This window comes from Plecotus auritus (genome assembly GCF_963455305.1).
Source record: "Plecotus auritus genome assembly, chromosome: 9".
NCBI lineage: Eukaryota > Metazoa > Chordata > Mammalia > Chiroptera > Vespertilionidae > Plecotus > Plecotus auritus.
The window spans coordinates 81,542,040-81,790,331 of record NC_137783.1 but is presented as its reverse complement, the minus strand read 5'-3'; the positions used below and the strand labels follow the sequence as shown (position 1 = coordinate 81,790,331).

The following is a 248,292-nucleotide window of genomic DNA, read 5'->3' as shown; positions in this document are numbered from 1 at the left end:
GTGCTCATTAGTTGGCACAGAGCTATGTTTTCTGGGAGAGCTGAGCACAGAAATTTAGTTAAGCTTTAGTTTGCTGACATGGGGTTTAGCATAAGCAACTCCATCTTGGGCCTAGTCAGGGCACTTTAACACTAGTACATAGAAATATTATTAATATTTTGTATATTGACCTTTATCATATTACCTTGTTAAACTCACTGGTTCTAACTTTTTAATTAAAAATGTGTTTTTTATTGATTTTAGATTTTAGAGAGAGGAAGGGAGAGGGAGAGAGAGAAGCATCAATGTGAGAGAGAAACATCAATACATGCCTCCACTGGGGATTGAACCCGCAATTTTTCAGTGCACAGGACAATGCTCAAAAAACTGAGCCACTCAGGCAGGGCTGCTTCTAGACTTAAAAAAAGTAGATTCTTTAGAATTTTCTACATAGGAGACATCACCTGCAAATGATTATAACTGTATTCCCTTTACAAACTGTCTTTTTTTTTTTCCCTTTACTATTACTATTATCTTTTTTTTTTTTTCTTAGTACAATGTTAAATAGACCTGGTAAGAGTAGCATTCTTGCCTTCAGCTTATTACATCGATTGATTTTCAGATATGAAGCCAATCTGCTATTCCTGGAATGATGCCATTTGGTCTATTTTTTTTTTTTAATCCTCACCCACAGATATGTTTTTTAAAGTGATTTTTTTTTTCCCAGAGAGAATGGAAGGGAGGGATGGAGAGAGAAAGAGAGAGAGAGAGAGAGAGAGAGAGAGAGAGAGAGAGAGAGAGAGAGAGAGAGAGAGAGATAAATGTTGATGTGAGAGAGACACATGGATTGGTTGCCTCCCACATGCACCTGGACAATGGCGAGGGAACAAATCTGTACCCCAGATAGGTGTCCTTGACTGGAATTGAAACCATGACTGTCCCATCCCCAGGCCAACTCTAATCACTGAACCACGCAGGTCAGGAATGCCATTTGGTCTTTATATATTGATGGACTTGATTCACTAATATTTGTAAGAACTTTTGCAATTATGTTCATGAAGGCTACTGGTATTTTGTTTTCTTTTTTGTAATTTTTTATATAAGGATAATCCTGATCTCATAAAATGGGCTCTTCGAATATCAGTATATTTGTGCAACATTGGGATTATATCCTCCTTAGAAATAGAAGCCATTGACACATCAGGATTAAATTTCTTTTTGTCCTTTTCATGCCTTGAGTTTGTTTGAGAGGCTCATAAAATCCACCTGTTCATGGCATTTTACACTGCAGTAAATCTGCAACCAGCTGATTACCCTTTTCTTTCTTAAAATACTTCCAGCTCTAACAATCATGGATATTTTAAAAATATTGTTTAAGAAGAAATATTAAGTCCAATAGTATTAATAAAGAATTTTAATTCTATAGTGAATATTCAAACACCAGGAAACACTAGGGGACATTTTGTGGGTACTCTTCAACCTAATATTAAGATCTACTAGCAGGTTAACAACATTACACAGAATCAGGTTTCAAAAGTGTCAATTGAGGAACAGGTATTGCTCCTAAAACTCATTTCTTGCAATACCTCTGATCAAAGCTAATATAAAGTATACAATCCTTTTGTTTGCAAGAATGACTCACCCACACCCATTAGAAGGACTACTATAGAAACAATAACAGGTATTGGCAAGGGTCTGGAAAAACTGGAGTCCTTGTATGGTGTTAGTAGGAATGTAATATGGTGTAGCTGCAATGGAAAACAGTATGGTAGTCCTCAAAAAAACTTAAAAATAGAACTATCATGTGATCTAGCAATTCCACTCTGCGTATATACCCCAAAGAAGTAAAAGCAAGGTCCTGAAGAGATGTTTGTATACCCAAGTTCACAGCAGCATTATTCAAAAGTCAAAAGGGTACAGCAACTCAAGTGTGCATCAACATATAAATGGATAAACAGAATGTGCTATCTATACATACAAAAGCCCAGCGACCCAACGGTGGAACGACCAGTCGCTATGATGCGCACTGACCACCAAGGGGCAGACGCTCAACGCAGGAGCTGCCCCCTGGTGTTCAGTGTGCTCCCACTGGGATCGCCGCTTGGCTGACCTGCAGTGGGAGCAGCTGCTAATAGGCCCAGGGTGAGGCCGAGTCTCTGCACTTATCAAATACCTGAGACAATCCAGACTCTGGCCTGACCCCACCAGCTGATGCAGGCCCTCTAAGGTGTGTTCTAGAAATAGCACGGGGAGCTGGCATAGGCAGATGGCAAGAGGGAACGTGACTGTGGACCCCCAGGGGAGGCTGTCTTGATTTCTGAGGATCCTGGAGCACGGCTGTCCTGAACATTCCTGATGGTGTGACCGACCTGGCACCACACATCAAGGATATTCACCAAGTGGCTTTGGGGAGCCAAGCTCTCCACCAGGTTCCTCCAGGACACAGAATGTGCCTTTATCCAAAACATTACCCCGAAATATCAGCCCAGGCTAATTTCCTCATTCAGCAGCCACTCAGAGGGCGGGTCCACAGACGTTTGGCTGACTGGGATGAGCTGCACTCCCACAGCAGACCGATCCCCGCAGGCCACGCCCCCACCGGTGCACAAATCCGGGCACTGGGCCTCTAGTATACATATGATGGGATATTATTCAGCCTTAAAAAGAAAGGAAATTCTAACATACAACAACATGGACGAGCCTTCAGGACCTTATGCTAGTTAAATAAGCCAGTCACAAGAAACAAATACTTTATGATTCCACATATAGGAGGTAGCTAGAGTAGTCAAATTCATATACAGAAAATAGAATGGTGGTTGCTAAGGGCTGGGTGGAGGGGAATATGGGAAGTTCTGGAATGGGTTTAGAACTACAGTATTGCAAAGTGAAAAGACTGCTGGAGATTGGTTTTACAAAAGATGAATGTACTTAACACTACTGAACTACATACATAAGAAAATGGTTAAGATGGTGAATTTTATATTATGGGTATTTTACTACAATTATAAAAAATAGTGATTCATGTATTAGTAGCAGACCAGCTATGAAAACACATTCATAGCATAGTAAAATCATGGCCATTCCTCTCCCATATGTTTCTGTCCTGGTTTGGAAATACTGACCTTAACCTTCAACGCTATAAGTCAATGTTTCATGTTCTCACCATGTCAGTGACAACAAAAAATGTCTTCAGACATTGCCAAATGTCCTCTGTGGGGGTGGATTGGGAGTAGGTGGGGGGCAAAACCACTTCCTTAGAATCATATACTGTACATTAATGTAGAAAGTGAACAATTGTACATATTGCTGTACATTTAAAAAATTATGCTTTATAGATAAGGAAGGGATTTTTTTTTAGGGAATTATTTTCATTATGAGATTTACAATTTACTCACCAAATTCTGAATCTAATCTTTGTGAAAACTTTGACTCTACTGAATATATTTATGCAAAATTCATTTTTTCAGAAACTAGACAAAAGAGCCTGAAACTCTGAAGAGTGATTGTTGTTGTTTGTTTTGTTAACCCTCACCCGAGAATATTTTTCCATTGATTTTTAGAGAGAATGGAAGGGAGGGGCAGAGACAGAGAGAGAAACATTGATGTGAGACACATCAATCAACTGGTTGCCTCCCACATGCACCCAGATCAGGGCCAGGGACTAAGCCTGCAACCAAGGTACGTGCCCTTGACCTGAATCGAACCTGAGACCCTTCAATCCATGGGCCAATGCTAACCACTGAGCAAACTGGCTATGCTGTTGTTGTTTTTTTAATTAAAAAAAATAAACATGTCCTTGCCTAGCTGGAGTGGCTCAGTTGGTTGGAGCATCATCCACTGAAAGGTCGATCCTTGGTTGGGGTGCATACAGGAGGCAACCAATTAATGTATCTCTTTCACATGGATGTTTCTCTCTCCCCTCTCCCTTCCTCTTTCTCTAAAAATCAATAAAAATGTATCCTCAAGTGAAGATTTAAAAATATTGAAAATAAATAAAATAAACATGTCCTCAACAAAATATCAGCAAACCGAACCCAGGGCTACATTAAAAAGATCATACACCATGACCAAGTGGGATTTATTATGGGGATGCAAGGTTGGTACAATACTCATAAATCAAATGTGATACACCAAATAAACAAAATGAAGCATAAAAATAATATGATCATATCAATAGATGCGGAAAAATCATCTGAGAAAATCCAGTACCCATTACTGATTAAAAACTCTCAGCAAAATGGGAACAGAAGGAACTTACTTCAATATAATAAAGGCCATGTATGACAAACTCACAGCCAACATCACACTAAGTGGTCAAAAACTGAAAGAGTGAGAATCCAAGATGGCAGCATAGGTAAACACTTAAACTGCTGCCTCGCACAACGATATCAAAACTACAACTAAAAGACAAAATGGACACCATCCAGAACCACAGGAAAGCTGGCTGAGTGGAAATTCTACTAGAAGGAAAGAGGAAAGCACATTGAGACTCAGAGGAGCTGCAAAAGGCTGAGGTATGGAGACGCGTGTGCGCGGAGAGGACGAGTGGCTGAGTGCACAGGCAGCTGAGTGCGTGGCTGGCTTTCCCAAGTGGGAGGGAGACGGAAGCTCCCGACAGCGCTGAACTCCAGTCCTGGGCGACTCTGGGAACCCAGACTCATTCGGGGGGAATCTGGACTGTCAGGAAAAGAGAAAGCACACTGAGACTCAAGGGAGCTGCAGAAGGCAGAGGTCCGGAGGCATGCGCGCACAGAGAGGACTGACTGCTGAGTGCACAGGAGGCTGAGTGCGTGGCTGGCTTTCTAAAGCGGGAGGGAGACAGAAGCTCCCGACTGTGCTGAACTGCAGTTTCGGGCGAGTTTCTGGGAACCCAGACTCATTTGGAGAGAAACTGGACTGTCTGGCAGCAGGGGAAACTCGATGGCGGCTTTCTCTCAGAGGTGCTTGCAGTGATTACTGAGGGACACTGAGACCCAGGGGCCTCATAGGGCAGGGCTGACAGGAAGCCAAGGCTGTCTGCTCCGCCCTGAGACTCCACCCCATCCAAGCTGAGCACAGAGGCTTTTGCAATTTTGCAAGTCTTGTCTCATAAGGGTGTCTCCAGCACAGAAGTTCTCCCAGCATAGACATAGCTGATCATCACAGCCAATTGGCCTGGAGGTCAATTCCTCCCAGTGATACCAACAACAATCAAGAATTAACTACAACAAGGCTGTACACACAGTGCACAAAGGGGTGCACCAAAAGTGTCCACTGTAGGTAACTGGGGGAGGCTGAGCCACTGGGCCCTATAGGACACCTACCACACTAAGCTACTCTACCAACTCAGGGAAGCAGCGAAAATGCGGAGACAAACAGATCACAAATGAAAGAAATGGAGGAAAGCAAATGACTGGATATAGAGTTCAAAACCACGGTTATAAGAATTTATAAGAATTCTTTTTCAAGAATTTCCTAGAAAAGGCCGATAAATTTAGTGAGACCCTCGAGGACATGAAAAAGGACCAACTAGAAATTAAATATACACTGACTGAAATAAAAAATATTATACAGAGATCCAACAGCAGACTAGAGGACCGCAAGAATCAAGTCAAAGATTTGAAATACAAAGAAGCAAAAAACACTCAACCGGAAAAGCAAAAAGAAAAAAGAATCCAAAAACTTGAAGATAGTGTAAGGAGCCTCTGGGACAACCTCAAGCGTACCAACATCCGAATTATGGGGGTGCCAGAAGAAGAGAGAGAGCAACATACTGAAAACCTATTTGAAGAAATAATGACAGAAAACTTTCCCTACCTGGTGAAAGAAATAGACTTACAAGTCCAGGAAGCACACAGAACCCCAAACAAAAGGAACACAAAGAGGACCACACCAAGACACATCATAATTAAAATGCCAAGGGCAAAAGACAAAGAGAGAATATTAAAAGCAGCAAGACAAAACCAGTTAATTACCTACAAGGGAGCACCCATACGACTGTCAGCTGATTTCTCAACACAAACTATGCAGGCCAGAAGGGAGTGGCAAGAAATATTCAAAGTGATGAATAGCAAGAACCTACAACCAAGATATACTCTACCCAGCAAAGCTATCATTCAGAATTGAAGGGCAGATAAAGAGCTTCACAGACAAGAAAAAGCTAAAGGAGTTCATCACCGCCAAACCAGCATTATATGAAATGCTGAAAGGTATTCTTTAAGAAGAGGAAAAAAAGTGAATAAAAAATCTGATGAACAGAATAAACTGTTGAATATAATAGAATCAGGGGCATAGAAAGGGAGTGGACTGACAATTCTCAGGGGGAAAGGGGTGTGGGGGGTGCAGGAAGAGACTGGACAAAAATCGTACACCTATGGATGAGGACAGTGGTGGGGAGGTAAGGGCAGAGGGTGGGGTGGGAACCGGGTGGAGGGGAACTATGGGGGGAAAAAAGAGGAACAATTGTAATAATCTGAACAATAAAGATTTATTAAATTAAAAATAAACAACTGAAAGCATTTTCCTTAGGATCAGGAACAAGTCAGGGATGTCAGCTTTCAACACTCTTATTCAACATAGTACTGGAAGTCCTAGCCACAGTGATTAAATAAGAAGAAAAAACAAAAGGCATCCAAATTGGAGAGGAAGTAAAACTATTATTATTCATAAACTAGAGGCCTGGTGCATGGGTGGGGTCCCTCAGCCTGGCCAGTGATTAAGGCCCATTGGGGCCATCTTGTCTAGTCCCGATCAGGGCCAGCCGGCCGGGGGGCAGGCGGGGCGGCGGGGGGGAGGCGTGGGACCACAGGAGCTTGGCTGTGGGAGCACACTGACCACCAGGGGGCAGTTCCTGCATTGAGCATCTGCCCCCTGGTGGTCTGTGTGCATCATAGTGACTGGTCAACCGGTCATTCGGTCATAATGATTGCTTAGGTTTTTATATATATAGATGACTTAATACTGTACATAGCAAACCCTAAAAATCCCACCCCAAAACCACTAGAACTGATAAATGAATTCAGTAAAGTAGCAGGATACAAAATTAATATTCAGAAATCAGTGGCATTTAATACACCAACAATGAACTCTCAGAACAGGAAACTAAAACAGTCCAATTTACAATTGCATAAAATAATACCTAGGAATAACTTTAACCAAGGATGTAAAAGACCTGTAGTAAAAAAATAAGACATTGAAGAAAGAAATTGAAGGAGATATTAAGTGGAAGCATATGTTGTGTTCATAGATAGGAAGCATTAACATCATTAAAATGTCCATACTACCCAAAGCAATCTATAGATTCAATATTATAGAACTAGAACATTCCAAAAACTTATATGGAACCACCAGAGACCCAAAATAGCCACAGCAAATTGTGAGAAAAAACCAAGCTGGAGGTATTATGCTACCTGATATCAAACCATAAAAAGCCATAGTAATAAAAAAAAACCCCATGATATTGACATAAAAACAGACATATAAATCAATGGAACAGAATAGAGAGCCCAGAAATAACCCCCTGCATGCCTTTATGGCCAATTAATTTTGACAAAGGAGGCAGGAACATACAATGGGGTAAAGACAGTCTATTCAATAAATGGTGTTGGAAAAAGTGGACAGGTACATGCAAAAAATAGAACTAGATCACCTCCTTAAACCATACACAAAAATAAACTCAAAATGGATTGAAGACTTAAATGTACATTACAAAACCATAAAAATCCTAGAAGAAAACAGCAGTAAAATCTCAGATATTTCTCATAGCAGTATTTTTTCTGATATATCTCCTCAAGCAAGGGAAACAAAAGAAAAAAAACACACAAATGAAACTACATCAAACTAAAAAGCTTTTGCACAGCAAGGAAAACCATCACAAAATGAAGACAACACATGGAACAAGAGAACGTATTTTCCACTTCTCTAAAGAGGACATACAGATGGCCAAAAGACATATGAAAAGCTGCTCAACATCACTAATCATCAGAGAAATACAAATTAAAACCACAGTGATATATCACCTCATGCCTGTTAGAATAGACACCATCAATAAATCAACAAACAAGTGCTGGCGAGGATGCGGAGAAAAGGAGACCCTTGTGTACTGTTGGTGGGAATGCAGAGTGGGGCAGCTACTGTGGAAAACAGTATGGAGTTTCCTCAAAAGCTAAAAATGGAACTGCCTTATTACCCAACAATTCCACTCTGGAAATATGTTCAAAGAAACCTAAACACTACTTTGAAGAACATATACACCCCTATGTTCATTGCAGCATTATTTACAATAGCCAAGATTTGGAAGCAGCCCTAGTGTCCACCGGTAGATTAGTGGATTAAAAAAAAAACCTGGGGTACATTTACACAATGGAATACTACTCAGCCATACTAAAGAGTCCCCTTTTTTTTTAAAAAAAAGAAGGGACTCTGGCTCAGCTGGTGTGGCTCCGTGGTTGAGCATCAACCTATGAACCAGGAGGTCATGGTTTGATTCCTGGTCAGAGCACATGCCTGGTTGTAGGCTTGATCCCCAGTGCGGGGCCTGCAGGAGGCAGCTGATCAATGATTCTCTCTCATCATTGATGTTTCTCTTTCCCTTCCTCTCTGAAATCAATAAAAATATATATATATGTGTGTGTGTGTGTGTGTGTGTGTGTGTGTGTGTGTGTGTGTATATATATATATATATATATATACTTTTTTTTTTTTAAAAAGGGGACTCTTACCTTTTGTGACAGCATGGATGGATCTAAAGGGTATTATGCTAAGTGAAATAAGCCAGTTAGAGGAAGACAGTACCATATGATTTCACTTTTATGTGGAATCTGATGAACAAAATTAACAAAATAGAAACAGACTCAGACACAGAGAACACTGACAGCTGTCAGAGGGAAGAAGGGTTGGGAGTCTGCGTGAAAAATGTGACAGGATTAAGAAAAAAAGTAGACACAGACAACAATGTGGTGATTGCCAGAGGGAAAGAGGGGTAGGGAAAGGTGGGGGAGTGGAGAGGGGAGGTAAAGGGTGGCAGAGAGAGTCTTGACTTTGGGTGGTGAGGGCCCAATGCACTATGCAGATTATGTGTTAACAGAGCTGTACACCTGGTTTTATTAATCAGTGTCACCCCAATAAATTCAATTTTTTAAAAAAGGAAATAAACATGTGGTATACAAACTTCACATTTAAGATACTAGGATCTTTATATTTTTCATATTCTAGTACCCATCTTTTAGACTTTAGAAGTGTCAGTTTGATCATTCTCTAGGCCCAAAGAACATTCACTTGCCTTTCGTCATGGGGTAATTAAGAAGTTCTCCCAGACTGTTTAGACTGAGATGTGCCTACCTGGCTGGTTCTATGCAGCAGGCTCCCCAGTTCACACCCCTCTGTTGCCTGCTTGGCCCACACTGAGCTCTGTGAGGGTGGCCTGTGCCTGCCTTGCTCACTGCTGCTTCCCTAGGATCCAGCACCAGGCCTGGCACACGGAACACTCAAAGATGTGAATAAGCCAAAACCGGTTTGGCTCAGTGGATAGAGCATCGGCCTGTGGACTGAAAGGCCCCAGGTTCGATTCCGGTCAAGGGCACGTAACTTGGTTGCGGGCACATCCCAAGTAGGGGTGTGCAAGAGGCAGCTGATCGATGTTTCTCTCTCATCGATGTTTCTAACTCTCTATCCCTCTTCCTTCCTCTCTGTAAAAAATCAATAAAATATATTAAAAAAAAAAGATGTGAATAACATGAATGAGTCTTAGCACACATTTTTTTGTTTTATAATTATTTATTCAAAAACAGGTAACAGTAAAGAAATACATTCAATAGTCCTAAAATAAATCTATGTAAAATATATAATTTCATTAAGGTGCAATTAAAATGTGAAATGGCATTATATCTCTATATTTCAAGCCAGTACACTAACATTCTATATTTTTAAAGACCAGCTTACTTAAATCTTTAGTAAGTTCAAAGTTTTTCTTTTTGTATTTATTTGCTTTAGACCATTTCAAATTTTTAGCATTTCTAAGTGTACATATTTTAAGTGTATACTATAATAACCATGGATTTATGTACCCACTGGTTAGGGAGATACTTTGGGGTGGTATGACTAGCACAAAGAATGGTGGGGTGGCCTATGATCTCCTTGATCTGGACAAACTGTTTAGTCTATAATTTATTAGCTTTTCTAGTAGCTTCTCTATGTGGTTTCCACTGCCAACCCCACTAACCTATGGGTTCTGCTTTAACATCTGTGTAGAAGGGAAATGATGAAACCTTGGACTTGCAAAAGGCAGCGGGTAGGAGAAAAACACATCTCCCCTGCAGCCCACCATAAAGGAGGGACACGTGAGGACGGCAGCCTCGGGGGAAGGGGAGCCAGGAAACATTCTGCCCACCAGCACAGGAGGACACTGAGGAGGGGTCCGTCTTGGCCTGGGAGTCTCCTCAGTATTTACACTCTGAGGTCTGGAAGCTCCGAAGCCAAGAAATGAACATACAGTGGTTCTTTGTCAGTAACAGTCCTGGGACTAAGACATAAGACACAAAATTTATCTCGAAGGAATTATTCTTAACGCAGGTCACTCAAGATCCCCACCGAGAAAGCCTTGCTGAAAATAAGCTCACTTTTCAAACTTACAAAATACATGAGTAAACAGTCTACAAATATAAGGATCAACACACACAAACAACAGGAACTTGATTTAACAGAGCTATTAGCCTATAAAATAGGGATGTGTAATTAAAGTGATTAGTGACATAAAAGGAACTAAAAAAATTTTTAAAATGGACATCATGAAACAACAGGCAGATCTGAAGAATGATACACAGCTAGAAATTAAAAGCAAGTTTTGAAAGAAGAAACCCAATGAATAGTTTTAAAAGGAGATTATACAGATAGCTGACAAGCTAATTCATGAACTAGAAGACAGATATGAAGGCATCACAGAAAGATAAAGTAATGGAAAACACAGATGGGCTTAAAAGGTAAAGAGAACAGAATGAGTAGGTTCAATACACATTTTTTAATAATAGTAATCATACTAGATGTGTCCTTGAAATTTTTTCTCCATACAACTTTTTTTATTCAGTAACACTGGGTAATCTTGCTACTAAAAACCCAAACCTATTAAATGCTACTGTTGCCAACATTGTTTCTTATTTTAAGGTTGTTTTCACCCTGATATATAGATAGTTACAATTTTGACTTTTTTTCTTCCTTTCATATATTAATATCAAATAATTTTCATTCCTATGTAATATCTGGGAAACAAATGTTAATTAAAACCAGTGGTTCTAATTTATACGGCAGGAGAACCTGTCAATGATACTCTGGCATTCCTCTGCTTCCATTTTCTGCTAAAGTATAAATAAGTCAGTGACTCTACCGAAAATGATACAAGGATGTACTTGAGGAGAAAAAAATAAATATTTAGCCTAGAAGCAGAGCATGAATGATAATTATTTCTAACGTGTGCAAGTAGAGATGTTCCTTGAGACCATCAAAGCATCTTTAGGTTATTGAAGCGAGTATGAAACACTTTTTAAAAAACACAGTAAGTAGTTTGCTTAGCTAATATTAATACCGTATATTCAAAGTATGTAGGTGGGTCAAAAATAAAGGCCAACATATAATCTCTGAAGGTTGAATTCAAGGGTATTTCATATGCCAAATATCACACCCAAGCTTTCCATCCTGGGAAAAGTCGGCTGAGGTTTTTGGGGTCCATGGCCTGTTGTATGAGCAAATTCACTTGTCCACCCACACTGAACACAGTTCCTTCCTCCACTCCTTTTAGTTTCTCTTGTAGTCTCATCAAGACGCGCTCAGCTACTTTGTTGAAACTCTGGTCAATTTCACTAAGGACAAAAACACAAAGGTGTTAATGAGGTGGAACAGTTCAAAGGGCCTTGGGAATAGGAAGATCTGAACAACTAACTATAGCTCCTTCCTAAAATAGCTCACCTGAGGTTTCGTTTGCATTCTCGGTTATCTGCATTGGGCGTGGGGTGCAGCTCAGATTCATCTTCCAGCCTCTGCTGTAAATACAAGGCTTTCAGAGGATTCATGGTCCAGTCAAAGAGAGGATCATACAGGAGGACCTAGACAGAGAGAACAGACGTATCAGAAGAACATCGTGCATTTTGATGGTGTAGTTAGAAACAGCATACCCAGTATTATAAACATAACAGAGGCCAGTCCTACGGTAGTCAACTGCAGGAGGGACAAACTTATTGCACAGGCTTCTTGTTTCCTTATGGAGGAAACTACATGAGCATAATGCTCTGGGCTTCTTATCCCTTTCTGGAGTCACTCTTCCTCCCTGGTGGGGGTATACCTTGACCCACGTTTCCTTACTGGGTGAAACTAATCTATTAAGAGGGATAAGCATCAGTCACTTCCTTTCCTTCTCTCCCCTGTCCTGGTTAAGGGCATGTACTCTGGTTAAGGGCATGTTCTCCCTCAGGTGGGACAGGTTAGGTCATGGGAGGTGGACGGCACTAACAAGCCTATTTGAATCTCACTCGTAGGCCATGTTCTCCAACAGTTTTTTTCAGTAATAACCTGACATTTTGAACTCTATCGTACTCTAAGGCTTTTTCTCTCAGTTCCAACTTTGAGGGGAGAAAAAAGGTATACTTTATTGAAAGCTCCTTAATATCCAAGGTCTAGTGTTGTGGTTGACATCTTAAGATATACATGGAGCCCGGCTGGTGTGGCTCAGTGGTTGAGCATCAACCTAGGAACCAGAAGGTCCCAGTTCGATTCCTGGTCAGGGCACATGCCCGGGTTGTGGGCTCAGTCCCCAGTAGAGGGTGTGCAGGAGGCAGCCGATCCATGATTCTCTCTCATCATTGATGTTTCTATCTCTTTCTCCCTCTCCCTTCCTCTCTGAAATCAATAAAAACATATTAAAAGAAAGAAAGAAAAGGGAATGCATCTGCATTCAGCCTTGGGTACAGCCTTTTATTCAAATTATCAACATACTACTGGGATCCCCTTTGTAGCAAAAATCCGTATTGCCACCAGTATTCCAAAGATCAATAAAGAGACCCGTGGTTCATAAAGGTGGACACAGGACCACCCTAACGGACTGTTAATTTCACTCTACACAGGACACACCCACCCTTGTTGATGACAGGCTCAAAGGTTAATGCCAGTGAATTGGACTAATTGTCAACCCTGGCTGCACAGCAGAGTTTTTAAAAAATACAAATGTTCCTGCTCCAAGCCTAGAAGTTTGGTTTGAATTTGGTCAGCATCAATATTCTGTAAAAGTAGTACAGGGGATGCTAAAGTCCAGCCAGGCCCAGCACCACCAGGTTAACGGAACAAAAAGCTAAAGGATGCGAGGGAGGCATGCCCAAGCTCCACGTCCCATGCTTCCCTGAGGAGGAAAGACTTGTCTCTGCTGCAGATACTCTACCAGGGTGGTGAATGCCTGCCTTAGGTGCACAGCTCGCGCCGGGAAAAGCTAAGGTCATGAGCACTGGAAATGTGCTCGTCTTCCTCCCCTTTCTGCCCTGTTTAGCATGAGGCAGCGAGCCTGGTGAGGCTGCATGCTCTGCAGGCCAAGCCCCTCCCACTCAGTGGCTGCCCCAAGGTTAGACAGCAGAGAGGCCTGCAGCAAGCCAGTCTGCACTTGCAGCCATGCCCCTCCACTAACAATGTTGAGTCTGATCTCCATCTGCCAGATTAAATGGTTCTGAACCTGGGGGTGGGAGATAACTTAATGATTTCTCTTAATCCTGCAATGGAATCCATTCTGAAAACAATACAAAACGAGAAGTCTAAGATACAAAAGTGCTGATTTATGTAATAAAGACTAGAGATGACTATTAGGCTGTAACACGGTAAGAAACCGGAGGGAACTGGAGCCATTCTAAACCACTATTCACCCATGTGTGCAAGCCCCGCCCCTCCTGCAGCCCGCATCACTCCACCATGTGCACATGAGGCATTGATCCTCAAATCAGTGACTTGCTAACAGCCTGTCAGGTAAAGAAATAAAGACTTCCTATACTTTACCTCTACAATGGTTAACAGTGTTTCCTTGGAGTTTCTCATCACCTCCATGGTTTTCTCACAGCATCTATAGGCACATTGTAAATATGGGTTTTGTTATACACCAATGTTTTCAAATCCATCCATCTATCTATCTTCATGTGTAGTATACTGAGATTATTCTTATTAATAATTTCCAAATTAATATCTCAAAGAACATAGAACTTGGCAGAGTGGGCTTTCAGTAGATATTTCTAAAATTAATACAAATATATCTAAATGGAACAGAACAGAGAACCCAGAACGAAACCCACACTTATATGGTCATTTAATCCACGGCAAAGGAGGCAAGAATACACAGAGGGGAAAAGACAACCTCTTCAATAAATGGTGTTGGGAAAATGAAACAGATAAATGCAAAAATATGAAACTGGACAACTTTCTTATACCATATACAAAAATAAACTCAAAATGGATTAAAGACTTAATTATAAGACTTAAAAGCCATAAAACTCCTAGAATAAAACATAGGCAGTAAACCCTTTGATATGAATCTTAGCAATATTTTTTTGGAGATGTCTCTCCAGGCAGCAGCAACAAAAGCATTATCGAACTAAAAAGCTTTTGCACAGCAAAGAAAACAATCAACAAAATGAAAAGACAACCTAATGATATACCAGAGAAGAGGTTAATATCCAAAATATATGAAGAAATCAAACAACTCAACATCAGAAAACAAACAATCCAATTAAAAAATGGGCAGAGTACCTGAGCAGACTTTTCTCCAAAGAAGGCATACACAACAGCACAAAAGTAGGTTTACAATTGTTTGTATGGAAAATAATACAATAGTTAATAAGTAATACAGATATAAACTGTTTTTCGTGTATTTACAATTGTAAATCTATCTTCATCCCACTGGAAAATAATATAATAATTAATATATGATAACACAAAAATTAAATCTGTGTTTTGCATACTCACAATTCTAAACCTACTTTAGCCCTACCCTGTTCAGAGGGCCAACAAACATATGAAAAGATGCTCAACATCATTAACCATCAGGGAAATGCAAGTCAAAACCACAATGAGATATCACCTCACACCTGTCAGAATGGCTATTATCAAATGTCAACAAACAAGTGTTGACAAGGATGTTGAAAAAAGGCAACACTTGTGCACTGTTGGTGGGATTGTAAATTGGTGCAGCCACTGTGGAAAACAGTATGGAGGTGCCTAAAAAAATTAAAAATAGAACTATTATAAAACTCAGCTATTCCACTTCTGAGTACTTATTGAAATAAAAAGAAAACATTAATTTGAAAAGATACATGCACCCCTATGTTCACTGAAGCATTTACAATAGCCAAGCTATTGGAAGCAACTAGGTGTCCATCAATAGATGAATGGATAAAGAGGATGTTATATATACACACAATGGAATATTACTCAGCAATAAAAAAGAATGAAATCTTACCATTTGAAACAATGCCAAAAAAAAATACAACTGGATCACTCTTTTATATCATACATAAAAATAAACTCAAAATGGATTTTAAAAACTTAAATATAAGACCTAAAACCACAAATCTCCTAGAAGAAAACATAGGCAGTAAACTCTTTGACATCAACCCCAGTAATATTTTTTTAGATGTGTCTCCAGAAGCAACAGCAACAAAAGCTGTTATGTAGATCTAGCGGGTATTATACTAGTGAAATAAGTCAGACAAAGAAAGACAAATATCCTATGATTTCACTTATATGTGGAATCTAAAAAAACAAAATCAACAAAACAAATCAGAGACAGACTCATAGAAACAGAGAACAGAGACTGATGGCTGTCAGAGGGGAGGAGGTGGGGGGAATGGATGAAAAAAGGGATTGAGAGGTACAAATTTCCAGTTATAAAATAATCAAGTAAAAAAAATAAGTAAAATAAAATAAACAAGTCATAGAGATGTAATATACAGCACAGGGAATAGTCAATATCATAATAATTTTATATGGTGATAAATCTTCGATTTATCTTGGTGATCACATAGTAAGGTATATGTGCATCGAACTCTTACATTGTACACCTGAAACTAATAAAATATTGTATTTCAATTATACTTTAATAAAAAATATATATGTGTGAATGTAAGAATAATAAATACTATGAAATATTTCTTTCAGTCATTAAGTACTGTGGTAATTACTGGAATCTGCCCCATTAAAAACTGAGTACATAGATGTATGATGAAAATATAGGGAACTGCACATTTCTTTTAGCAGGCACTAGAACTGGCTCATAAGCTTCTTTGGGACCGATTATATGCCCACCGATGAGCACCCGAGAGGAGTTCTGAAAATTAACATGAGAGTTAGCTAGACAGAGGCATTGAAGATAAAGGTGGGCTGCTTCCAGAAGTTAGGAAGGACAGTACGACTGATATATTGAGTGAGGTCCCAGGTGACCTGAAAGAAGGGGAAACAATTGCTATTTTCACCCAGGGTCTCTTCCTTAGTGCTGGCAAAGCACTGGCATGTAATTCTAGCAATGAAATCTATAATCTATAGAAATCAATAACCCACATAACTTTGACACCAAAAATCATCTGCCCTATTGTACAGCATTTACCTTCTGAAGACACCTTCAACACCAGTAATGCCCATCCCATCCACAATATCTCTGGTGAGTCTAAAAGGCACTGTTTCAGGAGTAGGAAGGATTTTACCCTGTTCAAAAGCAACCCCTAGGAGAAAAACACAGTGAGGTTAGGAGGTTCCATAGCTAATTGACTTTCCTCCCAACTGGCACGTGAACTTCATAGAGGCACCAAATAATCTCTCACCTATATCCTCTCAGTACTACAACACACAGTAGTTCACTCTATTTCTGCTCAGCCTGGCTTCCTCATCTCTACCACTGTTAAAAAGACATTTACTACTTCTTGACATAATTAGAGAAATATAGATTCAAGGATGGTTTTAAAAATGAAGTAGTTACAGGTAGAATTTAAAATGCAGAGGATATATATATATCAATTTATATTTATCATATTTTTTCTCTCTTTCTAATGGAATTAAATTTTATTCTCTCTTAGAAAACCATCTATATGGATTACATTGTAGAATTTCTAATTTCTTAAAACTGAACCTTCTTAGAATTTTTAAATTCTACATTCTAATTAAGACCTCTTCTTCTGTACACTTATTTTATTTAATAGTCTTCAAACTCATTGAGATTTCTAGTCTATTAGCCTCTCTTCCTTCCCTACTCAGCCCAGAGTATAGACTACAAGGTTGATGACTCTCACCAGTACCTCTAATCTCCTTGCCCCACCACACCTACCATTTCAAACTAAAACTTCAACTCCAGGGATGTTCAGGATTGGTGGAAGAAATCATATGGAGACACCACTGGCTCCACTACAAATTTAGGATTATCACCTTAGGAAAGTGACCTTTAAACTGCTTTGCATGTCTTCTTACTTCTCCCTTTCTATATCTCTTGGTCTCATTTTCTTGGTACCTGTGTTAGAATTTTATTGTTCTCTTAAGGTTGATTACCATCCCTCCAATTCTTAGCAAGTAAACATGCTTTATATTTCTCAGAAACAAAAGAAGAGCAAATGTAATTTTCCTAAAATTCTTCCTTTCCCGTTGGCTTCCGACTTTCCTATTAGCACACATCCTTTCCTCCTCTTAGCAGAAAAGTTCACATGCCTCCAATGTAAAGCCAAATCTACCGCTCATGTGCTTTATAATTTCCCTTGCTGTTTTAATTGTCTCTTTCTTGTATTTTATAAACATCTAACATGTTCATGCATCTCTCATATTAAAAAAAGCAAACAAAAAACAATCAAAACAAACCAAAAAAGGGAGCGAATGTGTGTCTCTCATCTCTGTGGCAAATTTCCCTCACCCTCCCCTCCCCTTCTAAACTCCTTATGGGACAATTCCACATTCTTAGTCTATACATCTTTAACTCTCATTCGATCCTTACCTTTTTATAGTCTCACTTGAACCATTCTATCCAAAGGTTACTTCCTAGGCCTCTAAGACGGTTAAATACAAAGGCCTTTTTTCCTGCATTTATCTTATTTGACCTTTCTGTATCGGCTACTACTGAGCACTTCTTCCTCCATAAAAATGTTTCCTCCAGATATGCCCCCCTCCTAGTTTCCATGACTTATTAGTTATTCCTGTTTTTCTTCTGATTCAGCCTTTTCAACACCAGCATTCCTCATGACCCCATCCTTGGTCTTCTTTATCACGGCTGATGATGAGTTCAAAACCTCTTCCAGTCCACTGGCTTCACCTGGAATCAGTTTGCTGAAAGTTCTACGTCATTATGCTCAACTTCTTTGTTCTCCTATATATTTAACTGCCTACTCCATCTGGAAATTGCAAAACTAAACTTACTGCTTCCTTATTCTTTACAAAACCTGCTCTGCTCCTTACTAGAAACTTCAGTTCCCCTGGAGCCCCCTCTCCCACTGTTCCCACATCTATTATCACTGGTGCAGGTTACTGCAAAAACGTCCCCCAAATCCAATACTCTGGTGTTCACAAATGTAGTCCAAATCTTCAACCTCTCTTGTCTACACTACTATAATACCAACTAACCTGTCTTCCCGCAGCCAATAAATACTGCTCCCAAATTACCTTTCCAATAATCAAATGTAATCACGTCTTGCTTAAATATATCTTCATTTACTTCCCATTATTTAATGGATTAAAGTTAAAACTTCTTGGCTTGGCTTTTTACAGCCTTGCAGCAATCTATCTCTCAAGCTACTTGATTACATGCAGGCTCTACTGTGACACACTGACTGTCTCCCCATTCCTATAACATGTACATCTTCTTGGAAGGAAAACAACATTTCTTGATGACTAAATAGTTATTAAACAAAATAAAAATATATATCTTTTATGACTTACCTAAATCTATATGTACAAGTTCTGCTGATTGCTCATTTATCAAGATATTCTGCACATGTCTATCACCAAGTCCAAGAATGTAACCAACTGGGGGGAAAAAAACAAACCTGAAATCACTGTTATTATCTATTTCTAATAACATATTTAGTCATAATTTCAACTATTATCTCTGACTACATAATTTTAAGTAGGTTGGGCTTTTTAGCCTACTTAAAGAAAATCATGTTCATAGCTGGCCATTTTGAATTGAAGTCAAATCTCACCAGCTATTTTCGTTTATACTGAATTTTATAAACCCTAGATAACTTGCTAAAAAGTTTCCCCTTTACTAATACAGCACACATTTTAAAATATTAGTACTTTGATACTGGTGTGGTTAAAGTTGAGACCATTATTTACCAGGGCCAAGTGCATATGCATTCAAATATTTATTGAGTAATTTATGAGTAAATTCTTCATTCTTCAGTGAAACTTTCTTCGGCTTCGTTATATTAAACACAAGTTAATCATTAATTCATTTCATCAGGTATATACAAAAAAACAAACAAACATGATTCCTATTTTTAAGACAGATTATGACATGCCTTAAAATGCCTTTTAACCTACAGAAAGATACTAGGTTGTTACAGAAAAGACACCACATTGGCAGTTAGGATGGCTCGCTCTGTCATTAACAGGGCCTACTTCCTTGTTTATAACCTAAATTAGTTGAATCAGATGAATGATTCTCAATGTAGAAGAGAATTTCATAATTACCTACAATTTTTAAAAAACATATATGCCCTGACTTCTTGGGAAATGGTCCCTAAGTGATGGAGGAAGTGGTCTTCAGTTAAAAACCAGTGGATTAAAAAAGTAAAAGATCTTGCCAAAACCGGTTTGGCTCAGTGGATAGAGCGTCAGCCTGCGGACTGAAAGGTCCCGGGTTCGATTCCGGTCAAGGGCATGTAACTTGGTTGCGGGCACATCCCTAATAGGAGGTGTGCAAGAGGCAGCTGATGGATGTTTCTGACTATCTATCACTCTTCCTTCCTCTCTGTAAAAAATCAATAAAATATATTAAAAGAAAAAAAAAAGTAAAAGATCTCTGATGTTCCTGTTAGCCCGCATACTCTATGATTTTGTTAATTTCCCTATCTAGCTTTTCCAATCTCTTACAAATGGAAAAAGCAAAACAAAGTCAAAGTACACACTGGACACTGAATATTTAAATATATATCATTATTTCTATTCTAAAAACAAAATCTTATTAAGTAGAATCAACCATTGGGTGATAATATTATGGTATTATAGAGGTTCTGCACAAAGAACACTAATAATTAAAGGGAATAACTTACATGCAGTTATCATGCATTTTATTATTTTCCAAAGAAAATAACAGTGAATTCAGGAAGAGAAAATAAACCATATTCACTATTAAACAAAAAAGAATAACCAGTCTTGTTTCCCTACCTGGGAGCAGGAGAATTCTCTCCTGCAAAAGCTAAGAAGAGCTAGAGCTTGATCCCCAGTCGGGGGGGTATGCAGACAATCAATGAGTCTCTCTCATCACTGATGTTTTTATCTCTCTCTCTCCCTCTCCCTTCCTCTCTGAAATCAATAAGAAAAATTTAATTAAAAATATCAGGATGAGTCCTGGCTGGCACGGCTCAGTGGTTAGAGTGTCGCTCATGCATTGAAGGGTCGCAGGTTCGATTCCTGGTCAAGGGAGCATACCTGGGTTGCGGGTTTGATCCCACATACTGGAGGCAACTGATCAGTGTGTGTGTGTGTGTGTGTGTGTGTGTGTGTGTGTGTGTGTGTGTGTGTCTCCTTCTCCCCCTCCCACTCTCTGTAAAAAAAAAAATCAGGATGAACAAAAAAACTCAATGATCTAAAGATGAAGACAATTTGGTTGACAACCACTATCAATAACATCATCCCCTGAAATTAAGAATGTGGGAAGTGTGAACTGACTAAAATGTGTAAGATTACCAATAGAAGAAGTAGCCACACTGCGAGTATAGGCCAATCGTTTCTCAAACCAAACAGCTGGGTCCAAGAATTTTTCCATGCAGAAATAACGGAACACTGGTTGAAAATTCTGACAAATATCCATGAATGTTTCATATTTCTCTTCATAAGACTTCTTTTGCACATCCTTTAAATAGATCAAATATAAAATTATTTTCTCAATATTGTGTTCAAGTAATTTAAGCCCACTAAGAGTGTCTATATGGAAAACAGTATGATAGACATAGAGGCAATAAAAAGATAAGGTATTTCTACTCACAAGAAGCTAGCACACTGGTCAGAGAAGCAATTAATAATAAGTTCTAATACCTTTAAGGTTTTCACGTAATATTAGTGGAAGGAGGCACACCAACAGTAACTGTCTTTGTTTTAAGTAAATTCTAACTTGCATGATCCTGTAATCTATGTGAAAGTAAGCAAAAATGACAAAGGTAGTTCCAGACAATCTTAAGTGGTGTCATGGCACTAGGTACTAGGAGTGGGATAGGAAACAAAAAGGAGGAAGAATGGATCACTGATAGATGGCAAAGCAGCTGACAAGTCTCAGACCTGGCTTCTAACATACCTTCCTGAAGCATGGCTTGTCTACTTCCCTGGGCCTAACTCTCACCTATGTGCTGATGACTTCCAAATCTCCACCTTCGGCAGGGACAACTTCATTAAGCTCCAGCATGATGTGCTTCTCCAACTGCCCACTCAACATCTTCACTGGGATCACTTCCAAATCCAAACTAAGCTACCTTCTCAAGTGTGGCAAAGCTCAGCCACTTCCTCTATTTTTTACACAGTAGATGGCCTCTCCGTTCACACCAACCCCCGAACCAGAAAACTGGGTGCCACTGATTACTTTTTCACCAATCCCACTTCTAATCAGCAACCAAATCCTACCTGTTCTGCCTACTTAATATTTCTCATATGTACCCCCTATTCTCCATTCCTACTGTTTATGAATCTTAGTTTAGGTCCCCTGCCTCATGCCTTTAGTCGGAATTTTTGAAAATATAACCCACAGTGCTGTCAGAGTTATCTTTCTTTTTTTTAATGTTTTTATTGATTTTTAGAGAGGAAGGGAGATGGATAGAAACATTGATGAGAGAAAGAAACATCAATGGCTGCCCCCCCCTACCCCCCACTGGCGATCAAGCCCGCAACCCAGACATATGCCCTGACTAGGAACTGAACTAAAGACCTCTTGGTTCTTGGGTCCATGCTCAACCATTGAGCCACGCAGGCTGGGCCAGAGTTATCTTTCTAAAATGCAAATTTGATATTAACATTCTTCTCAAGGGTTCTCTATTGCCTACAGGACAAAGTGCACATTTCTTAGCATATAATGCAACCCTCTATTTTTTGACTAATGATTACTGATTCAATATCCTATCTGCTCCTCCTCAAAGACCAAGGCTGTGCTGTCTTTAACTGCATGTTCACGCTTCCTTCTCTTTGCTTGTATCTCCTTCTGCTTGAAGACAAATTCCTTTACAAAACGTGTCTCAAACACCATCTCCTCTATGAAGCCTTTCTTGAATCGAATTCTCTCCATCCCCCACCCCAGGGAGAACTAACCACTTCCTCCTTGTCCTGCTCTATACCCTTTGTACCCTGAACCATGAAAGGAGAAGTGGATTTTAGAGTTGTAGAGACAAGGTTCAAATCCTTGCTCCACCATTTATTAGCTTATTGACCTTGGGCAAGTGAAATACTTTGCATTCCTTCTCATCTTTCAATGGGATGAGTACAATGATGATTAGTCATAACATCTGTGACATTTCAGATTTGTGAAAGCTCACCTGGTACAGAGGTGGCATTTCATAAATACTGCTGAGATCGAATGCCAAATGACCAGTGTAATGTAGCAAATGTCTTAGAAGCTCTCTATATTAGTTTCAGATAAAAATTATTTCATAATGCTTTGTTTTGCTTTAGTGTTTTTTGTTAAGAATTAGCATACATTGAAAAATATTAAATTTCTCATCAGACAAGGGTTGACATTACAGTTTAAAAACCTTTCTTCCACTCATACAACCTTTTGTTCTGGTGAGCTTACTTTCTTTTACTTATTATCATTACCTGCTGAAATTAAAAAATTTTATATTCTACTAGAGGCCCGGTGCATGAAAATTCATACACTGGACGGGGGGGTGGTCCCTCAGCCCAGCCTGCCCCCTCTCACAGTCCGGGAGCCCTCAGGGGCGGGAGGTGACCCGGTGATCAGGGGAAGGCGATGCCCCATCACACCTCTGCTGCTGGCACTGCCGGAAGCGCAAGCCTCGGCCAGCCCTGGTTACCTGAGCCTCGGGTGGCCCTGGGCTGGGCAGCCGCCATCCGAGGCTTGCCTGAGCCTCGGGCTGGCCCTGGGCAGCTGGGGGGCTGAAGGGACTGGGGGACTCCGGAGGCAGGCGTGCAGAGCGGACTGGGCTGTGGGCGCCACCATCTTTGAGGGTGTGACAGTCAATTAGCATATTCCCTCCTTATTTGCTGTGGGTGCTGCCATTTTGTGAGAGTGTGATGGTCAATTAGCATATTCCCTCTTTATTAGATAGGCTATTTGATAACCATGAGCTTTAATAAACTATTAAGCAATCCTGCAATAACTCATACTTTTGGGTGTCACTTACCATCATTTTCTTCTGGCAATGATAGGCACTGATATCATTTGGCCTGTATCTTTTATGAGCACCATTCTCATTGTTAACAAGAAATTCACCAATAGGGACAGTTCCTGTGCACCATTCAAGAACACCACTTCGCTGAGAAAGGGGAACCACCTAAAGTTATAGATTAAATACCTTTTAATTATGGAAGAGCATTAAATAGCATATGACAATCATTAAACTATCAGAGTCAGGGTGAAGCATTTTCCCAAGTTGTATTACTATTTCTCTGTCCACAGGAGACAAAGTTCTTTGGAGGAAAGCAACCAGAAATATGCTTAAGCTCAAAGAACAAGATTTTCTAGCCTGCTGCTTAGACTTGAGAACCTGCTCATCTCTTAGTCTCCATGATTCCCTTGAGAAATCAATCCTGTTTACGATCCCCTTCATCACCTGTACTGAGCCACACTTAGTTGGTGCCATTTGGAAGAGAAATTAACCCTGTTTTCCTTATATGTACTTAAAAAATGTTTTTATTGATTTGAGAGAGAGGGAGGGGAAGGGTTAAAGAGAAACATCAATGAGAGAGAGAAACATTGAGTAGTTGCCTTCCATAGAGGCCCAACTGGGGATTGAACCCACAACCTTCTTGGCATACGGGACTATGTTTTAAACACCTGAGCTACCCAGCCAGCGCAGTATTTCCTTTTTAATAGCACTTTTCTTCTTTTTTTTTTTATTCATTTCTTTATTTATTAAAGTATCACATATTAGTCCTCATCCCCCCATTCCCATCCCAAACCCCTCCCCACGGCACTTTTCTTCTTAAGAGTACTTTTATACCAGAAATAAGCCAACTGGTTGAAGATAAGGAAAAAATACTTTAGTTGATTATAAGAAACACCTCACTGCAGTTAACATTAATGAGTTCTTTTAAAAAGAGAAAAACAAACAAACAAAAAAACAATGTGGGTAAATTAGAGATTGGCAATCTATGGCCTTTGGACAAATCCCAGCCGCAGACTGCTTTGAATAGCCTGTGAGCTAAGAATGGGGTTTCATGTTAAAAGGGTTGTAAAGAAAATATAAAGGATAAATGACAGAGACCTTTTGTGGCCCATAACATCTCAAATGTGTACTATCTGGTCCTTCAGAGAAAACATTTGCTGACCCCTGGTCAGAATATGACTCTTGGTGAAGCAGTAGAAGTATAAACGAGATACCTTGTATGTGCAGATAGTCAATTTCCTCTTCCTGGTCTCAGTGTTTCTCTGCAACAATGTATTACACATCTGGAAAACCTGCTGCATGACAGCATCTTGTCTCAGGTCATCACGGCCCTTCAGAATATTCAAAAAAATGAATAACTAAGAACAGTTCATTTTCTTTACAATAAAGTCATACCAAGAGACATCTGAGGACAGCGGAAGGATACTCAGAAATCTGAGCATCAGTGCTCCTCTTAATGGTCTCTTAAATAATTAAGACCTAGGCTATTCTTTCGTTTAGAAGAAGCTATAACACTGAGTAGGCAGAGCAATTTAGAAAAAAAAAGACCCCACCCAGCTGAAATTTCTCCACCTGAGGGCAAGCTGCAAAAGAGCTGGGTGGAGCAACTATTCTCTCTCTGTCACTCCTCAGCGAGGCCCAAAGAGCTTTTGAGCAGATAAAGGGAGAATTGCCATCCTTTCTGGTACATTTGCTAGCACTTGAGCATAGTGCCAGACTCAGGATACTGAAGCAAGGACCTTAAATTCGAACTAATCAAGAATATAAATAACAAATACCAACGACATATTTCACAGACCTAGAACAAACTCTCCACAAATACATATGGAATAAAAAAAGACCCCAAATAGCCACAGCAATCCTGAGAAAGAAGAACAAAGTTGGAGGGATCACAATACCAGATATCAAGCTATATCACAAAGCCACTGTTCTCAAAACTGCCTTGCCTGGTAATGGCACAAGAACAGACACATAGACCAATTGAACCGAACAGAGAACCCAGAAATCGACCCAAGCCATTATGCTCAATTAATATTTGACAAAGGAGGCAAGAGCATACAATGGAATCAAGACAGTTTCTTCAATAAATGGTGTTGGGAAAATTGGACAGATACAAGCAAAAAATGAAACTAGATCACCAACTTACACCATACACAAAAATAAACTCAAAATAGATAAAGGACTTAAATGTAAAACGGGAAACCACAAAAATCTTAGAAGGATCCACAGGCAGCAAAATATCAGACATTTGTTGTAGCAGTATCTTTACTGATACAGCTCCTAGGACAATGGAAACTAAGGAGAAAATAAACAAATGGGATTACATAAAAAAAAAAAAGCTTCTGCACGGCAAAAGAAACCATCAACAAAACAACAAGAAAGCCCACTGCATGGGAGAAGATATTTGCCAATGTTATATCCGACAAGGGTTTAATCTCCAAAATTTACAGGGAACTCATACAACTTAAAAAGGAAGATAAACAATCCAATCAAAATATGGGCAAAGGACCTAAATAGACACTTTTTTAAAGAGGACACACAGAAGGCCACGAGACATCTGAAAACATGCTCAAAGCCACTACTCATCAGACAGATGCAAATCAAAATGACAATGAGGTACCATCTCACACCTGTCAGAATGGCAATCATTAACAAATCAACAAATGACAAGTGCTGGTGAGGATGCGGAGAAAAAGGAACCCTCATGCACTGCTGGTGGGAATGCAGACTGGTGCAGCCACTGTGGAGAATAGTATGGAGTTTCCTCAAAAAACTAAAAATGGAACTCCCATTTGACCCAGTGATCCCACTTCTAGGAATATATCCCAAGAAATCAGAAAGCATACATGCACCCCTATATTCATAGCAGCACAATTTACAATAGTTAAGATTTAGAAACAGCCTAAGTGCCTATCAGCAGATGAGTGGATTAAAAAACAATGGTACATCTACACAATGTATGCTGCTATAAAAGAAAAGGGAACTCTTATCATTTGGAACAGCATGGATGGACCTGGAAAGCATTATGCTAAGTGAAATAAGCCACTCGGAGAAAGATATCACATGATCTCATTTGTGGAATATAATGAACAACATAAACTGATGAACAAAAATAGATCAGAGAGATAGAAGCATCGAACAGACTGTTGGGAAGGCAGAGGAAAGGCAGGGGAGAGGGACGGTAAGAGATCAACCAAAGGACTTGTATGCATGCATATGAGCATATCCCATGGACACAAACAGTAGGGGGATGAGGGCATGTGCTTGGGGGTGAGAATGGCCGAGAAGAGGTCAATGGGGAAAAAAGAAGATATATGTAATACTTTAGACAATAAAGAATTTAAATTAAAAAGAAAAGAATATAAATAACAATCCCAAAAATATCTTTCCTATGACAAGCAAGCTGATTGTTAACCTCATCCTGTCTGTACATGTACAATCGTTATAATATTGATGATCTTTCAGAGACACATAAAAAGATGGAGAAAAGCACTGTGTTTCTAGAAAATAATGTATTCCTGTTCTATACTAGTAAGTTTCCCTTACTTGTAATTATTCAGAATAAAGACGTAAGTAAAGCAGGAAGAACATATCAACTCTCTAAGAACCACACAACAGAAGGGGAGCCTCACCTTGACAAGCTGTCTTCTTTCCTTGCCATCAGAGCCAACACAATCTATTATTTTTGGTAAATTTACACCTCCTGCTAAACGAAATTCTCCTTTGAATGACTGTATAGTCACCAGATTTCTATATTCTCCTGTGGGGTCCACCTAATAAAAAATATAAAAATGATAATAGGTCAGATACACTATTTGAAAATGAATTATTATCAATAATTTTAATACTAAAAAGAGGAACGAATGACGATATGCTGTTGGTTAAGAACTGGAGCTATAACTTCAACTTACTGTTAAATGAAAGAGAATATTTGACATTGACAATGCTTTAAAAAGTGACATAGTTAACACTACCTCTCTAAATATATCTTAATAAAAGTAGGGTATACAAAATTGGAATAGTGTCACTCCAACACACAAGATGGCCGCCCCCATGTGGTCAAAGATGGCTGCCCCCAGGTGGACACAAGATGGCCTGCAGGGGAGGGCAGTTGTGGGAGATCAGGCCTGCAGGGAAGGGCAGTTTGGGGCAAACAGGCTGGCAGGGGAGCAGTTAGGCATCAATCAGGCTGGCAGGGGAATGGTTAGGGGGTGATCAGGCTGGCAGGCAGAAGCGGTTAGGGGCAATCAGGAGGGCAGGCAGGCGAGCAGTTGGGAGCCAGCAGTTCTGGATTGTGAGAGGGATGTCCGACTGCCCATTTAGGCCTATCCTACCAGGATCGGGCCTAAACAGGCAGTTGGACATTCCTCAAGGGGCCACAGATTGGAGAGGGTGCAGGCTGGGCTGAGGGACACACCAACGCCCCCACCCCCCGTGCACGAATTTTGTGCACTGGGCCTCTAGTAAAATCATAATAAGCTAAATTTTTAAAAAGTGTGGAGAGGAGTTCTCTAGGTTGTAACTAGAAAGTATGGCATTTTCAGGAATTATTCAGCTAAATAATATTGATGGAATAGTTGGGAAGATATTAGTTAATCCACATAAACAGCTACACTTCAAATCAAATAACTATAGGTACTAACCACTGAATTGCAAACTCAAAGGAGAGATTTACAATGTAGCTAAAATGATCATTTTCTAAACTATAACCTTTATTATTACATACTAGAGGTCCGGTGCACAAAATTCGTGCATGGGGGGGTGTCCCTCAGCCCAGCCTGCACCCTCTCCAATCTGGGACCCCTCGAGGGATGTCCGACTGCCCGTTTAGGCCCAATCCTACAGGCAGTCGGACATCCCTCTCACAATCCAGGACTGCTGGCTCACAAATGCTTGCCTGCCTGCCTGCCTGATTGCCCCTAACCGCTTCTGCCTGCCAGCCTGATCAACGCCTAACTGCTCCCCTGCCGGCCCGATTACCCCTAACTGCCCTCCCCCGCTGCCAGCCTGGTGACCCATAACTGCCCTCCCCTGCTGGCCTGGTCACCCCCAACTGCCCTCCTCTGCCGGCCCAGTCACCCCTAACTGCCCTCCCTTGCAGGCCTAATCACCCACAACTGCCCTCCCCTGCAGGCCATCTTGTGGTGGCCATCTTGTGTCCACATGGGGGCAGCCATCTTTGACCACATGGGGGCGGCCATCTTGTGTGTTGGAGTGATGGCCAATCTGCATATTACTCTTTTATTAGCTAGGATGAGTACTATTTCTCAGATGACTTAACATGTACAATCAGTGTTGAGACATGTTTTCAATAATTGTTCAATGACACTATTCCAATTTTGTATACCCTACTTTTATTAAGATATATTTAGAGAGGTAGTGTTAACTATGTCACTTTTTAAAGCATTGTCAATGTCAAATATTCTCTTTCATTTAACAGGAAGTTGAAGTAGATAGGATAGGATATCCCTGACCAAAGTGTACTTATAGCAATAAAAGATCATTATGATATAGCTAAAAGTATCATCTACATTATAATCAATTTTATATTGCAACACATACTGCATTGCTTAAAACTGTAATACATCACAGTCAATATATTCTAATGCATATAGAACTTTTAAAACCAGTAACACAATTAGGAACTTTCTTGCCAAGTTAAAAACTAATCTTGGCATAAGCACATGGAATCTTTCCTTCTTCTGGCCAATGAAGATAACAGACTATAGACATTCTTCATAAGAAAGATGCGGGCTATGGAACTGAAAGCAAAGGAAAAGAAAGCAGGAGAGGCCTTTATGCATTTTAAGGCTTGAGCACAGGGAATCTAATAAAGAAAAAAACTGTAGGTTGAAACAAATGAAACTGCTAGTATTTAACCAATTTTGATTTATAAAAAAGACAATTTCTAATGATTTAACCTAACACAGAGGAATGTAGTTTAATAAAGTAAAAGAGTTGATGGTTAATTACCTTAATTTCCATAGTAGGAACAACAACATCTTCTAAGTCCTTAAGTTTAGTAATTGGCTGGTCTGCTGGAATTTTTATGCCTTCTGTATTTAAAATAAAGAGGTTTTAGTGGCAACTGAAAATTGAGGAACGGTACTGACAGTAAAGCACAATTCAGCAAATGCCACAGACCCCGACTTCTGGCTGATCCGTGGTTTAGTCCCTGGTTTAGAAATGAAGTCCCAAGGACTTGGGATACAATGTAGCTCAGGGTCAGAGCATAGCGATGGTTAATTTAATATGGCTTACAAATGCATTTGCTGGTTACCTGGCCCTGGTAATCAGATCAAGGGGGCCAGGTTGAGCACCCTGAGATAATGACATATTTTTTAAGTCATTACATAAGATAATTACATAATGTATTCCTGCCATACTATTAAAAGTGACTAAAGGGCCCTAGCTGGTTTGGCTCAGTGGCTAGAGAGCATCGGCCTGTGGACTGAAGTGTCCTGGGTTTGATTCCAGTCAAGGGCACATGCCTGGGTTGCAGTCTCGATCCCCAGTAGGGGGTGTGCTGGAGGCAGCTAATCAATGATTCTCTCTCATCATTGATGTTTCTATCTCTCCCTCTCCCTTCCTCTCTGAAATCAATAAAAATACATTTAAAAAAAAAAAGGAAAAGAGAGTGACTAAATGACATGACAGTATTTTTTGTTTGCTTAGAGGAACATAATGAGAAGTCTCATTCTTATTTTAAAGTAGTAAGAATTTAAATGTGAAGATATGATTCTAAACAGAAAATGGACTATCATTATTATAAAGTATGGGGAGAGAGATATTTATAAGTGAACTAGAGGCCCGGTGCATGAAATTAGTGCACAGTGGGGGGGGGGTGTCCCTCAGCCCAGCCTGCACCCTCTCCAATCTGGGACGCCTCGAGGGATGTCCGACTGCCCATTTAGGCCCAATCCTACAGGCAGTCGGACATCCCTCTCACAATCCAGGACTGCTGGCTCCCAACTGCTCGCCTGCCTGCCTTCCTGATTGCCCCTAACCACTTCTGCCTGCCAGCCTGATCACCCCCTAACCACTCCCCTGCCAGCCTGATTGATGCCTAACTGCTCCCCTGCCAGCCTGTTTGCCCCTAACTTCCCTCCCCTGCAGGCCTGGGTCCCCCCCAAGTGCCCTCCCCTGCAGGCTTGATCGCCCCCAACTGCCCTCCCTTGCAGGCCTGGTCCCTCCCAACTGCCCTCCCCTGCTGGCCTGATTGCCCAAAACTGCCCTCCCTTGCAGGCCTGGTCCCTCCCAACTGCCCTCCCCTGCTGGCCATCCTGTGGTGGCCATCTTGTGTCCACATGGGAGCAGCCATCTTTGACCACATGGGGGCAGCCATCTTGTGTGTTGGAGTGATGGTCAATTTGCATATTACTCTTTCATTAGATAGAATGCATATAATCAAATATTACAACATCTTATAATTATTTGAACATATGGATGGATTACATGCAAGGCACTCTGGAAGAAATGGAGGCTTTTTCATTTTTAAAGCCTAGGGCACAGTAAGTATCTAACAATTTTAAAAACCTTTGACCCTAAAAAATCTTAGTTATCAGTTATTTTAAAGGATGTGCTTCTATACAATTCTCTGCAACAGAAGATTACCCAGAGAAATCAAATAATTCAGTGCGACCATCTATTATCAGTTCCATCAAAAGATATTAAGTGCAAAAGTGAAGGGTATTGAAGCTATTAGATGAAAATTAAGTTTTGGATTATGTGTGAATTGCAATCAACAGGACCTTCGTATCTGTAATTACAGTATTGTTTGTGATTTAAAGAGATTTACACATTAGGCTCTATAATTAACATATCTCTACAGAGAATAACATAGCATGTAAGCAACACTCATTCTTTTAAACACATACTTCTCTGAGTCTTCCACTGAGTGGCATCGAAGTTTGCTAATATAATATAAGCATCACAAAGTGTCTCGACACTCCTGACCATCTGGGGTCTCCTGCTTCTGATAGTACGTATAATTTTGGTTGCAGCCTCAATTCGATCCTATTCATAAAAAAACAAATAACAGTGCATAAGAAAATACATGACATTTTAACTTTTCAAATATAATAACAAAAGAAAAAAAAGAATGTATGCACACATGTAGGCAATGAAAGGACTATAATCCCTCAGATTTTTTTTTAAATATATTTTATTGATATTTTACAGAGAGGAAGGGAGAGGGATAGAGAGCTAGAAATATCGATGAGAGAGAAACATCGATCAGCTGCCTCCTGCACACCTCCCACTGGGGATGTGCCCGCAACCAAGGTACATGCCCTTGACCGGAATCGAACCCAGGACCCTTCAGTCCGCAGGCCGACGCTCTATCCACTGAGCCAAACCGGTTTCGGCATCCCTCAGATTTAAACAAAACAGTTCCCTTATGAATGAAATACATAAAAGATATAATAATCTCAAGAGTAAGTGGTGTGGGTGCCTTTCAAAATCTAGTTTTTATTTGCTCATTGCTGTGAGGAAAAAATGTAAAATATTACTGGTATCTCCTATGCTTTGAGAAATATTCAGAAATTTTGAACCAATTTTAAGTGGCATCATAATAACAAAGGATTTACAAATTGAATCTAGTCACAACACACATTCTTAGAATTCCTGGGATTTAAGAAAAGAATATTCTGGGAAAATACGAATATCACAATTCAAAAAGTTATATATGTTTAATCCAAATACCTCATCAAGCTGAGAGCTCTGTTTAGGTGCATTTTTAGTTATTCTACTCCTTCTTGCTGCCTCTGATTTTGTCAAAGATTCATCTTTGTTCGCATTTGCTAAGGCCAATATAATAAACAAAGTATGATGGGGGTGATCCATTGAAATTCTAGAGATGAGCTGTCACAAATGAAGAACTATTAGTTTTATGCAAACAAACAAAAAAGTAGAAAATCCACAATGCTTTTCATTTTGCTTAACACTGAGATATGTGTTACTGTACTAGATACCGCAGTGGGTGAAGTGTGTGTGAGAGACAGAGGTACATGAGGATAAGAGAGAGAAACTGAGTAATGTATGTGCAGTGAGAGGAGACAAAAGGAAATCTTTGTTCTTGCCCTTAGCACAATAAATAGAGGACTAAAATTTTTTGTGTTTCCATTTCTTAGAATGGAACAGCAATACATACTTGATATAGTATATGATAATATAAAAGCAATTGTTTTGATTTTCAGGTTTACTTACATTATTGAGGACTTCATGAAATCCTAGGCCTCCCATCATCTTGGTCCCCATTCTAGCAGCCAGTTGGTACATAAGAGGCAAAAACTTATATGATGGAATCTTCATTCCATCTCTCTATGATTAAAAAAAATACAAAATTAAGAAACAATGCATTTCAAATAGTCTCACATCTAAGTAAATAAATTATTTTAAGGTAATGCTCTTCAACTAGCACAACCTAGTGGTTGTTAATAAAACTTCACTACAGTTTTTCCTTATCATTTATCTTATCTGACAGTCTTTCTGATTGGCATTCTAGATTGATCCATCGTATTTGATCCTAAATTAAATTGTATTGAGAATTGAAATATTTGGCACTGCTTATATTCCAGTGAACCCAAGGAGGACGACTGTGGATCTGAGGACCATGGCGATCTGGACTCCTGAGCAGTCAGAGTATAATAAAATGGGATATTATTATCCCCTAGATGCTAAAAGTAACAGGTTTGTGCACTAATAACTGAGATTGGTTGTGTCCATTATGAGTATTACCATTCTTTTCATCCAGCAGAATCATTTTACTTTTAAGCTTCAAATTAACTGTTCCCCCCCCCCACCCAAAATGTATATACACTTTAACAGCCAAGAGCTCAATTTTGAAAATGAAATTTATTTTAACTTTTGGGGTGTCCCCTGAAAATGTATATACACTTTAACAGCTGAGAGCACAATTCTGAAAATGAAATTTATTTTAATAAACACTGCCTGTATAATTATTCAAAGTGTGTGTACATATTTTTTGGGACACCCTATATATAATTAACATAACTTTAATGTTAGGTGTCATCAATAAAATCTAAGATTTTTAAATAAAAACTTATGAAATACTGCTGCCTTGATGCTTTATTAAAAATTGTTTTCTATTTACAAAAGAATTCTAGAAAAGCATAAAGTAGGCAAAGAAATCTACCTGTGGCCTCATCATTTTTAATTGCTTTCCAAATCCCCCAACCTAGTATTCTGGGTACATTCCTGTGGTTATTGCAAAGAAATAGAAAAATACTGACCTAAATTCTCTCATCTCCATACAAAATTGCATCATTAGAGCTAATTAAGTACACCTGTGCATACTTGAACCTATGTGTACTATGAGCACAGAGCCACGTGCTAGGGATACAAAGTATACATAATCCCTGATGCTAAGCTTTTCAAGCACATGGTAGAATATCAGGTTGAAAAGACAACTTGCCTTCATCATACCATTGACTTCAGAAACTCCAGAATTTTCAAGCCAGAGGGAACAAAGACGAAATATCCACATATCATGCCCTTCTCCACTTAATAGGCAACTGATGTAATTTTCAACAGCTTTACATAAGAAACGTTTCCGATCCTCTTTCAGTGCACGGAGTGCACATTCATCCAGCTCCAGCTCTCGCTGAACCTTTACTGTGTATCTTGCATTGAATAATTAAAGTAAAACACAAAAGCCATCAAATGTACAGAACTGCAAAATCATACATGATATACAACATAAATGAAAAATCAGAAAAGGCAAAATTCTAAGGGTTATAAAGGAAACAAACTTACTTTTTGTCTTAAAGTTTGTGCAATTCAAAAGCTATCATAGCTAACCAAAAACAGAGTGGACTCTACCTAAGGTATTTAGTTTACTTTACTCTCTACTTACATTAAAATATACAGACCAAAGGCAAGTTGGAATAAAAGATTTAATTACATCAAAATAGGTAATCTTTTGTATTTAATTTCAACACCTCTCTCTTTTTATTTATAACTAGAGGCCCGGTGCATGAAAATCGTGCATGGGTAGGGTCCCTAGGCCTGGCTGGCGATCAGGGCTGATCTGCGGGGTGACCAGCGGAGAGATCAGGGGCCCCCGCTGGCATCCACCTTGGCTGGCCTGGCGCTGCCAGCAGGGGCCCCTTGATTGCCCCGGTGGTCGCCCCGCAGAGGGAGGTGACCAGCGGGGTGACCAGGGAGCCCCTGCTGGCACCTGCCTTGGCTGGCCTAGCGCTGCCTGCTCGCTGGCCCTGCCCCCCACCTCCACCACTGATCAGGGCCTGTGGGCTGGGGGCAGCTCCTGTGTTGAGCGTCTGCCCCCTGGTGGTCAGTGTGTGTCACAGCAACCGGTCGTTCTGCCAGTTGTTCTGCCGTTTGGTCGATTTGCATATTAGGGTTTTATTATATAGGACTAGAGGCCTGGTGCATGAAGTTTGTGCATGGAGGATGCCTATGTCCCTCAGCCCAGCCTGCACCCTCTCCAATCTGGGACCCCTCGAGGGATGTTGGACATCCCTCTCACAATCCAGGACTGCTGGCTCCCAGCCGCTCACCTGCCTGCCTGCCTGACTGCCCCTAACCGCTTCTGCCTGCCAGACTGATCACCCCCTAACCACTCTCCTGCCAGCCTGATCAACGCCTAACTGCTCCCCTGCCAACCTGTTTTCCCCTAACTGCCCTCCCCTGCCGGCCTGGTCACCCCTACCTGCCCTCCCCTGCCAGCCTGGTCACCACTAAATGTCCTCCCCTGCAGGCCTGGTCCCCCCCAACTGCCCTCCCCTGCAAGCCTGGTCACCCCCAACTGCCCTCCCCTGAAGGCCTGGTTGCCCCCAACTGCCCTCCCTGCAGGCCTGATAGCCCCCAACTTCCCTCTTTTGCCAGCCTGGTCACCCCTAATGGCACTCCCCTGCAGGCCTGATCGCCCCCAACTGCCCTCCCTTGCAGGCCTGGTCCCTCCCAACTGCCCTCCCCTGCAGGCCTGATCACCCACAATTGCCCTCCCCTGCAGGCTATCTTGTGTCCACATGGGGGCGGCCATCTTGTGTGTTGGAGTGATGGTCAATTTGCATATTACTCTTTTATTTGATAGGATACCAACAAACCAAAACAGCAAAACAAAAAGCTAACACCCATATACTCTATCATGAGCTTAGAACCAGAAGATGAATTCTGTGTATCTGTATACCTATAGTCACTATATACCCGTTTATCTTGTCACTTGTAGACACCTCGTTAGTTACCTGTCATTTGTCTGAATATTATGTTCCCTAAGAAGGCCCACTTCCTCTTTGGCCCTTTTCAGGAGAGCTTGTTTGTTTTCAAATTCTGATGATTTCATGTAGTTTTCAATCCTCTGGTACTGAGTATCTGAGAACCGTGCTAATGAGAGAAATGCCTTCATTTGTCCATTTCTGAGCTCATCACTGCTTTCTCCTTCATAATTTCCAGCAACTTCCACTGCCTTCAAGAAAACACAATCCATTTATATTACATTTACAGGTACTAAAGGCATCTCGAGAATCACACAGGTCAAAGAAATACCTACGCTAAAGTTTAACTTGTTTATGTACCAGCTAAATCGTAAGAACTACACTACTTTCTTGACTTTTCAAAACAACTCTGATAGTTATAATTAAACTAAAGCAGTAAGAGGGAGAAACAGGAAGGTTGAAAGGGGCTGGAGTACAGAAGTACAGTACTAGTTGCTGGGTGGTTGGACTACTAGTGCAAATGAATAGCACAGGCTGACTTGCATATTCCTTAATCAGCTAGTTTTGTACATAAATAAATGGAGAAATTATCAGAAACAACTTGTTGAAAGAGTGGGTGCTGGTGGGAGGAAAAGGAAGACATATTTGAGCTTACTTTAAAAATATGTTCCATCTTGGGAGAAAAAGGAGACATATAATACTTTCAACAATAAAGAATTTAAATTTTTTTTATTGATTTCAGAGAGGAAGGGAGAGGGATAGAGAGATAGAAACATCAATGATGAGAGAGAATCATTGATTGGCTGCCTCCTGCACACCCCCCTACTGGGGATCGAGCCCGCAGCCCAGGCATGTGCCCTTGGCTGGAATCGAACCTGGGAACCATCAGTCCACAGGATGACGCTCTATCCACTGAGCCAAACGAGCTAGGGCAAGAATTTAAATTTTTTTAAAAACGCTCCTTCTTTTGCAATATTCTATTCCATTCTGCCCTACAGTTACATAGAGCTACAGAAGTAATAATAATATATAATACATAGAAATCATACTTTATTTGCTTTTGAAATAAATTTGGCCTTGACGAAAAGATCAAGTTTTATTCATGCTAAACAACTGTCTTAATGGTTGTAAGAAAACCTTACCTTTTCTAGATAGGTCTGCATGATGACTGCAGGATTTTCTAAGCAAGTTTCTGCTAACCAGTTGCCACAAACCCTCAGACATTCTGTGTATATAAGTTTTAGGTTGGGATCATCCTGCATATAAAAAGCAAAATCTTAAAATCTTAAAAGTATTATCAGAACTATACAAAAATATCTTCCACTTAGGGAAAAAAAGCAGGTTAACAATGTTTCTCTTTATCTGCTTTCACCACACAACTATTTTAATAATCCAAGTATGTAAGTTTATGAAATATTCACCCTCTACTTTTTATTATTACTATTATTGGACTAACTTACAATTATTGAGTACTTGTATATGCCAGGAACTTTCTAAGGCCTTTATGTATATTTACTCATTTAATCCTATGAAATGAGTATTATTATCCTTAATTTGCAGAGTAGAAACTAAAATTGAGGCACAAAGAAGGTAGGTAACTCCAGGCAGCCTTACTCCAGGGCCCATATTATTAAACAAAGTTTAAACATCATATCATATTGGCTCCCAGTACTCTGGCATAATAATGAATCTTCTAATACTGGAAGATGCCGTACAAATGCTCAATACCAGAAGTGCAGTAAGTTGATATTCACTAATCAGATGCATGTCAGAAGGACATTATTGTGACCACACCCTTTAACACGTCATGATTCCTACAAATGCCTCTACTTTTGTCCATTGTGTGCTGGAAATAAAGCTTTAGAGCAGCCAAATCTTCATAACTAATAGGAAATGGTAGATAAAACATTAACATTATATTTTCAAAGTATGTGGATTGACAACCTAATTATTCCAACTTGCTTATTTTAAAACTTTTGTTCTCTCAAGCATTTTTCTCTTAGTTATTTGTTATTTCAAATATATAGTAACTTCATGTTTGTTTCCCACATGCCATTCCTAAATCTTATAGGAAAAGGCATTGCAATAAATCAAATAAATCTATAAGATAGACTGATACAATTACTTCAAGTAGGAAAAATACTTTTTCAACCCTTTTACAAATATTAATTTTTCAGACTTCTTTTTACAATTTCTTACTCATAGCAGTAATTTCAAGGTTTTAAAAACTGTGAATTTATTAGTAATATTTAAAGCACAGTAATTTTTTTAATAACAGTAAAATATTAATTCAGCCAATAAAAAAGGAGTGAACCTCTGAACAACTGGCATCCAACTTCTTGATCATTTGCTTGAGAATACTCAGGGCAAGGCTCTGCTCCTGCTTTGCCCAGAATACTTGCGCTTCCTCCAGCTGCCATGCAGAAACTCCACAACTAGTTGAATTATATTGTTTAATTTGGAATATTGCCCTTTCAGGGAGCTGAAATGAAAAGAACATATGGAAGTAAATACTTTCACTATTATTCCTACTAGGATTCATTGAGTTCTTGACTATTTGTCAGAACTGTCCTAGGTACATCTCCACCTGCCTTTCCCAGCCCTCACATCTGCCTGTTTTTCTCACATACATGTATGTGTGGCTATACACAGTACATAAAATCATTAAATTGGTAGGTACCTTCTCATTTTATAAATAGGAAATTGAGGCTTAGAGAAGGTGAGTACCTTGATCAAGGCTTGAAATCAGGTCTAATTCCAAAATGGAAACTTTAGCTTAAACAATTATGCTATACTATATATATATATATATATATATTTTTTTTTTTTAAATATATTTCTATTGATTTCAGAGAGAAAGGGAGTGGGAGAGTGAGCTAGAAATATCAATGATGAGAGAGAATCACTGATTGGCTGCCTCTTGCATGCCCACAACTGGGGATCCAGCCCACAACCCGGGAATGTGCCCTAACCAGGAATCGAACTGTGACCTCCTGGTTCATAGGTCAATGCTCAAGCACTGAGCCACGCCAGCCGGGTGCGATACACTAAAGTGATTTCTGCCTCTCAATGACATTGCTTTCTATTTTCTTTCTTTTTTTAAATATATTTTATTGATTTTTTAGAGAGAGGAAGGGAGCGTTAGAAACATCGATGAGAGAGAAACATCAATCAGCTGCCTTCTGCACACCTCCTACTGGGGATGTGCCCGCAACCAAGGTACATGCCCTTGACCGGAATCGAACCTGGGACCCTTGAGTCCGCAGGCCAACGCTCTATCCACTGAGCCAAACTGGTCAGGGCACTTTCTATTTTCTAGGTAATAAAAAACCAGTCAAGAGGTGAGATGACATAGTTTTAAATTCAATTACCTGGGTGTTCTTGAAAGTTCGGGCTAGTACGGAGAGTTCCACAAGGTGCTTGGTGAGAATGTCCTTAAAACATTCCCTTTGGGAGTTCTCCATTTCCTTTTCCATCAAGAGCTCCAGGATGACTGTGCGCAGAGCCATGACAGGCTCCTGAAAACTAAAATCACTGTCTTTGAGAAGCTGGGAGTGCTTCCGCCACTTAATGTATACTTCAGAGGGTTGCTTTTCCGTGACTGACCTGAAAGCAAAATCAGAGAATGTAAGCAAGAGAAATGGGAAAAATGTGCTATAATGCAAGGTCTAAATTTAAGATATAATACAAAGGAGTTTATTACAGTAACAGGAATGGAACTTCTAAATAATCCAAAATAAGGATCTAAGTTTAGAAAACTACAAAATGGTCCAGCAAACAAGAGAATGGGCCCCATTTTTAGGAGCTTTTGTATATACTCTGCTTTGCTATGAAGCATAGCAGAGTATATACAAAATGATACCAATGTCAATACAGTGCTACACAGAATGGAGAATAATATGCTATAGCAAAAAACATGAGGAAACACTTCTACCTTGGGTAGAAAAGAGAAAACTCTGTAAAGAGGAAAGCATATAATACTAAATTTTAAAAACTTGAATTTTTACATTTAATATTTTTGAAATATTTATCTTAATAAGAGTACAGTTCACTGACTAGACTAATCAATTTACAACTTGATGAAAGGAAAGAAATAAACCTACTGCTGGTCTCTATTTTTTAAAGTCACAGATGGAAAAAAAAAAAGCCACTGTTGAGGCATAGAGTCATACGAGTCACATACCTTGAGAAAAGCTCCCCAATGCTTTCAAGCTCTCCAATGGCCTGTAATCTGCTAAGTGTGGGGTAGAGTGAATATACAGACTCCAGGCTGCCCCTACACAACTCTTCTACTTCTTTTACTCTAGTGGCAGAACAGACAAGACAATTACAAAACTAGGAAGATGTTTTCAGGAAGATAAAAGTTCTCATCCTAGGCTTCAATTTTTATCTAATAACTACAGACCTGGTGCACGAAATTCGTGCATGGGGTGGAGGGGTGTCCCTCAGCCCTGCCTGCACCCTCTCCAATCTGAGACATCCCTCTCACAATCCAGGACTGCTGGCTCCCAACTGCTCGCCTGCCTGCCTGCTTGATTGCCCCTAACTGCCTGCTTCTGCCTGCCAGCCTGATCATCCCCTAACCACTCCCCTGCCAGCCTGATCAATGCCTAACTGATCCCCTGCCGACCCGATTGCCCCTAACTGCCCTCCCCTGCTGGCCTGTTAACCCCTAACTGCTCTCCCCTGCCAGCCTGATCAGCCCTAACCATCCTCCTTTGCAGGTTTGGTCTCCCCCAACTGCTTTCCCCTGGTGGCCTGGTCCCCCTGAACTGCCCTCCCCTGCAGGCCTGGTCCCCCCCAACTGCCCTCCCCTGCAGGCCTGGGTCCCCCCCTCCAACTGCCCTCCCCTGCAGGCCTGGTCCCCCCCAACTGTCCTACCCTACAGGCCTGGACCCCCCAACTGCCCTCCCCTGCAGGCCTGGTCACCCCCAACAGCCCTCCCCTGCAGGCCTGGTTGCCTCTAACTGCCCTCCCCTGCAGGCCTGGTTGCCTCTAACTGCCCTCCCCTGCAGGCCTGGGTCCCCCACCCAACTGCTCTACCCTGCAAGCCTGGGTCCTCCCCAACTGTCCTACCCTGCAGGCCTGGTCGCCCCCAACTGCCCTCCCCTGCAGGCCTGGTTGCCTCTAACTGCCTTCCCCTGCAGGCCTGGTCCCTCCCAACTGCCGTCCCCTGCAGGCCTGGTCACCCTCAACTGCCCTCCCCTGCAGGCCTGGTTGCCTCTAACTGCCTTCCCCATGCAGGCCTGGTTCCCCCCAACTGCCCATCCCTGCAGGCCTGGGTTCCTCCCAACTGTCCTACCCTGCAGGCCTGGTCGCCCCCAACTACCCTCCCTTGCAGGCCTGGTCTCCCCCAACTTCCCTCCCCTGCTGGCCTGATTGCTCACAACTGCCCTCCCCTGCTGGCCACCTTGTGGCGGTCATCTTGTTTCCACATGGGGGCAGCCATCGTCGACCACATGAGGGCAGCCATCTTGTGTGTTGGAGTGACGGTCAATTTGCATATTACTCTTTTATTAGATAGGATAATAATATTTACTAGCATTGGCCCAATGCAGTGAAAACAAAGTAAGTTTGTTTGAATCGTACAGACCTAGATCCAAATCTCAGTGCTTCCACATATGGCTAGAAAACTGGGCATTTACTAGTTTCCTCTGAATCTAAGCTTTTCTCCTCCAGAATTATTTTGAACATTAGACAATATATATTAAAAAAAGACCAAGTGTCTAGAACATAATAAGCACCTAAACTGTAACAATATTATTTCTGTAACAAAATACAGGATTTAATAGGTAACTAGCTATTGTTAAACAAAAAACAATGTTACACTTGTTTAGTCTGTAATAGTAAATACTTTAAGGTGCAAGGTCTCATTTGTGCCCCATAACAAGACTGAAGTATTGACTTTATTTTACAAACACTAAGACAGGTATATTCCATACAACTACTAAAGGAGATAAGATTAAAACTCCCAGTGAACTGGTCCAGAAAGAAAACAAGAGATGTGGCAATCAACAAATCTTTGAGAGTTCAGCATAAAAAAATTTGCCTTGGGGTCGCAAAGGGAATTTTTTCAAAGGAAAGGACATATTTGAACTACATAAACAAAGAAAAATGTATTACATAAGAAAAATAATGTAACAATTTATGTAAGCACCTAGCATCTGAGCATGCTTCTACATTTAAAACAAAAATAAGAGCACTGTAATATATATTTGACAAATGAGCATTAAAAGAATTCTCTAACATATAACATTGAAAAAACAAAGAATACTTTTTCAAGATACAGAAAATAATTAAGATAGGCCCACCCAAAATTCACATAACAACTTGCTTGCAGAAGATAAAACTCATCTGAGCACTCATTTTTCAGATGTGCAAAAGGTAGGAAACAGCTAAACCCTGGATGCTGTCCCCATCCCCCATCTGCATTGTTTGAGTTTCAACACTAATCCACATGAGTTTTTATTACACAGGGAACTTTTTTTGAGAGGAGGGCAGAAATGACAAAGAAACAACTTGACTATAGCTACCAAGCTCTTATCCCTTCACCAGTTCAAATCCTTACATTGAAATCATTTGTCAAGTTTTCAGAAAAGAAGCCATGACATTAAATGTTAAAATATAATAACTTTCTTTTTGTAATACCTGGCATATTTGAGACTTTCATAAAATGTGGAGAATTCTCTATCTCTCAGAGACTGCAAAGCATTGTACAATGATTCGTGGTAACTCGTTCCTTCTATTCCTTTGCTGTGAGATAATTTTAAAAATAAAAGAAAAAATACATTTAAAAACAGAATCTTAAGATATGCATGTATAAATAATTTCATCAAAAGACACAATTTTAAAACTAAAATTGAGATTTCTCCATTTAAAAAAGCATTTCTAGAAATTTCGGTTAAGAAATACAAAAAAATTGGTCATTTAAATTCTTTAAGCAGAAAAAATGTTTCTCATATACTGTGTGGGATTCTAAATATGCTATATTTTCACTCTTTTATTCATTAAACACCAACTATGTGCCAGGCACTAGGTACCAGGTTTAGATGCAAAGTCAGATCAGATTCATTTTCATGGAGTTTATGTTCCAGTTTGGAGAAGATGGACAATAAGTAAGAAAAATATCAGGTAGTGACAAGGGAGATGCAGAGAATTAAAAAAGAGTAACAAAACTGAATAACTGTTTTAGAATGGGTAGTCAAGAAAGGTGTCTCTGAGATGTGACATTATTAAACTAAAATCTGAATGACAAGAAGCCACACACATGGTAATGGGGAAAAGAAGATACATGTAAGGCCTTTAGGTAGAAACAGCTTGGCCTAATGAAAAAATAGAAAAGACCTTTGTGGCTGAAATAGAGCAGGCAAAAAAAGCACAGTATATGGTGCTTTTATAGAAGTAGGTAGGAACAAGCTTACAGACTATAATGTTTTAAAAATAATGAAAGTATATCTCTAATTTTATAGTAATGTAATAGTTTCAAATTGGAAAGAAATGCCCATTAGTAAAAAAAAAATTTTCTATGAAGTCATTTAAACATACAGTTAATATGATTTAATTTTTTGTTGTTTTACCTCATCAAGAGACTTTTTAACATAGATACAAAATCGCTTATTAATTAGATATTTGGCTTTTCATTCAGAAAATGAGGTGATCCTACAGATATCGTCCTGTGTTAGTAATTTAGCAGTGTTTTTTTTAAAAAAGTATTTCATAAATAAAGGTAAACAGTCTTTTTGTGACAGCACCTCCAGTCAATAAAAGTGCTATCTGATTAACTAAAATGTTTGCTGCAGGGAGTGGGGAGGGAAATAGATATAATTTTCTTTGGATTTATAAATATAAGTGAGAAGATTCTCATGAGAAAATACTTTTTATATTTCTATTTTCAAATATACTTGGAGGTGGGGGTAGAGTTACCCTAATGGAAAAGAGTGAAATTCAAGTCTAGGTACATCAACTGCTTATTGCTATCTTATTTAAGCATGTAGGCATATCTTCAGCTTGCAAGATCTCAAAAACATAAAAACAGAAATCCTGTTATATCCATAGAGCAATATTTTAAAAGTGTATTGTTTATAAACAGAGAAATGATGATTTAAAATGTCGGAGTTCTTCTTACTTAACAGAAATGCAGCGGTCCCACTGCATATTCCTCCATGCTGCTTGGTAATGAAGTTCCTGTAGTTCAGCACACCACTCTTTATTTTCATCATCTAATCCTTTTAAGTAGACAGAAAGAATATGACAAAGTCCCAAATTCTGCAAGGCCTGAGCAAGAGTTAAAAAAAAAAAGTAAGTAATCAAAGATAACAGAAAACTAGAGAAATAAACTATAACAATCAAACATGCAAAATAACTTTAAAAAAAGTTTAGTAGTGCACAATATTTCATTTAAAATTCCGAAGTAACAAAGTAAATGTTCCCCTCAAAACACAAAGAAAGAGCTCAAAGGACTCTAATATTTGATGGAAAATGGTTAAGGAATAGTAACCAGTAACAGAAATGATATCTTCTGGAACCAGCTCCAATGCAAACTATTAGAAATAGTTCACATGAGATTATCCAAGTGGACTTAATTCACTACCTAGCACATTGTACACCAAGCACGTCAAACTTGCACCCCACGGGCCGATGCAGCCCACAACAAGTATTTCTGCGGCCCAGCCAATATAACGGTATGCAAGAAACGTTTTAATAAAAATTTTGTAACAATTTTTATAATATCCTGTTATGCATAATTATTAATAACGAACTACAATGTTGGCTAGTGACTGATTACTATAATCGTGTTGCATTAGTTTCCCTTTCATGCCTTATGCACAAGTGCACCATTTCTCTCCACTAATACTAGCAGTGAATATTTTAGTAGCCAATTGCCACGTCATTAGTCTTGTACTGACTTGTTTGGTGTGCGCAACAGGAAATATTTCAATTTTGGAGAATAAGAAAAATAGGTTTATTTGCATTACGCTTATTAATTTGTGCAGTTATTCAGTGTCTGGTAAGTTAATGTTCAAGAAAAAATATTAATTTTTATTAAAATGTTCTATTATTTTATGTTAATGATTATTCATTTATTTCAGTTCTTTGTATTCAGCATGCCTTTATCAAAATAAACCTATGTTTCTATGAAAATTGAAGGTTTTGTTTTTTTGTGGCCCACATAAACTTAAACCTTGTTTATTTGGCCCATGTTAGCCTTTGAGTTTAACATGTTTGCTGTACACAGTCAAATATCTTCTACTATTAGCTAACAAGATTATCATCAACACTATCTTTTAGGTCAGTGACCTGTCTTATTTACCTGTGCATCCCTCTGATTTTTTAGCCCAATGCCTGAAAAAACACATAATTTTCAGTCTTATACCTAGAATTTATCAGGCTACATAAATATTCCACTGACACACTGAAATCATCTCAGCACTACACTTTTAGCGCTTTACTAAAGCAGGGAAAAAAAAAAAATACCTGAATGATTCCCGCCTGGCGGGTTGGCGAAGTGATTGCTGTCTCAAGGTCATATGTTACTAGGGCTTTCTCCCACATTGCTTCATGCTCATATGTTCGTAGTCTATAAAGATTTAAAAATACCTTTGAGTTCTACATATATGTAACTCCTTTACGAACAGAATTACAATACCATTATCTAGATAAATGCAATATACCTAGTAAGGGGTTGTAGCATTTTCCCTCCGCCACAGCCATACAGACTGTCTGGCTCCCCTATACTTCTGTAGATTTCTAAGAGCAGATCCTAAAAACATGGAAACAACAAAAAATGAAGAGGAAAACTATCACTTTATGAATTTAGCAAATTGGAAATTTACCAACATGTAAATCTCAATATAAATGTTATGTTATAAAGTAAAATATATTAAAATATATACTAAAGATTTAGATTAGGAACACAAAAAGATCCCAGATAACCAAATGACAATGTAATTAATACCTGAGAAGAGTTGCTCATAATTTAATGAATTAGGTAAGAAATTAATCCCAACTGACTAGGCTTTTAATACATGCAAAAATAATCATTAAAAACACACACCAAATAATCCTGTCGATAGCTAAAACTGTAGATGGGGAAATTATGTTCTGAAGCAAAGTCTGATTCTTAAAAATGTAATTTAGTAAAAAACACACAAATTCAAATTTGCATTGTTATAATTGGTAAAATATGATATGGATAAAGAAATGGTTTGATGACTCAAATCTTTGCTGTAATATTTACACAGGAAAAAGATAATTCTTTTAAAATCATCTCAATAAAATAAAAATAAGAATTGAAAAAGAAGAAACTGTATTGCATAGAAAATCAATAAAGCAATTAAACTGCCTAAAAGGTGTTTGCTTTGAAGGATATTTCTTAAATAAAAATTCATTGATATTGGCATCATTGTGTAATTATAATTAAACTGTTTCTATTCATAAACATGAAATCAAGTCTCAGGGTTAAAACATTTAGTATTTAAGCCTAGCACAGTGCCTGGTTCACAAATAATATTCCAAAAACTAAGTAAAAGAGAATAGGAGTATAAAGAAGCAAATAGGCAAGGAGAATGGAATTTTAAAAAGGTAGATAGAACATATGTCAAGCAAGGCATGGTTATGGTGCCAAGTGTTAATGAAATGTTAAGAAACATGTTGAATGAAAGGTGACCACCAGACTTAGTAACATGAAGTTTACAGGTGCCATTAGAAGTGCTATTCAGTGGAGAGAGTGGAAGGAGAGGAAATGGAGACACCAACTATAGAGAACTTTTTCACAAAGGTTTGCTGTGAAGGGATGGGAGAAAAAAAGGGACACACACACACACACACACACACACACACACACACACGGACTAGGAAAATGATTTTGTATTAGTTTGCAGGAAAATGATTTTAATAAGAAAGGTTTGATATGTTGAGAGAGGGCACAGGACAATAAAAATTATTTTTCTGAAAAAAGAGTTGTTGAAAAACAAAGCACAGGAAGAAGGATTAGTCTGCAGACAGGAGGAGGAGAAACCATTTCTCTATGATGGCAGCATATGCAGGGAGATTTCTATGATAATAGGTTGTGGTGGGGTTTCCTGTCTATGTCACCCGTTTTCTCCAGAAGTAGGAGGCAAGGTAAAGCCAAAACAAAAGCAAAGCAGAAAAGATCAGAGAAATTTAAATTGTCATTTTAGAGGAACAAGTTGACCTCAGAAATTCAGTAAGATTAGGCCAATTTAAGAGTAGGTATTAAGAAATGTATTGAAGGCCTGAGATGTAACATACAATAAATAGGTAAAGCAATAAATATGTAATTGTAAATGTTAAGTACTATAAGGAAAATGAAAAATACATGGTATCACTCTATGATATAGGTGGTTTTACATCCATCTTTCCACTAAAGGAACTCAAGGTTGGAAGGTTAAGTAATAGGTGCAAGATTATACAATTTAGTGGTAGAGTCAGGATTAGAACTCAAATTTTCTACTCCAAGCTTCAAACCATGAATTTATGTACATGACAGTCCAAACTTCAGTTTGAAAATCAAATTATATCTATACAGTCTCTATAACAACAATATGAAGTATAAAATAAATATTATCACAAATAGTAGGCCTATAATATTTACCTGTAAACTTATACCAGTTTCTTCTTTACTTTTTTCACTCAAGCTAGAAATGGTTGTGCTTTGGCTTCCCTCTTCAAATCCAAGATTTCTGTTTGTCACAGAACACTTATTTTAATGAGATGCTTGTGAATGCACAGACTATAGACTTTGATGGAAAAACTAATAATGGTCACAAATAAAACATAGTAAACCATTTATATTTTAAAACATAATACCACTTAGGCCTAGAATACAAAACAAATTTGTGAATATTAATTTTTCAATGAGAATTACATTTTAATGACAATGTTATGTATGGGAAGGCTACATGCCAAAAATGCTTATTTATATAAACAGGCCTGTTTAAAAATAGAGTAGCTGCCACCCAATTCAGTTCCCAACTGTTCTGCCAGTAGTTTTACCTAAAATTGAACCTCATTAATAATCACAGGCACACAAATTAAGATCACACTAAAACAACACTTAAACCTGACAAATGGGCAAAAATTAAGACATCTGATAATATTGTATTGAGAAACCTACATCCAAGATTATAAACCTAACAAGTAGTAATAAGGATTAGAACTCAGATTTGTCTGCTCTAAGGCCTTAGCTTTAAATCATGCATTTATATATGATATTCAGTCTTATAAGTAATTTCAATTCTAAAATCATGCTACCTACACAGTGCCCATAAAATGCTATCATATGTGACAGCACCTCTATAATTTACCTATAAACTTATTCCAGTTTCTTCTTTATTTTTTCCACCCAAACTAGAAACAGTTGTATAAAGCTCAAAAATAAGGAAAACTGCAATATATTTATGAGCTCATACTCACATAACAATATCATCTAAGCGAATGATAAACACAAGACAGAAGATAACATTTGTATCTTGGAGGAAGCACAGAGGGATGGGGCAGAGACCACTGATTAATAAAATGGGGCTGACAACATTCTATTTTGCTTTATAACCCTTATACATAGATACTGCATATATTTCCTTATTGGCAGTAATACAGGAAAAAGTCAGTTTTTAGAGAAGAAATCTGGAAAGTAGGAAAGACATTAAAGAGTATGACTCTAGTCTGCGGCTGTCATTCATCCAGGCACACGGAGTTGCCAGGACTTCTGTCAGGAACATTAAAATGACTGAGGATGTGAACTAATAATACCTATTGTCTAAATCCTGTTTGAAAACGTCTTGACTTCTAAAAAAAAATATGGACACTAAACATTGAAATCTTATATTTTCTCAGGAGTAAGTTACAACTAAGTAAAACTTTATATGTATTTTTGGAATAGCTAGTATGGAGGTATTTTGATATTAAATAACAAATAGAAAATTTAAGAGAACAATTCACTTTTTGGACCTGACAGTGTCTGTAAACTGTTGATTTGTTTTTTGCTCACAGTTATGCTTTCCCTGATCACTTTAAATTTACAAAGTCTCAGTTCACCTGAGCTACTGAACGAAACTGGAAATCCCTAGATTTTACACACCTCATTCATATCTCTGTTTGCCCTCCCCTTCCCATCAGGCATCAGGAAAAAAAAAAATCAAAACCAGACTGTGAAAGCACACAGCAAGCACTATTTATCTGTCAAGCACATTTTCCTAAAGTTAACCAAAATAAAATCGAGGCACTCCTGCTTGACAATTAATTTTTCAAAAAGTTGCCACATTCTATATAATCAGCCACTCTAAATTAAAGATGCTTTTATTTATACTCAGAGAAGAGCTCAGTTATACACTCCAGATTAGTAAGAAATACCATTCATTCTATGGAACCAAACTACTGAAGCACATTTGGATAATTACTGCTACCAAGTACGCAGGCCCTAACTCAAAATTTTAAGATTTTAAGAATAGGCAGTAATTTCTTACTCAATACATACTTAAAGGACAACATGCTTGTTTTCAATAGGAAGTCTACAGTGACTGTGAACATATCAATTACATATTACTAATATACACATAATCTACATATTGTAGATTTTTTTCTAGTTTTCAACTTGAAAGTAGAAATTACTAGTAAATACCAAACCAGGGAGTTAAAAAAAAATCAGTTCACGTCTATTAAATTAATTATGTTTGGACTAGGATCTGAATTTTGGTTGCTGATTTTTTCACAGTCTAAAAACCATGCTTCTTCTAGCTTAATGGCAACCCAAAGTGGAAATTAATGAATTAAAAAGCTGTGGTACAGCCCTAACCAGTTTGGCTCAGTGGATAGAGCGTTCACCTGCGGACTAAAGGGTCCCAGGTTTGATTCTGGTCAAGGGCATGTACCTTAGTTGCAGGCACATCCACAGTAGGGGGTGTGCAGGGGCAGCTGATTGATATTTCTAACTCTCTATCCCTCTCCCTTCCTCTCTGTAAAAATCAATAAAATATATATTTTTAAAAAGCTGTGGAAAATCTATATAATGGAATACTACACAGCTATAAAAAAAGAAAGAACTCTTACCATTTGGAACAACATGGATGGAACTAGAGAGCATTATGCTAAGTGAAGTAAGCCAGTCAGAGAAAGATTGCACTCAGAGAAAGATTGCAATCTAATGAACAACATAAACTAATGAACAAAAATAGACCCAGAGACGTAGAGACATGATCAGACTGTCAAACCTCAGAAGGTATGCAGGGGAGGGCAGAGAGGGGGGCGAGAGATCAACCAATGAACCCATGTGCATATGTGCATAACCCATGGACACAGATAGTAGGATAGTGAGGGCTTGGAGTGGGGGCAAAAGGGGTTAGAGAGGGTAAAGGGGGTAAAAGGGACATATGTAATACTTTCAACAATAAAGATTTATTTTTAAACAGTAGAAATTATAAGTAGCAAGCATGAGAAATGTATCAACATTATACATATTTGCTATTTTAATTTTTTTAAAATTTATCTTTATTATTGAAAGTACTACAGATGTCCCCTTTTTTTCCTCATTGACCCCTTCTAGTCAATTTTTTAATATAAGTGATTTTTGTGGTGGAAAAGTGAAGCTAACTACAAAAATAAACACTAGGCTATTTTAAGTGAATAAAATTTGAGGACAAGTGGGATTATAAACTACATTTTTCACTCTTGAACTTTTTTAAAAAATATATATTGATTTTTTACAGAGAGGAAGGGAGAGGGAGAGAGAGTTAGAAACATCGATGAGAGAGAAACATCAATCAGCTGCTTCCTGCACACCCCCCACTGGGGATGTGCCCGCAACCAAGGTACATGCCCTTGACCAGAATCGAACCTGAGACACTTGAGTCCGCAGGCCAATGCTCTATCCACTAAACCAAACCGGCACTCTTGAACTTTCTTGGCTGTTTTGTTTCTCACTATTATCTAGGACTACACTTATTAAATTCTTATGAGAGTTCTAACTTAGAGGAAAAGCAAATTAAAGTGTTAGAAATTCAGGTAGGTAACAAACACAGCAATGAAAGTGATGTAGTCACAGAAAGAAATCAGTTACATTACTTCACAGTCAACACATAAAATAGATCTTGACTAAGCTGAGGGAATAGTGGTAAACTTAATTTAACTGAAATCAGGGAATCATTCAACCATTTGAAAAATATTTATTGTTCACTTATATTAAGTTGCTAATGCCAGTTGCTATGGGAATACAGGGCAAAAGTGTGATCTCTGTCTCCCAGTCGCTCTTTGTATAATTTTTTACAATTCTTTTTTTTTTTTTTAATATATTTTATTGATATTTTACAGAGAGGAAAGGAGAGGGATAGAGAGCTAGAAACATCGATGAGAGAGAAACATCGATCAGCTGCCTCCTGCACACCTCCCACTGGGGATGTGCCCGCAACCAAGGTACATGCCCTCGACCGGAATCGAACCCGGGACCCTTCAGTCCGCAGGCCGACGCTCTATCCACTGAGCCAAACCGGTTTCAGCAATTTTTTACAATTCTTAAATAATAAACATCTCTATTGATTCCAGAACAGAATTCCTGATTTCTTTTTTAAAATATTATTATTTCTCTTTTAAAGATAGAAAACTTCTACATAAAATATCTTTTAAATGTGGAAGTGAGAACAAAATAAATCTTTAATATAAAGCTTTATTGAAACAAAGTCAACACTAATTTTGAAAGACAAAACTTGCAAATTCCGTTACCTTTTCTCTTGATCCTCTATGTTTTTCTTATCTGCGTAGATTTCTGCATAGAGTAATGCTGTAAAGTGAGCCGCACAAGACTGAGCTACCTTGGCAACCTCTAGATAATTGAACTCCAGCCAGAAAGCATCATCAAACACTGTTCCTGAGGAAGATCTAAAGAAAAATTCTAAATGAAGTCATGTCCATTTCTTACCTTCAATATTAAAAGAAAAGTATACTGATAGAAAATACAATGGAAGCAAGTACTAGTTTAACCAAGAACCACATTTTCCCAATATGTAGTTGTCCCTTGGTATTTGTGGGGGCTGGTTCCAGGACCCCAGGCAGATACCAAAATTCACAGATGCTCATGTACCTAATATAACATGGCACAGTATTTGCATTCCTGTATACTTTAAATCATGTCTAGATTACTAAAATATCTAACACAATGCAAATGCTATATGAATCATTGTTATACAATATTGTTTATGGAATAATGACAAAGAAAAAAAGTCTGCACATGTTCAGTACAGACGCAGCCATCATGGCCTAACTACATATGACATGTCAGCAACAAGGTAAAATTTATTTTTTCGAGTATTTTTGATCTGCAGTTGGTTGAATATGTGGATGTGGAACTTGCAGATGTGAACCCATGGGTATGAAGGGCTGACTGTATCTATAAGCAACTAAGATAACCTGGCTGAAGAGCCCTATGTGTCCATCTTTTTGGATCAGACACCCTTAGAAAATCTGATGAAAGCTATGGTCTATCATCCTATATAAACTTGGGGTTCATACTTCCTCTCCACCAAGGGCTATTTGGCCCATAAGCTAAGAATAGGCTACACAGAATAATAACACATACATAAATCTTTTAAATGGCCAATTTAATAAAATATTTATTTCTTCTAAGACACAGGTACATGTCCTTCCTGTTTGTAGTTCATTTTCTCCTTAGTTTTTTTGTCTGAGTTATTTAATAAAAACCTTCCATTGTGGTAACAGTGGGCCAGAACTGGACAGGATCATAGATATTACTTTTTTCTAAACTAACATTATAGAGATGTGACAAGATTAAGAACTCTGGTTTTAGAGTAGGATACAGCTAGGTTCCAATCCAGCTGGACTGCCTACTCCAAACTTTCATCTCCAGCAACTTAACTGCTTAAGCCTGTTTCCTCATTTGTAAAACCTGGGAACAATATATATCTCCAAGAATAGTTGCAATGAGTAAATAATGCTTATAAGGCTAATAATAAAGTGCCTATTATACAGTCAACATTTAAGGATAGCTATTCTGAGGAACTTGAAGTTCAGAGATCACAAAGCTTCAAAGTAACAGACTTGGACTTGAACTCAGATCCATTACCTTTTATTCTGTCTCATTCATAATCTCTCAAGGAATCTTCTTTAGTCTTATTCATTAAAACTGAATATCAAGAATGTTTACCTTCTCCCAAGGCCTACTACTGTAAACACCATTCTACTTCAATGATAAACCTGGAATTAATGAATCGAAGGTGAAACTGCCTCCCACTACCAAGAAAAGAGATGCTTCTGGCAATAGTTAAAGCTTCTTAAGGGTTTTCTCAGAATAGAATCTGTTACAAAGCAGTCAGGTGAATCAGTAACTTTCTCACTAGAAACGAAGACACTGAAAGGCCTATCACAACACTTCTTTTTCTAAAAAGGGAGTAAAATGGTATAAGGAGGATACAGAGGAATTTATTTTATTTTATTTTTTGTTAATATTTTCTCCATTGATCTTTAAAGAAAGTGGAAAAGAGGTGGGGGAGTGGGAGAGGAAGAAGAAAAAAAACAAAATGTGCGTGCGTGTGTGTGTGGGGCGTGTGTGTGGGGTGTGTGTGTGTGTGTGTATGTGTGTGTGCATGTGTGTGTGTGTGTGTGTGTGTGTGTGTGTGTGAGTGGTGTGTCTGTGTGGGGGGGGCAGGGATCAAGCCTGCACCCTGACCAGGAATCAGGAATCAAACCAGAGACCCTTTGGTGCACGTGCTGCCATTCCAACCACTGAACTATACCAGCTAGGGCCAGAGGAATTAATTTTTAACATATAAATGCATTAGGTTAAACATAACTTTTCACTTTTCTCCCACATCTTCCTCCCATTCTTAATCAGCTACTGCCATAACCACATGAGACATCAATTCCTACCTACTTAAGTTATAGGCCTACTACATTATTTCTTCAAAGTTCAGGTTAACTCTGGAGCAGCACAGATCAATCAGATGACTGAATCACTCCAGCAATCCCTGTATTCACTGTTCAAAATCTCATGAGAAATAATAGGGAGAAAGATATGGTACTGAAGCCCTGGCCGGTTAGCTCAGTTGGTTAGACTGTGGTCCTAATGCGCCAAGGTTGCGGGTTCAATCCCTGGTCAGGGCACACACAGGAGGCAACCAATGAATAAACGGGTGGAACAACAAATCAATGTTTCTCTCTCTTTCTCCCTTTCTCTGTCTCTCTGAAGTAAAAAAAAAAAAATTAAAAACAAAGATACTATATTGTAAAACAATTTATCAGAATCAAGAAAATAAACACTGCCATTGCAGAATATTACTGTATAGAACCACTGATTTTGAGGACCATGATACACAGTAAAGTGATAAAGATTATGGCTGGGAGGTCTTTGGGAGGAGCTAAAGCTTATGAGAGGAGTTCTTGCACTCTGCCATAGCAGGAACCCTACAGGAAGAACTTTATGCTTACAATAAAGCTCGATGGTGGTAACCACCCCTCCCTTAACTTCTTTTTCCCTTCTATAAATATCTCTCTATCTTACACCTGTGCAGGGTGTACAAGTGGTTTGCCATGTCTGCATGCAACCCTTCAACCCTACATTTTTACAAAATAAATCCTTTTTTTGTGACTAAACACCTAGTAGATACTGTTTTTCCATGGACAAAAGAAACATATCTTACAATAAAAGAACATAAAGGAGACTTTTACATAGCTGTAGTTACTTTTATGAGTTATAAAAAAGAAAAGTAAAAAGTTAAAAGTAATGCAACTAAAAGTAACCTGGAAAATAACTTACTCCTTCCCCATCACTTTGTAGATGAAATAAACTGAAGCCTCAAAAGGATACATGATTTAGCAAAGATAACACTGTTATGACAGTTAGGACTAGAATTCAGAGTTCCTGACACTGATTTAACCAAAGTACTACCCTAAACATGAATTATTACAACAGATACAAGCATAACACAAATTAAACACAGCACCTTGCAGCCACATCACTTCAAATAATCATGTTAAAATGCAGCCAATAGTAACAAGTTACACTTCCAAATCCCCAAACTCAAGGAGCAATATTCATTACTTACCTCTTTTGTCTCCTCAGGTAGTCCACAACAGCAAGCATTGTTCTTTGTGATCTTTTATCCAAGCAACATCGGGAAAAGTGCTCTGGCTCTGGCAAACAAACAAAAATATCTTCTCTCAGTCCCAGGCGGACTGCTTAAGCACATTCTTGTTTTGGTTGGTGTATCTGTCTCCCTCAACACTAGTCATTCCCACCCTTTTTATGGCCATACCCTCCCCGCCACACCCTGCACCTAAGCATCTCTAAAATCCTGACGCCCCCCACCTCCTGTGACATATGATTCTTATTATTCAAAAAGTGAACTCCTATTCATGTGGAGGAAGCCTAAAAGGCCATTAACTTGGTCTAAACAAGCTTCCAAAGAACATGGCATCCATGAAAGAGAAAAATAAAAGAACGAAAGGACAGTTGAAGTACTGAGGAAGAAATAACTAAAAAATGGTTTAAAAAAAAAAAGAAGTGATATGAAAAAATAGCAAGTTTCAAAACATATAATAGAGAACTGAAGTGCATAAATATGTCACATTATATACTGTATATGAAGCCCCTAGAATCATAAGAAATGCAAAATATACACTGTTAATAACTCATTCTCGAATTGCCCCCCTTAAAAACCAAACTGCCCCCCTCTGAGGCATGTACCTTATGTTGGGAACCACTGCTCTACACTATTAAAGGTTCTGTGGGCAGAACCTAGCACAAAATTGTTTAATAAATACGAATTAATAAATGGAATTTAATGGCATTCTTTTTTCTTTTAAAAGAAACTATTGTGCTTAATATAACTGAGAAATTAATTGTAATTTATATTTTATTTCTTAAGGGGATTAATTCAACAAATATTTATCTAGTATCTTTTATGTACTAGGTACAGCATATTAACTATGAATAAGACAGACTAAGTCTGACCACCTAGAACCCACTAATTAGCCTGAGAGATTCTTTTTGCTGTCATCAATCCTCACCTGAGGATATTTTTCTTTTCTTAAAAAAAATATATATATGTGTATACACACACACACATATTATTTCAGAGAGGAAGGGAGAGGGAGAGAGACAGAAAATCAATGATGAGAATCATCAATTGGCTGCCTCCTGCACGCCCCCTACTAGGGATTGAGCCTACAACCTGGGCTTGTGCCCTCATCAGGAATCAAACCATGAGCTCTTGGTTCATAGGTCGATACTCAATCACTGAGCCACACTAGCAGGGCTAAGAATATTTTTTCCATAGCCTTTCAGAGAGTGGAAGGGAAAGAGTCAGGAGAAGAGAGAGGGAGAAGGGGGGAGAGAGAGAGAGAGAGAGAGAGAGAGAGAGAGAGAGAGAGAGAGAGAGAGAGAGAGAGAGAGAGAGAAACATTGATGTGAGAGACATCTATTGGCTGCCTCCTACACGTGCCCAGACCGGGCCGGGATTAAATCTGCAACTGAGGTTATGTGCCCTTGACTGAGAATCGAATTGGAGACCCTCTGGTGCACAGGCTGATGCTCTGAGAAACACTGGCCAGGACAGAGATTCTTAATACAATAAAAACTACATATGATAGGAAAAGTTTAGAATACTGTAGAGGAGTAGAGAAAGGAAGGCAATCTCAATGAGAAAAGTTTCACAGCAAAAATGAGATCTGGGCCCTAGCCGGTTTGACTCAGGGGATAGAGCATCGGCCTGGGGACTGAAGGGTCCGGGGTTCGATTCCGGTCAAGGGCACATGCCCAGGTTGTGGGCTTGATCCCCAGTTGGGGGTGTGTGTGCCAGAGGCAGCCAATCAATGATTCTCTCTCATCATTGATGTTTCTCTCTCTCTCCCCCTTCCTCTCTGAAATCAATAAAAATATATATGTTTTTAAAAGTGAGATCTGAAAGAAGAGTAAAGGTCCAGCAGAAGAGGAAAGGGATAGTGTTCCAGGCAGTAGTCATACTACCTGAGATGGCTGGAACAAGAAAGAACTTAGAGAATTTAGGAAAAGATTTTCAATATGGCTGAACCACAGAGATGTAAAGCAGTAAGGACACTGGGACAGAGAAATAGATGGACTACAGTTATTTATAACAGAACTGGCAGGATTTCGTAGTCAGATGAGACATGTGAGAAAGATTTCTGGCTTGGGCAAGTGCATGCCTGCCATCACTGAAGAGAAGTAGGCTGGGAAGAGAATGAAGAAAAGTTTATCTTACATATGAGATGCACATGGGACATTCAAGTGAAGGCAGTGGTATCAGAAAAGATAAACCGTTTAATTGGATAGAAATCCATATTTCCTTTTCAGTAACAGAATTTTATGTGTCAAGTTTAAATGTTCAGTTAAGGCAATGAAAATATTGGCACTCTACAAAGACATCAAATAAAACTGGCTGATTATGCCTTTGAATGCTTGCAGCATAAATATGTATGCACAAATGATAAACATGAAAAAAAAAGGCTTGGCCATGTTCATGATAATAAATGGTCAGGTTATCAAAGGCAGTGGTTATATTAAACTTGGTAGAAAATAAAATTGTTTTTAATACTGCTTTAAACTACATAATATTTAAAGTTTAAATGCTTAATGGTAACTGTGAGTTACTTATACCTGTATTTCCCAAATTAAGAAAAGGAGACATAGTTTAAACAGTTTGTGAAATGCCCATGAGAATTTTAAGACTTTCATTACAATGGCCTAAAAAATATATAAGCATATTCTGGATCATTTACATGACCAACTTATAATCCAGTAGGACCACAGAATGGGCATCCATACTTATGTTTATAATTATATTGTTTCAAATAGATATGTAATTGCTGTTAGCCAAAAGAAAAGCATACACATAAAACATAAGCAGAGCAAAGTGAAGTCTAAATGCCATCATGGTCATGTCAAATTAAAGTTTGGTAGTAAAAATAAAAGAAACAACTGGGAGAACTGAGTAATCAAGACTATGAAGAGCAATTCAGTTTTAGCAAATATCACATTATATTAATACTTTTCTTATAATTGTATTGGTCTTAAAGTACAATAAATGACTTTGTACCTAGCTTAATGTTGCCATACATTAATACAATATATTAAAGATAATAAGTTAACATTATAGATCTATGCAATTCTTTTTCTTTTTTTGAAATTTAAGTTTGAAAAACTGATCCATAATGAGCCCCGAACTTGCATGCATCTCTCTCTCTAGATATATATACACACACACTAGAGTCCTGGTGGACGAAATTCATGCACGGGGGTGTGTGTCTGTCAGCCCAGCCTGCATCCTCTCCAATCTGGGACCCCTCAAGAGATGTCCGACTGCCCTCTCACAATCCAGAACTGCTGGCTCCCAACTGCTTGCCTGCCTGCCTTCCTGATTGCCCCTAACTGCTTCTGCCGGCCAGCCTGATCACCCCCTAACCACTCCCCTGCCAGCCTGATTGCCCCTAACTGCCCTCCCCTGCAGGCCTGATCCCTCCCAACTGCCCTCCCCTGCTGGCCTGATCACCCACAACTGCCCTCCCCTGCAGGCCTGATCCCTCCCAACTGCCCTCCCCTGCTGGCCATCTTGTGGTGGCCATCTTGTGTCCACATGGGGGCAGCCATCTTTGACCACATGGGGGCAGCCATCTTGTGTGGAGTGATGGTCACTTTGCATATTACTCTTTTATTAGACAGGATAGAGGCCTGGTGCACGGGTGGGAGCCAGCTGGTTTGCCCTGAAGGGTGTCCCAGATCAGGGTGGGGGTTCCCTTGGCGCATGGAGCAGCCTGGGCGAGGGGCCTGTGGTGGTTTGCAGGCCGGCCACGCCCCCCGGCGACCCAAGCAGAGGCCCTGGGATCTGGGATTTATTTATCTCCTATAATTGAAACTTTGTAGCCTTGAGCGGAGGCCAGGGCCGGCCAGGAAGTTTGGCTTCCTCCATCACCGGGAAACCCAAGCCTCCTGCTCGCTCCATGGCCGCAGCCATTTTTGTTGGGATTTATTTATCTTCTATAGTTGAAACTTTGTAGCCTTGAGCAGAGGCCTGGGCCGGCCAGGGTGTGCAGGAAGCTTGGCTTCCTCCATTGCCTGGGAAACCCAAGCCTCCTGCTTGCTCCGTGGCCGCAGCCATCTTGGTTGGGTTAATTTGCATACTCACTCCTGATTGGCTGGTGGGCGTGGCTTGAGGGTGAAGTGGAGGTACGGCCAATTTGCATATTACTCTTTTATTAGATAGGAGATATATATATATATTAGTGCACCCAATTCCTGAAGGAATTTCTCCTGCTATGAGCTCTTAGCATGAGAAGCACTTACACAGCATGGAGGTTGTAGGTTATAAGAGTAAATCAAATAAAATCCAACTTTTGTTTTAAAAAGCTGGAAGGATACATAGCAAATGTTAACTGTTATTATCCTAGATTATAGCATTATGGGTAATTTTTTAAACTTATGTTCATTTTTCTATACTTTCCACCATAAAGATAATTTTGTAATAAAAAAGGCTGCTTTTAAAAAATGGTTCAATTAGAGCTTTAAAATGAAAATTCCATCACACGTCCAACACAGTCCCTATAATATCTGGCTGTATAATATTTGTCTGCTTTATCCAATGCTGGAATATAGGGTGTGTCTTGTTCACATCTATACTCCCAGTGCCAAGCACAGTGCTTGACATATACTGAATATGTCAATTACTGAGGGAATACTATCCATCAAGTGTTATCATAGGTACTTTACATACATTATCTCACTGAAAACTTGTTACAATTGTTACCTCTATTCTATAGATGAAGAAATAGATGTTTAGAGGTGATGGAATTACACCTACAAAGCCACTTGATGAGATTCAAACCAATCTATCTTTCTCTAGAACCGAGACCTTAACAATGTAAATTGGGAGTTTTAACAGAATACCTGAATCCAAACTTGCAGGGGTCATGGATCTGTTCGTTTGTGAGGAGTGTCTGGAACAGTTAGTAAAAAATCCTTGAATGTGCATAGAAAGCAGATTTCTCCATGATTCATTTGCATCTTGAAGTAAAACATCATGAATCAAGTATGGAAGCATGGTCTGACAAAAGTCAGCTTTCACCTAGAATACCCAAACACATCCATTTAATAGGTTAAGTAAAAATAATATATTACAATTTCTTTCCATGTTACTGGAATGTAAGCTTTAAATAAAATGATAGATGAATATGCCATAACCTCAATGTACTGCTAGAAAACATGTGTACCAGATAGTGTTTTTTAAGAAAAAAATTCCAACTAACCTAGAATATCTATATAAAACATATATGGTTAGTTACAATATTAATTATTCATTTCCAGCCTAGACCATGTGCATATAATGAAACAGACTATTGCTTACAAATGAAATTATGTCACTACTGTAAGTAAAATTTCATAGTTGAAAAGTGTTACTAATAACAGCAAGTTCTCTAATTTGATGTAAGAAAAAATGGAGATCAATGTTAGTTGAAAATCTGATTTTTGCACATTTCCAAAATTCAGTGAAGAGCTACAACAGTGATGTTAAAATCTTTATTTTTTTAATAAACCCCAATTTCTGGGTATAAAATTTGGATACTTATTTTTGGTATACTCCAGAGTGTAGAAAAGTGCTTTAATATGTCTGGTATATTAAAACAGTACTCAAACTCATTTTTGCAAAGATACCATCTTCTTATATTCATCACATGCCACACACATAAGACACATTGCAGATGAACAATTTCCTTGTTAAACTAAAGTCAAAATGCCAGTTTTGGAAACAGAGAATTTAAGGAACCAGAATTGAAGTATACATAAATGTGTACTTGGAGCATTTTATCTTCTGGCCAAAGTTAGAATTTTATAAAAATCTTAGGTTCACTGATGAGAAGTGAGCTGTGTGTGTGCACAGGAACTCAATCTGCTGACCTGGTACGAGTGCAGTGCAGTACTGCAGACGGTGTGATGATTTATTAACTGTAAGAAACAAGGACTGCTTTTTAAACTGCTTTCACCAAAATATTCTCTTCTCTACCATTTATTTGTGATTGGTGGATGTTTGATCTAGTCAGAGTTTATTTCCACATTTCTGTTGCATCATGGTTGGCAGAACTATAAACTAGATAGCTGTTAAAAGTCCTAGAGCACCATCATAGTGCTGTTTTGATAAAAGCATATAACAAACTTGTGTTTGATTTGGTTCGTACCTGTACTCTCTATTGAAATAAATTGTAGAGTACCTTCAAAAATAAAAATTCAGTGCTAACTGCTACCCGCTCCCTTTTTCTCATTCGAGAAAGCACCTCAGAGAAAAGTAAATGACAATGACCTTATTAGGAGTAAACAAACAAAAAAAGCAGACTTTTGGTTAATATAAATATTTACAGTCATCAGGATTTTAACTATCATTAGTAACAAAGAACTTGAGGCACCCCTTAGAACTCATCCAGAACGTATACCTCACGGCTGAAACCTACTGCATGAAGTTGTGGCTAAATAAAAACAATCTTGTTTGATGGGCTCGCAACAGCCGAGTGTGGGTGATGATGCCTGAGGAGGATGTGCTGTTCCATAGCCCTCTTTTTAGAGATATTTATTATGGGCCACAAACATGTACACACAAGCCAAGTGGAATGAGACAAGCCAAGAAAGCTATTAAGAGAAAAAGGCAAATGAAACAAAGCAAAGTTAGAAAGGAATGAAGTCAGGCCAAGTAATCTTTTTACCTCACACAGTGGCTTTAGTAACTGAAGAATTTCACTTTTTATGCTTCCACTATTCAAAAACGCACAAGTCAGTGTCTTTATCCAAACATCATGATTTTCATTTTGAGGAATCCACAGGCTTGTATCATCCAAACCCTCTAAAGGGCTTTCTTTGTCAAGTCTGGGTACTTCTAAAAACTAGAAAGAAAATAATCAGAAATATAAGTAAGGTAATTAGAAATACATTGGAAAACAAATATCTAAATATAAACAAACCTGTTTCCAAGTAAAACTAAATATAGTTAAAACTAAATCTGGAGGCCAGGGTTATGTTTTAAATTTAAAATACATTTATGTTTATATGAGAGTCAGACTGGTATGGTAAAGAATTACTGGTCTAGCCCTAGCTGGGTTGGCCCAGTGGATAAGAGTGACGCCCTGCGGACTGAAGGGTCCCGGGTTCAATTCCAGTCAAGGGCATATTCCTGGGCTTCAGGGTTGATCCCCAGCAGGGGATGTGCAGGAGGCAGACAATCAATGATTACCTCTTTTCATTGATGTTTCAATCTCTCTCTCCCTCTCTCTTCTCTGAAATCAACACAAATATATATATATATATATTTAAAGAATTACTGGTCTAGACAGTAGTAAGTTCACAGTAGCATCTTATAGGAATCACAAACTCTCGCCTCATCTGTCTTACATACGAAACCAGTCCAAATCTACCACACAGAATTGATTTCAAAATGAAATAAGATCATAAAATGTTCTAACTATAGTGTTTTACAGGTTACGTTGCTAGTTTTATTAATAGTTTATATTACTGTTAATTTCACTAATACTGAAATTATACTTATGATACATTTAAAAGCAGTATTTCAGCCCTAGCTGGGTGGCTCAGTTGATTGGAGCATCATCCCACACACCAAAAGGTTGTAGGTTCGATTCCAGGTCAGGGCACATACTTAGGTCTGGGTGCATACAGGAGGCAACTGATCGATGTTTCTCTCACATCAATGTTTCTCTCTAAAAATCAGTAAAAACATATCCTCATGTGAGGATTAAAAAACAAAACAATAACAACAACAACAACAAAAAGGCACTACTTCAAGTATTAAACGGGAATGTTCAAACTAAAGGAGAAGTAAGAGTTTTTAAATATCCTTCGCAGAGTACTTTTGGTGGAATCTTATATCAACATGGAAAAAGGGAGACATTTATAGGTCATCTTATATTTCATTAGAGAACTGTATTACTTAAAACTTGCTATAGAAATAAATAAATACTTGGTTGTTGATTTCAACACCTAATAACCACACAACCAGGATCAATGGCTTTTAAGAAATCAAAGTTAGGGTTTTTTACGCCTAAGAAAAAAGGTCACTAAGAACTCCTCCTAATCCCCCCAAATCAATCATCACCTTTCCAGCCCATCTATAGCTCAGCTTTTCCACATAATTGAAAATATAAATCCCTTGGATTTGGGAAGTTCAGTTGGAATTATTTCTAAAAGAGGTTAAATGTTAGTATAATACCATTTAAGCAATTTGATATTCCTATCCATAGCAAAAAAAACCTATTCTAGAATAGTGGGTACTCAGTAAACATTTATTATTTGAAAGACCTTTTTCCTCGATGTTCTAAAAGGGTGTAGATAGATCAGCATGGGATCAGTGGTCGTCTTGTAAATCTCCCAAAAACTATGGCCAGTCTTTGTGGCTAAAATATTTTTCAAACAGGTAACAGTAGCTGATCGTACCTTGACACTGAAAAACAGATATAATTCAAAAGACTAAAACATATATCAACTATTAAGCTTGATAAATGTTGAACAACCTCCAATGAAAAAACTGAAATCTAAAATTTATATCATTAGGATAATTCTACATTTATTGGTAAATTTTACATCTATAAAATTATATTACATCACAGCCAAAATTACCAAAGGATTTTTAATATTATTTCAGTAAACTTGCAGTAGCATTCTCTTCATTCAATACAGTTTGTAATATACTACTAAATATAAAAGGACTCATAAAAATAAATAAAATAATACCAACTAATAAAAATTAGCAATAAGAATGACAATAATAATTCACCTGAGAAGACAATATTTTGATAATATTTTCTCTAAGAAATACAAATAATTTGGGATAAGGCAGAATGCTATTTCCCTCCAAATGATAAAATTGTCTAGAACAATTTTAAACAAACGGTAAATACACACTTATTCTGACCAGAAGCTAGCTGAGAATCATTAGGTAACGCATCTAAAACCTCTAGTAAAAGAGTGAAGGACCTCTTTGGCAAAAAAACAAAGGAAAAGGAGGGCTGCAATACAAGAGCACTGAAAATATAACAGCTGACAAAAAAATGTCATAAAGCCCAATACTGTAAAGGCCTAATTCCTTTTAGGTTTCTCAATTTAAGACATAAAAGCATAAATGATAAACTTGAATTTCACTACTCTCTGTTTCCCTACATCTCCATAGCTAATTAAACAGCGAGTCCTGCTGGCTCTTGTTAAAAACATACCCAGGCTCCATCCATTTCCCATTTCATCTCCATTACTGCCAACCTAATCCAAGTCACCATCCTTTGCCCTCTGGACTACTAAAAGTTTCAAAATAGGGCTTCCTGTTTCCACTTTTGCCCTATCACAATCCATTTGCCATATAAAAGTCAGAGTAAAAATGTAAGCAGCATCATGACAGTACTTTGCTTATATATAACTCCGTGGCTTTACATATTTCAAATAAAAGCTAAATTTCTTATCAAAATTAGTTCTACCTTTCTAATTTCATTACATGCCACCTTCTTCCACACCAGGTTTCTTTCTGTTTCTCAAACACACCAAGCTTATTCCCCTCTAGGTATTCCCCATCTGAAATGTTTTATCCCTAATCATTTTACAGTTGATTCCTGATCATTCAAATCAGCAAATGACATTTCCTCAGCAAAGCCTTCCATGACCTGCTATTCTGGGAATTCCTTGGTCAACATCCCCTCTTTAGAACTGAGGGTCCACAAATATGTAATGATATTCCCCTATTACAAAAAGATAAGGCCCTGGCCGGTGTGGCTCAGTTGGTTGAATGTCATCCCATGCACTTTTTCGATTCCCAGTCAGGGCACATACCCAGTTTCAGGTTTAATCCCTGGTGGGGTTGCATATGGGAGGCAACCGACTGATGTTTCTCTCTCTCTCTCTCTCTCTCTCTGCTTCTCATTCTGTCTCTGATGTTTCTCTCTCTCTCTCTCCCCCTCTCTCCTTCCCTCTCTCTCTAAAAATAAAAACATATTTTAAAAAAGATAGTAACAACAAATTATACCTCTTCCCTAGATCTCTCAAGTTTAAGTCAAACAAATATCTGTGTACACCTTTTCTAAAAACAAAAACAAAACAATTGCAAATTACTGTAATAAATGGAACACTTAATGCCTGCAACTTTTCTGTGGAAAACCTGTGCCAGATGTAATCTGAAATATGTTTGTACAATGATATTAATAAATGGATAGGAGGATGGCTAGATGTGACAAAGCAAGTATAGTAGTAAAAAAGTTATGACAGAACCTAAGAGAATCTAAGTGGTAAGTATATGGGTGTTACTGCAAAATTCTTTCAACTTTGCTGTATGTTTGAAAATTAGTATAATAAAATGTTTTGGGGAAAAGCACATCAGCCTTTTTATTGCAAAAATAACAATAAGAGAGAAAAATACATGTCCATTAAATCAATAATGAAAACATGGCAGGTGGAAATTACTGTCAATTATTTATTCCCCAAGAAAAGGAGGGGGCGGGTTTGGAAGGAAACAGATGCAAAATACCTATTGACCTTAGATAGATGCCCCACTTGTGGCCTAAAATCCTTTGAATCCACACCCAAAAAATTGTGATGAGGTGCTCAAATATACCAAAAATAAACAAATAGATAAATGGGAAGGGAGGCAAAGAAAGCAAGCAAAAGTAATCTCATAACCTGCAAGCCAGAAAATCTGTTGCAATTTTGTTTTGCAGAGAATAAATGGGTAAAAACCCTGTTTGATTAGCTTAATAATTTTTGAGTTATGAAATTTTTGCTCTACAACTTATTATTTTTGTTGTTGTTTGTTAATCCTCACTGGAGGATATTTTTTCCATTGATTTTTATAGAGAGTTGAAGGGATGAGGAAGGAAGAGAGGGAGAGAGAAGAGAAAAACATCAAGGTGAGAGAGTTAACCAGGATGGGGAAGCTGCAACCCAGGTACATGCCCTTGACAGGGAATCAAACCCGAGACCCTTCAGTGCTCGGGTTGACACTCCAACCATTAAGCCATGCTGGCCCGGCTCTACAACTTATTTTAAAAGGACCTAAATAGTCTAGCTGAGAAGAGTGGCACCTTTGATTTTGACAAATATCCCAATATCCCACTTTGCATTCCCCTATCTTAATGTTCTCTGTAGAACCACCTGGCAATTTTCTTATTATCTACTAGAGGCCTGGTGCACAGGATTCGTGCACTGGTGGGGGGTGTGGCCTGCGGGGATCAGCCCACTCTGGGAGCGCACTGACCACCAGGGGGCAGCTCCTGCATTGAGTGTCTGCCCCCTGGTGGTCAGTGTGCATCATAGTGACTGGTCAACTGGTCATTCTGGTAGTTCCGCCTTTTGGTCGCTGGGCTTTTATTATATAGGATTTGTCTAGTCTACTCTCACCAGAATTTCACATGGACCTTGTCTAGTTCACCATATCAAATGCTCAGTACATAAAAGAGCTTCAGTAATTTCATGCATTAATAAAAATCCAATAATTTCATTAAAATACTTGAGATTGAAAGAAAAGTATGGCAACTTAAAAGAGAAAGCTTTAAAGTTATTGGAACTGTTAATTTATGTGAAGATAGTATCATTCTCCTAGAATGTCAGATTAAGTAAATACTATCAGAAATAAAGTATCATTAAGTACTCACCAATCTTCTACCAGTGTGTTATTCAGGTAGGTCAGCATTACGAGGGTCCACTGAAGTTCTTTATCTTCAAATAACTCAAGGGCCTTAGTATAAGATGTATCTTTACTAAGGTGTATAGCTATCGTAGAAAAATTTACAGGACCCACTTCTCCCAAGCAGCTCCCAACAGCCTCTACATACAGAAATTACATTTCAGTAGAGTTATAGTTAAGAGATCATACATATAACAAAAATTTCTTGAGTTCCAAAATGTAATGCTATTCTGTCGTCCTCCAAGAGTTCAGTGTTTCTCAAAGATTTGGAATAAATTAAAGAAGTAACAAAATATTATATAACTTCCTTTGCATATCATCCATGTGGGCAATAATTTCTCCTATAGAATCATATCCAAGAAATAGACTAGTAAAATAATATAAATATCAAGGATGAAAGTTTAAACATAGCTACTGCATTAGAGTATCAGCAGACTTTAAAACTTAAAAAATTTTTGATATTAAGTACATAAAGTTCACTAACCTTAAACACTCAGTTCAGTAAAAACACACATACACAAATGCGTGCATGCACACACATAGTTCATTTTTCTCATCTGTATTATCACTACCCAGATAAGGATAGAACGTTTTCAACATGCCAGAGGACTCCCTCATGCTCCTTGCTAGTCATGGTGGAATTTATTAAAATATGTTCACAAATTCTCTGAAAGTCCTCCTTTCAAAAGGCAAAGCCTAATTTGAATATTGGGCTGTGCTTAGTGACTGACTTCTAACAAAGAGAATGTGTACAAGTCTTCCACCTCCTTGAATAAGTTTATCTGCACGTATTTAATTCTTAGACACTATTACAAATGAAATTATAAATGAAATAGAATTTCCTTTTTAGATTGTTCACTGCTGGTGTACATAAACACTACTAAATTTTGTGTGTTGCCCTTGTATCCTAGAACTTTGCTAAATTCATTTATCAGCTCTATTACAGTAGCTTTCTTATAGATTCTCTGGGATCATATGCAGATATGATTATGTCACCTGTGAATAGACATCATTTTACTTCTTCCTTTCCAATTTGAATAATTTTTATCTCTTTTTCTTGTCCAATTGCTCTGGTTATAGCAGTGGTAAAAGTGGGCAAACTATCAATTTGAGGGAGAAAACTATCAATCTCTTACATTAAGTCTGATGTTAGTCATGGGTACAAAGATTTTATGCTACACAGGAAAGCCACTTATGGTTCTTGCAGTAAATGAGATTTATCCCCAGAGCCAGTACTACTATGGACAAAGCGGTAAATTCCTTGGTTAAAGAAAACTTCTAGGATGCTGATAGGTTCTGTTTCTCAGTCTGGGTGCTAGATGCACAGGTGTGTGTTCTGCTTGTAAAAATTCTTCAAGTTATATGCTTATGATCTGTACAATTTACTGATGCAAGATATATTTCAATTAAACATTTATCAAAAAATGTTAAGTACCCTAGATATTAGACTCCCAATGAGAAGTTAAAAAAGACTCCATTGAAAGATAGTAAGATGTTTGAAACAGCTATTATTCCTCCCACTTTTCTTATTGGAAGCAATGCCGTCAAGAGAACTTCAAGCTGGTTTTAATGTGACTTTTCCCGCCTGTGAGCACCAAGCCTAAACAGCTGCAACTCTAGGCATGATATTGGCTAGATATCTTACATCAGGTTTCCTCCAAATGGTTTTAATATTTGACTTTAATCCAGCACTCTAAATCCTCATTCTTATTTCAGTTATATAAAAAAGATATTAAGTACCAGTCATTTATAATATACATCAATTTATCTTCAACTTCACTACAAATAGGTATATCTGACTTTCCTAAATATTTACACAGTTATAAATGTGTAAATAACTACCTTTTACTTTATGCATAAAGTAAAAAGTAAATGAATGTCTAAGGAAGAAAATATGAAAGGAGGGCAGCTTAGGGACACTTGAGCTGAATAGAAATATTACTTAGCTAGCATCTTACTTTTCCCCAATACCCAAAGTGATAAACTATTACTGATTTTGAAAATTATAAAGATGACCACTCAAAAAACAAAAAACTCAGTCATTCAGCCAAATAGTTTACCTAAAACTTCTCTTTCACCAGTGTGATTTAACGCCATCTTAGATAACTGTAACAAGCTGACAACCAGTTTCACCATTATGCCATCTTGTGGGTTACCTAGAAGCAGTTTTGAAAAAAAATTAAACTATAATGGAAACAACACTTTTCTTTATGATATTAAATTTTATATATTTAAATTATCTGACTAGAAAACTTTTACAAAGTTTTTTTTTTTAAATATATATATATATATATATTTTTTATTGATTTTCTACAGAGAGGAAGGGAGAGGGATAGAAAGTTAGAAACATCGATGAGAGAGAAACATCGATCAGCTGCCTCCTGCACACCTCCCACTGGAGATGTGCCCGCAACCAAGGTACATGCCCTTGACCGGAATCGAACCCGGGACCCTTCAGTCCGCAGGCCGACGCTCTATCCGCTGAGCCAAACCGGTTTCGGCAACTTTTACAAAGTTTTTTGAAAAGGTTTTAAATCATGAGCACTTCAAAAAATATTCAGTGATAACCAAACTATTCTCTGACCACAATGCTTTGAAATTAGAAATCAACTGCAAAAAAAAAAGTGGAAAAAAATACAAATCTGTGGAGGTTAAAAAAGATGCTACTGAAAAACCGACTGGGTCAAAGAAGAAATAAAATGAGAGATCAAAAGATATAGAAAGACAAATGAGAATGACAATATGACATATCAAATTTTGAGATACTGCAACTGTGGTAATAAGAAGGAAGTTTATATCATTACAGGCCAATATAAAGAAACAAGAAAAATCCCAAGTAAACAATCTAACAGTGCATATTAAAGAACTAGAAGGAGAAGAAAAGCAGCCCAAAGTAAGTAGAATAAAAAAAATAATGAAAATTAGAGCAGAATTAAATAAAATAGAGAGCTAAAGGACTATACAAAAAATTAAGGCAAAGGGCTGGTTCTTTGAAAGGTTAATAAAATTGACAAACATCTGGCTATACTCAGTAGAGAAAAGATAAGTAAATAAAATTAGAAAAGAAAGAGAAGTTACTACAGATATCACAGATATACAAAGGATCATTCAAGAACATTATGAAAGAACTAGAGGCCTGGTGCACAAAATTTGTGCACCGAGGGGGGGTTTTCCCTCAGCCCAGCCTGCACCCTCTCCAATTTGGGACCCCTCGGGGGATGTCCAACTGCTGGTTTAAACTGGCAGTCAGACATCCCTCTCACAATCCGGGACTGCTGGCTCCTAACTATTCGCCTGCCTGCCTACCTGTTCGCCCACTAACTGCTTCCCTGCCAGCTTGATTGACCCCTAACTGCCCCCCCCCTGCAGTCCTGGTCACCCCCAACTGCCCTCCCCTGCTGGCCTGATCACCCACAACTGCCCTCCCCTGCCAGCCATCTTGTGACGACATGGGGTGGCCATCTTGTGACGACGTGGGGGCAGCCATCTTGTGGCAGCCATCTTGTGTCGACATGGGGGTGGCCATATTGTGATGATGTGAGGGCACGAGGGCCACCTAGGCTTTTATTAGTATAGATATGACACTTAATTCAATAACCTAGAAGAAATGTATAGATTCCAACCTTCCTAGACTGAATAAATAAATAACCTTCCTAGACTAAATCATGAAGAACTGGAAAATCTAAACAGACCAATCAACAATAAGGAAATTGAAACGACCATCAAAAACCTCCCAAAAAGCATGGTCTAGATTTGACCTAAGAACCAGGTGGTCAAGGTTCAATTCCTGATCAGGGCATATGCCGGGCTGTGGGCTCAATTCCCAATAGGGGGTGTGCAGGAGGCAGCCGATCAATGACTCTCCCTCATCATTGAGGTTCCTATCTCTCTCGCTTCCTCTCTCTGAAATCAACGAAAAAAACATATTTAAAAAAAACAACTCCCAAAACGTTAAAAGTCCAAGACCAGATGGCTTCACTAGTGAATTCTACAATATATCCAAAGAAGACTGGATCTCTATCCTTCTCAAACTCTTCCAAAAATTTGAAGAAGAAGCTTCCTAACTCATTTTATGAGGTCAACATAACCATACTACCAAAACCTTGCAAGGATAACCTACGCAAAAAAGAGAAATACAGACCAATATCTCTGAAGAATACAGATGCAAAAATGCTAAACAAAACCCTAGCAAATCAAATACAATGATACATTAAAAACATAATACATCACGATGAAGTGGGGTTCATTTCAGAGGCACAAGGATGGTTCAACATATGCAAATAAATCAATGTGATATACCAAATTAACAAAATAAAAGGTAAAGATAATATGATCATATCAACAGATGCAGAAAAAGCACCTGACATGACACAACACCCATTTACAATTAAAACAATAAAATGGGTATAGAGAGAAAGTACCTCAATATAGTAAAGACCTTATATGATAAAACCTTAGTTAATATCATACTCAATGGTGAAAAACTGAAAGCTTTTCCTCTAAGATCAGGAACAATATAAGGATGTCCACTCTCATTACTCATATTCAACACAGTACTGGAAGTCATAGCCAGAGAAATCAGGTAAAAGAAAGAAATAAAAAGCATCCAAATTGGGAATGTAGAAGTAAACTTGTCACTTTTTACAGATGACATGATTCTTTATATGGAAAACCCTAACGATTCCACCAAAAAAGCTATTAGAAATAATAAACCAATACAGTAAGTTGCAAGATACAAAATAAATGTACAAAAATCCATTGCATTCTTACATGCTAATAATTACATTTCAGAAAAAGAAAGGAAAAAGATTTCTTTTGCAATTGCAAAATAATAAAATGCCTAGGGATAAACTTGAAGGGTGTGAAGGACCCATATACTAAAAATTACAAAGCTATTATTAAAAGAGATTGAAAAAGCTACAATAATATAGAAAGATATTCCATGTTCATGGACTGAATTAATCAACATAGTTAAAACGGCCATATTTCTCAAAGCAATATATAGATTTAATGCAATTCCCATAAAAATCCCAATGTCTTTTTTTCTAAAGAAATAGAACAGAAAATCATCAAATCTGTATGAACCCACAAAATACCCTGAATAGCCAACACAATCCTGAGAAAAAAGAACAAAGCTGGAATATCACATTCCCTGACTGCCAATTACTGTATACTACAAAGCAACAATATTCAAAACTGCATGTTATTGGCAGAAAAACGGACACACAGACCAATACCAAGAGAATTTGAGAGCCCAAAAATAAACCCACATGTATATGGTCAAATAATTTTCTTCTTTTTTAAAAAAATATATTTTATTGATTTTTTTTACAGAGAGGAAGGGGGAGGGATAGAGAATTAGAAACATCGATGAGAGAGAAACATCGATCAGCTGCCTCCTGCACACCCCCTACTGGGGATGTGCCCACAACCAAGGTACATGCCCTTGACTGGAATTGACCTGGGACCCTTCAGTCCCCAGGCCGACGCTCTATCCACTGAGCCAAACCAGTCAGGGCTGGTCAAATAATTTTTGACAAAAAAGCCAAAAACATACAATGGAGAAAAGAACGACTCTTCAATAAATGGTGCTAGGAAAATTGGAAAGCCACATGCAAAAGAATGAAACTAAACTGTTTCTCCCCATATACTAAAGTTATGGACCTTGGTCTTAGAGAGGATTTTGAGAATTTGACCCAAAAGGCAAAGGAAGTAAAAGCAACAGTAAAAGGGATATCAAACTAAAAAGACTCTGTACAGCAAAAGAAACCATCAATAAGACAAAAAGGCAACCAACAGAATGGGAGAAGATATTTGAAAACAACTCTGACAAGGGGTTAATATGCAAAATACATAGAGAACTCATACCACTCAACAACAAAAAACAAACATATAATTAAAAATGGGCAGAGCACCTGAACAGGCACTTCTTTCAAGAAAACATACCATGGACAATAGATATATGAAAAGGTACTCAACTTCTACAATGAAATACCACCTCACACCTGTTAGAGTGGCCATTATCAACAAGACAAGTAATAACAAGTGCTGGAGAGGCTGTGGAGAAAAAGGAACCATCACTTACTACTGGTAGGAATGTAAACTGGTATAGGCACTCTGGAAAACAGTTATATAGAGGTTCCTCAAAATATTAAGAATAGAGTTACTGAAAACAGTTATATAGAGGTTCTGCAAAATATTAAGAATAGAGTTACCACATGACCCTGCAACCCTCTTTTGGATATCTACCTGAAAAATTTGAAAACATTTATTCGCAAAGATATATGCACCCCTATGTTCAGTACGTTCACAGTGATCAAGACATGGAAACAACCAAAGTGTCCCTTGATAGATGATTAGATAAAGATGATGTGGTGCATATATACAACTAGAGGCCCGGTGCATGAAATTCATGCACTGGGGGTGGGGCCGTCCCTCAGCCCAGCCTGCTACCTCTCACAGACTGGGAGCCCTCAGGGGATGTCCTACTGATGGCTTAGGCCCGCTCTCCATGCAATGTGACCTCCCTCTGCGGGAGTTGACCGGGCTGATCAGGGGAAGGCTCCAGGCCCATCACCCCACTGCTGCTGCCACTGCCGTCCACTGCAGCCTCCAAGGTGTTTTCATCAACATGGACTCCAGTCCCTTCACCACAAAAAAATGACAACTTTCTTTAGGCATTTTCAAGACTTGTCTTTCATAGGATATGACATTTCTTTCTTTCTTTTTTTATCCTCACCTGAGGATATGTTTCCATTGAATTTTAGAGAGAGGGAGAGACAGAGAGAAACATCAGTGTGAGATGGAAACTTCGATTGGTTGCCTCTTGCATGAGCCCTGACCTGGGCCCCGGCCAGGGAGAGGCCTGCAACCTAGGTACATGCCCTTGATCAGAATCGAATCGGACCCTGCGGTCGGCAGGCCAAGGCTCTATCCACTGGCTAGGGCAGGATATGACATTTTTTTTAAACATATTTTATTGATTTTCCACAGAGGGGAAGGGAGAGGGATAGTTAAAAACATCGATGAGAGAGAACATCGATCAGCTGCCTCCTCTCCTGCACACCCCCCACTGGGGATGTGCCTGCAACCAAGGTACATGTCCTTGACCAGAATCGAACCTGGGACCCTTCAGTCCGCAGGCCGATGCTCTATCCACTGAGCCAAACCAGTTAGGGCGGGATATGACATTTCTTAGTCCCTCCAGCAGTGGACCTTAGTTTTTTCCTCCAGGAGTGTGGTGGGAAAACCCTAGATCAGTGGTCGGAAAAATGCAGCTCGCGAGCCACATGCGGCTCTTTGGCCCCTTGAGTGTGGCTCTTCCACAAAATACCACATGCAGATGCGCACGTACAGTACGATTGAAACTTTGTGGCCCATGCGCAGAAGTTGGTTTTCGGCTCTCAAAAGAAATTTCAATCATTGTACTGTTGATATTTGTCTCTGTTGACTAATGAGTTTGCCGACCACTGCCCTATATCACCTTCTTTGATTCTTATTACCCAAGTTACCAAGAACACTGCGAGTGGTGGCGAACAGGGAGCTTAGCCAATAAGTGGTCAAAAAAAGTGTTTCCTCTGCAGCTCACGCACAGAGGCCCCCCTGCATTGTGTCCGCTGGGGTGGGGGCATGCTCCGAGCCCTGCAGTGACCACCGGGAGTTCGCCCCCAGCCCTGCGTTGTGTCTGCTGGGCTGGGGGCGTGCTGCCTGCCCAGACGCCCTCCCTCCCTCCGAGGCCGGGGCATGAGACACTGGCCTCATCGCCAGGGCGACAACGCCAGCGTCCTGCCCCAGCCGCTATGGGCTCCGCCATCTTTGGGACGGAGTGACAGTTTATTTGCATATTGCTCTTTTATTAGATTAGATGGGTTACTACTCAGCCATAAGAAAACATGAAATACTGCCATGAACGGATCTTGAGAATATCATGCTAAGTGAAATAAGTTAGAAAAAAGTTAAGAATCATATGATTTCACTCATATGTGAGATATAAAACTGAAAGCAACAAATGAACCAATAAAAACTCATAGATACAGACAATAGCATGGTAGTTACCAGAGGGAAAGAGGGTAGGGGTGGAGATTAGTGAAGGTAGAGGGGTCAAATATATGGTGAAACAAGATTTGACTTTGAGTGATGGGCACACAATGCAGTATACACATAATGTATCATAGAATTATACATTTGAAACATATATAACTTTATTCACCAATGTCACACCAATAAATTTAATATAACAATAAAAAATAAAATGAAGTAAATGTATTTGAATTTCCCTATGAAATAAAACTATGTAAAAGTGATCAACATTTGGCAGAAAGAAAAATTTCTTAAGTTGTACAGAAAAATTAATACCTTAGCAAAATCACAAACACAAAAATCATTCAACATGATTAGGAGCTAGAAGAAACCCTGGGAGATATGCTTGGGTTTTAACTTCTAGCATTCGGTCTATACCAGAACTATCAAAGAGAACTTTGGACAATGAGGGAAATATTCTATAATCTGCACTGTCCAATGATAGCCACTTAGCTACATGTTACTACTGAAAACTTGACATGTGCTAGTATGATGAAAAAACTGAATTTTAAATTTTTTTGTTTTAATTCATTCCAATTTAAGTCGCTACAAAGAGCTAGTGGCTGTATTGGACAAGATATGTTAGACCAGTAGTTGGCAAACTGTGGCTCGCGAGCCACATGCGGCTCTTTGGCCCCTTGAGTGTGGCTCTTCCACAAAATACCACGTGCGGGCACGCACGTACAGTGTGATTGAAACTTCGTGGCCCATGTGCAGAAGTCAGTTTTCGGCTCTCAAAAGAAATTTCAATCATTGTACTGTTGATATTTGTCTCTGTTAACTAATGAGTTTGCCAACCACTGTGTTAGACCAATAAAATACCCAAATAAATGATAATAAGAGATACAGGCGTTCATATCTTATATATATTTAGACATAAAAATGAATACACTAGAATCTCAGAATTCAGGTGGCTATCAAAATTAGTTTTAAAAAGTACTTAGGATAAAAAGAATGCAATAGAAATACAAAATTAATGAGCACAGAAAGATGAAAATCAAATAAGTAGATTTTGAATTCTTTACCTGACTTCTCCAAAGAGGGGATACAAATGGCCAAGAGATATATGAAAAAATGCTCAGTCACTAATCATCAGGGAGATGCAAATTAAAATGACAGTGACATACCACTTCACACCGGTCAGAATGGCTACCATCAACAAATCATCAAATGCCCTTGACCAGAATCGAACCTGGGACCCTTCATGCTGGCTAAGATGTAGAGAAAAGAGAACCCTAGTAGACTGAATGTAGGAATGCAGACGGTATAGCCACTATGGAAAACAGTGTGGAGTTTCCTCAAAAGATTAAAATATGGAACTGCCCATTTCTAGGAATATATCCTAAAAAGCCTGAAACACCAATCAGAAAGAATATATGCACCCCTATGTTCACAGAAGTGTTATTTACAATAAGATCTGGAAACACCCAAGTGCCCATCCATAGTTGAGTGGATAAAAAAGGTATGGTGCATTCACACATGGAATACTATGCAACTATAAAAAAGAACCTTTCACCCTGCGAAACAACATGGAGGGACCTGGAGAGTGTTATGCTAAGCGAAATAAGCCAGTCAGAGAAAGACAAATACCACAAGATCTCATTTATATATGGAAGCTAATGAACAAAATAAACTGACAAACAAAATACAAATAGAGACATGGAAGCATGCAAAAGATTAAGGATTCTCAGAGGGAAGGGAGTGGGGGGCGGGAAAAGATTAACCAAAGAGAATATATACCTGTATGCATAACCCATGGACAAAGACAATAGTGGGGCAGGGGACAGGAGTGGGGAGGAAGGGATCAATGAGAGGGAAAAAAAGGGGGACATCTGTAATACTTTCAACAATAAAGATAAACTAAAAAAAAACATAAGTAGAAAAAGATTCCCCCGCCGAAACCGGTTTGGCTCAGTGGATAGAGCGTCGGCCTGCGGACTGAAGGGTCCCGGGTTCGATTCCGGTCAAGGGCATGTACCTTGGTTGCGGGCACATCCCCAGTGGGAGGTGTGCAGGAGGCAGCTGATCGATGTTTCTCTCTCATCGATGTTTCTAGCTCTCTATCCCTCTCCCTTCCTCTCTGTAAAATATCAATAAAATATATTTAAAAAAAAAAAAAAAAAAGATTCCCCCAAGTGCAATAGTATAATAACTCAAACTCAAATTAAATTAATGTAAAAATGTTTCTTAAGGAAAACAAAGCTAGAAACATATATATATATATATATATATATATATATATATATATGTGTGTGTGTGTGTGTGTGTGTATGCAAACATACATATATGTACATATATGTACATATATAAACATAAAACACACATACTTAAATGATGTTTAAAATAAGACAAATTTCTTTTATTTAAATAAGTTTTAGCCCTGATTGGTTTGGCTCAGTGGCTAGAGCATCAGCCTGCGGACTGAAGGGTCCCAGGTTCGATTCTGGTCAAGGGCATGTACCTTGGTTGCGGGCACATCCCCAGTAGGGACGTGCAGGAGGCAGCTGGTCGATGTTTCCAACTCTCTATCCCTCTCCCTTCTTCTCTGTAAAAAAATCAATAAAATATATTTAAAAAAAAAAAGTTTTAGACAAAAAAAAAAGGAAAGAAGTTGGAGTAGTAGGCAGACATACCTTGTATGCCTGGCTCTAAAAAATTCATGTCTCTTTTAGGCAGCAGAAAGTTAACCTTTTTTAAAAAATGTATATATATATTTTTTAAATTGATTTCAGAGAGGAATGGAGAGGGAGAGAAAGATGGAAACATCAATGATGAGAGAATCATTGATCGGCTGCCTCCTGCACACCCCCCAATGGGGATCGAGCCCGCAACCCGGGCATGTGCCCTTGAATGGAATTGAACCCAGGACCATTCAGTCCACAGGCCCGACACTCTATCCACTGAGCCAAACCAGCTAGGGCAGCCGTGGGCAAACTACGGCCCACGGGCCGGATTCGGCCCGTTCGGCTGTTCTATCCGGCCCGCGGAGCCGAAAGAGCGGAGGGTTCTCTTGCTCTCCCCTCCACTCCTTTACTTTGAATTTATATTAGTTCACACAAACACTCCATCCATGCTTTTGTTCCGGCCCTCCAGTCCAGTTTAAGAACCAATGTGGCCCTCAAGTCAAAAAGTTTGCCCACCCCTGAGCTAGGGCAAGTTAACCTTTTTTTTTTTTAATATATTTTATTGATTTTTTACAGAGAGGAAGGGAGAGGGATAGAGAGTTAGAAACATCGATGAGAGAGAGACATCGATCAGCTGCCTCCTGCACACCCCCCACTGGGGATGTGCCCGCAACCAAGGTACATGCCCCTGACCGGAATCGAACCCGGGACCCTTCAGTCTGCAGGCCGACGCTCTATCCACTGAGCCAAACCGGCTTCGGCGGCAAGTTAACCTTTTTTAAGCAATGAAATAACATAATCATGTTTGGGTTTGGAGAAATCATTCTGGCAGTGGTATAGAGGATGGATAAAGTGGGAGTAGTTCAAGGTGAGAAGACCATTAGGAAGTCTTTTATAGTTAGAGGCCCAGTGCATGAAATTCGTGCACGGGGAGGTGTCCCTCAGCCCAACCTGCACCCTCTCCAATCTGGGACCCCTTGAGGAATGTCTGACTGCCCGTTTAGGCCCGATCCTACCGGGATTGGGCCTAAACGGGCAGTCAGACATCCCTCTCACAATCCAGGAATGCTGGCTCCCAACTGCTCGCCTGCCTGCCTTCCTGATTGCCCCTAAATACTTCTGCCTGCCAGCCTGATCACCCCCTAACTGCCCTCCCCTGCAGGCCTGGTCACCCCTAACTGCCCTCCCCTGCAGGCCTGGTCACCCCTAACTGCCCTCCCCTGCAGGCCTGATCCCCTCCAACTGCTCTCCCCTGCAGGCCTGATCCCCTCCAACTGCTCTCCCCTGCAGGCCAGGGTCCCCCCCAACTGCCCTTCCCTGCAGGCCCAGTTGCCCCCAACTTCCCTTCTCTGCTGGCCTAGTCACCCCTAAATGCCCTCCCCTGCAGGCTTGATCACCCCCAACTGCCCTCCCTTGCAGGCCTGGTCCCTCCCAACTGCCCTCCTCTGCTGGTCATCTTGTGGTGGCCATCTTGTGTCCACATGGGGCAGCCATCTTTGACCACATGGGGACAGCCATCTTGTGTGTTGGAGTGATGGTCAATTTGCATATTACTCTTTTATTAGATAGGACTAGTGACCCAGTGTTGGAAATCGCATGAGACCCAGACCCGTGGGAAATCACGTAAGACCCGGGACCCCAGACCCCACCACACCACGGGATTTCCCCAAGTCCCACCGGTGCCCCAAGACTCAGAGTCAAGTCCCTGCCACCCGTGTGCGCCTCGCCGAGCACACAGCCCCACCCACCTCGTCGTGCATGCAGCCTCCTGGTGACCGGTCTTTGGTTGTTATGGCGTTAGGGACACTGGGTTTTTATAATATAGATGAGAAATGGTGAAAGTCTGAACTAAATGATGAGAATCTAAGTCCATGGCAATTAAACCAACAGTAAGAATTTATAAAAGATTCTTTAAAAGGAATAGGTACAAAAAACCCACGTCATTAAAATTAGTACCTTGAGAGGCTCTCATGAGCTCCATCATCTGATCTTTATGTTGTTCTAGCTGTCTTCGAAGATCCTTCAATCCTTCAAGCCTTGTCAATGGAAGTGCATCATAAACACTTACTGAGAGAAAATGGTTAATTTCCTAAAAGAGAAAATTCGTTAAAAATGGAATTACTTTTGACATGTATTGGTTAAGTCTGTGAAATAAAACTTGAAAAAAAATTAGTAAGTGCCTTTTATAGATACATCTCACTATTACTACCAAACAAGTTAGAAGTAAATTATTTCCTCTATTTCAAACCCTACAATGTTTTAATTTAAATTCTAATAGATTCCCTCAAGATATAATAGATTGCAAGATTATAGCAATAATTTTACTCAATTGGAAAAGAAAGCTTAAATTTCTATTCACTTAGTACTGTAACTAGTTTTAGATCTTAATATATTTACCTATATTTTCATATTGATATATAGCAAAATACAGAGCATCATTTTTAAATTATAATAAGATTTATAAGGAAAAATGTATCTGGACATACTTTTGAAGTTTATAAAGATTAAGACAGAACTAAAATTTGAAAAACTCTTTAAAAAGTTAATATCTCGAATTCAAATATTAAATTGTCCCTCAAAGAATCAGGTAGTAATTTTGAGATATGAATGGAGCTTATGCATATGAAAATCAAGCATATGTTATATCATATCTCTTCAATATTTAAATTATGTTTACAAAAAAACTTTGATATTTATATTTTCATTGCAACACAAGAGGATATATTAAGATTCAGTTTTTTATTTTATAGGTTTGTTCTCATGCTATATTTATCATAATTTTTAAAAACATTCAGTTTTTCACATTTAAAGCATCGTAGGTTTTCAAAAGGTACTACTGTCTATCCTTTCTAATATAAAATAGTAAGATGGTGGAATAATTATTACCTCCAAGAGTGAAAAGGGTCCTCTACTGTATTTGATTTTCTGTTGAGTAATACGCAAATCCTTAAAGACAACATGGTCGGGAAAAGGATCTAAAAGTTTAATCGTCATATAGAGGTTTTCATTGTCCTTGTTATCTATCACTAAGTATTTCAACAAGTCCAATACCTAAATATAATTTAAAAAGAAAAAATGAAAGGGGACAAATGACTTAATTATATTTTAAAGTAAAATAACCAAACCCGTTGTAATAAATAACAACTTTGCTAACCTAATTCAGATAAAATATTCTAATTACTTCTAAGGAACCCAGCTATTTCCATGTTTTCAAATGATTCAACAAACCGTTAAAGTGCTTTCAAATAATTCAACAAACCATTAAAGTATTTCTACAGGCTGGGCCCTGAGGTATAAAAATGCCAATATTACAGAAACATTTTATATAAGTAACTAGAGGCCCAGTGCATGAAACTCATGCACTTGAGGGGTGGTCCCTCTGCCCGGCCTGCACTCTCTCACAGTCTGGGAGCCCTCAGGGGATGTCCAACTGCCATGAGCCTGGCTTCTGGCAAAGCAGCGCTGACCTGTGGGAGCAGTGACCACCAGGGGGCAGCTCCTGCGATGAGCATCTGCCTCCCGGTGGTCAGTGCGCATCATAGTGACTGGCCATTCCCCCATTCGGTCGATTTACGTATTAGCCTTTTATTATATAGGATACCTTACACACCATCATAGTGGTGCAAACTGCTGTCCTTAGTTTCACTTCAGCATAAGAGACAGGAACTATTTATTAAATAAAAATTACAAGGTGTTCGGTAATTAAATGGTTATAAAAATAAATTCATTGAGAATGTTTTTCCAACCATTTTTTTAAAAAAGTTTCACTAAAATTACGAATTAGTAAACACAAAACATTCAGCTTCATTCAAGAATAATTTATACGTGTAATTCAAGTATCATTTTATTTTATTTTTTTTCCAGATTCCAAAATTGTTTTATTTTTTTTATTTTTATTTTTTTTCTTTTATATATATTTTTATTAAGGTATTATATGTGTACATATCTTACCATTGCCCCCCCACCCATCAAGTATTATTTTAAAAATGGTTTATGAAATTACCTGCTCCTGAATTTCCATCTGACTATCCACAAGGGGTATCAGTGTACCAACAATAACATGAAGATGATTTTCTAAAGCATCCTTACAGCAAGTCACTGCGGTGCGGCAAACATGGCTTAACAGGTCACAACAAAGGGAGAAGCTACGCAATGACACGTCCATAAAACGAGAAGGCCTATTATGGGGGGGGGGGGGGAACAATTAAGTTATAGACAACTACTTTGATATAAACTCATTCTATTGTCATTTTTATTCAGCAGCTCAAATTATGATATGGCTTGACATAAAAGTCACTTTCATATCCAAAAAGTGGCACCAGCAAAATGGTGGAGTAGGCAGCTCCAATCTCTCCCGAGACACTGAAAAACAAGAACTATGAGTTTGTTTCTGTATTGTTTGTTCATTTATTTTGTTAGATTTCACATATAAGTGAAATCATATATTTGTCTTCTCTTGTCTGACTTATTTCACTTAGCATAATACCCTCTAGGTTCATCTATGTTGTCACAAATAGCAAGATTTCATTCTTTTTTACAGCTGAGTAAGGTTCCAGTGTGTGTGTGTGTGTGTGTGTGTGTGTGTACCACACTGTCTTTGTCTAGTCACCTATTGATGGGCATTTTGGTTGCTTCTATATCTTGGATATTGGAAATAATGCTGTAATGAATATAGGGATGGATATATCTTTTCGAATTACTGTTTTGGATTTTTTTCAGATATTCAGAAGTGGAACTGCTGGGTCATAAGGTATTTCTATTTTGAATTTTTTGAGGAACCTCCACAATGTTCTCCATTGTAGCTGCACCAATTTACAATCCCACCAACAGAAACAAACTCATAGATACAGAGAACAAATTGATGGTGGTCAGATGGAATGAGTAATAGAGGATTGGGTGAAAAAGGTGAAAGAAATTAGGAAATACAGGTTTCCAGTTATAAAAATAGTCATGATGATGTAAGGTACAGCATAGGAAATACAGTCAATAATACTGCATTACCTTTATATGGTGTCAGATAGGTACCAGATTTATCAGGATGATCACATCATAAGATATATAAATGTCTAATCACTACGTTGTACTATGTGAAACTAATGTAATATTGCCTAAAAACTATAATTTAAAAATAAATTTTAAAAAAAGTTTAATAAGGAATGCAGCAGTGCCCTAGCCCAGTGGTCGGCAAACTTATTAGTCAACAGAGACAAATATCAACAGTATGATTGAAATTTCTTTTGAGAGCCAAAAACCGACTTCTGCACATGGGCCATCGCACTGTACGTGCACCCCCGCACGTGGTATTTTGTGGAAGAGCCACACTCAAGGGGCCAAAGAGCCGTATGTGGCTCGCGAGCCGCAGTTTGCCGACCACTGCCCTAGCCGGTTTGACTCAGCAGATAGAGCATCAGACTGAGGACTGAAGGGTCCCGGTTTAGATTCTGGTCAAGGGCACATGTCCGGGTTGTGGGCTCAATCCCCAGTAGGAGGCATTCAGGAGGCAGCCCATCAATTACTCTCTCCCATCATTGATGTTTCTCTCTCCCGTCCTCTCTAAAATCAATAAAATATGTTTTAAAAAAAAATACAGCAGCTCTACAGCTTGTCATGAAAAGATCTCCAAGAATCTTACCTAATAATTGACCATACCTCCACTACGCCACCAGCCAATCAGGAGTGATAAGGAAATTAAACCAACAAAGATGGCAGTTAATTTGCATACACAGGTGCAGAGTGACGGGGGCGGGACGCTTGAGAGGAGGCAGGTGTTCTGCCCCACCCCCGGTCTCTCAGGGCCTCCGGGCAGCGTGGGAAGGCAGGGCCAGAGCAGAAAGAGGCGGCTCCAGGGCCTGAGCGGAAAGGGGCTGGGCCGGAGTGGAAAGGTGGTGCTGGCAGCCAGGGAAAGGAAAGCCCATTCTAGCACGAATCTTCATGCATCGGGCTTCTAGTAGTATAAAATAAAAGCCATTTGTATCAAATAGCAAATTTTAAAAAAAAGAATTATCAGTACTTTATTAGAACTCTTGTAAATAGTCAAAGGTTTATAGCAATCAAGCAAACTCTTAACCAAGAAAAAGGCAACCTTAGAACTGCAGCAAAGCTCTGTGGTGATTTTAGTTGCCCTGTCCCACCCCCGCCCCAGGTTGGCCACAGTCTTAAAAACTGCATTCCCAAGGAGAATAATGGCGGCGGAATAGACAGACGTGTTCCGAGCCTTGTCCCGGAGCAGAAAGAAAGAACAGCTGAGGGTCGCGCAAGGAGTGTTTGTTGGCTGGTTGGGAGACAGCTGAATTCCAGAAGGAGGTGGGGGACTGCTGAACGGGGTTCCCCTGACCTGGCAGCAAGAACTGCGGCTGGGTCCCCTCCCGGAGCTGCGGGCTTGGACGCGGAGTCTGCGCCATCTTGATCCGGAAAGTGGAGCTTATCTGAAGCCTGAGAATCCACAACTGCGGCACCCCAGGAACAGCTGCGAGCCCCAGAACAACGCTCCCCAACTGGCGCAACCACACGGGTTCAGAGAAGCTCTACACTCCACCACGGAAAGGTCAGATTTCGCCTGGGATAAGGTGAGGTCTCTGGTCCCGGCGGGAGAGAGGAACGCGCGTTTTGCGGGAGCTGGAGGACCAGGGAAGTCTGTGCCTAGAAAAATCCGTGGCTGTAGGGGCTGGCGTGATCTGTGACTGTGGAAAGGGGTCCTCAGAGCTGCTAAGAGAAGGGCACTCTAAAAAGCAACCCATTTTGATCTGAAGTGCAGGGACACCCTAAGAATTTCAGGCAGTCCAGACTTACGCGCAGCCCGTGCGCTCCCTGGGTGCCTGGGCTTACTCGCAGTCCCGGAGTTCGCACACTTAGGCTTTTTCCTCTTCAAATCCCTGCTTCTGATTACTAAGCCCAATACATAGGATCACCCAGTTGGGGACACCCTGGGAGACTGCAGGGGAAGGTTGTTTTTCTGGAACCTGGGGATCAGAGCGGGGAGTGACCATCAGAGAGTCAGCTCTGAGGCAGACCACTCCCACAGGCCCCAGTGCCACAGGGAAAGAAGGCTCTAACACTGCCTAGAGAGGCCATAGATAGACCCGGAAGTCAATCCAGAAACACTGCCACCCAGGGGCTGAATCACAAATTAACTCTTGTGTACTCAAAAATAAAGGAATACGAGAAATTAAGACACACCGCCTGCTTAAAATCAGGACTGGCTTACAACACCGAAGAGCAGTGGATCGCAGGGAACTGCAATACTGTCTGGACTGAGAAACAGGTGTGCCAAACAGAAAAACAGAGGAAGTGAATGACCTTCACTACTCCACATTTTATTTTTACCTTTTATTTTTTTTATTTTTTTATTTTTTTTTAATTTTCATTTTTTGCATCTTTTAATCAAGAAACTTTTTTTTCTTTTTTCATCACTTGATTTTGCCTTTTTAATGATTACATTTTTATTTTCAATCCGTATTATTACTACTGCTATTTTATCTTTTTTTTTTATTTTTTTAAAGTGTCATTTTATTTTCTCTTCATTTTATTTTGGGATTAGGGTTCTACATTCTATTTTTTATCTTTCCTTTAGCATCGTTTTACTCTATCTCAACTCTACCTTTAGGCCATCACTCTCTTCCTAACCTCCCCCTTTTCAGTGTCCTGTTTGTCTTACCCTTTTACTGCTTTAGATTTTCCCTATTCTTTCTGTTTACCCCTTGTTAAAATTTCACCCTACTTACATATCTAATCCCCAATCCCCTGCTCCAAGTCCACATACACCTCTCCCTTCGCTGTCTGAGTTATCCATAAACTTGTCCTTATCTCTGTCCTTTTGTTGTTGTTTGCTTGAATGTAGATTATATCCAATTTTTATGCTTTTTTTGTGAGATTGTTTTGCTTATTCTTCTTTTGTTTATTCTTTTGTTTGTTTTGTGCTTCAGCTTAACCTTGCCTCACTCCATATTAGTTGGTGTTGTAGTTTGTACTAATCCCCAGGCACTTGTTGCTGGCATTTGCTGGGATTAGTGATTGTTCTATTGGAGTTTTATCCCCAATATATATAGTCTGTTCCCCTTTCTCTCTTAGTCAATTTCTTGTCTCTTACTTTTTTTTTTTTCTCTTTACTTTCCCTTTTCCCAATTTCATTTTCACACTCCTTTTTTCTTTCTTTCTTTCTTTCTTTCTTTTTTCCTCTTCTTCTTTCTCTCCTATCACCTAATTTGCCTTTCTCTGGTGGTCACCTTTATTGGAGGTTATTAATATCGTGAATACATTCCTGTTCAGTGCCTTGTGAGTTGTACCTGGTAGTGCTGTATTTTGTGCCTTTAAATCAACCCAGGAGAGAGAGAACTACATAACCAGACACCCAGAGAAGAGAGACCATGGGGAGACAAAGAAGCAGCCCGCATATGAAAGAAAAGCAGGCATCACCAGAAAAGGAAGTAAACGAAATGGAGGCAAGCAACCTTCCAGAAAAAGAATTCAGAGAAATGGTCATAAGGTGGCTGAAAAGAATGGAAGACAAATTCGACAATATGAGCAAGAACCAAGAGGAAATGAAGAAGAACCAAGAAGAAATGAAAAATGACATCGCTGCCGTAAAGAACTCAATAGAAAGCATCAAGAGTAGACTAGAAGAAGCAGAGGACCGCATCAGTGAGCTAGAAGACAAGATGGAAAAAAATACCCAAGAAAAGCAACTTCTAGAAAAAAAAATTAAAAGGCAGGAGGAGAGTCTAAGGGAACTTTGGGACAACACGAAACAAAACAACATCCGCATAATAGGGGTTCCAGAAGGAAAGGAAGCTGAGCAAGGAATAGAAAACCTCTTTGAAGAAATAATGACAGAAAATTTCCCAGATATAGGGAAGAAAAAACCCACACAAATCCAAGAAGCTCACAGAGTCCCAAGCAAAATGAACCCCAAAAGACCGACGCCAAGGCACATTATAATTGAATTGGCAAACACCAACGACAAAGTAAGAATCTTAAAAGCAGCAAGAGAGAGACAGAAAGTTACATACAAAGGAACCCCCATCAGACTAGCAACTGATTTCTCAACAGAAACTCATCAGGCCAGAAGGGAATGGAATGAAATATACAAAGTCATGCAAAGGAAGGGGCTGAATCCAAGAATACTGTACCCAGCAAGGCTGTCAATCAAAATTGAAGGTGAAATCAGGAGCTTCACAGACAAAAAAGGACTAAGGGAATTTATTACCACCAAACCAGCAATGCAAGAAATGCTAAAGGGTCTACTGTAAAAAAAAAAAAAAAAAAAAAAAAAAAAAGAAAGAAAGAAAGAAAGAAAGAAACAGGAAGCGAAGAAGTAACACAGGGGTAAAGAATAGGAATGGCGACAAATAAGTACCTATCAATAATAACTTTAAATGTAAATGGATTAAATGCCCCAATCAAAAGACATAGGGTAACAGATTGGATAAGAAAACACGACCCATATATCTGCTGTCTACAAGAAACCCACCTCAGAAAAAAAGACGCACACAGACTGAGGGTGAAGGGATGGAAAAAGGTTTTCCAGGCAAATGGAACTGAAAAAAAAGCTGGGGTAGCAATACTTATTTCTGACAAATTAGATCTCAAACTGAAGGACATAACAAGAGATAAGGAAGGCCATTTCATAATACTAAAGGGAGCAATCCAACAAGAAGAAATAACTCTGGTAAACATATATGCACCCAATACAGGAGCACCCAAATACATAAAAAAACTCCTGGAGGATATCAAGGGAGACATTGACAGCAATACAATCATAGTAGGAGACTTTAATACCCCACTATCACCATTGGACAAATCCTCTAAACAAAACATCAGCAAAGAAACATCAATCCTAAATGACTCACTAGACCAGATGGAATTAATTGACATCTTCAGAACATTTCACCCCAAAGCCACAGAATATACATTCTTCTCAAGCGCACATGGGTCATTTTCAAAGATAGACCATATGTTGGGACATAGGCAAAGTCTCTTCAAATTCAAGAAGATAGAAATCATATCAAGCATCTTCTCAGACCACAGTGGCATAAAACTGGAAATCAACTACAATAAAAACAACCCAAAGAAATCAAACACATGGAGACTAAACAGCATGCTATTAAACCATGACTGGGTTACCAGAGAGATCAAAGAAGAAATAAAATACATCATGACAACAAATGACAATGAAAACACTACAATCCAAAATCTATGGGACACAGCGAAAGCAGTCTTGAGAGGGAAGTTCATAGCTCTACAAGCCTACTGCAAAAAACAAGAAACAGGGGTAATAAATTACCTAACCCAACAACTCAAAGAGTTAGAAAAAGAGCAACAAGAAAAGCCCAGTGTAAGCAGAAGGAAGGAAATAATAAAGATCAGAGCACAGATAAACGACATAGAGACCAAAGAAACAATACAAAAGATCAACAAAACCAAGAGCTGGTTCTTTGAAAGGATAAACAAGATTGATGAACCTCTAGCCAGGCTCACCAAGAAGCAAAGGGAGAGGACCCAAATAAACAAGATCAGAAATGAAAGAGGTGAAATAACAACAGATCCCGCCGAAATACAAAGGATTGTTAAAAAATACTACGAACAACTCTATTCCAACAAACTGGACAACCTGGAGGAAATGGACATATTCCTAGAAAAATATAACCTTCCAAAACTCAATCAGGAAGAATCTAAACAGCTCAACATGCCAGTAACTATGGAAGAAATTGAAGCAGTCATCAAAGAGCTTCCGGCAAACAAAAGCCCGGGGCCAGATGGCTTCACAGGAGAGTTCTACCAAACATTCAAGGAAGAACTAAAACCTATCCTCCTCAGACTATTCCAAAAAATTCAAGAGGAAGGAACACTTCCAAGCTCCTTCTATGAAGCCAGCATCACCCTAATACCAAAACCAGATAAAGACAACACAATGAAAGAGAATTACAGGCCAATATCCCTCATGAATGTAGATGCCAAAATCCTCAACAAAATTCTAGCAAATAGGATCCAGCAGTACATCAGAAAGATCATACACCATGACCAAGTAGGGTTTATCCCAGGAATGCAAGGATGGTTCAATATCCGCAAATCAATAAATGTGATACATCACATAAACAAATTGAGAGATAAAAATCACATAGTCATATCAATTGATGCAGAAAAAGCATTTGACAAAATCCAACACCCTTTCTTGATAAAAACTCTCAACAAGGTGGGAATAGAAGGATCATACCTCAACATCATAAAAGCTATATATGATAAACCCACAGCTAACATCATACTCAATGGGCAAAAACTAAAAGCATTTCCCCTAAGAACAGGAACAAGACAGGGATGCCCACTCTCACCACTCCTGTTTGACATAGTACTGGAAGTATTAGCCACTGCAATTAGACAAGAAGAAGAAATAAAAGGCATCCAAATTGGAAAAGAAGAAGTAAAGCTGTCCTTATTTGCAGATGACATGATATTGTACATAAAAAACCCGAAAGACTCCATCAAAAAACTAACAGACTTAATAAATGAATTCGGCAATGTAGCAGGATACAAAATTAACACCAAGAAATCTATGGCATTTCTATACACCAACAATGAACTTACAGAAAGAGAGACTAAAAAAGCAATCCCATTTTCCATCGCACCAAAAAAATTAAGATACTTAGGAATAAACCTAACCAAGGAGGTAAAAGACCTATATGCGGAAAACTACAGGACACTGAAAAAAGAGATAGAGGAAGATGTAAACAGATGGAAGAACATACCATGTTCATGGATTGGTAGAATCAACATCATTAAAATGTCCATACTACCCAAAGCAATCTATAGATTCAATGCACTCCCCATTAAAATACCAACGGCGTATTTCACAGACCTAGAAAGAACTCTCCAAAAATTCATCTGGAATAAAAAAAGACCCCGAATAGCCACAGCAATCCTGAGAAAGAAGAATAAAGTAGGAGGGATCTCAATACCAGATTTCAAGCTGTATTACAAAGCCACTGTCATCAAAACAGCCTGGTACTGGCACAAGAACAGACATATAGATCAATGGAACAGAATAGAGAATCCAGATATCGACCCAAACCAATATGCGCACTTAATATTTGACAAAGGAGGCATGAGCATACAATGGAGTCAAGACAGTCTCTTTAATAAATGGTGTTGGGAAAATTGGACAGATACATGCAAAAAAATGAAACTAGATCACCAACTTACACCATACACAAAAATAAACTCAAAATGGGTACAGGACTTAAATATAAGACGGGAAACCATAAAAATACTAGAGGAATCCACAGGCAGCAAAATCTCAGACATTTGCCAAAAGAACTTTTTCAGTGATACTGCCCCTAGGGCAATGGAAGCCAAACAGAAAATAAACAAATGGGACTACATCAAAATAAAAAGCTTTTGCACAGCAAAAGAAACCATCAACAAAACAACTAGAAACCCCACTGTATGGGAGAACATATTTGCAAATGGTATCACTGATAAAGGTTTAATTTCCAACATCTACAGGCAGCTTATACAACTTAATAAAAGGAAGATAAATGATCCAATAAAAAAATGGGCAACGGACCTAAATAGAAGCTTTTCGAAAGAAGACAGAAGGAAGGCCAAGAGACACATGAAAACATGCTCAAAGTCACTAATTATCCGAGAGATGCAAATCAAAACAACAATGCGATACCATCTCACACCTGTCAGAATGGCTATCATCAACAAATCAACAAACGACAAGTGTTGGCGAGGATGCGGAGAAAAAGGAACCCTCGTGCACTGCTGGTGGGAATGCAGACTGGTGCAGCCACTGTGGAGAACAGTATGGAGTTTCCTCAAAAAACTGAAAATGGAACTCCCATTTGACCCAGTAATCCCACTCCTAGGAATATATCCTAAGAAACCAGAAACACCAATCAGAAAGGATATATGCACCCCTATGTTCATAGCAGCACAATTTACAATAGCTAAGATTTGGAAACAGCCTAGGTGCCCATCAGCAGATGACTGGATCAGAAAACTATGGTACATCTACACAATGGAATACTACGCTGCCGTAAAAAAGAAGGAATTACTACCATTTGTAGGCACTTGGATGGAATTAGAGAACATTATGCTAAGTGAAATAAGCCAGTCAATGAAAGAAAAATACCACATGATCCCACTCATTTGGGGATAATGAAAAACATTATAAACTGATGAACAAAAAGATAGTTACAGAGGCAGTAAAGCATCAAACAGACTGTCAAATTACAGTGGTAAGGTTAGGGAGAGGTGGGGGAAATAAGAGATCAACTGAAGGACTTATATGCATGTATATAAGAGTAACCAACGGATGCAAAACATTGGGGGGTGAGGGCATGTATGGGAGTGGGGTGGGGGTGGGGGGCAATGGTAAGATATGTACACATATAATACCTTAATAAAAATTTGAAAAAAACAAAAAAAAACAAAACTGCATTCCCCACTGGTCCTTAGTTCTCGAGAAAGCAGAGCAGACTTCACTCACATATTACTGTGTATGTCTGTTCTAAACCTGTCTGAGAGATATCTGAAGGCTGGAAAGGCTGTGGGCGTTGCTTGAAAACATTAAGCTAGCCAACAAACCCATAGCTGCCTGGGACCAAAAATTATTGTTGACACATACAACTGAATGCCTGATTACCTAGGAGGGAGAATTGGGAAGAGCTTCCTTGGGAAATTAGAGCACTAAGATTCACCCACATATTTGGGGAATTTAGGAAGCCACACACATGCCCAAAGTAAGATGCTTGCTCAGAAACTACCTTTGAAGACCACAAGCTTACACTTTGGGCTGATCCCTAGGCGCAGTGCAAACCTGGCTAAGGGCTAAGGGAGAGTCCTATCTGCCAATCTACAGAGGACAAAAGGTTTCTCTCTCTCTTTTTCTGGTTCCGGGTATTCTAGGAAATATCCATCAAAACACTACCTGAACACAAGTTAAGAACAGTCTTCAATGACCACACATAGCAAGGAATACATTCCCTGTAAAAATAGTTGAATAAACTCAGGAAGGAAATGGACTACTATAGCCTTCAACAATAACAAAAAAAAGTCAAACCCAGGACAAGGGGAAATCTGGTTTCCACAGTTACATTATAACAGTAAAAACGTCCCATTTTCAAGAAGAAAATCACAAGGAAATTATTAAGGAAATTAGATAAGTATGGCCCATTCATAGGAATATACAGTATATAGTGACTGAAACAGTTCCTGAGGAAATTGAGATAATAGAATAGTCAATGGTCCTAAATATGCTGAAAGGGATTAGAGACCAAGGAAAATGAAGAGACAGCATACCAACATTTGTGGAATGCAAAAAAAAAAAAAAAAAAAACACCACACAAGTGCTGAGAAAAAATATTTACCAGTAAACAGATTAAAAAAAAAAAAAAAAAGACTTGAGGAACACTATCAAACATTTAAGAAGAGTTAACTCCAATATTTCCCAACTCTTCCAAAACAGAATAGAATTCTTCCCAATTCATTTGATGAGACCAGCATTTCTCTGATACCAAGCCAGATAAAGACACCACAGGAAAATTAAAATATCCAATACCTATATTTATCCAATATCTATATTTATGAATATAGTTGTAAAACTTCTCAATAAAATACTAGAAAATTAAATCTGAAGCATATAAAAAGGATTATATAAGATGAGCAAGTAGGATTTATTCCAGGAATGCAAGAGCAGGTGAATATGAGAAAAGCAATCCATGTAATATACATTAATGAAATTAATTATTGATCACCTCAATAAACACAGAAAAAGCATTTAACAAAAATCTAACACCCTTTTATGATAAAAACACCGAGAAAAACATAAATAGGTAAGAACTTCCTCAGCATAATGAGAGCAACCTATGAAAACATGGATAATAACATAATCAATGTTGAAAGACTGAAAGCTTTCCCACTAAGATCAGGAACAAAACAAGGATGCCAATTTTCACCAATGCTATTCAATATACACTAAACTCCTAGTCAGAGCAATTAGACAAGAAGAGGAAATACTAGTAAAAGGCATCAAAATCTGAAAGAAGTAAAACCATATCACAGATGGCATGATTACACACACACACACACACACACACACACACACATACAATTCCACAAGAAATCTACTAGTGGTAACAAACAAACTGAGCAAAGTTGCAGGTCATAAGATCAACATACAAAACTCAGCTGTGTTTCTATACACCAGCAACAACAATCCATAAAGGAAATTAAAAGGCAGTTCGATTTACAATAGCATCTAAAAGAACTAAATAACTGGAAATAAATTACCAAGGATATGAAAGACTTGTACACTAAAAACTAAAGAATGGATGAAAGAAATTTAAAATGTCCACAAATAAATGGAATGACTTTCTGTGTTCATGAATTGGAAGACAAACTATTAAGATATTAATACTATCTAAATAAGCACAAATTCAATGTGATCTCAATCAACATTTTATCACCCTTTTTTACACAAATGAAAAAGCTGACCATCAAATTCACATGGAATTAAAAGGAGCCTCAAGTAGCCAAAACAATATTGAAAAAGAATAAATTGGAGAACTCACTTCCTGATTTCAAAAATTACTATAAAGCTACAGTAATCAACACATCATGATATTGGCAAAAGGACAGACCAATGAAATAGAACTGAGAAGCCAGAAATAAGCCCATACACATCAATGGCCAACTGATTTTTGACAAAGTGCCAATTCCATTCAATGATGAAAGAATAGTCTCTTGCCCGGCCAGTGTGGCTCAGTGGTTGAGCATTGACCCATGAACTAGGAGGTCATGGTTCTATTCCTGGTCAGGACACATGCCCGGGTTTCGGGCTTGATCCCCAGTAGGAGACATGCAAGAGGCAATCAATCAATGATTCTCTCTCATAACTGATGTTTCTCTCTCTCTCTTCCTTGCTCTGAAATCAATAAAAACATTTTTAAAAAAAGAATATTGTCTTCAACAAAGAGTGCTGAAACAACTAGATTTCTACATGGAAAGAATGAAGTTGAACCCCCTAGCTCATACCATATATAAAAATTAAAATGCACTAAATATAAGAGTTCAAACAATAAAATCCTTAGAATACAGAGGAGAAAGTCTTCATGACCTTGGATTTGGCAATGGATTCTTATATATAATACCAAAAGCACATGGAACAAAGTAAAAAATTGGTAAACTTCATCAAAATTAAGAACATTTGTAATATCAAAACAATTTATAGAGGATGGAAGCAAAAAAACCTACTTGCAAATCACATAAGATTGCATACCTAGAATATATTTGCAAAGCACATATTAAGAGTTCAATATACTGACTATATAAAGACCTGCTACAGCTCAATGACAAAAAGATAACACAATTTAAAAATGGGGTCAAGATGACAGCATACAAAAAAGTGATACTGGCATCCTCCCACAGCCACATCAAAATTAAAACTAAACTGGAGAAACCAAGATGGCGGCATAGGTAAGCACCTAAACTGCTGCCTCGCACAACAATTTCAAAACTACAACTAAAAGACAGAACGGACACCATCCAGAACCACAGGAAAGCTGGCTGAGTGAAAATTCTACAACTAGAAGGAAAGAGAAAAGCTCACAGAGAATTGGAGGTACGGCAAAGGGTCTTTGTGCACGCAGAGAGGAAGGGTGGCTGAGAGCCTGGCTGACTTTCTCTGGCGGAAGGGGGAAGGAAGCCCCCGACTGCACTGAACCCCAGTTCTGACTGCACTGAACCCTAGTCCCGGGCGAAACCCCGTGGACCCAGGCTCATACAAGGGGAGTCTGGACTGTCAGGTAGAAAGAAAGGCACCCAGAGACTCGCAGACCCGGGGGAGACCCGGGGGAGCCCCGGCAGGCAGGGTTCTGGAGGCGCGCGCACCAGTGTGCACAAAGGCTGCGGAGGTTGCCACAGGCTTTCCCTAGCAGAAGGGAGTCGAAGCTCCTGACTGCACTGAACCCCAATTCTGATTGCACTGAACCCCAGTTCCAGGCGAGCCCCTGGGGACCCGCGCTCTTACGGGGAGGAATCTGGACTCTCGGGCAGAGACTCGGGAGCCAGGGAAGGCAGAGGTCTGCAGGTGCGCACAAAGGCTGCGGAGGTTGCCACAGGCTTTCCCTAGTGGAAGGGAGTCAGAAGCTCCTGACTGCACTGAGCCCCAGTTCTGACTGCACTGAACCCCAGTTCCAGGCGAGCCCCTGGGGACCCACGCTCTTGTGGGGGGAATCTGGACTCTCGGGCGGAGACTCGGGAGCCAGGGAAGGCAAAGGTCTGCAGGCACGCACGCGCGCAAGGGCAAGGCTGACTGGAAGCCAAGACTGTCTGCTCCGCCCTGAGACTCCACCCCATACAAGCTGAGCACAGAGGCTATTGCAATTTGGCAAGTCTAATCCTATAAGGCTGTCTCCAGCACCGAACTTCTCCCAGCGCAGACACAGCTGATCCTTACAGCCAACTGGCCTGGAGGTCAATTCCTCCCAGTGATACCAACAACAATCAAGACTTAACTACAACAAGGCTGTACACACAGTCCACAAAGGGGTGCACCAAGAGTGTCCACCTCAGGTGAACTGGGGAGGCCGACCCACTGGGCCATATAGGAAACCTAGCACACAAATCTACCCTACCAACTCAGGGAAACAGTGAAAATGCGTCAAAGAATCAGATCACAAACGAAAGAAATGGAGGAAAACAAACGACTGGATATAGAATTCAAAACCACGGTTATAAGGCTTTTTAAGAATATCCTAGAAAAGGCCGATAAATATAATGAGACCCTCAAAGATATGAAAAAGGACCAACTAGAAATTAAACATACACTGACTGAAATAAAAAATATTATACAGAGACCCAACAACAGACTAGAGGAACACAAGAATCAAGTCAAAGAATTGAAATACAAAGAAGCAAAAAACACTCAACCAAAAAAGCAAAAAGAAAAAAAAATCCAAAAAGTTGAAGATAGTGTAAGAAGACTCTGGGACAACTTCAGGCGTACCAACATCAGAATTATGGGGGTGCCAGAAGAAGAGAGAGAGCAAGATACTGAAAACCTATTTGAAGAAATAATGACCGAAAACTTCCCCCACCTGGTGAAAGAAATAGACTTACAAGTCCAGGAAGCCCACAGAACCCCAAACAAAAGGAATCCAAAGAGGACCACACCAAGACACATCATAATTAAAATGCCAAGAGCAAAAGACAAAGAGAGAATATTAAAAGCAGCAAGAGAAAAACAGTTAATTACCTACAAGGGAGTACCCATACGACGGTCAGCTGATTTCTCAACAGAAACTATGCAGGCCAGATGGGAGTGGCAAGAAATATTCAAAGTGATGAACAATAAGAACCTACAACCAAGATTACTCTACCCAGCAAAGCTATCATTCAGAATTGAAGGTCAGATAAAGAGCTTCACAGATAAGAAAAAGCTAAAGGAGTTCATCACCACCAAACCAGTATTATATGAAATGCTGAAAGGTATTCTTAAAGAGGAAGAAGAAAAAAGTAAAGATAAAAATTATGAACACAAATACATATCTATCAACAAGTCAACCTAAAAATCAAGTGAATTAAAAACCTGAGGAACAGAATAATCTGGTGAATAGAATCAGGGGCATAGAAAGGGAGTGGACTGATAATTCTCAGGGGGAAAAGGGTATGGGGGGGGGGTTCAGGAAGAGACTGGACAAAAATCATACACCCATGGATGAGAATAGTGGGGGGGAGGTAAGGGCAGAAGGTGTGGTGGGAACTGGGTGGCGGGGAGCTACGGGGGGGAAAAAGAGAAACAATTGTAATAATCTGAATAAAGATTTATTTTTTAACAAAAACACCGAAAAAAAGAATTAAAACTAAACTAGCCCTGGCCACTGTGACTCAGTTGGTTGAGCATCATTCCATGCATTGAGAAGTCGATGGTTTGATTCCTGGTTGGGGCACATACCAACGTTACAGGCTTGATCCCCAGTGGGGGACATTCAAAAGGCAGCCAATTGATGTTTCTCTCTCTCTAAAATCAATAAAACCATGTTTTTAAAAAATTAGAACTAAACTATAGAACAACCATTACTCAGAACTGCCTGAACTCTAGCTCAACAGAAGTCCTACAAATAAGGATATAAATGAAACCACATTCAGACAGGTAGGAAGGATGGAAACCGAAACCAGATGGTCCCACACCCATATGTGCGGTTAAAAATCGGGAAGGACATTTCCGCTGCAGAAGAGTGAGGAGTTCCAGACCCACACCAGGTCCCCCAGCCCAAGGTCACAGTGCCAGGAAGAGAAGTCCTTGTAACTGCTGACTGTGAAAACCAGTGGAGACTGTAAGACAAAAGGCTTATGGAATCCCAGGAGTCCCGCTTAAAGGTGCCAGGGACATACTGGGAAGAACTGAATTATCTGGTTTAAGGGATAGGATTGAAGGGGCAGTTTTCTCCCATACAGAAGTGCTGGCAGAGGTCACTGTTCCTTTGCTGAGTCTCCATCAATGTCCTCTCCCCAACCCCCACCCCCGGGGGTCCTAACCCACCCAACTTGCAGCCCACCCAAGCCATTTCCAGTGGCTTTTCAATACAAATGGCCTTTCTTGCATCATGCTGTAGTCTTTCCTAAAATCTCTCAAAGGTTCACAAACCCTAAACAAACACATCTGGCTCAGCATGCTCCATGCCCCTTGCTAATTGGCCCCAGGCCCAGCACTAATGGGAGTGCTATGCATCAAATCTGACTGGCTAATCCTGAGTTATATCTTCTTTCATAAAAAACAGGTAATCTAGTAAGTAAATGGGTTTCTCAAGTTCTATGAGCCAATCGGGCAAACTACTCAGACGCAAGGCAGGTGGGGTCATTAGAACCTATAATCTACAACCAGGTGGTCAGAGGCACAGACGATAACCTGGACTTGCCACTGGCATGTGATTGGGGTGGGGGGTAAGGGGAGGAAATCTTATAGAACTGAGAGCCTTTAACCTCTGGGATCTGACACTGTCTCATCAACATTGAGTTGAATTGTAGGACACCCAGCTGGGTCTGGAGAATTCCTTGGATATGTGTGAAAAACCTCCCCCCACCCTCCCACTCGCCCCTACACACACATTGGAATTGGTGACCAGAACTGCTATGGTAACATATATATTTCAAGCCATCTAAAATTAGAATTTTATTTTAAAAGGTTGAAGACCATTAGTACTTAAGATTTCTAGACTTGGAGAAGTAGTAGTGAAATTTATAAAGAAAACAGATAGATTTAAATTCAGGAAACAATACTCTGGTGTCTACCTCTTACGAGCATATAAATTTTCAATTAAGATAACAGGGTAGAAAAATATTTCAATCTTGGTCTATATATATTATTTACCTTTTGTTGATATAGTGAATCAAAGTATAAATAACATCTCGAAGAACAAAGGCCCAAGCTCCTCCTAAGCCAGTTTTTATATCTTTCAATAATAAACCAACAAACAGGTGATATATTTTAAGAATTCTATGCTTTTTATAAACATTATTTGTCTCTGTGGCTTGTTCACATATGGCTAAAAGAATTTTCTGATAGGAATCCTAGAAAATAAAGATACATTTTAGTAAAAACTTGTCAAATCACATATACTCAGGTATAATAAATACATTTTGTACTCAAAATAAATTACAGAATTTAGTTTTGGGTCTGATATCTAATGAAAAATATTACATTAAGAAAATTACTATCTTAAACATAACAACTTGCGAACCTAAAAATCAAGTGAATTAAAAACCTGAGGAACAGAATAATCTGGTGAATATAATAGAATCAGGGGCATAGAAAGGGAGTGGACTGATAATTCTCAGGGTGAAAGGGGTATGGGGGGTTCATGAAAAGAATGGACAAAAATCATACACCTATGGATGAGGACAGTGGGGGGGAGGTAAGGGCAGAAGGTGGGGTGGGAAATGGGTGGAGGGGAGCTATGGGGGGAAAAAGGAGAAATAATTGTAATAATCTGAATAAAGATTTATTTTTAAAAAAAAACATAACAACTATTGTCAATTTATTTAATTTTCATACACTATAATTAAATAGCATATTTGCCCAGCTGGTGTGGCTCAGTGGTTGAACATCGACCAGAAGGTCACAGTTAGATTCCCAGTCTGGCACATGCCCAGGATGAGGGCTTGATACCCAGTAGGGGGCATGCAGAAGGCAGCTGATCAATTATTCTCATTTTTAATGTTCCTATCCCTTCCTCTCTCTAAAATCCATAAAAGCATTATTTTTAAAAAATTAAAAATTATAGCATATTTTTTTAAAATTCTGAGCCAATATATGACTAAAATGTAACAAAAAAATTCAGCCCTCATATGTGACACATTTCAATTAATACTGACAAGTAAAATATAAAGATATAAACTTGTAAATAAGTGTTTTTCTTCTTAATTTATTCAGTTGAATTTTCCATTTGTTTACTTTTTTTCTCTTTACGATGTACGTATATAGATTTTCTGGCTGAAAAGAAGGAATTCTTGTCTCAGTTATTATACTACTAATGTATACTTACAGGGCTTTTGGAAAGAATTTCTAAAATGCTTTTAAACTTGGTTTTATGGCAACTGCTGATATAGGCAAATGTTGCTTTAATCACATTCGATGGAAAATGAGGTGGATTAGGAGCAGGATCCAAATCCCTAAGAGTTATAGGGAAAAAGTAATCATTTTCAGAACAAAATAATCAAGAAAAAATAGACTTGGTTGACAGACGAGTGTAATTCCAGAATAAAAATTATAATAACCTCAAATTTAAAAATTATTTCTCTACTGAAAAACTACTTTTAATAAAATGACATATCAGTCTATATTCATCAACCAGAGTATCTACATACCTTTACCTTCCAGGATTTAATCAGTTTTTAAATGATTTGCTTAAAAAAATCTTTTATGAAGTTAATGGTGATCCCACAAAGGAGACTTAATGTCACTCATTCTACTTCAGGTCTGAATTAAAGCTCTATGCTAGTACTGTAAACGGAATACTATTTAAGACACAGCAATCAAACACTATGTCACATGAAATTATATGTAAGTACTTTGGTAGGTGGTATTATTATTTCATATGCCTAGCACTATAGGGCATACCAAAAAAATAAAGGACGCTTTCCAGCCATTTACAAAATCAAGCTGGGAAAATAATTAACATTCATGTACAACCAAGTGAGTTTACACATCCAAATTAAATTGTAGCATAGTAATAATCTGATAGCTAATAAGGGTGATAAAGGAAAGGTGATCTAAAAACGCAAGTCATAGATAAGGAGAGGAGAACATAAAATAAAGTGTCATAAGGAAGAAAATTTGAAAAGACAACCAATGGCACAATGCTCAAATACTACAGAAACATTGAAGAAAAAAGCTCATTGAATTTGCGAACAGGTCAATTAGAAAAAAAACAGTTATTGCAGCAAGGCTACAGTAGACGCAGATAGGTTATTACTTCAATTCAAAGGAAGTCATTTTTAAAGAAATAATTTAAAAGCAGAGTATGTGCCTAAAAACTGAAATAGACAATTAAAGGTATCAACCAATACACTTGCCAATAAACTTCTAAAGTTGCAGCTAATTCTCTAAGTCTAAAATACCCATACCCTGATAAATATATAATGGAAAAAATTAAATTAAATCTGAAAATAAATTAAAATAAAATACCCCTACCCTGAAAAGTCACAGAGGTCAGTGCTTTGGTTGGCACCAGCAGTCCCAGGTTCATGTAACGTCATCAGTAACTCTACCACAATCTCTGGTAAATTAGTAACAAATAAATGGTCAATCTGCAAGGACATAAAATTAAATAAGTTTTTATGTTTGTGACCTTTAAGACGGCTCAAGGGGCTCATGTTATTGCCTCATTTCCAATATTATTGAGTGACCATAGAAGAAAATAGATAACCAAAGGTCTATCAGCAAGATCTACACCTAACTCCATTTTTTTCTGCTATGCAGCCAATTTATAAACGGAGAGGAAAATAAAGAAACCACACCAAACAAGACTCCCTTAATATGACCCTTTTATTTTAAAGAATCATTTTAACCCAGCTGGCATGGCTCAGTGGTTGAGCGTTGACCTATGAACCAGGAGGTCACGGTTGGATTCCTGGTCAGGGCATATGCCCAGGTTGCAGGTTCAGTCCTCAGGGTGGGGTGTGCAGGTGGCAGCCAATCAATGATTCTCTCTCATCATTGATGTTTCTATCTCTCTCCCTTTCCCTTTCTCTCTCAAATCAATAAAAAATTATATATTGTAAAAGAACCATTTTAATTGATGAAGGCTTCAGGTCTACATTAAATTGCTCAATCTAATCATTTCCTTGACAACTAAATTCCCCACTAATATATACTGCTCCTCAATCTGCAATTTACTCTTATTTGGGAATGCTATTTTACTTAGAAAACTTTACTAGTAAAAAGTCTCAGTGTCCAGCAATAATCATCTCTTTGTTCCCTGCATGACTTCTCCCTTGGTTGATATCCCAAATTCTAGTTGCTACCTACACTTCATCATCAACAATAGACTAAAACCTAACAGGAGCAAACTCTTTGTCAATCACTTCCTACTATAGGTAGCCTTACAAAGAGCATAAATTCTCTACATATAAAAAATGGGTCTGCTACTTTCCACCTCAACCAAATGTATGAAAACTGTGAAAGTCCTGAAGATGAATTTATTAGCTCTCCAAATAAAAAATAATAGTGCTTTAAACTACAGGGCAAATGGCTGATTTATTTGATACACAGGGAGGTTTGAAAATATTTCCTAATATAACAGAAATATGTTTTAATGTGACAAGAAAACTAATGTAAAAATCCTAGCCTTTCCCTTCGGCTTACATATCCATTGTCCACGTCATCATTTCCAAGGTTTCAGCCCTTGTAAAAAAATACAGCTTCATTTCAAAGTGTATTTATGATAAGTAAGGACAAATTGGTCAATCTAATTAATACCAGATGAAGCCTGGCCAGTGCGATTCAATGGCTGAGCATCAACCCATGAACCAAGAGGTCCCGGTTCAATTCCAGTTAGGGCACATGTAGTTTGGGGGCTCAATCCCAAGTAGGGGGCGTGCAGGAGGCAGCCAAATGATGTTTCTCTCTCATCAATGTTTCTATCTCTCTATCCCTTTCACTTCCTCTCTAAAAATCAATTTTAAAAAATTACAAAAAAATGAAAATTAACGAACATTTCCTTGCACATAAGATCCCAACGAACTTCACTAATTTCACGTGATTCTCTAATAAACCAGATATGTAATCTTAGCTTTAGTATATATAAATTGTTCAAATGTCTAGGTAGAGCTAAACAATCTCATGGTAAAGATTTTAGGCATTCAACAATTAATAGTTTTAAAAGATGCAAAGACTGATAATAGTTGGACCAACACTTACTGACAAAAAAAAAAAGAATCTAGAAGACTGATTCAGATAAAGCAGAAATTAGAGAAACTAAGAAAAATTAACTGATGACATTATGCTAAATTGAAACTAAAAGGAATCTACACAAATACAAGAGAAATATACAAATTGACCATAACTCCACAATGCCCACTAGCCAATCAGGAGCAAGTATGCAAATAAACCCAATAAAGATGGCAGGTTAATTTGCATATGCAGGTGTGGAGTGGATGGGGGGGGGTGGCTACTTGCGTGCGCACCAGCGCCAAGCAGCCTGCATCCCGGGGACAGGCATCCTTGGGACCCCAGGCCACTCTGAGCCTGTAGGCCCGCACGTAGCCCCAGAGCAGCCCGGGTCCAGGAACGACCCCCGGCCACTCTGGGCCTACATGCGCAGGCGCAGAGCAGCCAGGGGCAGGGCGGTCGCTTACACAGGTGCCAGCGCCAAGCAGCCTGCGTTCCAGGGACAGGCGTTCTCGGGAGCCAGGCCGCTCTGAGCCTGTAGGCCTGTGCGTAGGCCCGGTGCAGCTGGGGTCCCAGAACAACCCTCTGGCCACTCCGGGCCTAGGCACGCAGGCACGGAGCAGCTGGGGGCGGGAACATCCCCAGGACCCAGGCACTACAAGCTGGCGCGCACGCAAGCAGCCGCGGGCAGGGTGGGAACGTACCCCGCAGCGAGTGAGCACACAGTAGGGCCCTGCTTGCCCCTGGCTATTGCAGCAAGGGGCAAGCAGTCCCCCGCAGGGCCCCGACAGAGAGCAGACAGCAGAGCCCTGCTTGCCCTGGCCCTGGTGGCTAAGGGCAAGCAGGTTCGCAGAGAGAGCAGAGAACTACGGGGAGTAGGCCTAAGCTGTCAGTAGGACATCCCCTGAGGGCTCCCAGACTGGAGAGGGTGCAGGTCAGGCTGAGGGACCCCCCGTCCGTGCACAAATTTTGTGCACTGGGCCCCTAGTTTAGTATATTTCTTTTACCAAGAAGCTAAGATATCAAGGTTTAATGTAATAAATTTCCCTCCTAGACTAATTCTGATTGAAAATTGCTATCGTTTGGCCTGAATACATAAAAAAGAATAGTAAGATCAGGCCTGCTCAGAAGTCTAAGCTAGGAGATTGGGTGGGAGGTGGGTAGAGACAGAGTGTTTCTCATAAATTCCATTACGTCTGGTGTTCCAACATTCTGCTCCAACTGTCACATTTGTCACCAGACTAGACTTACAACTACCTGACTGCCAATGGTCTACCTAAGTAACTTTGAATCTTGCTGTTCCATTTCTTGGTTCAACATAGATAAATGGGCAACCAAAAAAAGAATCTCTCGAATTTCATTCTTACTAGAGGCCCATTGCACAAAGATTCGTGCAATAGGCCTTCCTTCTCCTGGCTGCCAGGCACCGGTTTTCCTCCAGCACCTGGGACCCAGACCTTCGCTCCTTAAGGCTTGGCTTCTCCACTCCGGCTGCAGTGAGGCTTAGCTTCTCCGCTCCGGCCACAGTGGAGAAGTAAAGCCTCTTGTCTTCAGTTGTCTTCAGTCTTCAGTCTTTGCTTGGGCCGGAGCCTTCAGTCTTCGCTTCGTGCCTGCATATGCAAATTAACCCGCCATCTTTGTTGGGTTAATTTGCATACTCTCTCCTGATTGGCTGGTGGGTGTCACGGAGGTATGGTCAATTGCATATTTCTCTTTTATTAGTGTAGATGTTAACCAAATTTGGTTAGTCACCCTTACTTACACTGAAAAAAAATTTGAACTGACCAATCATCTTTTACCTTAAAAAAAGATTATACAGGGTGGGGCAAAAGTAGGTGTATAGCTATGAGTACATAAAACAGTTTATTCTTGTGTTATTATTTAATTATTGTACTATTTTCCATAAGAACAACTGTAACCCTACTTTTGCCACACCCTGTATGTGTTTTAATATAAGTTGCTTCAAATAATTTTGAATTTATGTAAAATACTGTAAATCAAAAATTGTTAGACCCTTTTTTACTTGAGTCCATCTTTATCAAACAATGTATACTTTATATATATACTAAGTGGTTAGGATGCATCAGCAAGAAAGAAAAAGGAAAATTCTACCTTCATAGTACTTATAGTAGAGATGATTGATAAAAAACAATGATAAAAAACATAATCCTTAAGTCAATGATACCATAATCAGAAGGTAGTTGTGGAAAAAAGAAAGAGCAAGGTATGGAAATTTGGGGTTGTATTTTTCTTTGAAAAGTGAAGGGTTTAATGAGATTAAAGTAGAAATGAGGAAGATTTTCCTATACATTGTTCAGTGCTGGTTGAATTTAACTTGGATTTATTATTACTGCCAATTATAATAAATTTTAAGAAGGAAAAAAAAGAAAATTATTTAAAAGTTATTTTTTAAAATTTCTGATTAAAAACATTTCATTTAAAAGCCGATCAAACCCAGCTGGTGTAGCTCAGTTGTTGAGCGTTGACCATGAACCAAAAGGTCACTGGTTTGATTCCCTGTCAGGGCACATGCCCAGGTTTCGGGTTCAATCCCCAGTAGAGGCATGCAGGAGGCAGCTGATTGATGTTGTTTCTTTAATCGAAGTTTCTATCTTTATATCCCTCTCCCTACCTTTCTCTCTAAAAATATCAATAAAGGCATATTTTTTTAAAGGTCAATCAAAAGGAGAGAACACTACAACAATTCATGGACTGTCTATGCTAGATAGTGATTTCCACATTAAATTTAACTTCATAAAGAACCTTAAAATTTTAAAGTTACATCTCAGATCAATTAGGGGATAAAATGTAAGTAAAAGTTGAAGTCATACCTGTTTTCCTAGTAAGTTTTCATCTTTAAGCATATCATAAACTTTGGTAGCAGTCTCTCTTTGCTGTGCCATCCCACTGTCTCCTATACTCTCATAGGCAAAGTAAGGAAGAATATTGACAAGGATCTTTGGAAAGCAGTCTATTAGAAGACGCTTCCAATCTTCCTGAATGTGATTAGCAATGGATTTCACCTCATCAAAATCACTTCTGATCACCAGGTGAGGAATCAAAACCTTATAACAAGATCTAAAACATAAAAAATTAAAAAATATATATTGTATATAACTTTTCAAAGTAAAGTTTTATTATAGTTCTTAAAATAATAAAATTCTTTAAATAAATATTAGAATATTATTTTATCTAGCTGAAGCATTCTTACTGTAATTTTATAAATGGAAAAATGAAGTTAAGTACATTTTAGTCACATTAAAAAGAATAGAGATCATAGAATATACTACCCTAATTCCATGATCAAAAAAACTAGAATTTATGTTTACTTCTTTTGCATAAGCAATTTATATAAAACTAGAGGCCTGGTGCACAAAATTTGTGCCTGGGTAGGGTCCCTAAGCCTGTTTGGGGATCAGGGCCGATCAGGGCCTTCTGGCTGCCAGCCAGGGCCTCCCTTCTCCTCACTGCATGTTGCTGGCCAGGGCCTTCTTTTGTTCTGCACCGCCCCGTGGTGGTCAGCGCACGTCACAACAAATGATCGAACTTCCGGTTGGTTGAACTCCCAAGGGGACACTTTGCGTATTAGGCTTTTATATATATAGATGATTGTAAAATGAAATGTGAAAGCAATTTATAAATTCAAAGAATAAATGTAAATATTATTGTCAAACTGAATGAATAAGAACCACTAAACAATAATGAACGGCCTTCCCATCATCCTGTGTACACATTACTCTTTAGTTGTTTCAAACCTTTCCATCTTCAAAATTTTCTTCTCTACAGTTAGTTAGCTAAATAAGTACTTTTACATTAAAATAGAAATAATGACTAAATGTCCTACAGTCAAACAACAGAAAACAAAAACAAGGCAGAAATAACCAGTCACTATTGGTTTATCTTTCACTTTTCATAGAAAAGATTACCAAATGTTAAAGCTAAAAGGAACATTAAGATCTCCTTGTGTAAATCTCTTACTTTACAGATTAAAAACCTCAAGTCCCAACAGATGGTTACATGGCTTGTCTAGTCACATAGCTGGTAACTGGCACGGCTAGGACCAGATCCAAAGTCCAGGGATTCCCTTCAATACACTTTCATTAAAATAAGCTGTCCTGCTTCTCATACTATAAACCTCCCAAATCTGTGCATGGGGGGCTAGAGAGTGGCGGGGGGGGCAGAGACTGGGATTGCCAAACATTATCATCTAATTTTAAGTTAAACATAGTTCACATGTAAACCTACCTATAGAAATCCCCAATGTTTGTGTAGTTTAACAAAATGAAAGGAAAAGAAGATAAGCTGTGTTCAGTATCTTGAAGATTTAGCCATTCCAAAACCAGATAATCCAAGTGAGAAGCCATGAAGTCTTCTAAATGTCTATATCCAAAAGTTTCAGAAATTTTTTCTAAAACCTATACAAATAAAAAAGAAGTCAATGCTTTAAGAAAATAGCAAAGCAATATGTTATTTAAATCCTTGTTAATATTTACTAACAGTATAACTTTAAGCATTCATTTAACTTTTCTTTATCTTGATTTATTCATCTATAAGATGGGGATAATAAAAGTATCCACTTCAGCAAGACTAAATAAGAAAAATGTACTTAATATAATTAGCACCATGCCTGGCACATAGCAAATTCTTAAAAAATGTTAATAAAAACAGAAAAAGTTGAAATTTTAAACATTTAATTATATTCCAAAAGAAAGTCTAAAGCAGGAATGGGGAACCTTTTACTGCCAAGGGCCATTTGGATATTTATAACATCATTCACAGTCCATACAAAATTATCAACTTAAAAATTAGCCTGCTATATTTGGTCAAACAATCAATTCACTCACTCCTAATGCCTTGGTAGGGCCAGACCAAATGATTTCATGGGCCTTATATGGCCCATGGGGCAGATGTTCCCCACCCCTGGTCTAAAGTAAAATAATTCTTCTTCTCAGTCCTAAACCCAAATGAGAAAATACTAAACACTATATTCCACTTATAATAATAACTAGATGTTGCAATTGTTTGTTTGTTTGTTTGTTTTTAAAAAAGCAACTATCTTAATCCTGAGAAGTAAAAGGTTAACTTGTCTAAGACTGGATTACCCATGGGTTGGCCTATTGCAAAGCCCCACAGAAACCAGGTTGTCAGCAGGCTACTGAGCTGTCACTGGTTCATCATATAAAAATCTACACTGGAAGGGCTTGGAACTTCCCAAACCATGAATGCTGAGGTAATGGAACAAGCCAGGAATGAACATTCCACAACACTGTGCTGATAAAATTGCAAGGCTAGACCCCGGTCTTCCTTTCCTAATCATGCAACTTAAAAGCTCTAAAATTCCATGCCTGACTCTGCTAGATCCCAATGTCCTGCACCAGAATCAACCAGGCAGAACACTCACTACTGCTGTTTTCTCTGTGTTTCAGTCAATAAATGCTATTCCAGAGGGCCTGGTCTCCATGACAATAGGTCATTCACCCTTGTTAGTTTAATGAATACCTGTGAAATGTTCTTGAACTGAATGCAAGAAATAACACGGTATACAAATAAATACACTATTTTAAAACACATTATTAAAAAATAAAACTGTCTCTAAGTCTTTTGTAAGTGCCATTTTAAAATTCTAGTTTAACTTTTTTAATTGTTTAAAAATTAACCAAGGAAGATTATAATAATAAATATTCATCCACATGTACCTTTTTAATGAGGTGAGGTTCTAATCCATTATCTTTTACAGACTTGCATAGGGCAAACAAAGCCTGCTTTTCACAGACAGGACTACAGTATAAAACCACAGCTATTGTCATCAGTAAAACAGCTTTTCTATTATAAATCTCATCCAAAAGTTCAGGGTTCTCAGCTCTGTGGGACTTTAAAAGAATTTTCAGAACAATAATATAAATATTTAAACATTACAAATAAACCAATGAGGATAAAATCGAAGTACACTATGACAACATTTAAGCAGTCAATGAACAGTTTTAAATCATACAGTGATGAAGCTCAGAGTAGAGATTTTGAGAAAATATCAGAGTTTCTAGAGTGGCACAGACTGCTTTTGATAACATATTATGTAAAGAACTGCTAAACATTTCAGTGATGTATAAAGCACATCAAAGAAAAAAAAGGAATATCAAGTAGGTGAGAGAGATTAAAAGTTCCTCTTCAACTACCAAGTATACTTCATAAGATGTATATCATCATTACAACAATATATACCTCTTTATATTCTTTAAAATATTATCATATTTTTATCAAAAGGAACAATCAAAACATGCAACTAGGTAGGATGACATACGCTTCAATAATTATAATATCCCTACAAATATGTACATTTTTTGATTAGTTATACTTGACAGAAGTTTCTCTTCACATTTAGAAAAAAATTACTCTCTGATGCTAGCTCTGGTTTTTGGTACAAGAAAAAGTAAGGACCTAATTCCTTTACTAAATGGCAATCAACATGCTCAAAAACAGCTCTGAGATCAATGAGTCAACTCCACCTATTCCTTATAAGAAATGGATCTACAAACTCTCTAACATCCTAATTAAAAGTCTACTTTACTTTTACTGAGACCAAACTCAACATGCTAGCTGCCCTCTCAAATGTATAGAAGAGCCCTAGCTGGTTTGGCTCAGTGGATAGAGCACTGGCCTGTGGACTGAAGGGTCCCAGGTTCGATTCCAGTCAAGAGCACATGCTCAGGGTGTGGGCTCAATCCCCAGTAGGTGGCGTGCAGGAAGCAGCCAATCAACGATTATCTCTCATCATTGATGTTTCTATCTCTCTCTCCCTCTCCCTTCCTCTCTGAAATCAATAAAAATATATTTAAAAAATAAAATAAAACGTTCAAATTCTTTCTATCAACCTGTTCATGACAGTATGCGTCTATCAATGATGTCAAAGACAGACTGCTTTTTTGAAAGACTGTTACAATGTTGATTCATAGTATGCTCTCAAATGTAAAACTTCTTAGGTCTTTTTCTAAATGAATTGTTGTCAGGACAATATTTTCCCTTTTTGCACATGACAGGCTAATTTTAAAATGTATGATATACATTATCTCTATTAATTTTATAATATTTACACTCATTTTTCAAATCTATTGAAATCTTTTACTAAATTCACATTCTTTACACAACTGTCCTTTTCAGTCTTGTGCTATCACAGATTAGTCATTTAATTAACTGCCTCATATAGCTTTTATAAACAAAATAAGGCATAAATAAATGAATAAATTCTAAGCCTAGGACAATTTTCATTTTAAGAAAAAAAATCATTATTCTACAGAGAAATATGAAAATCGAGAGGTTCACTAAAGGACACCGTGGTAATTTGATATTCCCTATTAGAACATTTTTCTCAATCGATTTCTTCCCATTGTTACCTATTCTCTGAACTAGATTTTGTCCAGCTCTTATAAAAAAATTCTTTTAATAAAAAAGAAAACCAGCCAAAACCGGTTTGGCTCAGTGGATAGAGCGTCGGCCTGCGGACTCAAGGGTCCCGGGTTCGATTCCGGTCAAGGGCATGTACCTTGGTTGCGGGCACATCCCCAGTGGGAGGTGTGCAGGAGGCAGCTGATCGATGTTTCTCTCTCATCGATGTTTCTAGCTCTCTATCCCTCTCCCTTCCTCTCTGTAAAATATCAATAAAATATATTTAAAAAAAAAAAAAAAAGAAAAAGAAAACCATTTATAATCCTAGAAAATTCAGGAAATTGTTTTCCAACAAAAATGCTACATATAAGTTGAACCAAAGGAAATTGACATTATTCTACTAATTCTGACCAATAAATACAAATATTTCAATTAGTTCACACGGCTGTTTTAGTCTTTTTTTTTTTATTGTTGACATTATAGATGTTTCCCACAACCCCCACTCCTTTCCCACCCTTCCTGTTATAGTCTAACTTTATACTGTAAACTATTAGATAGAAACTGTCTTGGGCCAAAGTTGGTAAAGTAATATATGGTAATATTTATAGAAAGTATACGATAATAGCAAATACACATTACTGAAATTACCACTGCTCTCATTCCTTCCTGAGCTTTCAGGTACGCATTTTCAAAAGCTGTTTGCTGAAGCTTCAAAGGAAGTGCTTTCAATAACGTGGAAGAACCTGCTTGTTTCATATCCTGAAATAACCTTAAAAAAAAGTGAAATAATTTTTTACCTTAAACCATACTTCCCATTACATATTACAGGACAAAAATAAGTCACTCTGTGAGACATACTAATAGGTCTTCTTTCAAAAGACAATAAAATATGAGTGCACTTAAAAGAGGTTAAAATCCATTGCTGAATAATAGTAGAGTCTTTGCCATATTCTTCATTTTCCCCTAAAACCAAAAAGGGTCTCAAAGACCTTTTAGCTTACTGTCCAAACCTGAATTGGCCTGAACTCAAACTACCCAGAAAAGGAAAATTGTCCTCTGGTCTAATGACAATTAGAAGGAGCTACAGACTCTTATTAGTATGTTAACCTGTTCTAATATTCAATCATCCTGAAAGTGAATAGCTTAATGTCTTGATGTTCCACTTAAATATTTTCTTATGTTATGGAAAACAGTTGATCAGTGCCATTTGCAAAAATCCTATCTAATAAAGAGGGAATATGCTAATTGACCATCACTCCGTCACAAAGATAGCTGCACCCACAGCTGAGGCCAAGTTCCCACAAGGAGCCTTAATGAGCAATCATCAGCAGGGACCTGAGGCTACGCCCTCCCCCGCCCCCATGGGGCTTGACAGGGGACCTCAGGCCATGTTCCCCACCCGGCAGGGCTTGACAGGGGACCTCAAGGTGCGCTTCCCATCTGGTTCTGGGCTAGGGGACCTCAGGCTGCTCCCCCCGCCCCAGTGCCAGGCCAGGGGACCTCAGGCCTCGCCTCCCACCAGGTGGGGCTTGACAGGGGACTTCAGGCCACGCCCCCCACCCTGGCACCAGGCTGGGGGACCTCAGGCCACACTCCCCGACCCAGCACCCAGCCAGGGGACCTGAGACTGTTCACCCCTGCCTGGTGGGGTTTGACAGGGTACCTCAGGACATGCTCCCCACTCAGAGGGGCTTGACGGGGGATCTCAAGGTGCACCCCCAGTGCTGGGTCGGGGAAACTCAGGCCACGCTCCCCGCCCAGCGGGGCTTGACAGGGTACCCGAGGCTGCACCCTCCTGCTGGTGGGGCTTGACAGGGGGTCTCAGGCCATGTTCCCCACCTGGCGGGGCTTGACGGGGGACCTCAAGGCACACCCCCAGCCCCGGTCTGGGCTGGGGGACTTCAGGCCACGCCCCCCATCCTGGTGCTGGGACAGGGGACCTGAGGCTATGCCCCCTGCCCAGCAGGGCTTGACAAGGGTGGACTGGCCGGGTCTGGATCTAGCCCAATGGGGGGGCGGACGGCTGGGTCTGGGTCTCATGCGATTTTGAGGCGCATGTGGGTGGGCAGGGACTTGACTCTGGGTCCCATGGTGCGCCCCAGACTCTGACAGGAGGAAGGTTTTCATATACATTTTACTAATTTTCTTTCATCTCTGACACTTCTATTATAGAGAAAGGGCAAATAGGAATATTAAATTATTTCCTCTAATTATTTTTTTTTTTTTTTTTATCTTTATTCAGATTATTACAATTATTTCTCCTTTTTCCCCCCATAGCTCCCCTCCACCCCTTTCCCACCCCACCTTCTGCCCTTACCTCCCCCCCACTGTCCTCATCCATAGGTGTATGATTTTTGTCCATTCTCTTCATGAACCCCCCCATACCCCTTTCCCCCTGAGAATTATCAGCCCACTCCCTTTCTATGCCCCTGATTCTATTATATTCACCAGATTATTCTGCTCCTCAGGTTTTTAATTCACTTGATTTTTAGGTTGGCTTGTTGATAGATATGTATTTGTTGTTCATAATTTTTTCTCTTTACTTTTTTCTTCTTCCTCTTCTTTAAGAATACCTTTCAGCATTTCATATAGTACTGGTTTGGTGGTGATGAACTCCTTCAGCTTTTTCTTATCTGTGAAGCTCTTTATCTGCCCTTCAATTCTGAATGATAGCTTTGCTGGGTAGAGTAATCTTGGTTGTAGGTTCTTGCTATTCATCACATTGAAAATTTCTTGCCACTCCCGTCTGGCCTGCATAGTTTCTGTTGAGAAGTCAGCTGACAGTCGTATGGGTGCTCCCTTGTAGGTAATTAACTGTTTTTCTCTTGCTGCTTTTAATATTCTCTCTTTGTCTTTTGCTCTTGGCATTTTAATTATGATGTGTCTTGGTGTGGTCCTCTTTGGATTCCTTTTGTTTGGGGTTCTGTGGGCTTCCTGGACTTGTAAGTCTATTTCTTTCACCAGGTGGGGGAAGTTTTCGGTCATTATTTCTTCAAATAGGTTTTCAGTATCTTGCTCTCTCTCTTCTTCTGGCACCCCCATAATTCTGATGTTGGTACGCTTGAAGTTGTCCCAGAGTCTTCTTACATTATCTTCAACTTTTTGGATTTTTTTTTTTGCTTTTTGCTTTTTCGGTTGAGTGTTTTTTGCTTCTTTGTATTTCAATTCTTTGACTTGATTCTTGTGTTCCTCTATTCTGTTTCTGGGTCTCTGTATAATATTTTTTATTTCAGTCAGTGTATGTTTAATTTCTAGTTGGTCCTTTTTCATATCTTCGAGGGTCTCGTTATATTTATCGGCCTTTTCTAGGATATTCTTAAAAAGTCTTATAACGGTGGTTTTGAATTCTATATCCAGTCGTTTGTTTTCCTCCATTTCTTTCGTTTGTGATCTGATTCTTTGACCCCGCATTTTCACTGAATCCCTGAGTTGGTAAGGTAGATATTTGTGCTAGGTTTCCAATATGGCCTAGTGGGTCTGCTTCCCCAGTTAACCTGAGGTGGACACTCTTGGTGCACCCCTTTGTGGACTGTGTGTACAGCCTTGTTGTAATTAAGTCTTTATTGTTGTTGGTATCACTGGAAAGAATTGACCTCCGGGCCAGTTGGCTGTAAGGATCAGCTGTGTCTATGCTGGGAGAAGCCCGGTGCTGGAGACAGCCTTATAGGATTAGACTTGCCAAATTGCAATAGCCTCTGTGCTCAGCTTGGATGGGGTGGAGTCTCAGTCTTGGCTTCCTGTCAGCCCCGCCCCTGCGCGCATGTGCGCTTTCAGTCCTCCGCCTTCCCCAGCTCGAGTCTCCGCCTGAGAGTCCAGACTCCCCCCACAAGAGCGTGGGTCCCCAGGGGCTCGCCTGGAACTGGGGTTCACTGCAGTCAGAACTGGGGCTCGGTGCAGTCAGAATCCTCTGACTCCCCTCCACTAGGGAAAGCCTGTGGCAACCCCCGCAGCCTTTGTGCGCACCAGCGCGGCGCGTGTGCGCACTTTCAGTCCTCCGCCTTCCCCGGCTCCTGAGTCTCCGCCCGAGAGTCCAGACTCCCCCTACAAGAGCGTGGGTCCCCAGGGGCTCGCCTGGAACCGGGGTTCACTGCAGTCAGAACTGGGGCTCAGTCAGGATCCTCTGACTCCCTTTCACTAGGGAAAGCCTATGGCTACCTCCGCAGCCTTTGTGCGCACTGGCCCGTGTGCGCCTTCAGACTTCTGCCTTTCCCAGCTCGCGGTCCGAGGCTTCCTTCCCCCTTCCGCCAGAGGAAGTCAGCCAAGCTCTCAGCCGCCCTTCCTCTCTGCGCGCACAAAGCCCCTTTGCCGTACCTCCAATTCTCTGTGAGCTTTTCTCCTTCCTTCTAGTTGTAGAATTTTCACTCAGCCTGCTTTCCTGTGGTTCTGGATGGTGTCCGTTCTGTCTTTTAGTTGTAGTTTTGAAATTGTTGTGCGAGGCAGCAGTTTAGGTGTTTACCTATGCCGCCATCTTGGTTTCTCCTATTTCCTCTAATTAATCCCCTTTTAATGTGCACGAATTTCGTGCACTGGGCCACTAGTCCTAGTATATTTAAGGACAACTCTTCAATCAATTTTGTCCTTTATGCTCTTTTTGTATCAAGACTTTTAAACTTTTTGGTGTTCCTCTGATTCCTCGAATTTCTTTAATTTCTCTTAAAATGTCCAATATTAGATATCTAACAAGTAAACACCTAAAAAAGAAATCAAGTGCTATGTTCATGACATTCTTGAATTTATACATTTTTATTTTTTTTATTTATTTTTTTAAATATATATTTTATTGATTTTTTACAGAGAGGAAGGGAGAGGGATAGAGAGTTAGAAACATCAATGAGAGAAACATTGATCAGCTGCCTCCTGCACACCTCCCACTGGGGATGTGCCCGCAACCAAGGTACATGCCCTTGACCGGAATCGAACCCGGGACCCTTCAGTCCGCAGGCCGACGCTCTCTCCACTGAGCCAAACCCATCAGGGCGAATTTATACATTTTTAAATCTTAAGAGATTATGTGATGCTACTACTACACTGCTTTATTACATTCAACTTATGATCCTCTATAACTTCCTTTTTTTAAGTTCTTTTAAAAAATGCTTTTATTATAGTTTGCATACAATATTACAATAGTTTCATAGTGACTCAACATTTATATACTTTACAATGTGAACATCACACTAACATAACAATCTGTCACCATGCAAAGTTATTACATTATTATTGACTATATTCCCTGAGCTGTATACTATACCTTCGTGGCTTATTTATTTTATAGCTGGAAGATTGTGCCTCTTATTCCCCTTCACCTTTTTCATCCATCCCCACTCCCTTCTGGCAACTATCAGTTTTTTCTTTGTTTCTTTGAGTATAACTTCAGGGCTTTAATTCAGTATATATTTTCTATCTTCTAAGACTTGAAGTAAAGCACACATTCATTAGTAACCCTTACAATGCACTATGGTTTACTGAAGACTCCCAAACCTAAGAAGTTAGACACAATTCTATTTATACAAACATTATTGTCATCATATTCAAACTTTGGACACATTAGGTTATCTAACACATATATTGAGGTGACTGCTGGAGCAATTTCTTTACAGTGATTTTTAATTATTGGTCACTTACATGTGAACAGCAAAGTTACTCAAAATGATTTTCTGCTTTACTGTTTTAAAAGTATAATGTAGGAGGATCCAAGATGGTGGCGAAGGTAAACACCTAAACTGCTGCCTCGCACAACAATTTCAAAACTACAACTAAAAGACAAAATGTCTATCACCCAGAACCACGGGAAAGCTGGCTGAGTGGAAGTTCTACAACTAGAAGGAAAGAGAAAAGAGCAGTGAGACATGCACAAGTGCTGAAAAACTGAGGTACGGAGGCGCGGCGGGCTACTGGGAGCTCTACTTTTTTCAACCCAAAGGGAAATAAGCTCCAATTACTCCCAACTCCAGTTTCTGGGGAGACGCGGGGGACCCAAACTCCTACGGGGAGAAGCTGGACTGTCTGCTATCGGGTTGGAAAGTGAGAGTGGCTTGCTTGCAGGGCTGCATGCAGGAATAATTGTTTACTGCGCTGGGGCGTGGGACGCAGGGGACGCGGTCAGAGACACAGAGCCAGCTAACTGGCAGCAATCGCTGTTTGCCACGCCCTAGCCTAGTGACACCCTGAGATCCCGCCCTGCACAATCTACGAACCCACCCAAGCTCCAAGCGGCGGCTTTAGCATATGAATGGCCTTCCCTATCACAGCTTAACCTAGCAAACTTACAGCCTGGGTCAGACAGCTCCAAAACCTCCAAACCCAAGCAAAAAGGAGAAAACTGTAGTTCTCACTGTAGCTCCTGCTGGGTGGCCTCAGACAGTAGCTGACCTGCACCCCATTGGAGATACAGAAGCCAGTGTACCTAGTGGTCAGTGAGAGACACCAGATTTCAACTCCTCACATTCATAAGTGACACATTCAAGAGGCAGACTCAGTGAGCACCAAAGCCCCACTGAAACAAGTCCTGCACCATAAGCGTGTCTCCAGTGCAGCAGTTCTTCCATTATATACACAGTGGTCGACACAGCGGATCCTCACAGCCAATTGGCCTGGAGGTCAATTCCTCCCAGTGTACCAACAGCAATCAAGGCTTAACTACACCAAGACTTTGCACTCAACCCACAAGGGGGTGTACCAAGAGCGTCCTCCTCAGGTGATTGGGGAGGCTGAGCTACTGGCCCCTATAGGTCACCTACCACACAAAGCCACTCCATCAACACAAGGAAGCAGCAAAATGCAGAGACAAAGAAACATGACACGAATGAAAGAAATGGAGGAAAGCAAACTACCGGATGACATAAAGTTCAGAACCACATTTATAAGGTTATTCAAGAATCTTCTAAAAACCGCTGAGAAACTTAGTGAGACCATTAAGGATCTTAATGAGAATGCCAAAAAAATGGAAAAGGACCAGTCAGAAATTAAGCATACACTGTCTGAAATAAAGAATATACAGAAATTCAACTGTAGATCAAAGGACCCCAAGAATCAAACCAAAGATCTGAAATATGAGGAAACAAAAAACACCCAACCAGAAAAACAAAAAGAAAAAAGAATCCAAAAATATGAAGATAGTGTAAGGAGCCTCTGGGACAACTTTAAGCGTACCAACATCCGAATTTTTGGGGTGCCAGAAGAAGACAGAGAGCAAAATATTGAAAACCTATTAGAAGAAATAATGACAGAAAACTTTCCCTACCTGGTGAAAGAAATAGACTTACAAGTCCAGGAAGCACACAGAACCCCATACAAGAGGAATCTAAAGAGGACCACACCAAGACACATCATAATTAAAATGCCAAGGGCAAAAGACAAAGAGAGAATCTTGAAAGCAGCAAGAGAAAAACGGTTAGTTACCTACAAGGGAGTACCCATACAACTGTCAGCTGATTTCTCGGCAGAAACTATGCAGGCCAGAAGGGAGTGGCAAGAAATATTCAAAGTGATGAACAGCAAGAACCTACAACCAAGATTACTCTACCCAGCAAAGCTATCATTCAGAGTTGAAGGTCAGATAAAGAGCTTCACAGACAAGAAAAAACTAAAGGAGTTCATCACCACCAAACCAGGATTACATGAAATGCTGAACGGTATTCTTTAAGAAGAGGAAGAAGAAGAAAAAGGTAAAGACAAAAATTATAAACAACAAAATGACATCAAATACATACCTACCAACAAGTGAATCTAAAAATCAAGTGAATAAAAAATCTGAAGAACAGAATGGACTGGTGAATATAATAGAATCAAGGACATAGAAAGGGTGTGGACTGACAATTCTCAGGGGGAAAGGGGTGTGAGGGGTGTGGGAATAGATTGGACAAAAATCTTACACCTATGGATGAAGACAGTGGCGGGGCGTAAGGGCATGGGGTGTGGTGTGTGGGGAATCAGGTGGAGGGGAGCTATGGGGGGGAAAAAAAGAGGAACACATGTAATAATCTGGACAATAAAGATTTATTTTAAAAAAATAATTAAAAAAAATAAAAGTGTAATGTAATTTTTTTCAAATATTCATTGATTTTTAGAAATCATTAAACACCTACCACATAGCAAATATTGTTTTAGGTGCTAAATCAACAGACAAAACAATGCCATCCAGTATCTTATATCCTGGGTAGTAGACACACCTCATTCAACTCAACCACTTACTAGCTCTGTCGCACTGATCAAGCTACTTTACTTCTTTAAGCCAGAGAGTTTTCATTTATAAATTGGAGAAAATAATGGTATCTAAGTGATAGAGTTGTTAGAATTAAGAGAAAACATAAAAGTCAGGCCCAGCTGGTGTGGCTCAGTAGTTGAATATCAACCTATGAACCAGGAGATCATGGTTCAATTCCTGGTCAGGGTACATGCCTGGGTTGCGGGCTCCATCCCCAGTGTGGGGTGTGCAGGAGGCAAGCAACAATGATTCTCTCTCATCATTGAGGTTTCTTTCTCTCTCTCTTGCTCTTCCTCTCCCTTCCTCTCTGAAATCAATGAAAATATCCTATATAATAAAAGGCTAATATGCAAATCAACCAAACAGCGGAACAACCAGTCACTATGACGCACACTGACCACCAGGGGGCAGATGCTCAAAGCAGGAGCTGCCCCCTGGTGGTCAGTGCACTCCCACAGGGGGAACGCCGCTCAGCCAGAAGCCGGAATCACAGCTGGCAAGCACAGCGGCAGTGGTGGAAGCCCCTCCTGCCTCCGCTGCAGCGCTAAGGATGGCCAACTGCACCTAAGCCATCAGTCAGAAATCCCCCAAGGGCTCCCAGACTGCAAGAGGGCACAGGCTGGGCTGAAGGACACCCCCTCCCCCCTGAGTGCACGAATTTCATGCACTGGACCTCTAGTGTGTATATGTGTGTGTGTGTGTGTGTGTGTGTGTGTAAAAGCCAGGCATACAGTATATGCTCAATAACTATTAGCTTTTTTTAACAATTATAGTTGACATAAGTGGTTAGCTATTTTAATTATATTTTACTATCGCAACGAGTAACCCATGACTATGCTAGCATTGCGTTGATATCTGCAACATCCTAGACATTTCATAAATATTTGACTCGTTACCTATTGATTGATTCTGCAGCCAACATGCGAACTTGGTGATCATTATCAGCAAGAAATTGTGGAAACGCTTCATTTACAGAAAAACTTTTTCCCATTGAATTAAGAATAGCCCATTCTGAATAAGGATCAGCCTATGGGAAAAGAACAACTTAGGTTAAATATGAAATACTAAGAGAGAAATCACCCATTAACAGAAACAAAGTCTGTTTTTAAATTTTATGGAAAAGTTTCTAACATTTAACGTGGAGTAACTCACCTCAAGCAAAGTTTTCAGGCATTTTACTACTGCCATTCTTACAGAGGATGTGCATTTCCCCTCCTTGATTAACTGCCTGAAATAAAGTGTTTCAATGTCAAATAATTATTTCAATAAAAGCACAGTAAAAAAAAAAATCACTTCCAAAATTTCTTTCCATGCTAATTTTAATCATTATGTGGCCATGCCAATATTCTCATGTTCCAAAAAGAATTCCATATAAAAGAATTCCATATAAAAGAAATGCTTAAATAGTTCATTTTAATGTATATTATTAGACTTGTATGATTATGTCTGATTTGGAGGCTATCTTACTTCAGCTAACCATGTTACAGTAATCTTAATTTAAAGGGAAATATTTTTTTAAAAATATATTTTATTGATTTTTTTACAGAGAGGAAGGGAGAGGGATAGAGAGCTAGAAACACCGATGAGAGAGAAACATCGATCAGCTGCCTCCTGCACACCCCCCACTGGGGATATGCCCGCAACCAAGGTACATGCCCCTGACCAGAATCGAACCTGGGACCCTTCAGTCCGCAGGCCGACGCTCCATCCACTGAGCCAAACCGGTTAGGGCTAAAGGTAAATATTTTTAAGTCTTTGTTATTATATCAAAAATTTAAAAACCATTTCTATATTGATTCAGAAGTCCTTTACAATCAAATGATATGAGAGCTCTAAATTATATATATGTGCTACTCTGTAAGTATCATGGTGTTGTCTCACACTATGATTATATACATGAAATAACCAGATACTGATAAGGCCAATTTGTTCATTTTAGGAACAAAACAATTCAAATTGATTTAGACATGATGTATTCTGCTTTATTCACCATACATGTCAAACTATTAAGTGATTCCAAATTTGCAGGGAAATGCTAAACACACTTTAGAAAGCCTAGCCTTAAGAAAAACACAATGTGGTTCTTCAAGAAATTAAGGGAGAAAAAAACACAAATTACATTTACCATTGTTAAAAGAATATATAATTACAATTAAGGATTAGAAGAAATCACTAATGCAGAAATGTAAAAGTTACATCTGTATCAGAAGAAGCAAAAGATAAATAAGAACTCCACAGAATAATCTGTACCTACCAAAATGCTTCAATAACTGTTAGAAATTGTCCTTGAGCATCCCTTGTGTTCTGAGAATCCATATTGCCTTGACACAGGTTCCCCACTATATAAATGATGTGGTTTAAAATTGTTTTACAAACATCTTGGTCACGGCGATATAAAGAACACAATTTTCTATGGTGGAAAAAGTTTAACTTTATAAGCATAACAGAACACATCAGTTAGTTTATAAATTTTAAGGGAGCATAACATGGTTTTAATTGCTTACGATAGTGGTTTCAGAAGTTCAACAACATCTTCCATTGGCAAAGGATATTCTTCTCCAGGAAGCTCCTTTAAAAGCACTAGATACTAAGATAGTTGGGGGTGGGAGGTTGGGGAGTGAGAAATCATATTGCTTTTAAAAATGTCATTTACTTAAATAAGTATATATTTAACCACAAATTCATATATACATACACACATGCACACACACACAAGACTAGTGAATTTTTTAAAAAGGTAGTATAGTAAAAAAAAAAAGCATTTGAGGTCAAACAGAGCTGGATTCAAATCCCAGCACAACTTATTACTTGTGTGGTTAAAAAGCTTGCAATGTCACCCAGCCAGTGTTGCTCAGTAGTTGAGCATCAACCCAGGAACCAAGAGGTCACTGAATGGATTCCCAGTCAGGGCACATGCCCAGGTGGCATGCTCAATTCCCAGTAGGGGGCTTACAGGAGGCAGCCAATCTATGATTCTCAATGAACGATATTTCTATCTCTATATCCCTCTCCCTTTCTCTCTCTCTAAAAATCAATAAAAACATTAAAAAAAAAACTTGCATTGTCATCTGAGCCTTTGTACTCTCACCTGTAAAATGGGGATATAGCACTTATCTAGCCGGATTACTGTGAGGATTAAATGAAATGAATGTAAAGAACTAACATTTATTGTAGGAATTCAATTAATGATAGTTATTAATTGCTGGGATTAAGTGCCTGAACAAGAATCTAAAACTATATTATGTTTCTACCCTCCCAAAATAATGCTTGGGTATAAGACCTCAATGTTTAGAAACCATTCTATTGCCCTAGCCCAGTGGTCGGCAAACTCATTAGTCAACAGAGCGGCAAACGGCGGCTCGCGAGCCGCATGTGGCTCGCAAGCCGCGGTTTGCCGACCACTGCCCTAGCCAGTTTTGCTCAGTGCATAGAGCATCCTACAGACCAAAGGGTTCCAAGTTAGATTCCAGTCAAGGGAATGTACCTCGGTTGCAGGCTACTTTCTGTCTGGGGCCCTGGTCAGGGACCTGCAGGAGGCAACCAATTGATGTGTTGCTCTCACATCAATATTTCTCTCTCCTTTCCTCTCTCTTCCACTCTCCCTAAAAATCAATGGAAAAATATCCTCGGTGAGGATTAAAAAAAAGAAGAAAGAAAGAAAATAAGATATAAACTATCCTGTTAATAAATTTTGGAAATCAGAGATAATCTTGGGCAGGGAAGAAGTCAAATACTCTGACTTATCTCTCCATAAAGCAACCTGGTAAGGCTCTCTATGGTACTATGACTATTTCTGAGAGCTGCCAAATAATTCTCTGGCTCTTGTAAAAAATCAGAACTTTTTTTCTTATCATCTATATGTAGAAAAATGTTTCTTACTCCTTCTCAGATATTATAAAAGAACATTACATTGGACCATTTTAAATATCTGACATGAAAGTCACGTATGTGATATTACTGTCTTGAAGTGCCTTAAACATCAGAGCCCCAAGAAAAGAACACAGCCCTTCCCCATTGGTCAGGGCTGGAGATTTGACCAGGAATTCTAACAGAGACTCAACCTGCATATTTCCAAAAAGTTCTAATTAGTGGATCATCTAGCATGTTCCCCACAGCTATGACTGGGAAAATCATCTGACATGTCTGCCAATTTGCTGGGCTAGCAACTCTCCCCACATGGACACCAGGCCTAGGGCTAGGGGATAGCCCACATGGTCAGGAGATTGGTTACATGTAAGAATATTGAGTAAAGCCGAAACCGGTTTTGCTCAGTGGATAGAGCGTCGGCCTGCGGACTCAAGGGTCCCAGGTTCGATTCCGGTCAAGGGCATGTACTGTGGTTGCGGGCACATCCCCAGTGGGGGGTGTGCAGGAGGCAGCTGATCGATGTTTCTCTCTCATCGATGTTTCTAGCTCTCTATCCCTCTCCCTTCCTCTCTGTAAAATATCAATAAAATATATTTAAAAAAAAAATTGCAGTAACTTTAAAAAAAAAAAAAAAAAGAATATTGAGTAAACAAGTAAATGTATTGAGGTTAAGTGGGAAGCCGGGTTTCTTACTGTTGGAGGAGGGAGCTACAAATACAAAGGGGAAAAAAAAATCCTATGATGTTGCATTGGAATCGGAGATACTGATCAGTAGATGGATAGATTGATGGGGGTAGAGAAGGAGAGGGATTACTCCTGTAATGTGCTCATTCAAGTCTAAATCTAATCATGAGAAAACATGAGATAAACCCAAAGAGAAAAATTCTATAGAACAAGTGGCTATACTATTAAAAAAACAGGAAGGTCATGAAAGATAAGGAAAGACTAAGGAACTGTTCCAGGTTGAAAGAGACGGAACAGACTTGAATATTAAATGCATTAATACAATGTTATATTCCTGACTAGAGGCCTGGTGCACAAAATTCATGCACAGGGGAGGGGGGTGCGTGTGTGTGTGTCTCTCAGCCCAGCCTGCACCCTCTCCAATCTGGGATCCCTCTCACAATCCAGGACTGCTGGCTCCAAACCTCTCGCCTGCCTACCGCCTGATTGCCCCTAACCACTTCTGCCTGCCAGCCTGATCACCCCTAACCACTCCCCTGCCAGCCTGATTGCCCCCAACTGCCCTCCCCTGCAGGCCTGGTCGCCCCCAAATGCCCTCCCCTGAAGGCCTGGTCACCCCCAACTACCCTCCCCTGCCAGCCTGGTTGCCCCCCAACTGCCCTCCCTTGCAGGCCTGGGTCCACCCCAACTGTCCTCCCCTGAAGGCCTGGTTGCCCCCAATCGCCGTCCTCTGCCGGCCCAGTCATCCCTAACTGCCCTCCCCTGCTGGCCTGATCGCCCACAACTGCCCTCCCCTGCTGGCCATCTTGTGTCCACATGGGGGCGGCCATCTTTGACCACTTGGGGGCATCCATCTTGTGTGTTGGAGTGATGGTCAATTTGCATATTACCTCTTTATTATATAGGATGGCTATACCATGGTTATAGGAGAATCACTGTTTTTAGGATATATGCACTAAAATATAAGTCTCATCACATCTACAACTTAATCTCAAAAGGATACAGAAAAAAAGGTATATGTGAGTAGAGAGAGAATGACAAGGCAAATATTATAAAATGTTGACTGTAGAAGCTTATGAAGGAAATATGAAGTTCTTGTAGATCTGTAACTTTATGGTCACTTTGAAATTAAATAAAAAATTTAAAGCATGTAAACTAAGATCAGACTTCCATTGCAATGTTATGTAAGTACTAGTGGCCCGGTGCACGAATTTGTGCACATTTAAAGGAAATTAATTAGAACTATTTTAATATCGCTATTCACCCTTTCTTTATAATAAAAATGTCAACCAAATTCACGATCGACAATGACAGATCGAAACACACATGTGCGATTGGCACCAAGAGTTTTATATATAGATAAACTTGCTTAATTAGACCTGCTTTCTGATGTAGCTAAACTTTTTCCAGCTCAGTAAAGCACCCCAACTTCTCTTTCAGGTAACTGTCAGCAACACAGCAGTAAATATCAACACGAAGCAGATTATTATTGTAGATCACACAGGGAGAACAAAGGGTAAAATATTTAACTGTAGCACTGTTTGACTATATTCTGTGCAGTGAGAAAACCTGAAGTCATTTTCAAGGTCCATCATTTCTTACTTCTTCTCAGTCAGGTCAAGTTTCTAAGCTTTCTAAATCTCCGTTTTCCAACTAATGAAAAGAAAACAGAATTCCACCGAGTCTCCTATCTACCTATGCCACGACTTCTGTGAGGATCAAATGAGATGAAGCATGGGAAAATGCTTCACAGAATTTGGTTAAAGTGTAAAGTGTTTCCACCTGGCTATAAAGCAAGTCGTGTTCCTGGGCTGAAGAAAATCCAAGGAGGCTAGTTGCTAGGGAGAGGAAGCCAAGTGTTGTTACGTGACGTCATTACCCGGCACTCACAGCCACCATTTCTGGGCTGGGCTGTGGGCCACATTTTGTGCCATGGGGTATTGGCAGCGTCAGCTGCAATTTGGTGGACTGTCGCTCTGGGGTGGTTGTGGGGCCTGTGTCCCACTTCAGGGAAGCCGAGTGTTGCTTTGTCAGCGTCAGGTCTGCATTGCCGTTTCTCTGTAAATGGTCAGTGCGCATCACGGCAGCTCCTGTGTTGAGTATCTGCCCACTGGTGGTCAGTGCACGTCATAATGACCAGTCAGATGGTCAGACACTTAGCATATTAGCCTCTTATATATATACAGATTACTTTTACATTCAGAATCTGTGTTTCCTGGCCTAGTTTAAAATAACTTATAATTAAGTATATCTAAAGATAATAAATCTACCTAAAGTCAATCCAAGTTTTAATGTTTCTGTAACTACGTAAAGGAAAGCATTTTAAAGGAAAAAGTATATTTTATAACTAGTCTCAGATCATTTCTCAAGAAAGCAATTTCAACACTTTAAAGGTACTATGTGATTCTGATGTCAGTCTATTATATTCAGCAGCAATGCCCGACAGAACTGAAAAGAATCTTCATTTTACTTTACTCACCATGTGTAGGTGGAGAGATTTAGTAAGGTCTAGTATACTAGGATCAATTAACATTAACAATTTCCTCCGAATATCAACTGCTCTAAATGACACAGGACTGGTCTGAGCAGTGGTTACGCCTATGCACAAGAACTTAAGCATGTCTAAAAAAAGTAGATCTTGCTTTGACAGATGTTCCTCAGCTAAAGGATTCATGGCACCTAAAAATAAAAAGCACTTATTAAAACTAAGAGCAGGGCACAACAGCCACATACAGAGAACATTATTAGCTCAAATAGCTTCCCTTCTATCAAGAAAAAAAGATAAAAGTATATGATAAACAAAATTATGGTGAGATCAATTAAAAACTAAAAGCTTCAAAATTCTTTATTAAAGGTTACCCAGGATTCTATCATCAAGAAATGATCTATGGAAAAATCTATATGAACAAACATTCAGTGAAGTACTATTAATTATAAGAAAATAGAAAAGAAATCTAAACTTCTAACAGTAAATAATGGTCAAGTAAATTATGGCATATATGTTAATTGGGATACTATTAAGCCATTAAAAAGTATGCTCATCAATTCAAGCAGCTAAATGAAAAATGTTTATAATAAATGTTAAAAAAAAAAACAAGGTGTAAAAAAGACATAAGAATGTCAATTACAATTTTCCAAAGGTCTATACAGAAATAACAAAAAGCTTAAAAGGATAGCATTATGGGTATTTTATCACTCTCCTGCTTTCAATTTTGCAAAAAAAAAATCTATGATATGATTTTCTTTAGTGATTTTTTTTAATTTTCCTTATGAAGAATAGAAAACTAATGAATTCCATTAAAATTGGAGAATCTAAAGGGTACAGAAAATACAATCCTAATAGACTATACCAAAAGGAAATAAAATGAGCATACAATTGGTATCTATGAGGATTTTTGTAATGTCAAACCAATATGAATAAATAAAAGAAATCCCACAAAGTAAGTAAATATTTACCAATAGTGAGCTGGCTCTCTCCAGATTCATTTGCATCACTAACACTACTAGCAGGGTAATCATTAAACAGACTCATGGATGACTGATTCTCCATCTCCTTTACATTTTCATCAGTGTCATCTTCCACCTGTCCATAGTCAAGTGGCTTTTTAATAAAGGAGACCTTCAAAAGAGAAAGAAAGATGTTTTTTAAAGTTCTTTCCGAAGCATGTATTAATTAAATTTCACCTAATCATACGGCTCAAGATTCATGTGCATGAACACTGCAGTATTATTTCTATTAAATGTCCAACAACAGAAAAATGGATATAAATAGTAATGTCTACCTAACAGAATATGCAATCTTTACAAAAAATTTGTTACACTAAGAAATTTTAACACTACCCAAAATTGATAACAGTATGGAAAAAAGTATAAATTGATATGATTATTTTGAGGACAATTATACCCATAAAAAATATATAAAATTCACATTCCTTCTGAACAAGTAATTTCATTTCTAGAATATCTCCTTCATCCTTTATAGGTACATATATAAGTAGACAAAACAACCTGTATCACAGAACTCTTTGTAACAGAAAAAAATAGAAACTACAACCTGACCCACTGGGCTTCCAGTCAAGGCAGAGGTATAGATAAATGCAATGCTCACATCCTCCAAGGAGCACATCAAAATTACAGCTAAACTCCAGAACAACTATCACTCAGAATTGCCTGAAATCTAGCTGAACAAAAGTGTGTATAAAAATATACAGAAACCACATTGAGACTGCTAGAAGAGGTAGAGATACAGAGGGAGCTAGTCTCACACCCATGTTTTAAAAATCAGGAGGATATTTTGGCTATGGAGATCCCCCTGAGGAGTGAGGGTTCCCAGCCCCAAACCAGGCCCCCAAGCCCAGGGTTCCAGTGCCAGAAGAGAAGTCCCCATAATTTCTGGCTGTGAAAACCAGCAGGGATTGTGGTTGAGACAGAGGTCTGCTGGAGTCCCAGGTGTTCCTCTTAAAGGGCCCCACTGCAAAAAGTTACTCAGATTCACTTGCTCTGAGCTCCAGCACTGGGGCAGCAGCTCAAAAGACACCAGGGACAGACAGGGAGGAACTTAACTGTCTGGATATGGGGCAAAGACTGGAAGAGTGGCTTGTATCCAGACAGAAGTGCTGGCAGAAACCATTGTTCCTTTTCTGAGCCCCTTACCCCCACCCCGCCACCGGGAATAAGGCCCATAGGCAAGCACCATATCTGAGTCTGTTTACCCCATCCTGGTGAGTCCCTGAGACAGTGTTCTACCCACCTTGTGGGCCCACCCAAGCAACTTCCAGTAGCTTTCCCATACATGCAGCCTGTCTTGGCTCCTGCTGAGAATTTTCCTAAAATCTCTCAAGAGTTCACAAACCCTACCTGAACAAGCAGGATCTGGCCTCGGCATGCCTCATACCTCCTGCTAATGGACCCAGGCCTGGCAAGAGCAACAGCTGGCCCCTATTCACATCATGGGCTCTCCCCTTCACCTCCAAGCCCACCACAAGTAGCAGTCATCTGCAGATCACTCTGTAGTTCATGCTGGGTGGCCCTGGGCAGGGCATGGGTGGCAGCTGACTTTGGTCTGCACCTCCCAGATGACTCCAGAGCCAGCGCACCAGGTGAACAGTGTCAGACAATGCCAGAACACTACCCAACCACCTCTACCAGTGACACACTCAAGGTGAGAACTCATCGAGCACCAGAGTCCTGCTCCCTGGGGTTGGCCCCTACATACTAGGTGTACTGGTTAATAATGCGGATTTTTTCAATAGATGGAGTTACACATGTTGATATATATGCGATTTAATATGTATGCTATTTTGCTGTATTGACAACAAACTTCAAAACTTCATATGTCAAATTTGCTGAAGGTGTTAACATCATAGATATTTTTACACTTAAAAATGTCGAATTTCGTGCCAAAAAAAGAGCATTTGCGGGAGGTTATAATTCATTATTTTGAAGAAAAGTGCTGCTGAATACTTCGGGAAGCTTATGGTGAACATGCTCCATCTCAAGATACTTGTGAACGCTGGTTTAAATGCTTTAAAAGTGATGATTTTGATGTGAAAGACAAAGAACATCCAGGTCAACCGAAAAAGTTTGAAGACCAACAATTTGTAATTTTGGATGAAGATGCGTGTCAACTCAAAAACAACTTGCAGAATGATAAACGTTGCTCAGCAAACAATTTCCAATTGTTTACAAGCAGTGGGAAAGATTTTAAAGGAAGGAAAATGGGTGCCACATCAACTGAGCGAGAGACAAATGGAAAACCGTAAAGTCATCAGTAAAATGTTGCTTCAATGGCAGGCATGAAAGAAAGTCTTTTTTGCATCGAATTGTGACTGGTGATGAAAAGTGGATTTATTTTGAGAATCCCAAATGCACAAAATCATGGGTTGATCCAGGTCAACCATCAACATCGAAATCGCTTCGGAAAGAAGACAACGCTCTGCTTTTGGTGGGATCAGGAAGGTGTGGTGTATTATGAGCTTCTAAAACCAGGTGAAACTGTTAATACTGATCGCTACTGACAAGAAATAATCAATTTGAACCATGCTTTGATCGTGAAATGACCAGAATGTTCCAGGAGACATGGCAAAGTAATTTTGCTTCATGTTGACACACCATCACACACTTTAAAACCAGTTAAAGACATGTTAAAAGATCTTGCCTGGGAAGTATTAACCCACCTGCTATATTCACCAGACCTTGCTCCTTCAGATTACCACTTGTTCTGATAGATGGCACATAAACTTTCTGAGCAGCACTTCAAAACATACGAAGTGGAAAATTGGGTCTCTGAATGGTTTGCCTCGAAACAAGAAAAGTTCTATTGGGACAGTATCCACAAATCACCTAAAAGATGGGGAAATGTGTAGCTAGTGATGGACATTACTTTGAATAAAGCACTTCTGATGTTTCTCTTGAAATTATTGTGTTTTCTTTGATTACAAAATCCGCATTATTAACCGGTACACCTAGTAACAGCTTTTCCATTATAGTCGTGGCCAATTGCAGCCCATCAGCCTCGGGGTTAATTCCTCCCATTGATGTGCCAACAACAATCAAGGTCCAACTACAACAGGAGGGTGTTTCAACTACAACAGGAGGGTTCACACAGCCAAGACATGGCACACCTGAAGTACCCAGCTAAGATGACCAGGGAAGCTGTGTCACTAGGCCCTACAGGACACCTACTACATTAGACCACTCTACCAAGACTGGGACATGTAGCAGCTCTACCTACTACATAGAAGCCAGCATAGGGAAGCAGCCAAAATGAGAAGATAAACATGTCCTAAATGAAATAGAATAACATTCCAGAAAAAGAACTAAACAAATGGAGACAAGCAATACCAGATGCAGAGTTCAAAACACTGGTTAAAGGATACTCAATGAACTTAGGGGAAGAGCAGATGAATTCAGTGAGAACTTAATAAGGAGAGGAAATATAAAAATGGAAATAGCAAACATAAAGAAGAACCCGATGAAAGATACACAAACTGAAATGAAGTTACTGGGAATCAACAATGGAGTAGATGAAGCAGAGTAGCAAACCAGCAACTGGAAGATAAAGTAGCAAAAAACACCCAATCAAAACAGCAAAAAGAAAAAGAATCCAAAAAATTGTAGACAGTTAAAGGAGCCTCTGGGACAACATCAAGCGTACCAACATTCACATTATGGGGGTGCCTCCCGTAAAAAGAGAGAGAGCAAAGAATTGAAATCCTATTTGAAAAAATAACAACAAAAAACTTTCCTAACCTGGTGAAGAAAATAGGCATACAAGTCCAGGAAATATAGAGCCCCAAACAAGATGAACTCAAAGAGGCCTACACCAAGACACATCATAATTAAAATGCCAAAGGTTAAAGACAGAGAGAATCTTAAAAACAGAAAGAAGAAAGCAATCAGTTAGCTACAAGAGAGCTCCCATAAGACTGTCATCTGATTTCTCAATAGAAACTTTGCAGGCCGAAAGTACTTGCTCAAGATATTCAAAGGGATAAAGCAAAATAACTAAGATTACTGTACCTGGGAAAGCTCTGTCATTTAGAATCGAAGGATAGATAAAGAGATTCCAGGACTAGAAAAAGTTAGTTCATCAACATCAAACCAGAATAAAAAAGAGATAAAAAATATGAATGATAAAGTGGCAATAAATATACTCAAACCTCATTTCTTGAACATCTCCCATCTCAAACAATTCGGTTTTTGACCAAGTTATTCACAGAAAAAATGTCCCGATTGTTAAGTTTCGATTTTCTACCTGACAACCCTTTCATGCTGATACCTCAGCAAGACAAAAGGAATCTTTCAGGCAGCAAGCAAAGAAGAGAATGCTTTTGTTGCTGGAGAAAACAAGGATTAGCACAATTTTAAAACAAAAAGAGGCCATCTAGAGTGCTAATGTTGCTAAGTGTGAAAGAAACAATGATCAGAGACAAAGAGGCAGAAAAACTGTTGTTAATTTGGATAGATGAAAAGCAGTTAGCCCAGTGGTCGGCAAACTGCGGCTCATGAGCCACGGTTTGCCACTCTGTTGACTAATGAGTTTGCCGACCACTGAGTTAGCCAGTGACAGCCATTTCTTGGAGGCAGTAATATACAGACAAGCAAAGATGCTGTATGCAGACCTGAAAGACATCCCTGGACCGAATGCTAAAAGTGATTTGTTTAAGGCTAATAGGGAGTGGTTTGATAAATTTAAGGAAAGAAGTGCTTATTTATAGATTAAACAGTACATTAGACATATATTGTATCTAAGAAACGCTAAAAAAGAGAATCATTTGCGGGGTCTGAAACGGATTAATTCAATTTACATTATTTCTAACTAGAGGCCTGGTGTATGAAATTCATGCACGAGGGGCTGAGGGCGGGTTATACCTCAGCCCGGTCTGCACCCTTTCCAATCCGGGACCCCTCGGGGAATGGCCAACTGCCAGTTTAGGCCCAATCTAAACCGGCAGTCGGACATCCCTCTCACAATCCGGGACTGCTGGCTCCTAACCACTTGCCTGCCTGCCTGCCTGATTGCCCCTAATCACTCCCCTGCCAGCCTGATGGACGCCTAACTGCTCTCCTGTTGGCCCGATTGCCCCCAACTGCCTTCCCTGCAGGCCTGGTCACCCCTAACTGCCATCCCCTGCAGGCCCGGTCACCCCTAACTGCCCTCCCCTGCAGGCCTGGCACCCCCCAACTACTCTCCCCTGCAGGCCTGGGTCCCCCAACTGCCCTTCCCTGCAGACCCAGTCACCCCCAACTTCCCTCCTCTGCTGGCTGGGTCACCCCTAACTGCCCTCCCCAGCAGGCTTGATCGCCCCCAACTGCCCTCCCTTGCAGGCCTGGTCCCTCCCAACTGCTCTCCCAGCTGGCCTGATTGCCCACAACTGCCCTCCCTTGCAGGCCTGGTTCCTCCCAACTACCCTCCCCTGCTGGCCATCTTGTGGTGGCCATCTTGTGTCCACATGGGGGCAGGATCTTTGACCACATGGGGGCAGCAATCTTGTGTGTTGGAGTGATGGTCAATCTGCATATTACTCTTTTATTAGATAGGATAGAGGCCTGGTGCACGGGTGGGGGCCTGCTGGTTTGCCCTGAAGGGTGTCTGGATCAGGGTGGAGGTTCCCTTGGGGTGTGGGGCGGCCTGGGCAAGGGGCCTGTGGTGGTTTGCAGGCTGGCCACGCCCCCTGGCAACCCAAGTGGAGGCCCTGGGATCTGGATTTATTTATCTTCTACAATTGAAACTTTGTAGCCTGGAGTGGAGCCAAGCCTTCTGCTCGCTCTGTGGCAGCAGCCATTTCTGTTGGGATTTATGTATCTTCTATAATTGAAACTTTGTAGCCTTAAGCAGAGGCCTAAGCAGGCCAGGGCTGCAGAAGCTTGGCTTCCTCCATCACCGCGGACAACCCTAGCCTCCTGCTCTCTCCAGCTCCATGGCTGCCGCCATTTCTGTTGGGATTTATTTATCTTCTACAATTGAAACTTTGTAGCATTGAGTGGAGGCCTGGGCCAGCAAGGGCAGGTGGAAAACTTGGCTTCCTCCAATGCCAGGGAAACCCAAGCCTCCCTCCTGCTCTCTGTGGCTACAGCCATCTTGGTTGGGTTTATTTGCATATTCCCTCCTGATTGGGCTGGTGGGTGTGGCTGGTGGGTGTAGCGGAGTGATGGTTAATTTGCATATTACTCTTTTATTAGATAGGATAGAGAACTATTATAATTTTGGTACAGTGTTACACAGAAATAGATATGAGCCTGGATGCTTAGTTCCCAATTGTTCAGTCTATTATAATTTATTGAGAAACTAAAAGCCAAGCACTGTGCTAGGTACTGATATTAAGAAGCAATGAAATATACTCACCCCAAAACAAATAACTTTAATTTCCACATTTAGAAAGCATAAGATGCCATATATTGTGAAATGCATCACTTAAGAGATAATTCAATGAGGGGGAAAGCATCTTAGAATCAATGAAATATGGTAGTAAAACAAGAAGCATACTTACTAAACTTGTACAAATGTCAGCAATATCATTCATTAGTTTTGATGTTAACAATCGTAGGAAAAAGCTAGATGCAATCTTATTTGGACTGTGCTGTAATGAAGTCGAACAAGAAAACCAAGCAAACAAAGAAATAAAAACAATTATTCTTGGCAAATAATATTTTCTCTATCTTGACTAAAATGTAAATTTTCCTTTACACTGAAAATTCTCTAACATAAAAAGCACAGATAAAGTGTTTACTATTGGGAAGAAGTTATAAATTACTCCAAAAAATACTAATCTCTTTTCTTAGACAATAATAACTACATATCTTTCACTGTGCATAAACAACATTAAAGTAAAATACCAGCCAATGACCCTAAACATAAGCAAGCAATAACTGTAGCTTACATTTTATTCTTCCACTTCTCTCCTTCTCCACTTACAGCAAAACATAAAATAGCACATTACAAAACCAAAAATACATGCTGATAATATTGATAAATGGCCATGTACTTAACATCAGCTTTCAAAATGTTTCCAATTATTATCAACAATCTGAACTGGCTCAGCTACCCCTCAGACCTGCTCCAAAACAAAACAAAGACTATACACACTTCCTACCAAACGTTATATAGGACTATATGGGCAAAAAGAGAGTAACGCATGTGCCGGACTTGTTTATCTTTGTGGTGCTCACTATCCCTCGTATAGTAGTATGCACACCACACAGCTAGCAATCAACACATTTTTATTAAATTAAATGAAAATTCATGCACTCGGAGGGGTCCCTCAGCCGGGCCTGAGCCCTCTCACAGTCCAGGACCCCTCGGGGGATGTCCACCTGCCAGCTTAGGCCTGCTCCCCAAGGATCGGGCCTAAGCTGGCAGTCAGACATCCCTCTGGCAGCCTGGGAGCCCTCAGGGGATGTCTGACTGACGGACAGCCTAAGCTGCATTCAGACATCCTTAGTGCTGCTGAGGAGGCAAGAGAGGCTCCCACTACTGCCCCTGTGCTCGCAGCCGTCAGCCTGGCTTGTGGCTGAGTGGAGCTCCCCTGTGGGAGTGCACTGACCACCAGGGGGCAGCTCCTGCGTTGAGCATCTGCCCCCTGGTGGTCAGTGTGCGTCACAGCGACCAGTTGTTCTGCTGTTAGGGTCAATTTACATATTTCCCTTTTACTATATAGGACTAGAGGCCCGGTGCACGAAATTCGTGCACGGGGGGGGGAGGGTGTCCCTCAGCCCAGCCCGCACCTTCTCCAATCTGGGACCCCAGTGGGATCGGGCCTAAACGGGCAGTTGGACATCCCTCTCACAATCCAGGACTGCTGGCTCCCAACCGCTCACCTGCCTTCCTGCCTGCCTGATTGCCCCTAACCACTTCTGCCTGCCAGCCTGATCACCCCCTAACTACTCCCCTGCCAGCCTGATCGACGCCTAACTGCTCTGCTCCCCTGCCAGACCGATTGCCCCTAACTGCCCTCCCTTGCCAGCCTGGTTGCCCCTAACTGCCCTCCCCTGCAGGTCTGGTCCCCCCCAACTGCCCTCCCCTGCAGGCCTGGTCCCCCACAACTGCCCTCCCCTGCAGGCCTGGTTGCCCCCAACTGCCCTCCCCTGCAGGGATGGTCCCCCCCAACTGCCCTCCCCTGCTGGCCTGATCGCCCACCACTGCCCTCCCCTGCTGGCCATCTTGTGGCGGCCATCTTGTGTCCACATGGGGGCTGACACCTTTGACTACATGGGGGCAGCCATCTTGTGTGTTGGAGTGATGGTCAATTTGCATATCACTCTTTTATTAGATAGGATTATATAGGATAAAAATATACTGGCAGCAAGAGTCATGTATGTAGTATATAACAGTGGTAAAATAATCTCTGAAACCTTCCTGAAATGATGTAATTCTGATTATCTGTTGCTTTATTCCTCTGGATACTACCTTTTATTTACCATTCAATTTAATTTTAAGTCAGTGTGTAAACTTACAAATGGACCAAAAAACAAAAAATAATAACAACACCGACCAGTTATTAATCCCCTAGGAAGGCTACCCTGTCAAGCAGGAAGAACATCTTACCTTGTTACAGTTACATAAGCAACTTGTACATAGATGCATCATATTTCTCAATGAAACAATTCTAGATTCCTCATTTGTCTTATTTTTAAACAGAGTAACACTTTCTCCAGCACACTGCATTAGAGACTATTAAAAATAAAAGAAAGAAAAATTCAAATTCCAGTTAAAATTAGAGTTTAGTGACTGCTTTTAAAAGTTTTACTTAAAGGTAAAATTAAGTATTTAAGAAGTTATACTTGATTTATAGCATAATTAAAAATTATTAACCATTTTTTAAAGGATATATTTTATCCCGTTCTTACAAATCACACAGCTGACAGTAGTACCCAGAGATGAAGATAAGTTTCATGCTGAGTGCCTACTTGATTAATACTCTTAGTCAAGGTTCTTTAGAATAACTGATCACAGGAAAAACCTTTTATAGTAAGGTAAAAATAAGAATTTTTGTTAAGATTAAATTTTAATGTAATATTCCAATTAGTGTATTTATTTTTGGCTTAAAATAATTTCACATCTCAAGGAAGGACACATAGTATCATTTCTTCTCAGGCTGTATACAACGGAAATGGTTAACCTACGTAAATATTTGTGTTTTCTAAACATATATACTAATTTTCCCAGGGATATATTTCATTCAATTAATCCAGAACTTTCATAAATTCTCCTACCTTGGCTTTCTGGAATAATTCTGATTTATATGCTTCTTCTTCAGTTATTACACCCATATAACAATAGCAACCAAGAACACCCACCAAAAGACTTGAACACCGGACAAGTGTTTCTGTATTTGAAGTCTTAAAAGTAAAACACAAATAAAAACATACAGTTCATAAGTAATTTGAGTACACTATGATTATCTATATACATAAAAGCCAAGTGACCAGAACAGCGGAACGACGGGAACAACCAGTCGCTATGATGTGCAATGTTGCGGCCAACAGCCCTGATTGGGACCCCGATAGGCTCCCCACAACTGCCGTGGCCCCTCCCCCCACTGGCCCGGCCCCTGATCGCTCCCCCCCCCAGATCATGGGCAGGGCCGCCTGGCCAACCGCCTGTGGCCCCTCCCCCTGGGATGGCCCCACCCATGGCCCCTTCCCCTGGCCGGCCAACCTCCCGAGTCCCCGCCCCCCCGCTGGCCCGGCCCCAATCAGCCCTGTGCACAGATTTTTGCACTCGGCCTCTAGTCTCTTATAAGAACAAATTTATGTACATATTAAGAAATATTAAGTACAGTAAATTGAGTTAATAGTGGTATAATTCTGGTTATCTCTAAAAAACATCTAAGAGATCCCTGCAGAGTTGTGATAACCAGGATTCTCAAGAAAACAGAGGAAGTATGTAATCATGGCCAAGTAAGACATCTCCTCTTAAAGTAGCACAGAGTTCTGCACACAAAGGCCCTTAAGTATTTGAGGGAGGAAGAAAAATAAAACCTGATAGGCAAATAAGTGTCTGTAACTCTTAGAATATACACAGAAATTAGATTCATATAAAGGAATATTAAAATGACCTTGTGAGCTTCTGAAGGACAAGAACCTTGATTTATTCAGCTTTTTAGATTCCATAGATTAACACAAATATTTTTTTCAAGTAGGTACTGTTTAGCCAATTTTATAAAATTATTAATGATTTTGCAAAGTTTACACAGAAAATGTAGGGTTTTTTTGTTGTTGTTGTTCCCATATTGTATGAAATGGCATTTTAGGGGAAAACACAGAACACCATATTACTTTGTAATGAAAGTGGTTACTTACAACTGTGATCCTGAAGAATGTCAGTAACTAAGTTACTTAAGCCAAATGAAACAGGAACAGTGTCCCTTCTCTGGTTCTTTAGCTCACTATTCTTGGCTAATGAATTCACTCCTTTGAGAAGCTTATAGTTTTTATTTTATTCAACAAATACTTTATCATCTACCATGTAACAAGGCTTGTGGCAGGTACAAAAATTAATAAAGAGATATATATGCCCTTTAAGAAACTTACAGCATGGTTTAAGAGGTATTTGTGTATAAAATATATACACAAATTACGGTACAAGGAAGAAGCTAAGTATCCTTTCAAAATAGAAATATTAAGTATTACAAAAATCAAAAGATGAATTATTATGGCTGAGATTACCTAAGAAAGGCTTTAGCAAGGATTGTGACATTCTGTTTCAATTATATACTTTGCTGTTATTATAACACCTCTCTCCACAAAACTGAGTCACTTTTTCATCAAATTGCTCTACTCAAAACCATTGTTATTAACCATAAACCCACTCAAAGAATTCCACTTGTATGGTGTTTACCAGAGTTCTTGGTACAAAGAGTATCAAATTATTATTCTTTGATTTTCCTTTTTTCATGCTGTTTTCACTATTTGCTGACATGTATTGTCACTTTGCTTTTAAAAGGAAGCTCCTCACCATTCTTAGTGCATTTCCTACCTCTTTCTCCTTCCTAAACAGTCTACAAAGTGGAATGAAATATGGGCCTTAGTTATTTTTAAAAATCTCACCTCAGATGAATAGTTATTTAGAAGCTGTTCTGACAATCCCAGAAGATAGCGATCCAGTGATTCCTTGAGATTTGGGTGGACAGAAAAGCCTCTACTAGATGGGTGCTTTTTTATTGCACATTTTTCCACAACATTTAAAAAATCCATCTTGTCAAAAGTTGTCTGAAGAAATAGTTCTTCAACTGCTGAGAATGAAGGCTCTTCTTTCCCTTTTTGGTGCTGTTCACTTCAAGAAAGTAAGATCTTTAATTTATAATTAAACTACCTAATATTTCATCTTCATATAACAGCAATATAATACAAATGAAAACATTAACTTATTTAAAGACTGTTTATACAAGTATTGGATTATTCTTTTAAATTCTCTTCTTTGGACTTTGATACCTACTTGAACCAAATTTCATTATTCAGCAGCAAATTTTACTAACATGCACAGAACAAATACAAATTTCAATCTCAAAGAAAAATTCAGAAAAGATTAAAAAGAAAACATTAATAACACCAGATATAAACATGAACAATAACATTATAAAGCATTTCCCTTTTTTAAGCTTTGATTGCTCCAAAATGTAGAATTTTTTTCATCTTAAGCCCTCTTGAGGGAAATTAAAAATCTTCATGCCAGTCATAGCGAAAAAAAAAACACAAAACCTTGAGTCCATCAGCTAAAATGAGGCTTTAAAATTTATTTTTTTTTTCTTTCTTCAAATATCATTGTCTTTTTTTATCATTCGTTTTTGAAGGTCACATAGTCAGATTTTTCTTTTAATTGATTTTTAGGGAGAGGGACAGAGAGAAACACTGATGTGAGAACAAAATATTAATCAGCCACCTCCCGCCAGGGATTGAACTCACAACCTAGGTATGTGCTAACCGGAATCAAACCAGCAACCTCTTGGTGCATTGGACAATGCCCAACCAACTGAGCGACACCAGCCAGGGCTAACATAGTCAGATTTTATTTAACATATAAAAATGGGTCATATCTTTAAAAAACTCATTTCACATAAATTTTGTCTTAATTTCCCATCATAACGTTCTTTTTTTTTTTTAATCCTCACCTGAGGATGTTTCCACCAATTTTAGAAAAGAAAGGAGAAAGAGAGGAATATCAATGTGAGAGAGAAACATCAATCAGTTGCCTCCTGCATGCTCCCCGATGGAGTACCAAACACGCAACCTATGTAATGTATCCTGACTGGGAATTGAACCCACAACTTTTTGGTGTAGAGATGACACTCCAATTAACTGAGCCATCCAGCCAGGGCCATCATAACATTCTATTTCTTCCATTGACAAATATCACGTTATACTAAAAATAGTAAACTAGATTTAAAATTAGGGACCATAAATTGCCATCACTAAATTATAAGAAACATTTCCCTAGCTAACAGTTGCAATTTTTTAGTTGACCAATTTAGTTCAACATTTCTAAGATTAATTAAAGATATAACTTAAAAAAACACAGAACTCTATTAGATAACATACCATTCTGGCACACTCTGGAAAAAATTCATTGCAGCTTTACAGTTTTTCATAGTGAGACTCACAAGAATTTTCCCCAGTGCAAGATAAGGAAAATTACTATAAAGGAAAATAAAAATCTTCACTTAGAACACCAAAGCCATTTAAAGTATTCTTTAAACTTAAACATCAATGTCTGACTTTAGTATATACCTCTAAAATTTGGATCCAAAATTAAAATTGCTTTCATCTATACTGAATGTCTTAACATCTGAAAGAATTTAAGGAGCATACATTTTATGTTACTAATATTTTTAACACTTTCTAGAAGAAAAATCATGTGCAGAGCTGTAAAGCTCATTTCTGAAATAAAACAATTATGAAATTAAAGCACTAGGACCCAGAGGTCTGTCCTCCAATCATTCAGTTCCAATTACTGACTATGGTAAGGTTACATGGGCAAGCTGCTCCCCATTCTAGTGCTTAAGCCCCATTTTGCCTTTTTCTCATTTCATCCATTCCACTAATTTAACATATTTCACCCAGAAGATAGTCTCATTATGATTCCAGGATACACCTGAGTTGGATATATGTTCAGATGGATCTATTTACAGAAGATCACAAAAGAACACATAAGTGCTCAGAGAGTTATATGCACATTCTTTGTGCACATCCCTCTTATTCTCACTTTGTAGAGTGACAAAAATAAAGTAAAAGTACATGAACTAAGATCCAGGCAAAAATAAAGAAAACTGTAACAAAAAAGGGACTATTTAATATTTGGGCTAGCTCTGGGAAATCCTGCACTATCACTGTAAAATAAAGCCTTCTAGCATCAAATAGTACTGGATGGAGCCTGACTAAACAAAACCAAAAAACAACGGCACACCAATAAACTTAAACTACCTGTGAAGAATTGGAGGCAGCTCTGTACTGTTTTCAAAGGCATCTTCTAACCGATAGAATAAGAGCCATTTCATTATCAATTCCTTTAAAGAAAAACTTCTGTTTACTTCGCATATATTCTGCTCCATTCCCATTTTTACTGTTTCTGGAACTACACAGGTGGTCAGTGCCAAAGTCAAACAGGATATCACAGGACTATAACAAAACAAAGAATGATTAGTGTCATAAGTAACCTCTTTCAGGATGTAGTACTACTAAAACAATAAGGTTTATGAATATTGAGCAAACAAGTGGTAAATTGTCAAATTACCCATAAAAAAATTTAAAGCATTTACTTCTTTAAAACTGACCTTAGTAATCTCTCCACATTTAAAACTAAATTTACATTTATTTATTTATTAAGACTTCCTGGACAAACAATAAGAGCATCTGAAATAGAATTTAACAATCTTTAACTGAAATTACAAATTCCAAAAATCGGGGGTTAGATGAATATACAGCACATTCAAAAAAATGTATACACACTTTGAATAATTATTAATTCCAATGGGTTAAATCTGAAAAGAAAGAAACCCTAACTGGGCTATCAGCTGTTAAAGTGTGGTTAAGTTTTTTTGGGACACCCTGTATACAGAAGTTGGCAAAAGTAGGTTTACAGTTGTCTGTATGGAAATAATACAAATAATACTATTAATCTATATATATAAAAGCCTAAGCAACTGTCCGACTGGTAGCTATGATGCACACTGACCACCAGGGGGCAGACGCTAAACACAGGAGCTGCCAAGCTGTGGTGACTTGGCAGCTGCAGTTCTCAGGTGATAAGCCCGATTCCGGGGTGTGTTACCCAAGAACCGCCCTCTCACAATCCGGGACCCCTCAGAGGATGTCGGTGAGCTGGTTTCGGCCTGATCCCTGCAGGCCAGGCTGAGGGACCCCACCAGTGCATGAATCCGTGCACTGGGCCTCTAGTACAAAAATAAACTCCTGTGTTTGCCTACTCACAAAGGTGAATCTACTGCTACTTTTGCCCAACCTTGTGTGTGTGTATATATAAATAAAATATGTAAATATGAAAATTGCAAAATCTGATACAATGCATAGTTAACTTACCATGAAGGTCTGCAGGCTGACCCAGTAAATAACTTCCAGAATTCTCTGTCAATCTCAACTAAGCTCCCTTGAATTATGGCTCCAAGTAAGCCAAAATTTTCAGCTTGTATTTGTTCAAAACTTATATTGCGAAAGGTAATAGACCAAATTTTAATCCAGAGTTTCAATAACTCTGACTTTTGTGAGCTTTCTAGGTTTGATTTCTTGCCTTGACACAATGCAACTTCCATAAGGCATCGTAACACATATGATGTGCGTTCCCCACGTCGTTGTTGAGGTAGAAGCTGGTATAGTATCATCAGTAATGGTGACAGCTCACAGTTAGGTAAACATGCAGGATATTTTGATATTAATTGAATTACAATCTGTAACCTGAAAAAAAAAAGTATAATTAACTTGAAAATTACTCAATTCCACTAACAAACTAAAAAACATATAGATACAGTACCATTTATAATACCCTAATTAGAATATCACCATCAGTATTTTCCATACTGTTCTCACAATAACCTGGCTCTTAATTTTTATTAGGCCCTACTTCCTAAAGTGTCAAGAAGTGACAGCTTTTTGCCACCTGGGTAAGCTATATTTCCCTTACACAAAAACTTTAAAGAAAAACTAAATTAGCAATATTATACTCCTGCGTTATTGCACCCATCCCTGTTCTTCAGCCACCGATAATGTTCCTTCAAAACAGGAAAACAAACAAAACCTCAAAAAAACTGTCTTCCCTTGACATTAATTCAGTTAATTCAATAAATATTTGCTGTGAGTTCTCCAAAATGGGTGCTACTCAGGAATAGAAACTTTATCTTATTCACTTCTGTATCTCTAATGTTACATAGCAGGTGTTCAATAAATAACTCTTTACTGAATGGACAAATTAACAAATCTGAATTAGGCACCCTCAACTACATAAAACAAACATGAGCTTAAGCAAGAGGTATCTAAATAAATACACTTTCCCCCGCACAACTCAATTATGTTTAAACATTACATCAACATAGTAAATATCAAAAGAACACTAATCAAGGTTTGATTGTAATCTTCAAATTTCTAACAGTCCCTAGGAAGACTGCTTAACCTTTCTGTTTCACTTTCTCTTTAGTACAGCAAACAGGCTGAACTGGATGAATTCTGAAGATTTCTACCAGACCAACTTTATTTTTCCCCCCACAGAATTCCACTGATTATTTAATTATTTAAATAATTGTGAATACTATATGAGACTAAAGGACATAGCAAATAAGAAAAAAAATAGCCTTCTGTCACAGCATAAGTTCCAAATATATGTGATTTCTGAATGTTATCTTTAATTTCTTTCTTTTTTCTTTTTGTTAATCCTCACCTGAGGATATTTTTCCATCGATTTTTAGGGAGAGTGGGAGAGGGAAAGACAGAGCGAAACATCGATGTGAGAGAAACACATCACATCCATTGGTTACCTCCTGCAGGAGCCCTGACTAGGGCCCAGGCCCGGGAGGAGCCTGCAACCAACGTACGTGCCTTTGACGGGAATCGAACCAGGGACCCTTTAGTCTGCAGACTGACACTCCATCCACTGAGCCCAACCGGCTAAGGCATCCTTAATTTCTTCCTAATATAATTCTACAAAAAGGTGCTATGCATGTTAAGTCTCTTTGTACTGAGGTATACAACTGAATGAATTCCATGAGACACACTAGTGATTGCCCAGTAGGCACCCATTCTCGCTTATTACTTGCTATGGCAATATGCTTAAGAAAAGTGGCCCTGTCCCTGCAACAGCTGATGAGCCATGGTGGTGGATCTCAACAAGTCCTGACAATCATTCTCCCTTTGTCAGTGAATGGTTTGGGAGCAAATGACCTCTTTCTGCCCAGGGGAATTATTCTACGGCTAATAAGATTAAAGGAGGTCTTTGTGAGAAAAACTAAATGAGACTAAAATAACACTGAAAGAGGGAAAAAAGTTATATTTTACCAAGGCACAAGTTCAAAATCACTCTGTGACTTCTGAAGATGATCTTTTATTACATCCCAGCCTAATTCTATTTTCCTCTTTTTGCAAGGTATACTATATTCTTTTTGTGTGGTAGTATAAGACTGAGAAATCTCCAAAGATCTGGTATCTTCATTAAAAACCTGTAAAATAAAAAAATAAAGATCTATTTTTTTATATTGCTATTAAACTATTTCTAATGAACTATTAGAAAACAATGTCTAAAAAAAATTAAAAACAAAAACAAAAAACAATGTTACTCCTCAAATGAAGATACAAGGAAGTCATAAAGTAACAAACAATTTTGCATGACTGCCATGGCTCTCTAGAGAGCAAATATTACCAAAAAGAGTATTAGCTTTATTTCCTGGTAACATTTACTAAAAAAAAAACCAAGATATTTAAAAGCAAAGCAAAAACCTCTTTTTTCAAAGGAATTAAATCATAAATTTTGCATTAAGAAAACACTGACAAGTAAAATTATCTAGAATATTAACCAAATCTTGAGGGAAAAAGTTTTACTTCAGAAACATTAAACTATCAAATGATGAATGGATAACAAAATGTAAAAGCCACACAACTGAATATTACTCAGCAATTTTTTTAAAATTTCAAAATATATTTTATTGATTTTTTACAGAGAGGAAGGGAGAGGGAGAGAGAGTTAGAAACACAGATGAGAGAGAAACATCAATCAGCTGCCTCCTACACCCCCTACTGGGGATGTGCCCAAAATCAAGGTACATGCCCTTGACCGGAATCGAACCTGGGACCTTGAGCCCCCAGGCCGATGCTCTATCCACTGAGCCAAACCCGTTAGAGCTCAGCAATTTTTAAAAATGAAATACTGGTTTGGAGAGAAACCAAGATGGCGGCATAGGTAAGCACCTAAACTGCTGCCTCGCACAACAATTTCAAAACTACAACTAAAAGACAGAACGGACACCATCCAGAACCACAGGAAAGCTGGCTGAGTGAAAATTCTACAACTAGAAGGAAAGAGAAAAGCTCACAGAGAATTGGAGGTACGGCAAAGGGTCTTTGTGTGCGCAGAGAGGAAGGGCGGCTGAGAGCCTGGCGGACTTTCTCTGGCGGAAGGGGGAAGGAAGCCCCCGACCGCACTGAACCCCAGTTCTGACTGCACTGAACCCCAGTTCCAGGCGAGCCCCTGGGGACCCACGCTCTTACGGGGGGAGACTGGACTCTCGGGCGGAGACTCGGGAGCCAGGGAAGGTGGAGGACTGAAAGCGCGCGCGCACCAGTGCGCACAAAGGCTGCGGAGGTTGCCACAGGCTTTCCCTAGTGGAAGGGAGTCAGAGGCTCCTGAATGCACTGAGCCCCAGTTCTGACTGCAGTGAACCCCAGTTCCAGGCGAGCCCCTGGGGACCCACGCTCTTGTGGGGGGAGTCTGGACTCTCGGGCAGAGACTCGGGAGCCGGGGAAGGCGGAGGACTGAAAGCGCGCGCGCGCCAGTGCGCACAAAGGCTGCGGAGGTTGCCACGGGCTTTCCCTAGTGGAAGGGAGTCAGAAGCTCCTGACTGCACTGAGCCCCAGTTCTGACTGCAGTGAACCCCAGTTCCAGGCGAGCCCCTGGGGACCCATGCTCTTGTTGGGGGAGTCTGGACTCTCAGGCAGAGACTCGAGCTGGGGAAGGCGGAGGACTGAAAGCGCACATGCGCGCAAGGGCAAGGCTGACAGGAAGCCAAGACTGAGACTCCACCCCATCCAAGCTGAGCACAGAGCCTATTGCAATTTGGCAAGTCTAATCCTATAAGGCTGTCTCCAGCACCGAACTTCTGCAGCATAGACACAGCTGATCCTTACAGTCAACTGGGCTGGAGGTCAATTCTTCCCAGTGATACCAACAACAATAAAGACTTAATTACAACAAGGCTGTACACACAGTCCACAAAGGGGTGCACCAAGAGTGTCCACCTCAGGTTAACTGGGGAGGCCGACCCACTGGGCCATATAGGAAACCTAGCACACAAATCTACCCTACCAACTCAGGGAAGCAGTAAAAACGCGGCCACAAAGAAACATCACAAATGAAAGAAATGGAGGAAAACAAACGACTGGATATAGAATTCAAAACCACGGTTATAAGACTTTTTAAGAATATCCTAGAAAAGGCCAATAAATATAACGAGACCCTCGAAGATATGAAAAAGGACCAACTAGAAATTAAACATACACTGACTGAAATAAAAAATATTATACAGAGACCCAGAAACAGAATAGAGGAACACAAGAATCAAGTCAAAGAATTGAAATACAAAGAAGCAAAAAACACTCAACCGAAAAAGCAAAAAGCAAAAAAAAAAATCCAAAAAGTTGAAGATAATGTAAGAAGACTCTGGGACAACTTCAAGCGTACCAACATCAGAATTATGGGGGTGCCAGAAGAAGAGAGAGAGCAAGATACTGAAAACCTATTTGAAGAAATAATCACCGAAAACTTCCCCCACCTGGTGAAAGAAATAGACTTACAAGTCCAGGAAGCGCACAGAACCCCAAACAAAAGGAATCCAAAGAGGACCACACCAAGACACATTATAATTAAAATGCCAAGAGCAAAAGACAAAGAGAGAATATTAAAAGCAGCAAGAGAAAAACAGTTAGTTACCTACAAGGGAGAACCCATACGACTGTCAGCTGACTTCTCAACAGAAACTATGCAGGCCAGACGGGAGTGGCAAGAAATTTTCAATGTGATGAATAGCAAGAACCTACAACCAAGATTACTCTACCCAGCAAAGGTATCATTCAGAATTGAAGGGCAGATAAAGAGTTTCACAGACAAGAAAAAGCTAAAGGAGTTCATTACCACCAAACCAGTATTATATGAAATGCTGAAAGGTGTTCTTAAAGAAGAGGAAGAAGAAAAAAGTAAAGATAAAAATTATGAACAACAAATACATATCTATCAACAAGTGAACCTAAAAATCAAGTGAATTAAAAACCTGAGGAACAGAATAATCTGGTGAATATAATAGAATCAGGGGCATAGAAAGGGAGTGGACTGATAATTCTCAGGGTGAAAGGGGTATGGGGGGTTCATGAAGAGAATGGACAAAAATCATACACCTATGGATGAGGACAGTGGGGGGGAGGTAAGGGCAGAAGGTGGGGTGGGAAATGGGTGGAGGGGAGCTATGGGGGGGAAAAGGAGAAATAATTGTAATAATCTGAATAAAGATTTATTTTTAAAAAAATGAAATACTGATTCAAGGTAAAATACGATTAAAACTTGAAAACATTATGCTAAGTGAAGGAAGCCAGTCATAAAAAAACCACTTATGAATGATTGTACTTACATGAAATGTTCAAATTAGGAAAAATCCATAGACAAAGTAGATTAGTGGTGTGTTGCTAGGGACTGGAAGAATTGGGGAATTAGTACTGACACTAATAGGTGAAAAGTTTGTTTGGGGAAATGTTCTGTAATTAAATAGAGGTGATGGGTATGAAGCACAGTAAAAATACTTAAAACCACTAAATTGTACACTTTAAAATAAAAAATTTTATCCTGTGATTTCTAACTCAGTAGAACAAAAAACAAAACAACAACAAAAAAGAAACATTAGGGTTAGGGTAATCTTATTTCCTATAGATAATATATTAAGAATGAAAAACTTCATCATCACTTTTCACTAAATTTATAATATGCAGAACAGTTACCTTTTAAGTCAGAAGGCAATTCTAAATATTTATGGTGCTTTGAAAAGAGTAGTTACATGTACAAAGCAATTTTACAGGCTTTTTATCAGAACACAGATTTTAAAAGCCCAGTAAAAAAAAATTAACAAGAAATTTTAAAATGTGACAAGACCTACTGTACCTTGTGACAAACATCTGCCATCAAGTCAATCAAGTTTTCTTTGACAGCAATGTTACGAGATCCTGAGGAATATTTCCCTCTGCTTCCTATGTGACTTATCTCATTAACTAGCAGATCATATAAGTTGTATAAGATACTTTTCCATTTTCTTGATTCATAAGCACCTGTAATTCAAAAAATTATATATATAATTATATACATATATTCCATTTGTACCACCAATTCCCACAAAATTATTCATCTGTTAAGGTGAGAACAACATTAGAAGACATCTGGTCCAACATTCTATTCAGTACTAAAACCTCCTCTGACAATATATTTGATAAGATCTACTTCATACTGCCATGTCCATTTCACAGTTAATTATATTTGTTATAAAATTCTTCCATATTCTGATCTAAACTTTCTCTACTCAATTCAATCAAAATCTCAAGCAAACTTTCTCTAATTTCTGCTCTCCCCTGAAATAAATAGTTGATATTTCCCTCTTTTGTATGAGGACCAAATTATCTGTATGTCTAAGAGAGAAACTTACCAGTCCCTTCAACTAGTGTACAAATAACCCAAAATTCTCATCATCCCAGTCCTCTTTCCTTAGAAACACTCCAGTCAACTTATTACTCAGCAATTTAAAATGCTAACCCTTAAAATGCTGACTTTACAAAATCTGATGAACATAATACTTCCACTGTGATCTGACCAGTATGGGGGACAATGGGCTATTACTTCCCAGAAACAAAACAGAAAACACGAAATCTACTTACTTAGCCTTACACTACAGTAGCATTTCTGGCAGCTTCATTATCCTGACAATTTTTAATTCATCCTAATATGCAGTTAACTAAAACCCTACACATGTCACACCATCTCCTAATAAACCTGACTTTCATCTTGGTGTGAGCTATGTGAAAGATAATAAACTAAGAAAAATTACCATTCTTTGACCCACAGTGGTTTCATGGGTTAAAAATATATCTAACCATACATACTAGAACTCATGTAATACACACAGCTACTTTTGATTTTAAAAAGTGGCTACAGCAGTTCTCCCTCATTTTAGGGACTATTACTCAATGCAGCATGATATCTTAATAAGGTCATTAAACTAGTCATGATGAATTGGTCCAAGGGCTAGTATAAGCCCAAAGGCAAACTCAGGCTGAGCATGAGAAAACTCATTCTGTTCCAGGTCCACCCAATGAAGTTCCTGTCTACTGAATGGAGCTACACCATCCAAGCAATACTCTCTTGATAAAAGACAAATGTGAAGGATTAAAAGTGCATGGCTCATTCATTTCTGGTTTCCCAGTAAACAGGGGCCTGGAGTAACTATGAGGTTTAAGGCTATATGTATAAATCTTCCTTGGGAACTGACTAACCTGATTGGCTATTTTCAGTCCATATTTATCTATTTTATCTTCTAATAAAAGCAATGTGTGGGTAAATAAGACCATGCCTTCTCTAAATTCTTTTACACTTAGTCTATGTCATACCTCTCAGCAACTAATTATTGCTGCATAATTAACTCCTAGAGGGAATAGTAGCTCATATTTGTTTGTATTCTTCATAATACCTAGCATTATACTAAACAAACAGTTAAGGCAAAATATGATTTTCTACCACAGCTCCAAATTCTAAAAACATGTGTGTGAAAAGTATCATCATGACTAATATCATCAGTAAGCACAGCAATCCAAAAGTAGGTCATTACCTCCTACCAAATACCGATTTCATGATTAAGCCTCTATGTTTCAATGAAGAATCAAATTCAAAACAGCAAAAACTTCCTTTATACCTTTTTCTTGGGTTTTGGCTCCCTTTGGATGATGAATATAAATTTGTAGTTGAAATAATTCAATAATTACTTCTTTTAAGGAATCATTAAGTCTATGTTGGGTCCAAATATAAAGAAAGGTAGGAAGAATTTCATCTCCTAACTCACACACTTTAATTCGAAAGTTAACAGCCAAAGCCTTGAGGAAGATAATAAATGCTGCTAAAATATGATTTAAACCTGTAGAGGTCTGTTCTTGTCTGTGAAAGAAAATAAACAGATTCAACTTGGTATAACAGGGGGAAAAATACACAAACTGAAGACAGTTATGAAGTTGCATGCTGAAATAAAACAATATCTAATTTTCAAATAATAACAGTCTTAGTTTCAGAACTATTCACACACACACACACAAAAAAAAAAAAAAAAAAAAAAATCAGAGCAGCACTACATAGCAACAAAAAAAAGTTCTTCCTTGGTGCTAAGCATCACTCCTGTTAGCTCTCCCTGCTTCTGGAACATTGTCTAAAATTACACAAAACTGATCTGTAATCCCTACCATTTATAAAAAGTTTCACATTAAAAAGTGGGTAATACCACACAAATATAAGGTACTGATATTTCCAAAATATACTATTTTATTTTATTCTTATTCTCAGAAATGGGAAAATAAAACTACTTAGAGGGCATTTAGCTTTCCTGCCATTAGAAAAGCAAGAAAGATGTCTCACTTAGGAACATCATTTCATGTTCCATATACTGGATATTCAGGAAGTGTTGGACCTAACTAGTACTTCCTTTGGGAATCCACTAGTTCTACTACAATAAGCCAAGTTTTAAAAGTTGGTAGAATTTTTAGTTACTGAATCAAAAACATAAGTTTTCAAGATCAAATGGATTTTCAATAAAATACAAAAAGAGATTAAATTACCTTGCATTCTGAATAGCTTTGGAAAAACAATCCAAAAATTTGGAATTTAATCCGTCAGTTTGTGTACAGCATCCTTTAGTCACAGCATGAATGATTCTAGCTACTAAAACTCTATTAACGTCTTGTGAAGGATTGAGATATAGCTTGAAGTACACAAAAAACAATTCTTAAAAAAAAACAAAAAACAAAAATGTGTTAATTATGCTTTGTAAAAAGAAAAGTATCAAATCATTTAAGTTAAATGTCACAATTTAAGTTTCAATATTTCCACATAAAATATTTAAATTATACTATTTTACAGTGAAAGCATTCCATCAATATTTAATTGTATTTTATATAAGTTGCATTCAAGACAGGAACAACTTAAGCACCAGAGAACAAACACGTTTGAGAGCCAGACTTCAGATAAGCTACTTAACTTCTCTAACCCTGTGTTACTTCATCTAGGCCTAACAAAGCACTTGACACAGTGCACATTCCAGTTTTGTTTTGTTTTGTCTTAATGCCGTTGGAGTAATAGTAGACAATTTATTTCTCACAGAAATAATAGTAGGTACCTTCATTATTGCATAAATTCCTCAATGTCAAAAGCAAAGTGAAGAGGGACAGGTGAAACAGGTATGAACACTGAGCTATGGAGAGAAACCCCAAGCTTATAATTATTAAGCAAACTTGCCCTAGCTGGTTTGGCTCAGTGGCAAGAGTGTCGGCCTGCAAACTGAAGGGTCCTAGGTTTAATTCCAATCAAGGGCACATGCCTGGGTTGCAGGCTCTATCCCTGAGGGGGGGCATGCAGAAGGCAGCCAATTAAGGATTCTCATCATTGATGTTTCTGTCTCTCTTTCCCTCTCCCTTTCCTCTCTGAAAGCAGTAAAAATACATTTTTTAAAAAAATAATAATAATATTAAGCAAACTTGTCCTTTGCTCTGGAGAAAGCCATTAATCATCTCTATCAACATCTCTTTCTCCCAAGGCTCACTATAGAAACATGTCTAAAAAACAACAGTCTGGAAAAAAAGCAACTCTGCCAGGGCTCTAATTATCTCTTTATGGGAAGAACCTGCATTAGCAGCTTTGCTTTTCGTTGTGTTGGGAGATAGGTCTCAATGCATCTCACGTTTCTGCACATCTTATTAGGGGATGGAGCGTGCAACCAGGGAATTGAGCCACGATCTCCTAGTTCACAGGTCAATGCGGAAACACACCAATGGGGAAGGGTTTGTTTGTTTTTCTAGTTTCTTGAGATAGAAACTCAGATCATTGACTTGAGATCTTTCCTTTTTTAAAGGATTAATATTGTTGAGATATAATTGGCATATTATATTAATTTCAGGTGTACAATATGATTGGTGTATTCTGCAAAATGATCACAGTAAATCTAGTTAATATCCATCACCACTCATAGTTACAATATGTTTTCCTTGTGATGAGAACTTTTAAGATCTATTTTCTTAGAAACAATAAAAATTTACAAACTACTGCAATATAAATCTAATAAAAATATACAAATTCTATTTACCGATAATGATAACATTGCTATCCATAAATCAAAATAGACCTACATAAATGGAGAAATATATCATGTTTATGGACTGGAAGGCTCTTCGATATTAAGATGTCTCTTCTTCCTAAATTGTTCAATACATTCCATGCAATCCCTATCAAAACCCCAGCAGTTTTTTTTGTAGAAATTTATACGGAAATGTTGACTCAGTCCTAGGCCATCTTCTCATCTCACACTAAACTCTCTCTCTTGACAATCTCATCATAACCATAGCTTCAACCACCACTACTACCAAATAGGTATTTTGAATGTAAACTTCACTTCTTGAGCAGAGTCCTCCTTAGAGAAATAAGTTTCAGAGAAGGGAGCTAACTAGAAAAATAATTCAACAAAAGGGCTGATTATTACAAGTGGTAGTAGTTTGCTTAAAAATAAAAAAGGATTTCAGAGAATATTCCAAATGATGGAATCATAGTAAAAGAAGGGCTGCCTTTTTTTTTTTTTTTTCCTAGTGAAAACTATGGTTACAAGTAACAATCTAAAATTCAAATCTGCAAATATCCTAAATACTTAGGGTGGACCACTTTGGTGAGAGACTTGTTGGAGCATGCTAAGATATTACTGGCCTATTCTCCAAAGGCTGCCACAAGCTTTGTTGAAGGCTATGTTTGGGATAAAACTAACCTTGTGTTCAGAGCTACAGCAAAGGATCAGATGATGCCTTAGAAATTAATGCAACAGCTGAGCAGGCTTTTATTCATGTGGGAACAGAAGAGTGTAATACAGGGCACTGACTAGGTCATGATTTTATGGTTCACATATATCTCATTTTGAAATGATAAACTGACAGTAAAGAATAAAGATAAATGTCTTTTAATTTAGTTAGCACAATTTATCTTGAATACTTTTCAATGAAAATACTGAGTTTTTAAATTTTCAGAGGTGATTGTATTGGAAGACTTTGACATCTGGCTTAAAGTGACCTTGATAGAGCTAAATTCCTTTTTCATTAAACCATTCAAACCCAGAAGTGCTTCCACCTTTGAAGTCAATGAAATCAAATGTTTCCCTCTCTGACCACAGCTTCCTTCCTTTGTGGTCATTTATTACCTTTCACTTAACAAACTGTCAACATATGAGGTTCCTTCCTGGTACCCATGACCCGTTTAGACCCAGAAATGTTCCACATTTGAAATTAATAAACTCAAATCTTTCCGTCTCTGACCATAACTTCCTTCCTTTGTGATCTCTCAGTACCTCTCACCTAAAAATTGTCAACAGCACTAGATTCCTCCCTGGCACCCACTCTACTAATCTTATAAGTCACACTGTGTCCTACATAACCTATGCTAACACTTTTGATTTCCATTTTCAGTGTCCTGCTAATTGCCAAGCCAATGGATCCTTTTACGTCTTACCATTTCTACAATACTGAAATGTCACACTCCTTTCAACTTAAAACTCTTTTGCTTTCACTTTTATGACATACCTCTGTTTTTGTTTTCTTCTTTCTACCTTAATCATGGTTGAGTTTAAGTGTCATTGATATGTGAACTCACTGCACCCAAATATCATATTGCACTGTAATTTTGGTTTACTTATTTTTTTCTGCCACTGGTCTATCAAGTCCTTGAGGCTAGGAGATAGCATCTTTCAATTCTATAATTCCAGTTCTGATAGCAGACACCTAATATGTTTTCAGTGAAAATAATTTAGGAAGCACATAATAAATGCAAACTTAGAGTCAAATTCTGTAATCATTTCATTTCATTAAAGTAATGTTAAACTGTGAGGTCATTTAGAGATACAGAAAGACTCTGATTACTCTTTTGGTGAAATATCATTTCACAAGGAAAAATTCATTAAGAACAAACTTCAAAACATACCTAGCCACTGTTGCTGAGATATTTCACACCAGTATTTTCTCACTGAAAGAATGTCCTTGAGCAATATATTGCTACAATCGGCTCCATAAATGGCACCATTAGATGAATCTTTCACTGTATCCATGATATAATTCAAGAGTTCTTGACATTTTAGCCTGGGTGCTCCTATTTGAAAATAAAATAAATAAATAAACACATATAAATCTTTAAAAAAATTAATTAAGGACACTTGGAATGGCAACTATATAAATATAAATAATTCCTTTGGGGGAATTACTATTAATTAATCTCCTTCTCATAGAGCAGAAATTAGCAAACAATAGTCCATGAGCAAAATTCTGCAAGCCACCTGTTTTTGGAAATAAAATAGCAGAGTTGAGTAGTAGAGACAGAGATTATATAACCTAACAATCATTCATTCCATCTTTAATAATTCACTATTTCTGGCATTAGACCTAAAGTCATCCAAAGTTTCTTGGTACGTTTAAAAAGTGAATTTATTAGAATAACAAGATTATAAAGAGAATATTTATTTTGAAAAGCAAAATTACTTCTAAGACCCATAACAGTAATTATGGCATATAAATATATAAGATTACAATTTTTACAGTTCCATTTATGAGGTCCTGAATATTCAGCATTAATGGACATATTCTTTTTTTTTTTTAATCCTCACTCAAAAGATATGTTTTTCATTGATGAGAAAGACAGAGAGAGAGAGAGAAGGAGAGAGAGGGGGAGAGAGAAGAGAGAGAGTGAAACAGCAATCTGTTGCCTCCCACATGCACCTGCATGTGCCTGGACAGATCAAACCACAACCTAGGTATGTGCCCGTACCAGGACTCGAACCATAACCAGTGCACCGAAGAGTTCACACTCTAACCAACTGAGCCACACCAGCCATGGCAGGTACTCTTGAAGGTAAGAAGAGTACATTTAAAAATTAAGGCTCCCATCATGCTCCTGGTTGTCCTACCATGGCTCTGTCGCAGGGGCTGCCTGGGTAGTATCAGCTGTGAACTCCTTGAAACCTTGTGCTCACTGAGTTCTGCCACATCAACATAATTGATATGGATACTGCTGATGTCAGCAATCTCAATTGGCAGTTTTTATTTCAAAAGATCTTCTAGTTTAGAAGATCAAAGGTCCAGGTTGCCAAAGAAAGTGTACTACAGTATTACCTGAAAGCTAATATCACAGCCCATCATGACAGCAACATGAAGCCCAACTATGATGTGGAGTATTTTTGACAATTTATATCAGGCAGCTCATAGCAGAGCTGCCTGAGACCATATTAATAGGATGTGCCTGGCACCTGATGTCCCTCTTATTGAGAGTGGAGCTGCTGGTTATGTTGGGCAAGTAACCACTCTCAAAAAGGGTGTAACTGAGTATTATGAATGTCACCCCAAACCAACCCAGAAAACTTTTCCTGGCTGTACAATTCATAACACACCTTCAGAACCCATTCTTTGCATCATTTGGGCATTTCAACCAGTTGTTTGAAAAACAATTAAATAGTATATACTGAGAGAGCTGACGCTGAAGCTTCCTGGGAACCAGTGGAAGCTGAAGCCAGAACAGGGCATTGAATGAAGATGGTGACATTAAACCTATTTCCACAAAGGAGCTAAATCAACTGGATACAATCCAGTTAAACTTTTTTTCCCCAATCTTTTTAATGATTTCAGAGAGGAAGGGAGAGGGAGAGAGAGATAGAAACATGAATGATGACAGAGAATCATTGATTGGCTGCCTCCAGCACTGCCCCCCCTCCCCACAACTGGGGATCGAGCCCACAACCTGGGCATGTGCCCTAACCGGGAATAGAACCATGACCTCCTGGTTCATAGGTCAACGTTCACCCACTGAGCCACACTGGCCGGGACAGTTAAACTTTTGACCAAGCTTTTTAAAGCTGGTATCAGATCTATCTTTTGACAATGGGCAAACTATGGGGAAAAAGGAAATCTCCAGTTCTGCTGTACTGGGCTGAAGTACAGAGTCAAAGAAGAAACCAATGTATCAGATCAACAAAATTAATCTGTTAGGTCTGAAAAACCAGCAGGTTCTAGATGTAAAGAGCAATGCACATCTTTTTCAAAGAGCAATGAGACTTTGAAAGTTCATTTAGCAGAAATAGGTGATGGAGCTGAGTTCATATGGGACAAGGATGACCCATCTGTAATGGATTTTGTCACCTCTGCTGCAAACTTCAGGATGCATATTTTTAGTATGAATATGAAGAGCAGATGTGAAATAAAATCAATGGCAGGGAGCATTACTCCACTATCACTACTAATGCAGTGATTGCTCGGTTAATAGTATTGGAAGGATTGAAGATTTTATCAGGACAAATAGACCAGTGCAGAACAATGTTGTTTTTTTAATCCTGACCCCAGGATATTTTTTTTATTGATTTTTTAAATAGAGAGGAAGGGCCCTAACCAGTTTGACTCAGTGGATAGAGTGTCGGCCTGTGGACGGAAGGGTCCCAGGTTCGATTCCGGTCAAGGGCATGTACCTTGGTTGCGGGCACATCCCCAGTGGGGAGTGTGCAGGAGGCAGCTGATCGATGTTTCTAACTCTCTATCCCTCTCCCTTCCTCTCTGTAAAAAATCAATAAAATATATATATTTTAAAAAAATAAAAAAATAAAAAAATAGAGAGGAAGGGAGAGAGCCAGAGCGAGAGAGCAATAGAGAGAAAAACAACCATGTGAGAAAGAAAGAAAAATAGGTTGCCTCCCCTACATGCCCCAACCAGGATTAAACCTGCAGTTTATGTGTCTGCTGCCTTGGGTTTATCAATCATATTTACAGCAGGCATACTAAACTATTTCCTTTTATAAAACTAATTTGTAATAGATGTGTAGGTTAAGAGATCTCCACTGTTTGCCATAGATTAGTACTTCCTAAAATAAAGCCTTTAATAACAATGTTGCTTTTTAATTTAAAAAAATTATTTTGAGCAAATCATACTGATGTCACAACTGAAATTTTATCGTATTTCAATGTTAACAATCTTAAATTTACATACAATATTTTCTAAGCTATGAGTGTGCTCCACAAGACATTATGTATATCTGAATATATTCTAGTTTTGAATTTTCTTATGAGATTAATTATCGTATTCATAAGTATTAGACTAAGCTAAATTAATATACAGTGATATAACTAGAAAATAATTTTTATGTAAGGTTTGCATCATTATTTTAGGCATGTGGACAATAATCAAATGCACAATCATATGTTCTTTTGTTGTAATACCCTGTGCATCTCTCTCTTAGAGTCCTTATAACAGTTACTTATCTGTAACATGTTATATTATTAATCTTTATGGAAAGTAATTGATATCTATATCCCAACATATAGCCCAGTGACTGTCCAATAGTAGTTAATAAACATGTTAAATCCTATATAATAAAAGGGTAATATGGAAAGCAACCAAACGGTGGAACGACCGGTCGTTATGACGCGCACTGACCACCAGGGGGCAGATATCAACGCAGGAGCTGCCCCCTGGTGGTCAGTGTGCTCCCACAGGGGGAGCACCACTCAGCCACAAGCCGGGCTGAACGCTGGTGAGTGCAGCAGCAGTGGCAGGAGCCTCTCCCGCCTCCATAGCAGCACTATGTCCGACTGCAGCTTAGGCCCGTGAGGAGCGGGCCTAAGCCATCAGTCAGACAGCCACCGAGGGCCCCTGACTGCTAAAGGGCGCAGGCTGGGCTGAGGGACCCTCCCCCCACCCGAGTGCACAAATGTCATGCACTGGGCCTCTAGTAACTATATTAGTTAGTATCAGAATCCTATCCTATCTAATAAAGTGGGAATATGCTACTTGACCATCACTCCATCACAAAGATGGCTGCACCCACAGCTGAGGCCAAGTTCCCATAAGGAGTCTTAACGAGCAATCAGCAGGGACCTGAGGCTATGCCCTCCCCCGCCCCTGTGGGGCTTGATAGGGGACCTCAGACTGCGCCCCCAACCCCGGCGCCAGGCCAGGGGACCTCAGGCCACATCCCCCACCTGGTGCTGGACTAGGAGACCTCAGGCTGCTCCCCTCATCCTCAGGCTGCTCCCCACCAGGCCAGGGGACCTCAGGCCGCACCCCCCACCAGGTGGGGTTTGACAGGGGACTTCAGGCCGTACCCCCCGCCCCAGCACCAGGCCAGGGGACCTAAGGCTGCGCCCCCCTGCCTAGCTGGGCTTGGCAGGGGACCTCAGACTGCACCTCCCACCCAGCGGGGATTGACAGAGGACCTCAGTCCGTGCCTCCCACCTTGGAACCAGGCCGGGGGACCTTAGGCCACGCCCCCACCTGGAGGGGCTTGACGGGGACCTCAGGCCACAACCCCCGCCCCAGCGCCAGGCCAGGGGACATGAGGCCACGCCCCCCGCCCGGCGGGGCTTGATGCGGGACCTCAAGGTGCGCTTCCCGTCCTGGTGCTGGGCTAGGGGACCTCAGGCTGCTCCCCCTGCCCCAGCACCAGGCTGGGGGACCTCAGGCCGTACCCCCAACACATGGCGCTTGACAGGGGACTTCAGGCTGCACCCCACACCCCAGCAGCAGGCCGGGGGACCTCAGGCCGCACGCCCCGCCCCAGCACCGGACCAGGGGACCTGAGGCTGCACCCCCCTGCCTGGCAGGGCATGACAGGGGACCTCAGGCCGTGCTCCCCACCCAGTGGGGCTTGACAGGGGACATCAAGGTGCACTCCCAGTGCTAGGTCGGGGGAACTCAGGGCGCAACCCCTTCCCAGTGGGGCTTGATGGGGGACCTAAGGCTGTGCCCCCCTCCCAGTGCTGGGCCAGGGGACCTGAGGCCATGCCCCCACCCAGCGGGGCTTGACAGGGGACCTCAGGCCATCTCCCCCACCTGGTGGGGCTTGACGGGGGACCTCAAGGCACGCCCCCCGCCATGGTCTGGGATGGAGGAACCTCAGGCCACACCCCCCGTCCTGGCACCAGGCCAGGGGACCTTAGGCTACGTCCCCTGCCCAGCGAGTGGGAATGGCCAGGTCTGGATCTAGCCCAATGGGGGCGGCGGCTGGCCGGGTCTGGGTCTCACGGGATTTTGAGGCACATGTGGGTAGGCAGGGACTTGACTCTGGGTCCCGTGGTGCACCCTAGACTCTGACAGGAGGAAGGTTTTCATATATATTTTACTAATTTTCTTTCATCTCTGACACTTCTATTATAGAAAAATGGCAAATAGCAATATTAAATTATCTCTAATTAGTCCACTTTTAATGTGCACAAATTTCATGCACCAGGCCACTAGTAAAATCATAATTCCCTATGGCCTTAATCCCATTGTATTTCCTTCCTCTACAAAATTTGACAAGTGTTGCAAAAATTAAGCTGACAGCCCTACCTGGTTTGGTTCAGGGGATAGAGCAGTGGATAGAGCATTTGCCTGCAGACTGAAGGGTCCTGGGTTTGATTCCAGTCAAGGGCACATGCCTGGGTTGCAGGATCGATCCCCAGTAGGGGGCATGCAGGAGGCAGCCAATCAATGATTCTTTCTCATCGTTGATGTTTCTAACTCTCCCTCTCCCTTCCTCTTGGAAATCAATAAACATATATATATGTATACTAGAGGCCCGGTGCACAAAATTGGTGCAATGGCAGGGGGGGGGTTTCCCCTCAGCCCAGTCTGCACCCTCTCCAATCTGGAACCCCTTGGGGGATGTCCGACTGCTGGTTTAGGCCCGATCCCAGGGATGGGGCCTAAACCAGCAGTCGGACATCCCTCTCACAATCTTGGACCACTGGCTCCTAATTGCTCACCTGCCTGCCTGGTCTCCCCTAACTGCCCCCCCGGTGCCGGCCAGGTCATCCCCATCTGCCCCCTCCCTGCCGGCCTGGTCACTCCTAACTGCCTCCCCCGCCTGGTCACCCCACATGGCCCCTCCCTGCCAACCTGGTCACCCCACACAGCCTGCTTGTTCAGTCATCCCTCACTAACCCCCCTGCCGGCCTGGTTGTAGGCAGCCATCTTGTGAGGGCGTGAGGTTCAATTTGCATATCACATCTTTATTATATAGGACATGTATATATATACATGTATTAAGCTGACTTTCTTTTTGAATGAACCTACCTCAAAAGGACAAATAAGCTGGCTGCAAAGGCTTTTTAAGGAACCTCATGGAACTTAACATTTTTCACAGTGGGATTTTCTATTCTCTAGAATGTATATACTTTGTACAGAAGTTGACAAATGCCTACATCGAGGAATGAACAATATTTGCTTACTGGTTCCTTCCCAGCTGCCTCTTTTATCCTAATCTCTGATTCTTTCACTGTACCTTGTATACCAATGCCAAGCAGGTCTGGCAAAGACTGCATCTGTGTTTAAATTCCCATCAACCCTCCCAACATTTGAAAAAACAAAGAAGTAAATGACGTGATAATAATGCCCTGGTTCTTGCTTCAAGATTAAAGATGTTCACGTTACAAAGTTAAACCTGAAGGAAAAGAAAACCTTAAATAAAAACACCACTTTTCAATCAACTGAGCCACACTGGCCAGGCTGGGCTTTTCTGATTCTTAAACTAAACTTGGTATCATAAAGCCATGTCCTTATCTATGAAGACTAAACAAAGTCTGATCCCAAGAGTCCCTAAACAAATACTGATTCTAGTTTTTCATCATTGTGTAAAGCTCCTTTCCTTACATAAGCCTACTAGGACCCTGCATTTTGGTTCAAAAATATCAACTATTCAGAGTATCAACTATACAAGCTCAATGGGAGAGATGTGTGGCTCATAAGCAGAAAAATATTTTGGGCTTTTTTTTTTTTTTTTAATCAATAGTAAGCACACTGTTAGTTAAGAGTGTGCGTTTTGCCCCGCTGGCGTGATTCAATGGCAGAGCATTGACCTATGAACTAGGTCACATTTCAATTCACAGTCAGGACACATGCTCAGGTTGTGGGCTCGATCCCCAGTGGGGGGCATGCAGGAGACAGCCGATCAATGATTCTCTCTCATTATTAATATTTCTATCTCTCTATCCCTCTTTGAAATCAATAAAGATATGTATATTTTAAAAAAGAGTGTGAGTTTTTATTACTAAGAAAGCTAACGTGATCTTAGCATTAGTAAAAGTATACAACAAAAGATGTCAAGTCCTGCTCTACTCTCTACCAATTAGAGCATACCTATAAGATCGAGTCCGCCCTAACTGGTTTGGCTCAGTGGATAGAGCGTCAGCCTGCGGAATGAAGGGACCCAGGTTCGATTCCAGTCAAGGGCATGTACCTTGGTTGCGGGCACATCCCCAGTAGCGGGTGTGCAGGAGGCAGCAGATCAATGTTCATCTCATCGATGTTGCTAACTCTCTATCCCTCTCCCTTCCTCTCTGTAAACAATCAATAAAATATATTTAAAAAAAAAAAAAAGATTGAGTGCCACACTTTAAGAGAGATAGAATTAAACAGCTCCTGCATTGAAGAATATTCAGAAGAAAGTCATACTCATGCAATGAAGGAAGTATGTCTGTTTAGCATAAGGGAAATATATAGGCTAACTTTAAATATCTTAAAGAAGCAATCCAAGAAGAATGGCTGTTGAAATAATAATTTTTAATCCTTTTAACCAGAGGTTCTCAAACTTTTTAAACAGGGGGCCATTTCACTGTCCCTCAGACAGTTGGAGGGCCAGACTATAGTTTAAAAAAAAAACTATGAGCAAATTCCTATGCGTACTGCGGGCCCGGGACAAGTCGGCTGCTAAGCAGGACAGGCAGCGGCACCCGGCGGGCTGGATAAATGTCCTCGGCGGGCCACATGTGGCCCGCAGGCCGTAGTTTGAGGACGCCGGCTCTTAACCCTGAGATGATGATATCATTTCATGCTTACATAAAGTCCTACAAATATTTGAACCTATAATATTATAGGTTAATATTTTTATAATATTAAAATCATGATATGTACTAGAAATTAAGAGTTAGCACTCAACTTTTATCTCACCATATTCAGACCAAACTCATGCAACAATCACCTATGAAGCCAATTATTTATAATAAATAACATTGCACTTACTTTTATTTGCACATTTGATGAAATATTTAACCAAGCTACTGATTTCTTGCATTTTTTTCTGCCTTGTGGCTTGTGTTGAGGCAGAAACATTTGGTCTTGTTGTTTTCAGACATTCTGTTTCTTTCTGAATATATTTCTGTAAAAATCTTCAGGAAAAAAAAATGGAATTTCAGAAACTCTAAATTAAATACTTAAATTATTATAATAGCTTCAAACAGTCCTTCAAACCATCATAAAGAACATCTTATAAATCATATTTTCAATCAATGTGCCAATTAAATGATATAAATTTCTTTTTCAATGCCTTAGCCCCAGAATACCAATTTAGAATCTGGTCTGTTCTTAATCTCTAACCTCCATGATTTTCTATTGTTTTATTTAATGCCTGCTTTCTTATTTTATCACTAGAGGCCCAGTGCATGGATTCGTGCACATTGAAAGGAAATTAATTAGAAGAAATATTTTAATATCACTATTAGCCCTTTCTCTATAAAAGAAAAGTCAAAGAAATTCATGATCAACAATGACAGATCGAAACACATGCGTGCGATTGGCGCTAGCGAGAGCTTTATATGTATCGCACATGCACAAGTCAACTTAGCCTTTTATATATATAGAATGAACTTGCTTAATTAGACCTGCTTTCTGATGAAAAAGCTAAACTTTTTCCAGCTCAGTAAAGCACCCCAACTTCTCTTTCAGGTCATTGTCAGCAACACAGCAGTAAATATCAACATGAAGCAGATTATTGTAGATCACACAGGGAGAACAAAGGAAAAAATATTTAACTGTAGGAGTGTTTGACTATATTCTGTGCAGTGAGAAAACCTGAGGTCATTTTCAAGGTCCACCGTTTCTTACTTCTTTTCAGGTCAAGTTTCTAAACTTTCTAAATCTGTTTTACGGCTAATGAAAAGAAGATAGGATCCCACTGAGTCTCCTATCTACCTATTCCAGGACTTCTGTGAGGACCAAATGAGATGAGGCACAGGAAAACGGTTCACAGACATTTGGTTAAAGTGTGAAATGTTTGCACCTGGCTATAAAGCAAGTCGTGTTCCTGGGCTGAAGAAACTGCAAGGAGGCTAGTCGTTGCTAGGGAGAGGAAGCCAGACATTGCTGTGACGTCATTACCCGGCGCCCACAGTGACTGTTTCTGGGCTGAGCTGTGGGCTGCATTTTGCGCCATGAGGTCTCGGCAGCATTGGCTGCGATTTGGTGGGCTGTCACTCCGGGGTGGCGGCAAGGCCTGTGTCCCACTTGGGGGAACCAACTATTGCTTTGTGGGCGCCAGATCCGCGGTGCCATTTCTCTGTACGCATCACAGCAGCTCCTGCATTGAGAATCTGCCCCCTGGTGTTTAGTGCATGTCATAGCTACTGGTTGGACAGTTGGACACTTAGCCTATTAGCCTTTTATATACACTGAGTGGCCAGATTATTATGATCTCTGAATGCATAATAATCTGGCCACTCAGTATATATATCTATATCTACAGCTAGATATAGATATATATATGTATATATAGATATATAGAGATATATAGACATATATATCTATATATCTATATCTATACATATATATTAGAGGCCCGGTGCATGAATTCATGCATGGGTAGGGTCCAGCCAGCCTGGCCAGGGGGAGGGGACATGGGCAGTTGGCCAGCCTGCCTGCTGGTCCAACTCCTGGTCGAGGGGACAATTTGCATATTAGCCTTTTATTATATAGGAGGATATACACTGAGTGGCCAGATTATTATGCGTTCAGAGATCATAATAATCTGGCCACTCAGTGTATATAGATTAAAAGCTTGCAGTGCTGCCCTAGCTGGTTTTGCACAGTGGTTAGAGCATTGGCCCTCAGACTGAAGGATCCTGGGTTCAATTCTGGACAAGGACACATACCTCAGGTTGCAGGCTCAATCCCCAGCCCTTGATAGGTGGGTACAGGAGGCAACCAACCAATGTGTCTCTCTCACATTGATGTCTTTTGCTCTCTGTCTCTCCCACTCCCTTCCATTCTCTCTAAAAATCAATGGAAAAATATACTCGGGAAAGTATTAACAAAAAAAATAAAAAAAGAAAGAAAAGCTTGCAGTGATATTAGGGGCTCTCAATTCTCTTACCTATTTCTGTTATTCTGTGCATGACCTACGTCGTTCCTGGACAGTTGGAAATGTTTCTAGCATTTATATAAAGCCTTTCTGTAAGATATTTATGATTAACTGGGAATGCCAGGTGCATATTTGGTCTGCCTGATCAGCTTATGCAAAAGAGTATTCATCTTTAGATAGTAACTGTATTTGTGGTATCTGAAATAAACTAAGTAACAACAAAAAGAGCATGCATTTTTCATGTTACCCACACTGAAATCTGTAATAGTCAATCCAATACCAAATAAGAGACAAAAAAATAAAATAAATGATCGGTTCTAAACACTAGAGAGCAAGTAAATAATCATACTTTCTCTTGTCTATAAATATTTCAGGTTTCTCAGTATTATACTTTAATGTTTTATCCATCTTCCCGAAGTCTTACAATCTATTTCTAGTTATAAATGAACTTAATAGTTGAAAATTGTCTTAATGCATAAATTCTCTGACACACCAGTCCAGCAACCAATTATAGCTTTCTAATTATATGCCTGAATTTTATTTGTTGTAACTGCATTCATATATAATTATTGTAAAATTCCTTTCTCTTTTCTATTATAACTTAACATCTGGCAGTTAAAGTAATATTTAAAGATGTCAAAGTAATAATAACACACTTGTCATAACTTGACCTTATTCTCTAACTTAAAGTAGTCTTATGAACTAACTGATATGAAAGGAATTCTCTCTAATCTTGAGTGAGATATGCATAAGACATTTTACTGAAAAAAAAGTGTTTAAAATTAACTCTGTCTCTATATAACCTTTTGTTAAAAATATGTTTCAGCCCTGGCTGGTTTGGCTCAGTGGATAGAATGTCAGCCTGCAGACAGAAAGGTCCCAGGTTTTATTTCGGTCAAGGGCACATGCCCAGGTTGTGGGCTCCATCCCCAGTAGGGAGGATGCAGGAGGCAGCAATCAATGATTCTTTTTCTCCCTCTCCCTTCCTCTCTGAAATCAATAATAATATATATTTTTTAAAATTATGTTTTAGATAAATATTAAGCACCAACTTCATATGCAAGGCAAAATGTTTTAAGGAGACAAAGATAAATAAAATCTAAATATGGACCCCCAAAAACCACAACAGAAATAAAAAAACATAGACAGTAAAAAAATTAGAGCCTTGCTGGCGTGGCTCAGTGGTTGAGTATCGACCTATGAACCAGAAGGTCACAGTTCAATTCCAGGTCAGAGCACATGCCCAGGTTGCAGGCTCCATCCCCAGTAGGGGGTATGCAGGAGGGAGCCGACTGATGATTCTCTCTCATCATTGTTTCTCTCTCTCTCTCTCTCTCTCCCTTCCTCTCTGAAATCAATAAAAATATATTTTCCAAAATTAGAATAAAATACCTAAAAACAGCATCCCAATTCAAGTATTTCCCTTGTTTGGAATCTGAATGCCGATCTAAATGTTGAACAGTTTCAGGATCCCGAATCAGTTGCTTAAATTTCTCAACTTCTTTCTGAAAATAAAAAATAGAGCACAATAATGAGTTATCAATCATACACTTATTTCAAGCAAAGACTAAATTTAAGTAATTTACTACCCTTCGTTCCGTAGCTCTATCATGTTCTAGTTGACGGCAGCAAATAAGCAGATCATTAAGTGCTAGACTCATGGTTCAGGATTTCAGAAAACACATCAATGTCTGTAAAAACAATACATACATAAAATTATTTCAGACTGTGGCATTAATATACAGTTAGAGCTAACTCTACAACTAGAGGCATATTGTGATCAAGGGCAGGATGGTTTTTCTTAACATTTCCATACTTAAATGAGGTTTTCTTAGTATATATCACAACAAAGCTTCAACATGCAATGTGCACTTTGTGTGCAGTAGCAAGATAAAAATATGAAAGGTATAATTTACTTTATTTTTCTGAGACCTAAGAAATACATTTAAACTGAAACACAAAAATGAATGGAAGACAGCCAGGCAAAAAATAAAGAAAAGAGCATTTAAGGATTTAATACTGACCATCTGAACTACTTAAAAGCACCCTTTCTTAAGTGTAGTGACCTCATATAGCTGAGCCAAAAACTTAAATTGCTTATGCCTTGGGATTGATATGCAGAAGGTTATCAGAGCTAGGAAGCCCTGCATAGCATTTCCATCTTAACTTCCTTTATGATTCTCAATTAATACATAAAAACAGGAGAAAAAAGGTATTCTTGTTTTAAAAGGAAATGATGGAAATTATAAGCCATAATGGTATCCTTTGCAAATGTCAAAGGTTAAATATATGTTACTGTGCTTAGTACCAACTGCAGTAGCCCTCCTCCTTTTAAACTCTCCTTTGGCAACCTTCCAAAATATCGTGTAAGAAAAACATTTCAGTATTTGAGTCTTTTTATAAAACAGGCTCATTTCTGTTACACACTGTTAATAAACAAAGAAAAACATACACATTATGTCTATGATATCTACACGTACATATATATCTCAAGAGAAAAAAATGGGAAAAATCCTTTTCCTGTCCATCCACGTATGTTCTACTCGATCTTCCAGGATCAAGTATGTTTATCAGCCCATGTTTAATCTCACAGAATCTTAAAAGTGAGAGGAAATAAGCGATCATGTCCCATCTTCCTTCAAAGGAAGAAATCACTCCTAACATGTAATTGTCCTTTCTTCAAACACTTGCAGTGAAGGCAATCTACCTAATAAGACTTTCTAGCTCACTGGCAGATAGCTCTAATTCCCTTCTCCATTAGTATTCATTGGTTATTCTGACCCTTCAACACCATTACAACCTCCTTTACTCTGCTGTGGGTTACAGGATGTTACTTACTTATAGTATTTTTCATTTGACTATATACTTGTTCAGAACAGGACTGTAATTTTTTTTTTTTCCATCCCCTATGGTTGTATCTAGGACTCTTACTCCTTCTTGCTCAATCTTAAAGTGCTCTTGATTGGCCAGTAAGAAAAATAAACACTTTAGCAATATTCAAAGAACCATAAAAGTAGGCACCTTTATTCCTAAATATACTAAAGATGTTATTTATAATGGGAAAAAAATGTGTTTACTAAACATGTGACACATGCAGGAAGAGGCAACTCTAAACTTCTTTTTTAAACTGTGGCTTTTCTGAACTTGTTTTTCCTCTTCTTCATTTTCTCAAAGACTGATTACTTTTAAGAAAATAAAACAGTTCAGTATTATCTACATAAACAGGAAATGTTACTCACTGATACATGAAACTATATTTATTGGGCAACTGCTGTGTCCAAGGTACTATATTAGGAGAATCTAGATTTATAATGAACCAAATAGACACAAATCCTACCCTCGTTGAGTCATAACTAGTGAGGGAGAGTGACAATAAACAAGTACAATAATAAATCAATGCATAATTCCAAATTGTGATATGAGTCAAAGGAAACAAATATACAATAAATAGAGGATTATCTATATACTAGAGGCCCGGTGAACGAAATTCATGCACGGGGGATGGGGGAGTGTCCCTCAGCCCAGCCTGCACCCTCTCCAATCTGGGACCCCTCGGGGGATGTCCGACTGCCGGGTTAGGCCTGATCCCACAGACATCCCTCTCACAATTCAGGACTGCTGGCTCCCAACCGCTCGCCTGCCTGCCAGCCCGATCACCCTCTAACCACTCCTCTGCCAGTCTGATCGATGCCTAACTGCTCCCTTACCAGCCCGATTGCCCCCAACTGCCCTCCCCTGCCAACCTGGTCACCCTTAACTGTCCTCCCCTGCCAACCTGGTTGCCCCTAACTGCCTTCCCTGCAGGCTTGGTCGCCCCCAACTGCCCTCCCTGCAGTCCTGGTCACAGCCAACTGCCCTCCCCTGCAGGCCTGGTCCCGCCCAACTGCCCTCCACTGCAGGCCCTGGTCCACCCCTAACTGCTCTACCCTGCAGGCCCTGGTCCACCCCTAACTGCCCTACCCTGCAGGCTTGGTCACACCTAACTGCCCTCCCCCACAGGCCTGGTCCCCCAGCTACCTTCCCCTGCCGGCCTGGTTGCCCCTAAATGCCCTCCCCTGCAGGCGTGGTTGCTCCCAACTGCCCTCCCCTGCTGGCCTGATCACCCACAACTACACTCCCCTGACGGCCATCTTGTGGTGGCCATCTTGTATGAGGGCGTGAGGGTCAATTTGCATATTATATACGATATTAAAACCCAAGTGTCCAGCTGACCGTTCGACCGTCCAACTGGTAGCTATGATGCACACTGACCACCAGGGGGCAGACGCTCAATGCAGGAGTGTGAAACCATAGGCATGGAAACATGGAACAGACTGATGAATCTCAGAGTGAAGGGGAGGGGGAGGGCGGGAAGAGATTAACCAAAGACCTTATATGCATACTGGAGGCCAGGTGCATGAATTCGTGCACCGGTGGGGTCCCTCAGCCTGGCTTGTGCCCTCTCGCAATCCGCGACCCCTCAGGGGATGTCGGGAAGCCGGTTTCGGCCCAATCCCCACAGGCCAGGCAGAGGGACCCCACCAACGCATGAATCTGTGCACCGGGCCTCTAGTTTTTAATAAACTGTTGGGGAACATGTCTCAGAGGATGTTACAATAAAGCCAAGATCTGAATGAACTTGTGCTAATCACAGAAAGAGCTGGAGGACAGAAATTTTAGGGTCCTAAGATGGAAAAAGCAACCAAAAGAACCAGAGAGTAAACAGCTACAATAAGAGTGTCATCACTTAAAGCTAAATTCAACCAAGTCATTAATTCAGAACAACCTAGGTTCCAATCCCAACATGCAACTAAATGATCTCTATTTCCTAAGTAACAGCCTCTGAATTGGCAAATCCAATGCTGATCTCTTTGAGAATTTGACAATGATGACAAATCCCATCTCTTGAATATGATCCAGCCCTTGGGATGCCATTCTTTTTGAGTGGTAAGAGTGTGGGCTTTGTACTCAGACTGTACTGGTGCTACTATTTATAAGTGGTAGAACCTTGGGCAAGTTAGCTACTCTCTCTTCACCTCAGTTTTCTCAATGATAAAATGAAAAAACAGTGCATACTAGAACCTACTTCAGAGGTACTGTAAGGATTCATGTACCTGTTCAACAGTGCGTGGAACACAGCAAATGCTCAATAAGTTACCGTTAGCAATTATCCTTTCTGTTTCATAAGTCCATTTTGATGGTTCTTCTTCCACCCACACCCGAAAGAACATCCTTATTTCCTGATTTCTCACTCTGATTTTAACCCAGTGTGATCTCATCCATTCCTATGACTTCGACATGTTGAAAATGCCCACGTCTATTCCATTTAATACCAGACCTCACTTTTGAGCTTCAGGCACCGTCTCCACTTTGTGCCTTTACACGCATTTTGCCTTCTGTGCAGAAAGCTCCTACCACCCTGCAGAGCAATTCAACACTGGGAGGTCTCGGCACAAACTGAATTGATTGTCCCGGGCTGTTTCCAGAGAACCTCATTCACCCCTCTACTACCACCGCACTCTTTTGCCACATTTTCATCCTGAATTGTCGTTTTCCTTAATCTGTACAGGGTCAAAAATGCAGCGAACGCTCTTGAATGCTCACCACAGGAAAGGATGGTCACGAGGAAGACAGGGGCGCGTGGTCACACAGCTGACGGCCAGAGGGTGGACTCCAGCAGGGTTATTCCAGAGCCCAGGCTCTTCACCACGCGACTGTGGTTTACACTTCAACAGGTGCTCGCTGATTACAACTAATTACCAGAGGGGGAGAAAGTTGATTAGTCAATTCATCTAGTTAAATCTGGACGCGGAGGAGGGGTCCTCTGGGCATTTAGAGCAAGGTTGGTGGCTAAATCTGCTGGGGGCTCGGAGAGCCCGGGAAAGAGGTGCAGAGAGGGCCGTCCGCAGGGCGCGAGATTGCGCGTCCGGGGCCCAGGGCTGGCGGCTCGGACGACTCAATTCCCCGACAGCACGGCTCTCGCGCCCCTACCACTGGACTCCGACAGCTAAAGGGCAATCTCTTGAGGGGACGATGGCTGCAGCCCAAATCGCCGCTTCAGTCGCCTCCGCCCGCGGCCGCAGATGCCGGAGTCCGCTATCCACGCACCATTCCCGCTTCCGGTTCAAACCTGGCGTGACAGCGCAGCATTCGTCCCGCAAGGAAGTGAGGTTGTCTGGCGCCCGGGCCCGTCTGCCCATGCGCATCGAGCATCACTCGCCCTCCGCGGCCAGGCCTTGCTCCCCCCAAAACATTGGGCATGTCCGCGGAGGCGCCTGCGCCGTGCCCACCAATGGCGTGCGCCCTGGCCTCAGTGGCTCGCTCGGTGGCTGGACCTCCTGGGCCTGCACCACGCCTCCTCGCCCCCTTCAACACCACCCCTCCAAACAAGAGAGAGGAAATGACGACATTTTCAAGGAGCATGGAGGCGGGTTTCTTTTCGGCGCCTTTCTTTCTCCCGCGAAAGCGATTGGCTGGCGTGGAGCGAAAGAGGCGGGACAAATTGCCGCGGGTTCAGTGCCGCCACTGGAACCGGGAGATGCGGCGCAGCGGCTGTCGCTGTGTTGGCTTTTACCCGAGCCTTGTGTCCTATTGCGGTTCCTTCTGCGGCTTCGATTATGTTGTTACCTTCGGACGTAGCCCGGCTGGTATTGGGTAAGCTCGGCCGCGGGAGGGAGGGATATCGGACCAGCTACGCCGGACGGAAAGACCTTTGGGGCCAAAGGTTTTTCCCAGGGTGGGGAAGCTCTGGGGTTTTGCCTCCCCGCCGACTCCTTCAGCCGGCTGCGACTCTTCTTCAGCCGGAGGCTCGGCAGTTTTCGCCTCTTTGTGTGTGGATGCGCCTCTCCTCAGGGGCTGCGGGGCGAGGGGCGCTGAAGGGGAGCGCGGGTGGAACACCTGAGGCCGGGTCCGGGGGCAGGGCGGGCCTGCACACCTCACCCGGACCCTGAGGGCGAGTTGTCTACGTGACGGAAGGCTGCGTGTTTTTCAACCTTGGGTGCGCTTTCCCTTGTCAGGGCTGGGACCAAAATAGGAAAAAATAAGGACTTCCCCAGCCACCCAGCTTGGTGGAAAGATCTTCCTGACGCCCTTCTCGTATCTCGCTTTTGTAACTACGAGTTTGGGCCGAATGGTGTGTTCTCTCTCCACCCACCGCAATAAGTCGTCCCGTCTAGAGGTTTGAAATGCCAGCTGCATATTTTAAAACAGAAGCAGTTCCTTCTGGGGGTTGGGGGGGGGGCGGAATTAGCAAGAAACTTCACATGGGAAATGACTTTCAGTCAACTTTTCTAAGTCTTGGTTAGTTTTTCCTCCATTTGCGGAGGCTTTAGTTCCTCGGGCCAGTGGTCAAGGTGTTTTGTCTGTGTGGGAAACAGGTTTTGTTGTTTGCACCCCGAAAGACTAAAGAGGATTGATTGTACTGCTGGGAACGAGAGCAACATTAAACTCAAAACACGAGCCAGTGATTTACAGACATCATGTTCGACATCCCTGAAAGTAAATGGTAAACATCTGTGATGAAGCTTCCCATAGTGCCTGCAGTCATTACTACCGTTATTTTATTGTTAGGAAAACCCATTTGTCTTGTTTCTTCTTAAAATACCCATCTCTGTCCAGAGAAATGCATGGGCTTTTGATAGACACATTTTGCAGGAAATATTAGAAAGTAGTGGTTCCATCATCCATTTTTTTTGATAAACTAACTTAATGACTTAAGTTTAAACTGATACTTTGTTAATGTTTGCCTAATCTTTTGCCCACTTAACCAGAATTGAGTATCAATAGTTAACCCACATCTAAATCTTGTATGTTTGAGAAAAAAAGCTATCTTGTAATTGTTATATTAGACTTGCATGTAATCCAGTCCAAAGCAGACTTTCACAGTGTTTATGATCACATTGACATAGTTTATTTTTTTTCCTCCATGCAGTGTTTACTTAAAAATTTTTTAGTTTGGGCAGTTTGGTAATCCAGTAACCACAGTCTTCAACAGATTTCTTGACCTGGCATTGTTGACATTTTGGGCCAGATAATTATGTATGGAGAACTGTTCTGTGCATTGTGGGATGTTCAGCAGCATCCAATGCCTCTATCCTTTAGATACCAGTAGGGCTCCACTCACCCTCTGTCCAGTTGTGACAACAAAAAGTGCCTCCAGATATTGACAGTACGTTCCCTGTAGGGCAAAAATCACTCTTAGTTAAGAACCACTGGTTTTACAAAAGCAATTTGATTTTCTAACTGGAATAATTCACACCAACTTGTGAGTCTATTCTCCACAAACCAGCTGATCTGCTTGATTTTCTACTTTTTTCAATGGACTCTGTCTTCGTTGTTTCTTATCCTAAACTAGTTCTTTGTCATTCACATTCCATTTTGATTGCTACCTATCCTAGCAATATGCCTCTTACTACTTCTCTTTTGCATTTTTGTCATTGCTTCTCAGATAGTCTTGCTATTCATCTTTACCATTACAAAACAAAATCTGCCTAAAGCATTCGCACTACACCTATTAAAGTTGAAACAACTGTGCACTTACCAAAAATTTCAAGTTGTGCAAAAGAATAAATCTTCCCGCATTAACTGCTCTTGCTTTTTTTCATGTATCTTGAAGCTCATATCAGCATGTAAAAACCTACAATTACTGGCCGAAACCAGTTTGGCTCAGTGGATGGAGCGTCGGCCTGCGGACTGAAGGGTCCCGGGTTCGATTCCGGTCAAGGACATGTACCTTGGTTGCGGGCACATCCCCAGTGGGAGGTGTGCAGGAGGCAGCTGATCGATGTTTCTCTCTCATCGATGTTTCTAGCTCTCTATCCCTCTCCCTTCCTCTCTGTAAAATATCAATAAAATATATTTAAAAAAAAAAAAACCTACAATTACAAAACTTAGTGACTTAAAATATTAACAGGTTTATTATCCACTCATGATTCTTCTCTTGTCAGTACTCCCTCCCCATCTTCAGCCCCTCTCTTGATGTTGGACTTTTTCCTTTATAATGTTCTTTCAGCAAATCTTCGGATGTCTGCTATGTTTTGACACTGTCAAATGCTAAGAATAGAGAGAAGGAAGTTCTCCCCTTAGAGTTCATATAATTAGGATTTTTACCCTTACACATACACACACACACTGAACACTTTACTACACCCCACCTCACATTCTATCTAATGCTCCATCATCCTTTCACAAGTCAAATTTATTCAAAGAACAATAAATTCTATTTAGTTGCTCTACTTGCTCACCTAACTTTTCTTTTTTTCTTTTTCTTTTTTTTTTTAAATATATTTTTATTGATTTCAGAGAGGAAGGGAGAGGGAGGGAGAGATAGAAACATCAATGATGAGAGAGAATCATTGATCGGCTGCCTCTTGCACACCTCATACTGGGGATTGAGCCAACCACCCGGGCATGTGCCCTTGACCAGAATCAAATCTGGGAACCTTTAGGCTACAAGCCAACGCTCTATCCACTGAGCCAAACCAGCTAGGGCTAACTTTCATTTTTCAACATACAGCAGTGACTTTTGTACCTCACTATTACATTTAAACAGCTCTTGCTACTCAGTTACAGCCAGCTGTTGCCTTGCTGGAAATTCTTTAATTATTGCACAAGCCAAATGCATCAAAATGTTGTTTATTGCCTCTGGATCACCACTTTGTTTTTATCAGCATACAAAGTGCTCTGTGGAACTGATTCTGCTTCATCTCAACTTCTCAACATCTGACCTATGCTTCAGGGATACCAGACTTCTTGCAGTTTCTCCACTTTTTCCTATGCGTTCTGTTCTCTCTGCCTGTAGTATTTATTCTATTCTCCCTGTCTTCCTAAGTATTTACATTCATTGTTTTGGTCAAACGTAATCTCTGAAACCTCGTCCAGCAGGTATAGTTAGTACTTCTTAAATGTTTCCACAGCATTATACACTACTTCTGTTACACCCTTACCATGTTTTATGGGAGCTGTATGTTTGCTTTCTTTTTTTCCTTAGAAAACATGCAAAATTTAACCATTTTAGTGATTTTTAAGTGTACAGTTCTGTGGCTTTATTTACATTGACGTTGTTCTGTAACTATTACCATTATCCCCCTCTAGAATTTGTTGTTGTGGTTGTTAATCCTCACCCCTAGTATATTCCTCCATTGATTCTCAGAGAAAGTGGAAGGGAGGGGAAGAAGCTGAGAGAAAAACATTGATGTGAGAGAAACACATCAATTGGTTGCCTCCCACATGCATCGACCAGGCCAGGAGTCAAGCCTGCAACCCAGGTATGTGTCCTTGACTGGAATTGAACCTGGGACCCTTCAGTCTGCAGACGGATACTCTATCCACTGAGCCAAACAAGCCAGGGTACCCTCTAGAATTTTTTTTCTAAAAAGTTACCTTTATGTCATATTCAGTATTTTTAATCTGGGATTAATGGGCAGGCTTAAAAAGTTCTGGGATCCCACAAACTGTCTGTAAAGGTTTATGTGCAGATAGCGTGTTTTATGGGTGAAGTGTCCAAAACTTTCTTTTTAAAAACAAATATACTTTTACTTATTTCAGACAGGAAGGGAGAAAGAGCGACAGAAACATCAATGAGGACAGAATCATCGATTTGCTGCCTCCTGCACACTCCCTACTGGGGACTGAGCCTGGAACCTGGGTTAAACCTCAACCACTGGGCCAGAACTTTCTTTAGATTCCTAAATAGGTTTGTTCCTTTCTGTATGAGTGAGTGTCCATTCAGAAAAATTGAAACCAGTCTGAGTATTTGACAGTAGAGGCCCGGTGCACAAAATTGTGCACTTGGGGTGGGGAGGGTCCCTCAGCCCACAGGCCCTCTCACAGTCCGGGAGCTTAGTCCCACTCCCCCTGGGAGTTGGACATCATCAGCGCTGCTGAGGAGGCAGGAGAGGCTCCCGCCACCACCGCTGCACTTGCAGCCATGAGCCCCGCTTCTGGCTGAGCAGCGCTCCCCCTGTGGGAGTGCACTGACCACCAGGGGGCAGCTCCTGCATTGAGCGTCTACACCAGGGGTGGGCAAACTTTTTGACTCTAGGGCCACAATGGGTTCTTAAACTGGACCGGAGGGCCGGAACAAAAGCATGGATGGAGTGTTTGTGTGAACTAATATAAATTCAAAGTAAAGGAGCGGAGGGGAGAGCAAGAGAACCCTCCGCTCTTTCGGCTCCGCGGGCCGGATAGAACAGCCGAATGGGCCGGATCCGGCCCGCGGGCCGTAGTTTGCCCATGGCTGGTCTACACCCTGGTAGTCAGTATGCGTCATAGTGACAGGTTGTTCTGCCGTTCAGTCGATTTGCATATCAGCCTTTATTGTATAGGATAGTATGGGGGGATTTAATGAGGGAATTGGTTACACGGGTGGTAGAAAAGCTAAGAGCAGCTTAACACATTGTGGACAGATCGTGAGAATTCTCGCTCCATATTACACAGTGTTTTACAAAGTATCATACTTTAAAAAGATATTAGTTTTTAAGAACATGTAATAAATAACTTCAAAATGCAATGGGTATTTAATTTTAAAGCGTGCCTTTAACATTTATATAAAACGTTTTTTGTACTCGTTCAATAAAAACTTATCTGGCCACTAGGTAAAACTAGCAATAAAACTACTGGTCCGCAATGTGTTAAGTGAGCCAGCTCAGAGGGTAGCAACAGCTGAAAACCACTAAGATTGTCAGGACAAGGAAAGATGAGGCAACCCAGAAGCTGGGTTCACTATGTGGAAGATGAAAGGTATACATGTCTGGTGATGGAGTAATAGTCAAAGAGGAGATTCTGCCAAGGCAGAGAAGGAATGGGAGAAGAAAGTGTAGCTTCTTCCAACTGCCCTTCAGTGTTGTACCAGTGCTTTCCATTTATTGAACCCAGTCAGAAGCCAGCTGACATGGAGCCTAGGAAACATTCTTTGTGGGGTCAGGTTTCCTGTTATGCAGTGCAGAAAAATGGGGAATAATAATACATTCGAAGGCAAACAGAAATGGGACTGGCACACCTCCCCAAAAGGTCAAGAGCCACTGTTCCTATTCAACTTTATATCACCAAGACACAGATATTTACAAAGTATAACCATGATCAGGACATTCCCCTTCATGTACTGAATAATACTGGTCATTTATTCAGATTATGTTTATTCATACTATTATTTATCACTAGAGGCCCGGGGCATGAAATTCGTGCACGGAGGGGGCAGGGGGGTCCCCTCAGCCCAGCCTAGACCCTCTTCAATCCAGGACCCATCAGGGGATGTCTGACTGCTGGTTTCAGCCCAATCCCTGGGATGGGGCCGAAACCGGCAGTCGGACATTCTTCTCACAATCCGGGACCACTGGCTCCTAACTGCTCACCTGCCTGATCGCCCCTAACTGCCCCCCCCCCCCCTGCTGGCCTGGTCACCCCCAACTGACCCCCCCCCGCCCCGCCGCCAGACTGGTCGCCCCTCACTGCCCTCCCTCTGCCGGCCTGGTTGCCCCTCACTTGTCCCCCCCTCCCGCCGCCGGCCTGATCACCCCACACAGCCTGCTGTTCGGTTGTTAATGTGAGGGCGTCGTGACCAATTTGCATATTACCCTTTTATTAGTATAGATAATAATACTGTCATTGCTGACATTTACAACTTTTTTTAAAAAAACACATTTTATTGATATTTTACAGAGAGGAAGGGAGAGGGATAGAGAGTCAGAAACATCGATGAGAGAGAAACATCGATCAGCTGCCTCCTGCACACCTCCTACTGGGGATGTGCCTGCAACCAAGGTATGTGCCCTTGACCGGAATCGAACCTGGGACCCTTCAGTCTGCAGGCTGACGCTCTATCCACTGAGCCAAACCGGTTTTGGCATGACATTTACAACTTTTTATGATCCTTTTCATTCTGTCTTTTCTGTTGTATCTCCAACTGTTCTATCACATACATTGTGCTTCATCCAAACTGGGCATGTTCCCCAAACATGCTCTTCATATATATTTTCTATCAGTTTCTTTGGAATATGCCGGCAATCCTTTTAGGATTCACCTCTTCCTTGAAATGTTGCAGAGTTTTCCCCAAGTCTGGTAATGGTAATACCTCCTCTAACCCCTATCCTCCCATGAAGTAAGTCCTAATATCTTATCACCTTTGCTTTGTATTTGTATATACATGAGTCCTAGTTCATCATAACTTGTTTATTAACCGAGATTTTGTTATTGGTGAAACCAGCAATATAATGTGTCATAAGTTAAGACTTCCCATGAATTACTTACATTTTTTTAGGATCATTGAACCACTGTGAAAGAGATATTTGCAGGTAGGGAGATTTGCTATCACTTGCTTTCTTCATCAGGCACCTCGTTTTTTAAAGATTTTTTAATTGATTTTTAGAGAGAGGAAGGGAGAGGGAATGAGAGAGAAACATTGATGTGAGCAAAACATTGATTGGCTACCTCCATGCCCCCTACCAGGGATCAAGCTCACAACCTAGGTATGTGCCCTGACTGAGAATCGAACCAGCAACCCTTTGGTGCACGGGGTAATGCCCAACCAACCAAATCACATGGGCATTAGGGCAGGCACCTCTCTTTTTTATGTTTCCCTCTCTAAAATAGGAAGAGACCAGACTCAGCATCCTAATTCCTAAAATTTGAATACTCTTAATATATAGTTAGAATTTTACCTTTCCTTTTCCTTTTTCAGTTATGTTTCTCCTTCAGTGTATTTTGTTGCTTATTACTACCTCCACTGAAAAGCAAGCAAAAGACAATATCGTGTTAAGAAGAAAGGACGTTCAGGCATACTTTCTTACTTATTTGAACATCTTTGCCACTAAGTTTGTACAAAAGATACAGTTGTTTTATTCTAAAGTTACCTTTAGAAATAAGGAGGAACAATAATTAATAGCTAACTTTAGTAGAAGAATAATTATTTGTATTATTGTAATAAGAGATTATTGGTCTAGTTTGTATTTTTACTGTGACATTTGAGATTTAGAATAGTTTGTACCTAAAATTTTCCCTATTATTATAATTGAGAATTGCTTACAATTCTCAGTTAAGCTTTTTTGTAGGCAAATAACTAGTTAACGTGTGTGTGTGTGTGTGTGTGTGTGTGTGTGTGTAATATATGTGTGTGTATATAGGTATCTATATACACACACATATATATATAAAAAATAGAGAAATATGCTAATTAACTGGGACACCGTAACGGGTCCACCGGACAGGAGGAGGTTGCACACACAGCATCAGGGGCGGGGCGGCAGGGGCCTGAGCTGGGGGAGGGCCTGATTAGCAGAGGCTGTGGCTGCTTCAAGGGCCGGGGAGTGAGGCAGGGCTGGACTGGCGACTCCAGGGTGGGTGGCACCGCATGATTTCGAATCATGCACTGGGCTCCTAGTATATATGTAAAGATAAATGAACATGAATGTAGTCAACTACTTACTACATTATTTTAGAACTTCTAGGACAGTGCTCGGCAAACTCATTAGTCACAGTGGTCGGCAAACTCATTAGTCAACAGAGCCAAATATCAACAGTACAACGATTGAAATTTCTTTTGAGAGCCAAAAACCGACTTCTGCGCATGGGCCATGAAGTTTCACTTGCACTGGTATTTTTTGGAAGAGCCACACTCAAGGGGCCAAAGAGCCGCATGTGGCTCGCGAGCCGCAGTTTGCCGACCACTGTTTTAGGACAAAAGTAAAGCTAAATACACCAAGTCTAATCTAAAATGGAAACTCTAGCTTGCCTAAAGTGGCGTATGAACAGTTGTTATAGAAGTAATCTAGCCTTTTAACAGCCTTTTCTCAAGTGTATACTATACAAAAGTGTAATGTCTTACGATAAACCATAAACTATATGATCTGTCATGATTCCTTTCCCAGCGTATGCTAGCACAAATAACCATATTTTCTGAGAAGGGTTAACTGTATATTACTACATTCCATCCATTCCAAAGTGTTCTCAACCTTTGTTTCATGATTACAGCCTTAAGGAATATTTTTAGACTTTTTTTTCCTAATTGCCTGCCCTCGTGAAATTTTAATGTCTCAAATATACTGCTTACATATTGCGTGTATTTCTGTAAATAAGCATTAAAGAATATTTTCTTCGTTCCACTCTCTTCCTGGTACCAATTTTCAAAGGCTTGGGGCTATGTCATTCTTTTTGAGAATGTTTGGTCTAGAGAAAATCAAATCTACTGTAAGGAATTAGATTTCATACCACCACCTGTTACAACTCCCAAGTGGTTATGAAAACATCTGAGGTGGTTAGTACTTTGGAAACTCTCCACCATGAAAAGAAACTATTTATTTGGGGTTTTCAATTTGAATCTAGAAGCACATAAAGAAAAACTCTAACTGCCCTGATTTCAGGGTGACTCTAAAGGGTTATACATTTTAAATTTCTATATTCATGAAATCCTAGTAGCATCTGACTTAATTATTCCAAATGATATAACTGTCAGAAAGCGAACCATTTTAAAAATGATTTATTTTCAACTGGCTATAGTTTTATAGGATTTTATATTGAGTTAATTTGTGAAAAATAAACACATAAGGAAAAATAGCAATTTATCTTTGATCCATCTAATTTCACATGTCAGATGATTTCACATCTTCAATGGGGGGATATTAGAGTAGTAGTATCTGAGATTTTAAAAAAAGGTTTCTAAATGCTTTCCTATATTCCAGAGGACAAAGTCTTTGGTGTTTTAGTTGTATGTTTGTTTCTCCCTATAGCATTAGTTAGCAAGAGATTGGAAAACTGACTAATCAGCTATAAGGAGGAAGTGGTGAGTTGGTTCCCACATCCCAGCTAGGGAATTTCCTAAAATGAGGTGACAATTTCCTTTTTATTTTTATAATATTCATATATAATGACTTTGTAGGCCCACTGATTGGTTTTTAATTGTAGGGCCTGGTTCAATATATAGTTTCAGGTGAAAAAAATAGGACCTTACAATTTTAAAGTTAGAATGAACCTTAAGAATAATTGCTTTAGTACAGCAGGTCTTTAAATAACTCATTTTTTCAATGTTTTTCCATTATAACATTGATGGGATGCCAAATCATTAACTTAATTCTTGTTTATATCTATTAGCCTATAGTAAAATTAGTTTTATTATACATTGTTTTACTTAAAATCACAGAGAACCTATTGTCAACGTTAAGTGAGGACTTACATAGTTAAATACTTAACTATTATACCAGTACTGAGATAAGTATACTACAAAGGCAAGTATAAGAAAATCTAGTATCTGGTCATACGAGTGTGGTACATAATGATGGTTGAAAAAAAAATTCTCGGAGAAAGTGATAGTTACACTACACCTGAAGGATGAATGGAAATTAACTATACTAGGAAAAAAAATAAAGCTGTTCAACCAAAGTGAATAAAGTATATAGCGTCCTTGAAATAACATCATTTGTTTATTTGCAAAATTGAAAGACCATTTTTGCTGGAAAAGAAGGAATAACAAGATATAGGGCTAAAAAGGAAATTATGATGCAAAACAAATAGAATCTCTTATGACATGTTAAAAGGTTAGGATTGTATTTTTTTATTAAGATATAATTCACATACCACAAAGTGCAAAATTTAGTTGTTTTTAGTATATTCACATTTTTTTGCAGCCATCACTACTACCTTAATTCCAGAACATTTCTATCACCCAAAAAGAAACCCCTTGCCTGGTAATAGTCACACCCAATTGTCCCCTTCCGCTATCCTCTGGCAACCACTTATCTACTCTCTGTCTCTATGGGATTTTGCCTTTTCTGGACATTTCATGTAAATGGGATTATACAATATGTGAACTTTTGTGTCTGACTTCTTAAACTTAGTGTTTTCAAGATTTGCCCATGTTATAACATGTATATGTACTTAATTTCTTTTTATGCCTGAATAATGTTTCATTGTTTGGATATATCATATTTTGTTTTTCCATTCACTGATGGACATTTCTGCTTTTTTGGCTATTATGAAAAATGCTATTATGAACATTCATGTACAAGTTTTGTTTGGAAATATGATTTTAATGCTTTTGGATATATATCTAAAGAGTGAACTTGCTTGCTTATAAGGTAATGAGAGGCCCAGTGCACAAAATTCGTGAATTTGGGGGGCGGGAGACCCTCAACCTGGCCTGTGCCCTCTTGCAGTCTGGGAGCCCTCAGGGGATGTTCGACTGCCGTGGAGGCAGGAGAGGCTTCCACCAGTGCCTCTGCGCTTTGCCAGTCGTGAGCCTGGCTTCTGGCTGAACGGCGCCCCCTCCCCCCCCCCCCCCCCCCCCCCCCGTAGGAGCGCACTGACCACCATGGGGCAGCTCCTGCATTGAGTGGGATCGGGCCTAAACCAGCTCTCCAACATCCCCCAAGGGGTCCCAGATAGCAAGAGGGTGCAGCCCAGGCCAAGGGACCCCACCGGTGCATGATTGGAGCCAGAGAGGGACATGGGAGGTTGGCCAGCTGGGGAGGGACTGCAGGAGGGCTCCAGGGCATGTCCAGCCCATCTTGCTCCATCTCAATTGGCCAGACCCCAGCAGCAAGCTAACCTATTGGTCGGAGGGTCTGACCCTGGTGGCCAGTGCATGTCATAGCGACTGGTAGACTGATCTCGACTGTCTGCCCCCTGATGGTCAGTGCACATCATAGCGAGCAGTTGAGTGGCCTTAGCATGTCATAAGCATATTATGCTTTGATTGGTTGAACCAATGACCAGACACTTAGCATATTAGACTTTTACTATATAGGATTCTATGTTTAATATTTTTAAGAACTTATCAAGTGATTTTCCAAAGTGGTTGTACCATTTTTATCATCCCACTAACTATATATGCAGTGGGCTCTCTTGTTATTTTGTTGATGGCTTCTTTTGCTGTGCAGAAGCTTTTTATTTTGATGTAGTCCCATTTGTTTATTTTCTCCTTAGTTTCCATTGTCCTAGGACAGTGGTAGGCAAACTCATTAGTCAACAGAGCCAAATATCAACAGTACAACGATTGAAATTTCTTTTGAGAGCCAAATTTTTTAAACTTAAACTTCTTCTAACGCCACTTCTTCAAAATAGACTCGCCCAGGCCATGGTATTTTGTGGAAGAGCCACACTCAAGGGGCCAAAGAGCCGCATGTGGCTCGCAAGCCTCAGTTTGCCGACCACTGTCCTAGGAGATGTGTCCTTAAAGATACTGCTACAAGAGATGTCTGCTATTTTGCTGCCTATGGATTCTTTTTATGGTCTCACGTCTTTCATTTAAGTCTTTTATCCATTTTGAGTTTATTTTTTGTGTATGGTGTAAGCTGAGGGTCTAATTTCATTTTTTGCATGTATCTGTCCAATTTTCCCAACACCATTTATTGAAGAGAGTGTCTTGACTCCACTGTATGTTCTTGCCTCCTTTGTCAAATATTAATTGAGCATAATGGCTTGGGTGGATTTCTGGGTTCTCTGTTCTGTTCCATTGGTCTATATGACTGTTCTTGTGCCAGTTCCATGCTGTTTTGAGTACAGTGGCTTGGAAATATAGCTTGATATCTGGCATTGTGATCCCTTCAACTTTGTTCTTCTTTCTCAAGATTGCTGTGGCTACTCAGGGTCTTTTTTGATTCCATAAAAATTTTGGGAGTATTTGTTCTTAGGTCTGTGAAATAAGCCATTGGTATTTTAATAAAGATTGCATTGAAACTGTAGATTGCTTTAGGTAGTGTGGCCATTTTACTGATGTTGATTCTACCAATCTATGAACACAGTATATTCTTCCACTTAACATACGTCTTCCTCTATCTCTTTTTTCACTATCCTGTAGTTTTCCAAATACTGGTGTTTTAATCTCCTTGGTTGGGTTTATTCCTAAGTATCTAAACTTTTTTGTTACAGTGGTAAATGAGGTTGTTTGGGTTCCCTTTCTGAGCATTCATTATTGGTATACTAGAGGCCCGGTGCACGAAATTCATGCACGGGGGATGTGTGTCCCTCAGCCCAGCCTGCACCCTCTCCAATCTGGGACCTCTCAAAGGATGTTCGACTGCCTGTTTAGGCCCGTATACCTCAACGGGCAGTCGGACATTCCTCTCACAATCCAGGACTGCTGGCTCCCAACTGCTCGCCTGCCTGCCTGTCTGCCTGATTGCCCCTAACCACTCCCCTGCCAGCCTGATCGACGCCTAACTCCTCCCCTGCCGGCCCGATTGCCCCTAACTGCACTCCCCTGTCGGCCCCAATTGCCTTCCCCTGCCAGCCCGGTCATCCCCAAATACCCTCTCCTGAAGGCCTAGTTGCCCCCAACTGCCCTCCTGTGCAGGCCTGGTCCCCCCCAAATGCCCTCCTCTGATGGCCTGGTCCCCCCCAAATGCCCTCCTCTGATGGCCTGGTCTCCTCCAACTGCCCTCCCTTGCCGGCCTGGTACCCCCCGAACTGCCCTCCCCTGCCGGCTTGGTTCCCCCCAGCTGCCCTCCCCTGCCAGCCATCTTGTGCTGTCCATCTTGTGTCCACATGGGAGCAGCCATCTTGTGTGTTGGAGTGATGGTCAATTTGCATATTACTCTTTTATTAGATAAGCTAAAAATGCCATAGGTTTCTGGGTATTAATTTTATATTCTGCTTCGTTGCCAAATTCACTTACTAAATATAGTAGTTTTTTTATGGAGTCTTTAGGGTTTTCTGTGTACAGTATCATGTCATCTGTGAATAGTGAAAGTTTTACTTCCTCCTTTTTAAGTTGGATGCCTTTTATTCTTGTCTGATCGCTACAGCTAGCACTTCTAGTACTATGTTGAACAGGAGTGGTGAAAGTAAGCATCCCTGTCTCATAGATTTTGAGTTGTTGTGCTTTCATTATCATTTGTTTTCAGGATGCTTTTTATTTCTTCTTCGATCTCTTTGGTAACCCATTCATTGTTTAAAAGCATGCTATTTAGTTTCCATATGTTTGATTGTTTATGATTGTATTTATTATAGTTGATTTCTAATTTTATGCCATTGTGATCAGAGAAGATGCTTGATATGATTTCAGCCTCCTAGAATTTGTAGAGACTTAGCCTATGTCCTAGCATGTGGTCTGTCTTTGAAAATATTCCATGTGCACTTGGGAAGAATATATATTCTGAAGTTTTGAGGTGAAATGTTGTAAAGATATCAATTAGTTCTATCTGATCTAGTGAGTCATTTAGGATTACTGTTTCTTTGCTGTTTTTTTTGTCTTGAGGATTTATCCAGTGACATCAATAGGGTATTAAAGTCACCTTTTATGATTGTGTTGCTGTTGATCTCTCCTTTAATATCTTGCAGACTTTTTTTATGTATTTGAATGCTCCTTTATTGGGTGCATATACGTTTACCATTTTTTATCCTCTTGTTGTATCAATCCCTTTGGTATTATGAAGTGGCCTTCCTTATCTCTTGTTATGGCCTTCACTTTGAGGTCTATTTTGTCAGATGTAAGCATTGCTGCCCCAGCTTTTTATTTTTTTTTTTTTTTCATTTCTGTTTGTTTGCCTCACTGATTTAGTCCTCAGCCTCTTCTAGTCTACTGTTGAAACCTTCCTTTATTTTTTTTTTTGTTGTTGTTGCACCTACTAGAGGCCCAGTGAACGAAACTTGTGTACTTGGGGTGGGGGGGTTCCTCAGCCCAGCCTGCGCCCTCTTACAGTCCAGGAGTCCTTGGGGGATGTCCAACTGACAGCTGAGCGCTGCTGTGGAGGCGGGAGAGGCTCCTACCACCACCACTGCGCTCTGCAGCCGTGAGCACAGCTTCTGGCTGAGTGGCGCTTCCCCCGTGGGAGTGCAATGACCGCCAGGGGGCAGCTCCTGCATTGACGGTCTGCTCCCTGGTGGTCAGTGTGCATCGTAGCAACCAGTCGTTCTGCCACCGGGCTGAAACCGTCTCTCTGACATCCCCTGAGGGGTCCTGGTTTGCGAGAGGGTGCAGGCCAGGCCAAGGGACCCCACCGATGCATGATCAGGGTCAGGGATGGACTGCAGGAGGGCTCCAAGGTGTGTCCGGCCCATCTCGCTCAGTCCCAATCGTCCGAACCCCAGCAGCAAGCTAACCTACTGGTCAGAGCGTCTGGCCCCTGGAGGTCAGTGCACGTCATAGTGAACAGTTGAGTGGACTTAGCATATCATTCGCATATTATGCTTTTATTAGTTGAACAGACAACTGGATATTTAGCTTACCAGGCTTTTATTATATAGGATGTCATTCTTCATTTCCTCTTGATGCTTATTCATGTTGGTGAAATTCTCATTCAGCTCCTTAAAATTCTCATTGAGTTGTGTGTATTTGTCATCCAGGCATTTGAGCATCATTATAGCCATTACTCTGAATTCCTTCTCTGACAAATTAATTGCCTCCATTTCATTTAATTCCTTTTCTGGTAATTTCCTCCTTTCCTTCGGGGGTTGTTTCTTTGTCTCCCCATTTTTGCTGTGCCATTATATATGTTTTTATGACTTAAATCCAGCTGGTATACCACCACATTTGTTTTGTTTTTACTGTTGTTGTTTGGGGGGTGGGGTCCGTAGTCCTAGGTATCTAGTCTTTCAGATCTCCTGTGCTGTGTGTTCTAGAGGAACCCCCTATTTGAATTATTTGGATTCTCCTGATGTAGTTGGGTCTTAAATGTTAGTTTCTCATTTATGGATGTAGTCTCCTTACAGGTTGTCCGACAATGTGACACACCCCCGGCCCTGTCATGACAGCTATTGTGGATGTGCTTGTGGTTACGGCTCTTGTGAAAGGGGTTGCCTGAGGTCTCATTGGCATGCATCTTACTGTGGGGTCCCAGAGCCCACGGCAGGGTTGCGGGGACCCCAGGGCTGGCTACTGAAGTAATGCGACTCTGGCTGATGTGGTCTAACTGTTACCCAGGTGGCGTCACTCTGTAAATCCCTGCAGAGATCCTGGAACCTGTGTCAGGGGAGGCAGGCGTCCTGGAGGCTGCTGCTGAAGCAACGTGGGTTTGGCAGGAGAAGTGTGCACTCCGAGACTTACCCAGAGGTCCAGGAACCGAGGCTCTGGTAGCTCAGGGTCTGCAGCTGAAGCAGCGGTTTTGGCAGGAGGGTTGCACACTCTGGGACTCACAGGAGTCGTTGGCCGGGGAGGCTGGGGTTTGCATGTCTGCAGATAAGGTAGCAAGTCTTCGGCCGGATTGGCTCCAGGGTCTGGGATGGTGTCCAAGGCCATTCTGGGTGGTGTTGAGGCTGGGCTCCAAGTCACGGCAGTTCTCCCTTGAAGATTGAGTGGTTTCTGTGCCAGGGCTAGGACTTCCCAGTAGTGCTTGCAGCGGTAGCAGGGGCTCCCCATCCAGGAGAACCTGGTCTGCCAGCCCCCGAGACTCCTGCAGGATCTAACTGTCCCTCACTCACTCACACACACACACACACACACACACACACACACACACACGTCCACACACTCCCCTCTCAGTCCCTTACTCACACTCTCTCCCACACTGCTGTCCTGCTGGCTGCCATCTTAAATCTCGAGTTATTTTTATAGTGCTTACTTAGAGATTAAAATTAATTTAAACCAAAAGCGATCTTTTCTTGCTTAGAACCAGCTTAATTTCAATACTATTATAAAAACTTTGCTGATGTAAGGAGACTTGACATGAGGGTGGTAAACACAATACAATATGCAAATGTTGTATTATAGAATTGCATACCTATATAATTTTATTAACCAGTGTCACCCTTAATAAATAAATAACCAAGCAAACAAACTTTGCTCCTATATGATGCTATTTTCTTCTCATGCCTTTTTGCTGTTAGGGTCATATAAATTGCCTCTTTGTATATTGTATGCCCATCAAACCAGATTTATAATTATTGCTGTATGCAGTTGTCTTTTAAATCAGCGGAGAAAAAAGTTACAAAAAATCATTTTTACCGTTTCATATTTACCTATGTAGTTATCTTGACCAGTATTCATTATTTTTTAATGTGAATTTTATTTACTGTCTAGTGTCATTTTATTTTAGCCTGAAGGACTAAGTTCCTTTAATATTTCTTACACTCCTTTTTTTAAAAAAAAGTGAGAGAAACATCAATTTTTTGTGTCACTTATTTATGCGTTCATTGGTTGATTTAATTTCTTAATTTCTTTATTTTGAAGGAATTTTGCTAGATATAGAATTCTTGGTTGACTATTTTTACTATCAGCACTTTGAATATGTCATGTCACTACATCTGGCCTTTGTGATATCTAATGAAAAAAAACCAGCTGTTAATCTTATTGAGGATCCCTTGTATGTGATGAACTGCTTCTCTTTCTACTTTTAAAATTTGTTTTTTTGACAGTTTAATTATGATTGTGCCTTGGTTTGGACCTCTCGAGTTATTCTACTTGCAGTTTGTTGAGCTTCCTGTATAAGTAGATTAATGTGTTTCATAAAATTTGGATGTTGGATACTGTTGCTTCAGATATTCTTGCTGCACTTTCCTTCTGGGACTTCAATTATGTTTATGGTAGTACATTTACTATCTCCCACAGGTCTCTCAGAGACTGTTCCCTTTTCATTAGTCTTTTCTTGTTTGTTTCTGTTCCTCATACTGGATGATCTCATTTGTCTATGTTAAGTTTACTGATTCTTTTACCTGCCTTCTCACATCTGCTGTTGAGCCCCTTCTGGTGAATGTTTCATTTCAGTTATACTTTTCACCTCTAGAATTGCTACTTGTTTTTTCTTAAAATTTCTACCTTTTATTTCTTTTTAATGACACATTGTTATAATTTCCATTAGATATTGAATCCTGGTTTTCTTTCATTCTCCAAAGTTAGTTTACATAACTGATTAAAATCTTAAGTCTAGCCCTGACTGGTTTTGCTCAGTGATTAGAGCATCAGGCCTGCAGACTGAAGGGTTGTGGGTTCAATTCCTGGTCAGAGGCACATACCTTGATAGCATGTTCCATCCCAGGCCCCACCATATGCAGGAAGGCAGCCAATCAATGTGTATCTCACATTGATCTGTCTCTCTCTCCCTCCCACCCCCCACTCTAAAATTTCAGTGGAAAAAAAATACCTTCGAATGAGGATTAACGGGGGGAGGGGGGGGAGTGGGGGGAAGGGAGGGAGGGAGTCCAGTGTTCTGGCTGGTTTAAAGGTAGTGTATATTAACTGCACCCGCCCGCCATGGATGAGCCATATTTTCTTGTTTTCCCTGATGTCTGATAATTTTTTGTTAACAATTGGCCACTTTAATGTGACTATTGTAATCAAAATTTTCTCCCTCCCCTATGTTTATTACTCTTTATTGTTGTTTTAGCGCTTGCTCTTTGTTTAGTTCCCTGAGCGAATTCTGTTGTAAAGTCTATATTTTTTTTAGTTTATTTTGTATGATTTGGCATTAATTTCCTTAAATGATTAGAGTCAGTACCTTTCCTGTTGTTTGCCAAGGACTTTGTGTACTTGAAACATACTTCAACATTCCTCTACACAATTAACAAATCTGCCTTACTATTCACTTGATCAGTCAGAGTTGAGAGTTTACAGCCTTGTCAGGTCTTTTCTGAATATACGCACTGCCCTACACTTGCACATGACCTATTAACCCAGGACCTTGTCAGAGCCTGTCAGAACCCTCTAAGGACTTCTCACTCCCCATCTTTTCTGTTTAGCTTATTGTTTGTCCCAGCCTTCTTCTGTGTCACAGACAGCTGTGGTGTTAAACAATTCCTTCTGGCTATTTTAAGCAAACACCCCCAAGGGGAAGATTGTTTGCACTGGATGAGCACTGATTCAATTCAAAGACAAGCTATGCAAGTTGGTTTTACAGGGAGTTGTCACACAGGTCAAATAATGGCAGTTTCTGGGAATGAGGCTTTGGAAAACTTCCTTCACTGACTGCTAGGCTGATGGTTTTCTCACAATGATGGCAGCTTGTTTATTTTCAAGTGTACTACTAAGCTGGGGAAATGAGCATAGAAATAGAGCAAGTTAAAATGCCACAGTGTTCACTATATTTAGTAACATTTAGCCATTTTAAAAAAATAAATGTTCCCAGATTTTTACAACACTGATTATTTTTGAGAGTTCTGTGAAAGTTGATTTTGATAATTTGTGCCAGTGTTCTCATATGCTTTTATGGTTGAGAGGAGTTTTTGAAGGTTCTCAATCCATGATTCCTAATGAAGCCACTCAGAATGTAGAAGTTTAAATTGAAAGCCATGGGAAGTGATTGAAGGGCTTTACACAAAAGAGTAATTTAACCAGATTTGATCCACAAGTTAAGGTAAGTGTGATTGGTGCCTTATAGATGAAGCATCTTGAGTCCTCAAGGATTTAGGTGATTTCCCCCCCTGAAATAGCAATGTTTATTTTAACAGACTAGAATAAGAAGCAGGTTTCCTGGTCTTCAGTGTTCTTTTTGTACTATATTATTTTCAGTGCTTAATGTAGTTAAACTTTAGTAATTCTAAGAATCAAAAGAACAAGGATAGGCTGCTAGTCGGGACTGATAAACTATTCATATGTGCAAAACTACCAAGCAGTGGTTCATAATACTGTCCTGTGAATGTCAGTAATCTGTGCTATTTGTTGAAATAATTAATGCTTTGATTTCCAAGGGGTAAAAACGAAAAAGAGTGCCTTTCTTACCTTTCATGGCAAGTTAGTTATTTTGTTCCACTTTTTTCTTAAACCATTAGACAAATAGGTAAAGTATACAAGTAAATAGCAACGTTGGGAGAACGTAGATTTTCTATAATTTAGTATGTTACTTTATACCATCTACTGACCTAGTCAAGATGATATAGGCATTCCGGGGTTTGGAGACATAGGGTCTGTGACACACTGTGGGTTCTTGGCTTTGGACAGGACAGAATTAAAAATGAGCCAGCATAGAGTTTAAAGTGAAAGTAAGTTTATTGGTAAAACAGTGAGATAAAGAATGGGCTGCTCCATAGATAGAGCAGTCCCCTTTAGAGAAATTTGCTTTCTTTATTGAGGTTCATTTAATTGGGGGTAGGGTATTCACTAAGGGGGAGAAATATTCAGGATCTTCCCAGGAAAGGGATGGAGACTTTTCAGAGGAGCTCCAGTGGACATATTGTGTCCTTATGTGGGCTTTCCATATCAAATAACGGAGGCATGATGTGTGGTTTAGCATGCTAATGTATTACAATCCTATATAATAAAAGGGTAATATGCAAATTGACCCTAACAGGGGAACCACTGGTCACTATGACACGCACTGACCACCAGGGGGAAGACGCTCAATGCAGGAGCTGCTCCCTGGTGGTCAGTGCGCTCCCACAGGGGGAGTGCCGCTCAACCAGAAGCCCGGCTCACAGCTGGCAAATGCAGCCGCGGCGGCAGTAGCCTCTCCCACCTCCACAGCAGCACAAAGGATGTCTGACTGCGGCTTAGGGGAGCGGGGCTAAGCTGCCAGGGGAGGGCTCCCAAGCTGCCAGAGGGATGCCTGACTGACAGCTTAGTCCCAATCATCTGGGGCCCTTGGGGAGCGGGCCTAAGCTGGCAGGTGGACATCCCCCGAGGGCTCCCGGGCTGCGAGAGTGCGCAGGCTGGTCTGAGGGACCAATCCTCTGCCCTCCCCCCCCCCCCCGCCCCGAGTGCACAGATTTTCATGCACCGGGCCTCTAGTGAGTGTATAATGAGGCTAAGGGTTAGCCTTAGGTAAAATTAGCCCCGCATGTTGGATCCAGCAGGTCTTCTGCAGGTTTTAAGTTGTAAATCCAGTAGGGGGTGGTCTTCCTGGTTGACAGTTCCTGTAGCTTAAGTGCAAAATTGACTAAAATTACCTAAACTTTTATTTTTCATTTAGGTTACTTACAACAGGAAAACCTCACTTCTACCTGCCAGACTTTTATTTTGGAAAGTTCACATTTAAAAGAATATGCAGAACACTGTACAGATGAAGGTTTTATCCCAGCCTGTTTACTGGTAAGTGATTTCTTTTTTAATTATTTCATCATTGACCAACACAAGAGACTATACACACAATCTTAAACTCAGCTCATCATCAAAATCAAAATTAGCAGAAACTTGATAGTTTGTATTCATGCATAATTGGAAAGACCCAAAGCATGCCAGTTCTTCTTTTCACACATTTATGACAAAGTTTGCCTTTGAAAATCAGTTTCAAATTGATAACTTCATTTCTAATTAGATTCACTGTGGATTGTCTGAGGCTTACAGTGGAAAATCAGTTCTCTAACTGTAACTGGACAAACAATGGGTCCATGCTGCCTGTCACTACTCGAGCCAGTTAAGCAGAGACAGGGTTGAATCATATATGAGCATTTTTTCTAATACTGCCAGCAGTATGGGAGAGCAGCAGGTTATCCACAAAAATCGGCTCCCCAGGTTACCATAAGTCAGCTGCTTATATAGGCATAAGTATAAAGGAAAAGTAGGCAAAAGAGTAGGTTACAGATATGCAAAAGAACTGGGGATCTTCAAAGGGCTTAGTGATATGCAAGGGCTGGGGTTACATGGGGAAATAGCCAAAGGGAGTGCCAAAATTAATATGTAAGCAGGCTGGAGATTTGCAGTGGCCTGCAGGTATGCAAAAAGGGCTGGGGATCTTCAAAGGGCTGGCAATTCTGGTTTCTGTAACAAATCTTTGTTAGTCTTTCTATGATAATAGGCAGCTCCAAATGGGGAGGAAGGACTGCATCTCCCGGTCAGCAGCAGCCAGTGTAGAATGTGCCTTCTTTAATCAGAATAAACAATCAAGGTTAACAGAGCATGATTAACATTTCTTACAATATTAGCTGGTTCCCCAACATTCTATTGCCCCCTTTCATAACTTAATTTATTCTGTAAGGCTGTGCGAGAAGTGATTTGTTTAAAAATGAAATCATATTTTCTAATTAAAAATAATGGAAATTGATTAATTTGTTTCAGATCCCCCAAATGATTCCCTGTTTTAATCTTTATTATATGCAGTACATGTCTAATGTATTATTTAATCTATAAACAAATACTTCTTAAATTTATGGAACCACCTCCTTTCTACTAGCCTTAAACAAATCCCTTTCAGCACTCATTCCAGAAGTGCAGCATCTTCGCTTTTTCACATATCACTGCCTCCGAACTGCTTTTGGTTTATCCAAATCAACAACAGTTTTTCTATCTCTTCTCTTGACTGTGATCATTGTTTCTTTCATACTCTTAGCAAAATTAGCACTCTTGATGGCTTCTTTATGTTTTAAAATTGTACTAATTGTCTATTTCTGCCAGCCAAAAAAGCAAAAAGAAAACAAATATTGACTGCACAATTTCCTCAGCTGTAAGCAAGGCAGGATTTAGCTGTAAACTGACTATTACTGGCCCATTCTCTCCTTTGTGCCATAAGAGACACTTTTTGTCAAGCTGATGTATTGTCATGAAAGGGTTGTCAGGTTGAGAACTGAGGTTAAAATGGACACATTTTTCCCCTGAGCAACTTGGTCTAGAACTGAACTGTTCAAGATGGGAGACATTGGCGAAAGCCAAGGTTTGACTGTACTTGTTTCCTTCCTATTATGGATTGAATATTTATGCCCCTTCAAAATTCATTATGTTGAGACCCTAACCCGCAGTGTGGTGGTATTTGGGAGCTTTGGGAAGTAATTAAGTCTAGATTGGATCATGAGGTTGGGACCCTCATAATGAGAATAGTACCTTTATAAGAAGTATAAAGGGAGAGATCTTTTCATGTGCACACACCAAGGAAAGGCCATGTGAGCACACAGCATGAAGGAAGATGTCTACAAACCAGGAAGTTGGTTCTCACCAGGAACCAAATCACCCATCACCTTGTTCTTAGACTTTTCAGCTTCAAGAACAGTGAGAAGTAAATGTTATTTAAGCCACTTGGTCTATGGTATGGTATTTTATAACAGCCCAACCTTTTCTATTTTGTTGCTTACTTCAGACCAATATAAAACAGGTATTTTGATATCTTCTTGTCACCACTAGACCAACAGAGTGTCATTTGGTATTGAATGGATATATTCTGGAACTATATTATTTAAAATGATATTTTGTCATTTTATTATAAATATAGCTTCTTATACATTTCATTTGTCACAAACATCATGTTTATCTTTGGAGGAAATGTAAATCTGCAAACCTGTTAGAGCAGCGGTTGGCAACCGGTGGTCCACAGACCACTTGTGGTCCTTGAGGTCTAAAAGGTTGGCGACCACTGTGCTAGAGTTTAGTAAGGTCACAGGATGCAAAATACACAAAAGTTCATCATATTTCTTTATAACCATAACTAGAGGCCTGGTGCACAATTCATGCACTGGTGGAGTCCCTCAGCGTAGCCTGCAGGGATCAGGCCAAAACCGGTAGTCCAACGCCGCCTGCCGCTCCTGCCTGCCACTCTGCTCATCTTAGCCCCACTGCACCTGCCACCGCCGCTACTCGGTAGGCTCACTGCACTCCGCTGTGGTTTCTGGGCTGCAGTGGCTAGCCATGAGCCCTGCGTCTGGTGCCCATCCATCAGCTGAGCGGCTCCCACTGTGGGAGCGCACTGACCACCAGGGGGCTTGGTCGCCCCACGCAGCCTGCTGCTTGGTTGTTTGGTCACCCCTCACTAACCCCCCTGCCATCCTGGTTGTCCCCAGCTGCCCCCAGTGTGGGCTTGGTCGCCCCACGCAGCCTGCTTCTCGGTCGTTTGGTCGTCCCTCACTAGCCCCCCTGTTGGCCTGGTCACCCCACGCAGCCTGCTATTCGGTTGTTACTGTGAGGGCGTCCTGACCAATTTGCATATTATCCTTTTATTAGTATAGCTAGATAATCCAACAAAATTGAATTTTATTTTTCAATTACATTTTACATTCACTATTGTTTTGTGTTTCGGGTGTGTAGCATAGTGATTAGATGATTACATACTTTACAAAGTGTTGCCCCCAGTATTTTCAGTACTCATCTGACACCATAGTTATTCAGTACTAGAGGCCCAGTGCATGGAATTCGTGCACAGGGGTGGGGGGTCCTTTAGCCCGGCCTGCACCCTCTCCAATCCGGGACCCCTCGGGGGATATCTGACTGCCAGTTTAGGCCTGATCCCACAACCGGCAGTCGGACATCCCTCTTGCAATCCAGGACCACTGGCTCCTAACCACTCACCTGCCTAATGCCCCTAACTGCTCCCCTGCCTGCCTGATCATTCCTAACCGCTTCTGCCTGCCTGCTTGGTCACCCCTAACGGCCCTCCCCTGCCGGCCTGGTCGCCCCCAATGTGCATATGGCTGGGGTCCTTCAGCCCAGCTTGTGCCCTCTCACAGTCCGGGAGCCCTCAGGGGATGTCCTCAGGGGAGCAGGCCTAAGCCATTAGTCAGACATCCTTAGCTCTGCTACGGAGGCGGGAAAGGCTCCCGCCACTGCTGCTGTGTTTGCCAGCCGTGAGCCCAGCTCAGGGCTTCTGGTTGAGTGGCACTCCCCCTGTGGGAGTGCACTGACCACCAGGGGGCAGCTCCTGCATTGAGTGTCTGCCCCCTCGTGATCAGTGTGCATCATAGCGACTGGTTGTTCCATTGTTTGGTCTTTTTGGATATTAGCCTTTTATTATATAGGATTATTGACTATAATCTCTTCAACTTTTTCACCTAGTCCCCCATTGCAACCCATCAATCTGTTCTCTGTACCTACGAATGTGTTTCAGGAAATTGAATGTTTATAAAATAACATTTACAATAGAAACAAAGGAAAGTAATATACTTAAATAATCTAACAAAAGTATATAGGATTTGTATTCTAAAATCTACATGAAAGAAATAAAAACTTGAATAAAAGGAGACATATACTATGTTCATGGATTGAAAACCATGGATGTCAATTCCCCCCATTTGATCTGTAGATTCATTACAATGAAATCTCCACAGGCTGCCCTGGGGCTGGTGTGGGTTGGAGTTTTGTCACATCAAAAGGTGGCAAGTTCAATCCTCAAGTTAGAGCACATTTGGGAGGCAACCAATTGATGCTTCTCTCTCACATCAGTGTTTCCCCCTCTCTCCCTCCCTCCCTCCCTCCCTCTTATCCTCCCTTCGTCTAAAGATAATAAACAAATTAAGTAAGATAAAATTTAAAATTTCCACAAGCAATTTTGTATGTAGCAACAAGCTGAATTCTGAAGCTTATATGGAAATGTAAAGGAACAGAAAGGATAAATGGAGGACTCAGATTACTTGGTATTACAACTTACTAACAAGGTATAAGTGGCATTAGGGGAAGTTGCCTTTATTTCACAAAATTATTTCCAATACCACTTTTACTATATGATACTGTTTAAATGCACAAAATTGGCAAATTCACTAATTATGTGCTTTAAAAAAAACATTTCTACTTTGAGGCTGTACATATCAGATAGCATTAGTTCCCAAGCCTTAGTCAGTGAATATTTACCACTCTTTCATTCAGCTGAACTTGGACTTTCACAGTAGGTCTAGTATACATACACCAGAGGAGCTTCTGAATCATGTCACCTATGCTCTTTCGTGGTTTTCATCAGCTCATTATTAAATCAATTAGCCAGTCTCTGAAAACCTCAGCCTAAACGGGACGAATCACTACAAAGGATGATAGAATACTAAAATACCCAAGAATTTTAGTTAATAAGGTAAAAATGAGGAAAATTGCATGAGACCTGTATTAGTTTTCTATTGCTGCTTTGACAAATAACCACAAACTTAGTGGCTTAAAACATAATTTCATCACCTTACAGTTCTGTTGGCCAGGAGTCCAACTGTTCTCAGTGAGCTTATCTTCCAAATGAATGTGTTAGCCTGGCTGGTTCCTTCTGAGGGCTGTAGTGGAAAAGTTGATGCCTTGCCTTTTCCATCTCCTAGAAACCGCTTACATTCCTTGTCTTATCCTTTCTTCCATCTTCAAAACCATTGACATAGCTTATGGAATCCTTCTTACAAGTCTCCTCAACAATATTGTCTCCCTCTTCTATATTAAAGGATCCTTGTGATTAGATTGGGTTCATTCAAATAATCTTATTTTAAGGTCACCTGATTAACACCCTTAATTCTCTTTGCTACCTTAAACTCCCATTTCTTTTGTATCCCAACATATTCACAGGCTTCAATGATAAGGACATGGATATCTTTTTTGGAGGGGCGTGGGGGTAATACTCTGCCAATCACAGACCTGAATAGTTCTAAGATCATAGTGATGAATACACAATATTTTAATTAAAAGTTTTTAATGTTGACACTGGTGCAAATGTTCCCCATTGCCCCCTCCTTCCCCCCCCCATGCCTTTGCCCACCTCCAGACAATTTATTTTCTTTTGCCATTTTTTCTGTGTCTATTTGGAAAATACTTTTTTTTATTTTTATTTTGGAATGTAAAGCTTTATTTGATTAAAGTATAATTGACATATAGTATTATATTAGTTTTAGGTGTACAACATAGTGATTTGACATTTATATACCTTACATAGTGATCACCACAGGAAGTCTAGTAATCATCTGTCTCAGTATAAAGTTACTGCGATATTAGTGACTGTATTCCCTATGCTGTACTTTACATCCCTGTTATATATTTCTACCTCTTAAATCCCCTTCACCTTCTTGTAATACTGATTTAGTAGTATTTATGTTATATATTTCTACGTCTTAAATCCCCTTCACCTTTTACCCCCACCCCCCTACCGCCCATCCCTCTGGAAAATATCATTTTGTTCTCTGTATTTATGAGTGTGTTTGCTTTGTTTATTCATTTGTTTACTTTTTCTGGATTCCACATATAAGTGTAATGATACAGTATTGGTCTCTCTCTGACTTACTTCACTTAGCATAATGTCTCTAGGTCCATCCATGCTGTTGCAAGTGGCAAGTTTGCATTCTTTTTCATGGCTGGGGTGTGTGTGTGTGACTTATTTATTCCGTCATCTATTGATCGACACCTAGATTGGTTCCATATCATGGCTGTCCTATATAATAAAAGCCTAATTTGCAAATTGTCCCTTGTACCTGGAGTTTAATCAGGAGTTCGAACAGAGGATGGGGCCAGCGGCGGCAGTAGGCAGCTGGGGGAAGGGAGGTGCTAGGGACCCTACCCGTACACGAATTTCGTGTTCTGGGCCTCCTGTTGGAAATAATGCTGCAGTGAACATAGGGGTGCACATATCTCTTTTAATTAGTGTTTTGTTTTCTTCAGATAAGTGCCCAGAAGTAGAATTGCTGGGTCCTTCTTTGCTCCTGTATAGCCTTCGTTTTAAAGTCTATTTTGTCTGCTATAAGTATTAGTATCCCAGCTTTTTATTTGTTTCTTTCCATTTTCATGAAATATATTTTTCATCCCTTTAATTTCGGTCTGTGTGTCTTTCCATTTGAAGTGAATCTTGTGTAGGCAGCCTTTGTAAGGATCTTGTTTTTTATCCATTCAGCCACCCTATGTCTTTTGAATGGAGCACTTATTTACATTAAAAGTAATTATTTATAGGTATGTACTTACTGCCATTTTAATTGATTTCATACTGGTTTTATAAGTAGTTCGTCTACTACCTTCCCTATATATTTGCCCTTACTAGTGAGATTTTTTTCTTTCATTATTTTCTTATTTCTAGTTTGGGCTTTTCTTTACCACTTAAAGAATTCCTTTTTAACATTTCTTGTAATACTAATTTAGTAGTGAACTTCTTTAGTTTTTGCTGGTCTGGGAAACTCTTGATCTCCTTCAATTCTGAATGATAACCTTGCTGGTTAGTGTATTCTTGGTTATAGTTTTTTCCCTTTCATCATGTTGACACATCGTGCCACTCTCTTGTGGCTTGCAAAGTTTCCATTGAGAAATCAGCTTATAGTCTTATGAGTTTCCCTTATGTATAACTAGTTGTTTTTCTCTTGCTGCTTTTCAGATTCTGTCTTTAACCTTTGCCATTTTAATTATGATGTGTCTTTTTTTTTAACATATTTTATTGATTCTTTACAGAGAGGAAGGGAGAGAGACAGAGTTAGAAACATCGATGAGAAAGAAACATCCATCAGCTGCCTCCTGCACACCTCCTACTGGGGATGTGCCTGCAACCAAGGTACATGCCCTTGACCGGAATCGAACCTGGGACCTTTCATTCCGCAGACTGACGCTCTATCCACTCACGGAGCCAAACCGGTTAGGGCGATTATGATGTGTCTTGATGTGGGTCGTTGGGTTCATCTTGTTTGAGACTGTGCTTCCTGCAATTGGATGTCTGTTTCCTTTACCAAGTTAGGGAAATTTTTAGCCATTATTCCTTCAAATAGGTTTTTCATCCCTTTCTCTCCTCCTTCTGGGACCTCTGTATGCTTGATGTTCTCTCAGAGGTCCCTTATGTCATCCTCATTCTTTCTAATTCTTGTTTCTTTTTGATCTTCTAATTCAGTGATTTCCACTCTCCTCTCTTTCTGATCACTGTTCCATTCTTCTGTATCATCTGATTGGCTGCTGATTCCCTCTGTGGTATTTTTCATTTCACTTGTTACATTCTTCAGTGCTGAAAGATGTTGTGTGTGTTTTTAATGTAAATCAAATTTTATTTATTTTTTTCCATGCAACAAACATTAATATTTCAAGAAAAACAGATTTTAAATATGTTACATGCAATAAACATTAATATTCCAAGGGAAAAAAAGATTTTAAATATAACAATATTACCAAAACTGTACAAACATAGTATAAGATCACAAAAGTTGTAGGAGATACTAAAAATCTGCAAATAACAGGATTACTTCTATTATATTCTAAGATTTTTTTTTCCCCTCTGGCTCTGTTTTTGTTCATCAGTTTATGTTGTTCATTATATTCCACAAATGAGTGAGATCATGTGATATTTATCTTTCTCCGACTGGCTTATTTCATGTAGCATAATACTCTCCAGGTCCATCCATTCTTTTGCAAATGGTAAAAGTTCCTTCTTTTTTACAGCAGCATAGTATTCCATTGTGTACATGTAACACAGTTTTTTAATCCGCCTATCTGCTGATGGGCACTTGGGCTGTTTCCAAATCTTAGCTATGGTAAATTGTGCTGCTATGAACATAGGGATACATATATCCTTTCTGATGGGTGTTTCTGATTCCTTGGGATATATTCCTAGAAGTGGGATTATTGGGTCAAATGGGAGTTCCATTTTTAGTTTTTTGAGGAAACTCCATACAGTTTTCCACAGTGGCTGCACCAGTCCGCATTCCTACCAGCAGTGCACGAGGGTACCTTTTTCTCTACATCCTCTCCAGCACTTGTCATTTGTTGATTTGTTGATGATAGCTATTCTGACAGGTGTGAGATGGTACCTCATTATCATTTTGATTTGCATCTCTCAGATGATTAGTGACTTTGAGCATGTTTTCATATGTCTCTTGGCCTTCTGTATGTCCTCTTTCGAAAAGTATCTGTTTAGGTCCTTTACCCATTTTTTGATTGGATTGATTATCTTCCTTTTTTTTTTTTAAATATATTTTATTGATTTTTTACAGAGAGGAAGGGAGAGGGAGAGAGAGCCAGAAACATGGACAAGAGAGAAACATCAATCAGCTGCCTCCTGCACACCCCCCACTGGGGATGTGCCCGCAACCAAGGTACATGCCCTTGACCGGAATCGAACCTGGGACCCTCAAGTCTGCAGGCCGATGCTCTATCCACTGAGCCAAACTGGTCAGGGCTGATTATCTTCCTTTTGTTAAGTTGTGTGGGTACCTTGTAAATTTTGCATTTTAAACCCTTATCGGATATAACATTGGCAAATGTGTTCTCCCATGCAGTGGGCTTTCCTGTTATTCTGCTGTGCAGAAGCTTTTAATTTTGATATAGTCCCATTTGTTTATTTTCTCCTTAGTTTCCATTGTCCTAGGAGATGTATCAGTAAAGATGTTGCTACAACATATGTCTAATATTTTGCTGCCTATGGATTCTTCTAAGATTTTTGTGGTTTCCTGTCTTATGTTTAAGTCCTTCATCCATTTTGAGTTTATTTTTGTGTATGGTGTAAGTTGGTGGTCCATTTTCATTTTTTGTATGTATCTGTCCAATTTTCCCACTACTATTTATTAAAGAGACTGCCTTGACTCCATTGTATGCTCTTGCCTCCTTTGTCAAATATTGATTGAGCATAGTGGCTTAGGTCGATTTCTGGGTTCTCTGTTCGGTTACATTGGACTATATGTCTGCTCTTGTGCCAGTACCAGGCAGTTTTGAGAACAGTGGCTTTGTAATATAGCTTGATATATGATATTGTGATCCCTCCAACTTTGTTCTTTCTCAAGATTGATGCTGCTACTTGGGGTATTTTCTTATTGCATATGAATTTTTGGAGAGTTTGTTCTAGGTCTGTGAAATATGCCGTTGGCATCTTAATGGGGGTTGCATTGAATCTATAGATTGCTTTGGGTAGTATGGACATTTTAATGATGTCGACTCTCCCAATCCATGAACATGGTATATTTTCCATTTGTTTATGTCTTCCTCTATCTCTTTTTTCAACATTCTGTAGTTTTCTGAGTACAGGTCTTTTATCTCCTTGGTTAAGTTTTACCTAGATATCTTAATTTTTTGTTGCAATGGTAAATAGGATTGTTTTTTTAGTTTCTCTTTCTGTGAGTTCATTATTGGTGTATAGAAGAGCCATAGGTTTCTGGTATTAATTTTGTTTACTGCTACATTGCCGAATTCATTTATTAAATCTAGTAGTTTTTTGAAGGAGTCTTCAGTGTTTTTTATGTATAATATATCATATGGGATTAAAGACAGTTTTACTTCTTTTTTTCCAATTTGAATGCTTTTTATTTCTTCTTGTATGGTCGCTATGGCTAGCACTTCCAGCAGTATGTCGAACAGGAGTGGTGAGAGTGGGCATCCCTGTCTTGTTCTGTTCTTAAGGAAAATGCTTTTAGTTTTTTCCCATTGGGTATGATATTGGCTGTAGGTTTGTCATATAAGGCTTTTATCATGTTGAGATACGCTCCCTCTATTCCCACTTTGCTGAGAGTTTTTTTTATCAAAAATGGGTGTTGGATTTTGTCAAGTGCTTTCTCTGCATCTATTAATATGATTATGTGATTTTTGTCTTTCAGTTTGTTTATGTGATTTATCACTTCTATTGATTTGCGAATATTGTACCAGCCTTGCATCCCTGGAATAAATCACACTTGATCATTGTGTAGGATGTTTTTTATATATTGCTCGATACAATTTGCTAATTTGTTGAGAATTTTAGCATCTATGTTCATCAGGGATAATTTTAGCATCTATGTTCATCAGTAATTCTCTTTCTTTGTGGTGTCTTTATCTGGTTTTGGAATTAGAATAATGCTGGCCTCATAGAAAGAGTTTGGAAAATCCTCTTGGATTTTCTGAAATAGTTTGAGGAGTATAGGTGTTTGTTCTTCTTTGTATGTTTGTTTGGTAAAATCCCCTGTGAAGCCGTTCAGACCTGGGCTTTGTTTGCTGGGAGTTTTTTTATTACTGCTTCTATTTCATCAGTTGTTATTGTCCTATTCAGGCTTACTGATTCCTCCTGATTCAGTTTTGGGAGGTTATGTTTTTCTAGGATTTGTCCATTTCATCCACATTGTCCAGCTTGTTGGCATATAGTTAGTTGTTCACAGTATTTTCTTACAATCCTTTGTATTTCTGTCATGTCAGTGGTTACTTCTCCACTTTTGTTTCTATTTTATTTATTTGTGTCCTCTCTTTGTTTCTTGAAGTCTGGCTTATGGTTTATCAATTTGGTTTATCCTTTCAAAGAACCAGTTGTTAGTTTCATTGATTTTTTTTTTTTATTGTTCTTTTAGTCTTTCAGTTATATATTTCTGCTCTCATCTTTATTATTTCCTTCCACTTACTCTGGGCTTTCCTTGTTGTTCTCTTTCTAATTCTTTAATTTGTAGGGTTAAATAGTGTATTGCTAATTTTTGTTCTTTTGAGATATGCCTGTAATGCTATGAACTTCCCTCTCAGGACTGCTTTTGCTGTGTCCCACAGATTTGGGGTTGTTGTGTGTTCATTTTCATTTGTTTCTAGAAAGTCTCCACCTCTGTTCTGTGCATGAGTCTCACATCTATCCTTCTCGTGTCAATGGGAAATACTTCTGTCACTGGTTATAGAAAGGTGGCCTTATGGCCGGGCCTGGTGGATTAAGGGAAAAACAGCAGGAATCATTCCATGACATTTTGGGGACAGCAGGATGAGGGCAATTGTAAGGAGGGAACAGACCTTGCCATAAAAAAGAGGGTCAGTCAATGAGAAATCCCCAAGGGAGAAAAAGCCAGTAAGTTTAAGAAAAGATCTGTTAAGTATTCAACCAAGACCTTGGCCAAGCTATACCTCTCCTGCCCCTCTTCCCCATATTCTGAGTAAAAATTCAAAACCGCCTTGTTCCTATGGAGACAGGCTATGGTCTACACAGTGTCAAGCTATGAAGGACAACATAAAATTCACTAAATAAACTTGCAGACAGTTTGAGGAGGATCCTGGGCAAGAGGGACAGGAGTGGCTCAAGCCAGTGTCATTTAATTTACAAAGTAAAGGAGCCCAGCTAACGCCAGGTCAGGCAGTTCACCCAAGACTGCAAATTGTCGCAAGACAGGAACCTAGTCACGTGAGTGTTGGCTGTCTGCACACACAGCAGTAGCAGAGACGAAGTTAAGTCCATTCTGGGGAAACTGACATCTCTGTCTTGGCTACCCAACCTTTCTGGCTAGAGTGACCATGCTTCAGGAACCGACTTTAATAAGCCTTCCCCTAAGCCAGTGGTGATACAGTGAGTTCAGAAGTAAAAAGCTGTTACAGAGACTTCATACTAAACAGCAGGAGGTGAAAGGCCTGTTACCCAAATGAGAATTATCATTGTGGAGTCAAGACAATGGAGTCAAGACATAATCCACTCCAGAATCACAAGAGATGACTGACCACCATTCTTCTTGTCTGCAGGCCCAAAGCAGTGTGATCTCTGGGCAAGTTAACGACTAGAGCTGTTAGTTGGCTCCCTTTTACAAGGAATGAATACCTGTAGTGTTGATCAAGGCCAGGAGAGATTTAGTTCCGTCTCAATGGAGGAGGTGCCCTAAAAGAACTAATTCCAATGCAGAACCTTACATTCTGGGCATTTGGATGGCCACTTCCATTATGTATCTCAGGGTTGAATCCATGAAAGGCCAAGGTCATGTTCTGAGATAAGTGGCCCACCTCATTACTAGTGCAGATTTGTAGGACTCTTGGCTTGGCCATTGCTTGTTGGTCAGAGCCCAGGAAGGCCTGCCTCACCTCCACCCAGTAAATCAGTAGTAGACCTCATGTTTGTCTCTCCAGCATCCGCTCCTCACTCTTCTTTCCTGGCTGGCCTGAGTAGAATCTTCCTTTACATGTCAGGGGCCGGTTCAGGAATTGGCATACGAGTTCTGACAAAAGGTCTCTTGGGGGGGCTTTTAGAGTTTTTTATAAGCCACAACAGAAACTTCCTCTGAAATGTTCTATCAACTTGATAACCTGCCTGGAATTGCTACAGCCATCTTTTCACCAGCCTGATGAAGCCACTGCTGAGAGTGATGGAACAAATAAGAAAAGAATGTTTCCTTGATGGATCACCCCCTATTTTCAAAACTTCCTACCATTTGAGACACTGAATCTCTTGACTGTTTAGACTTGCCTCAGGGGAGATGTCTGTAGGAAGCATTCAGGCCAAATGATATGAAGGGGTCCCTATAATAACCTATAATTTAGGAAATTATATGCTAGGTGAGTGGAGAGAAAGTGGTCATGTGTCACCCAGGTACCTGGAGCTCTTTGAGGCTTGTTGTAAAGTACAGGCTTGGGATCAGTGTCTCAGCTAATGAGGCAACTTCCTGTGTAATCCCCACATATCTGTGCCTCCTGGTATTTGACCAAGAAGTCACCTGGATTCTCTTCCTCTTGATTGAAAAGAATCTAATAAACACATCCATTAACCAAATAGGTAATATACCAACAAGTAAAATGTAGAAGAACTCTAAAATTTTGAGAAGAAAACAGGAGAAAATTTGTTTGGCAGTGATTAGCCATTATAGAACTTACTAAGTGATCATCACAATAAATCTAATACCCATCTGACACCATATATACCGTGTTTCCCCAAAAATAAGACAGTGTCTTATATTAATTTTTGCCCCCAAAGATACGCTAGGTCTTATTTTCAGGGGATGTCTTATTTTTCCATGAAGAAGAATACGGTACACATTTATTGTTAAATGAAAATAAAGGAAATTTATTACCTGTATACGGTACGGTAGTTGTCAACACAAACCAGACAAACTGTGAATCCTACAGTATCAAAAATTTACTCATTTATTCAATGACAATCATGTCATCATCTTCTGAAACATCATCATAACAATCCAATTCCTGAATTTCCTGGTGAATTTCTTGTGACTCCATTTCTTTCAGAATCAGTGGACCAAATCTCTCATGTTTAGCAATAGCACTGTCTTAAAATGAGTACTTCTTGTCAAGGTAGCCTGCTCGCAGTGCATTTGCAATGTAACTGTCAGTGATTTTCTCCCATGAATTCTTCACCCAAGTCACAACTTCTTGCAGTTTAGGTTTCACAAAGTTTCCATGCTGATTTCTCTCCATTCTATTTTCAATGTAGTCATTAATTTCCATGCGCAAATTGTCTTTGAATGGCTTGTTTATTGCAATATCAAGAGTCTGGAGATATGCCAAAACCGGTTTGGCTCAGTGGATAGAGCATCAGCCTGCGGACTGAAAGGTCCCAGGTTCGATTCCGGTCAAGGGCACGTAACTTGGTTGCGGGCACATCCCCAGTAGGAGGTGTGCAAGAGGCAGCTGATCGATGTTTCTCTCTCATCGATGTTTCTAACTCTCTATCCCTCTTCCTTCCTCTCTGTAAAAAATCAATAAAATATATTTAAAAAAAAAAAAAAAAAGAGTCTGGAGATAGGCCGTCATTCCTGCAGGAATCATTATCTGACCTATTTTTCTTTCGTGAAGAAATGTCTTCATGTCTTTAGCGCGGTGAGTGCTGGCTGCATCCCAGACTAGCAGACCTCTTTGGCTCCCTCACATAACAAGCGGCAGCATTAAATCGACCCACTTCCTTATAACTGCTTGTGTGGCCCAGGCTTTTTCAGTTTCAGGAATAAAAACGCCCAAAACACGTTCAATCTTTTCCTTCTTGCCCTTAGAAATGATTAAAGGTGGGATTTTGGTGCCATCCAGACGAACTGCCAAAATGCAGGAAACACGTGCACTTTCGTAAGCAGTGGAGGGAATGTACGCTAAGGAGGCACCCGCTGTTCAATTGTTGTTTGAGATGATTGGCCCATAAACACTGCAGTTTCATCCATAGCAATCATGTTGGAAAGATTGTATTTAGAGAAGTCAGCATCATCAATAAAGGACTTGAATGCAAGTGCTCACTTAATAACTTGAGTATTTTCCAACCTAAACAATGTTGTAGATCTTCTTAAAGACAGTTCACTTCGCTGAAGGAAATTATCCAGCCAGTGTTGTGATGCTTTGAAGTCTTCAGGGGGCTATGTCAAACTGGTGCCATTGCAAGGGCAAATTCTTGAATCTGAGCCCTATTCACAACCAAAGCCTTTGCTCTCCTGTCAACAACCCATTCACAGATCAGGTCTTCCAGCTCGGAAAATAATGGTTGCCGACCTGATCCACACTTGCGCTTTTTAGCATTTCCCTTGTCCACTTGTTCAATGAGGTTACCATACTCTGCTCACCATTTTCGGACCAATCGGATACTCAACATCTTCTCTTTGCAGAAAGCAGTAAGATTTTGGCCCCAAGAGTCTTCCACGATTCCTTTCTTGTACTCCACGGAGTAGCTTTTTCTTTTTGCGCTCATTTCTAGGGGTAAAAAAAAAGGAATTGGGGTATCAAGGTGGGGGAGGGGGGTCACTCAAAATGACACAGGAGGGATCAGAGGGGGGAATCAAAATGGCACAGGAGAATCAGAGGGGGGATTACCATTTTAGTAACCCCTTTTGATCCTCCTGTGTCATTTTGATTGGCCCCTCTGATCCTCCTGTGTCATTTTGATTGCCCCCTCTGATCCTCCTGTGTCATTTTAAGTGATCCCCCTCCCCCACCCCTGTGCCACTGAACACCTTCACCAGTATCCCCCCTACCCCTTTATCAGACATTTACCCCCTGGGGCCTGCCTGGGGACTGTCACTGGGCTTGCTGGGGCCTGGATCTGGGCTGGAGCAGGGTCTGCCACTGACTGAGAACCTTCAGTCATCATGAAGGCGGCCGCGAGCATCAGGTAGTGTCACCAGAGACAGACCAGCACTCACCACCTTCACCGCGTCCCGTCCGCTCTAATCCTCCTGTTCTTCTCCATGCATCTGCGAAAGTCTCCTCCTCTCTCCCGCCCCGCGCTCACCGCTCACTCCGACCTCCGCTCCCTCCGACCTCCGCTCCGTCTCCACACAGCAGTGACATCAGGACTCCGCATAACGTCACTGGTTGCTAGAGGCCAGTCGGGGCGGCCCTAGCGACCAGTTTACGGTAAATTAATTTTCATTCTGAGACAGAGCCCGGGGGCCTTATTTTCGGAGAATGCCTTATATTTCACTCAGAAGGAAACCTGTAAATAGGTCTTATTTTCGGAGGATGTCTTATTTTCGGGGAAACACGGTAGTTATTAGAATGTTATTGACTATATTCCCTTTGCTGTACTTGACATCCCATGACTATTCTATAATAGCGGTAGCAACCTTTCAGACCTCACGGACCACCGGTTGGCGACCGCTATTCTATAAACTACCAATTTGTACCATTTAATCCCATCATCTTTTTCATCCATTCCTCCAAACTCCCTTCCATATAGCAACCGTCAAAACGTTTTCTGTATCTATGAGTCTGTTTCTGTTCTGCTGCTGCTTTATTTTGGGGCTTGTTTGTTTTTAGATTCATTTGTTGATAGATATTTATTTATTGCCATTTTGTTGTTCATATTTTTTTACTTTTTTTCTTCTTCGTAAAGAAGACCCTTTAACATTTCATGTACTACTGGTTTGGTAATGATGAACTCCTTTAGCTTTTCCTTGTCTGGTAAACCCTTTATATGCCTTTCAATTCTAAATAATAGCTTTACTGCATAGCATAATGTTGGTTGTAGGTCCTGGCTTTCATCACTGAATATTTCTTGCCAATCCATTCTGGCCTGCAAAGTTTCTGATGAGAAATCAGCTAACTGTCTCATACGAGTTCCCTTGTAAGTAACTAACTGCTTTTCTCTTGCTGCTTTTAATAAAGTCTCTTTCTCTTTATACTTTGGCATTTTAATTACGATGCATCTTGGTGTCGGCATCTTTGAGTTTATCTTGTTTGGGAGTCTGCGTTTCTTGGACTTAATATGTCTATTTCCTTCACTGTGCTAGAGAAGTTTTCTGTCATTATTTTTTCAAATAGGTTTTCAATTTCTTGCTCTTTTTCTTGTCCTTCCTGCGCCCCCCTGGTGCCAGTGTTGTATTATTACACTTGAAATTGTCCCAGTGGCTCCTTACACTATCTTTATTTTTTTATTCTTTTCTCTTATTGCTGTTCTGATTGGGTGTTTTTTGCTTCCTTATATTCTAAATCATTGATTTGTTTCTCAGCTTCGTGTACTGTATTGTTGATTCCCTATAAACTATTCTTCATTTCAGTTGATGTTCCTTTATTAACTGACTGGTTTTATTTATGGTTTCCATGTCCATTTTTTTTTGCTGTTGAAGTTCTTTCTAAGTTCAACTACTCTTTGCCCAAGCTCATTGGTCATCCTTATAACCAATTTTTTGAACTCTGCATATAGTAAATTGCTTGTCATTTCTACAAGAAATTTATTTTCTTCTTCTGGAGTTTTGTTATGTTCTTTCATTTGGGACATGTTTCTTTGTCTCATTTTGTCAGCCTGTGTGTGTTTCTATGTATTAGGTAGAGTTGCTATGCCTACCAAGTCTTAGTAAAGAGGCTTAATGTAGTAGATGTCCTGCAGGGTCCAGTGGCACAGCCTCCCCAATCACCATGTTTGGCACTCCAGGGGCACCCAGACACATACCTTGTATGGGCTCTATACATTCTTCTGATGTAGTTGAGCCTTGATTGCTATTGGCCCTGTCAATGGGAAGGATTTACTCCCAGGCCCATTTACTGCAATGACTGACTGCCAACCACCGGCCAACACAGAGACTCAGCTGTGCAGGGGCCCACCCCACAGAGCAGAGTCTATGGTTGGTGCCCACTGAATCTGCTCCTTGAGTGTGTCACTGTGGAGGTGTTTGGGTAGTGTTTTGACGTGGCCTGAAGCTGTCTGCCAGATGTGCTGCCTCTGGGGCCACCCGGGAGGTGCAGGTCAAGATCAGCACACACCCCGTGTTTTCCCCAGGCCACCTGGCTTGAGCTACAAAGCGATCTACAGCTGCCTGCTACTTGTGCTAGGCTTCGAGTTGCCCAGGAGAGGCCAAGCTGTGAACCAAGACCAGCTGCTACTAGTGCAGGGCCTGAGACCACTTAGTGAGAGGTGTGGCACAAAGGGCACTCTGAGGCTAGATGCTGCTTGTTTGAGAGATTTTAGGAAAGTCTGAAGCATGAGCCATTCATATGGAAAAGGCACTGCGAACAGCTTGAGTGAGCCCTCATATTTGGTGAGGCAGGGTCTCAGAATCACCATGGCAGGTGAACAGTGTAATCCTGGTGAAGGGAGACTCAGATATGGCACCCACCTGCCAGCTCTATGGGGGGAGGACTCAGAAAAGGAACAGTTACCTCTACCAGCATTTTTGTCTGGAAGAAAGCTGACCCCCACACACACACCACCACAACCACCACAACCACCACCACCACCACTACTACCACCAACTCTACCTCCTGCCTTGATACCAGACATTTCAGTTCCTTCCTATGTCCCTGATGCCTTTGGTGCTGCCATCCCAGCGCTGGAGCTCAGAAAGAGTGAGTCAGAGTAAGTTCATGTTTAGGCCCTTTAAGAGGAATGCCTGGGACTCCATCAACCCTCCGTCTCTGGCAATGAGTTTTTAGATATTATACCAAAAGTGCTGACTAGAAGAATTCTGATCTTATGCTCTGTAAGATAGAGCATTGAAAGAATGACAAGCCACAGGGTAGAAGAAAATATTTGTAACTCACATATCTGATAAAGGATATGTACCCAGAATATGTTAAAAACTCTTGAAATTCAAATCAAACCCCCACAAACAACTGCATTGTTTTTAAGTGGGCAAGAGATCTGAAGACCCTGCCCCAAAGAAAATATATGGATGGTAATTAGCATATGAAAAAATCCTCCACATCTTTAGTTATTAGGAAACTACAAATTCATATCCCAGTGAGATGCCAATACTTACCTATTAGAATGGTTAGTATTAAAAAAAAATTTTTTAAACTGTCAGGTTCTTTGTGACAAATGAATAAGCAGAGGTATATTGATGCAGTGGAATACTACTGAACAAAAAATAGTAACACTGCCTGGCCAGTGTGGCTCAGTGGTTGAGTGTCGACCCATGAACTTGGAGGTCACAGTTCAATTCCTAGTCAGGGCACTTGCCCGGGTTGTGGGCTGGGTTCCCATTGTGCAGGAGGCAGCCGATCAATGATTCTAATCATTGATATTTCTATCTCTCCATCTCTCTTCCTCTCTGAAATCAATAAAAATGTATTTTAAAAAAACAATATTGATTCAAACATGAATATTAAATAATTTCTGAATTTCTCTAAATTATCAATTCTGAACAAGTAAATATTTTGTCGCTAGGTTTCTTGCTCTTTGAGGATAAGAATACAACCTGTGGTGGGAATGCAGACTGGTGCTGCCACTGTGGAAAACGATATGGCATTTCCTCAAAAATTAAAAATGGAACTGCATTTTGACCCAGTGATCTCACTTCTGGGAATATATCCTAAGAATCACAAAACACCAATCAGAAAGGATATATGCACCCATTTGTTCATAGCAGTGTTATTCACAACTAGACGCCCGGTGCATGAATTCATGCATCAGTGGGGTCCCTCGGCCTGGCCTGCGGGATTGGGCCGAAATGGGCTCTCCGACATCCCTCGAGGGGTCCCGGATTGTGAGAGGGTGCAGGGCAGGCTGAGGGATCCCACCGGTGCACGATCAGGGCCGGGGACAGACGTGGGAGGTTGTCAGGGCTCCAGGTCATGTCCGGCCCATCTCGCTCAGACCCAATCAGCCAAACCCCAGTAGCAAGCTAACTACTGGTTGGCGTGTCTGCCCCCTGGTGGTCAGTGCATGTGATAGCGAGTGGTTGAGTGGCCTTAGCATATCATTAGCATATTACACTTTGATTGGTTGAACGGCCGTCCAGTTGACTGGACACTTAGCATATTAGGCTTTTATTATATAGTACTAGAGGCCCAGTGCACGAAATTCATGCACTTCAGGGGTGGTCCCTCAGCCTGGCCTGCACCCTCTCAAAGTTCGGGAGCCCTCTGGGGATGTCTGGCAGTTGGACCGTCTTAGCACTGCCACAGAGGTGGGAGACTTTCCTGCCACTGCGGCTGCACTTGCCAGCTGTGAGCCAGGCTTCTGGCTGAGCAGCACTCCCCCGGTGGGAGCACACTGACCACCAGGGGGCAGCTCCTGTGTTGAGCATCTGCCCCCTGGTGGTCAGTGCACATCATAGCTACCGGTTGTCCTGCAGTTCGGTCAATTTGCATATTAGCCTTTTATTATATAGGACTAAGGGCCCGGTGCACGAAATTTGTGCACTGGGGGGGGGGCGGTCCCTCAGCCCAGCCTGCCCCCTGTCACAGACTGGGAGCCCTCGGGGGATGTCCTATTGACGGCTTAGGCCGCAGTCTGGCCTCCCTCAGGAGGCGACCGGGCTGATCAGGGGAAGGCGCCAGTCCCATCACCCCGCTGCTGCAGCCACTGCCGGCCACCGCAGCCGCCAAGGTGTTTTCATCAACACAGACTCCAGTCCCTTCACCATGAAAAAATGACAACTTTCTTTAGGCATTTTCAAGATGTGTCTTTTATAGGATATGACATTTCTGTCTTTCTTTTTTTTTTTCTTTTTTTTTTTTTTTATCCTCACATGAGGATATCTTTCCATTGATTTTTAGAGAGTGTGGAAGAGAGAGAGGGAGAAACAGAGAGAAACATCAGTGTGAGAGGGACACTTTGATTGGTTGCCTCCTGCATGATCCCTGACCTGGGCCCCGGCCAGGGAGGAGCCTGTAACTTAGGTACATGCCCTTGATCAGAATCGAACCCAGACCCTGTGGTCGGCAGGCCGAAGCTCTATCCACTGAGCCAAACTGGCTAGGACAGGATATGACATTTCTTAGCCCCTCCAGCAGCAGACCTTGTTTTTTTTTCTCCAGGAGTGTGGTGGGAAAACCCTAGATCACCTTCTTCAATTCTTATTACCCAAGTTACCATGAACACTTATTACCCAAGTTACCATGAACACTGCAAGTGGCAGCGTACAGGGAGCTTAGCCAATGAGCAGTCCGAAAAGGTGGGTTGGCTCGAACTGGGTTGGCTCAGTGGATAGAGCGTAAGCCTTCAGACTGAAGGGTCCCAGGTTTGATTCCTGTTAAGGGCATGTACCTTGGTTGGGGGCACATCCCCCGTGGGGAGTGTGCAGGAGGCAGCTGATCGATGTTTCTCTCTCATCGATGTTTCTCATAGTCTATCCTCTCTCCTCTTCTCTGTAAAAAATCAATAAAATATATTTTTTTTAAGAAAAGAAAAGGTGTTTCCTGTGCAGCCCATGTGTAGAGGATTTCCTGTGCTGTGTCCACTGGGCTAGGGGACCTAGATCCAAGCCACTTGGCGCAGGCGCACACACAAGCGGCCGCATGGCACCCCTGTCCGCTTGTCCCGGGACCCAGCCCACTTGGCGCCCCCAGCCGCTTGTCCTGGGAGCCGGGCTGCTTGGTGCCAGCGCCCGTAGGCCACTCCTGGCCGGGGCGTTCTAGGACTCCGTCCGCTCAGGGCCTACGCACGGGCTTATAGACTCGGAGCCTGGGTCCCAAGGATGTTCCCGGGACCCAGGCCGCTCAGCGCCCATGTATGCAAATTAACCTTCCATCTTTGTCAGGTTAATTTGCATGCTCCTGATTGGCTGGTGGGCGTCGCGGCAGTACTGTCAATTTGAATCTTTCTCTTTTATTAGTGTAGACTAGAGGCCCGGTACTTAAAATTCATGCATGGGGGGGGGAGGTCATCCCTCAGCCTGGCCTGCACCCTCTCACAATCCGGGACCACTGGTTCCTAACCGCTCACCTGCCTGCCTGCCCAAGGCCATCTAACCACTGTGCCTGCCTGCCTCATCGCCCCTAATCACTCGCCTGCCTGCCTCATTGCCCCTAACTGCTCACCTGCCTGCCTGATCACCCCTAAACACTCGCCTGCCTACCTGATCGCCCCTAACCACTTGACTGCCTGCCTGATCACTCCCAACTGCTCGCCTCAGACTGCCTCTGCCTCAGCCCCTGCTGCTGCAGCTTCATCCAGAAGGATGTCCAGAATGACATCCGGCAGGTCGTTCAGCTGTCTGGTCTAATTAGCATATTATGCTTTCATTATTATAGATAGCCAAGATCTGGAAACAGCCCAAGTGCCCATCAGTAGATGAGCGCATAAAAAATCTATGGGAGTGGGGTGGGGGGGGGGCAATGGTAAGATATGTACACATATAATACCTTAATAAAAAATTTGAAAAAAAAAAATCTATGGGACATTTACAAAATGAAATACTACGCAGCTATATAAAAGAAGGAACTCTTACCCTTTGCAACAGCATGGATGAACTTGGAGAGTATTATGCAATGTGAAATAAGCCAGTCAGAGAAAGATAAATACCATATAATTTCACTAATATGTGGAATCTAATGAAAAAATAAACTTATGAATAAAATAAAACCAGAACCATGGATACATGGAACAGACTGGCCTGAGGGGAGGGGAATGGGGTAACTGGATAAAGGAGGTGAAAGGATTAGCTAAAGAGCATGTATCAATACCCCCTGGATATGGATAATAGTGTGGTGAAGGCCATGGGTGGGAAAGGCGGGGTGGGAGGATGTGCACAAAAGGCAGGGAAAATGGGAGACATCTACAATAATGTCAGCATTAAATTTTTTTTAACAAAGAATACAACCTGTGGTGTTGAATTTTAGTAAGATACCAGCGTTTGCTTTAATATATGCAGAAATATATAGTATTTGTATATGTGGTTTGGTGTGTCTGTATTTGTGTAGTTTTATCTGCTATGAGGGCCTAGTTGCCATAATACACTAGTAGTTAATTACAGGCACAGCTAGCACCCAGATCCTTACTTCTCGAATTTCTGGAAACTGGGAAGTCTAACATCTAGGTGCCCCTGATTTCCTTTCTGGTGAGGACTGCCTTCCTGGCGTATAGGAAGGCCACCTTCTTGATGTGTCCGCACATGAATCTTGGGGAATCTTCAAGTCTATAGCAGTCATTCAGCCATTAATTATTAATTATTAGCTACTAGAAATAAAGCAAGGTATAATGAAAATTTACTAGTAGTATTAAGTAATTCCCCTAATTTCTCAGGCTTTAATTTAAGATAGAAGAACAAATTTAAAATCTGAACATTCAGGAGGGGAAAAAGGAATTATGTATTGACCATTATCCTAGTTATGTTACATGTATGCTCAATCTTCACAACAAAAGATTCTATGAATTAAGAATTAATATGTTAATTTTTATATATAAAAGCCTTAGAGAATTAAGGTGATTTGTCACACTTCTAGTAAGTGTTTAACTTGAAACTGGAACTGTCTGCTCTAAAAATTCTGATTCCTATTTTATTACATAATCTCTGTTCTTTAGTGGTAGTAGAAAATGGCGGGGGGGGGGGGGGACGCTGAGTTTATAAAATAATCCAAGTGAAAATACGAAGGCACTGATCATTGCAAAGGATGAAGGATATCTCTTACGCTCAATTTTTTGCTTTGTTCTTTGGCAGGGCCACATGGCTTGCAAGGTAGAAAGTAGTGGGTCCTTCTTTCTAAAGTTATGGCTGGATCCTTAACTCCCAGCTGAAACTGTTTTTATGCCTTGGGGCTATATTACCTAACGAAACAATCAGTGTCTTGGTTCAAACAGACAAGGTTCTTTACACTTAGAAGATTTTTTGCATCCCCTAATTTGAGTGATTATTTTCATTTTAGATGACCTGCTCTTTATACTTTCTTCATCAGCTACTCTGCAATCCAGATATTTTATTAATTTTTATATAGCAAAATGTTTAATGGTGGGAAATATTGGTCATATTACACGGTTTTGGTAATGCTTGATCTTTTCCTTTTCAGTCCTTATTTGGAAAAAACTTGACAACAATTTTGAATGAATATGTAGCTATGAAAACAAAAGGTAAGTATTCTCATTCAAGAATTTTTTTGCTTTGTTTTACACGGTACTTACCTGTTTTAATTACAAATACTTTTTAAAGGATAGTAACACCTTATAAAAACCATAAGAAAACTTGTCTCAGTCACAATGAGATAAATTTTACTGGGAAATGCGTAATTAATAGTTTGTGTTTATATTGAGTGGTAAATAAATTACAAATCTGTCAGCATATGTAATAAAAAAATAATTTTTTAAAAAGCTATAGAATAAAACTCTACTCTGGGTATCTACTGTGGTGAATATGCTATGTTTTATAAAATTTCAAACTAATATTTTGATTTTAAGTTTGTAGTGTAAATCTGGACACAGGAACCAGCCATAAAATTCTGGCTTTTATTGATCAGAATCTAAAAGAATCTTTCCTAAATTAATGTTTTAGGCAGAAAGTTAAAGTTATTTATTTTATTCTCTAATATTTATTATTTCTCTTACAACATTAACAAAAGAATTGGCAATAAAAAGTTCATTAGCATAAAATAACATATCAAAAGAAAATAAAGTTAACATTTATTGAGTATTGTCTGTATGCAGCATTGTGCCTAGGTGCTTTCTAACGTTTTATTTTAGTCCTTAAAATAACTCAGAGCCCAGCCTGCATGGCTCAGTGACTGAGCATTGACCTATGAACTAGGATAGTGGTCGGCAAACAGGCTCGCAAGCTACATGTGGCTCTTTGGCCCCTTGAGTGTGGCTCTTCGGCCCCTTGAGTGTGGCTCTTCCACAAAATACCATGGCCTGGGCAAGTCTATTTTGAAGAAGTGGCGTTAGAACAAGTTTAAGTCTAAAAAATTTGGCTCTCAAAAGAAATTTCAATCGTTGTACTGTTGATATTTGGCTCTGTTGACTAATGAGTTTGCCGACCACTGAACTAGGAGGCCATGGTTCGATTACTGATCAGGGCGCATGCCTGAGTTGCGAGCTCAACCACCCAGTGGGGGTGTTGAGGAGTCAGCTGATCAATGATACACTCTCATCATGATGTTTCTATCTCTCTCTCTGAAGTCAACAAAAAAAATACATATTTTAAAAGAAAATAAATAATTCAGTAAGAGATATTATTTGTGTCAATCTGTTTTTAAGTATCAGAAATCTGAAGGTTAGGTAAGCCAGATAACTTCCAGGATCACAAAACGAAATTGCAGAAAGTAATAACAGTTCTGGAAATTCAGGGTCTGACTTTCATTTCTAATTCTTCAAGAAGGTTTCTTGATCTTTCTGCCAAAGTTTTCTTTTCCCAAGTTTCTTAACTATCGTATAGGAATATTTAGAATGTAAATGACATCAGAAACAATATGTGATTGTAATACAAGAGTTTATATCCCACTTTTATGTTGAGTAGCTTCCTCTGGTTTGTGTTTTTATAAATATATGGGAAAGATTTTAAACATGAGTTTCCCATCGTGGCTTTAGAGCACATCCTAAAAAAGATGAATTCTCAGGAATTTGCCTGTGATTCCAAGTATAGTAACTGGTTAAGACTTTTTTTAAGGGTTGCTGAGCAATCACAGTGATTTGGGCATGAAAATATTAGATGTTGAAAACTAATTTCCATACTCAGGAATTTGCATAACCTTTATAATTATTTATTATAAATCAAATTATTTTAATTCACTTTCAAATGTCATATGATGTCAGGTAGAACAGAGATTTAAAAATAGTTTGTCCTTATCACATGATCTCACTTATAATGTGGAATCAAGTCAACAAAATAAACTGACGAATAAAATAGAACCAGAGGCATGGAAACATGGAACAGACTGACACCTTTCAGAGGGAAGAGGGGAGGTGGGCCAGAAAGAGATTAACTTATATGCATATATGCATTGCCCAGGGACACAGACAATAAGGAGGTAACGGCCTGGGAGCAAAAGGAGGACATCTGTAATTCTCTCAACAATAAAGATTAAAAAAATAGTTGTCTTTAATTCAAAGAAGATATAAAATTAATAATCTAAATTAAGTTTCAAAGATTTCACAAATGTCCATTTTCACTCATATTGCATCTGATATTCAGTGGCTTAAGAAAAAAGAAAGCCATCTTGTTATAGCTTCAGTTCCCAGTATAATGTCAACAGCTGAAATAAAAGTTTACGTTTTCTTTATTCATTTTCTCTGTATAGTCAAATTAAATGATATATTTTTTCCAACTGGGTTTTTTAAAGAAACTTTTCCTCTTTTGATTTAGAAACATCAAATCACGTCCCAGCAATTATGTCATCTCTGTGGAAGAAGTTAGACCATACACTTTCTCAGATCAGGTAATGAAAATCTCATTATGAAAAGCTTATCAGAGTGTATATAATTGAAACGGAATTTTTGGACTAGAACCTGGATTCTTTGTCCGCCAGAGTCAAAGAATGAATCCACGGACAGAGAGTAGTATAACAAAGGTGGGGATTTATTGAAGAACAAGTACAGACTCCCACATGGAGAGAGGGAAAGAGTCCCACAGAATGGACTCCCATGGGGGGAGGGGGGAAAGGTCCCACTGAGTACTTTTTCCCTGTGGCTTATAGAGGCTGCAGATCCTGGTGCCTTGATATCCCCTCTAATTGGTCACTATTCCCTTAGACTGGTTACTATAGTAACTCCTGAGCTCAAAGGTCAAACCTCACATGGGACATATGAGGTTCTACCCCCTACTTCCTTATTGTTTTCCTATTCCCTTTGGGCTTTCTTCTTCTGGATGAAGGGCTTCCTTCCCTTTATTTTGTAAATATAGACCTTTTGCTGTTCTCAGCTCCCTCATTCTATGGAAATGTATCTGTTGCAGCTTTTCAGCTTTCCTATTCTGTGGAAATACACCTTCTGCTGCTCTGCAGCCCTGTGCTTCCTCCATGATCCCCTTAATTTCCAAAATTTCCTAAAACCTGTCTTTTTCACCCCAAAAAATTCCTGTTTCATAATGATTTTGGGATGCAAACATATATAAGAATCACTGAGTTTTTTAAATCTTCTTCTTAAAACCCACCTGGGGCATTTATATAACATTGATCAAATTTTGAAATTACTCTAGAAGTTATTGCTATTTCTGTGTCTTTGATTGGAATAACTTGAAATAAATTGCATACTTCAATAAAATGCTTAGAAAAGAGGAAATTGAGACTTAGAGAAGTTTAATGAACACTTCCAAGTTCCCATGACAATTTATAGGCAGATCTCTGGTCAGAATACAGATCTGATCCCACTCTGGTGTCAATACAAATCTTCTAATCCCAGTCCCCTGTGAATTCCCTTATACAGTTGCATTTCCATTACATTTGCAGAGAATTGGTTTGTGGTGGTGTATTGTCAATCAGCAAGCTAGATACAAGATGCCTTAATAAGCCAATTAATTAAGAGTCATTTATTGTGCGCAGGTTCAGAGCAGAGTAACTCTGTCAAATTCTGAACAATCAAAGGAAGGAGCATTCCCTTTTTATACCCTTCTAGGTCTTTGTGTAAGTTATTTTTGCAGACAGCTTGTAACCTTGAGTACATATCATATCTATACAGATATCTGGCATCAGTATCAGCCCCTTATGTTAGAGGGCTAGCTTGCAAGGTCAGACAATTAAGTTTATCTTTTCTATTATTCAAGCTCAAACACTAAGTTATATTTTACAGAATAAGATACTATCTAAAAATAACAGAGTTGACCTACAGAATAAGAGACTGTCTAAGAATAACAGAGTAGTTCAAACAGCAGTTTTCCAAAGGAGGGACCACCATGCTTCAGTGGAATCCATTCCCATCCATTTCCCCTTGTAAGGCAACAACTTGAGTAATAGTACTTAGGAAATCTTCTGTTTTGAGAATTTCACATAGTACTAATTACTTCTACCTAGGTCAAGGCCTTGGAATGCCAACCCCATTGGTTTTAATTTTATAAAATCTCTTATTTAACTATTGACTTTAGTATGAAAACTTTAGTTTCTTACCCATTCTCCCAGAGCTACAAGTGAATAGCCCGCTTAAATTCAGCAGGGGCCTCATTTTCCTTCCTCAGTTTAAACTGCTGAACTACTCCAAATGCTTTATATCTAACTGTAACACATCTTATTTGCTAGTCTTACCTTTATTCCCTTTCTTGATTCTTATATTTTCTTCCTTTGCCAGTAATCTTCAAAGATATTCACAATTTAATTAATACCTGTAAATACTTATAAGTTATTGAGGTATTTTATTGACTGGGTGTTACATATGAAGGAAAGGCTCTTTGCCAGGTATTCCCAAGATTGGTTTGTGTAAATAAAAATATATGTTTGATTCAGTAAGTGGCTTTTGTTGGTAGCAACTTACTGACAGAATTCTAGGACAGTGGTACAGTGTCTGATTGTTTAACTCCAAATCATAGTAAAAGGAGAATCAGCTTGTATTCTGAATTTCCTTATGTGTCTGCTTTGATTTTTTTAGCTGTTGGATGAAATAATTTTATAGTCATAAATTTGATAAAAGCAGGGTGTCCTTTGAAATCAGCTTTGGGATTCTGAAGTATTTATGTCTGTAGTCATATGTGAAGTCAGAATTTCTCTAGGAAAGCACCTCTGTAGTTATAAGAAACTAGAGGACCGGTACACAAAATTCATGCATGGGGGGGGGGCGGGTTGTCCCTCAGCCCAGGCTGCGCCCTCTCGCAATCCGGGACCCCTTGGGTAGGTCCCTAGGCCTGGCCGGTGATCAGGGCCTATCAGGAATTTCCCACCCCTGCCACTGCTTACCATCTGTGCGGTGCTGCCCCTCCTCCCCTGCCACTGGTCACCTCCCTCTGCAGGCGACAGACGTGGGGTGCAATTGCATGGCTGGCCTGGGTCTCCCTTTGTGGGGTGATTGATTGCGGGGCCCCCCAGATCGATCGACCCGCAAAGGGAGGCCCCACCCACACGCCACCAGCCAGGTAGCCTGGGCCTCCCTCTGTGGTGCTATCGTGGGGCAATGGTGGGGCCCCCTGACCAATCACATCACACTCGCCTTGGCTGGCCTGCTGCCAGTGCATGTCATAGCATGGTTGTCCAGACAGTTGTTCTGCTATTCGGTCGTTCGGTCGATTTGCATGTTATGCTTTTATTATTATAGATTTTTATAGATAATTGGAAATTGCAAAATTTTATATATATGGCTTTCTTAAATATATTGAGTTCCTAAAGTCAAATTGGACTCTTAATGGAATGTTAAGTCTTTCTAATGCATATTGCATTAGATAGAAACTTGATTAAAATTATTTGTGTTTGAGTGTTTACATGCCACTATTTTTTTTTTTTTGCTAAAACAAATAAGATTTGACTCTCCCCCCCTCCAAAAAAAAATGTGCTTGTCTTTTTTGTCTGAAAAAGATCTATTATTGCCTTTTATTTTATTTTATTTTTTGATCTATTGCTTTTTAACTCATAATTTCCTTCATTTCTGACTGCAGCTAAATCAAGAGAAATTTTGTAATGTCTTAACTGCTTTGTTTTATTTGTTAGGAACATGCAAGGTTCCCCAGGGTTTGCTGCCAATCAGAGAGGTTGGTATTCAAATTTAAATCAAAATAATGTTCAGAATTATTTTAAACTCTGTCAGAAGAACATTTTAATTAATACTGCATGTGTGCTAAGTATATATTTTGTTTAAACTACTGCTTTTCTAAGTATAGTTATTCTCATAATAGGAAATAATATCTTCCTTTATTGTAAAAATATGCATTTTAAACACTTTACTCCCTGTTTTTCTCATTGGCTCTTACATATATTTACATCTTTTCGTTCTCATTTCATAAGTTTGTTTTCTAATTTTTGGAGGTGTTATTAGTATGAATTATAATAGGAGAAATATACTCTTAGATTATAGTTGTAATTTACTCATTTCAGTTTCTTATGACATCTCAAACTTCGTTGATATTTTTAAGGGCTATTTTTCAATAGATCCAATATGTTAAATAGTAGTCTGTGTGTCATGTAGATTTCTTAAAATGTCCACACTAATCTGACATTGAGTCAATTTTTTAAATTCTCCTGTTTCAGCCCGAACGAGAAGTGGAATTGCGGAAATCAAACGGCAGAGGAGGCTTGCATCTCAAGCAGCTCCCGTTAGTTCAGAGCTGCTGACTTTACCATACCTCTCAGGACAGTTTACTACTGCTCCTTTGACAGCTACACAAGTTATTCGGCCAATTAGCCAAACTTCAGTTCCTTTGAGGTCAAATTTTGTAGTGGTTAACCATTCACAATCTCAAGACATTGTTACCAGTAAGTTTAAATTTTATGCTCATAAATTTTGTTGTTAATCAAATTGTGTAAATGACATGATATATTATCATCTCTATACTCATAGTGTAAAATTAATAGCCTCAAAAAAAGGCAAGGAAGACTTTCAATAAATTTGCCATGAAATAGCATGTTGTTAAATCTATGAGGTATTTTAATCTAGGATTCTTATGTCTGTTCTAAAAGGAATACAAATTATATTTCTCCACTGCCTTTTATTTTTGTTTATCCTGGCCTGCCCTTCTGGAATGAGTAGTGTTTTTCAATTCACCTCCATCTCTACATATTGAAAATCCTGTATACTCCTAGCTGAATCATAAAGCTAGTGATAAACTTGGAAGTTATCTGGGTTCATCTTGCTTGTTGTATACTTGAAACTTTGAAACACGTGGTATTAAGGGGCAAAAGCTAGTTAATAACAGAGTTGGGATTAGAATTGAGGTGCCAGCTTTCTGTTTCTAGACCAGTCTTTCTCTTCTGTGCAGCTAAAATTCATTGCCATCTGTTAAATTCTCCCTCATTTCCATCTTTTCTCCAACCTCTTTTATACCTCTGGGTAAAAACACTTAGCGTGTATACACTGTATTATACACTTAGTTTATACCTTTTATAGTTCTCTCATTCTGCCATGCTCTTCTTTTCTTGAAATTATACTCTGTGTTTTATTGCAAAGACCTTAAACCATAGGTACTATATTTTGTTCATCCTAATATTTTCTACAGTGCCTTGTGCATAATAGATACTCAGTATACAAACTGAATTATATATAAAACTAGGAATCTAGCATGCGATTCAAAATCACGCAGCACCGCCCACCCTCGAGTTGCCACTCCGGCCCTGCTTCACTCCCCGGGCCCCGCAGGAGCCATGGCCGCTGCCAGTCCGGCCCTGTCTCCCTCTCCAGCCCTTGAAGCAGCCGCTGCTGATCAGGCCCTCCCCCAGTGCAGGCACGCGGAGGCTCCTGCTGCTCCGCCACCGACACTGCGCACACAACCTCCTTCTGTCCGGTTGACCCATTACGGTGTCCCGGTTAATTGGCATATTTCTCTATTTTATATATATAGATTTTGTAATGCTACTTATTCCATTGATTCAAGTTTATTTTTTTAAATAAATCTTTATTCAGATTATTACAATTGTTTCTCCTTTTTCCCCCCATAGCTCCCCTCCACCCGGTTTCCACTCCACCTTCTGCCCTTACCTCCCCCACACTGTCCTCATCCATAGGTGTATGATTTTTGTCCAGTCTCTTCCTGAACCCCCCATACCCCTTTCCCCCTGAGAATTATCAGTCCACTCCCTTTCTATGCCCCTGATTCTATTATATTCACCAGACTATTCTGTTCCTCAGGTTTTAATTCACTTGATTTTTAGGTTCACTTGTTGATAGATATGTATTTGTTGTTCATAATTTTTATCTTTACTTTTTTTCTCTTCCTCCTCTTCTTTAAGAATACCCTTCAGCATTTCATGTAATCCTGGTTTGGTGGTGATGAACTCCTTTAGCTTTTTCTTATCTGTGAAGCTCTTTATCTGCCCTTCAATTCTGAATGATAGCTTTGCTGGGTAGAGTAATCTTGGTTGTAGGTTCTTGCTATTCATCACTTTGAATATTTCTTGCCACTCCCTTCTGGCCTGCATAGTTTCTGTTGAGAAATCAGCTGACAATCGTATGGGTGCTCCCTTGTAGGTAACTAACTGTTTTTCTCTTGCTGCTTTTAATATTCTCTCTTTGTCTTTTGCTCTTGGCATTTTAATTATGATGTGTCTTGGTGTGGTCCTCTTTGGATTCCTCTTGTTTGGGGTTCTGTGCGCTTCCTGGACTTGTAAGTCTATTTATTTCACCAGGTGGGGGAAGTTTTCGGTCATTATTTCTTCAAATAGGTTTTCAGTATCTGCTCTCTCTCTTCTTCTGGCACCCCCATAATTCTGATGTTGGTATGCTTGAAGTTGTCCCAGAGTCTTCTTACACTATCTTCAACTTTTTGGATTTTTTTTTTTGCTTTTTGCTTTTTCAGTTGAGTGGTTTTTGCTTCCTTGTATTTCAATTCTTTGACTTGATTCTTGTGTTCCTCTAGTCTGTTGTTGGGTCTCTGTATATTTTTTATTTCAGTCAGTGTATGTTTAATTTCTAGTTGGTTCTTTTTCATATCTTTGAGGGTCTCGTTATATTTATCGGCCTTTTCTAGGATATTCTTGAAAAGCCTTATAACCATGGTTTTGAATTCTATATCCAGTCATTTGTTTTCCTCCATTTCTTTCGTTTGTGATCTGTTTCTTTGACGCCGCATTTTCACTGCTTCCCTGAGTTAGTAGGGTAGATTTGTGTGCTAGGTTTCCTATATGGCCCAGTGGGTCGGCCTCCCCAGTTAACCTGAGGTGGACACTCTTGGTGCACCCCTTTGTGGACTGTGTGTACAGCCTTGTTGTAGTTAAGTCTTGATTGTTGTTGGTATCACTGGGAGGAATTGACCTCCAGGCCAGTTGTCTGTAAGGATCAGCTATGTCTGTGCTGGGAGAAGTTCGGTGCTGGAGACAGCCTTATAGGATTAGACTTGCCAAATTGCAATAGCCTCTGTGCTCAGCTTGGCTGGGGTGGAGTCTCAGGGCGGAGCAGACAGTCTTGGCTTCCAGTCAGCCTTGCCCTTGCGCACGCGCGTGCACCTTCAGACCTCTGCCTTCCTGGCTCTCGAGTCTCCGCCCGAGAGTCCAGATCCCCCCACAAGAGCGTGGGTCCCCAGGGGCTTGCCTGGAACTGGGGTTCAGTGCAGTCAGAATTGGGGCTCAGTGCAGTCAGGAGCTTCTGACTCCCTTCCACTAGGGAAAGCCTGTGGCAACCTGCGCAGCCTTTGTGCACACTGGCATGTGCGCGCCTCCTGACCTTTGTCTTCCCCGGCTCCCGAGTCTCCGCCCAAGAGTCCAGATTCCCCCCTAAGAGCGTGGGTCCCCAGGGGCTCGCCTGGAACTGGGGTTCAGTGCAGTCAGAACTGGGGTTCAGTGCAGTCAGGAGCTTCTGACTCCCTTCTGCTAGGGAAAGCCTGTGGCAACCTCTGCAGCCTTTGTGCGCACTGGCACACGCGCGCCTTCAGACCTCTGCCTTCCTTGGCTCCCGAGTCTCCGCCCGAGAGTCCAGATTCCCCCCCGTAAGAGCATGGGTCCCCAGGGGCTCGCCTGGAACTGGGATTCAGTGCAGTCAGTACTGGGGTTCAGTGCAGTCAGGAGCTCCCGACTCCCTTCTGCCAGTGAAAGCCTGTGGTAACCTCTGCAGCCTTTGTGCACACTGGCACGCCGGGGCTTCCCTGGGTCTCCCCCGGGTCTCTGAGTCTCCGGGTGCCTTTCTCTCTACCTGACAGACCAGACTCCCCCTGTATGAGCCTGGGTCTACGGGGTTTCGCCCGGGACTGGGGTTCAGTGCAGTCAGAACTGGGGTTCAGTGCGGTCGGGGGCTTCCTTCCCCCTTCCGCCAGAGAAAGTCAGCCAGGCTCTCAGCCGCCCTTCCTCTCTGCGAGTACAAAGACCCTTTGCCGTACCTCCAATTCTCTGTGAGCTTTTCTCTTTCCTTCTAGTTGTAGAATTTTCACTCAGCCAGCTTTCCTGTGGTTCTGGATGGTATCCGTTCTGTCTTTTAGTTGTAGTTTTGAAATTGTTGTGCGAGGCAGCAGTTTAGGTGCTTACCTATGCCGCCATCTTGGTTTCTCCTGATTCAAGTTTAGAAAACTAATTTATTTCTTTTTTGTTTTCTTGAAATACAGCTGGAGAGGCTTTAAATATCATTCCTGGTTCTCAGGAGAAGAAAACTCATGCCAATTTAATGTCTCCTGGTAGACGCAAAAGGTAAATGCTTTTTGAAAGGACAAGTTTACATTAGAAATAAAATAACAAGATTGGATTAAGTTCTTGGAACTATTTACTGTTATATCTATTTCAAAACATTTATTTCACATTGTAACCTCTCTGAAATCATGTGACATCCTATCTAATAAAAACCTAATATGCTAAGTGTCCGGTCATCCAGTGACTGGTCAACTGTTCAACCAATCAAAGCGTAATATGCTAATGATATGCTAAGGCCGCTCAACCGCTCACTATGACGTGCACTGACCACCAGCGGGCAGACGCTCCTACCGGTAGGTTAGCTTGCTACTGGGTCCGGCCAATCAGGACTGAGCAAGATGGGCCGGACATGCCATGGAGTCCTCCCGCGGTCCCTCCCCAGCTAGCCAACCTCCCACGTCCCTCCCTGGCCCTAATCGGCCCCAATCAGGACTGGGCAAGACAAGGCCAGACACGCCCTGTATTCCTCCCATGGTCCCTCCCCCAGCCTGATTGTGCACCAGTGGGGTTCCTCAGCCTGGCCTGCGCCCTCTCGCAGTCCAGGACCCCTCAGGGCATGTCAGAGAGCCAGTTTCAGCCTGATCCCGCAGGCCACTCCCCTCAGGAGGGCCCCAGGCGCAGGGCTCATGCTGGTGAGCATTGCTACGGCAGCATGAGCCTCTCCCAATCGGGACTGATTGGGCGCGAGTCCGCAGCAGGCACAGTGGGGCTGGGATGAGCAGGAGTGGCAGGTAGGAGCTGTAGGCGGTGTTGGATTGTGTGTTTCAGGCTGATCCCCAAAACCCGATCCCCACAGGCCACCCAGAGGGACCCCACCCATGCACGAATTCGTGCACCGGGCATCTAGTCTTATAATAATGGCATATCACCTCCATTGGAAATAATGGTTTTTCTGTAGTGATATAGAAAAGTATATCTTAAAATTGTTGTTATCTCGGATTTTTTAAGTCCTAAATCAATGGCTAGTAGGTGATCTTTTCAGAGACAGTCTGAGAAAAGTTTCTTCTGTCCTTCTTAACCCATGTGTCTTTGTTTGAAGAATATTCAGAAAAAAATGATTTAGTTTAAATTGGGTGTTGTTGTTTTTTCCTGATATCTCAACTGCCATGTCATGGGTATTTTAGTTAGAGTTTTTAATGTCGTTTTCTCTCATTCAAGGCTAACTTCAGCTTTCTTTATGGCAAACTTTCTCACTTAACCATATAAAATAGAAAAACAACTATAACAATAGCTAACATTTATAGGAACCTTGACCTATTTATAAAGTCATATACTTTATTTCATTCAATTCTTTCATAAACCCAATAATGCAGTTGGTCTTATCCCATTATACAGTGAATCAGATGGTAATAACCTACCTCTCTATAGACCACATAGCTAATAAGTGGTAATGCTAGACTTCAAGTTCATGTGTGTATTTTTAATTTAAGACTATAATGCTTTTCCATTCTACTGCTCTTTGTTCCTACCACAAATCGAGAAAATATCTGTTTTATCGTGATGTACATACTATGTCTGTATGTATAATTATCATTGAATCTGTTAAATCATACTGCTTGAAAAACTAGCTTTTAAAATGTGTTTCAGTGAATCGCAAAGGAAAAATACCACTTTGTCTGGACCTCAATCAACAATATGGAATTTCCAGGATCCAAATGCATTTGCAGTAGAAAAAGTAAGTGACTTTCCCAAACTTTGCAATTTAAGATATTCCTGAGTTTTAAAATATTGATATATTTACAAAGACTGTGTAGTTGAATTGCTTGGGATAGAGAGTGGTGAAGTTTAACAGTAAGAGATAGCTCCTTCAGAATAGATAGACTTATGTGAATGCACCACATAAGAACAGCTGTATGTTTAAGAAACAATAAATACAGTGTTGTTGAACTACGTATCAAAATTGAGCATTTTATTGGAGTCAGATTATTAAAAACTTTATGAAAAACTAGAGTTTTTAACTATTTTGTAGTCACTGCAGGACTTAGTGAAGGACCTTTGAACACTTATAAAGTATAAAATGTATTCGAGTATTAATATGGAGGGAGCCACCATAACTTCTGATTTTCCACTTAGATTTATTAAAACTATCCAGCTTTCATTAATTGGTTTTGTTTTGTGTTTTGGTGTGTTGTGTGTGTTTTTTTTTCCATAAATAATAATATATCTGTCCTTTTGCTAATACTGACTGACTTTCTTTTCCAGCAACTGGTTATTGAAAATGCACGAGAAAAAATATTAAGCAACAAATCTCTTCAAGAAAAGCTTGCAGAGAACATTAATAAATTTTTGACTAGGTAATCTTTGTATGTTTAAAATGCCTAATAGTTTTTGCCTAATTAAGAACTATACTAAAAATTTTCCTTTCTGCATTATAGTGACAACAATATTGCTCAAGCACCTAAGCAAACAGATAGCAACCCTACTGAACCAGAAACTTCAATTGATGAACTCCTGGGACTTCAGGTATGGGTAAGGGTGGCTGTGTATGCAGTACATTTATTCATAGTTAAAAACGATGGTATTTTGGCCCTAGCCAGTTTGGCACAGTGGCTAGAGCGTCAGCCTGCGGACTGAAGGATCCCAGGTTTGATTCTGGTCAAGGGCACATGCCTGGTTGTGGGCTCGATCCCCAATAGGGGCCATGCAGGAGGCAGCCAATCAATGATTCTCATCATTGATGTTTCTAACTCCCTCTCCCTTCTCTCTGAAATCAGTAAAAAATTATATATATAAAAAGATGATATTTTGGTTTTATTTCAAAACCATTGCCAACAGATAAGATATTTATAATAATTAAGATATGGATTTTCTTCATTATCTGAATGTAATCTGTTCCTAAAAATTTGTTAGTGGCCCTAGCCGGTTTGCTCAGTGGATAGAGCTACGGCCTGCAGACTCAAGGGTCCAAGGTTCGATTCCGGTCAAGGGGCATGTACCTTGGTTGTGGGCACATTCCTGGTAGGGGGTGTGCAGGAGGCAGCTGAATGATGTTTCTCTCTCATCCATGTTTTTAACTCTCCCTCTCTCTTCCTCTCTGTAAAAAAATGAATAAAATACATGTGTTTTTTTTTTTTAAATTGTTAGTGAATTTTCTGATAACCATTCAAAATTGCATTATAGTCATTTGCCACATAATATTTTGGTCAGTGATGGACCGCATATACGAAGGTAAGATTACTGGTGGAACTGAATTTTCTATAAGAAATGGGAAGATATGTGATTCAGGAGAAATTTTTTTTCTTATAGAAGCAATATCTGTGGAACTTGGCAATCTGTAGATTCCTTCTTACTCACAGCACCTCAATTTTTAGTGCACAGGTTACATCCCAGTCAGTCAGCTACTGACCTGTTTCAGTACAGAGGAGCCTGTCCTCAGTGCTACATATGCGGAGGGCACTACAGCCCTCCCAGATCCAGCCAGAGGACATTATTGTAAGTTCTTTTTTGAGGACCTATGGCCCTGTACAAGGACACAGGTCCACAGGAGCTACCTTAGCAGTTATTGAGTGCCACTGCCACTTTAATAAAAGCTTTCTGTGATAGTATGGAGCCAGCCTGACCCTGTACTTTGGGAATATTTTCAGGCTGTAATGCTGTAAAGCATAGAAAAGTTTTATTTCTTTCATCAGTTCAATGCCTAAGAGAGACCTTTGTGCCAGTGGAATGAAAAACAAATTTCCAAAGTCAAAATATTGAGTCCTTAGTACTATACCATGTCCATGCTAAACACCCTCATTTTTCAAAAATATTTTTTTATTGATTTCAAAGAGGAAAGAAGAGAAAGATAGAAACATCATTGATGAGAGAGAATCATTGATTAGCTGCCTCCTGCATGACCCACACTGGTGATCAAGCCCACAACCCAGGCATGTGCCCCAACCAGGAATTGAAATGTGACCTCCCAGTTTAGAGATTGACTCACAACCACTGAGCCACACCGGCTGGGGGACACCCTCACTTTTTTATGGCTACCACAAAGTTCCTTAATCTCACCACTGGTCCAATATGCAATAGCCCAAACCACATCATCCTGACTATCCCCTATGTTTCTATATTGTGCCATCTTGATTTCTGTCTATTCCTGCTGATTCTCAGGCCACCTATCACTTCCTCCTGACAGTCATTCTTAGAGTGATTTATGCCTTACCCAGCTATATTTCCAATTAGTCTAGCCCACATCCCTGTTCAAAGAGCAGCATTGGCAGCTTCTATGTTCTGTTGCTTACCCTGTTGGGAGGAAGCACAAGAAGGGCTTGTGGGTCAATATGTATAAAGTCTGTAGTAGTGTAAAGAATGTATTAGGCCTTCACATTCACTCACTGATTCATCCAGAGCAACTTCCAGTGTTGCAAGCTTTATTCATACTGAGTTCTATGTATAGGTATACCATTTTTAACCTTTTAGACCATATTCTTACGGGACCTTTTCTAAGTTTAGATGCATTTAGTTACACAAGTACTTATGTGTTTGTGTTAAAATTGCCTACAGCATTCAGTATAATAGCATGCTATACTGGTTTGTCGCCTAGGAGCAATAAGCTATAACATATACCCTGTAGTAGGCTACATCTTCTCAGTTTGATTTCAGGCAGTTCTGAATGATGGCTGTTGTGTATTTTAGTTGTAATTTTGATTGTGGGAGGCAGCAAGTGCCAGTATATGATATTCACACAGTGACAAAATCCACTAATGATGCATTTCTCAGAACATATCCCATTGTTAAGTGATACATAACTATTGTTTTTTGAAAAAATAATTGACATACATTACTGTATAAGTTTAAGGCATTTAGCATGATGATTTGATTTATATATATTAAAATTGCCTTATTTAAATGGTAAAAGTAATAAAACCCATTGAATAATTTTAATCAACTCTTCCATATATCAGTAAAGCACTTCATATGTCTGTGCAACAATCAGTCATGTATTTCTAAGTACTTAATACTCATAGATTCATTAGTGGGTATGTTTGTGTGCAATAAGCAGCAGTGCTGTGCAGTGTGTAATATATTAATTTTCTCTGCACTGCTGTAAACTATAAAAATGTAAAAAAAGATAAAATGGATTCAAGTAATATTTAACAAAGTTTAATGAACGGTTACTAACTAAATGAGTAATTTTGTGAGACTGCTAAGAAAAGAAAGATGGGGGATAATGGGCACTTGCTATTCAGTGAAGGTGAAAGTGAGTAAGCTGGTAAAGGAATAATTTAACAGTATATATTTTAAGATTTTGTCCATGAGTAAATAGCCTTTTTGAAGAGCAGCTGAGATTGTGACTGTAGCATATCCTTTTACTTGGACTGTCAGGCAGTGTAATCATGTTTGTTGCCATGACCACAAAATGAATTCATTAAATTCATTATAGTGGGTTTTCTTTTAGATGATGAATTCTGGTAAAAACCATTGCATTTTTTTTTCTTTTTGTCAGTTCCTTCAGAATAATTTTTTTAAACATACATAAAAATACATTTCCTATATTGTCCCATGGTGAAATTCAGTAAATTTAACAAAATAGGATAAGCTTTTATAAAGCAACCTTTACATTATCTAGCATTACTGCTTTTTACTGCCGCTTCTATCTTAATGTTTAACAAATACATGTTGTGTATTCTAAATTTTTATAATCTCAAAGTCCTTCCTTATATTTTCTCCACAAACATCTAAAATCAGGTGGTTACGGTACTATAATCAAGGCACTCTGTTAGATACTGTGAGAGGTTATATTAAAGTAATGATCCAACCCTCTGCTATTGGTTGTTTGTAATGCTGTGCAGTATCTGTCAAAAGTTAAATATCCAGGTTTAGATAGCTTTTTAAAAGAACTGCAAGATGCCCTCACTGGTTTGACTCGATGGATAGAGTGTCAGCCTTCAGTCAAGGACACATGCCCAGGTTATGGGCAGGGGTTGTGCAGGAGGCAGCCTATCAGTGAATCTCTGTCATCATTGATGTTTCTATCTCTCTCCCTCTCTTTTCCTCTCTGAAATCAATAAAAAAAAAATAATAATAATAATAAATAAAAGAACAGCAAGACATCATATCCAATTGAATAGTATATACATCAAATTCACTAAGATATGAATAGCCAGTTATACAAATAGGTGAAGTAGGACTTTTTTTTTTAATATATTTTATTGATTTTTTACAGAGAGGAAGGGAGAGGGATAGAGAGTTAGAAACATCGATCAGCTGCCTCCTGCACACCTCCCACTGGGGATGTGCCCGCAACCAAGGTACGTGCCCTTGACCGGAATCGAACCTGGGACCCTTCAGTCCGCAGGCTGATGCTCTATCCACTGAGCCAAACCGGTTTCGGCTGAAGTAGGACTTTTAAAAATATTCTTGTAAATAGTCTTGTAACCTGGAGGTAGCGAGTTATCTTAGTCTATACAAATTACTGTAATAATAATTTTTTACTTATTTTAATCTATATAAGATGGTGGATGTTAACTTATTGTGGAATCATTTACATTGTATGTAGTAGGTCAAGTAATTATGCTGTACACTTTAAACTTACACAGTACTAATGGCCCTGTGCACGAAATTCATGCACATTAAAAGGGAATTAATTAGAGGAAATATTTTATTTAATTTTTTATATTGATTTTTTACAGAGAGGAAGGGAGAGGGATAGAGAGTTAAAAACATCAATCAGCTGCCTCCAGCACACCTCCTACTGGGGATGTGCCCACAACCAAGGTGCATGCCCTTGACCGGAATCGAACCTGGGACCTTTCAGTCCACAGGCCAACGCTCTATCCATTGAGCCAAACCGGTTATGGCTAGAGGAAATATTTTAATATTGCTGTTTGCCCTTTCTCTATAATAGAAGTGTCAGAGATGAAAGAAAATTAGTAAAATGTATATGAAAATCTCCCTCCTATCAGAGTCTGGGGCACGCCGCCAAACCCAGAGTCAAGCCCCTGCCCACCCGCGTGCACCTCGAAATCGTGTGAGACCCAGACCCGGCTGGCCCCACCCTCGTTAAACCCCGCAGGGCGAGGGGCGCAACCTCAGGTCCCCCAGCCTGGTGCCAGGGCAGTGGGGGGGGGCAGGCACAGCCTCAGATCCCCTGGGACAGGAGGTGTGGCCTCAGGTCCCCTGGCACGAGGGCATGACGACCATTTGCATATTAGCTCTTTATTATATAAGATTACATGTCAAGTTATAGCTTGATTTTATTTTGTATTTATATATGTGTATAGTTCCTGTTTATTTAATGTTTGAGAATATCTTATTTTGCTAGTATTAAACCATATTAATTCAATGAGGATTTGTTTTTTGTTTTTGGTAGAGTGAAATCCATATGTCTGAAGAAGCTATACAAGATATACTGGAACAGACAGAATCAGATCCGGCATTTCAGGCACTCTTTGATCTCTTTGACTATGGTAAGAAGACCGTTTCTTTCAAGGCAGTTAGAAGAAAAAAGTTTCTCCGTTTCTTTGGAAACTTAACCAAAGTGAAGCAACATTCCCCAGAGCATCTGGAAAAAGTTCCTATTTTCATTAAACATTATACGGATATGAAAGGAGTTTTTGTTTTTGTTTTGTTTTTCTTAAAAAAAACTTTAGCTAAGTTGTAAAAATGCAGAACAGTTTTTTAAAAGTTTTGGGTTTTTTTGTGGGCATTTTTGCCAGGCAGCACAAATGTGTTGAAGTCTGCTACTATACATACATTATACCAAACACAGTTGGATAATACAGAAGGAATACAAAAAGTTGGCTATTTCCCTCAACCTTATGGCCTAGTGCAGTAATTCTCAGTGTAGGCTCTCAACCAGCAATATCAACATTATATGAGAATATGTTAAAAATGCAAAATTTGTGGCCCCCTCCCCCATGTGATTCTAGGTTAAAGTTTAAGAACTACCTGTCTGGTGGAAAAATCTTTGTACTTGTCAGTTATATATAAGGCAATATATTAAAAACATCCAAAATACCATAATTAAAACCAATGTCTAACATTTGCTTGACCACTGTCAAGCTTCATTAATTGATGCTTATTTTTATTTTAGTCATGTAACCGATTGTTTCCCTGTTCCCTTTTTAACAGGTAAAACAAAGAATAATAAAAATTTATCACAAGGCATTTCCAGTCAGCATATGGAAACCAATCCCAATGTAGTCTTAGCAGATGAAACTAATCTAACAGTTAAAGGTTCTTTTAAAACAGAAGAATCTGGTAAGAATTTGACTTTGTTAATATCATCAATCCAAACCCTAAATGTCAGTCTCAAAATTTCAAAAGCAAAAACCCTTGTCTAATTTGGAAGTTCAAATTACCACGTAGGTCATTTTTGTATTTCTAGTATTCTCTCTTCGTTAGAAAAAATATAAAAGGAAAATTACTCCCCAGACTTTAGTACTTTGATTAAAAGATTAATTTTTAGTACTTACTCTCCCATGATACAATAGATTCTTGACATGCACAAAGTGGTATTAGTGGTGTTGACGAATTCAACAAAAATCTATAACATTTGATATAATTTTTTGAGCCATAAATTCACATCTCTAATATATAAGGTTGGTGTGTGGTATTAATCATTCAGGCTAGTAAGCAAATTTAGCTGACTGCTCAGTATCTACAGTATACCTCACTTGTTTAGCGGAAATTGTATGTTGTTTCTTGAAGTAAGGATTTTATGAGGTTTGAGGTAATATTTCTCTGTGTCTGTAACTCAGTTCTTTGTATGTATTTCTGCATCCCATGGAGTACCAGTATAGCACATAATTGCCCCACAGTAACTACTTATTAAATGAGGGAAGATAGTGAATATGTTCATTTTAGATCTTTTAAATATTTGCCAGTTTTCTTCAAATTGTACTTTGGTGAAATACAACACATGTACAGAACTGCACAGTAAAAAATTTATATAGCTCATTGAATTACAGTCCAGCAAATACCATATAACCATCTCTCAAATCAAAATTAAAACACCACAGCACCACCAAAACCTATCTTCATGTCGCTTCCCAATTAATATATTTTCCATCCCTCTTCCTCAAAGATAACCATTATTTTGGTTTCTCTCACATTATCCTGGCATCTCACACTTCTTGATAACCTCTAGACCTCTTTAGTACCACCTGTACTCATTTCTGTCTACAACAAGCTATGCCAAAGTAATCATTTCTGCTCATGTGTTCTTAAATGTTATTACCCCTAAAAACCCTGATGGTTTCCTAGTTTTGCATCATGTCTTACAAAAATTAATTTTGGAGAACCTCAAACTACATTTCTTCTTTGAGTCCTCTGCCTACACCCAAGTCCAATCCTCCATTTCTTCTTCGCCTGAATTATGTTGGGGTATATCTTTCTCACTATATATTATGTGTGAGACAACGTGCTTCAATTAAGCTCTACCATGCACAAAATGAGGTTTGAAATTTATTTTCTCAGATGGTCTTCCTGCTTCATTGAAACTTGACTAGTGAATTTATTTGGCCTGACTGCAATCTCCACTAATTTCCCCACAATAAGGATTCAAATGTTTTCTGTACCAAATATTATTTTACCAGTGTCACATTAACAGAATTACATGATTGTTGATAAACATTTCCTGTATTTCTTATATTGTTAATTGTTACTGTTTTCTATCCTAACCTGTGAATACTGTATGCAGTTTTTCAGTACTGTGCTATTTTCTGAATTATCTTTTCCTCTTATTCCAGCTGTCACACTACATTTTTCAAGATATAATACCTCCTTTGTAACACTTGTTCACATCCCTAGCAAAAAGAGGTGCCTTTTGTTCCTACACTTTCACAGTTTTTATCATGTTTTATTACAGCTTTCTGTTCTGTATTTGCTTTCCTTACTAGACTGATTTCTCCAAGGTCATTCATCTTCGTTTCCCAGTACCAATCATATGGCTGATCTTCAGTAAATGTGTGTTGAATATCAAACAATATGTAATAACATTGTATGTTGATCATGCAAAATGTGCTTGGCCCCATTTCACCTTTAAGAATATATCAGATAAGGTCAATAGAAATAGTAGAAGTTAAAAAGTCACCTGTCTTGAAAATAACTGCGTGTTTGGACCTCTTTTTTATATATATGCTGGTAAATATTTGATGTTTTTAAGCCTGTATACTTTATCCTTCATTGTGTCTATCATCTATTTTCCGAGAAGGTTGAAAACAATTTGACACTTGTTTAAAAGGCATCCTCCTATATAATATAGAGGTAATATGCAAATTGACGGTCATGCCCTTGCACAAGATTGCCGCCATGGGAGGGCAGTTGTGGGCAATCAGGCCAGCAGGGGAGGGCAGTTGGGGGTGACCAGGCCTGAAAGGGAGGGCAGTTGGGGGCGACCAGGGCAGTTGGGGAGGGCCAGGCCTGCAGGGGAGGGCAGTTGGGGGGGACTAGGCCTGCAGGGGAGGGTAGTTGGGGGCCATCGGGCCGGCAGGAGAGGGCAGTTAGAGGCAACCGGGCCAGCAGTGGAGGGCAGTTAGGGGTGACTGGGCCGGCAGGGGAGGGCTGTGCGGGGGGACCCAGGCCTGCAGGGGGGGGCAGTTGGGGAGACCACGCCTGCAGGGGGGGGGCAGTTGGGGGCGATTGGGCTGGCAGGGGAGGGCTGTTGGGGGTGACCGGGCCGGCAGGGGAGGACAGTTGGGGGCAACCAGGCCGGCAGGGGAGTTAAACGTCCATCAGGATGGCAGGGGAGTGGTTAGGGGGTTATCAGGCAGGCCGGCAGTCGAGCAGTTGTAAGTCAGCAGTCCCGGATTGTGAGAGTGATGTCCAAGGGGTCCCAGATTGGAGAGGGTGCAGGCTGGGCTGAGGGACACACACACACCCAGTGCATGAATTTTGAGCACCACAGACTTCTGCTTACTGGTATGTCAATGATTGGTGACTTCCTTGACTAAATAGGTTTTATGTAAAGATGACTACCTCAAAAACTGTACATACTGCCAAAACCGGTTTGGCTCAGTGGATAGAGCGTCGGCCTGCAGACTCAAGGGTCCCAGGTTCGATTCCGGTCAAGGGCATGTACCTTGGTTGCGGGCACATCCCCAGTAGGAGGCGTGCAAGAGGCAGCTGATCAATGTTTCTCTCTCATCGATGTTTCTAACTCTATCCCTCTCCCTTCCTCTCTTCCTCTCTGTAAAAAATCAATAAAATATATTTAAAAAAAAAAACAACTGTACATACTTACCATATCCTTCTATGCTAATATTTTGCAGATGATCAATCTGGTCAACCCCCACTTTGTACATCTTATCAAAATGAAGACACATCAAATGCTTTAAAGAATGGCAGCAACCATGATGAGCTTAGACAGGAAGCCCAGGGACATTTTTCCCAGATAGGTTCTAGCGTCCAGAAAAAAACCTTCAAAACAGGTCTACCTACTGAACAGAAGTGTAACCTTGATATTACCTTTGAGTCTGTGCCTAATTTAAATGACTTTAACCAAAGAGTAAATTCTGATGCCAAATGTAATCAGCATTGTGCTGAATTACACACCAATCAAATGTTCACTGAAACTGACATGGCTATGGAAGTTGAAAAGAACTCTTTGTCTCCAAATGTGCCGAATGAATCTCGATTACAACTAGATCAGTCTGATACACCAGTAACTTCACTTGTTTCCCTTGGTGATGAAACTAAAAATGAAAACTTAACTCTCTCTGGGAAAAGTTCTCAACTTTTATCTCAAAATATACCATTAACTGGAAAGCCATCTAAAAAAAGCCAATTTTGTGAAAATTCTAATGATATAGGAAGACTGAAAACTAATTTCCCTGGTTCCAAAGCACCGGAGTCTAGAGAAATTCATCAGAGTAAAATTGAAATTGATGATGTATTACCAGTGACATCACAACTTTCAGAGTGCCAAGATAATTCTTCACTTCAAAGTATATCTGTGTCTGTTGAAAGTTCAGTTTTAAATGTATCTGAACAAGGAGAAATTGGTCTTGGAGATTCAATATCTTCAATTAAACTACCATCTAATGATTCATCATGTATTGAGTTAGATCATACAGGACATGAAAATCAGCCCTCCAAGTCTGATAAAGTTGCTTTGGATTCACAAGAACCTTCATCTTCTGCAAAAGAAGATGGAAATAGTGTTTTTCTCTCATTAGGTGAAAATGAAAACTGTGGGGAAGTTGCATTGATGCCTCAAGAAGGTAATCTTGTAGAAGAAAGACATTCTCTTCCTTCAGAACCTGTGTGCTCTTCATTGGTAGAGTCTCGCCCTGAGTCCCAAAATACTAGTGATAAACCTGCTAGCAACAACTCAACAGAGATAGATGCATCAAATATTGTCTCTCTCAAAATTATCATTAGTGATGATTCCTTTGTTTCCTCAGAGACTGAACTTAACACTGCTGTTTCTAGTATCAGTGGAGAAAATGTGCCAACTATAATTTTGTCTTCTGCTAAATCACCTGCCAAAAATGCAGAATTAGTTAAATGCCTGTCTTCAGAAGAAACTGCAGGTGCTATCACATCTGCTGAAGGAACAGGGAATTCATCCTCAATAGAACAGAGCCTTTTAGTGCTTAAACCTGGAGACTCTGCAGTAAACAACACTCAGAGTGAAGACAGCATTGCTTTTTCAGCCAATGTTACACCATGTGCTTCCAAGGATGGGGGATATATACAATTGATGCCAGCTACAAGCACAACTTTTGGCAGTTCAAATAACATTCTGATAGCTACCTGCATGACTGATCCAACAGCCTTGGGAACAACTGTAAGTCAGTCGAGTGTTGTGGTGTTGCCTGGAAATTCTGCAACTATGACTGCCCAACCTTCACCGTCCCAATTACAGACACCACCAAGGTCAAACAGTGTATTTGCTGTCAACCAAGCTATGTCACCCAACTTTTCACAAGGTAACTTTAAGAACATACTGAAGTTTACTTCTGTGAAGTAGAATCTAATTTCTCTTGTGTATACAGTTACTGACTAAGCAATAATAAGTCATAGGTAGTATGAGAAAAGATTCTGAAGTATGTGATTATACCTCTTTAGCTAATTAATTTAAACTTTTTTTTATCTGCTTAGCTGTGGAATTTGGTGGTTTACAGTTTTTCCTTTTTTTTTTTTTTTACAACTACTTCCCAATCCATGTGCTAAACTACAAAAGAGAAAGATTAATTTATCAAATAGCTATATACCTACTAAAACCCATTGTTCTGTGAATTTTTTAAAAATCTATTATAGTCTTAATTTTCAAGGAATTATCTATTTGGAGAGACTTTTAAGACACAACCTGAATTTCTCCCTCCATAAAGCACTTTGTAATTTCTCACTGTCTTTTACCTTCCAGAATTGATCCCTGTCTTTAGACTTCTTTGCTTATAGAGGACTTGTGGCGATTAGTACATGCTATTTTATCTGTAGTTGATGATTGACATGCCTGTCATATTATTTTATGTATGTTTCTTGAAGATAGAGCTTATGACACATTCATCTACATTTTCTTAATTATTGGTTCCCACTTTTTCCCCCCTCTTTTACATTTATAGGCATACAGTAACATTTTATTAAATGCCAACAATTAAGTACCAAGCCTGATGACTTGGTATCAAGTGCTACTTAAAATAAGATAAAGGTAGAGAATGTGGAACTTGAGATGAAACTTAGAGAAGTAAGGTAGTATTTGGAGTAAAAGGAAGGAAGGAATCTTAAGTAGCACAAGTGTAGGTAGATATTTGAGTTGCTGAAGTAGGTATTCATGAAAGTGAGATCATCCTGAGGAGCAGTTAGTGAATGTGTGTAAGGAAAAGATTCATTTACAGGGCAGGGCTAAGTTATGATAGCCACAGGCTCTATTGTTGACTTCTAAGGACCATGTAAGCATTGTCCTTCACTGTCCCAATTACAGACACTGGAACTTTTTTGACCAATACCATTGAGATAATAGTTTGGGGTTGTGAGCAAGTATTGGGCTATTAATATTCAGTTGGAACCCTAATAATCTGGTATAAAATTCAGACTTGAAACCTTCACCACCAATTTTCTAATCAGTTTTACTATTCTTTCTAGAGAAATCAAGATATAAATATAATATGATATCTTGGCTGTAGAGTGTTATGCTTGCTTATGATATTCACCTTGACTAAATGCCATCACTACTTTAATATTCAAATTCACTTTTTCTTAATTTATTCCTAAATTAATTTCATGAAAAGAAAAGAAAATTGTAAGGAAAGGAGATTATAATTTTAGATTGTTTCAAATTAGTAATCATTTTGGTGTCTTACATTCATTCATGAGACAGAATCTTATTTTACTAAATTTTGTTGTTTTTTTTAGGATCTGCCATCATAATTGCTTCTCCAGTCCAGCCTGTACTCCAAGGAATGGTAGGAATGATACCTGTATCTGTGGTTGGTCAGAATGCAAATACATTTTCTGCTCCTCCTCAGCAGGTAAGATTTATGAACAAAAAGTGGTGCATTGATGTTTTTAAACATAGTTTATAACTAATGGCTTCTTTTATAGGTCCTTCATATGCCTTTGGCAGCACCTGTATGCAATAGAAGTATCCCTCAATTCCCTGTGCCTCCAAAGTCTCAGAAAACTCAGGGGCTAAGAAATAAGCCTTGTACAGGTACATTTTTACGTTCATTAATGTCAGCTTTATGTTTATATATTCATTTGTTTGCAACAACACCACAGTATTTTCTTTTTGAGTACTTATACCATTCCTAACCTGTGATCATCCATTTTTTGCTTAAAGTTTTTACAACAATTTAAACAAAAAGATAAATGGAGCAAACTAGAATTTAAAAGAGACTACGTATTTATAGGAACTTGCATGTGGTGAAGGTAACATCAGAAGTCAGAGGGGACAGGAGGGATTATTTAATAAATGAAATTTATTGGCTACTATGTATATTACAGGAAAAAATTGGAACCCTCTCTTATATCTTATACAAAGGTGAAACCCAAGATAATTAAAGACCTAAAAGTGAAAAGCAAAACAATTAAGCATAAAAGAAAATGTAAGAGAATATCTTAATGATGCTGGGATAAAGGAATTTTAAAAAAATGGAAAAATACATAATTTATAAATGGAAAAGTGTGATGGTGCTGAATACAAAATTACAATTTTTTCAACAAAAAATACATTTTACAAAGTAACTACCAGACTTCATCCAGGGCCATGATCAATATTGCACCTAGTTCTCAGACTTTTGTACCTAAAACTTTTCCATCTTTATGGTAACAACATGCCCATGTAGATAACCTGCCAAACAACCTAACCCTCAGAATTCTGACTTTTTCCATTTCTAAGTCTTCACTCATCCTCTCCCATAGCTTCATCTTTAATTTTTCACTAATTTTTAAAGACCAATAACTTCTATCATTTCCATATATCCACTGACTCTCTCTTCCACCAATGATAGCTCCTAGTGTTTGAATCCTCACCTTTTACCTGAACACTCAGTTCCATTCTAGTTTTTCTTCTTCACTATTCGGATTAGAGCCTACCACATCAATCATTTTTCTCAGTACAATTAAAAACTTCATATCTACATTCTTCTACCATACCTACTTGGTACCCCCATCCCTGGATCTAACCAACCAGTGATCTCTGCCCTCACACTGGGGCTTCTGAGCATTGTTTTAGAAGTGGCACTGGGCCCTTTAATGCCATTTATTTTCCCCACTTAGTAGTAAACTCCATTTTAATATGTACCTGTTCTACTTCCAAAATCATTTTTCCTTTCTTTCTTAGAGGAATAATTATCTCCTTTATAAGGTTAATGCAGTCTACTTATGCTAGATTATCTCTATATATAAAAGCCTAATATGCAAAGTGTCCCCTTGGGAGTTCTACTGACTGGGAATTCGGCTGCTCGCTGTGATGTGTGCTGACCACCAGAGGGTGGCATGGAACGAAGGAAGGCCCCAACCAGCAGCCAGGGAAGGGGGGTCCTAGCCTGCAGCTGCTAGGGACCCTACCCACGCACGAATTTCATGCACTGGGCCTATAGTCTTCTATGTATCTTCAACTTGTCTTTTTGGGCTCCTTCCCTCTCTGGCTGTAAAGTTCCTTGGGTTTGTCCAACCTGCCAACCCTTTATCCTCAATCCCTCTTATCTCTCAGTTCTTCTTTATCCAGGTTGTTATCTTTTCTCATGTTGCCACTAAAACTGTTTAAAACGATGTCACCAGTGACCTAATATTGGTATATACATTCGACATTTTCCATTCTTTACTTTCAACTATTGATGGCTTCTGGAAACACCACTATGTGATGCTCCTCCCTCTCTAACTTTCTATAACTGGAGACTTTCACACTCTGCCTAACCAGGTCTCACCTTTTCTTCAAAGACCTCCTCTGCCTACTTTTCCTCCCTTGGTTAATATCACCATTGATTGCTCCTTTACTCTTCATATCTATGTAATTCCCTTTACTGACTCTTAAGATCCTCATTGTTTCTTACCTGGAATATTTAGAGCCATCTATCATAAAGAAAGTGTAATATCCAAATCAACCGAATGGCTGAACAGTGGAAAGACCGTCTGGATGAAGCCGAGGCTGCAAGGGCCAATGCAACTGGGGCTGCGAAGGCCTACTCTTGCATGAATTTCATGCATCAGGCCTCTAGTCTAATTATATCTAGAATTCCTATTTCTAGTTTTCTTTCTTCTTCAGTCCATTTTCTATACTACTGCCAGAGTGACTATAAAACATAAATCTATTCATGAATGTTTCCTATTTAAAACTCATAAGGTTTCGCTATGAAAACTTTTATATAATACATAAGGTCCTTGCCTGGCCAGTGTTGGCTCAGTTGGTTGGGTGCCCTTCCTGTACACCTAAAGGTTCCTGGTTCGATTTACAGTCAGGGCACATAACGTGTGTTCCATCCCTGATCAGGGTGCATGCAGGAGACAACCGAGTGATGTTTTTTTCTCATTGAGATCGATCTATCTCCCTTCCCTCTCTCCCTTTCTATTCCTATCTCTCTCTCAAATCAATAAAAACATTTTAAAAAATTATTTTAAATACATAAGGCCCTTCATGGTCTCATCTCTGCTTTGCCTTCTAGCTTCATGTCTTGCTGCTCTCTCACATAAACTCCATGGAAATCAAAATATGGTTATTAAAACTACAGAACAGGCTTACGAACATGACAATTATATGGGCACATTTTTAAAATAAGCAAAACATACTGCTTTAAGTATCTTTCTAGATCTAAGTAGTACTCTTTTTTTTTTTTTTTTTTTTTTTAATTCTCATCCCAGGATATTTTTTCATTGATTTTTAGAGAGAGTGAAAGAGAGGAAAAGACAGAGAGAAATATCGATGTGAGAGAAACACATCGATTGGTTGCCTTCTGCACGAGCCCTGACCAGGGCCCAGGCCAGGGAGGAGCCTGCAACCAAGGTATGTGCCCTTGACCGGAATCAAACCCCGGACTCTTCAGTCAGCAGGCCAACGTTCTATCCACTGAGCCAAAAGCTAGGGCTAAGTAGGCTAAGTAGTACTCTTTTTTTGTTTGTTTGTTTTAAATATATTTTATTGATTTTTTTTTTTTTTTTTTTTTTTTTTTTACAGAGAGGAAGGGAGAGGGATAGAGAGTTGGAAACATTGATGAGAGAGAAAAATCGATCAGCTGCCTCCTGCACACTCCCTACTGGGGATGTGCCCACAACCAAGGTACATGCCCTTGACCGGAATCAAACCTGGGACTCTTTGGTCAGCAGGCCAATGTTCTATCCACTGAGCCAAAAGCTAGGGCTAAGTAGTACTCTTAAGTGAACATTGTAATTCATAAATCCAAAAACAGATTCATAATATATGCCTGAAGTTGAAGCAAGGCATTTCTGTTTCCTCTAAAATGGATGAGTGACCATATTACATATATTACAAAGCTGCTTTTAAGCTTAATATGTGAAAGTTTTCATTTGTACATTAGCTTTCATTTAAATTTTTGTCTCATGATGTGTGATACAGTGTGATCTGTTCCATTTTCTTTCAGAGGAATATACTTTTTCTCTCAGGAATGTTTTTCTTTTCTAATTAACTCATTTATAATTCCAGGAAAGCAGGTAAATAATTTGGTGGATTCATCAAGTCATTTAGTTGGATGTCATGCACAAAGGTGAGCATAAAAGTAGTTTCCATTGGATTATTTGAATGCACAGATTTAAAATGTAAAGGATTTTTTTATAAGTTGCTAAAGGTAACTTTTTTCTTTTTTTTAAGAATTGAAGTTTCTGACAAGAATGTGACAACAGATCATGGAAAAAAACTCGAAGAAATCACAGTTCCCTTCTCAGTAGAGAATATAGTTCCAACTAGCAAACCACTGGAAAGCCATAGGCGTGTGCTCTGTTTTGATAGCACTGCTCCTATGGCAGATACACAGGGGACAAACCATAAGATGGTGTCTCAGAGCAAAGAAAGGAATGACATTTCATTTCCTAATCTTGGCTCACCCATGATGTCCTCTACCTTAAAACTCTCTTCTAATAATGCTCTCAAAAGAGAGAGAGAGAAACCTCCTGTGCCTAAGATTTTATCTAAATCAGAAACTGCCATTGGCCGACATACCATAAAAGAAGCTCAGTCAGAAAAGAAAGTTTCATCAACAGAAACTGGACTTGAATCTTTCCATAAAGCAACAGCTAATAAGGAGAATGAATTATGCAGTGATGTGGAAAGACAGAAAAATCCAGAAATTTTAAAACTGTCTAATGGGCAGCAAAATGGAGGTTTACGAAATGAGAAGACTATAGCATCACTGCAAGAACTAACCAAAAAACAAGGCACATCCTCAAACAGTAAAAATGTCATTTCCGTAGGTGCAACTGTGAAGGATCTAAAACAGGAACAAACCAAATCTGCCAGTTCTTTGATTAACCCACTAAGCAAACATACCACAGAAATGTTACAGGATGCTCAACGTCATAGCCCAGTAAACAGGCTCGTGGACAGTGCTCATCTCTCTGTGCCCCGGACACCTGGCTCAGGGGCAGGGGAAAAACATAAAGAAGAACCAACCGATGGTATCAAGATCCCCTCTAGCAGACGTGTCATTGAAGACAGTAGCATACCCAAAATAATGGTCCCTCCTGTCACCCCTGACCTGCCGGCCTGCAGCCCTGCCAGTGAAGCAGGGAGTGAAAACAGTGTGAACATGGCTGCACACACATTAATGATTCTCTCCAGAGCAGCCATCTCTAGGACTACTTCAGCAACTCCTCTAAAGGACAATACACAACAATTTAGAACATCTGCAAGGAACACCACAAAAAAGCGGAAAATTGAAGAATTAGATGAGCGTGAGCGAAACTCCCGTACTTCTAATAAAAATCTTTCAAATTCGTCAGTACCAATGAAAAAGAAGAGAATCAAGGCAAGTTTGAAAGTCTTAATTTCAAAATTATACCTTTGCCCTTCATTCAGTGCTCAGATTAGAGAGCTCAGCATTTTTTACCATAGCTACCTTACTGAACATTCTGCTCAAAAGAGCTTTGAGTTTAATTGACAAAACACATTGTATAGCAGTGTCTCTCAGCTAGTGTGGTACTCAGAAGTTGTCTAGGTAAAAAATAGCATTTCAGAACAATTGCTAAGGCATCCATACTAATAAAAGGGTAATATGCTAATTAGACTGGACATCTTCCAGACAAAGCCACAGTGGCGGGGGCTGAGGCAGAGGCGGTTAGGGACGATCAGGCCAGCAGGGGAGAGCAGTTAGGGGGCGATCAGGCCGGCGGTGGGGGAGGCAGTTAGGGGTGATCAGGCTGGCAGGCAGAGGCAGTTAGGGGTGATCAGGCCGGCAGGCAGAGGTGGTTAGGGGTGATCAGGCAGGCAAGGGAGCAGTTAGGGGCATCAGGCCAGCAGGCAGAGGTGGTTATGGGTGATCAGGCAGGCAGCCAGGTGAGCGGTTAGGAGCCAGCGGTCCTAGATTGAGAGAGGGATGTCTGACTGAGGGGTCCCGGATTGGAGAGGATGCAGGCCAGGCTGAGGGAAAACCCCTCACCCTCCCCCCATACACTTAATTTCATGCACCGGGCCTCTAGTTTGTTTATAAACATCTTCCTTGGGAAAAAGAGTTTTTTGTTTGTGTCATGGTAGGATGAATATTTGGGGGGTGGGGGTTGATGTAAGGTAGGAAAAATTGGTAAGCTACAGTTGTGTGTGGAATTACCAAGTAAAAACTACTTAATTCCTACATCTTGGTTTTTTTTCCCATGTCCTGTCATGTTTTCATGGGCTCTTATAGATGTTAATATGTGGAGCAGTATAAAAACTAAAATTACCTGTTTTTTCCTTAACCAGGGAAAGGCAATGCAGGGGTAGCATTAATAAATGAAACACATTTTTTTCTTTTTTTCCATATATTTTTTGTTATTGATAGTTTTACTGATAGCTCCCATTTTTGCCCCCCCTCCCCCAAGCGCCTACCCACCTCTCTAGGTCTTCATTTCCTTATTACTCATGTCCATGGGCTATGCATATCCTATATAATAAAGAGGTAATATGCAAATTGACCATCACTCCAACACACAAGATGGCCACCCCCATGTGGTCAAAGATGGCCGCCCCCATGTGGACACAAGATGGCCAGGGGAGGGCAGTTGTGGGCCAGCAGGGGAGGAGGGCAGTTGGGAGGGACCAAGCTGGCAAGGGAGAGCAGTTAGGGGGACCAGGCTGGCAAAGGAGGGCAGTTGGGGGTGACCAGGCTGGCAATAGAGGGCAGTTAGGGGTGACTGGGCCAGCAGGGGAAGGGGCTGTTAGGGGCAATCCGGCCAGCAAGAGAGCAGTTAGGCATCAATCAGGCTGGCAGGGGAGTGGTTAGGGGGTGATCAGGCTGGCAGGCAGGCGAGCAGTTGGGAGCCAGCAGTCCTGGATTGTGAGAGGGATGTCCGACTGCCCATTTAAGCCCAATCCCGGTGGGACAAGGCAGTCAGATATCCCTCGAGGGGTCCCAGATTGGAGAGGCTGCAGGCTGGGCTGAAGGACACAACCTCTTCCCCCCACCCCATGCACACACATTTTGTGCACTGGGCCTCTAGTAAGTATTATAAGTTCTTTGGTTTCTAATCTGTTTAGCCATTTAGTAAGTGGATTGAATAGAAAGAAAGGTGTTTAAAATGTATCAGGGAAAGAGCCTAGGGTTTGCTGCCATGCAAGCCTGGGTTTGAATCCAGCATCTCCTTTTCATTGCTTCTGTGGTTATGATTAAGCCCATAGCTCCGAGTCTCAGGTGCATCATTAACCAAAAGTTAATTATCTTACCTAAATATAGTGTTTGTAAAGTGCCTGATATATATTAAATGTTTGGAACTTGAAAAGTGCCTGATAGTGTTAAAATCTTAGTAAACCTTTCTAAGGTTTATGGTTTGGCAATAATGATCACTTTATAGAAATCATGTTGTATCGTATTTCATTCAGCAATTATACACTCTGGATTTGTGTAAACTTTTGCCCTAAACTAATGTTGGAAGAACCATTGGAATATTTTATTAATCTGATTTTATTATATTTTGCTCTACTTCTCTGTAAAACTAAAATTCTAAACTGAAAAAATTTGTCAAAAATTTTAGTGTATGGAAGAACTCGATAAAATGTTGTAAGTGATTTAAGAAAGTTTTGGGGCTTTGTTTGAGTTCAATATGTTAACTTAGGTTTATTTTTTATTTCTTTTTTATTTTACTTTCTTATTTATTTACTTACTTATTTATTTATTATATTTTATTTTTTGACAGAAAAAGAAGCTGCCCAGTTCATTTCCAGCTGGAATGGATGTGGACAAATTTTTGTTATCCTTGCATTATGATGAGTAAACATGCTGAACATATAAGAACAATAGCTGTTTAAAACTCCTATCCCTTAAACTGTGAGTGTAGGGAATGAGATATTGACAAAATGTAAACGCTTCACCTGCACTTTCATTATACTGAAATTTCACTTTATATCTAAATCATGCTGTTTCTGAAGCAGCTTCCTAGTTTGTAAATAGATTTACCTGTTATATTTTTATTTTGGGAAAAAATATTGCAGACATGTAAGTAAAGCCATTCTGCAAATCTGTATAGCTTTGACAATTGCATATTGTAAATATTGTGTAAACTATTGAAATAGAGGTTAAATCAACCCAATGTTCTTAACACTGTGTTTTTTTACTTCTTGTGATACCTAATTCTGAGGCTTTTATTTATCTGGAATAGTTTCTCACTGTTGGGGGAGGGAGGATAATGTTTTTCCTTATAAATTGCCTTCAGTAACTGTCCAACGAGACATATAAAGACATAAGCCACTAAATAGTACAAAAGTGATAACCACCTCCAATGGTAGTAAAGCAATCAGAAAATAACAGTTTGGGGTTTTTTCTACAGTGAATACTTTATCACCCCTTCTTATAATTGCAGTAAAGATTATATTCCTGAAATTTATACTTCTTCTGGTCATTCTGGTCTCTTTGTTTTAAAGAGAGAATTTTTTTAAACCACATGAGTGTTCTGATCTTTTGTTTATAACTTTCAAAATGTTTTACAGAACTTTAAGTGTTTAGACTATTGAGCCATAAAAGGTTTGGTTATGTATTGGTTGAAATTTCTTGGGATGTATATACTTTTCCCCTAAATACTGGGGATTTAAAGAATTGCACTAATTCTTAGAACTCCTTATGTAGTAGTGACCAATGCACACTTAATTTAAATCTTGTATCCTATTTTAAAGCTTATGTGGAGGATTATCTTCTGGTATCCTTTTAGAAAGCCATGCCCATCATAAGGTGTAAGAAGAGAAATCATAGTTTTATATTTTAATGTAGATTCTCCTAAAATGGGCTGTTAAATAACTATATCTATACTCAGATATAGTGCATTGTCTCTGTGCTCCTTAAAATGTTATAAAGAATTACTTTCAAAAAGGAGAATGAGAGGTGCCTTCTCTGTATTAGACTTACACACATCAGTTAAGTTGATGAATTGATTTAAACATTTAAATGAGAATAGAAATTATAATTAGTACCTGACCAATTGTGCCTAGACATTAAAGTATGTTCTCTTAAGTGCTTTCTGTTTGGTTAAATATCAGTATATTAAGCTTTTTTTCTACAGATGTATGTACTGTTACAGAGTCATTTTCCTCAACTTTTTTTTTTTCTTTTGTACTGGGCCTTTAAAAAGCGAAATCTATTCTACTCCGAACAACATTTCTCCATGTGGAAATCACATCTTAATTGCTGAATCTCACTGCAGAAATTTATGTTGTAAAAAAATTTTCTGATGTGGCAGTAGTCTATTCCTAAGGAACTAAATATCATACAGTTGATGTTTGTTTAACTCAACTTGGTACTGTAATACAGTTAGGTTTGAATAAATATTTTCATTAACTTAAAGTTTGAATTCTTTCATATTGGCAGTCATTCTTAATTAGGTATCTTGCTTATGATCCTTTGCAAGTCAATTCTTGCATGCTTTTTCAGAAGTTTACATAATGCTGAGAATTACAGATTTTCTTTTCACTCAATATGTATTTATATGTGCTAAGCACTAAAAATTCATGTACAAATAAAATAAGTTCACTTTGTTCAAGATTCTTAGTTCCCTAGCCAGCAGCCACTAGATATGTCCAGAGACAGCTTGTATTTAGAGCTTTCATTTATGTTCAAGATCAAAAACATAATCCCCATTTTACCTTCAAAGTCCAAGCATGCTGGACTAAATTGTAGTATTGTTAGCTGGTAACCTGTTTTTAACAGTCAAATCTCAGTGATGACATTTTAGGATTAAAGTATACCACAAAAAACTTGTAGCTACTTTTACAACTACATGTAAAGATACACTCTTAATTTTGGACATTACTTAGTGATTGATGTCAGTGTATGCTAAATCTGAAAAATCTTTTATTTAAAATTTGTGATTACTTTAGCCCTGGATATTGTTGGAACCCTTTAGTATGTTGAAATTGTACATGAGAAAAGCATCCATTAGCATTTATCCAAAGGCTACATGTTAGGACTATTAGGGAGACCTATATTTAACTTCGATGGGAGTAATTCCAAAGGCACATCCTATCTAATAAAGAGGAAATGTGCAAATTGACCGTCACACCACCACAAAGTTGGTGGCGCCCAGTCCCCTCAGCCCCGCTGGAGTCCCCCAGTCCTTTCAACCCCACGGGGGTTGGGGGGTGGCAGGCAAGCAGTGCAACTGGACCCACCCTCAGCCGCCCAGGACTGGCCCGAGGTGCAGGCAAGCCTCAGATGTCAGCTGCCCAGGGCCGCCCGAGGCTTGCGCTGCTGGCAATGGCAGCAGCAGACGTGTGATGGGGGCGTCACCTTCCCCTGATTGCCAGGTCGCCTCCCACCCCTGAGGGCTCCTGGACTGTGAGAGGGGGCAGGCAGGGCTGAGGACCCCCCCCCTCCAGTGCATGAATTTTCATGCACCGGGCCTCTAGTTAACTGTATATTCTGCAGTGATCCATTTCTCAAGCTACTGTCTTTCAGCCTCAGGTCCAGTTTCTTGAAATTACATTATTTATTAAAAAGTAATGAATATACTTGTACCAGTAAATAAATATTTGTTTCGGTTATCAGTTACTTCCATAGGAGACATTTTAGACAGTGGAATTACCAAATCAAAATGAGTGCAGTTTATAGGATCTCAATACATTTTGCTAAACTCTTCCAGAAAATTAATTTATATTCCTACTAGCAAATTGTCATTTCCTCCATAGGATAATTATGAAGTATATTCAGCTGTATCATCACTGGTTTCTAAATCCTAAATATCTGATTTATGAAACCCAGCTAACCATAAAGGTATAAAATCAAATTTTGGCCTGTATTAAGTTTATATACTTACACTATATACTATGTCATACAAGTTTTCTGTGATACTGATTAAATCATTGTGGTTTTGTATTCATTGTAGCTTCTTATTTTTTAAGTGCTCACCCCTTTTATGCCTCCTGATTAACTTTAAAATCACCTGTATTATTTGAATTAAAATTCTATTGGAATATTCATTTGAGGTACATTAACCCTATAATACCTGGTACTGAAAGAAAATGGTAATGACAATATGGTATCCTATATAATAAAAGGCTAATATGCAAATCAAACAGCGTGACAACCGGTCACTGTGGTGCGCACTGACCACCAGGGGGCAGACGCTCAATGCAGGAGATGCCCCCTGGTAGTCAATACGCTCCCACAGGGGGAGCACCGCTCAGCCAGAAGCTGGGCTCATGGCTGGCGAGCACAGCAGTGGTGGCGGCAGCGCTAGGATGTCCAACTGCTGGCTTATGGGGAGCAGGCAGGCCTAAGCCATCTTGGACATCCCCTGAGGACTTCCTGGACTGTGAGAGGGCATGAATTTCATGCACCGGGCCTCTAGTATCTAATAGTTTTAAAGTTATTTATATTCTCATAAATTTCTTGCTTAACTGGGTATTTTGTTTGTTGCTATTTTTCGGGACCTCTTTATTACATTGTTTTAACTGGTTATTGCTTTTTTAGTTAATGTAAAATTTTTATGGGAGCATAACATAGAACAACTGCACCAACTATTAAGTTCAAACAGTTCAGTGAATTTTCTAAAAGTATACACATCCACTTGATCACCTAGATCAGGTATGGAACATTTCCAGTACCTTGGAATCCCCTCACACTTCCTTCGCGTAACTGCTAGCCTCGGGGGTAACTTTTCCTGACTTCTAGCACCATAGTTTCAGCTTTTTTTTCTTCCTCTTCTTTAACCATGGATTTCTGCAGTATATAGTCAATCTTTCATAACTTCTTTTGCTGAACATAGTGAGATGTCATGTGTATAATTCAATCTTAGCCTCAATGCTGTGTACTTTTTCATTGTGTTTATCCACTTTGTAGTATACTGTGCATAATCCATTTTATAGTTGAACATTTAGGTTATTTCCAGTTTGGGGCTATTATGAATAGAACCTCTCTAAATATTTCTGTACATACTTTTAGTGAATGTATTACACTTTCCAGTTTGATATATAATTAGGAGAGGAGTTTCTGGGTCCTAGGGTTGATACATTCAACCTTATTCAGATTTTTCATTTTTCCACATTGGCTGTGCCAAATCATACTATCAACAGTATAAGGAGAGCTCCAGTTGTTCTGTATCATTGTTAATACTTGATATTATCTTCAACCCATTTTGAAGTATTGGTATCACATTGTAAAGGGCTTTTTTATACTTTTTTTAATTGA

General features: G+C 39.9%; 2 protein-coding genes across 3 annotated transcripts; one reads left to right on the top strand and one right to left on the bottom strand.

The window, feature by feature from the left end:
* Nucleotides 1-9,724: 9,724 nt before the first annotated feature.
* Nucleotides 9,725-167,924, bottom strand: ATM (ATM serine/threonine kinase). The gene is made up of 63 exons (XM_080641742.1): nt 167,302-167,924; nt 163,308-163,409; nt 163,111-163,223; nt 159,606-159,751; nt 151,557-151,721; nt 148,166-148,331; nt 147,256-147,494; nt 145,461-145,624; nt 141,602-141,762; nt 139,640-140,011; nt 138,527-138,721; nt 137,645-137,740; nt 136,157-136,382; nt 134,321-134,446; nt 133,653-133,778; nt 131,599-131,688; nt 125,063-125,225; nt 124,086-124,285; nt 119,560-119,642; nt 119,310-119,465; nt 118,208-118,283; nt 117,952-118,082; nt 109,501-109,621; nt 107,169-107,342; nt 105,718-105,887; nt 104,304-104,550; nt 99,775-99,890; nt 98,627-98,753; nt 97,453-97,652; nt 81,088-81,262; nt 79,971-80,135; nt 79,041-79,173; nt 68,442-68,537; nt 66,350-66,521; nt 63,021-63,162; nt 61,418-61,594; nt 59,613-59,790; nt 54,760-54,847; nt 51,425-51,580; nt 47,307-47,394; nt 45,364-45,452; nt 45,167-45,269; nt 43,818-43,966; nt 42,341-42,445; nt 39,876-39,995; nt 39,064-39,298; nt 38,007-38,174; nt 36,835-36,948; nt 35,723-35,943; nt 33,931-34,138; nt 32,703-32,816; nt 32,199-32,357; nt 31,373-31,511; nt 29,469-29,551; nt 27,128-27,268; nt 24,710-24,826; nt 23,511-23,660; nt 20,854-21,019; nt 18,880-18,966; nt 16,574-16,688; nt 13,978-14,041; nt 11,914-12,050; nt 9,725-11,807 (listed from the first exon to the last, which is right to left on the bottom strand). Exons 2-63 carry the CDS (start codon nt 163,377-163,379, stop codon nt 11,624-11,626), a joined length of 9,159 nt encoding a protein of 3,052 aa, XP_080497868.1. The 5' UTR covers nt 163,380-163,409; nt 167,302-167,924; the 3' UTR covers nt 9,725-11,623.
* Nucleotides 167,925-168,197: 273 nt separating this feature from the next.
* Nucleotides 168,198-245,448, top strand: NPAT (nuclear protein, coactivator of histone transcription). 2 transcript variants are annotated; one of them, XM_080687031.1, is made up of 18 exons: nt 168,198-168,351; nt 188,460-188,578; nt 211,949-212,009; nt 214,234-214,306; nt 217,493-217,533; nt 218,030-218,254; nt 222,025-222,106; nt 223,694-223,781; nt 224,309-224,400; nt 224,482-224,569; nt 229,404-229,500; nt 230,165-230,293; nt 233,305-234,966; nt 236,393-236,508; nt 236,582-236,690; nt 240,138-240,198; nt 240,303-241,455; nt 243,815-245,448. In XM_080687031.1, exons 1-18 carry the CDS (start codon nt 168,315-168,317, stop codon nt 243,890-243,892), a joined length of 4,311 nt encoding a protein of 1,436 aa, XP_080543157.1. In that variant the 5' UTR covers nt 168,198-168,314; the 3' UTR covers nt 243,893-245,448. The 2 variants fall into 2 exon arrangements, with proteins under 2 accessions (XP_080543157.1, XP_080543158.1); XM_080687032.1 differs by lacking the exon at nt 230,165-230,293.
* Nucleotides 245,449-248,292: the final 2,844 nt, after the last annotated feature.

Coding starts and splice junctions, on each gene's coding strand:
- ATM (XM_080641742.1), bottom strand. CDS start 163,379: ATGAGTCTAGCACTTAATGATCTGCTTATTTGCTGCCGTCAACTAGAA. Junction 39,299..39,875: donor ATTGGGGAGCTTTTCTCAAG/GTATGTGACTCG, acceptor TTTTGCTTTCAG/GTCAGTCACGGAAAAGCAAC. Junction 32,358..32,702: donor TTCATGAAGTCCTCAATAAT/GTAAGTAAACCT, acceptor CATTTGTGACAG/CTCATCTCTAGAATTTCAAT.
- NPAT (XM_080687031.1), top strand. CDS start 168,315: ATGTTGTTACCTTCGGACGTAGCCCGGCTGGTATTGG. Junction 234,967..236,392: donor GTCACCCAACTTTTCACAAG/GTAACTTTAAGA, acceptor TGTTTTTTTTAG/GATCTGCCATCATAATTGCT. Junction 236,509..236,581: donor TTTCTGCTCCTCCTCAGCAG/GTAAGATTTATG, acceptor CTTCTTTTATAG/GTCCTTCATATGCCTTTGGC.